At 50.8% G+C, this 280718-nt stretch overlaps 5 protein-coding genes and 1 long non-coding RNA gene across 13 annotated transcripts; 5 read left to right on the top strand and 1 right to left on the bottom strand.

Moving 5' to 3' along the window:
- Window positions 1–7506: 7506 nt before the first annotated feature.
- On the top strand, window positions 7507–133187 carry GRIK4 (glutamate ionotropic receptor kainate type subunit 4). 2 transcript variants are annotated; one of them, XM_053997017.1, is made up of 19 exons: window positions 7507–7625; window positions 62388–62552; window positions 69287–69384; window positions 72096–72261; window positions 77637–77815; window positions 81110–81163; window positions 92196–92357; window positions 96891–97043; window positions 98376–98480; window positions 105632–105739; window positions 106646–106849; window positions 115464–115577; window positions 123074–123183; window positions 125082–125255; window positions 125542–125707; window positions 127680–127905; window positions 129371–129499; window positions 132004–132122; window positions 132740–133187. In XM_053997017.1, the coding sequence occupies exons 1-19, from the start codon at window positions 7544–7546 to the stop codon at window positions 133103–133105; spliced, it is 2880 nt and encodes a 959-aa protein (XP_053852992.1). In that variant the 5' UTR covers window positions 7507–7543; the 3' UTR covers window positions 133106–133187. The 2 variants fall into 2 exon arrangements, with proteins under 2 accessions (XP_053852992.1, XP_053852993.1); XM_053997018.1 differs by lacking the exon at window positions 125082–125255.
- Window positions 133188–143193: 10006 nt separating this feature from the next.
- Window positions 143194–144912, bottom strand: LOC128818139 (uncharacterized). Its single transcript, XR_008440392.1, has 2 exons — window positions 143734–144912; window positions 143194–143444 (listed from the first exon to the last, which is right to left on the bottom strand). It is a non-coding gene; the product is annotated as an uncharacterized LOC128818139 (long non-coding RNA).
- Window positions 144913–144915: 3 nt separating this feature from the next.
- On the top strand, window positions 144916–165566 carry TBCEL (tubulin folding cofactor E like). Of its 5 annotated transcripts, XM_053997219.1 has the most exons (10): window positions 145400–146650; window positions 147318–147368; window positions 148708–148815; window positions 149066–149215; window positions 151406–151545; window positions 153481–153662; window positions 154647–154903; window positions 156467–156593; window positions 157108–157224; window positions 161284–165566. In XM_053997219.1, exons 4-10 carry the CDS (start codon window positions 149083–149085, stop codon window positions 161600–161602), a joined length of 1275 nt encoding a protein of 424 aa, XP_053853194.1. In that variant the 5' UTR covers window positions 145400–146650; window positions 147318–147368; window positions 148708–148815; window positions 149066–149082; the 3' UTR covers window positions 161603–165566. The 5 variants fall into 5 exon arrangements, with proteins under 5 accessions (XP_053853198.1, XP_053853195.1, XP_053853197.1 ...); XM_053997223.1 differs by lacking the exons at window positions 145400–146650; window positions 147318–147368 and adding an exon at window positions 144916–144950; XM_053997221.1 differs by lacking the exon at window positions 148708–148815 and having other exon boundaries at window positions 145399–146650.
- Window positions 165567–166427: 861 nt separating this feature from the next.
- Window positions 166428–194126, top strand: TECTA (tectorin alpha). Of its 2 annotated transcripts, XM_053997217.1 has the most exons (24): window positions 166428–167770; window positions 169056–169120; window positions 170769–170902; window positions 172292–172579; window positions 176021–176158; window positions 176729–176894; window positions 178805–179217; window positions 179490–180060; window positions 180576–181168; window positions 181563–182136; window positions 182827–183437; window positions 183736–184297; window positions 185085–185284; window positions 186380–186763; window positions 186992–187278; window positions 187376–187656; window positions 187780–187890; window positions 188227–188429; window positions 188731–188894; window positions 189008–189256; window positions 189724–189886; window positions 190173–190260; window positions 190372–190488; window positions 190877–194126. In XM_053997217.1, the coding sequence occupies exons 2-24, from the start codon at window positions 169057–169059 to the stop codon at window positions 190975–190977; spliced, it is 6462 nt and encodes a 2153-aa protein (XP_053853192.1). In that variant the 5' UTR covers window positions 166428–167770; window position 169056; the 3' UTR covers window positions 190978–194126. The 2 variants fall into 2 exon arrangements, with proteins under 2 accessions (XP_053853192.1, XP_053853193.1); XM_053997218.1 differs by lacking the exon at window positions 166428–167770 and having other exon boundaries at window positions 168947–169120.
- A 1810-nt stretch (window positions 194127–195936) lies between these two features.
- Window positions 195937–199577, top strand: SC5D (sterol-C5-desaturase). Of its 2 annotated transcripts, none has more exons than XM_053997175.1 (5): window positions 195937–195972; window positions 196560–196777; window positions 197461–197593; window positions 197999–198099; window positions 198343–199577. In XM_053997175.1, exons 2-5 carry the CDS (start codon window positions 196568–196570, stop codon window positions 198805–198807), a joined length of 909 nt encoding a protein of 302 aa, XP_053853150.1. In that variant the 5' UTR covers window positions 195937–195972; window positions 196560–196567; the 3' UTR covers window positions 198808–199577. The 2 variants fall into 2 exon arrangements, with proteins under 2 accessions (XP_053853150.1, XP_053853149.1); XM_053997174.1 differs by lacking the exon at window positions 195937–195972 and adding an exon at window positions 195994–196144.
- A 12865-nt stretch (window positions 199578–212442) lies between these two features.
- On the top strand, window positions 212443–252504 carry SORL1 (sortilin related receptor 1). Its single transcript, XM_053997069.1, has 47 exons — window positions 212443–212547; window positions 212851–212976; window positions 213241–213402; window positions 214164–214231; window positions 214484–214664; window positions 216518–216619; window positions 217332–217501; window positions 217657–217849; window positions 218073–218190; window positions 218673–218746; window positions 220348–220436; window positions 220552–220730; window positions 221681–221867; window positions 222846–222974; window positions 223217–223302; window positions 224884–225056; window positions 225243–225374; window positions 225504–225595; window positions 226224–226470; window positions 226900–227038; window positions 228248–228421; window positions 228579–228692; window positions 230143–230265; window positions 230647–230766; window positions 232986–233111; window positions 233329–233436; window positions 233875–234006; window positions 234218–234349; window positions 234975–235109; window positions 235397–235552; window positions 235945–236094; window positions 236459–236587; window positions 238046–238172; window positions 238700–238869; window positions 239263–239375; window positions 239645–239749; window positions 240792–240864; window positions 241999–242081; window positions 242332–242428; window positions 242999–243183; window positions 244153–244272; window positions 244359–244523; window positions 245292–245466; window positions 245891–245997; window positions 246897–247089; window positions 247183–247395; window positions 248368–252504. Exons 1-47 carry the CDS (start codon window positions 212458–212460, stop codon window positions 248433–248435), a joined length of 6330 nt encoding a protein of 2109 aa, XP_053853044.1. The 5' UTR covers window positions 212443–212457; the 3' UTR covers window positions 248436–252504.
- Window positions 252505–280718: the final 28214 nt, after the last annotated feature.

The raw sequence follows: 280718 nt of genomic DNA on the forward strand, positions 1-280718 counted from the left end.
TCTAATTTTTATTACTGTTTTTATAACTATTTTATTACTATTAAACTTTTAACATTTTAAGACGAGTGACTGGTGTTTTTCACACTCACCCCCCCCGTGCTGTTGGTGCCACAGGTTTTTGTACCAGTGCAGGCTCAGGTGGCTCTCCCAGGGAAGGTTACCCCAAACAACCCCACAATTTTGTGAACAACGGAATTCGCTCCTTAGAATTTCTAAATACTTGTAATCACCACAAGCTAAAACATAAATGGAAAGCCAGTGTTATCTGGTCATTTTTCACCATTTCAGATATTGGGGTGTTTTACTCCCAGTGCATCCATCACGAGTGTTTTCTCAGCAGGCACAGGGTTTTGTCTGTGGGAGGCTTTAGAGGAGGGCAGGAAGGGCACAGCCCCTGGATCTCTGCACTGCCTCAATTCCCAAGCAGAGCCCCAGCTCAAACCCGCTCCCAGCATCAAGTGAGCTGCCAAGTTCCAATCTTCTCTTGGAATTTTTGGTGTCACTATGCAAAGAATTTCTTGGTTATCTTGTCCATGAGCTTTAATGCTGTAATGGGACTTTTGTGAGCGTGGCTGAGGGGGCAGGTGGGGTTTCACACCCATAATTCCACTCCTAATTCACTCCTCTGTGCCAGCAGAGCTCTCAAGTATTGACCCAGCCTGCGAGGGCTGATGGGTCGCGTGATAAAGCTGTGGAGGAGAGGAAAATTGAATAAAGATGTCCTGTGACTGAAGTCTCCTTGTGTTCACAGGTTGATAATGCTGGGGGAAATCTCACTCTGAGATAGCCCAGCCTGTGTGAGGAATTAGGATGGGGACACGCTGCTTTTATCTTTCAGCTGTGATAGGAAATTTGATCAGGCTTTGCTAATTCTGGGGAGGATTGAGAAGGGTGAGATGAGAGGACTCAAGGCTGGGGAGAGAGAAAGTTAAAGAAAATAATCCACGGCAACGAGAAATGTCAGCAATACATTCGTCCTTCTGCTTCACTGCCTCCAGAATTCTTTTCTCCTTGAAGTTTTCTTGCTTCTTTTTCTGGAAGTCACGAAGGGTGGAGGGGGGGGAAAAAAAAAAAGGAGAAGAGAGAGATGAAAGAACACAGCTAGGGGAATGAAAATTAAAAAAAAAAAATCAATTTATGTATCAGCTGAGCAGGTGTTTATCACTAATATCAGCTTCCCTGGGCTGTCACCTGCCCTGGTGTCACCTGGCTGCTCTCTGCAGAGGTGAGATGTGATGGGGAGCCCAAGGTTCCTTTCATCCCCCTGACACCTGGGCAAGGGAGATACCACAGCTCTGCCTCTCAGCCTGGGTAAATCCATCCCTGGCACTGGTGTGAGGACAAAGAGAGGGGTGGCTGCGAGCAAAGCAGGCTCTTTAATGCTGATGAAATCTAAAAAAACGAGACGTGGTTTTTATAGGAACATAGAAATTGCCAGACTGGAACCGAGCTCTGCTTCATGTTGTTAAGCATCCTTTTTAAGCACTGCCTGCTTCCAGAGGCTGTGTGAGGAGCCTTGCCCCGAGGGCTGATTCTTCCAGCCCTCAAAAATAGGGAATTCACCAGCTCCTTGCAGCGAGAGGGGTTTACACCCCATCCAAACATTAACTTGTGTTTTTTTTCCCTTCAAATGTAGCATTGTAATTCCAGCCATTCATTCTCTTTATAGATGTCGATCCTTCCCTCAGCCTCACAGAGGTTCTTTTGACTGCGACAATACCTCGTGGTAATGATTTACCCTCGCTAATTATGCATTTTTTTTTGCCGAGCGAAACATATTGGTGGTGGCTTTAAATGGAGCGATTTTTCAGTTTAATTGAACTTACATCTTTGTGGCCCCAGGGCAAGCTGTCAGTGGAGCTCTCCCCTCCCCTGAGACACTTTTTGGAGCTCAGCAGCAGCCACCTGTTGAGATGTTTTTCAGATTTTTCAGGTTCTCCCCTTCTTGCCTGTTTCATTTAAACCCCAGCCTGTCTGCAAAAGAAGCTTGACACAAGGCAAGAGCTCTCTTTGCCTGCTGAAAGAATGAAAAAGCCCCGTTAAGTTGTTTGTTGATATTCCCTGACAGTTTTTTTTCCCCAATTCCTTGCTGCTCTGCAGCTGTTAAATTTGTTGTCTCAGCTGTGAGGATTACTCCAGCTTTGCTCGAGCTGCGTTTTCTCACCATTCATCAAGCTTCTGCTGAGGCAGGGAGAGATCCATCAACACCAAAGCCCCCTCCAAACTCCTGCTTGGGTGAAAAAAAAAAAAAAAAAACCCAAAAAAATCTGCCTGGAGAAGGTGGAATTTGCTGCCAGGTTTTTCCAGGGTGTTTGTGGTTTCTCAGCTTGCAGGAGAAGGCGTGCAGGGGGGTTTGCAGCGTGGGGTTGCATGGGGATAAAAGCAACACGTTGGGGTTTTTGGGAAGCCTGGGCCTGGCACTGCTCGCCGGGGCAGCTGGAGATGCTGAGCCTGGTGTGGCTCCTGCTGGGGACAGATGTGGCAGGAACAGGTTCTGCAGGGTGGTGGCCTTTTTGGAGGTGGGAGCAGAAATCACTGCCCAGAGAAGTTGATGCCCCATCCCTGGAAGTGCCCAAAGCCAGGTTGGACGGGGCTTGGAGAAACCTGGGATGGTGGGAGATGTCCCAGCCCATGGCAGGTGGTCTTTAAGATCCCTTCCAACCCAAACCACCCCATAATTGTGTGAAATAACAGCAGATTCCTCAAGTGTCCTTGTCAGGCTGTGCAGAGGCAATGAGCAGAGAGGTGGCTGCTTTTCAGGGATGTCTTCGTTATCTCTGTGGCAGCTTCAGCAGAGGGGTGGTTTTGGGGTTTTCTTGTAGTGATTTAACATTTTATTCTGCCTTTTGGCTTTTTGCTCTACTGTCTAAGAATTTTTCTGCAGAAATCTCCAAATAGCAGGAGGCTGTGGTGATAGCAGTGAAGAAGAGCACCAGCTCACACAGTCATTAAAAATGTATCAGTAGTTTCAGAAGCAACTTGCTCCCTCTCGGAGGCAAATCGTCCATAATTCTGCTTGGTATTTAGAGACTTTTATCTCCAGAGAGAACACAAAACTCCCCAGCATAGCCCTGATTTATTTTATTCTCTTGACTTTCCAGAGCTGAAAGATGAAAAAAAAAAAAAAAAAAAAAAAAAAAAAAGCCACGGAGCTTAGCAGGAAAAGAATTCCACATTTGTGCTGCACGCAGGGGTCAGCTCGTGATCCAGCAGCAGCTTCTCAGCAAGGCACCTCCCACCCTGAAGGACCCAGGGAACTCTTTCCCAGCCATCCCACTCTTTTTTTGGGGGAGCAGATTGGGAATGCTCCACAGACAGCTGTCCATCAACCCAGCCTGCTGCCAGAGCAGGAGAGAGGAGCCACTCAAGCAGGAGCTGTGCAGTCACAGCTCCTGACATGTTCTCGCTGGAAACTTCAGCAGGGGAAGTTGGTTTGATTTATTTTCAGCCAGCTGAGGATGAGTCTGGGATAAGTCATCTTCACACGCACGAGAATTAGTGCAGCAAGCTGCCTAAAGAGCTTTGTCTCTTTGGGATTTTCTTGGCCGGGTGAGGTTTTAATGAAGGAAAGTTGTCCTCCTCTCCTCTCTGAGTGGAATTTGGGGCTGCACTGGAGTGGATACCCCCAGCTGTAGCCACAATTCACTGGTGCACCTGGGTGGAACTCCTGTTTCACAGCATCTCCTGGGGAAATGAGGGACAGACAGATGCACCTTGCAGCTGGAAGGCAGCCTGGGAGGATGACAAGCTCAGCAAGGCAAAATTAATGTACAGTGAGGGCGTTTGAACTGTGCTCACCACCCTTTCGTGCCTGAATTTCAGGAGGGGCAGCAGGTGGGGACTGGGAGATGCAGAGGGCTGTGAGGACTGAAACAGCTCTTTGTTCATTTCAGAGTAACTTTGATGCTGGGCTAGGAGGAAAATCCTTTCTCTCCTTCCCTCCTGATCCTAAATCTGGGATCCCAGCTTTTGTGCAGGTGTGCTGGTGGGGAAGACATCCTTGTGTTCCTCTCCCCAGGTATTTTGCCATCACCTCCAGCATCCAGATGGTCCGTGGGCATGGCTTGTAGGATCCTGTGTTTTCTGCTGTTTGGCAACCCCCAAGATGCATTTCTGTGACATTCACATTCTCTGGAGAGACAGACAGACATAATTCTGTCTCTCAGGATTGCACAGAGAGGAGAAGAGAAAACAATCTTTATCTCTGCTCCTTGGTTTTGCCCATGTGGAATGTGGTGTGGAGATTGTTCACCTGCAGGGATTGCTGGGCTGGATTCTGGTGAAGGTTGTTTGGGGTCAGTGACCATTGGGATCCAGCTGTGGCTTGGGCTCTCAGCAGAGTCACGAATTTGAGTTAGGTAAGTAAGAAGTAAGTATGTAGAATAGGATAGTATCTCTTTAAATAGTATATTAATGGGATATAGTAGAGTTTTAATAAAGCTGTCCTTCAGCCTTCTGATCTGGAGCCAGACATCAGCATTTCTTCCCGTCGGGGGTCTCCTGATTTCCGATACATTTCTGTTGCTGGCAGCTGTTCCCTGGGCCCGTGCTCCAAACCCCAAGCCCTCCTGAGGGGCGAGGTGGAGCAGCATCCCCCTGTGCTCCATGTCCCAGGGAATTACAGCCCCGCCGCTCCCGGGGCAGGGCTCAGCGGGCGCCCTGGATTTACTGCTCAGCCTGGCTGTGCACTCCGAGCTGCTGATGCACAGGCAGCTGCTGCTTGCCTGGAATCTCCTCCTCAGCCTCTCCAGCAGGCTGCAAGCAGGAGGAGCAGCCTTGAGGTCTGTCCCTCGGAGCAGGGAGTCACAGGAGCTTTTTCCCTTTCCCACAAGAGTGGTTGCTCCTTGTGCATTTTGTCTTTGCAGAGTCTGAAATGAGAACCCCTCATTTTAACCTGGAGGTTCACGGGATTATTGAGGTTGGAAAAACCCTCCCAGACCATGGAGTCCAAGCTGTGACCCATCCCCACCTTGTCACCAGCCCAGAGCTCTGAGTGCCACCTCCAGTGGTTCCTTGGACATCTCCAGGGCTGGGCACACCAAACCTCCCTGGGCAGCCCCTTCCAATACTTAACAACCCTTTCCATGGGGAAATTCCTGCTGATTCCACCCTGAGCCTCCCCTGGCCCAGCCTGAGGCCGTTCCCTCTCCTCCTGTCCCTGTCCCTGGGATCAGAACCCAAATCCCCCCCGGCTGTCCCCTCCTGTCAGGAGCTGTGCAGAGCCACAAGGTCCCCCCTGAGGCTCCTTTTCTCCAGGCTGAGCCCCTTCCCAGCTCCCTCAGCCTCTCCTGGGGCTCCAGACCCTTCCCCAGCTCCTTTTCTTTCCCTGGACACTCTCCAGCCCCTCCATGTCCTTCCTTGAAGTGATTCCATAGAGCTCTGGCAGGGAATGATGAGGATATAAACTCCAGCAACCTCCTTGAATTTCAGGCAGGCGTTTAATTCCTGTTTGGCTGGAATTTGAGGGGTTTTTTACCCCCTTTTCCCTGCCCTGCTCCTGGTCTGACATTCCCTGCCAGGTGTTTTAGTTGAACAGCTGTGGCTGTTCATCACCAGGGGCTGGCAAGGTGTCTTGGTTTTCTCAAAATCTCAAATTCGTTTTTCTCAAAATCTCAAACTGGCAAACCAAAACCACCACACAAGGAAAGCACACTGGGGGTAGCAGTACAAGAAGTAGGACCTAAAATGACCTAAAAAAGGAGGAAAACAGGACTGTGAGTGTTGGGGAGCAGCTTCAGAGCCAGGACGGAGCACGAGGGAGCTCTTTAGGTGGCAAAGAGCTCAAGCTGCCCTCGCTGTCCTGCTGTCTCCGTGGGGAAGGGATGTCTGTGCGTGTTCCATGAGCTCCAGCTCCACATTCCAGGCTGTGAGTGCCTCTGACGTGATCCTGCTGTTTTATCAATATCTCGGAAAGTTTGGAAATAGCTGCCTCGAAGTGCTCCAATGACACGTTGCTCCGCAATCTGTCTCTGCCGCTGCCGGCGCGTCTAAGTAACCAATTTCCCGTGTGTTTAACCTTTTAGGGCTTCTCTTCCCCAGGAATTACTCTGGAACTCCCACTGAAAAAAGGGTGGGGAAAAAAATGGAGAAAATTGCTATTTGCCCTTCATAGAGGTGGTTCACGGTTTTCCAGGTGGTTTTGGGAGGAGTTTCTAGCTTTTAAAAATGCGTTGAGAGCGCTGAAATGGGGATGTTCCTCGCATGTCTGACTGACAGCTGGGCATGAGATTCCTCAATTTTCTGGAATTGGGATGCAGGAGGGAGAGCTGGAGGTGGGGAGGCAGGATCCAGGAAAGGATCAAACCCCCAGGGAGCAGAGATGTCCCAGGGCTCCCTGGATTTTTATTTCTGTGGCCCTGTCTCTGCATTTCCCCTCCGTGAGAGGGGATGGTCCCTGTGGAGAGATAAGCTGGAGGAAGTCTTAAATGCAATCTAAAAATAGATTAATTGGAAAATTGCAAGCAAAAGGCTGCGTCTTGATCAGACAAAACTCCTGATAACTTCAAAGGCACATTAAAGACTTTGCCTGTGTCAGGACTTGGTTTTTGGCCCAAGAAGGAGACAAATGCAAGAGGGTGAGAATGTTTGCCAGCAAAAGAGAAGGGAGAGATAAGGTAACAGATGAAACACTCAAAGTCAGCATTTAAGGACATTGCTGCCTGTGGAGATAATTTTATCAACTCCAGAGACAACAGGTTTTTTTTGGTTTTTTTTTTTTTTTTTTCTATTTTCTATGAAAATCTGCCCTTTATGAAGCTGTTTAAAATGGCATTTGTTACAAATTTGATTAGCTGTGCTGCAGGAGCCTGCTGTGGGACAGCCAGTATCTGTGCTGATGGTGAGTTTGTGGATTTTCCACCTCCTGCCCTTCATTTTGGTGGTGTTCTGACTTTGGAACTTGGACCTCTGTGTGGTTGAGTGGTGAGACAAAAAAAGAGGACCAAAAAAAGGTGCTCTTGGTCTTGTGCTGAACCCTCTCGTTCCTGGAAGGGAGGGAAGGAGGGGACTGGAATTGTGGCAAGGAATTGGTTTCTACTTTGGTGAGGCCCAAGTGACTTCTGCTACCTAAACCCTTCCCTCAAATCACGTTTTGCTATGAAAATGTTTCGTCCCATCCTAAAATCAGAAGTCAGTATTATATAATGAGCTGCAGGCTGCTCTGAGTGGAAAGAGAAAGGGGGGGTGGGTGAGAATAGAAGTCAGAGATGTGACTCAATATTGATTTCCACTTGTTTTTGTTGAAACGCTAAAAATGCCAAGATGAAATATTTGGACTTTTCCTCGTGTTTCTTTCCTTTTTTTAATTTAATTTTTTTTTTTTTTCAAGGAGCTCTCTGCCCAGTTGGATTCCAAATCTTGAATAATTCATAGTCTGTAAATAGCTTCCTCCTCCTCGGGTAAATAGAGCTTTTGTCTCCAGTGCTGGGCGAGCTGAGTGATGCTGCTGGGGGAGAGCAGAGGGGCTCACGGCCGGGTTTTGTGTCTCCCTGCAGAGTTATGTCATGCCCAGACCACCACAGGGCTCCATGAGGATTTATGGAAGATGCTCCGTGTCTTGGCGCCTCTGGTGCTCCTTCTGCTGTGGCTGATGAGGATCTGGGCCAGCCCCCATTCCCTGAGGATTGGTGAGTGCTCACCTGGCTTGGGTCTGGGTTTATTCTTCCTATTTGCTTATTAGGAACTCCTGCTACAGTTTTGCAGTAGTCAAATCTTAAAAGACCTATTTAGAAATTAATAAAGCCCAGGAAGGATATTTGGCTGTAGTAAGGTTGGTAACACATAAATATTTTTGTACTTATATCTACACCTATGCTCACACAAGAGCAAAACCAGATGTACAATTTGTGAAATATTAATTAATATTAAAAAAAAAATCTGCAAAGGCTTTGGTAGATTTTACCAGTCAGATGCTGGAAGTTATGGCAGTATCACCAAGTTCACAGAAACAGCAGTGGCTTGTACCTCTAACACTTGGTGTATTAGCAGAACTCGACCATTGGAAGAAGACTGTGGTATTTTTTAACACATATTCGCTGTCTTCCCACCAGCCCTCACAATTGTCCTTCCTCTGATGAGAAGATCAGAGAGAAAAAGACACGGAGAACCCCTGAGATTTTACAGCTTAAAAAATTAATGGAGAAACGACTCAATATGATTAAAATGTTTTCCCAGTGACGCTCTGGAGGGATTTTTGGAGGGGGGAATCCTCCCTGCCTGGTGGGGTGAACCTGTGCAGGTGGGGCTGACATTGAGTGAAAGGTTCTCCTGCACTTTGGGAATGTTCTGCCTCTAGTTTGTACATGAAATGCAGTTTATGGTGAGCTGACACGCTTGCTCAAGTTCCTCCATGCATTTTGGGAATGTTGTCTCCTTCCTTTTGTAAATGAAATTGAGTCTATGGTGAGTGGAGACGCTGAACTCCTCCCTGAATTTTGGGAATGTTCTTCAGTTTGTACATGAAATGCAGTTTATGGTGAGCTGACACGCTTGCTCAAGTTCCTCCATCCATTTTGGGAAAGTTCTGTCTTTAGTTTGTACATGAAATGCAGTTTATGGTAACTTGCTGAGCTCCTCCATGCATTTTGGGAATGTTCTCTCCTTCTTCTTGTCAATGAAATGCAGTTTATGGTGAGCTGACACACTTACTGAAGCTTCTCCCTGTATTTTGGGAATGTTCTCTCCTTCTTCTTGTCAATGAAATTAGTTTATGGTGAGTTGACACACTGCTGAGCTCCTCCCTACATTTTGGGAATGTTCTCTACTTCTTTTTGTAAATGAAATGCAGTTTATGGTGAGCTGACACACTTACTGAAGCTTCTCCCTGCATTTTGGGAATGTTCTCACTTTCCTTTTGTAAATTAAAATAGTTTATGGTGAGTTGACAGAGTTGCTGAAATTCCTCCATGCGTTTTGGCATGTTGTCTCTTCCTCTTGTAAATGAAATTAGTTTATGGTGAGCTGACACAGTTGCTGAGCTCCTCCCTGCACTTTGGGAATGCTCTGTCTCCCGTTTGTAAATGAAATGCAGTTTATGGTGAGCTGACACGCTTGCTGAAGCTCCTCCCTGCATTTTGGGAATGTTGTCTCTTCCTCTTGTAAATGAAACGCAGTTTATGGTGAATTTCCATATTTGTGTTGGTTCTCATGGTGTTGACGTTGCCCTTCCTGTGTGAATTCAAAGTGCCCCCTCAAAGAGCCACTGAGGAGCTAAAATCACCCCCTGCCCTGTCCTACCCCCTCCTAAACTCCACATAAAATGAAATATTTCTCTCAAAATAATACATTTACCCTCCATCGATGAGCAAGGGGTGCCAGAGCCCAACCTGCCCCAGTTCAAGGGTGCCACAGGAGCTGTGAAAACCCCAAAACACCCAATTTGCAGGGAAGCCCCATTCCAGCCTCCTTTGGGCTGTGCAAAGAAGCTCAGGGGGAGGCACCATCATTTCCCTTGGCTGCCCGTGCAGGTTAGGGAACAGAAATGCATCCAGAAACCTCGTAATGGAGCTCACCTCCCAGAACTGACACTTTGCTGTGCTGTTTAGAAAGGAAATTGCTTCCCCTGGCTGCTCCCCCTGCAGCCACCAGCTGCTTTTATTAACTATTTGTTGCAGATAAGCAGCCAATCCATTCCTGTCCCCATTTGCAACTTTCACAGGTGACACACTTGAAGTAAAAATTACCTCTCCCCTCTGCTGGTGGAGCATGAGGCAGCTCAGGAAATATGGGGAGGGAGGGTGTGAGCTGGCAGGAGCCTGGGAAGGGTGGCTGGGTGTTTTATGTCCCTGGAATCCCTGATTCATGTGGAGCACTCCCTGCATGCTCCCAGCCCTGCTGCCTGCATTTCACCGTGATGGGCACATCCTCCACTCGAGCCAGCGGGCAGGGATGGGGATGGAATGTGAGTTAGCAGGATGCTGAAAGGTGAAAATCCTTCCTTTTGCTTTGTGTCCCATCTTTTTGGGGAGCGCTGTGGGGTTTTTGGGAGCGTGGAAGAAAAAGGGGAGCTCCTCCGACAGCGCAAAGCTGCAAACCTGGGGTCAGTTTGTTTCCCACCTCCCCAGAGTGAAAAGTGAAGGTCCTGAGGGACTAAATGAAAATCCTTCCTTTTGCTTTGTGTCCCATCTTTTTGGGGAGCGCTGTGGGGTTTTTGGGAGCGTGGAATAAAAGAGGAGCTCCTCTGACAGCGCAGAGCTGCCAACCTGGGGTCAGTTTGTTTCCCACCTCCCCAGAGTGAAAGGTGAAGGTGTTTGAGACCTGGGACTGTGATTTTCAGCTTTTAAGGACTGGAAACTCAAATCTGTGCTGCAGCTTCCAGGTTGCAATGGCAGCTGCCTTCCAGCTTGCTTTGGTCTGGGGGGGTTTGATGAGTGTTGTTCCTTCACACCACAGTTTCATTTTTATGGCGCCTCCAACAAAAAAGTTAATAAAAATAAAGTGCAGAATAAAAAGAGGGGGAAAAATATTACCAGCAGCCCTGAAATCATTCCCAAATGCATGCTTTTGGCAAGGCAGGGAGATATGGTATCTAGCAACATAAATCAATGCTCTGCATAAGGAAGGAAAAACAGGCCAGCAAGAACATTTAAATATTCAAAGAAAATGCGAGAAAATGTTAAAACAATCCTGAAAACCATCTGATAAGGGGCTGCTGAAATGCAAGGGGATGTGATCAGTAATGGCAGGTGAGCTGGGCACTGTCAGGGTGGGTTCTTCACCAGGAAAAAGAGATTATTCCCTGCAGCTCTTGGCTTCCAGGCAGGAGGGAACACGGTGGTGCTGAGTCAGGGACACTTGGCTTGGGAACCGAGCCCTGAGCTTCCCTGCTGCTGCTTTTTTGGGGTTTGGGGTGGATCTTGGCCCTGGCAGTGGTGGAGTGGAGAGGCAGCAGATTGCTTCATCTGGGAGTGAATTTCTGCTGGCCTGGACAGGACCCACAGCGAGTGTTGCATTGCAGTGAGCTGGAGAGGCGTCATCTGTGCAAGGAGCTGAGCAGAATGTGGGCTACAGGGTCACCTTCCCCGTGCCTTTGGCTGCAGAGGAGCAGTCTGGAGGCTCCTGAACGCTCTATTTCTCTCCTTGATACACAGAGGGGGAAAACCATCAGGGCAGACTTGTTTTTTCAGCCTTACATTGTTTGTTCCCTTCTGATGCAGCCCTGGAGAAACTCTCCTTGTTTCTGTTTTTTTCTTGGTTTTTTTTTTTTTTTTTTTTTTTTTTTTTTTTTTTTTTTTTTTTCTGGAGACCTTGGTGAGGAAATCCAGGTTGTAAAAAAAAGCTCTGTCCAAAATGGTGATGGTTTACTGAGAATGTCTTTTGTCGGTCAGTTCACTGCTCTGTCTGGGTGGATTTATTATCTCTGTGGACCTCAAAAGCTGGGTCTGATCAGGGAGGGAAGGAGCAGGCAGGGATGGGAGTGTTCTCAACAGCTTTAGGAACTCTGGGAGGGAAGGAATTGCCTCCAGGCAGCCTGGAGCCCTTGGAAGAACCAGTGAAAGGCCTCCCAAAATATCCTGAGAGCTCTTGCACAGGTTGTGTTGCATCCAGACACCCCAAAAAACAAAAATCATCAGCTCCCCCCTGCCCTCCAGGGTAGCATCTCTCCTGGCCCTGCTTTCCTGCAGCACACAACGTGTGTGGGAGCAGTTCTGGGTTTGTTTTTCGCCTGTTCACTCATGCTGAAGGAGGTGTCAGGAAATTTGCCTGAGTTATTTACTGGGTTATTTACTCGGCCTCGCTGAGCAGAGTGTGGGGGCCCTAAATTGGCATTCTCTGGCTTGATTCATTGGGTGTGCTAAAGAAGCTCATTTAAAATTCATACCCTGGCCAAAACTGTAGTTTATCCATGGAATTGCCCTGACCAGGAGCAGGATCAGGATCTGACAGAGGATCTGCTGGCAAACTCCTCGCAAGGCCTCCTGTAGCCTTTCAGGATTTCCTCTGCCCGTGGAAATCCCTTCCCTGCCTCTGTCTCCCAGCTCTGCAAACTTTACACAACAGCTCCGGCATTTAAGGGCGTTTTTTGGGGTGAAACTTGATGTTTTCCTGCCCCATACCCAGGGATGGTGCATCCACCTCCGGCTCAGCTGTCATTGCTGTCCCAGAGCTTTGTGGTTCCATCCCCCAGAGAAGCAATTTGTGGCCCAAGTCCTCATGAACCCCGGCCTGATGCTGGGGTGTCACTGGAAGTGTCACTCTGGGTAGTTTGTCCTTGTTTCTAGGCATGATTCCAGAATTCTGGAGAGCCTGAAGGGCTGTGAATCTCCTGTGCCTGCTCTGATGGTGGAACTAAAATCACAGGATCATGGAATGGTTTAGGTTGGTTTAAAGGTGCAGTTCCACCCCCCTGCCATGGGCAGGGACACCTCCCACTGTCCCAGGCTGCTCCAAACCCTGTCCAGCTTGGCCTTGGACATTTCCAGGGATCCAGGGGCAGCCACAGCTTCTCTGGGCACCCTGTGCCAGGGCCTCACCGCCCTCCCAGGGAAGGATTTCTTCCCAATATCCCATTTAAACCTACTCTTGTTGAGTTTTAAGCCATTCCCCCTCATCCTGTCACTCCAAGCCCTTGTAAAAAGCCCCTCTCCGTATTTCCTGTAACTCCTTCAGGCACTGGAAGGCACAATGAGGTCACCCCAAAGCCTCTCTTCTCCAGGCTGAACAATCCCAATTCTCTCAGCTTTTCACATCAAGAAAATGTTCTGGGGGACCCCCCAGAGCTGTGTGAGACCCGTGGCACTCAGCTGTGTGTTCTGAAGGAGGTGGGAAGAGGCAGAGTGGAGCTTTTTCTGCATCCCAGTGTTTGTGAGGTGCCCCTTTATTCCCAGCCCATCCCTCTGTCACGGCCGTGGGTAGCAGAGCGTCGTTTGTACGGCCCCGGATCCCCGTGCAATTGCCCTCCTGAGGTGTTTATGATACACTAAACCACTTCTGCAGTGAGGAAAGGCCCCAGGGCTGCCCTGCTGGTGCAGTTTGTCCACAGGTGTGTCTGAGCTGGAGGGCTGAAGGCAGGGAAGAACAAGCATTAAAGACTCGTGAGGTAAAAATGAACAATACCGGCAGTGGAACTGGGGATAGCTCAGTGCAGCTCCCCCAGGACACACAGAATTCTCCTGCAGGCACTGCGGGGAAGATCCCACAAGGCAGAATCAGCATTTTAAAGGGTGCTCTGATGATGAAGGTGCAGGCAGTCCCTGGGTGCTGGGGAAGGAGGACGCTGATGTCAGCAGGTACCAAATTCTTCCTCCCAGGTGTCAGGAGGAGGTGGCGGAGGGGGGAGAAACCCAGCTGTAGGCTGGCAGTGTGGCTTTGTGGCAGATTTTGTGCCATCCCCAGCTCCCCACCTCCTGTTTGCAGCTGGCTCACACAGCTTGAAACTCCTCTTCTCCCTCCTGCTGGAAACATTTAACACGCACGAAGCACAAACTCCATTCCTGGTGTGGCTCTGCCGTAGCCAAGCCCTTTGTGGATGCTCCTGATGGATCTGGGATAAAGTGGCCGTGGATTTGCTGTTCCCCAGCAGAGAAATGGCCTTACCCTGGCTTTGAAGCCAGCCAGGCTGCTGTGATCAGCTCAGAGCACAGGAACAATCTGCAGGGCTCACATGGTGGTGCTGTTGCTGGAAAACCTCTCCACTTGTCATGAGGATTAGTGTTTAATCCCAGCCTGGCTTGGGGAGTGGGGTGGGAGGAGGGTGTAGTTATTGGGATACAATATTAATATTTCCTCCAATATTAAAAAGAGCCAGTTAAGTTCATTAAAGCGAAGTAGGTTTGTAGTTATTTATCATTTACTGCTGGGGACTGGTGAGAGGTAGAGAAAAATACAATATTCATCTGCTCTCTGGTCTTTTAATTTTGTTCTGATTATTCTTCTTGGAGAGCGATGTCTTATTTATGGGTTTTGAGTTATGTGCATAAACAGTTTTTTTTTTTTTAATCACCTGTACAGATGCCAAGCCCTTCAGCAAAGCCTCATTTAGACTTACAGTGAATCACAAATGGTTTGGGTTGGAAGGATCCTAAAGATTACCCAGTTCCAACCCCCTGACATGGACAGGGACTTCTTCCACTGGGTCTGGTTGCTCCAAGCCCTGTCCAACCTGGCCTTGGACACTTCCAGCATCCAGGGGCAGCCACAGCTTCTCTGGGCACGTTTTATCCTTGGATTCTTTGCAGCTGGCCCCAGGAATTCTGTTCCTGTGCTCCAGCACTGGGAGGAGTGGCTGCCACTGCCCCATCTCCTTCACTCTCCCTGTCCTGAGCCATCTCCTTGCAGCCACTCATCCACGGAGACTGCTCAAGGATAAAATGGGATGGTTTTTTTTCAGGAAAAGGCAAACTGTTCAAAAAGGGGCTGGTGACTGGTGCAGTCATTTATCTACCCTGCTTTTCTCTGGAATGATCTGGTGAAAGGTGTTTTCTTGAAAGCTTTTGCTGCAGGACAGCAGGGCAGGGTGCTGAGGCTCAGCTGAGATTGGTGGTGGGCGCTGGGCGGTCTCCAGGAGGTTTGCATGCTATTCCTACTTAACCTGTGGATGCAGCTTTTCCCGGGGCTGTGCTCAGCACCCTGGCAGCCTGCAGAGGCAGGAGGAGGCTCATTAGCACCACGGAAGTGTGAGAAAAACTGCGGGAGGAGCGCGGGCGCTTCCGAGCGGGAACCGCGATCAGCCGCGAGCGGGTTCCTGAGCGGTGCGGAAACCCCGAGGGATGCACGAGCCCCGAGGGATGCACAAACCCCGAGGGATGCACAAACCCCGAGGGATGCACGAACCCCCAGGGATGCACAAACCCCGCAGGAAGCACAAACCCCGAGGGATGCACAAACCCTGCAGCCCTGCTTGGCTTTGTCTCAGGGTCTGCGGTGCTGGGATGACCCCGAGAGTGTAAAAGTCCTCGTTTCCCAGCCCATGCAGCCAAAGAAGGAGTCTGAAATGCGTCGGATCGAGTTCTCAAGGTTGTTTATTTTCCCTTATCTAGAACATTCTTTCTCTGACCTGCCCAGCTCTGTCCAGCAGCTCGGCCATGGCATTCTGTCTGTCCTCAGGGCAGTGTTCACATTTTATACCAAAAACTCCGTGTGCCGTGGTTACAATAACGTGCCAATGTCTGTCATTGATGTTGGACAGTGTGTCTGTGCCTTAAACCATCAGAAAAGTGTCACCAGCACAGCAAGACATGGAGGAGAAGAAGGTCAGGACATGCCCAAATCCCTGCATCTTGACCCCCTGAACCCCATTCTAAAAATCCCTAAATTCCACTTTTTCACCCTGTGTTAACTCAACTACCACACCACTCAAACCCTTGTGGCTTGTAATTCCTCACACAGAGCTGGCAGTTTTTTCCCACAGGCTAAAATGGAAGCCACAGGTGTTTTTGACTTCGTGCCAAGGTCTCCAAGCCCCCTCCAGGGTCTGGAGCCAGCCAGGGCAGCCAGAGGGATGTGCTGGACTCTCAGTTTTGCTTTTCAGCACTGAGAGGGGCCTGTCTGGCAGATTTGGTACCCAACAGGACTGGGTACCAAAGGAGGGAGGGATCGGTGGCTTCCTCCACCGTGGAGGTTTGTACGCCCAATTTTACGGGGTCAAGGTTGGATGTGTTTGGCTTAAAAATCAACTGAGCCTCATCCTGTAGGGAAACTCGGTGGAAAATAGAGGGGCTTGGTGCAGAGTAGGGAAATTCCATGGAAAAAAGAGGGATTTGATGCAGAACAGCGAAATTCCATGGGAAAAAAAGAGAGACTTGGTACAGAGTGGGGAAATTCCATGGAAAAAAGAGAGATTTGGTGCAGAGTAGGGAAACTCCATGGAAAAAAGAGGGATTTGGTGCAGAACAGGGAAATTCCATGGAAAAAAGAGGGATTTGGTGCAGAGTAGGGAAACTCCATGTGAAAAAAAGAGAGATTTGGTACAGAGTAGGGAAACTCCATGGAAAAAAAAGGAGCTTGGTGCAGAATAGGGAAACTCCATGGAAAAAAAGAGGGATTTGGTGCAGAGTAGGGGAATTCCATGGGAAAAATAGGGATTTGGTGCAGAGTAGGGGAACTCCATGGGAAAAATAGGGATTTGGTGCAGGGCAGAGTGAGCTCCCCTGCCAGGAGAAGCTGTCCAGGCACCAGGCAGACCATGCCCAGCAAAGCAGTGCCCCTTGCCTGGCTTGGGAGGGCTCTGCCTCTCTCCAGGCTGCAGCTTTGCCACATAAAACATAATGAGCTCCTCGTCTCCAGTGGAGGAATCCAGCACTATAATAATATGAATAATAAATAATAAGCAGATTTATATTTTAAATCAGTGCCACAGGGCACGGAGCGAGGAGGGACGGGGAGGGAGTCAGCCAGACAGATCATCTCTTTCCGTCTTTTGCACCTCTGTGGCAGAGTTATTTTTCCTGATCTGTTCCTATTCATTAATGTCCGAGAGGCAGGTTATATTATCCACCCCAGGAGGCCTTTAAGCTTTGTTTTTATTCATTATATATCCACATACATATTATATAGATATAGATCTCTCTGTGCAGAGCAGCTGGATGGGGAAACCGGCTGGTAGTTATGGAAAAGAGCCACGTTACTTAAGCAGCAAATCAACGTTCTATTTCTTCACTCTCTTGTTTATTGAAAGCCATTTAGCCACCAGCACGGGGGAAGCTGTGGTGCCCCTGGGCACAGCAGCAGCTGCTGCCCTGGCCTCTGGCTTTGTGGCTTTGGAAGGTGACTGGGTTGGAAGCAGGTGCTAATTCAGTAGGAAAAGGGAAATTTAAGGAGAGGAGCCAGGGGTTGGTCAGTGGAAAGGTGACATTTATCTCTTCCAGGCACAGTCCTGAGCCGTGGCAGGGTGACAGAGGACAGGCATGCATAGGTGCATGTGCAGAATTCTGTATCAAAGGTCTGGTTTTTTACATTTGTTCCTGAATAATAAACACTCTCCTGGAGCCAAGGATCAGGATCTGAGAGTCGTGTAACTTGTTTTATATCTAAATACTGTTCCTGCCCCTGGGCAGCACTTTGTGTATTTAGCTGCTGAGCCACTTTCAATACAGATTTTTTTGTTTCACACAGAGGAAGCTACTGATAGCAAGATCTACTCTGCAATTTCTTTCATTATTTTTTCATATATATATATGAATAAAAAAGTCAATTACATGAATGAAAGATCCTTGGTTGCCTGCCTAAACAGCTGCCAAAATAAATTCCAACTCGTAGCCAAATTCAGCAAAGCTGGAGTTTCTGCAGAGAGCTCCAGTGTGGCGTGAGATGGGATTGTGCAGGAGGCTGCATTACAGATTCCTGCTGCCCAGCCCCTCGCCCCTGGCTATCCGTGTGGGCAGCCAGCAAGGATGGATTTCACTCCTCTGCAGGGCTGGATTAAATCTCCTCCTCAGAGCCGTGCTGGGGTGAGAGCCACCACCCTGCCAGGCAGCTGCCTTGGCACCCAGAGCACCTGGAACTTGGTGCCAGCCTCGGCGATGCTTGGAGCTCCAAATCCCTTCCTCCTCACAGACCAATTAACCTGCCTGTAAGGAATCAGCTGAAGTGAGCAGGAGAATTTTGGGCATGTGAGCAGGAGCAGGGTGGAGTTAGAAAACCTGGATAAGCACAGAGGGGAGGCAAATCCTCCACAGAGGCAGGAGCAGTTCTGGGAGTGACTCCTGAGGATGGGGCACCTCTGGATGCCTGGCTGAAGAGCATGTTCCTTGTTTTTAGGGAAATGCAGGTCTGTAGTGACCACAGTGTGATCTGAAGGTCCTTTCTGGGCAGTGAGGGGGAGGAGAGCCTTGCAGATTTTAGGTAGATGGCCAATTTCCTCAAGCTGAGTTGAGATAAAGCCGAATTTGTCACCTGGGAGCTGTTGGAACCTTTCTGGGAAGGACAGGGAGAGGATGGCAGATGGGAGAAGGAAGACAAAAAGCCACTCCAGGTCCAGCCTGTCGGAGCAGAGCTGAGATCCCCACCCTGGGAGTGCAAGGAAGGGCTCTTTGTGCTCGGGGTTTATTCCTCCTGCTCTGTTTCTCTTGGCACATTCCCTCGTCCTTGCTCTGTGGATGGGTGGGTTGCAAGCTCAGGAGCTCTCCAGGCTGCCTCGTGCCCAGAGCTGAGCTCAGTGAGGTGTTTAAGCTGAGCTTTAGGCACTGCAGGGCTGCTGGGCAACCTTCCCAGAAGAGGAGCTTTGACCTAGCAGGGCACTTATCTCGAGTGCCCCTCTGCAGCTAATTGCTGCTGGCTCGGTGTCAGATAAACACGGCCCCTGAGAGGCTGAAATCCCAAATTGTCCTGGCTCGGATTCAGCAGCTCCCACTCTCCATATCCAGGTGTTAGGGACGCACAGCTCTTGGAAAAGTCCCAATCCCAGAAGTGGAGAACAAGCTGCTGACAAAGCAGGGGGAGTGGTGGGTCCTGCCCTTCCCTTGCCCCAGCTTTGTGCTCCTCTTCCTCCTCTTCTCCCTCGCAGAGACCTCACTGTGATGAGATCCAAGCTGAAAAAAAAAAAAAAAAAACAAAACACTGGGGGAAAAGAGGAGAATGGAAAAGAAAACCACTGGGGGAAAAGGGAAGGATGGAAAAGAAAACCACTGGGGGAAAAGGGAAGGATGGAAAAGAAAACCACAGGGGGGAAAGGGAAGGATGGAAAAGAAAATCACTGGGGGAAAAGGGAAGGATGGAAAGGCCTGAAAGAATGAAATTTGTGCTTTTCTGTGGGATGTCAGCTGTGAAAAGCAGGGGAGCACATGGGAGAGAAGGGCAACACCCAGGGCACAATTCATGGCAGAAAGGGCTGGGAACAGGCAGGGAAAATGGGAAAATGAGAAAATAGGAAAATGGGAAAATGTGAAAATGGGAAATGGGGGCCTTTTGTTATTGGGACAACCATCCAAGAGCATCGTGTCACATTAGGGTGGCATCATAGCCCAGAGCCCTTCTTGGGGGTGTTATTTGGAGAGGAGAGGAGTGTGGGCAGTCTGGGAAGCAGCAGGAGAAGATCCAGGCTGGAGGAGAGCTCGGAGAACGCAGATGTGACAGCAGAGAGGTGGAGCTGGGAGGGATCTGAGAGCAGCAGGAGCAGCTCAGCCTGGCCTTGTCCTGGCTCCAGCCCTGCCAAAGGAGGGCTGTGGATGTCAGGAGGCTGCAGGGAGGGATGGCTCCTTTTCCTTTCCATCACTAATGAATTCCTCTCGCACCTCCAGCCACTGGAGGGGCTTGGAGAGACTGAATGGAACTTTATGTGAAAGTGATGGCTGAATGTCAATGCTGCTGTTGAAGCCAATTTGAGAGCTGGAAAGTGCTAAAAGAATTAAGGTTGTTAAATGGAAATAAGTCTACTTGGTTGAGATAAAATAGGGTTTAAATGAGTGAAATTATCAGTGGATTAGCCTTGTTAGAGCACTGCCTTATTTAATAAACTGGGTTTTAATCTGCTGTGAGCATTCCTGAAGGGAAAGCTCAGCCTGTGGAGATGCAGGGATGTGGTGGAGGGGAAGGACCAGCTGTGCCAACATCCTCTAGAAAGGAGCCACAGGAGCAAGAATTTGCCCAGGAGTGCTTTGTACTCTCACAAGAACCTCGTTCACTGCTTTACAAGTGTTGATCTTTCTTTGAGTTTCTCTTGCTGAATTGGGGTGGGATCACCTGGATACCTCTGGGTCCCTCGTGTCCCTGGGGAGCATTTTCAGTGCTGCATCCTTTTGGGGTAAATGGGTGCACTCAGGGCTCCCCTGGAGCCCTGGCAGGGGGTGATGCAGAGGGAGCAGCCTCTTGCTGCATTTAGATGGGAATGAAAATGCTGGAAACCTTGAGTGCTGCAATTTGACCCAAAGAGAGAGTGTAATAATTATTAATGAGCGCTGATTACCTGCTGCTGCAGGAGCAGAGCTGTCACAGAGGAGCAGCCAGGTGCTCTGGGCCAGCTTTACCTGGCCACCTGGCTGAATGCAGATGTCACCTGTCACCTCTCATGTGCTCCTGACCCATCTCTCTGTAGTGGCAGCTCCAGATGCTTCCAAAATTGCCTGTGGAGGGAAGGACCTGACTTCTCTCAGCACTTCTGGGACTCTGCTCTTGACTGCTGTCACCTCTGAGCCTGGAGGTGACAGTCCCTGGCCTAGGGGGGAGCATCTGGAACAGGGGACAAAAGCACAAGGAGGGATGAGACTTGATTTTCTTCTTGGTTGTGCAGCCCTGAGGTTTCAGAACATTTTGTGTTCTTTACTTGGAGGATGCGTGAATTTTCTTTATTTACAGTCAGTTTTGAGAGAGAACTTTATCACCCCTTCTGTAAAAAACTCTTTCCTGATATCCAGCCTAAATTTCCCTAAATTTTAGCCCTGAACCCTCTCAGTGCCTGCTGCTCCCCCTGCGAGTGCACCACCAGCACCTCTGATCTGCTGGAGAAAATTTGAAAATTCCGGTTGTTTCTAAAGGCAGAGTGTTGCTATTGGACACGAAATGAGTACACAGGAGCTTGGTGAGTTCAAAGGAGAAAAAGAGACAGTTTTATTTGAACATCTGGTATTTATAGAATTCCATAGGTGACCGTGGATTGGAGGATGGAATTGCCACCTCTGAAGCCACACTGGTCAAACCAACAGTCCATCAATTCTCTCTTCCCACAAAGAAGAATGCAAAACAATCATTATTTACATGGACAGTGCGTGAGAACTCCAGTAGAAATAAGTAAACGTTATCAGAAGGCATAGAAAACTTTTAAAAGAACTTTAAAAATTTCAGTGGATAGAACATCCACTGGAATATCACACAGAGTTTTTTGGCATTCTCGGTTCACTGAGGGCCCTGCTACAGTGGCAAGAACTTTCTCTTTCCGGCCATGCTCAGAAATCCCCTGATCTTAATGATCACAGAAGATAAAGCAAAAAACAGTGGAGTTGACAAGGAAATACCATGCAGCGCTTGTGCAAAGTCATAAACAGCCCGTGTAATACCCACCCCAGGTGCCCCATGAGCCCCAGCGGAGTTTTTTAGGGCCAGGTGAGGCTGCAGTGGCTTTGCCCAAGCCTCCAAGTCCCCGCACGACCAGTCTTTGCAGGCCCTGTGGTTGCCCAACTTGGCACAACTGAGGAGCATCACCATGGCAGGAGATGGTTCTGAGCTGCCCAACTCAGATTTTGGAGCAGAAATCTCATTTTCCTCGGCTGTGGCTGAAACCCTGCTCTTCCCTCCTGCTTTTAAATCCCATGGAGCATCTCATTAGGAGCAAATGATGCCTCAGGCAAGTGGAGCTGTAGAAAAGTAATCTTTATTAAGCACCCTCAGTGGTCAGAGCTGCTTGATGAGCTCCGGAGTTTTATTTGCAGGCAGCTTGGGTTGTTGTTGGGCAGGAAAAGGCTTTGAGCTCTCTCCAGTCCCTGTTTTCTGTTTCTGCCCTCAGCCCCTCCAGCCCTGCTGGCAAAGCTGTCGACACTGAGAACAAAATGAGTGGAAGAGGCTGGGTGGGATAAGTCAGGAACATGAGAAGGGATTCGAGGTGCCTGCAGCTCATCCTGAGCTGGACACAGACACAGATTTCCCTGGGAAAAAAAAAAAAGGTGTAAAGCACCCACAGAGGAGAACCCACTGCTGGTGATGGATTGAAGAGCTCTGGAAAATGAAGCAAGCCACGGGGTGTGGGTGAAGGTGTTCACACCTCGGGTAACCATGAGGTTGTTGCTGCACAGGGTGGGATGTTTCCAGACTGAGCTGAAAATCTGGGATCTCTGCTGCCTTTGCTCCTCCTTCTTCTCACAGAGCTCCCAGAGCAGCTGTGGCTGCCCCTGGATCCCCAGAGTGTCCCAGGCCAGGCTGGAGCACCCTGGCGTGGTGGAAGGTGTCCCTGCCCATGGCAGGGAGATGATTTTAAGTTCCTTTCCAGCCCAGCCCATTCTGGGATTTTATGATTTCCTGGTTGCTGCCCTTTTGAATGACAAACTGTGGCTGTTTGTTGTCCCGGGGCTGTCAGATTTCATTGTGAGGAAATGAGAAGCATTTTCAGGCATTAGCTGGCAGCACGGAGAGTTTTAGAGTAGCAGTTCATGCCACTGAACATGCTTTTGGAGGATGTGTCCTCATGCTTGGAGAATCAATTAACCTCGAAAACATTTGGTGGCTTGGCTTGAAGAACACTGGCTCTGAGAATTTCCTCTCCTGCTGCTAAAATCAGCCACATTCAGCGTGAAGCATGGATGGTTTCTAGCACTGAAAGGTGAAGTGAGAACAAAAAAAAAAAAAAAAAAAAAAGGAGAATAAAATAACAGCATAATGCCAGAAGAAATGCAAAAGAAAAAAAAAAAAAGGAAAAGAAAAGAGCATGTCTGTGACTAAAACCCTTCTGAAAACCAGTCATTTGCTGAATATATTTTGTTTTAAATGTCCTGGCTCTGTTCTCTGCTCTTCCCCACCCTCCCCATCTGGAAAGCATCCAGCATTATCCGTGCTTGAAAAGGCAGCACTGGCTGTGTGTTCTGCCCGAGCCAGCACCTGCAGGGAGCTGCAACAGGTCCCTGTCTGCCTGCTTGGTGTTTTTGGAGCTTTTTTTTGGGGGGGAAAGCAGAGTGATCTGTGCACAGCAGTGGGGAAGGGCATCCTCACCTGCTCTGCTCGCAGGGTCAGGACAAAAGCTGCTCTGCTTCTGGAATATCATCCTTCCCTACTGCTTTTATGGATTTATCTGCCAGAGCTGAATTAAAGCAGCTTTGGGGAAAAAGTGTTGCAACCTCCTTGACCTAAAGTTCTCACCCCAGCAGCTTCATCCTTCCCTGTTCCACCGTGGGCTCTGGGAGCATGGATTTTGCTTTCAGTTGCAAAAAGCGAAAAATACATTGGGATTTAGTGCAGGCATTGCTGCTTACATCTCTCACCTCTGTCTCCCTTCTGATTCTGGCAGCAGAGCTCAGCCCTGGGTTTTGAGGAGCTCTGCATTAAGCATTTCCAGGAGAAGCACCAAAGTCTGGCTTCTCCTTCTCAGAAAACCATCCCCTGGGCACTAAATCAGAACGGCTTCTCTTAGAAAGCTGAGAATCAGGAAATGTAAAATTTTAGCTTTGGGTTTAGGTGTTTTTCCAGGCGGGTTATCAACACCTGAGCAGGTGGATTTCTTGTTGCACTGAGAGCACCAGAGGCTGAGAGCTGTGGTTGTTCTACAGGGTTCTGGCTGGGTTTTTTTCTGCTTTTTGTAATCCTGGGCACGCCACACTCATGCTTTGGATTTCAGTCTCAGCTTGCTAATCTGCTTTCTGACCTATAGAAGAAAATAGCTGGTAATTATTTGTTTACTTTGTGCAATTCAACTGTGCAAGAGCTTCCTTAGAAGAGCCAGGCTGGGTGATTAGGAGGGGAGGTTTATTTTATTTTGGTTTAGTTTATTTTCCCTGGCACGTTGTCTTTTCATTTGGAAGGGCTGAATTTTTTGCAGGGAGGGGGGGTTGCCTTTTTTAGGAGGATTGAACTCCATGGCTGGGTCAAAAAATGGAAAATTAAGCAGAGAGGGGTTGTGGGGGGGTGAAAAGTCAATTTTTATGTGCTGTGTTGTCAGGGTTTGGGAGACGGGGCTGGCCCGAGGCTGTGAGCACGGCAGTGTCACCCTGATGGATTTGGATGGACTCTAAGGCACAGCCTGGGCTGATTTTCCCCCACGTTATTCCTCAAATTCACTCTGACTCCACGCTGCACTGCAGTTCTGTGAAAGCAGAAGGGTGCTGAGCATCCTGCAGACAACAAAACCTCTCTTCTGGGCTGGGATTATTCAACTAATCTCGTGATTATGGTGATAATCCCCTTTGCAGTGACACCCCTCTCCAAGGAGCTTTTCCCTCGGGCCCTTCCAAGTCCCAAATCCCATTTTCTCCTAATGCTGAAGTGCTCTATATTAAATTAAGGCACTCTCAGGGATCAGAGGTGTAAAAGTCCTGTGATATTTAAAGCTCTGGAGTCTTTTGCCTGACTGACCCTCCTGGGGCTCGTGGTGGGGATGGAGGAGAGGGGCTCTGCTGTTGGAGAAGAGATGGATTTTCATATTTTACCCCTTGCTTTTGGAGCAGAACAAGCTGTGGACAGTGCCACAGCCTGGCCAGTGATACCCTGAGGGCCAGATGATTCCAGGTGGGATTTTCCTGCGGGGAAAGCAGCTCCTTTCCCTCTCCTGCTGCCAGGTGCTCGGCGGCAAATAAATATTTTGCTCACAACTCATTGGAGGTGGCATCTAACCAGATGTGCTCTCACTTGGTGAGGCAGGAGATTTATTTGGTTGTCCATTTATAGCTTATTATTTCCTGCTGTCTCCCCCCTCCCCAGCCTAATAGCAGTTTGCTATCCACCAGGGTATACATTTTCTTCTGATTAAGTGCCGCTTAGCCGTTGGCTGCTTGCTCATTTTACTTTTATAGACACATTTACAGAGGCACAAGCGCCCAGGAGCAAGGGTAAGGAGAATGGAGACTCGCAACAGCTTGATTAGATTGGATTTTAATAAAGTTTCCAGCTAAGCTGCAGCACAACTGTTCCTCACTGTGCTGATGATCTCCAGAGGTCCTTTTCAACCCTGATTATTCTGTGGTGCTGGACAAGGGGTTGCACAGCTCCTCACCTGTCAGGTGGGAGAGAATTCCCATGGAATCGTTGGCCAGCAGGGATCTCTGAGCTCTGCACACCTCCGAGCTCATCTCTCAGGGGTGAGGAGAGATTTTTTTTTTTTCCCATCTTTCCACAGCTGCTAATTAGTCGCAGATGATGAGATAATTTATAAAAATTAGGAGCGATTTTCCCTCATTGTGCTAATATAGCTTGGCAATAAAACTACTCTTTTGAGGGGGTGACTTTTCCCTAATGCAGGGATCAAGGCTAAAAATACATCCCCGCGTATGTCAGCAGAGAGGGGGAGCGTGCTCCATCACCCCACGCAAGGAGCTCTTCCAGAAGTTCATCAGAACCACGAGAACGAGCTCAAATTGAAATGCAAGTCCCAGCCTGGCTGTTTGGGAAGGAGAAGTTTGATGGTGTCACCTTGGTGGCAGGGATGAGGGAACAACCAGGACGCAGCTGCTGTGGCAGGAGGCCCCGGCGTGGAGCAGGCAGCGCGTGTGACGTGGGGGCTTTGGCAGGGAATCAGCGCAGGGCAGGTCGCTGCTCCCTCTCCTCCCCTGCCCCAGCGGTGGCAGGAGCTCAGTGCCAGCTCCCCACGTCACCAGGCAGGAGCAGCAGCCCAGGGACAGCGACAAGAGCAGCGTTTTGTCTCCTGTGCAGCACCCGGGGGAGCAGGATGCAGGAGCCAAGGGAGCAGGGGGGGGCTCAGCTCCCAGCTTTGCCTCTCCTGTGGCACTGGGACGTGCTCCCTGCAGAGGTGGGGTTGAAACCTTTCTCGTGGGTCCCCCTGATGGGGAGACCCCGAAAGAGTTCTGTGCCAGGAATGACAGACGGACGGGACTCTTGGTTTTTCGATCTTTATTTTCTCTTATTAGAAGTTCTGCACCTCCATACTAAAAACCCCAAACTCCAAGTTTTTCACCCTGTGATAAGCTGTACTACTTTCTGTTTCACACACGTAGATTCCAGTTCATCCCAAAGTCTTGGACGCTTTCCCCATGGACACAGGTTAAAAGCCGAGTTCTCCTGGGGGTCAGGACATCTCAGGACAGGCAGAGAAACATTCCCTGGGTTCCAACAGGCTGGGGCTGAGGCATGGTGCTGGGATTTGTTCCCAGGGCCATTTTTGTGTTGGCAAGGTGCTGTTTGCCCCTTCAGCTGCTCCAGGATCAAGCCAGGTGCGCGTGTTCTGCTCGGTCTGGTGGGAACTGAGAAACTCGGGGGCTGCTGTGGCAGTCGTTTGGAAAAAGCCATTCATTAGGCTGAGGAATGAATTTTCCATGGACTCAGAAGGCCTCCAGCACTCCCTCAGGCTCCTAATGATTTTGTCACAGTGTTAATCCCTCAGGTGAGCGGCGGCATTTTGATATCAGCAAACAAATTACGTTTTCTGCGCCGATAACCCAGCCCAGAGTCAGGCATGAGAGCAGGAAACAATCCCTCAGTGTCTAATGGGCCCTGCAGATCCCAGGCAGGGCTGGATGCAGCCACGCTGTGCAGCTCCCTGTACCCCGTGGCATTCCAGGGAATGTGTGTCTGCACAGGACACCTGTACAGGCACACCCAGGGAACCTGGTTTGGTTTTTTAGGGGTGCTCAGGATGTCCCTTCCTGCCTGGAATTACGTATTTTGAGAGGCAATGCCTGTGCTGGTGAGTTTCCAGGAAGGCAAATTCCAGCAAAATGGAAGTGGGGAGGATCAAATCAACTAAATCAACTCTTTTTTTTTTTTTTTTTTTTTTGCAATGGGTGATTGAGATGTTGAGCTCAGAGGATGTGATGGGTACAGAAAGTTTTCATGGATTTAAGGGGAAACTGGTCGAGCACAGGGGAGAGAAAAGCACTTAGGAGTTATTAAATATATAAACAACATCAGTTTCAGGAGTTTCCTAACCTGAGAGTAGCCCAGGGCTGGGAGGCTATTAGCAGGAATTATTGGATGGACTTCTGCTTTGGCAGGAACATTTGTTCTTACAATCCAGATATGAGGCAGAGGCACAGAGAAAATGAAAGGAATTGCCTGTAGCAAGCTCTCAAATTAGCACCTCTGTCTCCCCAGCCCCAGCCTGGTGCAGTGTCCATCAGGGAAGTGTGGAAATCTGCCTGGGCTGTTAGCAGCAAACAGAGGAAAATTGTGGCAGCAGTGACACGGTGACAGAGAGCAAAACCAGCAGCATCAGGGTTGGGAGCAGCACCTGGGAGCTGGAAAATTCAGCTTGGAGTCATCCCCTGGTTTAGTGGGAGCAGAATTCATGTAAACCTGTTTGGGTTTTGGCACATGAAAACACCCCTCTCCCATTCCCACAGTTCATTTCTGCTTTTGAATGCCATCCTTAAATATCTCCTTCATCTTTAAATGCTTATGTCCTGTGCTTTATGGTGGGATTATCTTGCTCTCCCCATCTCTCCTACCTCAGCTTTAGTTTCTAGGCAGAGCAGGCTGTGTTCATTCAGCCTCTCTGGAGATGTTAATACACAATTCCCTCCAGCATTTTATTGCTCTCCCTTCTAATTTAAGCTTCTTCACACTTTTGGGTGCCTTGCTTTATCTCTGTCAGACACAGAGCCATGAGCACAACCTCGCTGGGACTCCATCAGGAGGACCCCTGTGCTGGCTGAATTTCATCTGTGATGTGCCTTTGAACCTCCCCTTCCAGAGTCCTCTCTAGTTCAGTCTCTCAGGCATTTTTTCTTCAGTTTTCTTCATTTTTTCTTCTTTTTTTTGCAAACTCAGAGCCTTCTGATGGTGCTGCCAAAAGCTGTGTTGCCTCAGGCTCTGCTCTTGTCCAGCATGAGTGAGGAAATTGGAGTGGGGTGTGCACAAGAGGCAGAGCTGGGACAGGGGCATGAAAATTCCCATGAAAATCAGAGAATTTGAGCTGGAATTTGGACCAGCTGGGCTTGCATCCTTTAAATCCTTTCTTCTGGCTGCAAGAATCTTATCAGTCATTTATCAGCTTGGATATGTCGTAGCTATTTATCTAGGTAGCATAATAAATAATCCTGATTTACATAATCCATCCAAACATTAGCAAAGTTGTGATAAAATCTGATCCTGTTGTGCAGGGAGCCCCTCTACTTTTACTGTGTTGTCCTTGTGCCTTCATTCCTTATTCTCAAATTCCTTATGTTGCATGCAGAATAATTTGGTGTATTTTCCAGGATCCTTGTAAGCACAAATATTTGGTCATTATTGAGAATCCAATTACAACGCTAATTAAGTTTTTTTGCAACTGGAAACAAATGTTAACTTGCAAAGACAAAAATGTGTCTTCACTGTGTTTGAATTCCTCTGACTATCAATGGAATTGGGATGGGGTGGGATGGGATGGAATTGAGTAAAATGGAATTCCAGCTGATCCAGAGGCTGCAGGGGGGTTAGGAAACCTTCTGTGGATCTGGGAGTGTGTGACTGGTGCTGTGATGGCAGTGTGCAATGGGAGAGGATGAGGAGGGAAGCACTCTCCTCTCATTAGCAAGTGCTGCTTGCTCTTTAAAAGGGAAAATCCAAACCTCCTCAGCCCCCTGGCCCTGCAGGTCAATAAAATGAACACTCACTAATGGCTGAATCGGAGACTCGACAACTTCATTACACTTGTAAAATCAATGGCCATTACCCAGCTGAGCTCTGATCTGAGCTGCAGGATGTCAGCACGGCCTGGGAGCTGACAGAGGTTTGTGAAGATGTCTGGAGCCCATTAAGACACTTTTCCTGACGGGCCAGACCTCCTGTGATCTTCCAGCCGTGCTCCCTGCAGGGCAGTCCCACGGGCACAGCCAGGTGAGCTGCTGGCAGAGGTGCCCTGCAGCAGGCAGGCCACGGGCAGAGCAGCAAGGCCAGCTCATGATGTGAAAGCCCACGCTGCTGAAGGGCTGCTGAGGAGAGTTTGTAGCTTCTGGACTGCTGCTGGGAGGCCTGGATGTAAATGACAACGCAGCTAATAAGGTCTAATTGGCTATTAAAGGGGGAAGCAGCCCTGGAGATGCTGAGGGCCAATTAACCCTGGGAGCCTGACACTGCTGCTGTGCAGTGATGTGTGAGAGCCCTTCATAAACACAGAAGGACGGGGCCACTGGAGGTCCTTACCCAAATCCTCTGGAAATTGCCGGGGTGTTTCAGTGCTCACTCACAAGTGCTCACCTGTCCTTGTAGTCACAGTGGATTCAATGGCTGAGCAGGGCAGGCACCCCCCTGCAGACACCCCGTGGGCATCAGAGCAGCCCTGGCGAGGTGGAACTTCTCAGGAGGCTGATTTTTTAAGCTCTGCTCAGCTCTGAGGGACAAAAAGCCCACTCAGGTGAGGTGGATCCGTAGGGAAGGCACATTCCTGCATCAGGCTGTGATGGAGCCAGTGCCAGTGAAAGCAGGGACCAACCCCAGGGCTGGGGACCAGGGGGAGGGAGGGAACTGCCCTTGGAATGCTGAGATGGATCCTGAGCAAGCCAGTCCAGAGCCTGTGGGAGCCACCAGGGGCTGTGGGAGGCTCAGTCAATCATTCTGCCTCAAACACTGTCTGAGATCAGGGCCGTGGGGAGCCCGGGGTTTTGACACAGGCTTGTTGCTAATTTGAATAAACAAATTGTGTCTAATGGCTTTGTCTTCTAATTGATGCCAGTGCCCTCTTGATAAGGGAAAACAGAGATACTCAGTGTTGCAAAGGGAGCTACCTGTTTTCACATCTGTTCTTCTGCTAGGAGTGGGCAGGCAGAAAATGGGATTGGGTGGATTTGATGAGGAATTGGGACTTGGGAGTCTCAGCATAATATGGGCCATGTCTCAGACTTTGGTTGCATCTTAGTGACGTGAGGGTGGCTTTGTGAGCTGCTGTTGTGATGATGATCTTTCTCTTGCTCCTCTTCTTGCAGTTGACTTTAATCTAATTTTTGCATTTTTGAAATGTTATTATTTCTAATTTCTGCATTTTTTGCTGCTCTGAACTCTGACCTCTCTGAAATCCCAGGATTTCAATCCAGGCAGGAGATGAGCTCACAGATGGGGCTCAGCTTCTGGACCTGGAGCAGCTGCAGGCTGATGTTGTTTGTTTCCTGCTTGGCTTTTTGCAGGGCAGAGAGAAGGGGACTGTGCCTGCAGGGTCTGTCCCACAGTGACACCCGTGGCTTGCACATCTCAATGAAGAAATGAGGCTGATACTCTGAGAACAGCCCAGTTCTCACTGCAGTTTTCCAGGGAAAGCAGGATGGGGTTCCTGTCCTCATTTCTGTTGATCCCCAAGGATGTCTCTCTTGTCTTGCATCGAGGAAGCAGCTGGAAAGAAGATCCAGTGCTGACCTCAGCATGCAGACAGACTGATTTGCACCTTCAAATCTGCCTAAAACACCTTTGAGTCCGCCTGGGCCATGAGACTCCGAGTCTGTGGATTTGCTGATTTAGAGGTGAGCTGGGCTGAGCTGGAGCTGGCGCTGACCAGAGCCAGGAGGGGCTGGGAGCCCTCAAGGGGCCCTGCTGAGCCCCTGCCACGACCCTTTGGGCTGTGGGGAGCAGCAGAGGGGCCTCAGGGGCTGCTTTTTCTCCTGACTCAGCTCCAAAAGAGACAAAAGCTCCTTCCAGCCGCACAACCGGGAGCGCTTGGCTGAAATAATTTCTGTTACCTTTTATCTGCCTCAAAGGAACACTTAAAAAAAAAATCATCCTGCCCATAGCGGGTAACCTGATGAGCCTAATTTGGTGGTATGAAAACACAACCACTTGGAGGTTTCCAATCCATGTTCTGGCTAATTAGATCCACTTCCCCTGCCAGCTCCTGCCCGCTGTGCAGTGCTGCGTGTGCCCAAGCACCCCAGCACGAGCAGGAGTGTGGTGCACGTTGGTTAATGTGCATTTTGGCTGATGGGTTTGGGAGCTAGGATTGGTTTTGTTTGCTGTCAAGCCAGGAAAAGAGGCGGCACCAGCTCCAGCTGTAAAGCAGCCCCCGGTTCCCCAGGCTTGGGGGAGCCTGCTGCTCCCTTTGGTGACGCTGTCGAGCAGGATGGGAACAGAGAACTCCAGATCAGAAGGCCAAGAAAATGAACTCTCTTTATTTCAAATGTACTGCTCTATATATAGAGAACATCGAGAAGACTAATTTCATTGGTCTTAGAGTAAAAACATCCCCACCATTGGTGTGCAGTGAATGACGCACAGTAGCAGAACATATCTATAAACAATGTGAATAACAAGATAGATTACAGAATTATTTACATTCTTTCCCAACTGTTTCCCAGGCTCTCGCCTGGTTAGAAAACCTTTCTCTTTCTCTCTGACTGAGCTGAGAATATCCACACTTTGGGTTGTTTGTTTGGTGAGCTGGGCGTGCAGGCAGCTCTGGAGAGGTCTGGGGAGGAAGGGTGAGGTTCTCCAAGGAGGCTGTGGTGTGAGGGTGGCAGCAGCTCTCTGGCACAGAGAGCAGGCACAGACTTCCCCAGGCATTTTCCGAGGGAAGGCTGTGAGGAGATCAGAGAAAAGAATGAGAAACAATTCTCTCCACTTGCTGCACCTGCTGTGGTGCACGTGTGGAATGTGTCATGGGGAGTTGTTTACCAAAGGGTGATTTCTTAATTGGACACTGGATGGTGTTGGGATGGATTGACCAATTAGGTCAAAGCTGGATCGGATAAACTGTAAAAGTTACTCAATTTCTTAAATAATATAATATAATATAATATAATATAATATAATATAATATAATAATGTGATTACAATAATTAATAATGATGTGATGATAATAAACAATAATGTTGATAATATCATATCATATTCACTTGATTATTTCTTATCATCGCATCATTATTATTATCATCACATTATTATAGTACTATATATTATATATTTTATATCACTATATATGATATGATATGATATGATATGATATGATATATGATATGATATGATATGATATGATATGATATGATATGATATGATATGATATACTACAATACAATATAATATATTATAATATACACATAACATAACATAACATAACATAACATAACATAACATAACATAACATAATACAATATAACAATTAATCAGCCTTCTGCAATCATGGAGTCAATGCTAATTATTCCCTGGCTGGGGGCCTGAGGTGACAGTGTGAGGCTGTGAGTGGCAGCACTCGCACAGGAGCACTCAGCAGCCCTGGGTCACTGCCACTTCCCATCAGGAGGCACGGGGATGGTGGCATCCCATCCTCTGGGCCTGCGAGGGTGTCCAAGGCAGTGCAGCCATTGCCTCTAACCCTTCAAGTACAGAGATGGAACGGACTGAACAATTTGTGTGTGTCTGCTGCAGCCTGGGCTGAGCCAGAGCTGGCCAAGGACCAGCCACAGCCCACAGGTCTGGGCATCTGAGTAGCACTTCCATGCCCAGGCTGGCACTTTGGTGCCTTTTCCATAAAAATTGGCTTTATTTGTAGAGAAAGGTGGGCCAGTTTCTCTTAGGGGTTGACAGAACTGGACTTTTCCTTCCAGCATGGAAAATACTCCCTGTGCTTCAGTGCTGGAGGAGCTCAGAGCGCTGGGGAAGCTCTCCTGCCCTCCAAGGGATTGTTTTGTGCCCACTTAGGGATGCCAGCAGCGCGTGTCCTGTCTGCTCACCCCTCCCAACACAAACAGCACCGGTGGGGAAACAGCACAGAAATTCAGCAGGGTCTGGCTGAGGTCTCAACCCAGGCAGAAAATAAATTGGCTGCTGCTGCTGCTGTTCTCTTTCTAAAGTGGCTGTGCCTGGAATGGGGCCAGCTTTTTCCCTTCAATGGGAGACACCCGTTGCTTCTCCAGGGAAATCTGTGAGGGGACCTGGGGAACAGGACTGGCTTGTGGGTTTAGTGAGTGCCGCAGAGGTTAATTGCATCTGGCTGAAGCGCTGCCCAAACCGCGAGTTTTGGGATAAAAAACGGCTGCAAAACCAAATCCCCGGCGTTGCAATCTGCCCTGTGCTCACCTCCCCCTGCGTGTGCCGGGGTGAGGTGTCTGGGCAGCAGATAACAACAGCCTCATCCACATTCATCCCCGGCTCTCTGCGGGTGATGGGGCCGCGAATATTATCACTCGTGCCTCTAATGGCCGAGCACACGCTGCAAATTCCGCCCTAAACGGAATCTGATGTGCTCAGAAGCTGCACAAGTCTCTTAAAGAAAATGAGATCTTAGCAGGAAGCCTAACACCAAACAGAAGGCTCTTTATTGACCATGGGATGCTGCTGTCGGAAGGGGACTGCAGGTGGCTGCTCCTGTGTAGTAAAACATGTCAGCCTGGTCTGGATGTTGTGTTTTTTATTTTTTATTTTTTTTTTCCAGACAGTTAAGAAACCAATAAAGTTAAATTGGTAGGACTGTCTAATGTGATTACAGCAAGATGGGGATAAATGTGGTTCCATTAGAGCTTGTTTTGAGACAGGAGGCTGTCATTTGGTGATGGAAAACTGAGATGACAGCGAGTGTTGGTATTCCAGGGGCCTTTTTCTAAGGAAAAGTGACCTGCTCTGTCTTTTTGACATCAAGCATATGTATGCATAAGGAGAGCACTGGTTTGTGTTCTGGTACAGCTCCACTTTCAGGTCTATCAAGACATTTTATGAGGGAAGGGAAAAAAACCTTGGATGAAAGTGCTTGAGTGTGGAAAGGTGGCTGCTTGGGCCAGGGCAGAGCCTGCAAATTCCAGCGGGGGGAGGATGGGCTGTGTAGGGCTGGGAGGGGCTCAAGGTGAGCCCAGCAGTGAAGGTGGCTGCTGGCTACAGGCTCGTGCCTTCAGGGCATCCCAAATCACATCCTGGTCATGGCAAATTTGAGTTCTGCTGGGAGCTCTTGAGTTGGCGGTGTGCAGGACAAACTTGATCTGATCCTCTCTTTGAGGCTTCAGGTTTTGGGTTCTGTCTTGGGGTACCCCCAGTGCTCCACCACCCTGGAACTGGGATTCTGAGTTTCCTCTCCTTGCTATCAGCACTTGATAAGAGATCCACAACTTGTTCCTGGTCTCTTCCAAGGAGAAGGTTTGGAGCTGACATTCAGCTTCCATCTGAGCTCTTTGCCTCCTGGCTCTAATCTCAGTGTTGGTTGTTAAATGTTTCACAGGGACTTCCCACAGCCCCTGGGATGTGAATTAAAAGATTTCCAGCCTAAAAAAAAAAAATAAACCCAGAACCCCCTCTGCACTCTTGGTATTCTGTGAGGAACTACAGCATGGATTGGTGTTTGTGCTGGAATCTCCTGGATGGAGCCATGCATGGCTTGGTTTTTCCTGGTGGTCAGAAAGAGAAGGAAATGCAGTGTCTGATGTCCTCCTTGGTCAGGAGGTGAAATGTGGGAGAGGAAATGCAGTGTCTGATGTCCTCCTTGGTCAGGAGGTGAAATCTGGGACAGGAAATGCAGTGTCTGATGTTGCCTGTCCAGAGATGAAATCTGGGAGAGGAAATGCAGTGTCTGATGTCCTCTGTCCAGAGATGAGATCTGGAGGGAAATGCAGTGTCTGATGTTGCCTGTCCAGAGATGAAATCTGGAATCTCGTGGGTAGAAAAGCACCAGGAAGGATGGGAGAGGGAAGGCATGGCCCAGATCTTACTAAAGCAAAGATGATGTGCCATCAAATGAGTAACACTAATGGAAAATGTAGGAACTGACTAATGTTGTAGCCAGAGTAATTGTCTGGAGGACTGGCATTTCTGGTACGTAAAAGATTTAGAGTGAGCTTTCAGTAAATAAAGGAGAAATTGGCCCTGAAGTGCAGGGCTAAGGTTTGGCAGCTGAGATTGAAAAAGGAGTGTGTGGGGGGGTTGTTGCAGGTACTTTAAGGAAAGAAAATAATTTTTCAAACAGCATTTCACTTAATTGAGTATCAACAAGAAAGGCTGGACTGAAAAATCTTTATTCCATAGAGCAAAAATCACCTCTGCCCATGGAGCTGAAGGGAAACTTCCACATCCCTGCGGATGCAGTCCCTTGGGATTATAACACCAATCCCACTTTTTTTTTGTGCTGCAAAAACAGAAGCTTATTTGCTGCTTGGTGTGAGGCTGCTTTTGCAAGGTTTCCTTGGAGTTCTTTGTCTGTGCGTGGTGGCAGCCACAGCAGCTTTTCCAAGCAATGGATGCTGCTTCCCTGGGATCATTTCATTTCCTTCATGGATGCTGGGCAGCCAGGGCAAGGCAGAAAAACCCTTTTGTGCTGGGCTGGCTTTGTTCTAGTCTGTAGTCTGGGATTTGAGGCTGTCTGGGACAGCATGTTTGTGTGAACTAATGATCCCATTCCCTGGCTGCCTTTATCCACCTCACCATCTTCCTGTGCCCTTCTCCAGCAATGCCTTTTCCACAGGGTTAGATCAAAGTGCAGAGCTCTGGGAATCTGAGCCAGTTAGTGATTCCCAGGGTGCTAAGGACTGGGGAAGAGGGGGTGCCATCAAACACCAGCTCCTGACCCGCTTCTTTAAGGGGTTTGCCCATTAAGGTGTGGATGGGGGCAGGAGAAGGGGATCGTTAATGGGAGCAGAGCAAAGCCCAGCCAGGTCCTAATGAGCTGCCATGCAGAGCTTTTATAAAGGTTCTTGTGGCTTCCAGAGTCACTTTTTTCTCCCTCATTTCTCCCTGGATTCCTCTGCTCAGGATCAAGAGGGCAGTGTGGTGGTGAGGACAAAGGTCTGGGCGTGGATCCTGAGGTTCAGGTCACAGCTGTGCCTGAAATTCCAGACTGGGAATGGTTCTTTGTCCTCCCAGTGGTGCTCCAAGCCATGGTGGGGCTGAAACCAAGGGCTCAGAGCTGGCAGGACACAGGGGAGGGCAGGCAGCATTCCCAGAGCCTGTTCCCTTTCCCCAGGTCGGGAATGTGCCACGGGAACCCTCAGGAGGAGGAACCCTGGAGGCTGCTGGAGCTCTGATTAATGCTGCAGCAGGGCTCATTCTGCTGGAGAGCAGCCTTTCCTCCAGAGACATTAAATATTAATAGCAGCAATAGAGACACAGATAAACACGAGCGAGTTACAAACTTCATTTTGAGGGCGCTGCTGTTCGCTCTGGCAAACTCCTGTCACAGCCAGCTTGGGAACACGGGCCAGAGGCTGGGGCTGCATCTCAATATCTGCATTTCCACCCAGAACTCCAAGCTCCTGACTGTTTGCCCAGCAGAAAAAAGCCTCCCTATCCATGATCAAACTCCTTCTGGAAGGTGACAGTGACCTGCCACCAGTGCCTGTCACACGGGCAGAGCTTCCCCAGCCGCTGCCATCTGTGCCTTGTGTTTCCTTATTCCACCCCAGTGCATCTGCCCTGTTCAGGGGATTTGTTCTACAAGTTCCTGGAGAGCTGAGAACTCACCTTCAAAAACCAGTCAGGTGTTTTAGCCAGGTGGTTACGAACTATCCAGGGTGGGGACAGGGATGCTGTGCTAGGATGAGACTTTCCCCGCTGTGTTTGGAGCTGTGGGTGTTCAGATCTCTCTGCGGCATAAATCACTTTAATTTTTTATTTGAAAATCTTCACGACGCGGGGTGATAATTTACACATCACGCCTGTTTAAAACCTGCCACTTCCTGCTGCAGATTCCTGAGGTTTTTGGGATGAGAGCAGTCAGGTATTTCAGGCAGGTTGTTATGAATTATCCAGGGTGGGGACAGGGATGCTCTGGGAGGATGATCATTTCCTCTCTGCGTGGCTGGAGCTGTGGGTGCTCAGATCTCTCTGTGAAGCCTCTCTGCAGCATAAATCACTTTATTTATTTATTTGAAAACCCTCATGGCACGTGCTTGTAGCTGACAAATCACACCTGCTTAAAACCTGCCACTTCTGGTGCAAATTCCTGAGGTTTTTGGGATAACAGGAGCTGTGTGGGAAGGCATCCCATAACTCCAGGAGCTGGGCAAGGAGGGGAAATCAGTCCAGGAAAAACACTGAATAATCCCAGTGCAAACTGGGAATCACTAACGAGCCTTGTGTTTACTGCTTAAACAGCTTTCAGATGAGAAATGATTGTAAATTCATATTTTAGTAATGCAAAATATTATTGACTGAATGCAAAGTGAGAGCGTTTAAAACATATTAAATCATCTTTTGTACTGTAAATTATATTGGATTCTCCTTCCCAAGGGGTGGGGATGGAGGAGGCAGCTGCTGGCTGAAGGGTCACGCTGGAAACAGCTAAATTTTGGTGTTTTATATGATTTTTAAGTGCTCTTTTGGCTGTATTGCACCTTGCTATTTCGGGAGGAGCACTAGGACATGAAAAATACAGGGAAAAAACAGATTTTGGACCACGCTGCCAGTCTGGAAAACTCCTCTTTGAACAAGCAGTTCTAGAAACTGATTCTGGTTTGAGAATATGAGGTTGGATGGAGAATTCCAGCCCCTCCTGCAAAATAAGATGACAAACTATTTATGCAAACCCACCTGGGCAATGAAAATCCCACCAGGTGCCTTGGGAAGCTCCAGTGGAGCAGAAGCGTGGAGCTGTGACCAGCAAAACTAGGAATAATTAATGTAAAAGGAAACAAAACCCAACCAATGGCTGCAGAGGGAAAAAAGGCAATAAACACAAGCACTGCTTGGGGTTTAAAATCTCCTCTTAATGTATGCAGCAGCGAGGAAAAGCAGGCTGGGAATTTGAAGGTTAAATATTAAGGAAAATAAAATTAAAAAAAGAAAATCAGGCAAATAAATCTTGATTTCAAATTTGCTCTCATTGTCAGTGAATTATATTGAGTTTCTTTTTTAATGCCATCGGGACAAACACACCTTAATCACTGGACGATGAGAGCAAATTTGAAATCAAGATTTATTTGCCTGGTTTTCTTTTTGGTTGGAGGAGCTTTTTGGTTCAAGATCTAATTAGTCCTTCCCCACAGAGCCCTGTCCTCTGCTGCTGGCCCCTGGCAGCTTCCTGCCCGTTTCCACGCACACTCCTGCAGCTCCTGGAGCTCCAGCTTAGCGCTGATGAGAAAAGACAAGTGTTTTCCAGAATTGGATGGCACAGTGAGGAAATGGCCCTCATCACTTATATTTATGTTCTTAATTCACTCCTCTCTGGTCATTGGCCATTGTACAAGGCCCTCATCATCTCCTCTGGTTACAACACTTGAGCAGAGTTTGTCTTAACGTGATTTATGGCAGCAGAACTTTCAAGGTAATTATTGAGATTGCTGCAGCAGTTCCTTGGAGGGATTCTGAAGGGTATTTTTGGGTGGTGGTGAGGGAACGAAGGGTCCAACAGGCTGCAGGTTTTACCTCATTTGGTTTTGTTTTTTTTTTTTTTTTTTTTTTTCTCATTCCCTGTGATGCTGGCAGAAAAACCTGGAGGTCACCTGTGCACAGAGAGACACACATCCACCTCCTCCTGCACAGCACAAACCTCACTGTCTGCTCTGGAACCAGACAGCTTTAAAGGGGAGGAAAATTATGGAGCTGAGAGTTTGGCTAATGCTCCTTTCAATGCACCAAGACTCGCTGCCATAATTTCTTCCAGGATGGCTTTGGGTGGCGTGGCTGGGAGATGGATGGAGCTGCTGTGAGCACCCTGATGGGAGCTGAGCAGCGTGGAGCCACAGGGAGAGGGCTGTGAATCTCCTGGGAGTGCACTCCAGCCAGGAACAGATGTAGTGCTGCCTTAAGGAGGGGTTTTTACAACCCCAGCTCCGCCTGCCCGGGCTCTGCTGGCAGATTGCTGCTGTTTGTGGCACCTGCATGGCCCCGTTTGCTGGGAGGTGCTGCTCAGGGGCAGGCAGGGAGACAAACAGAGGCTCTAAATGTCAAACTGGGGGGCACCAAAATAATCCAGCCTATTGTAAACGCAGGGGAACCCGGTGGGAAGAAATGATCATGTCTAACTCCAGTTCAGAAGGGTGAATGATTTATTTATTATAACTATGCTATAATCCATTAATATACTGTTTAAAGGAGATACTAAAACTACAAACCTACTTTTCTAACTGCCAAATCTAACTCACAACTCGTGGCCCTCTCTGAGAGTCCAGCCACAGGTGGGTTGGATTGGATTGGATTGGATTGGGTTGGATTGGGTTGGGTTGGATTGGATTGGATTGGGTTGGGTTGGATTGGCCACCAGGCTCAAACAATCCTCACCAGACTCCAACCAAGCAATCACCCCAGGTAAACAATCCTCCAAACACATTCCACATGGGAAAAACAAGGAGCAGAAATATAAATTGTTTTCTCTTTCTTCCCTCTGTGTTCTTTTATAAAAAATCCTGAAAGAAAGAAGAATGTTCCTACAACACCAGCCCTGCTGGAGTCAGCTGGGGCAGAGCTCGTGGCTTGAGCTGCTCGTTCTGACTCGGAGCTGTGTGCACAGAACCCTCTGTCCTCAGAGCCAGTGACATTTCCAGGCTCCCCTGGGAGCTCTGGTGTCACCTTTCTGTGTACTCAGTGTTAGCTGGATAAAGGGATTTGTGCTTTAGTTTATTTTTCCAGGAGTTTAATCTTCCCCAGCTTTTTCTCTTCGGAGCTCAGCTATGGATACCCTCCCCATATTTGATCAGATCTTAGAAGAAATTTCTGGAAAGCATTGGAACAGGCTGTTCAGGGAAGTGCTGGAGTCAGCAACCCTGGAAGTGTTCAAAAAATGTGTGGATGTGGCCCTTGGGGACATGGTTTAGTCCAGGGACACTTTTCACTATCCCAGGTCACTCCAAGCCTCATCCAGCCTGGTCTCAGACACTTCCAGGGAATTTTTTTCCTCCTACAAGGTTGATGGTGATGCCACTGAGCAATAAATTTGAGCACAGAAATGGCATGGGACTTTGGCTTTTTAAAGTTGGTCTTTTGGGTTTTTTTGATGGCCCAAGAGTAAAACTTTGTAAACTGAGGAAATCAATGAAAAATCAAAATCAAGAGACCAGAAACTCTCTGGGGGCATTTGGTGATCTAGCCACATAAAACTGAGGGAAAAGGAGAATGCTGAGGAAAGAAAACTGGTTTTCCTGCCTTTCCCTGTCAGGGATAAAAGTCAGGAAGGGTTTTTTTAAATCCACAGTGTGGCTGTTGCACTCTCCCAGTAAAACCAGGAGCATTAAGGACAGCCATGCCAGGAGCCTGAATTATTGTAATGCCATTTGTCTTGGTTATTGCAGCTCAGAACCTGGTGCAGAGCTTTGCTGAAGGGATCATAAAGTTGGTGTGAAAAGAGCTGGAAACTAAACAGAAAAGGCTTTTACAAAAAAGCCATTAAATGAGAAATGAGGTCTGGCTGAGAAGCGGGGCATGAAGGAGGAATGTGGCTGTCGGGTCTGGAGATTTTGCTTTTCCCACTGCTCCTTTTTCGTGCTGCTGGAATAACCTGTGCCCCACAGGTGTGTCCCAAGGGAAATTCCCCTCCTTCCCAGAGTCCTGTGCTTCCTGCAGGGTGCACAGGCTGCAGGGGAGGCCAGGAGAGTGTGGGAGCAGCAGCTCCTGTGCCATCCTTAAGGCTTATCAGTGGCTTTAATCCATATTTTCCATGGGATCCTGTGAGTTCTTGTACTCTCAGTGCTGACTGATGGCTTTAATCCATATTTTCTATGGGATCATGTGAGTTTTTGTACTCTCAGTGCTGACTGATGGCTTTAATCCATATTTTCTATGGGATCATGTGAGTTCTTGTACCCTTAGAGCTGACCAAGGGGTTTAATCCATATTTTCTACGGGATCCTGTGAGTTCTTGTACTCTCAGTGCTGACTGATGGCTTTAATCCATATTTTCTATGGGATCCTGTGAGTTCTTGTACTCTCAGTGCTGACTGATGGCTTTAATCCATATTTTCTATGGGATCCTGTGAGTTCTTGTACTCTCAGTGCTGACTGATGGCTTTAATCCATATTTTCTATGGGATCCTATAAGTACTTCTGCCCTCAGTGCTGAGTGATGGCTTTAATCCATATTTTCTATGGGATCCTGGGAGACACCACCCCGTGAGCACCCCCCTTGCTGCCCTTCCTCCTCCCCCTCCTCATCTCAGCACCTGAGGGCTCCTGGCAGCCCCTGGGTGCTGCTGGGGCTGTTCCCAAGGGCAGCAGGTCAGGAGGGAGGGAGAAGGGGCAGGGATGAGCAGTGGCATCTCCAAAGTGCCATCGCTCAGGGGGTGATGCCAGGCTGCTGCCCTGGAGGGGCAGGAATTCCGTGAGGAGAGCTGGAATCTCCCCACATCCTCCCCTCTGTGACCCACAGCAGGGCAGGGAGCTGGGAGGGCTCACGGGGGGGGGTTTGTGGATCTCTGGAGCAGGTGGGCACAGAGGGAATGAAAAACGTGGGATGCAGGCAGGGAGCTCTGGCATGTGCTGCTCTCCTGTTCCCTGCCCTGGCAGTGCCCCTGCCTGGGGCACAGGGAGGTGTTGGGGCATGGCTTGGACTCGATGATCTTTAAGGTCTCTTCCAGCCTGGTCATTCTGGTGAAGTCTGTGAATTCTGTGAGGTGACACTCTGGGGACACGGTGCTGGCATCTCGCTGTGCTGGCAGCGCCCCGGGGTCACTCTGGTTTGTGCTGGGGGTTTGCCCAGCACAGGACGAGGTGAGCTGGCACCTGCAGCTGTGGGAACGTCCAGCCTGTCCTGCTGCTCTGTGGTGAGCTGCCCAAAATTGCTGTCAGTCAGGGCGACAGGCAGCCTGTCCACACCTTCCCGAGCTGTTCTCAGGGCTCTTCCAGCACCTCACCCCCAAAACCTTTCTTTTAATTAATATTTTGTCGTTTTAACCCAGCTCTGAGGTGCTGGTTGAACTCCCACTGAACAACCATGGGCAGACCCATTGCAGTGGAGTTCTTTTAAATGGGAAGAATTTCCTTTTTGGTGTGTTCCTTATGGAAGTGGCATTCAGGAGTCCCAGGATCAGCACTGTGCAGTGCCTGGTTGTGATTCAGAGAGATCTGGCCTGGGTCAAGTGCAGAGCAGTGTCCATAATTACACCTATAAGGGGAGGTATTTTCCTTTCATCACCGTTAGCCTAATTACATTTGTCAATGGGAGTCCTGCTCCAGAAATCAATACAGAAGGAAGTTCTGCTTGGTTGTGTATGAGAGGAGGTGCATTTCCACAGCCTCCCCTTGGCCCTGCAGCAAATAATGGTAATAACAAATCTATATTTGTGCTTCTCGTGTTTGCTGTTATCGGGATCTCTTTGGTGAGATAACACAGGCAGAAGAAAAGCTGCATTCTTTCTCTCTTCCCTTCTGCCGGTGTGTTTTCATATTTTTAAATTAACCTTATCAAACCCACCTGTTGCAAGCAGGGCTCTGCTGACTCCCAGCTCCTGGGGGAGGCTGAGATTTCTGCACCACTCACAAAATCCCAGAATGGTTTGGGCTGGAAAAGACTTTAAAGCTCGCCCCATTCCCCCCTCTCTCCACCACGGGCAGGGACACCTTCCACCAGCCCAGTCACCTTGAGGCATTTTCATGATAAATTGGGAAGATTTTTTCCCTTTTATAACCAAACTCCATCACTTTGCCCTGTTTTTTGTCCCTCGCCAACTTTCACCTGTCCCTGATGGACAGCTGAAGCTTTGTAGGACGTGTGATTATTTTTTTTTTTTTTTTTTTTTTTGGTCTCTTTAAGTGAGCAATATATATTCAAGACTAAAAGACACTCAGGAAATGAGATTGCTGGCATTGCTGCTGCTCAGAGGGGAAACCATTTCCGTCCCTGCTAATGGAGGAGGGGTCCTGCCCTGAGCTGTGGGGTCACAGAAACAGCAGCAGACACCAAAATGAGCCAGGAGAAGGCAAAACCAAACAAAGCCAGGGGAAGCCTCTGGGGGAGCTGGCAGGTTGGTTGTGTTTGGGTTTTTCTTCTTCCCCTGGGGTTTCTGTAACATCTGGGCACACACCCAGCCCTGGCTGTAGGATTTGGGTCAGGAAAAGCACCAAGGAAGCTCCCACCAGCTCCCCAGAGGCTGTGTGTGGCTGCTGGATTAACTGCAGAGAGGGCTAAGCCTCCTCCAGAGCCTTCCAGAGGATTCTCTAGGCCTGGGTTAAGCTGTCAGGCTCTAAATACAGTGATATCCCTGCCTCTCCCATGATTTGGGAACTTCAGCTGCTGGAGAGGGGTCGGGGAATGGAGGAGAGGGGTGAAATCCCACATCCTTCAGCCCCTCCAGGTAGAGCAGAGGGGTTTTTTTGGCTTTCCCTGCAGACAGATCTCTGGAGAGCCGGCAGATCCATGCCAGAGCTGTGCAAATCCCTGGCTGTGCCTGCCGGGGAGGGAGGAATTAGGAACGTCAGGTTAAATAAGCTTTTTTTGGGAAAGGGAAATCCTAAGAGTGAACGAGCCCGGAAACTTTAAAGGCTGGGATTCAAGTTGGTGTTGATTGATTGAATGTGAAATGCAAAGAGTGGGGATGGGAGGGAGCTATGGAGGGGTTTCAGTGATTTAATGTGAAATGCAAAGAGTGGGGATGGGAGGGAGCTGTGGAGGGGTTTCAGTGATTTAATGTGAAATGCAAAGAGTGGGGATGGGAGGGAGCTGTGGAGGGGTTTCAGGGGTGTCTCTGGAGCAGCTGGAAGGTGACAGGGACATAAGAGAGCTCTGTGGGGTCTCTCTGAGAGGGGAGAGCTGCAGCTCTCAGCTCCTGGAGAAACACCTGAGGCAGCTGCTGCTGCACGAGAAAGGAGAAGCAAGGAAGGACCTCGAATGAATGCCAGAATTCCAGAACCATCGAGGTTGGAAAAGCCCTCCCAAACCTTTGAGTCCAACCCGTGACCCGTCCCCACCTTGTCACATCCAGCCATCCCTTGGGGACTCCAAACCACCTCCCTGGGCAGCCCTTTCCAATGGAAGAAATTCCTCCTGATGTGCACCCTGAGCCTCCCGAGGTGCAGTTCCCTCTGCTCCTGCCACTGGCTGCAGCTGGTTTGGGGTTGATGTGTCATACCCTGCCTTTGCTCATCTGCCAAAAATTCTCCTCCCTGGGTTCCTGACCCACCCACAGCACCAGGAAAATCCCTGATCCCAAGGGATTGTGCTCTCAGGCATCTCCATCCCATCCCACCAGTGCTGGAAAATTCACTTTATCACTGCAAAACCCATCAGAGCACAGCACTGGCAAATGCAGGAGAGCTTTATGCATTTCCTTGAAAACCACATTTATGTGCCAGTTTTCAATAAAATAAAGGCATGGGGCTGGAGGTGAGAAAAAGCACATATATATAATTTCTCACTTACTGCTCCCACAGCTTTTTGTTTCCCCTCTGATGTGTGAAACCTGATCCGAGCCACGGCTTCCTCAGCTCCCTGCCTGTTGACCTCGTCAGAAGCGCTGAATGCAGGAGGAAGAAAAGAACAATAAATTGTTTTATGTACCTGCAGTCAGCAGAGCCCTGCACTCCCCCTGGCAGGCAGACTTTTCCCTCTGTCACCTCGCTGCGCTGCCTCTGATAGCAAAAGGGTTTTAAAATCATGGGATTTGGGGAGTTAGAAGGAAAGTTAGGCTTAGTAGGCCCTGGGAAAATACCCTGGGAAAGCACAGGCCTTGTGCTTGCTAGAGCTGCACCTGTGTGACCAGTATATGATAAATGATATAATTGTTAGATGTGATGATTGTTTAGTAATTAAATGTAATTACTGTTTAATCATAAGAATAATCATGAGAAACTGTGTTTAGGGCTTGAGAGAGACCATGAGAAATTCATGCTTGAATAAGGTGAATCACAGAAATCACAGAATAATGAGGTTGGAAGAGACCTCTAAGATCATCAAGTCCAGCCCGTGCCCTGACACCTCAGCTAGACTGTAGCACCAAGTGCCACGTCCAGTCTTTTTTTAAACACATCCAGAGATGGTGATTCAACACCTCCCTGGGAAGACAATTCCAGTGCTTTATTATTCTTTCGATGATTTTTTTTTTTCCTAATATCCACCTGTTGGAGTCCAGCACATCCCTCTGGCTGCCCTGGCTGGCTCCAGACCCTGGCAGGGGCTCGGGGACCTTGGCACGAAGTCAAAAACACCTGTGGCTTTGATTTTAGCCCGTGGGAAAAAACTGCCAACTCTGTGTGAGGAATTACAAACCACAAGGGTTTGAGCAGTGTGGTAGTTGAACTGACACAGGGTGAAAAAGTAGAATTTTGGGGTTTTTAGAATGGGGTTCAGGGGGTCAAGATGGAGGGGTTTGGGCGTGTCCTGACCTTCTTCTCCTTCTCCTTGCCCTCCATGTCTTGCTGTGATGGTGACACTTTTCTGTTGGTTTAAGGTAGAGATTCACAGTCTAACATAGGTGATGGGTACTGGCAATAAATTGTAAACATAGACACGTAGATTTGAGTATATAAGGTGGGAGCTGCCCGAGGCTCAAGGGCAGGCTGCCATGGCCTCCTTGCTAGGCAGAGCTCGGCAGGTCAGAGACAGAATGTTACAGATAAGAAGAAATCAACAACCTTGAAAACGCAATCGGACGCATTCCAGGCTCCTTCTTTGGCTGTGCAGGCTAGGGAAGGAGGACTCTCACAATCTTGGGGTCATTCCAAGGAAAAGCAGACCCCAACATCCAACCTGTACCTTCCCTGACATAGCCTGAGGCTGTGTCCTCTTGTTCTGTCAGCGCTGCCCAATGGAAGAGACCGACCCCACCTGTCTGCACCTCCCTTCAGGGAGCTGTGGAGAGCAACGAGGTCACCTCTGAGCCTCCTCTTCTCCAGGCTGAACAACCCCAGCTCCTCCAAACGTTCCTTACAGGGTTTGTGTTCCCAGCCCCTCACCAGCCTCATTGACCTCCTCTGGATGTGCTCAAGCATCTCAACGTCCTTCCCAAACTGAGGGGCCCAGAGCTGGACGCAGCACTCAATAGAACAATATAAGTTTAATAATTAAAATGTAAGTTATTTAACAATAGAATATAAAATACGTTCAGCTCAAAAGCCATGTCGGAGTCAGATTTGGGTCTGTACCCCTGATTCCCAGAGTTCCCAATAAAATCACCTGCACATGATGAAATCCTGTGATTATGTGTGTTCCTGATCGCTAACACCCCCAGGTTACCCCAGTTTTCTCATAAAACTTCTTCAGCCTTCTAATAATGTTTACGTGTTTCTACTGGAGTTCTCACGCACTGTCCATGTAAATAATGATTGGTTTGCATTCTTCTTTGTGGGAGGAGAGAATTGATGGACTGTTGGTTTGACCAGTGTGGTTGGAGAGGTGGCAATTCCATCCTCCAATCCACGGTCACCTTTGGAATTCTATAAATACCAGATGTTCAAATAAAACTGTCTCTTTTTCTCCTTTGAACTCACCAAGCTCCTGTGTACTCATTTCATGTCCAATAGCAGCACTCTGCCTTTAGAAACAACCGGAATTTTCAAATTTTCTCCAGCAGATCAGAGGTGCTGGTGGTGCACTCGCAGGGGGAGCAGCAGGCACTGAGAGGGTTCAGGGCTAAAATTTAGGGAAATTTAGGCTGGATATCAGGAAAGAGTTCTTTACAGAAAGGGTGATAAAGCTCTAGAATGTTCTGCCCGGGGAGGTGCAGTCACCATCCCTGGGTGTGTTTAACAAAGCCTGGATGTGGCACTGGGTGCCAGGGTTTAGTTGAGCTGCTGGGGCTGGGCTGGACTCGATCTTTAAGGTCTCTTCCAACCTGTGATTTGTGAATCCTGTGAATTTTGGCTCTGTTCCTTGCCCCTGAGTAGCCCAGAGCATCCCCTGCAGCCAGGGAGGGTCTCAGGGCCCAGGGAGTTGGCAGGTGCAGATAAAACAGAGTACCTTTAAAGTATTATCTATGGTTTTTCTTTTTTTTTTTTTTCTTTTTTTTTAATTATTTTTCCACAATTTTAGGGTTGCAGTTTCTCCACATTCAGTTTTATTTCGTATGTGAAACTATGCATGTTAAAATGACATTTGTTTTTGTAAGGAAAAAGAATTTGTGTGACCGTAGGAACAGAGCACAGCACAGCCACTGTGTTCTTTTGCCTGTCCTTGATCTACTTTCAATAAGGTTTCAAATCTGAGTAATCACACAAGAACCTGACATCCCCACACAGCCCAGGGCTCCACCTCCCCAGAGCGTGAGGAATTTTGAAGGAATTTGAGACAGGGCTTCTGAATTGTTTTTGGTGACACAGTTTATTTTTCTTATTTTCTACATGGACAGGAAGGGTGAGTTGGGCTCACATCCTCACTGCATGGTTCTGAAGGTCACAAGACCCCAGTTACAAGACCTTTTAAGGATTTATTGACCAATAAAACACTGCCAACAAGGATATTTATGTTTTTGACTCAATTCTGAAATATTTCATCTCATGCACTCATGTTACAGTGTAAGCTTTCTTAGCCAATCATGTTATGACACACAAACCCACAGTGCTGCATCCTGAACTCCTTGTTTACCTTTGTAACTACGTTATTTTTTTCTGTATCTTAACTTAAAATTCGATCTTAAGCTCTAAAACTCTAAACTTTACTTAACGTGTCTCTGCTTTAAACTATAAATCTGCATTCTTGCTTTTAGTACCTACGTTTGGAAGCTTTCTCCAAAGTCTCAAATCAAGTCCTGTATTTAATTCTAAGCTTACCGATTCGAGTGAAACAAATTAGAATGAAATAAGTTAAAATGAAATATAAATTAGAATGAAATAAATTAGAATGAAATAAATGAGAATTCTAAGCTTTAATTCTTTAGCTTACAGGCCCAAAGTCCTGAGAGTTCCCTGCATTTCAAATTCCAACACCAGCTCATCTTCCCTCAAAAATTGCTGTTTCCTCAGCCCAAACTCATCTCCCAGCCCTCTCCTGCCTCTCCCAGACTCAACATTTAATAAATGCCAGTGGAGTGGGTGGGGGAGCTGTGTTTACCCCGCGCCTGCCAGGCAGACAATGAACCTCCCCTCGCCCAGATGGCCCAGGCTCCTCTCCAAGCTGGCAGACAGGGCTGGTGCCATCCAAACGGGCCCAAACACAGCCAGAGAGTGGCAATTCCAGCGCCTCCAGTGACCATCTGGACACACAAACGGAGATTCTGTTTGGATGATAAAGCCTCTCCTACGTCTCCAATATTAGCCCTGCATGGGGATGCTAATTGATTTAATTGAAGCTCTCCGGGCACTGCCAAGCTTCTCGATTTGGGGACGTGGTGGGGTTTAATAAATGCTGCAGGGGAGGGAGTTGTGGGGTGATTTGGAGGTTTTGGGAGAGGAAGGGCTGGGGGAGCTCCTGGAATATGGGAATCACAAGTTCCTGCCCCAGAGAGGAAATGGAGATGCTCCCCTAAGCAAAGGGACAGAATTTTGCTGCTCTTGGTGGTGCTGAACTCTTTAATTTATTGAATTTTAAACAAAGGTTGTCTTTTCATGTTTTATTTATACGTATACATGCAAACACGTATCAGATTGTGGTTATATGAGGAATAAAATCGTGGCCAAGTGATTAATATCCTTTATTTTTGGACTTTAGTAGCATCTCACAACTTGGCTCACGATGTTGGACAGAAAAAACCCTGCATTCAGAGACTTCCAATGTAATGAAAATGCTCTCTGTGCCTTGAAAATCTGTTTGCTGCACTCAAGAAATTTAAATTTTTGGAGAAACACCACTTTTGACCTAGAAGATATCGTCAGGGCTTCTCTGCCAGAAAATTATCCCAGCCTGTCTTTTTTTTTTTTTTTTTTTTTTTTTTCCTTTAGATGACCTTTATTTTCCCAGCAAACAAACAACAACAATAACAACAAAAAGAAAACCCACAACCTTGCAGCAAAGCTATGCACTTAAAGAAGTGGCAAAAAGTGGCCTCTTGCAGCAGGGACAGGATCAGAACCAGCTGGTTTTGAAGTTATTCCCACATAATCTCAGGCTTTTATTCATGAATATTCCTGATCATTAAGGAGCTTCACGGTATTAAGGATATGTAGAGGTGGTTGGTATTTCCTAGGAAAAGCACTTTGCCTCTTCCACTTGAGCTTTTGCCACCCTTCAGGGGGATATTTTGGATTTTTTCCCCTCTGCTTTCTCTGGTTTCAAGCAGGAGGGATGTTGGCCTCGTTTCCTGTTGATTTTGCTCGGTGCAGACTCCTCGTTAACTGGTTAATCAGGAAAACACAGCCAAGCACTTTTGGTGAAAGGCACGTTGGGTTTGGAGGGGAGGAAAACAGCTCAGAGGAGGCACCTGCAAACCACCAAAATGTTGGCCCAAAATCCTTTTATCCAGTAAAATAGTTGGGAAAGGGGAGATAATTTGGGTTTTAGGAGCAGGGATGGGCATTTCCAAAAGGTGGGAAAGTCCAAGTGAGTGCTCTGGGCTGCCAGGGGAGGATCACGAGGGGAGAAATGACAATTTTCTGGGGACTTTACCCCATCTTCTCAAGGGTGGAGGCTCCTGTTCAGTGGCTTTTGCAGGAGACTTCAGGAATGGTGTCCCCTGGTGTCATTGCACTTGTTAATTGGACTTGACAGATGATAATGAAGGAGAGGCTGTGGCTGAGCAAGGGCACAGGGAATGGCAGCACTCCTGGGGGAGCAGGGCACAGCAGAGGAGTCCAGATGTCCAGGTCACTCCAAGTATTAATTTCCGCTGTTTCTGCTCCCAGAGGTGGCGGGGGAAAATCAGTGACTCTGAAGTGAAGGTTATTTATCTCCAGTCCCCAATCCTGCCGTGGCCTTGCTGTTAAACCTCATGAAAATTAGGTTTTTTTTGGGGGGGGAAGGACCCTTCTCTTTTGAGGATGTGTGGGGGACAGATCCCCTGAGCAGATGTGGAGGGGGGGTGACATCGCGTGCCCAAAATGCAGCCCTCTTTCCTGGAACTGCGGTCCTGTGCCCACGTGCCTTATGGCTAATGCATAATTAGCCTTAATTAGCTTAATTAGCCTGGAAAATGGGAGGGGGTTTGCCTCTGTTGGAAGGTCAGCGTGTCCCCAGTGGCTGGGGGACGTTGTGGCCTTGGCAGTGTGAGCAGGACTCACAGGAACGCTGGGGGCTGTTCCATCCAGGAGAGGGATGAATCCTTGAAAAAGGCAGGATTTTACCCCCTCAGGGGCGGGATTGGTGCCTAAATTCCACTGCAGGATTGGGCTGTGTTTTCTGCCTCTTGTCCCCACGAAAAGGAGGTGACAGCACTTCTCTGGCTGCTGAGAGATGGAGCTGGTTCGGAGTCCTGAGCAAACAGCCGCGAGTTGCAGTTGTGACGTGCCTGTCACGAGCAAGAACAGCCTTATTTATCACCAAATCACACCAAAGTGGCACCTTTTGCAGAGCAGTTGCATTTGTAGGATGCTCAGGGGCTGCTGAGTGCCACAGGCAATATTTTCCCCGTGCTGAGAACCTGCCCAAGTCGAGGGGACTCTCACTGCAAAGTTAGTTTGGAATTGTCCCTTCAGCAAAGTGATCCTCGAGGGTTTCCTTGTCTCCCCTGACCGTGGGCTCTCCTGATTTTCCTTGTAATTAGCAGCAAGCTGCCTGATCAAAATGTTTTTCCTGACTGGCAGGAGCACGGCTCTGATGAGTCAGGGGAGGAAGAGCTGCTGTTTAACTGGAAAAGGGGACTGGGGGGCAAGGAAGGGGAAGAATTGCTGCCAGAGAGCTGTGCAATGAATGAATGACATTTGTTTAAAGACACATGAGGAGATTAATGATGGGAGTTAAAGTATGAAAGCAACAGGGCCTAAGTGAGGCATTAATGGAATCCATTTTCTCCACCATCTCCTGCAGGAACTCTTTGGAAGTAGAGAAAGGGGAAAATCACTTTACAGTAATAGCTGTTATTTATATAAGAGAACAGCTTTGGATATATCAAAATGCGAGGTTTCAAGGTAATAACTGGCCCCTCACAATCGTTGTTATCCATTTCAAAGACACTTTCTGTGATGGTGAAGAGATGGAGGAAATAGCCCCAGTCCTGCAACTGACCCAAAATGAAGTTTATTTTATCATTGTCGCCATTAGTCAGTTCCCAACCTGATAGGATTCTGTTAAGAAAAAGGTGAAAAGGCTGGAGATGAAGGGGGGCTGGTAATCAGCCTTGCAGAATTTTTTGGGACCATTTGATGGGCTCATTAGAGACCTGGGGCCTCATCTTGGCTCCCTCCAGAGCCTCCCTCCGCCGTGGCTCTGCTCCTTGGGCACAAAATCCGTCTTGCACAAAGGAGGAGCTCGGCTCTTCTGCAGGAACCAGGAGAAACTCATGAATGATTCATGAGGAGGGATTGGGGGTAGCAGGGAAGGATGATAATAATATTCTCCATGTGTCAAAATATAACAATAATTTGACCAGCTCTAATTTTTAATAACCACTGGGTTTGGGAGCAGATGTGATGGATGAGCTGGAGCAAGCCATGGTCTCCCAGGCTGGCTTTTCACTTCAGAGCACCAAGGCCACGCTCTGAAATATTAGAGCTCTATAAAACCTCTCAGGCTCTGGGAGGAAGGAGCAGAAAGCTGAAAAGGAAGGGACAAAGGGTCTGCTCTGCTTTCATAATTCCAATTAGAATAAGTGTTAGAGATGATCCTTAATTGATCCCAGCTCAGAGCAGCACTGGAGTGGGAATTTTGTCATCTTTAAACCTCCAATCTCATGGAGTGAAGCCTTTCAGAAGGCTTTTCCCCTTTAACTCTGCAGGGTGCTGTTGTGAGCACGGAATGAGCCGGCAGGGGTGGCCAGGAGTGGGTGACAGGCTTGGGGATTTGATGATGGGGTCACATTTTGCTGTCCCAGACATGGCCCAGGACATTTCTCACGTGGGAAGAGGCAGGAGAGGAGGATGATAAAGCAGCCCTGTTCCTCCAGGCAGGCTCTTTCTGGCTGGGATAATGAAAAAGAATTGGATTTGTGAGGGCAGCTGACACGGCTGGCTGTCTCCAAGATGTTTTCATTGCTGTGTTAAGAAGTCTTTTACAGACTTGGAGAAGTACTGGGAGCGTGGCGCTGCCTGAGGCTGCCAGCCCTGACTCCTCAGTGACAGCAGCGAGGGTGAACCCCCAGCAGAACCCCAGAAACCCCCAGCAGAAATTCCAGGACCACCCACTGCAATACCAGCCAGTGGGAAGGAGCCTTGGCAAGGCCCCCTGTCCCCCTGCCCTCCCCTGAGTGTGTGCTTAGGCTTGCAAGTGTCAAACATCACTGCTGGCTTCAGCTCTTCAGGTATCCTCATTAAGGTGGTTGGAAGGAGGAGGATTTAATGATCTGAACCATGACTTCAATTAATCAGTAGAAATGTTGCTTATTTATAACATAAACCCCGGCCTATGGGTAACTCTGTTGTTTAATTAAGCTTATCACTGGGAACCTGATCCAGTTTCTTGCTGCACGAATGTCACTAATTCAGTATCCCCTCTCAGAAGCTCCAGGACAGACTGCAGGGGATGTAATTCACTCCACTCCCTCTGCTTTACAAGCCTGGCTGGGTCTGGAACATCTCAATCCTCACCCCAGGCTGGTGCTGATTCCTCCCCAGTCCCACCAGCTCTTCCATCATTCCTGACATCCCAGGAGCCTGGAACAGCTTTTCCTTCAGTTTGTTCAGCCTTGTTCACAAAGAGTTTTTGTGTCTGCTTTAATTTACTCACTGCAGCTGAGCCTTTTCTGCAGTCTTGCTTTTCCTCTCTTCCCTTCTTGCTCTTCACTTGCCCTCTCCAGTTTCTGTGTGGTGTCTTTAAAACTTTTCCAGATGCAGGAGAATCTGTAATGAGCTCCTAAGCTGAAAACAAAAGCTGTTTGCCCAAAGTTCTTTTTTTACCCACACTGGAGAGCCTTGCACTAGAAACCTCAGAGATTCTCTGGGAAAACTTTGAGTAAATTTTAAGGATTTCGTGGTTGTTTTTTTCTGTTGTGCCAGGGATTCTCCAGGCAATGTTTGACACCCCCCTCTGCTTAGGGGTGGTCTCCAGAGGATGCTGAGACAAATTGCTCCGAGCGAGGATGTTGCTGTGCATCACTTCACTCACTCAGGGCTCTGCAGATCCTTCTCTCAAAAAAACAAAGTGGAGCTGCCTTTTTTCCTTTTTTTTTTTTTTTTTTTTTTTTGGTCCAAACGACCAGAAAAAGTACCCTGGGATTAGATGAATTAGCAGTGTGCTGCTAAGATGGATAGAAAGGCAGGGAAAACCATGTCAGAGTCCAGGGAAAAACAAATTGCTGTTTCTCTTTCCCATCCAGAAGTCAGGGAAGAAGCCATCAGGGGAGAAGGATTGCAGTGGGCAGAGCATACTAAGGAGGGCAGGCAGGAAGGCATTAAAGCAACCCATTACATCAGCTGAGGGCTGAGTGGCAAAAAAGAAATAAAGAGAGGCTGTGCAGATTGATCACTATTGGATCTGAAGGGCTTCCACATCTGGTGTGGCAGCTCCTTCGCATCTCATTCCGGCGTGACTCAGCAGCAAAAGGTGTTTGTTCTGCCAGGGAAGCACAGGGATGAAACCAATCCCGAGGCACCTCAGGGGAAGGCTCAAGTGTCGTTTTTATACCTGGATCAAACTCTTTTATGTGCTTCAAGAGGGGAAGGCCCAAGTGTCGTTTTTATACCTGGATCAAACTCTTTTATGTGCTTTACGACATCTGGATCCTCTTCAAGAGAGGTGAGGTTTCCAATGTGACCTTTTCCCAACTTTATTCCTCTTTTCAGCTTTTGTGTTGGAGCAGCCAGGTTTAGGGGGAGGTGTTCTTGCCCATGGAAGGTGTCCCTTCCCATGGAAGGTGTTCTTGCCCATGGAATTTCTCCCTGCCCGTGGAATTTCTCCCTGCCCGTGGAATTTCTCCCTGCCCATGGAATTTCTCCCTGCCCATGGAACTTCTACCTGCCCGTAGAATTTCTCCTTGCCCATGGAATTTCTCCCTGCCCATGGAGGTGTTTCTGCCCATGGAATTTCTCTCTGCCCATGGCAAGGAATTGGAATTTGATGATCTCTGAAGCTCTTTCCAACCCAAACATAGTTTGACTCGTCCATTCATGCTCAGCCATGTGGCATCGACCCACTGATCTTTACACACATTCCTGCTTCCAGGGATTCCCATCTCCCAGAAAGATCTGTTTGTAGTGCTGACTTTGTGATGCCCTCAAATGCCTGAGGACTGAGGCAGAATTGTCAGGTTTTGGTGGCAGAAAGGCTGAGTCTCTAAACAAGGCTTCCTGAAGCCTCCTGGCACAGTAAATCTGTTTATTTGCTGCATGGTCCTGGAAAACCTTGAGGAGTCACTTTATCTTTTCACTCTTCATCCATCATGAGAGAATGAAAATCATTCCACCTGTCATTTGTCTGGCTCATATCTTTATAGGAATTGCCATATCTACATCCTGCATGGCCAGTCCTTGTCCCTGGGTCCATCTTTTAGAGATTTGTCACAGCAGCAGTGGCCAGTGATCTGGAACAGGAATACAAGTGGTGCAAAATATCTCTAAATTCTCCATATTAATGCAAGCAAACCCCCAGATCCTTCTACAACGTTTTCCCCCTCATCACCTTGATATTGGGGGTACATCCAAGGCTGTTTTCTGTCTCTGTGTGTGGATTAATTGCTGGGTAGGAGAAGCCAGGACCTGGAATTTCCCCTCTGCATCCTTTGGGCTGAGCTGTGCATCCCCTGCCAGCCTGGAAGGGATCAGCCAAAGCTGTGACCTCCCTGAAACAGGGAGGTGCTGGAAGAAGAGCAAATGCAATCTTTAAACTCTGAGGTATCCAGAAGGGTTCAGAGGAAAATGTTCACTAAAGCTCCACTTAATGGAAATTCAGGGGCTGTAGAGGCATCCCCAGTTCCTTAAATCCTGTAACCTGCTGTCTCATCCTCTCCAGGATCAGAGGAAATGGCCTCAAATTGTGCCAGGGGAGGTCTGGATTAGAAATTAGGAAAAATTTCTCCGTGGAAAGGCTGTCAAGCACTGGCCCAGGCTGTCCTGGGTGGGGGTGGAGTCACCATCCCTAAAAGTGTTCCAAAAATGTGTGGGTGTGGCACTTGGGCACAGGGTTTAGTGACCACGGTGGTGGCTTGATGATTTTTGAAGTCTTTTCCAACCTGTGACCAGAAGGAGGTTCAGGAAATGTTGCAGGTTTCCCCTGCAAGGCAAAGTGCCAGGTTTGGGAATGCTTCTCTCCTTAAATCCCTGTCAGTCAGAAAATCCCAAAGTGTTGCAGATCTTTGTGAGTGCTGGAATGGCCACTGAAACCCAGCCACCTCTGGGGACAGAGCTCTGAGATTTTGTGGGCTTGTGGGTACAAAACACATTTATTGAGGGTATTTTGTGGGGTCTGGGTCCTTTCCAAATCCCACAGCTCCATTATTCATTTCCATCTCTCAAATCCATCATTAGAGCCACAAATCCTACTGGACTTTCCCATTTGTTTATTGGCTTTTTTTTTTGGGTTGTTTTTGTGTTTTTAACTCAGAACTTTACCCATTGTTTCTTCCTTCCTCATTCTTTTTGCTTGCCTGGCGGTGGCACTTGGGATTTGTGTGGTTATTTTTCTTATATTTATTCTCTCCACTGACTTAATTAAGTTGTTGCTCATTTCTTGGTCTTGCCAAGTTTATTGGCCCCACCAGGACTTCCCAGTGCTCTCTTCCTACAAAACCACAGCTGCTGCCAGTCACCTGAGACCACGGAAATGGGCAGAAAAACCTCCTCTGGAAACTCAGCTTGACATTATGGAAGCAAAAGACAGGCAGAAAAATGATCTTCCCAACTCGGGTCAGTGTTTTTAGGCTGGATTCCTAAGAAAATAAGATTCTGGCACTTAGGGGATGTGGGTGGCCGTGCAGGAGCTTGGATTTTTGGCAAGTTCTGTCCAGTTTGACAGATGGGGCTTTGCAGAGGTGCTGAAAATCTGGATTAGAGGGAAGTGCTGTGCGGAGCTCCTGCTGGGAGCAAAGTTTCAGGGAAAACTAAAAAATGCTGTCCCACCACACCGCATTGACCTGTGCAGAAACAAGCTCCTGGTGCCTGGAATTCCCTGATTTTGGGGGTTTGGGGACGTGCAGGAGAGCCCCTGCTGTTCCAGCCTGTCCCATTCCCTGACCTTACACCTCGGGAAGGTTCAATCCCTCATTCCTCCTTCTCCCCACCTCTTCTCTCCTTGTTTTTGGGAATTCTCTTGGCAGGTTTTTCAGGGCATGGAGTGGGACTTAACTGGTCACAATCCCAATGTTTAAATCCCCAGCTCAGGACTTTCTCTCACAAAGCTGCAGTGCCTCAAGTCTGGCTGTGAGAACTCACAGGAATTTCCCTTTAAAATCAATTTCCTGCCCTGCTTTGGTTCCAGAGGGTGGGTTCAGACCCCATGAGCCTCCCTGGAGATTCCCTGGATGGGAATTTCCCACTTTACACCCTTTTCTTGTCTTTTTGTGCCTTTTTGCTTGTCTCTTCATGCTCAGGGTGTTTGCTGCTGCCTCGGAGTGGGGTTTATATTCCCAACATCAGGTGAGATGAGGAGCCTGGAGGGTTTTTACCTGCCTGCCCCAGAGGGATGATGTTTGCTGGGATCCAGGGATTGGCATTTGCATCCCAGCATGATGGACAGATCACCACCTTCCTGCTCCAGTTCTCTGGAAACTCCAGGTCTCAGGGAGTGTAATTCTGATTTTATGAACACAAAGCAGTTATTAAAGAAGATAAAAGAGAGATTGTGTTTCAAGCAGCAGGAACTAAAGCCCTCAGCTGTTTTTATCACATCTCCCCTGAATTTGCTCTCTCAGGATAGCAGGAGTGAGAGGGAAGCTCCATTTAAATGCAGATTTCCAGTGCTGGCCAAGAGCAATAAATAGCCCTCCGCAACCCTGACCAGACAAACATTATCAAGCCTCTTTGTGAAGGAGATTTTATGTTTTCAGATCTTCTTTTTTCCCCTGATGAGGTGCTCTTTCCTCGCAGAGTAATAGCATGTTGACGCCTTTTTATTTTATTTTTAAGCAGCACTTCAGAGATTATAATGGAAATACAATCCCACCTGTTTCTCCACTGGAGCTCCACTTGACAGCTCTGTAATGAGGAACTGTGCAAATTTCTTCTCCTTTACTGTACTGACAGCCTGGAGGGTTGATACCTTATTCAGCAGAGCAGAAAAGCACAAAAAAAAGGGCAATTTTGGCAACATTTTTTAATCACCTGACCCTGCAGCCTCGTGGGTTTGGAGGTGGTTTGGAGTTCAGGAGGATGGGGAGATGTGGAGATCCCTGGGGCATCTCCTGATGTTCCTCAGCAGGGCACGGCTGTTTGAAGAATGAAATGCTTTTCTGGAATTCTTTTGGGTTTCCTGGTTTGCAGAGGAAGGACTGGTCGGCTCCAGTGGCAGGTACTGGATGTTCTGGGCGACTGAACTGGGCTGGACTGGGATTCCAGCTCGGAATTTGATAAAGGGGGCACAGAGGGTTTGAGGACTAGGGAATGGCGTGGCCAGCAGGAGCAGGGAAGTGAGGAGCCACCTGGAATTCTGTGTCCAGTTCTGGGCTCCTCATGGAATGAGGGGCTGGAGAGGCTGAGGGAGCTGGGAAGGGGCTCAGCCTGGAGAAAAGGAGCCTCAGGGGGGACCTTGTGGCTCTGCACAGCTCCTGACAGGAGGGGACAGCCAGGGGGGATTTGGGATCTGATCCCAGGGACAGGAGGAGAGGGAACGGCCTCAGGCTGGGCCAGGGCAGGCTCAGGGTGGAATCAGAATTTCCCCATGGAAAGGGTTGTTAAGTATTGGAAGGGGCTGCCCAGGGAGGTTTGGAGTGCCCAGCCCTGGAGGTGTCCAGGGAAGGGCTGGACGTGGCACTCAGAGCTCCGGAGGGGATTGGGCACAGCTTGGATTTAATAATCCCAGACGTCTTTTCCAACCTCAGTGATTCAGTGGCTGTGTTTACAGCATAAATCAGAAGAGGTTGTAGGTGTGATCTTAACCTGTCATTTGGGACATTTAGGAAATATTACAGGTACCTTTATGTGTTTTTCACTTGGAGGGACAGGTTATGAACAGTGAAATATCCTGTTTACCAAGCCAGTGCTGTGTTAAATCTACATTTTCAAGAGATGCCTTGAGATGGAAATCGCGTTTCCGAGTATGACTTTCCATTTCAAAGGTGTAAAAAAGCATCTGAGAAAATGTAAATAAAAAAAAAAAAAGGCCCTGAATGGGGAAAGGTCAGCTGCACACAGTTTGTTGTGGCTGTGTGTAATCCTCGCAGTGGCATCTGTTCCCTGTTATTGTTATAAAAATGTGACTTCATTGGATTTGGGATGAATGATGGGCTGGGGAGCGATGCTGGAGCTGGCTTGCAGTGGGCTCAGCCTGTCAGAGTGCATATGTTGGCAGTCTGGCTGGGGCAGGCAGCACTCCGGGAGCCACACGGCCCTGGGGGACGCAGGATGGAGCCTTTCTGCCCCCTCAGCCCTGCCTGGAGCCAGCTGGGGCTGGGGAGGATTGAGTTCCAGCTCTGGCTGAGCTGGCTGGGCACTGACTCAGGTGGTGGCTGTGTCTCACCCAGCTCGGGGAGCACAGCAGTGACAGCCCTGCCTGCCTCACTGCTTCGGCACAGAGAGGCACAACTGAGCTGTGTGGGGTGAGAAATGGATGGCCTTCCTCCCCCTGGAAGGAGGAGGCAGAAGGGGTTGAGCATCTGCTCTCACAGCTGGCTGTGCTCAGGGCTGGAAGGGCTGTGGCCACATGGCCCCATCCGTGTGGGCTTGGGGAATCCACAGGGAGCTCCTTGTGCAGCTCCTGCCTCACCAGAGAGCACCAATTCCTCTTTTCCCAGCTCCTGGCTCAGCAGAGAGCTCCAATTCCTCTTTTCTCAGCTCCTGCTTCACCAGAGAGCTCCAATTCCTCTTTTCCCAGCTCCTGGCTCAGCAGAGAGCACCAATTCCTCCTCACCCCCATCCCCAAGGGCTGACAAATCCCTGCAGGACAGTCACTAAAATCTGCTTTTCTCAGAAGGTGCCATCCCATCCCCTTGCATTTCTCTGGCTCCTAATGATACCTTTATTTTTCCTGCTTCTTGCTGTTAAATCATTGACTTTGAGCGTTGCCTTTGAAATGTGTGTCTGACAGAGATTTGCACTGGAAGTCACTTGTTGCTTGAACCTTGATTGATTATTACCCAGCTATTCCAAAGGGATAAACTCTGCTTTGGTACTTCTGGAGCATGGATTTTGTGTTAATTGTATGGGAAATCGGAGTAAATGGAATAAAAAACTAATTATTCCGATACAAGGGATGTTTTTCCTGTCAGAATTGGAGCATCCCATGGGAAGAGATGTTCTTCCTGAGAAAAGCTCAGCCCTGGCTGGCTTCACTCAGTGCCTGGGAAATCCTGAGCAGCCTGAGCCAGGCACTGCAGATCCAGGTGCTCCTGGCTCCCTCTGCAATATTTTCCTCATCATTCATGGAGAAGCAGTCTAGACCGGTGACATTTATCACGATGGGGAAGATAGAAGTGATTTTTGAGGGCAACAAAGTTCAAAGACTTTGCTGTAAGTCTTCAGGATTAAAGATTTACTTGATGCATCTTCCCCTGTTTAATAGACAGGAGGAGATGAAAGGGAATTTCTGTAAAGATTTTCGTTCATACTTAATGATGCCACTATTAGATGAGCTTTGGCACAGTGTCCCGAGCCATGAAGCTTTAAAAACCAACCTTTTTTAAACATTAAATGACCTTTTTTCATCCTCCAGCTTTAATAAATAAAGATTAGTTCAGCCTCATTACCTCCCTAGTCCTGGGGGCTGGTTTAATATTTAGTTAAAGTAACCAGTCTCCCAAAATGAGCACATTTTGCTGGTCTCCTAAATCCCACAGGGAGACTGGAAACTCTTCTGGAATTTGATCTGGGTTCTGGAACTGCTGCTGCCACTTCCAGCCTGGACCCAGCTCTCCATCTGAATTCCTTTCTTTCCAAAACCTGCACTTTCCCTTCCTCTTGTATTTGCTTCCAAAATTCAAATTCAATCGCAGCTGAGTAGGTAAAAGAGTTTGCTGTTGTTATTTTGGGTTTATTTCCTTCCTTTTCCTTTTCCTTTTCCTTTTCCTTTTCATTTTCCTTTTCCTTTTCCTTTTCCTTTTCCTTTTCCTTTTCCTTTTCCTTTTCCTTTTCCTTTCCCTTTCCCTTTCCCTTTCCCTTTCCCTCTACCACCTTCAGGGAGGTTTTCAAGATTCTCAAAAATAAGAATGGGAAATTGTATCCTGAACAGAAATTTAAAAAAAAAAGCTCTGTGCAAACTTTTTTTGCTTAGCTGGCTCGAGGAAACTATTCAAAGTGCTTTAGTTTTGACTATTTTTATACTTAAAAATCATTAAACTGTGTATTAGTGGAAGTGGATTTTGTTTGAAAGCTGCCAATTAAGAAAATACTTGAAAACATTCCCCAATTTAGTGATTTTGAAGCTTTAAATTAGAAACTAATGATTAATCTGAGAATGCTGACATCCACTCCCCCACTGCTGATCTTCAATTTCACAGAGTCAGCACCTGAGCAGGAGCTGCATTTGGTGATGTTCATCAGGCTCAGCACATGGATTTACCCTTCCCTGGGAGCAGGGCTGGAGGAAAAGTTTCTGCAAGAACTTTCTCCTCTGCTTCTCTCCTGGAAAAGTGGAATTGGTGGCAAATTGTTCTCCCAGCTTTGTTCTAATTAAGAGAAGTCATCAGCCATATTAATATCCTAAAACCCCTGCTCCAGGCCTTGGAGGAAAGCACAACCCCTTTTGTGGCATAATGAGATTAAGATGAACTCAATTTAACTCCCATAAAACTGGGAAAAGATAGGAAAAGAAGGAATTCTTGAGTATCATCAGGATATGAAGTAATTCAGGCTGGTGTGGACCAGCTTTGGGCTTGCACTGCTGGGGTTAGGGCAGGGCTGGGACGTGGAGATGCTCTGCAGTTGTGCCAGGAGAGAAAAGATCCCACTGGGATGAGCAGGGCGAGGCTGGGAAAAGAGCCCTGAGAGCTGGGGGGTGAAATCAGGCTGTGCTTTGGGTTTTGGGGCTGGCCCAAAGTCTTAGGGGCAGGAAAACCAAAGGAAAGGAGCCTGGGCTCCAGACAGGGGGGTCTGGGCCGTGCTGGGGACTCTGTGGTGCCAGGGAAGGGTGATGGCAGCAGCGAGGACCTTGAGGCACAGCCCAGATCCCTCAGTCCCACCTCCAGCTCAGCATCCCTGTGCTGCTCTGGGCCCAGCCAGCTCTGCCTTCCAAATCTCTGTGCCTTGCTCTTAGGACTCAGCCATATCTCCCTGATGGGCTTTTTTTCACTTCCCAGCTCATTTATGCTTTTCCCTTCCAAAAAAAAAAAATAAACCAAAAAAACAAAACAAAACAAAACAAAACAAAACAAAACAAAAAAAACAACCAACCAAACAAAACCCCAAAAAACAAAAAAAAAAAACCACACAAAACAAACAAACAAACAAATAAAAAAAAAACAACAAAAAACCAACCAACCAAACAAAAACAAAACAAAAAAAACCAAAAAAAAACAAAAAAAAAACAAAAAAACAAAACAAAAAAAAACAAACAAACAAACAAAAAAAACCAAACCCAAACCTGCTGCAGCACCAGGAGTTTCTTTCCTTCCCTTTTCCTTCTTGTCTTCCTACAGGACAGGGACAGGTTCCAAAGCTCCAGCAGGGCACCCTGGCTGCTCCAGGGAGTTCCCTTTTTCCCTGTCACCAACCAGCAGAGCCCCACTAATCCCTGCTCTGCTCCCCTACACCTGATCCAGCGCCTGAGCAGTGCTGAAGGGCACCTCTCCCTGTGGAGGGATGTTTTTTGGGGGGAGGGAAGGTGAGAATTGGTGATTTTTAATGCACACAGCAAACAGCAGCGCTGCTCTGCCCCAGATCAAATGGAAAAGCTGAGTCCTGGGGGGACACCTCCTGTTAGCAAGGATAAACCCACTGGGCTGCCAGCTCCTCATGAAATTCTGCCCTGAATGCTCCACCCCCTGAATTCTCTTCACCTTCCCTCCACTAAACAAAGGTAATACCCCTCCCCACCTCCCTGTGCCTGCCACAGATCAGAGTGGGCAGCCCCAGGAGCTGAGTTCAAGAGCCAAGAGCCTCCTGTTTGAAAAATATTTGTCCCTCCCCACCCACAGCTGCCCACGTGCTTCCTGAAATATTCCAGCTCCTCAGCACCCTATCAGTGCTCCCACAAAGGAACCATCCCGGGGTTTTTGGGGACGTTCTGCCTTTGTTAGGATGTGAGGCAGCGCCTGGATCTGGGTTTTTTAGGGTTGGGCAGCTGGATGTGCCTGTCTGGGAGCAGCCAGCCTGTGTGGCAGTGGGTGCTGGGAGCCTGGCAGTGTGGGTGGCTGTGCTGTGGCATTCCAGCAGGTAAAACAGAGATTTCTCTGCAGAGATTTCACCACCCACCTGTCTGGCAGGACCTGGGGAGTGGGAGAAGCAGCGGGAAAGGCCACGTGTGGGAAGGGGGATGTGCCAGCTCCGGTGGTGACAGGAGCACAAACAGAGCTCCTGCAGGGATCAGGGAGTGTGGGTGGCGCCCAGAGAGGCTGCCTGAAACAGAGGTTAGACAGAGCTAAAGGAATAAAGGGGGGATTTATTAAAAGGCTTTCAAAGGACACACCTTGGGCTGTACAAGAGCTTGGCCATGGCTACACCCAAGATGGACCCCGGGTCACGAGTTTTCACACTTTTATAAGTTTTGGTCCATTTCCATATTGGGTTAATTGTGCAATTCCAGCTCAGGTGATGCAGCCCCATCCTCCCAGTTTGCTCCCCTCCATTCCCTGCTGTTTGCACTTTTTGGACTGAAGCTGCAGCGGTGTCCTTGGTTCTGGGCTGGAGAAGGATTGTTCTGTGTGCCCGAGCTGTGAGGAGAACTTGCTGACACTTTACATGGAGTTCAGAGTTATAAATGCAGTACAGAAGGTGGAAAATATGAAAGCTCAAACTTGAGGCATCACGGGGATGGGGAGGGGAGTGGAGATCCCAAACCTAACCCGTGCCAACACCTTCTTCCCCCACAGCTGCCATCCTGGATGACCCCATGGAGTGCAGCAGAGGGGAGAGGCTCTCCATCACCCTGGCCAAGAACCGCATCAACCGCGCGCCCGAGCGGGCGGGCAAGGCCAGGGTGGAGGTGGACATCTTCGAGCTGCTGCGGGACAGCGAGTACGAGACAGCAGAGACCAGTGAGTACCACCCCGAGATGCCTTGTGCAGGCTGGCCTAGAGCAGAGCTGGGCAGAGCTACAGAATAAAGCAGGGATTTATTCAAAGGATCTCCTCCATGGATCCACCTTGGGCAGCACCAGAGCCCAGCCAGGGCTGCACCCAAGAGCAACCAAAATGGTCCCAAAATGAACCCAAGAGGAACCAAAATGGTCCCAAAATGCACGAGCGCTCCCGGGGGCTCTCACTGGGATCAGCTCTGCTCCATTTGCACCTTGCAGTTCATTGTCCCATTCCAGCTTTAGCCCAGGCACTCCCATCCTGTTTGTTTTTCTCTCTCCAGCCCACGCTGTTTGTGCTCCTGGGCCTGAGGTTTGGATCATTTGTCCTCGGTGCCCAGCTGGAGCAGGAATTGTTTTGTCTCCCTGCTCTGTGCACAGAGCTCAGCATCCCCTCATGTGAACCCCAGACCCAGACACTGAAGCAGCTCAGAATGTGAAAATAGAAAAGCTCAAACCTGAGGCATCACCAGAGAGCCCAACTCTCCTCCCAAGAGGCATCTGGCACTCTGAACTTGTGATTTTGTGGCATCAAAGGGGAGCAGAGAGAAAAAAACCATCTCTGCTCCTTGCACAGAGCAGTTTTCACTCGAGATGAATGAAATGGGCTGGGGTGAGCTCAGGCGTGGACTGAGAGGATCCCCAGTAAGCTTTGCCACCACTCAGTGGCTTGGGACAAACAATTTCCTTTAATCTGCCTGTCAGTAAACAGAAGTAATGCTGGTCCTTTGTCAAGAGCTTAATGGTGAGCAAACAAGAGACTCTCGGGCAAGTTGGGTGCAATTAAATTGTTTTTAAAACCCTGTGGAATCCTGTGTGTCAGCAAACATGACAGCTCTTCCTGGAGCTTGAGATTGGCAGCAGATTTATTTACACCAAGTGAAGTTTCTCAAGTGATGTTTGAAATCAGGAGGATGAAGAAGAGCTAATTTCCAAAGAGCAGCAGATTTCCCATGTCACTTGCAAGTCCCTGAGTGAAGCTGTTCTTTATTAGGGTTGTTCCTCTGGATGTCCAATATGCCAGTTCTGTGCTGGTGAATAAAAAAGAAATTGCTGGTCACTGTCCCACAGTTTGAAAGGAACCCTAAAGGTCTCTGGTAGTTTTTTGGTTTTTTTTCCTGTAAGAGAGAAAATCCTTTGGAATAGGAAATCCTCCTTTTAAAATCGTTTTTTAAGCCGACCTTTAGAGTTCAAGTGAGGGCTATAATTTTTTATTACCAATTGACTCAAGAAAACTGGAAGAATCATTTGAAATAATATGGATTTTAGACTTCTTTCCTAATGATTCTGCATTCCATGCCTGTGTGATCTGCAGCCTATCCCCAAAAAGTGTGGCAGAGTGTTGTGCTTTGGGGCAGGCTGGTTTTTCTTGGAGCTTTGGTGGCTTTTCTGCCCAGCAGTGCTCAGGGATCTCCAGGTGAGCTGGCTGTGGGATCAGCACATCGCTCCTTCATTTCCTGCACCAGCGTTTGCACTATTTATAGAAGTGTGCAGTTAATAAAGAGATCTCAGCAGGAGCCTGGGCTCTATTTATAGAGCCTGTCGCCCATGAGCCAGCCCAGACTGAGCCCAGCTCGGGGACCTGCACCCAGCACTTCTCCACTGCTTTGGATCCCTCAACTTTTAATTATTTTCCTGGTCTTCCCCACCTCTATTGTCCACTCTTCTCCCCTAACTTGGCACAGCGTTCAGGCAAATCCAATTTATCTGGCCAGCCCAATTAAGATCTAATTTATCTGGCCAGACTTTGCAGAAAAGATGGGAATTGCCATGGAATCCCAGACTGGAGTGGGTTGGGAAGGACCTTAAAGCTCATCCAGCTCCACCCCGAGCTGGCCTTGGACACTTCCAGGGATCCAAGGGCAGCCACAGCTTCTTTGGGCATCCCAAAATGGCATTTTTAGCCCAATTTTTGTTCCTTCCTCATAAATATCCTGCTTGCAGCAGCATTGCTGGCCTGTAGCTTTGTTTGGGAAACAAACTTGATTGCAGTGACCCCAGAGCTGCTGTAAGGATCATCAGAAGCATTTCTGCCTCATTTTCAGCCTGTGACACTGCTCAGGAATTCTCCTCTCGGAAGGTTTCTCCAGCAGAGGAATATGAATTGGCTGAGAATGAAATATTATGCAAGAAAGTGTTAATTTCAGCAAATGTTGTGTTTGGGGAGAAATTGGAAACAGGGCAAGTGAGGAAGAGGAATCTTCCATTTCCAGTTTTCATCTTGGGGTGATTTTCTTTGTTTTCTTTACTTGGATTTTTAGAGTAGAAATTGGAGCAAATTGACTTGATTTTGGTGAATCTTGCAGTGTGTTGTTTGCCTTTTTTTCAGAGGGAAAAAATGTCTGCAAGCTTTTCTTAGAAAAGGAATAATCTGGATTCTGTATAGCTCTGCTATTAATGTCACTGATGTTATTCTTGATTTATCCTGGTGGCAGAGGAAAATCAGATCCCCGAACTTAAATTTCAAGGCTTTCATGGCTTTCAAATGCTTCAATACGTTGCTGGTTCTTGTTATGACACACAATATTAATAAAAACTGTTGAGATGTTTTAACTTGTGACTGCAAAGCTGTTTACAGCTGTTTAATACTGTTCTCACATTTCACACGCTTTGATTCACTCTTAAATATCACAGCTCCATGCTTAGCTGACAGATCTGGGAGTGCTGGGATTACACCACATACTCCATACAGAGGAAAAGGAAGAATTTTGGGGAGTAAAGGTTTTTATTTGGGGAGTCAGGGTTATATTATTTTATTTTTATTTTATTTTATTTTATTATTTTATTTTATTTTATTTTATTTTATTTTATTTTTAGTATTTTATTTTATTTCATTTTATTTTTATTTTATTTTTTTTATTATTTTAATTTTTTTTTTTCTGGAGCTGTTTTTCTCCCATTTTCCCTTCTGACTGACTCAGGTGTTTTAATGTAAGAGAGCCCCAAAATCTGAGCTGCTCCAGCAGGTAAAATCCCAGTCAATCCATCACACTCATGCCTGGTTTGCTATTCCAGCTTTAGATATGAATGAACACAAACTTTGGCGCTTCCTGTGTGATTTTATGGAGGTGTGAGCAGAGCTTTTTTTTTTTTTTTTTTTTTTTTTTCTGCTGTTTCAAGGAAAACCTGTTCTCTCTTTGTGTTTGATGTCCCAGCTCCTTTTGTGCAGCTCCAAAATGACTTGTTTAATCATGTCTTTATCTAAACCACCTCGTTCCTTTTGATGTCTGGGCAGGACAGATTTCCCTGCTTGTCCCCCTGTCCCCTCTGGCCTGCTCAGCCTTTTAAGCTCCTCTTTGTTGTGAATCCAGACGTGCCGGGGCAGGTCAGGCAGCAGCTGGAGGATTGGAGATTTTGATTTATCCACGCTGATATTTCAAAGTGCCCTTCCAAAGGGTCCTTTCAGTGCTGTTGGCTCCAACGTGTTGTTTTTACCTGTCCCACTGTTCTGGGGGATTTCAGCCTGCTCTGGTTTTGGGGTTGGAAGGGACCTTAAGGATCATTTTGTTCCACGCCTTGCCACGAGCAGGGACGTTTTCCACTATCCCAGCTTGCTCCAAGCCCTGTCCAACCTGGCCTTGGACACTTCCAGGGCATCCCCAACCTCTCCAGATCTTTCTGGTGGCAGGTTCCTGTCAGGAAGCACAAGGGATGCTCCAGGAGCATCTTAGAACTCCTTTTCTTTATGCACTTGGTGTTTTCTCTCTGAGAATCCTGTGACCAGTCCCTGTCTCTGGAGATCTCAGCTGTGTTTTGCAATCAGGGAGCTCCTGAGGTGTTTCCACACTTTCCCTGCTGGTTTATTTTGAATTATAACCAGGAGCCTTCTGTGCATTCTGTTTGAAACGCTGCTCAGGTATCTGTGTGCTCTGAACGAGATGATTCTGCCCCGGGGTGGATCCTCTCTCTGGAGGGAGCTTTCAGCCCTGCTTTGAAGAGGGGAGAATTAATGGAAATGTTTTCCAGGTGCTCTGGGATCTCAGGAAGTGAAAGACACTCTCACCATGTCTGAGGGGATGTGCATACATTTATCATCAAGAGCTACTCATTTGTTGTGCTTTTTTCATGTTCAAAAATACGTTTGCAGTTCTGCCTTCCTTTAAAAAATATCTTGCTGTGTCACAAGTGTCCAAACCTGGGCTTAATCCCTAAATGCACTCATGGAAATGATTGGGCACTGCCCTGCTGTGCAAAAGGAGGGTCCCTGTGCCCTGAGCACACACCTGATCCAGGTTCAGGCTGAAGAGGTTCTTAAGGTGATGCCACTTCAATGTCCAGCACTCCTGAGACCCTGAATTCTAAACAACATCAAAACTGGGAGAGAAACGGAGCAGCTGGAGCCTGCAGCACGCACAAAGGGCCTGCACAGCCCACAGCTTTTGTGTGCCCAGGTGTTGGGGTATGAGGGGATTTGAGTGGCAGGGGGTCTGTAATTATCCATAGTTATAGTCCCCGGGATTATTGGATGGATTTTGGATACAGGACCAACATTTCCACTTCCTGCAAGTGCTTGTGTGGATGCTCATGGCAGCAGCAAGGTCGAGCCTTTTCTCCCTGTGGAGACCTGACGGCATCAGGTAACGCTCTGGAACAGAAAATGTACTTGGATTACAAGAGAAGCTTTCCAAATGTGGTCAAAACCTTTGCCTCAGGCACCTCCACTTTGTTTCCATTCATTTTCCTTCATTTTTGTGGATGTTTCCCCCTGGTAGTGATAAGCCAGGCCTTTTTCTTCCTCCAGTTGTTGCAACTCTGTTGCTATGGCTACTTAACCCACTTTTTGTTCCTGCTAGCAGGCACGAGAAGAAAATCACTCACCAAACTTTCCCCTGCACGGCACAATGAAATTTTCCCCAGGAATTTTGTCCTGGTGACCTGTGGAGCAGCTCCTTCCTGGTGGATGCTGAATGGCAGAGCTGAGAGGGACTGATGGGTGCTGCTGAGGCAGCAGGCGAGGCTTTCAGGCTGCTGCTCTTTATTTAAAAGGATCTTCTGGAGAGGTTTAAGTGTCTGTAAATTTTTTAAGCACGGAGGAAAAGCAAGCCCTGGATTCCTTTGAAGATGCTGCAGAAAAAGATCCCTCATTCCATAGGAGATTGAGTTGTTGGAGGGTGAGGGAGCTGAGAAGGAAGGAAAACCCAAGAGGAGATGTTTGCATTTCATGAGCACTTTCTGTAAGAAGTTGGAGCAATCAGCAGGGACTGGAGAGGATAAGGAGTTTTTCCTTCAAAAGAGAAGCAAAACCAATTCCCCAAAGTGACAAATTAAATGAGATTTGGGCCTCATATTCCAGTCGTGAGGCTGTGGAGCAGTCTAAGGCCAGAGATCACAGAATGGTTTGGATTGGCAGGAACCTTAAAGATCATCTTGTTCCACCTCCTGCCATGGGCAGGGCCAACTTCCAGGGTGATCCAAGCCTTGGGCACTTCCAGGGACCCAGGGGCAGCCACAGCTTCTCTGGGAAAACTTGAAACTGCAGGTGTTCACTTCCCAAACCCCACACTCAACCCCAAACTTGCTGTTCTAAAACCACCCCAAGCACAGTGAGTTTTTATTCCACTTCCAGCCTTGATTTAAAGACTCGAAGTCACTAAAACCCCTGCTCTGATCTGTAGCTCAGCAGTTTTGATGATGAATTCACTTTACTACCAAAAAGAACTGTGTTCAGATTTGACTTTTTCCAGCTCAAATAACTCTTCACAACCCTCACAAGAGCTGCTCTGAGGTGCAAGAGGCAGGTTGGACAGTGATGAGAGCTGAAATCTCAGCTTTGGGATGCAGTGGTTTGGTTTTCACACACAGAAAATGTTGTGAGCTTGCCCTGGCCAGAACTCATAAAAGTTTTGGTGCCTCTTTTCTCCCTTTTGGTTCCTCCTTCCTCCCCTTCAGTATCCAGTTTCTTCAGAAAGATTCCAGTTGAGCAAATGTGGCTTTGTCTGGGGAAAAAGCTGAGTGTGTGAGGATGCTGAGGAGGAGCTCAGGAGCTCAGGGACTGAGGCATGAGGGGCTCTCAGCTCCTGTTCAGGAGGATTTTCCTGCTCTGCAGGAAAGGTTCTGAGCGATGCAGGGGATGGCAGCAGGGAGGTGACACCAGCTGGGCTGCTCCTGGCAGTGAAATTCAGCTGGATTTGTGCTGTGAATAAAAGGACCAAAAAAGGGTTGCAGTTTAACCTGGGGAGAGATTTAACTTCTTCAGTTTGTCAAGTGTTTTTTATGGTTCTGCTAACCTTGGTGGCAGGGAGCCAGAAGGTTTAACTACTGCCAGGAAGAAAACAACACAAAACAAATGAAATCCTTGTTTTTACCACTGAACTCTGCAAAGATGAGGGGAGAAATTCCTACAAGTCTGTTTGATGCTTTGAAGCCAGGTCACTGCTATGTGTAGCATCTTCCATAAAGTTTAGTTCATGTTTCTCTCCTGGGGACAGAAAGGGGTCAGAGATGAAGATTCTGGGGTTTTGGGGAGAGTTTCGGTGGAGTTTTAAAAGGCTGGGGGAAGATGGAGAGTGCCACAGGCAGGGTGACAATGCTTCAGGGGGAATAAAGGGATTTTGGGGATAGAAATGGCAGGGAGGGTGTTGTGTGAAGGAGATGAGGCCGTGTCCTTACTGAGGTGCAGCAGGCACTGTGAGCACGACTGCCTGCTGGAATTTGGGATGAATCCTGATCTCTGTTCCCTCTCTCTGCTGCCCACAGTGTGCCAGATTCTCCCCAAAGGTGTGGTGGGAGTTCTGGGACCTTCCTCCAGCCCAGCCTCCAGCTCGATTATCAGCAACATCTGCGGGGAGAAAGAGGTAAGTGAAGCTCCTTGAGTGGACAGCGTGGTTGATCACCCCTCCTCCTAATGCACAGACCTTTGAAATGTCTCCTTTTCCCCTCTGCTCCCTCTTTCTGCCTCCCTTTTCCTCTCTGCACCCCCTTTTGCTCCATCTCCCCTCACATTCATCACCAACCCAGCCACGTCCCCGCTGACTGAGGGCTGCAAAGCCCAAAGCTTGCCCTGGTGGATGCAAACCCAAAGCTCCTGCTGTGGCTTTGTGCACATTCTCGGGGAGCTTTATGTTTACTGCTGTTCCATCCAGTTCAACCCCTTTTTTTTAATCTGTGTCCAGACTCTGTGCTGGGTTTAATATTTTATAAGCCTCGAACCGTGCTGCACGGATCTGGCTCTGCACTCCGGAGAAGAAATTGAGTTCTCTTCTCACAGTTCATCCCTTTAAAGGCAGATGACATCTCTCAGCCATTTAGTGGCTTTCTCTGGAGCCCAGCCATCGAGGAGAGGAGGCTGGGACTGAGCACTGTAAATAATTTGCATTCACAAGTGAGTGCTGGTCCTTCTTCCTGGGGTGTGGAAGAGATGGAAGGGATCTTCCAGCCCTGATGCAGCAGGAGGGGTCTCCTGGGGGTGTTTTGTAGCATTTTCTCTTGCTAAATGTCCTGGACATGTGCTCCATCCCAGGAAAGGCAACTCTGCAAGTGTTTTTCCTCTGAAATTCAGATTCATTCTGAGTCTCTGATCTGAGGCTGCTGATTTATTTTTTTCTTCAGAAAGGAGAGGTGAGTGCTGGTGCCCTCCTGAGGTGTTTGGTTCTCTTGGCTGCCCTCCACATGATGTAAACCTGCAGGAACTCTGTGGGATTTACATCCCAGGAGCATCAGCTGGGACACAGAGCCCAGCCAGAGCCCCCTGTGCCTGCAGCCACCCCTCAGGGACAGAGAGCAGTGTCCCCAGGCAACCACCGAGCACCAGCTGGAGTGACTGGGGGATGCTCAGGGGGATGAACCTGTTCTGTGTTACTCCTCTCATGCCCAAAGAATTCCTTTCCCCCTGTCCAGAAAAGAGAATTGCACTGGGGCAGTGTGACATTCACCTTCTCTGGACAGACAGACATAATTCTGTCTCTCAGGATTGCACAGAGAGGAGAGGAGAAAACAATCTTTATCTCTGCTCCTTGGTTTTCCCCATGTGGAATGTGGTGTGGAGATTGTTCACCTGCAGGGATTGCTGGGCTGGATTCTGGTGAAGGTTGTTTGGGGTCAGTGACCAGTGGGATCCAGCTGTGCCTCGGGCTCTCAGCAGAGTCACGAGTTTGTAAATTAGTTAGATAGGTAAGTAAGAAATAAATATATAGAATAAAATAGTATCTCTTTAAATAGTATATTAATGGAATATAGTATAGTTTTAATAAAGCTGTCCTTCAGGCTTCTGATCTGGAGCCAGACATCAGCATTTCTTCCCTGAGTCAGAGGCTCCTTTTCTTCCGACAGGGCAGAGCTCTTGGACAGGAGAGGAGGGTTCCTGGGGTGAAGGCAGGGGTGACCAGGGCTGTGCTGCTGGATTCCTTCTCCCGTGTCTGCACCTCTGTCCGAGTCCCCGGCTGGGGCTGGATCACTCCCAGCGGGGATCAGGATGCTGCCAGGAGCTGCCCTGTCTGCTCTGCTTGCAGGAACCCACCTTTCCCTCCTGGCTGCGGGCTGGAATCAAGGCAGATAGCAGCTTATTGCTCCTTAAGTTCCCCTCTGCTAACCAACAGCTCCTGCTGCCAATAAAGCAGCCTTCACGAGCTGCTAATAGGCTCTCCCAGGAGGAGAGAGGTGGGAGGCAGGGGCTGATGGCTTCGGGAGGACCAATAATGGAGGGAGAGAGGACTTGACACGCTGCTAACAAAGCTGTGGCAGATGTTTCCCTTTCTCCGACTTCTGCTTCTTCCAAAATAATTCACGCGGCAGAAGGAAAACAAGATTGCCTCTCTTTGTCTGGCTGAGCCCGCAGTGTCTGGGCTCGGTCTGTGTGTCTGTTCCATCCGTGGTCTGCAGGATGTGCAGCAGAGCTACCTCAGAGCGAGCCCTGCGGCTTCCCAGCTCCCGAAATTCCCCGTGGAGCAGCATCCAGCTCCAGCTGCTGCTCCTGCATCAATGACAAGCCCAGCACTGCTGGTTCCAGCCCCGTCTAGCCTCCTGTTGGTCAGAAATGCCCAAAGCTTCTGGCTGCTGCAGCTGTTCCTCCTCTGCCCAGCCTCGCCAGCGCGGGGTCATCTTGTTCTTGCCTTCATCTCTGCTAATTAATGACCTGGTGGCACCTCCATCCAGCAGGCAGGGCCAGATTCACAGCCCTGGATGATCCCTGTGTCCTGCACAGCGTCCTTCCCAAACGAAGGCTGGGCCCAGCTACAATTAGTGGCCCAGCTAATTAGGTTGAACTCACACGGAAGGTTTCCTGCGCTGTAATCACAGTCCCCGATGCCTTTCTCAGAGTGGCTCAGCAAGACTTTTCCTGCTCCGCTCCTTCCCGTGGCTTTTCGTTGCTGTGATAATTATTTTCCTCTGCTGCTGCACGAGTCCCACCCTCCCCTCTTGACTCCAGTGCTGCTTCTGCAGTTTTATTGGGATATTCCACTTTCTGCCTGCTGTGTGTTTCACACCACAGGTCCTTTATCGCAGATTTACTTGTTTTTATTTCTACTTCCTCTTTAATTATATTTTCTTTCCTCCTCCCCACGCTCAGGTTCCTCACTTCAAAGTGGCTCCGGAGGAGTTCCTGAAGCTGCAGCTCCAGAGGTTCACCACCCTCAACCTCCACCCCAGCAACACCGACATCAGCGTGGCCGTGGCAGGAATCCTGAATTTCTTTAACTGCACCACTGCCTGCCTCATCTGTGCCAAAGCTGAATGTAAGTCCTGGCCAGGCCCCTCTGCTTCATCTCCTTTTTGTTTGGTGCTTGCTGGAGAATGTCCCAGGTCCTCATGTCTCTGGTCAGAGCAGCCTTTTCCACTCCAGCTTCTCCACCCTGGTGCCCCATGGAGCAGTTTTTCAGAGGAGGAAAGGGGATGGGTAGAGATTATCCTGCCTTCTGTCTGACCATCTGAAGAGCATTTTGCTTCCACAGATGGGGCTTTGAATAAGAAAAAAAAAAAAAAAAAAAAAAAAGGTGTAGGCCTGTTTCTGGAGATTATTTTTAAGCAAGTAAAGCACTTTGAAATATGGCTTGCCCAAAGGCATGTGCAGTTTGTGGCCTAAAAGCAGGATTTGAGTAATAGCACAGTGCACGCCCTCCTGGGCTCTGCAGCTGTGCGTTTTCTGGTGATTGTGCATCTGGACAATGGACCTTCCACCTCGCCAGGGCCATCTCCACCTCACCAAGTACCATATCCACCTCAGCAGGGCCATCTCCTCCTCAGCAGAACCATATCCACCTCAGCAGAGCCATATCCACCTCAGCAGGGCCATCTCCTCCTCAGCAGGGCCATCTCCACCTCTCCAGGGCCATCTCCAACTGAGCAGGGCCATCTCCACCTGAGCAGGGCCATCTCCACCTCGCCAGGGCCATCTCCACCCTCAGCAGGGCCATCTTCACCTCGCCAGGGCCATCTCCACCCTCAGCAGGGCCATCTCCTCTTCAGCAGAACCATCTCCACCTCTCCAGGGCCATCTCCTCCTCAGCAGGGCTGTATCCACCTCGCCAGGGCCATCTCCACCTCTCCAGGGCCATCTCCACCTTGCCAGGGCCATCTCCACCTCGCCAGGGCCATCTCCACCTCGCCAGGGCCATCTCCGTCCCTGCAGAGCTCCTGCTGTGGCAGGAGCAGGCTCTGCATCCCTCTCTGCATGCCTGGAGCTGAGTGTGTCCTGTGCTCTCTGAGGTCACCGAGCAGTAGATTTGGGGTGGCCACATCAGCTCTGGAGTTTGCCAGAGACAGCGTGGGAGAGGGGCTTTGGGAAGGCCCATGGGAGCAGGGCCGGCTTTGGGAGTGCTGCTCTGTCACTACTGGACACGAAATGAGTGCACAGGAGCTTGGTAAGTTCAAAGGAGAAAAAGACCCAGTTCTATTCAAACATCTGGTATTTCTAGAAATCCAAAGGTGACCGTGGTTTGGAGGATGGAATTGCCACCCCTCCACTGGTCCAAAGATCAATCCATCATTTCTCTCCACCCACAGAGAAATATGTAAACTATTCTATTTATGCATGAAATTGTGTGGGAGCTCTGACTCCCAAATATGTAAACATTATCAGAAGGCTAAAGAAGTTTTATGAGAACTTTAACACTTTCAAAAGAACTATAAAAGAAAACTTAACACTTTTAAAAATCAGGGCAACACAGCTCTCTGGTGGGACCAGCTGAATCACAGAAATCACAGAATAATGAGGTTGGAAGAGACCTCTAAGATCATCAAGTCCAACCCGTGCCCTGACACCTCAGCTAGACTGTAGCACCAAGTGCCACGTCCAGTCTTTTTTTTAACACATCCAGAGATGGTGATTCAACACCTCCCTGGGAAGACAATTCCAGTGCTTTATTATTCTTTCGGTGAAATTTTTTTCCCTAATATCCAAGGAAGGAAAGGCAGCACCATTCCCAGTCAGCCCTGGGCAAAGTCCCCAGCAGCAGCTGCTCAGGAGGGTTCCAGCACAGGGGCTCAAGGAGCAGGAGTGTCTTTGCCTCTCCTTTGTGCTTGCTGTGCCCTGAGGGCAGCAGGCTGAGGTAGGTCAGTAAATCACCTTCAGTGAGCAGTGCTCACATCCACCCCAGGAAAGGCCCTGGCTCAAAATGATGCAATTAAAATCATGCAAATGGTCTCCCACATCACTCCCAGAGCTGGAATTTTTCATTGTCTAACCTTAACCTTAAGCAAGAAGGGAAGCAAAGATAATTAGGTTTTCTCAGCTGCCGTGCAGGAGGCTCAGGGCTCTGCAGCCCTGCCCTGCTCCTGGGCAGGGTGTCTCCCACCGGGATTAATATGATTAATATGATTTTTATTCAGCTGGATCAAACCCTCTTACCTGAAGCAATCCAATTTACCCAGCTCTGGTGCAGCTGCTGGATAACTCAATATTTAAGATGTGCTGAGTCCTTCCCAGACCCAGGGAAGCAGTGGGACAGGAGCCTTCAGCTCTGATCTGAGGCAGGCTTGAAGCCCAGCATTCCCTGACTGTAACAGAGCATAGACATTAATTGAGCTTCATGTAGGAGCACAAACCCTGATTTTCCCTTAGGACACGCACTGCTCCTAAGCACAGTCCTTAAACAACTAACTGGAGGCATGTCAGGCTTTTGGAAGGTTCCCTTGAGGCAGCTGAGGGGAGCATAAGAGCTTCCTGCTCATCAGTGAGGAAATGCTGTTCTGAGGGATGTTATTATTTAGATCCCAGGAGGGGCAAGCTGGAGCTGCTTTGGTTTAAGTGCGAGGCTGTGTGATGGGACCCCTGGGCCCTACCCTGCCACACTCATCCTGTCACATCCTCCCTCTGGGGACTGGCTGTGATTTCCCCTGGCAGGAGCAGAAAATGACCCTTAAAGCCAAAGAACTTGGGCCAGCCTAAGTGTAATGCCCTGGGGAATGTAAAATGCAATGCCAAGAACAGAATGAGATCTGTGTGACTCGGCTTGGTGGATAGAATAAGATTATCTGACTCAGTTTCTCTGGGATGTTCAAGAATTAGCTGGTTTGGGAACTGCTCTGGAAGGTTTTGTGTGATTCCACAGAAATCTTAACTCAAAAAGGCAAATGGAGGAGTGAATGGGCTTTTTAGGAGCTTCTCTGATTGTTAGAGGGGAGGGAATAACACCCAACACTTGGGAAGGGTGACCAGGGCACAGAGCTCCAAGGCCTTGTGCACATCCTTGGTCCTTTTTTATTTTTTATTTTTTTTTTTTTTTTAATTCAAACACCCAGGGAGATGTTTGAAGCAACGTTGTTGGGATTAAAAGTGAGGCTGGATGATGGGAATGTTCTCTTCCCAACCATCCATGTCCAGGACTGCAACCATCAGCTCCTCCATCAGCAGGAGCACTAAACAGGGATGTGGCACTCCAGGAGAGCTCCAGCTCCTGCCTTTCCTCCCTCCCAGGAGCAGCTCCTCCATCAGCAGGAGCACTAAACAGGGATGTGGCACTCCAGGAGAGCTCCAGCTCCTGCCTTTCCTCCCTCCCAGGAGCAGCCCTGCTGCTGAGAGCTCAGGAGTGGGGCAGCTCCAGATGTTTGCATAAGGAAAAATCAAATAATGAAGGTCAGGACTTGCCACAGGCCAGCCTGAACCTCTCTCAGAGCTCCCCATGGGGGTGTTCAAGCAGCAGGTGCCTGGTGCAGCCTCTCTGTCCTCACTTTGGCACTTCAAAGGTGCCAGGAGGAGTCTGCAAGCCTTTGCTGGGGTTCACATCCCTCTGAAGTGCCAGTCTGGCAGCAGCAGCAGCAGCAAGAGTCTCACATCCTCTCAGCATCAAACAAAGGGGAATCTCTGCACAATAGAGACTTCCCTGCACTCAGCAAGAGCAGCTGCAAGCAGGAGGCTGGATGAGGCTACAGGTAGGATCTAACGTGCTGGAAATGATAATTTCCTCGAGCTGAAGGTGGAGATCAAATGATTCTTTTTTTTTTTTTTTTTTTTTTTTCTCCTTCTGGTTCCATTCTTCCTCTCTGTGCCTGATGAGCTTTAGAAAAATTTTCCTGGGTTTGAGAGCAGCAGAGTTAGCTAGGATGAGCTGCAAGTAAACTTGGTGGTGTCAGGGCTGTAATTTGAGTCTGGTCCCCTGCAGATGTGGAACGAGGTGAAAATAAACCTTTTCACATCCTCAAGGGTCAAATGGAGGGCTTAGGTAAAATTTACTGTTCACCTGGGTTAGAAGACAAAAGAAGTGTTCAGGTGAGATCTCTGTGTGCTGTGAGCAGAGTGAATTCTCTGCCTGGTGAGGAAAAAGAAGCTGATGTGACCCAGAAAAGTCCTGGCACAGCTGTTTTTGTAACCCCTTGCTGTGTTCCTGCCTGTGCCCAGAGAAAAGGGGAGAGGCAAGGGCATTGCCAGGAGCTCAGAGCAAACTCAGAGTGCTTTAAACCTCTCCCTGTGAACGGGAGGCTCCTCATCTTGGATGTGTCCCTTTGCCTGCACTGCTTTCTTACCTGGTGAAGTGCTGGGAGTCCTTGAGAGCAGAGCTCCAGCACTGATCCCATCCTGCTGTGACCCTTCCCTGCCTCCCGACCTGCTGGGGAATGAGTGGATTGGTGCAGTCAAAAATAAGTCAGGTTAAGAGTAAAACTCTTGAGGGTTAAATTGCCTCTCTGCCAGCTGGGCTGTGATCCTGCTGATAGTTCTGTTTCTCCCTCCCAGGTCTCCCCCCTCTTTTGGGGTTGTCTTGTGGGGATGGGATGTGTGGCTACGCTGTCTGTGTCTTGCTGACGAATCCATCTGCTGCTTCCTCTGGTCAATCAAACCTGGCAGGAGGTTATTTCTTGATGAAACTCAGCAGCTGGTGACAAGAGAGGCTCTATCAAAGCTGCTTTCTTGACTAACAAAATCTGCAGCAGGAGTTTTGACATCTTATTAGGCTTCAAGGCAGCTGTGTTGGAAGGAGCCCTTGACGTGCCCATGCTTATTTTTGTCACAATTTTTTAAAGTTGTATTTTTGCAGTGACCTCCAACTCTCGGCAGAGCTGCTCATCCTCTTGGGAGAGAGCAGCTACCCATCAGAGTGCTCCAAGATCTCTAAAAAAACTGCACCTTCCTGGGCACCTAATCTGGGAGCTGGAAATGCAAAGGCTGAGGGGGAGGAATAATCCTCCAGTAACCAGAACAATTCCACATGCAGGGAGATAAGGGAGACCTTGTCTGGACCTTGTACTGAAGGTCTTATCTCTTCCCAAGCTGAGTCTGGGGACACTTTATTTTCCTGGAGAAGAGCTGGAGTAGCTCCATCACTTCTCCTTCCCTGCTGGACCAAGCAATGAGTCCTAAATCCTTTTCACTTTTGTTTTCTGGGGAACAGCTGGAATAGCTCCATCATTCCTCATTCCCTGCTGGACCCAGAATTGAGCCCCAAATCCTTTCCTTTCCTCTCCCTTTCTCTGGGGAACAGCTGGAATAACTGGAAAAATAATAACTCCATCATTTTTCATTCCCTGCTGGACCAAGCACTGAGCCCCAAATCCTTTCCTTTGCAGTGCACACACCCAGAACTTCAGGAATGCATCCTGCCATGGATCACCATGTTCCATGGGAGAGCCAAGCCTCAAATTCAGATGGATCTGTTCTTTTTCTCTCTCTCCTCCAAAGGCCTTTTAAACCTGGAGAAGCTGCTGCGGCAGTTCCTCATCTCCAAGGACACGCTGTCGGTGCGGATGCTGGATGACAGCCGGGATCCCACCCCGCTCCTGAAGGAGATCCGAGATGACAAGACAGCCACCATCATCGTCCATGCCAACGCCTCCATGTCCCACACCATCCTGCAGAAGGTGAGGGTCCCTCCCCTGGCCCTTGGGACGCTGCTGCTCCCCCCAGCCAGCTGTTGTGGGATGTTGTGGTGCCTTGAGAAGGCTGAGCTAGAGCAGAGCTGGGCAGAGCTACAGAATAAAGCAGGGATTTATTCAAAGGATCTCCTCCATGGATCCACCTTGGGCAGCACCAGAGCCCAGCCAGGGCTGCACCCAAGATGAACCAAAATGGTCCCAAAATGAACCCAAGAGGAACCAAAATGGTCCCAAAATGCACGAGCGCTCCCGGGGGCTCTCACTGGGATCAGCTCTGCTCCATTTGCACCTTGCAGTTCATTGTCCCATTCCAGCTTTAGCCCCTGCACTCCCATCCTGCTTGTTTTTCTCTCTCCAGCCCACGCTGTTTGTGCTCCTGGGCCTGAGGTTTGGATCATTTGTCCTTGGTGCCCAGCTGGAGCAGGAATTGTTTTGTCTCCCTGCTCTGTGCACAGAGCTCACCATCCCATAATATGAACCCCAGACCCACACACTGAAGTAGCTCAGAATATGAAAAACAGAAAAGCTCAAACCTGAGGCTTCAATTGAAATGTGAAAATTCCACAGCAGTGCTGGGAATGGGCTCTGCCCAGTGGGGAATTGCCATTGATGGAATTTCCAGGGCTGGATCTGTGCAAGTGGTGGTTGAATTGCTCCGAGGGGATGTGTTTGCTCTCCACAAGTGGTGTTGCCATCCAAGAGCTGTGAAGGACTGCTCAGCTCTCTGAAATGACTCCTGTGCCTCCTTTTTCCTCTCCCGTTACGTGTCTAACTTTTTCCTTCTTTTTCTTTTTATTTTCTTATTAACCGAGATTTTATTTGAATCCTGTTTATTTTTAAATGGTCTCTGGCTGCAGTTTCTAGCACATGTTTTGATAGCCTGCTTCAAAACTGAGCAGTGGCTCCAGATGGAGCAGAGTTTCCCACATCCTGGAGGGAACAAGAAGCACATTCCTGAAGGGAGGCAGGATCCAAGCACTGGGATCCCCCTGGCTGCTGCAGCATTCCACGCTGTCCTGGCTGTTTTGTGTGTCATCCAAAGGCCTTGCCTGTGTCAGATTTACCCCCGATGGCATCCAGCAGGGATGTTTTTATCATTCCTCTCTCTCCCAAAAGATTTTTATTCCACTACATGCAGTTTTTATTTCTAAAGAGAAAGTTTGGGGGATTTTTGGGGATTGTCTACTCAGGGGTTTTTTTTGTGTGTGTGTTTTTCCCCCTTTTCCCCTATTGCTGCCTGGCTGCTGGGGGCTGTCCCCCTCTTCTGTTGCTACAGTGACTTTTCCAGGCACCCACATCTCCCTGCCCAGCTCCAGCCTCCTTCTGCCACCCCTGAGAAGTGTCAGAAATTGCCAGCATTTCCCAATAAAACCCAATTCTTCCAGCCAGAGGACTGTAGGAATGGAGGGTAATAAATAAAGAGCTCCTGATTTGACAACTTCTTGCACCGTGTGGGGCTGGAAAGTGTTTTATTGGGAGCCAGGGACGGTGGTGCTGAGCATCAGGTGAACCCACATCCTATCCCAGAGCAGGAAATCGCTCTGTGGGTTTGCTGGGTCTGTCCCAGGAGAGCAGCCCTGCACAGTGAGAGGAATTCACAGTTTCTCATGCCTCACCCTCCACAGATGGGCTGGAGACACGTGGATGATTCCCAGATTCCCAGCTCCCAGCTGCCAGGGCGGGGTGAATGGATGGGAGGGGCACTGCTTTGCTGCTCACCCTGATTTCTGTCCTTGAAACCAAACACCCTGACCTCAAAGTGGGTCACGGGGAGAGCTGGCATTGTCACTGTCCTCAGGAAGGGATGAGCAAGGGAAATGGGAAGTTTTGCTGTGCAGGGGGTGGAAAATGAGGCGGCCTCCTCTGGGTTCAGGGGACTCCTTGGAGCAAACTTTGCTGTGTCTGTTGTGCCACCTGGGCAGGGGACAGGGTGACAATGTGCAGCCAAGGGGCTGGGCACAGCCAGGCCTGAGCCACCAGCAGTGGTGGTGGCCTCAGGCTTGCACAGGAACAGCTAAAAGGCAGGCAGGAAAAGGGAGAGGTGCAATCCAAGCTGCTCTTTCTCTCTTTCCTTCCCTCACTTGCTGTTCTCGCAGCTTCTGGGAAGGACAAAAAGGAACTCAGACCAGGGGGTGCTGCCTTTGGTCCTTCCCTCCTCGCCTCCCATTCCTCTGTGTGGTCTGCACTGCTGGGAAAACCTCTTTGCCAGGCTCTGGAAGCTTGATTTGAGAGCAGCTGTGCTTGGCAGTGGAACAGAGGCTTCCAGGAGCATCTGCAGATTAATGCCCCACTTTCCTGAGCATCTGTTCCCACAACCAGCTCCTTGTGTAGTGAGAATTTTGGGAAAGGCCTTCAGTTATCTGCTCTGTGATCTCTGGAACAAATCATCCCCGTGGAAAATTCTGTGTCCTTCTCTCTGCATCCCTGGACAGTTTTGCCCTGTTTTCTTCCATTTCTGTGGCCAGCCCAGCCCTGTCTCAATTCTGGAGAGCAGGCTGAGTTACTGGGTCTCATCCATGCTCATTAATTTGTAGGATTTGAGCCCAAATCTGACTGATAAAACTGGAAAACCACCAGTGGCTTGATTGTCCTTTTCCTGTAATTTCCAAGAGCTTTTCCTGCCTTTCTCTCTCCATCGTGGTGTTTGTGGTGGAATGGACAAGCCTGGAGCTCTCAGCTGCTCTTTTCCCTCGTTATGCCCCAAAACAGGAGCAAAGCAGCATCCACACACAAAATAAGTAGAAATCCTTATTTTCCTCTAAAACCATAATGGGATTCCTCATGCCAAGGGGTTCTGGAGCTCTCAGGACTGGGGCTGCAGGACCCACCTCACCTTTCCAGTGTCTCTGTGGACCACTGGGGTCTGTCAGGGGTCCAAAAGCTTTTCTGCTGGGAGTTCAAAAGCTTCTGCTTTCCACAGGCATCTTCCTTAGAGTTTGTCCTTGGATGGATGCAGGAATCCCTGAATTCCATCTCGGAATGCCATGGAGAGGGCAGGGATGATCCCAGGGGTCTGGAGCTGGGTCATTTCCCTCTGTGCAGGTGCTTTGTCAGGGCTGGAGTGGTCAGGAGACCTCAGCCAGGCTCAGTCCTGCTGAAAAATTGCTTCCCCAGACTTTAATTTCCCAGCTCCAACCGTGCTGCTGTGTCTCACCCTCCCTTCCTGCAGGGAGAGATAAAGCCTGAAAAAGCAAAATGTGGCCCTGGCTCTGCCTTGCTGGAGTGGAGATTGGAGATTGTCAGGCTCTGGTTTAATCTCTTTTTTCCTCTCCTTCACAGGCAGCTGAACTGGGGATGGCATCTGCCTATTACACCTATATCTTCACTAATCTGGTAAGGAGTTTTTCCCAGCTTTTCCTGCCTGAGTGTGGAGTCATTTTAATGGGAGCTGATCCCCCTGACCCTGATCCTTGGGCAGAGCCACGTGTGTTGGGGAGGGAGGGAGGGAGGCAGGGGTCTCACCTGCTGCCTAGAGTCAAAAGGCAAAATCTTTCCAAACAATATCAAAAATAATATTTCCACAAGCAGTTCTGCAACGAAAGCTTTCTGTGCACACATGGTATTGGATTTCTACAGTTTTTATCAGGTTAATTAATTAGTTCATCTAACAGGTACATCCAACAAGAGACCAGTTGCCCCAGCAACCAACCCTTGGGTCTGCCCCTTGGAATTGCTCTGTGTCTCGTTACATCTCTTAAATTCTGGTGCAAAAGAAGATGTCCTCGTTAGAAATTCTTGTTGTTAAAATCAGACTAACCAGAATTGCAAGAAGGTGTTAGGAAGGGTTGGCTTATTGTTCTAAAATGTGAGAAAGGGCAGGAAAACCACTAGAAACTCTACAGCTACGTATTTAAAAGCTACGAGGCTACAAATATATGAAAATATATAAAAAGCGAAAAGATCTTCAGGCATCGTTCCTGCAAAGCTGGGAAGGTCTTGGGGAGGTGGAAAACGATTGGTGCAGCATCCAGAAGCAGGAATTGTGGACATTGTGACGGGAGCTGGTGCAATGAGATGTGCAGGGCTTTGGGAAGCTCCATGAGATGGTGGATCCTGATTGCCCTGGGTTTCCTGATTTTCCTGATTTTCCTGGTTTGTGGGGGTTATGCTGGTGTTGTCTCCCCCTCAAGGCCATTCCCTGTGTTGGAAAAGTCAGGGATGAGCACCTGGAAGGCATCACAGCCCTGTGCCCTGAGACAAAGGGAGGATGATCCCATAAATGCCGAGAGCAGGGGAGGGTTTGGCTTTATGGCCACAAATATCATTAATGGGATCATGGTGTGGTTAAACCCCTCAGTGCTGTGCTGAACAAGGAGTGATGGGCTGAGGCAGCAGGGGGGGAAATCCAAAATAAACATCAGAGGAACTTCTCCTCCACGGGGGTGGCACCAGGAGAGCGGGAACCCGGCTGTCAGTGCTGCTGTGGGGCTGATGGAAACCTGGGGGGTGAAGTGGAGCTGCCTCCCGGCCCAAGTGATTCTCCTATTCTCTAATTTCTATTAATATTTCTGGCAGGGAAGCTGAGAGCTGAATCACACTTTGTGTTTGGGTGGGAGACAGACGGGAAGGGCCGGAGCCAAACGTGTGGGCAGGGAGCTGGAGAGGAGAGGAGCAGGGGAAGGAGGGAATTGGAGGGGTTGGGAGCAGCTGGGCACAGAGTGGAGAAGGGATAAGGGCAGGTGTGGCAGCAGCTCTCTGGCCACAGAGAGAAACAACTTCCCCAGGCATTTTCCCAGGGAAGGCTGTGAGAAGCTCAGAGAAAAGAATGAGAAACAATTCTTCTCTCCACTTGCTGCACCTGCTGTGGTGCACGTGTGGAATGTGTCATGGGGAGTTGTTTACCAAAGGGTGATTTCTTAATTGGACACTGGATGGTGTTGGGATGGATTGACCAATTAGGCCAAAGCTGGACTGGGCTGGCTGGAAGGGCTACTGAGTTTCTTAATAAGTATAGAATAATATAATATAAGATGATATTATAAAGCAATTGCTCAGCCTTCTGCAATCATGGAGTCAGTGCTAATTATTTCCTGGCTGGGAATAATTCCCTGGCTGGGGCCTGTGGTGGCAGGGAGGGAGGTGTCACAGGGAGAAATGCAAGGAACAGAAAAGGCCACGAGGCTCCTGCTCAGTGTCCAATCCACAGGTCAGTCCAGCAAGACAAACTTCACTGATGCTGTTCATCCCCGTGGGATGAACAAGGGACGTTCCTGCAGGGGTCGGGCAGGGAGGGAGCCTGGGGGTTGTGCTTTGTGCCCCAAGTCACGGTGTCACCGTGCTGGCAGAGCTGCTGAGGGACGGTGCCATCCCTACAGATGTGCCCACAGTGCCAATCCCAGCCATTCCCACTCCCAGCGGGTATTTCCAGTGCTCCCAACAGCTGTTCCTGTCCCACTTGCCCTCCCCAACCCATTCCCAGTCCCACAGAGCAGGGCTGGGCACACACTGAGGGATTTCCACCTGCGCATCACCAGCAGAATCTGCAAAAAAATGTCTTCTTTTTAGAGTTGTTTCTGTTGTCTGAGCAGCATCTCACGGATGCTACTCTAAAAATGAAGCTCCCACCTCCGCCCCCACCCAGTCCTGAGCTCGGGTGTGATTAAGCATTTGCTGGGGGTGAAATTTGCCTTTCAAACCCATTCATCTCGTGGAATGCAGCTATGGCAGGTGAGAAAGAAATGAGTTTTGCTGCCGTTCACTCTCTCAGGGTATTAATCTGTTTATCCAGGTTATTTTACCACTTTATTCACAAGCCCAGGCCTTAGCAGAGCTAACGGGATTTTTGGCAGGGATCATTATGGGAAGGTGACATCAGACAAAACCTGGGCAGATGGAAGAGATGTTTAAGGAAATTAGTAATATTTAAATGGGGATTGGAGATGGGAGTGAGCAATTTAGGCTCATAAATCTGGAGGGATTATCAAGCTCCTAATGAACCCTCTGAGGTTCTGCAATCACTGCCTAATAGAAAAGATAAAATCATAGTGAACTACTGTCAAGGGGAGCAAGCAAAAAGATGGCTTAAATGGAGAGAGAACCCATCAGGAAAGGGAATAGAGAGTCTGTAGAGCACTGAGCCGCTTGGAGATGGAAAAATATCTCAGGCAAAAAAAGAAAAAAAGAGGAGAAAATAGGATAAAATGCTGAATTAAACACCTGCCCTGCAGCTCTAGAGGGGAGTTCTGTTTCTGTCTTTTAGCATTAATTTTATTTAATAAGCACATCCCAGCTGACAGCTCGTGGTGTGGCGCAGCTCTGCTCTCTGTGAGTGTGAGAGGAGGGAATTCTCTGTGTGCTGGGACACAGGAGGGGAATTTTGGGGGGTGATGGCCCCTCTGTGCCAGCCTGGAGGCTGCAGGGAGTGGCACCAGAGCTCTCCCAGTAGATCAGTGGAGCAGATGAGGAGGAACCCTCAGCCTCCAACACATTTCCATGGGAGCCGAGGCGAGCAGCCCGGTGTAAAAATATCCACAGGCTCCTTTCCTGCGTGCAAATTCATTATCAGCCTCCTTCAGCCAGCTCCAGGGACCTGTTTTTGTCAGCAGCAGCAGCAGCCTGGCAAATTTTCCAGGAGTCCTAATGGAACTCTCAGGTCTGGTGCATTTTTCTTCCCCACATCCTAGTTTTGGGCACTCCTGGCAGCCCTCCTGCCCTCCATCCCCTGGCAAAAAAATCCCCATCCAACCCCATTTTGTCCCTGGTATCTCCACGTGGTGATGATTCCCTTGCTCTGGGACTTTTGGGAGGGATGAAATTCCCTGCAGAGATGCTGGGATGATCTCAGAGCTGTTCATCATCCCTTCCCTTCTCCCTGGCAGGGCTGGCTGGGTCTCCACAGAGCTCACGGCCATGTGAGGGGACAGTGATGTGCAGAATAATAATAATAATAATAATAATAATAATAATAATAATAATAATAATAATAATAATAATAATAATGCACAAATAGACCATTGAAAGCAGACTGCTGTGCATTGAAGAAAATGTTCCTTCCAGCACTGGAAATCCCTGAAATCAGCAGCACAGAGTAGGAGGGGTGTTGGATGCCTCCAAAACCCCACGCTACAATTAATTCTTTTAGCTTGTTAATTCTCTGTAGCTATTGGGTTTTGTCTTTTTTTTTTTTCCCTCTCTGTTTGGTTTGTTGGGTTTTTGATTTTTTTTTTTTTTTTTTTTTTTTTTTTTTTTTTTTTGGTTTTTTTTTGTTTTTTTTTAATAACATCCGGACCTCAGGCTGGGTTTAAATTTCAAAATATTTGACAATTAGATGGGAATAATTGAAACAATTAAAACTATTGCTCCAAGGGGGAAGGTGTAAAGGAGGTTTCCCAGTGCCTCAAGTGCCTCAAGTCAGGCAGGGCAATTCACTGGGTGCAGTTTTGTTCCCTGACAAAATTGTGTGCAGGTGTTGCTGCTGATAAAACAGCTGCCGTGTTCAACTCCCACAGACCAGATAAATCAGTTCAGGTTGGGTTTTTTTTTTGGTTTTTTTTTTTTGCTTCGTTTCCTGCTTTCTCTCCTTTGTTTGGTGATTTATAAAAAGGTTCATACAGGATGAGGTTTTTGAGCTGAATTGTCAACCTGGAACAGGAACTGGAGGGGAAATTGGTGTCCAAATCCCCCAGGGAGTGTCACACGTTTGTGCTGTAGCTTGTCAGCAGGGTGACATCCCTCGGGAGGAAGGGATGATGTCAAACCAAGCAGAGGGACAGAGAACTACAGATTAGGCTTTGACCAGGGCAAATTACCTTTTTGTGGTGAAATAATCTTCTTTTTTGCCGTGAGCTCCAGCACGGGCCGTGGTGCTTGGCCTTTGAGCTGCCAGGGGCACCTCGCTGTGCCTTGCCCAGGTGAGGCAGGCAGAGTCTCTCTTACCCTGTGAGAGATTTCCCCTCCCAGCCCAGCCAGCCCTCCTGATTCCCAGCAGCTGATGCGGAGTGTTCTGGAGAGCCCCGATCCTTGCCGGGATTTATGGATCATATTTTCAGTGGCATGTGGTAGCAGGGCAAACAAATCAGGTTTTTGCAGGGCTGCCAAAGCAATTTCTCCTCGTTCTACTTAGCATGAGGGAAGGAGGGCTTAGACAGAGCAGTGGCCGTGCCTCCCTGCCTTTTGCTGCCTCAGTCCTGTTACTTTCTGACCAGACCCCTGTGCTTGATTCCCAATTTTTGGGTAAATCATTCTCTCTGATGCGCCCCAGCCCCTCTGAGGTGAGGGCAAATCTCTCTCTTTCCCTACTTCTCACTCTTTTTTTTTTTTCAAGAGCTGTCTTTTTTCAGATCCCAGCATTTAGCGCTTGACCTCTTGTGGATTTGTCTCTCTCCCAATCTCAGGCTCCCTGCAGAGAAGTCGAAGTTTGGGCAGTGTATTTTCCTAAAAGTGTTTGAAGACCAGCCTCCAAAATTTAACAGCTGGCCTTGCATGAGGAGGTTCAAGACCTGTAAGGCACATCAATGCTTTTTTTGGAAGAGAAATCCAATTACAGATATAAATATATTCCCCGAAATTGCCCCTGAGGTCACAGTTTCTCTTTCCCTACTTGAATGGCCAGCTAGCATTGCCTTGAGTAGATCTACCCCATCCACTTACCTACTCAAATTGTTGCTGTGATGACTTATTTCCACTTTTTTTCCCTCCTAGAGAAATTGATTTTTACATGTGGCCCATTAGAAACTTATTGACTCCGTCGATCGTTTATAAATAAATGGAGCCTTTCAGGAAAACCATAGAAAGCACTTAACAAAATATTGTCCACTCGAGTAAACAAATAAATGTGTTCTGAGCAGAGCTTTGGAATGATTTACAGGCTTGGCAGCTCGGCTCTGAGGGCAGCAGGATCCAGAGAGGAGGAGGCAGGAATTTCCTCCACCTCTGACTGAGGAGGTTTGGTGATTTTTGGGGAAAAATTGGTCACTGGGGCCAGGGGGTGAGGAAATGACCATTGCAGGGTCAAGCTCCTTTTGGGTGAAGTGTTTTAGTTCTGCCTTCCATGACCTGGAGTTCTGTTTGCCCAAAAAAACCTGCTCTGGGATACTTTATTAACCCTGGAATGGTGAATAATGACACACAGAGGTGATGTCACCAGAGCTGTGCTGAGCTGGCACTGCAGGTTTGGCTCTTGCACAAAAGCTGCCAAGAAATCTGAGGGTGGACATTGCACTCTGGGTTCGGAGAGCTTTTCTGAGCACCAAACACTCTGAACAAGGAGGTTTTGCCAGAGCGAGGGTTTAATAGAGAAATGGAAGCCTTGGCCCAGTGTTCTCCTTTCCCATCCCACATGGAAAAAGAGCAGGAACAGCACAGAGTGTCCTGGGCCTGGTGTAAATCAGGTGTAAATCAGGTGTAAATCAGCTTTTGGTGCTGCCAGCGGGGCTGGAGGGGAGCGAGGTCAGTGCAGCCTCTGCTGAGTTTACAGCAGTGAGTTTCTCCTGCTGAGCACAGTGTTGGAGGGAATTTTGGAGGCTGTTAATCAGCAGATCCAAAAATCCAATGAAGTCCTTGCAGTGATTAGGAGGGGAGGATAAAACTGTGTGTGTGCAAGAGAGAGAGGAGGGATGGAGAGGGCATCTTGCTGTTGGTGCAGCCTGAATTGAGCAAACCCTGTTCCTTCCAGAGCCTTGGGGTGAGGTCAGGCTGTGGGAAGGTCTGGGTGTCCCTGGCAGTGGAAGAGCCCCTCTTTAGGCTTGTCCCCAGCCTGCAGGCACTGCTTGCTGCCTCCCCGCTGCCCAGGCACTCTGGGTTATTAAAAATGAGATAAGGATTGAGGTCCTGCACGCACACACGGGCTGCAGAGCAGGATCACCAGCAAAATCGATGCTGGAAGGAGCTCAGGAGCTGCTGCAGTGCTCAGCAGCACAGTGGCTGCTGCAGGGGGAAAAATTACCAGGAGCCACTCTCAGGAGGGACATCCCAGCATGGCAGGGAAGGGAAGGCAGCTCCACACTTGAAAATACATTTTTTTTTTTTTTGCCAGGCAGGCTGCTGTGACATGGACAATTTCCTGCTGGGCTGGAATCTGAAATCTCCATGCTGAAATCTCCAGCCACTCTTCTTGGGAAGCAGTGGAGCCAGTGGTGAGGGAAGGACTGGCCATAATTCCTGGGATTTCCTTTAGCCTAGCAGTTGATTGCTTAGCTGCAGGTTTGGGATGAGCCTCATTAGTGAGATGCTGACAGATGAATGCTGGCTTTGATGTTTTGTGTAGTAAGGCAGGTTTTTAATCCACATCTCTTTTGGGCTGCTCAGCCTGGAGAAGAGAGTCTTTGGAGAGACTTAGAGCACCTTCCAGTGCTTGAGTGTGACCTACAAGAGGGCTGGAGAGGGATTTTTACAAGGCATGGGGTGATAGGGAAGGGGGAAATGGTTCAAAGGTGAAGGAAGGTAGATTTGGATGGGATATTGGGAAGAAATTCTTCCCTGTGAGGATGGTGAAGCCCTGGCACAGGGTGCCCAGAGAAGCTGAGACTGCTCCTGGATCCCTGGCAGTGCCCAAGCCAGGCTGGACAGGGCTGGGAGCAGCCTGGGAAGGTATCAGGGTGGAATGAGATGCTGCTTAATGTCCCTTCCAACCCAGACCCTTCCATGCCCCTGTATTTCTAAGAAGGTGCTGCCAGGTATAAATCTCTTGCTGTTTTTCACTCTGCACCTCAGTTTCCTCCTCTGTATTCCGGGCATAACAACTCCAGGGCAGGATTTGCCCCGGGGCAAGGCAGCTGGGATTTCCCACACTGTGTGAGGAGCTGCTGCCACTGCTGGGCTGTCCCAGAGTGACTCGGGCAGGGCAGGAGGGACAATTCCCTCCCAAACTCACAGGTGCTGCAGGAGCCCCGGAGCCAGCTGAGGTGGGAGAAGACTTGTGGGTGCAGAACCCCGGTTGGGATCAGCTGATCCTCCATCCAGACCTGCAAAGCCAGACTTGCAGTGAGCACCACTTGTTCCTGGTGGCTTCATGCCCCTAAAGAACGAGGGGTGTATCCCGCAGATCTGATAACTCACACCCAGCCACGCTGGAAAATCCCATCCCGCGGCTTTAGGATCGCAGAGCTCGCCTCTGTGGCTTTTATTAGCCAGGTCCTCCCAGTGCCCTCAATGCTGGGGTCATTCCACGGGGTTTTTGTGCTGCTGGGAAGTGAAGAGTGCAGGTGGAGTGCTGCAGAGAGCCAGGGAGTGACTTCATCCTCTAATAACTCCTCCAGCGCCGTCTCCCAGGGAACCCCGTGGAATTCAATTAGCTAATTGCGTGCCTAGCACTCGGGAAAATATAGAATGCCACGGAATTGCTAAGTGTTGTTATTTAACAGCACACATTTCGTGGTTGCAGCCCTGTAGTAGCAGTCAGAAAATCTACACTGTAATTGCCTGCTGGTGCCTGCTGCCGAATTTGCTGTGAGCAGAGCAAGGCCTGGGGATTTTTCTTTTGGTAAAAAAGTTCATTAATTTTGGCTGCACATCCTCCGGGTCTAATTTTTTACCGAGCTCTCTTGAAACAGAATATTGACATGTGGTGGGTGTTTTAAAAAACAGAGTGGAAAGAGGGGGAGGAATTCAGGCAGGCAGGATTTGTGTCCCTGAAATTCACCTTTGCGTGATTCCTGGTGGTCTTCTCTGTGCCTCATGTTGGACTGAGATTGAGAGTCAAGTTTTGGGCAATTATTGCAATTCCTCCAATGTAGGGAGAGGGATAAAAAAAACAGTGGAATGGGAGGAAATGAGGGAGCTGCTGTTTGCACCCATCATTTTGATGGCATTTTCTGAAAGCATGTGGTTATAAAGCTGTGTTTGCACAGGTGGGGGAGGCTTGGAGTCTCCTCTAGAACAGGATGTCAGAGTTGTTTTCCTAATGGCTCTTTGCTCTTACTGCAGTGGGAATCTTCTATCCTGCAGAAGCTCCAGCCAGCACTGAGGATGAGGGAGAGTAACTCCAGGAGGAGAAAAAGGCAGCTGGGAAAGTGATTTGTGTAGGAATCAACTTTACAGTGTCTCAGAGAGAAATCCTTGGCTCTCCACCTGAAAATATCCCTGAGGCCAGGGGTTTTCCACCCCTTGTCCTGCCTGTGTTTGCCTCTTGCAGCATGGGAGGAGGGCAGGACGGGTGGGAAATCAGCTGAGAGGTGCAGGTCTGGAATAGCAAACGAGGTTTTGTTTGCAAAACGTGGGTTTGGAAATGTCAGGCATGGTGAATGAGTGTAAAAAGAGGAAAAAAAAAAAAACAACAAATAGGGACAGAAGCTGAGCTGGCAGCTCCGGGAGTATCGGGATGCTCTCACCCCTTTGCCCTCTGCAGCAAAGCCTGACCTGACCAAATCTCTCTTATCCCACTGCAAATGAAGTGTGTCCCCCTCGGGTGGTTTATCTCCATCTCATCGCATAGGCAGCTCACGGCTCATTTCCTCCTGACCCGGCTCTGCTGCCTGCTCCGCGCTCCTCTGATGGAAAGGCATTTAATGGCCAAAGACTGGAGCTGGAGCAGAGGGAAGGGACAGGGAGCAGGGTGGAAGGGGTCGGGTCCGGGCCATGCCACCCCTGTGTGTCACAGAGGTGATGCTTTATGGACGTGTCAGCCACAGAAATGGGGTTTTCTGCAGCTGGAGGCTTGCCTGGAAAAAGATGGATATGGAGAGGGTTGGCTGTGGGAAAAGACCAAAGCTTGCACAAAGCAGCCAGTGGGGATGGGAGCAGGGCAAAGCTGCTGGTAACGTTTGAACCAGAGCAAATTATTGGCTCTGGGGGAGCCTGTCGGGGTCAGGCTGTGGTCGTTTGCAGGCAGAGAGTCCTGGCAGCTGCCTCAGGGCAGGGAATTTACCCAGCGAAAGTGGGAAAAGATCCCTTCAGGGGGCTGGTTCTGACCGTGGCACTCAGCCACTCAGGGCAGGCAGGACCTCTGAGTTCAGCCCTGCGGCTGTGCCTGGCTGGGGTGAATCTCACCCCTGCCTCAGTTTCCCCACGTGAACTGAGACCACTTCATCCCCTCGCCTAGTAATTGCTTATTTAAAGATCAGAGCATAACAAAACCTTCAAAAGCTTGGAAGTGTTTCCAGGGGACAGTAAATAAATAAACACACTAATTTCAGCTGCCCCGAGGCTGGGGCGGGCTGGCACAAGATGAAACCTTGGATTTTGTGACAAAACATCTCATTTTCCTCCTGGATATCCCGAAGCCAAGAGGGCAGCGGGGCAGCTGCTCGCCTGGTGCCCTGCACGATTTGCCTCGGGGCTCTGGCTGCGGGGGGAGAGGATTTTCCAGGGGTTTGCCATCCCTCCTGCTGCTCCTCATTAGCCATCTGCCCTGCTTGCTGGGGCTGACAGGATGCCGTGGGTGAACGGATCACCTGTCAGCAAGGCAGGGGGATAATATCATTCAAATGAATCAATAGTTCACAGGCAATTTCACATTACCCAAACGTTAACGTGTCCAAAATGTGCTTCGTCCTGGCTTTGATGGCATCCCCGTGGGTCTTGGCCGGGCTGGAATAGTCTTGTAAGTCCCATGTTTGGGAGATTTACAGGAATTGCTCCTGCGTGCCCAGCAAAGATAAAAAATGGCTCGACTTGCAGGAATCTCGTCCCCCAGGGGGCCCGGGGACAGCTGGATCCGTGATGGGCATCCAGCAGTTGCTGAAAGTGTCACTCCCACCTTCTCACTCCACTTCAGCAATTAGCAGAAGAGAAATTAATGAGGAAAGTGCCATTATTCCCCGCTAATAGGACAAGGAGGGCTGGACTTTGCCCCAGGCTCTGTTCTGTAGCTGCTTCCGTGGATGTGAGGAGCAAAACCGAGCCCTAAGTTTTTGCTTTAATTTTTTTTTTTTAATGTAGTTGTTTTTATACTTCTTAGCACTTGCAGAAATGCAAGAGGAGGCTCCCAACTCCAAAATTCACAGTCAAGGCACTCTCCAACCCTCCCCAGGGGATTAGGGTGGCATCTCCTCCTGGGACCTGGCAGCAGAAAGGAGCAGTGCAGGGCTGGGGATTTTTAGGGTTAGGTAGAATTTGGTTCCTCCTCCCGTGGGAAAGAACTGATTTAATTTAACAGTTGAAACTTGGTGTCACCAAATTGGGTGTGGTGATGGAACAGCTTTGCTCAGCAGGTGAGTGATGCCCTCTTTGGAGGGTTTTGGTTTTTTTTTTTTTTTTTTGAATTTGGCGAATAAAGTACTGGACTTGGGTGATATCTTCATTAAAAGCCTGAGGTGAGCAGCACCCTGAGTCAAATCCTGGTTAAATCCCAGGCTCTCCCTTCCAACAGCTGCATGGGTTTCACATCCAGGATCTCACAGCTCCGTTCCCTTCACGGGCACTGAGTGGGTTTGAAGCTTTCAGTGCCTTTTCCCCCTCTAATCCCATTTTCTGTTTCGGGCTGCTGTAGGAGTTTTCCCTCCAGCGCCTGGACAGCCTGCTGGACGACCGAGTCAACATCCTGGGATTCTCCATTTTCAACCAGTCTCATGCCTTCTTCCAAGAGTTTGTCCAGAGCCTCAACCAGTCCTGGCAGGAGAATTGTGACCACGCTCCTTTTACTGGGCCAGCAGTAAGTAAAGTCCATTCCCCTCCCCCAGAACCTCCCTGAGCTGGGAACTGTGACAGACCATGGAAAAACCTTGTGGGAAGAGCTTCAGGATGGTCCTGAGCAACTCAGGGCTAGAAACTCTGGTCTCAAATAATTTTTTGAAAGTTATTTAAATTATTAAATAATTTAATTATTTAATCCTACCTAATCTTGTGCTAAAGAGCTCAGGGATATCCCCAGGCTGCTGTTGTACCTCGGCTTGGATTTTATGGGGAGACGCTGGTCCAGGAATGGGAAGGAAGAACCAGGGCAGAGCATTTTTATTAAGTAGGTAGGAGAGGACTTGAGCTGTCAATCCGTGATTTACAAAGGAGTCTCCTGATGTGGAAAATAGCAAAGTGACCCTGAAAGTCAGAGCTGCCCAAAGGACCTTGGGGTGCAGAGCTTAGCAGAGCTTCTCTGTGCTGGACTGGGAGCAGAGCTTTAAATTCAAGCCTAATCTCGATTTGGATTGTATTTCTCTGTGGGTGCAGAAGATGATGCAGCTCTGATTCATCTTTTCCCTGGTGAAGTTTATCCCTGTGTGTTTAGACTCCAGGAAAACGGCTCGTGGAGGGGGGACTGTGGCTGCAGAAGGCACAGGAAGGGCTGGGTCAGGCACAGCTCAGGCTGAGCTGTGCTCCGTGCTCCAGCAGCTCCCTGAGGAGTGTGAGGAGTGCTCACATCAGCACTGGAGTATTCCCCAGGGATTCTGCACAACTGGGAGAGTTTGCAAAGCAGATTTTGCAGAGCAGCAGCTGCGGGAGGAGAGGGAGGGGGAAATATCATCAGCTGAACCTCTGCGTGGATTTTACTGAACTCAGAGCCCCCTTGACGAGCTGAGCTGCTGAAAACCTCCTTATTGTCACCACAAAGGGATCCTTAAGAGGCAAAATAAGGAGATTTTTGCCCTTTGTGTCCACATCCTTTGGCTTGACTTGAGCTCCTGTGCCTGGGACCATCCTGCTCTCCCTCCCAGCCAGAGGCAGCTGCAATCAGCTTGCCCTGCTCAGTCTCCATGGGATTTGTACCAGGAAGATCCCTTTTTGGATTGCAGGGCCTGTTGAGAGGCATTAAAAACAAACTTCCTCCTCCTAGGGCAAACAGGAGACAGCAGGAACCAGCAGCAGGTGCGACGGGGAAATGAAAATTCTCATTTTAGGTTCTTACCCCACATCCAGCAAAACCTGTAGGTGGGGGGATGCCTGGAAGGACTGGAATTCTTCAAGATGCCATTGCCCAGGTGATGAGAAAAGGATTTGAGGGTAGGGAAGTTACAGAGCAGAGGTGAAATATTCCCAAGCAGAGCTTCTTTTTGTCTGTGAGGTGAATCCAGGACCTTTCTGCTGCTGGAAATCTGGCAGGGAGCATCTCACTGTGCAGCCCTGGGAAGGAGTCATCCTGTGGGATAACTCATCCTAAAGAGAGAACAGGAAGCTCAACAGCTGGAAGTGACAGGAGGGAGGTTTCCTGTGAGCTGCAAAAAATCCCAGGGCATTCTTGCTGGAGCTGAGGAAGCATCTGACAAAAAGGAGGGAGCTGCCTGCTCTAATGCCATTCTCATTAATCACACTGCAAAGAAAGGAAATCAGAGAAAATCATTCAAATTACAGATGGCTAGATTTGGTAATTAGAATTTAGGCTAAAACAGATGTTTGTAATTAAGTGTTTATGTCATTGAATAAAATCCAGATTGCAAAGTCTATTTCCCAGGGTTTTAATGGCTTTAATTCCCCGTGTTGGGTTTGGGGGCAAAGATGCAGCTGATAATGTTTTAGGGAGAGAAGAAAAACCCCACATGGCAAAACCCAAACCTGGGTTCATGTTTCAGTGTGAAGAATTGACAAGAATTGTCAAGAATTTGGGGATTGAGGGAAGTCCCCAAAGCCCCATGGATTTTCCATGGAGCTCCGATATTGCACAAAACCAACAGGGCTCTGCACAAATCAGGTGGTGCAGGCGAGGGAAAGAATCAATTTGTTAGCAGACAAATTGGCTTTTTTTGTGACACAGGGACAAAGCTGTGGTTTAAAATGAGAATATAAAAGTAGTGAGAGGTTTTTGTAGGTGACACGGGGAAAGCTGAGGAACGCACAGGAGGGCAGTGACAGATCCTTCTGGCTGGATCTGCCTGCAGGACATTCCAAAAGTCTCTTTTCACTCCTCTGCTGAAGGTTATTACCTCAAAACTTTGTAGTTTACCTCTGTTTCATGCAAAATCAGACTGCAGGGAAGAGATTCCTATTCCATGCCGTGAAGACTTGATCCTGTGTATCTCCACACCCTCCCCAGTACTTAAATTGCTTGAAATCATAAAGGGTGCTGGCAGAAATTCTAATGAATTTTACAGAGTTCAGGAGTAAAATATTCCAATCAATAATGTCAAATGCTTCACTGAGATCTACAAGTCTCTTGCTCACCATTTAATAAGGGATTAACTGCTCAGGGAAAATGGAAATGGAAACCCAGCAGGAGAAAATGAAAAATGCTGGGCCAATGTTCTGATTTGGTGGGAAATGGGGGAAACTTTGGGGGTGAGGGGGTTGTGTTTGGTCTCAGTTTCATTTGTCCAGCTGATGTTAATATGGCTCCTGAGTCAGGAAAGGAATTGCAAATTGGGTGTGAGATCCTGTAACCTGAACAGAATTCAATTCATAATTAAAATTAAGTGCGTGGAAAGAGCTTCATGGACCAGGGGCTGAGGACAGGACAGGCTGGAGAAGCCCTGTTAGGGAAAGAATTTATATTAAAGGGTGAAAAGAAGGAGAGAAGAATTTATCAGCTTCTTTAAGAATCTCTGAAAAGGCTTTCCAGGAGGGGAATGTTTAGGTCAGCCTTAGCAGGTTGGAGGAGTGAAAGGTCACTGGTGTTGTCAGAGCTGGTGTTTGGGGTTTTGATGGCATAGGGCTGGAATCCTGCCTTTTAATTTAGGATGACTTGTAGGTTTTGAGGGTTTTGTGCTGCTTTTAAAGTGTCTAATCCCACACCAGTGGGCTCAGTGAGGTCTCACCACTGGTCTAAGTAAGACCAAGCAGGGTTAAGTCAAAATGAACAACAGAGTGGAAGCTCAAGGTTTGTTGGGATCACTGAGCTGGGCAAGGTTGTCCCTGCAGGGCCACTGGCAGCAGGGAATAAACATGGTCAGGCTCTGGGAGGAGGAGAGGATGCAGAAGCCAGTGCAGGGCTGGAAGTCACAGCCAGGGTAAGGCGGGGAAAGCAGCCCCAGGCTGGAGACTGAACCCTCTGCCAGGAGCTGGGATGGGAAGAGGATGCTCTTGGAAGTATCCATGGGGAAAATGCAGCCTTGATAGTAATGATCTGCAACGGCTTAATTCCAGCAGTCAGGAGGTGACAGTAATTAAAAGTGAAATCTCAGTTGTAACAGTGAGCACAAGGGAGAAAATAGCTGATTGTTAACGAGCCCAAAGCCATGGAAACTGCTGTGCATGAGTGGGAAACGGGGCTTGGTGGGCAAAGAAACCTGGGCAAAGGCAACCAAAGCCAAGGTGAGCAGGAGAGGGGATGAGCTCTGAGCCTCTGGGCATTCCCTCAGCAGTGCTGTTCCAGCAGGGAACTGGAGGTTGTAGCGAGGGATGGACGATCTCTGTGGGGTCTGAAAGGCAGGATTTGGCTGCTGGACAAGCAGATCTGGCAATCGTTTCTTGTGGGTCTGCCTGTCAAAGAAGTGGTTGGAGAAGGCAGCCCATGATGGCTGAAGCGGCACAGCAGGCATCGGATCTCAGGGGCAATTCCCCCTGGAAATTCCTGCTTCTCTCAGGAGCATTCCCCCTGGCCAGCAGACTGATCAGAGCCACCAAAACTCTGAAAAACCTCCCTTGATTAGGAAAGGAAAACTGCAGAAACTGAGATAGAAAGGAAAGCTGCAGAAACTGAGATAGAAAGGAAAACTGCAGAAACTGAGATAGAAAGGACTGGGAAGCAACAAGGACAAGCAGAGACAGAGAGACGGCAGTGATGGATGAAACAAGCCCGCACAAAGAGCATCCCAGCTGACCCTGGGCTGTGCACAGAACACTCTCCAGCTCCAAGGTGCAGCAGGATGGGGGATTTTTGTGCTCCAAGCTGACTTTTCCCTACCTTTCTGTGGCATTCACATTCTCTGGACAGACAGACACAATTCTGTCTCTCAGGAGAAGCACAGAGAGAAGAAGAGAAAACAATCTTTATCTATGCTCCTTGGTTTTGCCCATGTGGAATGTGGTGTGGAGATTGTTCACCTGCAGGGATTGCTGGGCTGGATTCTGGTGAAGGTTGTTTGGGGTCAGTGACCATTGGGATCCAGCTGTGCCTCGGGCTCTCAGCAGAGTCACGAGTTTGTAAATTAGATAGGTAAGTAAGAAATAAATATATAGAATAAAATAGTATCTCTTTAAATAGTATATTAATTTAATATAGTATAATTTTAATAAAGCAAGCGTTCAGCATTCCAAAGCCTTCTGATTTCTTCCCTGGCTCGGGCTCTGCCTCACTTTTGACTACACCTTTCCCCCGCAGCTGTCCTCGGCGCTGCTGTTCGACGCCGTGTACGCCGTGGTGACGGCGGTGCAGGAGCTGAACCGCAGCCAGGAGATCGGCGTCAAGCCCCTGTCCTGCGGCTCAGCACAGATCTGGCAGCACGGCACCAGCCTCATGAACTACCTGAGAATGGTGAGAGAGGGCTGAGGGCTGCTCCTGGCTGCCAGCAGCAGGGCTGGCTTTGCCCGGGCTCTTTGAAGGTAGTGAAAAGAGAGATCTGAGGGTTTGGGTTGTCACCGGCCTTGGAACAACATGAAACCCTCCCTTTTTCAGGCTTTGCTGCAGAAAAGCTGGAATTCAATTGTTTTTTTTTTTTTTTGTTTCTTTTTTTTTTTTTTTTTTTTTTTTTTTTTTTTAAATATGAATGTTTCTAAGTGATTTGAGCTCTGACTTGAGCTGATACGGGATCAGGCAGTACAATTGCTCAGAGCTCAAGGGCAAGATGTAAGTTCCCCTATGGGTTTGGACTCCTTTGAACTCAAAATTGTCATTTTTGGAACCAAACAAGCCTAAATCTGGCATGAGAACACTCTGAAATCCCATCCTTGTGAAATTGGTGGAGTTTGTGGCTCCTCAGAGCTGAGGTGACCATGCAGCAGGAACAGGTTTCTGACTCTGAGCATAAATGAGACAAGGAAATTTTATAAAGGTTTTTTATTTATGAGAGGGTTTTTTTCCCCCCAAAGGAAAGCTCAGCTGTACCTGAGCATTGTACCACTTTGCCCCATTGTTTTAAATCCCACCTTTAGCCAGGGACAGCAAAATCCTCCAGCTCCCCACAGCTCTGCTGCTCGAAGACCCAGTGGTTTTAGCCTTGGGATGGAGGGAGGCAGTGAGGGGATGTGGAGTTGGTTTTTCCAAAGCAAGGAAATCTGGGGAGTCCTCCACCTCGTGCTGCTGATTCCCTGCTCCTCTCCACGTCTTTTCTCCCCTGGCCAGACTCCAAAAATAATTAGGACTGAGCTAAGAGGGTTGCATTGCTGCTCCTGCTGGAAGTGTGGGGTGTGTGGGGCCATCCCTCCTGTCTCTGGACAGAGAACTCTCAGAACTTTGGGCCTGGAAGCCAAAGCTTAGAATTAAACACAGGATTTGATTTGAGACCTTGGAAAAGGCTTCCAAACTTAGGTGCTAGAAGTGAGAATGTGGATTTATAGTTTAGAGCAGAGACACGTTAAGCTAAGTTTAGAGTTTGAGAGTACATTTTTTTAAAGCTTGATGAGGCTTTACATTCTTTGCTGGAATCCACTTTGGTCCTGAACCTGTGGAGACACAAGCGTGTGCTTTGCCCCAGGTTATTAGTGGGAATGGACCTTCAATTTGGACCTTCAAAATTTGTTCCCTTTCTGGGTTTCTGATCAGGACTAAAGGATTTTCTTTCATTTTTGCCTGTGTACTGTTAGACAAATGCCTGCAGTGGGGTGGGGCAGCCTCGCTGGGCGCTGTAACTGAGTCTCTCTTGGACAGGTAGAATTGGAAGGTCTCACCGGCCACATCGAATTCAACAGCAAAGGCCAACGCTCCAACTACGCCCTGAAAATCCTGCAGCACGCTCGTGGTGGCTTCCGGCAGGTGAGAGCAGCCAGGGGAGGGCTGGGAGCGTGTCCTCACCTCAGGGGGATGCTCTGGGGACCAAAAGGGGCTGTGAACCCCCCTTGTTTGCACCGTGAGGTGTTCAGGGTGCCACCTCAGCTCTGGCTGAGCAAACTCAGCGTGTTTGACTTCATCAGGAACGCGCCTCGGGATGGTTTGGATTTGTTTTAATCCATCAGGCCCTGGAGGGGGTGATGGCAGAGTGACCCTGTTGAGCCAGGGACGGGCGAAATGACTCGCACGGTTTCAGAAGGCAAAATGAGCGTTTATTCAAAAGCACTTCTCTCTTTTATAGAGAACATCGTGAACTTTAGTTCCTTAGAGTAAAAACATCTCACCTGATTGTTACACTGGACTTAGGCCAGTGTGGCAGAACAGATCTATAAACAATGTGAACGGAAAGCAAGATAATAGATTGTTTACATTCCTCTCAGACTTTTTCCCAGGCTTAGCCTGGCAGGAATCTTTCTCTTTTTCTCTCTGACTGAGCTGAGAATATCCACAGCAAAGCCAATTTCTGGCCTGTCACAGGTGCTGATTCGGGGCAGGGAGTCTGTGCCAGGTGCAAGCTCACACTCACACTCCTTTAGTTCTTAAGCTTGTGGCTGCATTTGCTTAAAATTATTCAGATGGGGGGAAAATGTGGGGAATTTTCTATGAAATGGGAAAAAAAAATGGGTACTGTGAATCTTTTCAAACTGCTTCTGGGAGAGAAAGCAAATGGGGCGACCCCATGTGAGGAGCTCCCCATCATCTCCCCCCTGTGAGGGGAAGTTCAAGTTCATTTCACTCCGGGTTTATGGCTCCTCTCTAAGAGGTTTGCTCAGCTCACACTCATTTACTTTTTGTCTCGGTGCTCGTAGGTTTCTCACAGCTTTCCTCTGCCCACAGAACACCGAGCAGATTTCACTAAAATCATTAATTTGAGTGGTATTTCCTCATCTCACACTTTCTGCCCAAGCCATATTTTCTTGTTTGAGCTGAAGTTGAGGATATCAGACTGATGAGATTACATGACACAAATCCAAGGAATTTGCTGGTAAATCCAAAACTTATTCAGGAGAAAAAAAAAATACAAGTCCCAGAAAAAAAAAGAAAAAAAGGGGGTTTCATCTGTCTTGTTTCCCTGCTGACAGCTTCACTGATGCCCTTTTCTCAGAGATTGCCACTTCTAGATGCTGGCAGAGAACAAAAGCTATTGTACCCTACCCTCACCAACAGAGCGTTTTGGCACCAGGAACCCTCTCCTGGCCTGGCAGCAGTGAATTTCAGCCTTGGCAAGGATGTTACCTGCCAGTTCTTACCTGTCAAGCGACAGCTTGGCTTTGATGCTGCCTTTCTCTGAGCGAGCAGGGGGGGATTGGGATGGCATTTTCCCCACAGAGATCTCTCACAGCATCAATGCCCTTTTAATCCTCTCCCAAACCCATCACCCTCTGAACAGAAGTGACAGATCCAAGCCCATCTGCATTAATAAGAGAACAAATTCAGCTGGATTCAGGAAGGAAAATGCTGCAAAGCTCCCTGTGACAGCTTTGGTTTTGATGTGTTTCAGTGTGGCAGGGACTGCACGTTACACTCACAGGTCCTCTTGGAGCAGAGCTTCTCCCAGAGCTCCATGGGGAGCTGTGACTGCAGCCTGATCTGCCCTGAGACTAAAGTCTCATCTCTTCCCCACAAACCTGCCGTGACAGGAGAAAACCTTTGCTGACCTGTCGTAACAGCTCGGTAAAAAAAAAAGGAGCTTTGTGTCTGTGACATGCCCAGGGAAGCTGCGCTGGGATCAAGCTTTCCAAATTCCCCATCAGGCTGCAGGGGGGATGAAGCACTTCCAGCCACAGGGAGAAAGTGCTGGAAGGACAGGGCAGTCCCTCGGGGGTGGCTGCGAGCCCTGCCCTGTCACAAACCCACCAGTTTTTTATAAAACTGCTCCTGTCTCAGCTTTTCTGCCTTCTCTCCCTTTCTCAGGGAGCTTTTGTGATCCACAGCAGTGCCCAGAGGGGTGTCAGGGCCCCTCCCAGCCTCAGGGAGTTTGCTGAGATGTGTTTAACTGGGAAGAGCATCCCCAGAGAGCTGTGAGACCCATCAGGCTCCTGCCCAAACTGCCTCCCCTCCATGTTCCTGCAGAGAAAAGCCAAAGGCAGCTCTGCTGTGCCATAAATGGTTATTTTCTTGTTGCCAGCCTGGCTTCTTTTAATGAAAAGGACTAAATAAATCATTAGAAATATTTTAATTAAAGGAACGGAGTAAAGAACAGGCATTCACATCCTGGAGACAATCTTGCTCCCAAGGGTTGTACTAACTGATTTGTTTGAAACACTTCTATTCCCTGCTTAGTTTTAACCAAGCTCATTCCTCTCTTCCTCTCTTTCCCTCTCCTCCTCTCTCTCCCTCCATCCAGTGAAGCCACAGGGACTTCCAGCTCGTCAGCTTTGATGGAGAGCTCACTGAATTTTGAGGCTGATCCAGCCAGGAAGCAAATTAGAGACACTTAGATTCTCTAACTTGCTGCTGCTTTTGGGCAAGGAGAGGCAGGGCTTTTTGACATCCAATTTTTAATACATTTATGTAACGCACCAAACGCGTCTTTTCCTGATTTAGCTTAACCAGAGGAATTTTTTCCACAGCCATATGAGAGCTGCTCTCTCTGCTCACAGGATGCTCGATAAAGCACAGGCTCATTAATGTGCTGGTGATCTATAGATCTGACAAGGGCTGTGTTTGGTAAATGTCATCTTTTTAATCTTTTTTCCCCCCTTTCTTTGCCCCTCTAAAAACACTGCAGAGTTCCGGCAGAGTGATTTGCTGTAAATCACGAGCTGAGGTTTGGGAACTTTTTTTTAATTTTTAAAATTTTTTCATATTTTTATTTTTTTCCCCACCTTTTTTGCCCCTCTAAAAAGCACTGCAGAGCTCCAGCAGAGTGATTTGCTGCCAATCGTGAGCTGAGGCTTGGGAACTTTTTATTTATTTATTTATTTAATTTATTTTACCCCCTTTCTTTGCCCCTCTAAAAAACACTGCAGAGTTCCAGCAGAGTGATTTGCTACAAATCACGAGCTGAGGTTTGGGAACTTTTTATTTTTTAATTTTTATATTTTTTTAATCTTTTTAATTTTTCCCCTCTTTCTTTGCCCCTCTAAAGAAACACTGCAGAGTTCCAGCAGAGTGATTTGCTGTAAATCATGAGCTGAAATTTGGGAACTTCATGGGGGAGGTGATTTAGGGAGGGGAAGGGGGAAGCTGCAGACCCTGACCCCAGCTCTCCCCATCCTCACTGAAGCCCATCAGTCTCCGCTGAACCACAGGCCCTGCTGGTGTCCTGAGACAGAGCAGTGCAAGGGCTGGGGCTGTTAATTGGGATGTTGATGAGATACAGATGAGCTCCCCACCAATAGCTCTGGGACCCTTCTCAGTCCCTGCCACATCAAACCTTTTTAATTTAGCAGCAGCTAATCAGCCTCGGTGGGACTGGTTCCTCTTCAGCTGCTGCCCCCAGGAACAGCCCAGGGACAGATTCTGCCAAGAGCTCGATGGCTTCTGCCCCCAGGACCTGCCAAACTCAGGGTGTGCCACTACAGCCCTGCCTGGGCCGTGCCAAGTGTCAATCACGTGGCCCAGAGGGGACATTTGGGGAGGAGGGGACATCTGGGGGATGCTGGCGGCCTCAGCGGTGAGGTGTGTGTGCATCCCGTGGTTCTTTGGTTTAACAGTTGATGCTTTCAGTGCTAATTTCAGAGCAGGAACTTTTGCCTCCTTGCTGTGCTGGCATCAGCGGTGTCCCTCAGGAATCCAACCCCTTGGCAGTGTCCTCAGAGGGATTTCCTTCATTTGTTTGATTCCCTTTTTCCCTTCCCAGTCACTCGCAGATTCCCTCTCCTTGGGGCACCTTGATTGCGTTGTGCACTCCTCCCTTTTCCTGGGGACACAGAGGGGAGGAGACGATGGCTGCAAGCTGTGGGACAGCACCTGTAATCACAGCCCACAAGGTGCCTGTTGCTGTCTGCCTCTTCCAATACCTGGATTCAGGACTGGCTTTGCCTTAATTTGAAGCTGGGAATGGGGATGGTAAATATCTGTGGTGCCTCTGAAGCTCGTGGAGAAGTCTTGCCCTGTCATCTCCATGCCTACAGAAAAATAAGCAGAAGATTGCATTAAAATCGCTGCTTTGAGGGGTATTTCATCACCTCACACCACGAGGAGCCTCAACGCTTCTATACACAGGGTGGAAGGAGCGAGCCAGAAATGCTCCACGTGGGGATTTTCTACAGACATGAGAAATCTTTCTGTGCCACCAACCCAAATAACACCTTTTTCCGAGCAGCTAAATCGAGGCACCTCAGCTGCCTGTGGGGATGGAGCAGTGGCACGAGCAATGGCACTTCCCTGCTCCTCCCAGGCTCGGGGCTTTCTGGGCTGCTTCACACTCCCAGTTTCACAGTTTGTGCTTGCCTCGAGGTACCTGTGGGTGTTTGAGGCAGGGCTGGAGCTCCTCGGGGCACAGGGAGATGCTGGGAGGTGCAGAGGTGATGCCGTGGATGTCCCACATCCCTGAGGACATGGAGGGAACTTTCTCCACCCAGGCCCTGCCTGTCACCTGTCACCAGGTCACATAATCCCTCTCAAAAGGTGTTGAGCTCCAGCTTGCACCCAGCTGGTTGTGCTGCCCTCGTTGCTCTTCTAGGACAGGTGTCACTCCAGCTCCTCTGATCATTAGGAACCTCTCCCCTGGTTTGTCAGCCTGTTTATTTCTGGCTGGTTTGTATGCATTTATTTTTGTGCCAACGCCATCGTTTCAGCTTCAAAAAGCTGTTCTACCTCTTTGCTACAGACCTCCTCCACCTGAAGTATTTATAAAGACAAATCACATCCTCTACTTAAAAACCCTGAGTCCTAAAACCCCTGAAGTCCTTGTCCAGAGCCTTGACAAACAGGATGGTCTCACCCCTGTCCGTGTGGAGCATTTGATTGTTTTCTAAAAAACTTAGCAGATGGATATGTTTTCTGTTTTCCAGAGGCTCTTTATATGTAGATAGAGATGATTAAAATCACCTTGACATCCATCTTGCAGCAGAGGGATGTGAGGGGCCCAGACTCCCCCTGCCACTGCAGAAGCAGCAGCATGAGGAGCTTTGTCAGCCCGTGAGGGGCACAGGGGTGAGCTGGGGCCAGCCAGGATGGGGGGAAGTGCCCCAGCACGTGGGATTCATGGCCTTGGTGCCTTTAAAAGCAAGGTCAAACCCACAGCACTGTCAGGAGAACAGGCAATTAGTCTCTGCACGTGCCAGCAGGGGAGGGACAAATTGGAGAACAGCGAGGGCTGTTAAAATTAAAGTTAATCTGTCACTAATCTCTGGTTGAGAAATCCGGGAGGGAAGAAAAATTAGGCAATGTTTGTGAGCGATGACTCGCTCTGAGAGGCGATTGCTGCAGAGGGGCTGCTGCTCAGCAATCAGAGCAGAGCTGGGGAATTCAGGGGGGGATTCATCCTCCTGGGATTCAGACCCTGTGCAGCCCAGTGCAAGCTGTGCTCCAAGGGCTCCCTGCTCATGAAATGGGTGGGAAATCTCCCAGTTTGGGGCTGTTGTTCCCAGAGCGAGCCCTGCACTAGGAATGGTGCCAGAGCTCCAGGAGGGTTTGGACAAATCTCTCAGGCACGGGGTGGGATTGCTGGGCTGTCTGTGCAGGGCCAGGAGCTGGGCTTTGATGATTCTGAGTGCAAAGCTGTCCTGCTTGCCCTTCCCACTGCTCCTTGTGCCTTGGGATGAGGAGGCTGGATCTGGGACTCCTCACGGATTCCCACTGTGGCTCTGAGTCACTTGGGCTGGATTTGCACCTGGGACAGGAAAGGACTTGGCCCTTCCCTCAACACCCAGAGGCATTCGGTCTGTCAGGGTGTCTGTGCTGGGCTCAGATCCAAGCCACCCCCAAGTCCTCGAGCCTTTGGTCACACCAGAGGCCAAGCAATGCCCAGAGCAGGCACAGAGTCGCTCCCAGGGCTCCACACCACCTTCCCTCCCCTGCACATAGCAAGATTAACCCGTGACAGAAAGGAAAATCAATTAGCTCCTCCCAGCCTGACAGCGAGAGGATAACCTGCCTCAGTCCCAGTGCCACAGGACGGACATGGGTGGGCATGGATTTGCTCTGGAGGAGCTCTGAAGACCCCCCTGCACCTTTGGTGTCACCCACTGCCTCTCAGGGCCACAGCACCCCACTAGAGAGGTGTCAGAGGACACCAGCAGAGGGCTGGAACCTGATGGGACAGAGGAGGAAAAGGGGGTTCAGAGGGAGCTGGCCTCCCTCAGCCCCCCTGTATCCACGAGGAAAAGCAGAGGAGGAAAAGCAGACACACTTTTAAGGACAATAAGAGAGCAGGAGTTTAATTTGCACGTTCTGAACGAGCTGCTGGAGATGCTGATCTCCCTGCCCAGAGCTCTGAGTGAAGGTGATTAGGCTCTTGAAGTTAAAATTAGGTTTTGTGGAATATTTCTCCCCGCTGGCTGAAGGCAGTTGTGTCACAGCTGAATCAGGATGTCCTCCTGAGCCTGGGGGGACTGGTTCCTGCCCTCCACGCTGGGAATTTGGCTTTGCTGCAGCCACACCGATGCTTGGGTGGGTAAATCGGTGTGATGAGCCTGAATCAAAGGATTTGGAAGTGCCTAATTGTGGTAGTTAAGAGCTGGAAGAGGAGTCGTGGAGCAGCACCACTGAGAAGGTGGCTTTGTCCCATCATCTGCCACCAAGGTGGGGGGCAGAGGCTCCCAGCACCACGCTGGGAGGGACAAGCCCACAGATTGGAGATTTCTGGCTAAGATGGACCCGTTTGGTGGCATCTGGGGACAACACACCAGGCTGTGTGCCTCCCAGGGAGCTGCCCAGCTCACAGCTTTGTCCCCGTGCAGGGCTCTGCAGGGAGGACACGTGGGAAGGCAGCACAGGGCCAGGGCTGGCCCTGCAGAGCAGGTGGGGGTGTGCACAGAGGGTTAATCTCTCTGCTGACCCTTTCTGGGGTTGTGAAGGTAATGGAGCATCCCTAAACAGGCCAGCTCGAGGGCTGTCACTCACCAGAGCCATATGGGCAGTGACTCGCCCTATAAATCCCCTTATTGTGCTGTTTATCTCTCCAGATTGGCCACTGGCACGTCTCTGAAGGGCTCAGCATGGACAACAGGATCTTCTCCTCCAACATATCCGACAGCCTGTTCAACACCACGCTCATTGTCACTACCATCCTGGTAAGGGAGGGGGGCACCTGCAGTTCCCATCGGGCAGCCCAGCCCTCAGGGGTGGGGTCAGCTGGAATCCTGCTCCCTGCTCCTGCCCCTCAGCGCTGATTTCACACAGCAGGTCTCGAATTACAGCGTGGGGGGCAATTCCTGGCAGTGTAATTAAGCTCAGGTCGATGTTGCATATGGAAATGGCATTTGATGGGTTCAGAGGGGGCTGGGATGGGGACACGCTGCCAGTGTGCATCCAGCTTGGAATTGGGTTCTTGTTTGGTGTACAGCTGCTGAGTTGGAAGGGACATTTGCCCATTCTACCCATAAAGTTATAAAAATTGGCCAAGATGGGCAGGATTTTTATGAAAACTTGGCACCACAAGGTTTCCTTCTAGGTGCTGCCTGTCCAGTGCTTTTTTTGCTCCTTCTTTAAAGACACCCCAACTCCTGCCTGTCCCCTCACATCCCACAAAGTTTGTTGAAAAGGGGACAGACTGGAGAAACGTCTCTGTGCCAGGAGAGATTGAAGTCTGGATGTCCTGCCATGACTCAGAGAAGTCACTGGGCCGCTCTTGCACTCCCCAGTTGGAAACAGCCCCCAAATCATCATCCCTTAGCTCTGCTTCATGTCCTAAACCAGGATAAATCTGCACCTCCACACAGCAGGGGCCAGGGAGCGCCGGTGTGGAGACAGCTGAGAGCTTGGCACCACCTGAGCTCCCAAGCTTTCCTCATCAGTTACATGGGGTTTGAGAGGGATCCATTGTGCTGGGATGTGCTTTTCGGGCTCGGAACTTGATGTTTTCTGAGGTTCCTCCCAAACCAAGCCACCCTGTGAACCCCTGGCACTGCCCTCCCTGCTCCGTGCTGGCGGGACGCCTCGGCTAAGATGGGAATGACAGCTGCCCAGTTTCACTGCAGGAAAACCCTTACTTAATGCTGAAGTGGAACCACCAGGAGCTGGAAGGCAACGACCGCTATGAGGGTTTCTGCGTGGACATGCTGAAGGAGCTGGCAGAGATCCTGCGCTTCAACTACAAGATCCACCTGGTCGGGGACGGCGTCTACGGAGTCCCCGAGGCCAACGGCACCTGGACAGGGATGGTCGGGGAGCTGATAGCTCGGGTAAGTGGATTAGCTGCTCTTTTAAACTCTGCTCTGCTGGGCTTTGGAGTTATAAAGCCCCGATAATTCGTGATTGTCTTGGTTTGGAAAGACAGGTGTCTGCTAAGGAAGGCAGGAGCCTCCCCTGAAATGGGGGAAAAAAAAAATGTAGAGCCCCTCCCGCTGAATTGTTATAAATTTTGAAATTAAGGAGGGCTCTCAGGCAAAAATATGGGAGCAGGAATAACAGTTCTTTATTAGGGAAGAAAATAAAAAGATAAAATAAACAGCACAGTGAACCAAAACAACACTGCCAGAGTCAGAACACAACCTGACACCCTGTTAGGGTGTTGGTCACAGTCCAATTGGAATTGTGGCTGCAGCCCTCCTGGAGTGTCGGGTGTGGTTCTGTTGGAGCAGGGATCCTGTAGAAAAGGGTGCAGTTCATCTTCCTGCAGTGGAGGAGGCAGCTGTTCCTCTGGGAAATCCAGCGCAGGAAAAGCCGTGCTGGTGTTCCAGAAACTCCAGGTTGTATCCAGGTAGGAATGCTTGGCTCCTCCCTCTGGGCGGAGCATCTCCCAATGGGATGCTGTCACTTGTATCAGTCACCAGTGACATTCAATAGGCCATTAACAGCAGATATCTCCCCAGAGGGAGGATTGGTTGTGGAAGAGATAAAGAAAACTGCCCAATTAACAGAAGACAACTGCCACACCTCTAACAGATGGCAATTTAATATATCTTGCCTTGCAATCTAGGACAGTGATGATGAGGATGGATGGGTTTTAGTCCGTTCGGGAGGCTTGGAGCAGAGGATTGGCGCTTAGTGTGTTCTCCTGATGGCAAATGTGTTTCTTGGGGTGGTGTGGGAAGACGTCAGAGCAAGAGCAGGGCCATGGGATGCTCTCAGGAGTGCTCACTTGGTTGGGAAGGAAGTTTGGACTCTGGGATCCCATGTGAGAACTCATTGCACAATAGATTATTTTCCTGGCAGAAAGATTAACAAAAACTTGCAACGGGAAAACGCAGAGCTTGGTAGAAGCTGAAAAAATTTTCCAAACAACACTGGGATGGAAGCAAGTGCAAATCCCATTTCTGCCTAGAAAAGTTTTGGCAGATTCAGTTCAGCTGCTTAACTCAGTGTTGCTTTTGGAGAAGCACATTTCCTGTTTCCTTGAAGTGCATGGCCGGAGATCTTTTCACTGCTCTGCTCTGTGGAGCTGCTGCCCAGCAGCAAAGCCGAAAACTGAATTATTTTGCTGGGTTTGACAATAATTCTGTGTACACCTGGGCTCAGCCAGCCTGGAGCCTTCTCCCTGCTCTTTGTTTTCCTCTGTGGTATTTCCCAGGCTTCCTGAAGCTCAAACACAGCCCACAGAATGCTCTGAGATCCTTAGGAAAATAGGCTTAGCCACAGCTAACGGTGGGATTGATGCTATTTAAGCCAACACTTCCTTACTGGTTCCTGCCTTGTCATTCCTGACGTGCCCCTGAGAGCCCAGTGCCACTTTCCCAGCTGGTGACAAATCCATGGTGACGTGGGTTGGTGATAATCCCCCCACTGTGGGAGAGGAGACCCTGAGTCATTTGCTTTCTGCAGAGCAGAGGAGCAAGGGTCCAAATCCATCCCCTGTGGCTCCAGGCAGCGATCTGAGGCTCCTGCCAGATCTTTCCTCCCTGGAAAATGAGCATCACTTCACTCTGTGGTTTATTGGGCACAGTGGAATTTGGTTGGAAGTTGGGCTCGAGGATTTTGGAGGTCTTGTCCATGATTCTGTGGTCTTTAGCAGGTCCATGATCTCTAGAAATGCCCACTGGCACCTTCTGCTTCTTCCCCACGTGGTGAAGGGCAATGCTCATCCCATTTCAGGAGTATCAACTGGGTGTTTGAGGTCAGCTGGGACAACTGTTTGTCTGAAAGAGGGAGGGATTTTGGGTTTTCTGAGGGTCACAGACAGGGCACTGAACAGACTGGAGACTCCCCTGAGCTCTCCCTGTCTCTGGGGTCACCCTTCCCCGAGCAGCTGCTGCTCTCAACGCCAGCTGAGATCCCACCTCCATCTGCTCTTCTAAAAGAGCTTCTGTGAGGCTGTTTGCAAATGCTCCAGGCTATTGGCATCGTTTTTACCCATCTTTGTGTCTCTGTGTGTGCACACACACACAACTACACTCCTGCAACATTCCTTTGGGGAGGCAAGAGGGAAGGAGCTGAGAGCTCAAAAGAAGGGAGCAGCCATCAAACTTTTGGCCTACTAACCTTGGCAGTGCCTCTTCATTAAATGGGACCTTCTGGAAGGTTGTTTTTCTCCAGTGATGAGTATTTTAACTTCATCTTCACACAGAAACCGTTTGTTTCTTCTGCAGCTTGAGCTTTATTTAGGAGGGTTTTTTGATTCTACAGGGCAGAGCTGTCAGAGCCTGTGAGGCTGGATCACAAATTGGGGAAGAGAAACAGCTTTGTCTCTTGTTCTCCCTCTATCCCTGAGAGTTTTTATAATGGTTTCAGCAAGTTTTTGATCAATCCCAGGCACTGGGCTCAGGTCAGCCAGGGCAGAGCTGGGTGTGCTTGGTGTTGTGTTTATTCAGGGCTGCCTGGGATGTTGTTTTTTGAGGGCATTGCACTGCCCAAGGGGCTTCTGTCCACCCTTGACAGTCAGTTCCCAATGGAATTTATCCTTGATTCCAGCCCCTTGTTCAGCCCTGTCCCATGGGATCCAGCAGATCCTGTGTTGGGTGCACATATTCCTCTTTCAGTGGATTTATATATTATATAATTATATATATATATATATTTATAATTTTACTCTGCCCCTTTAAGACAAAAAGGGGATCAGATGGGGCACAAACCTCTCATAAAAGTCCCCAGTTCTTCCCAAAAATGAAAGCTCTGCCTCTGTCCAGCACAGTATCATTATAGGAAAATAATTTTGCCTTGATCCTGATCAGCCACCAGAAAATAAGGTTTGACTCACACTCACTTAACATGCAGGACCAAAAGGTCACAGAATTACCAACCTCCCCGGTAATCCCTCTGTGGCACGGAATCTCCTCAGAGCAACTCTAGGCTATTTGGGAGAAAAGATTTCATTTTATTGCTCCTAAATTAACCAGCTATTGATTTATTCTTAAGCGCTGGGAATTCCATTACAGCTAATTGTGCACCCTGATATGATTGAGCAGGATGCTGTACAAACATAAATCTGTTGTTGACTCAAATTCACCATCACACATCTTATTGGCCTGCTCACAAAACAGGTTGGGAGGTAAGGAAGAGGGCAGCTGGGATGGCTTGGGAATCCTGTACAGTTTGTGATCAGCTCATGGAGGTTTGGCTCGGGAGAAGTCACTTGGAAGGACTCGGAATCACGGAATGGTGATTTAGTGTCAACCCCCTTTTATGACTTCCACTATCCCAGGTTGCTCCAAGCCTCATCCAGCCTGGCCTTGGACATTCCCAGGGATGGGGCAGCCACGGCTTCTCTGGGAATTCCATCCCAGCCCCTCACCACCCTTCCAATTCCTTCCCAATATCTCTTTCAGTTCAAAGCTTCTCCCCATTGCCCTGTCACTCCAGCTCCTGATGAGGAGTTCCTCAAGCCCATCCTGCAGTGAGACATGTCACAAAGGCAGAAAAGCCTGGCCTGATTTGTCCCTCTGAGCATGCAGGGCAGGGAGATGGAGCACTCTGCTAATTCCTGCAGTGAGCAGGGCACTAAAGCCACTCTCCCTGTCAGCCTTCCTGGCTCTGGCACAGACAAACAAACAAGGGAGAGCAGCAAATCTTCTCATCTCCTCCTTTCTGGCATCAGAGACTTAAAGGGCATTTGGGCTGGAAGAATTACATCCTGCTCCTTGCTGCTGCAGTGCAGCTCTGGCTCAGAGTCCCTGATGGTGCCTGCTCTTCCCCTTCTCCCTCTCTCCAGCACATCCTCGAGCTGAAATGAATTCTCTGGCATGAGTCAAACCAAGGGATGCATTTTCACAGCACCTTGACAGCCTCAGCCTTGTCCCACCATGCCTGGCTGGAATCTGGCCAGGATCGGTGGTGATCAAAGCCCTTTTTTAAGTGAAGGACATGAAGCCCATCTTGTCCAGCCTCAGGAGCAGCAATACCAAGAGCAGGAAATCCCTTAAAGCTTTGGGGTGCTGGTTTTCCTTGCTGGTGGCCAGGCACTGCTTTCCCTTCAGCTGCTCCAAAGCTGGGGAACAGCAGGAAGGGGAAAGGAGGGAAAGACTCTCCAGAGCTGGCAGAGTCCTGCTCTCCACTCGCAGTGGGTGTTGGTGTGTGCAGAGAAAAGCTGTGTGTGGCTGAAGGGGGGCAGGGGGAGGCTGTTTGCAGGCCGTGGTGGTGGCAGCTGTGACAAGGGTGGCTCCAGGAGAGGGGCAGTGGGGGGCTGTGCAAGCACGGCGAGGGCACAGAGGGGTCTGCAAAGCACTGCTGGAAAATCAAACCCGGGATGGGGAGGGTGGTGTGAGCTGGGCTGGTCTCACTGCTGTCCCTGCGTGCTTTGGGTCCCTGGTGCCTCACCTCAGCTGGCTTTGCCACGGGCAGGGTGAACACCTGGCACAGGCTCTGTCCCCCCACCTGGCCACAGAGAGAGGCCAGGTGAGGAAACATGGGCGAGGGCAGACTCCAGGCTGACACCTGCACTGAGTGCTCACCCCACGCTGGCTGGGGCTTGCAGGGAGAGCTGCAGCCTCCAGGGTTTCCAGGCTGTCACTTCTGATATGGCAGAACTCACAGTTGTCCTTAAAAAAACCCCAGACACCTGTTTGGAGTGCCCCTCGTGCCTTTGAATGCAAGAACTGGGCATCATCCGGGCATCAGGGAGTGGCATGGAGGAGCAGAGAGCCTCTGGAGATCCTCCTGCAGAGAGCAGGGCCACCTCCAGCTGGATGGGCCTCCACTGGGGCACCCCCCCAGGGCTGCTGGCTCTGCAGTGGTGGGTCCTGAAGCTTGAACAGCTATTTCACCTTTCTGGGAGGCTTTTTGAGCACAGGGACAGTGCAGAAGAAGGGTTTGCTGGCCCTGGTCGTGCTGTCAGGGCTCGGTGGGCAGCGCTGGTGACAACTCCGCTGTCACAAGCACCCAGGGGATGTGGCATCCAAGGAGCTGCTCAAGCCAGGGACTGCTGCTCCTGGAAAAGATCCCGGCCCTGTGCTCCCAGAGCTGTCCTGGCTTGTTCTCCAGGTGTTTGACACAGAAATCCCCAGCCCCGAGCCTCGCTCCCTGCGCTGTGTCCCCGCAGCCTGGCAGGGCCTGGGGGTCTCTGTGAGGCTGCAGCTGGGCTCTTCTCCCGGCTGCTTTCTGCCATCCCATGCCGTGGGAGGCTTCTCTGGGATCCTCTCCGGGCTGGGGCTGACGTCAGGGCCCATTCATCACCATTAGCTCCGAGCTGAGCCCTGTCAGAGCCCGCGGCGAGGGGGCGGATGCCGCCTCTGGATGGCAGTCCCTGCAATTTGCTCCTGAAGGATGCTTAATTGTTGTTCCTCCTCGGGAGCCCGGCTCAGCCCCCGTGTTTAATGTCCTTTCCAGAGCCCTGATGCAGGCAGAGCCCACGGGAATGCCAGGTAGGGTGGTGGTGGTGGCAGCTTTTGTCTGGCACGCCAGCCCACCTGGGTTTCCTCTCACCTAGCGAGGGTCTGGCCTTGCTTGGGCGGTGTTTTATCAAGAGAAGTGGCTGTCTCCACTCCCAAAAAGCTCTGGGTCTTTTTCTAAGCCTATTTCATGCCAATATTTATAGCTGTAACTGTGCTGGCAGGATGAAAACCAACCCCTCTTCCCCCCACCATCCTTTACCTCCTGTTTTTCCCTCTCCCCAGAGCCCAGATGTGGAGAGAGTGCAGGAGCACAAAGCAAAGTCCATTTCTCCTCCCCCAGGGCTTTCCTTAGCCCATAAAATCCCAACACCTACCTCTGCTCAGGAGGGGAGGCTGGAGAGAACTCAGGTTTGCAGAGCTCCTATGTAGCTCCATCGAGCTCAGTGAATCCCAAGAAGTTTTGTCAGGAAGCAGAGTTGAAAGCATGAAATGGATGAAATTCAGGCAGAGAATTCTTTGCATGCCATTCCCAGATCAAAGTTTCCTGCTATCAGAGATCAGCTCTTAACTTGCATGACTGAACCTGCAGAGAGAAGAGAGTGATGAGGAGCTGGAGCTCTGCTGCAGAAAGTTCTGCACCTCTGATGTGGCAGAAGTCCTGAAAAGTTAGCAGGGAATGAGCAGAAGGAAATAACTCTGGTGGAATGGCAGAACCCTCTGGAGATGAGAGCAGGGAGCTGGGCACAAAGTCTGAGTGCCTGGGGAAGGCTGTGCTGTGCCTCTGCTCTGTGACAAAGGGAGGGGGATGGATTTGCACTGTATTTTGTGTAGGGAAGAGCAGTTCAGGGTGCTGCTGATGATTCAGCAACACCAAGATGTTGTTTCTCCTCAGAGAACCCCAAAGCTGGGCAAACCTGGGGATGCTGCTGCTCCTTCAACATCACCTTTAGATTTGCCCCTGGACAGGAATGAAAATTTCCTGAAAGCTTTGGCATGAAACCCTTTTGCCATGGCCCTTTTACCCTCTGCTTTAGTCTGTGACTGTGCTGGTGGAACTGTGTTTAATTTGGAGAATTGGGAGGAGAATTCCATTGTCAGACTAAGCTGTATCTTCAGCAGGGGCTTTGCTGGGAGAGCTCTGCCCAGGACAATGGCACCTACAAACCTTTTAAGTAGAGACAAGAGGGGTTTAGGAAGTGGGACAATAATTGTAAATGCAGGTGAACTCGGTGGGAAGAAATGCTGATGTCTGATTCTAGTTCAGAAGGCTGAATGATTTATTTATTATAACCATGCTATAATACATTAATATACTATTTAAAGGAGATACTAAAACTACAAACCTGCTTGTTCTAACTACCAAATCTAACTCACAACTCGTGACCCTCTCTGAGAGTCCAGCCACAGGGGGGTTGGATTGGGTTGGATTGGGTTGGGTTGGATTGGCCACCAGGCTCAAACAATCCTCACCAGAATCCAACCAAGCAATCACCCCAGGTAAACAATTCTCCACACACATCCACATGGGAAAAACAAGGAGCAGAAATAGAAATTGTTTTCTCTTTCTTCCCTCTGTGCTCCTCAGTGAAAAAATCCTGAGAGACAGAAGAACGTACCTGCCACAGACAATGGCACCTACAAACCTTTTAAGTAGAGACAAGAGGGGTTTAGGAAGCTTTAGGCTTTCCTCATAGATAAAATTCTCCACATGCCACGTTCCAGAGATGAACTGATCCCGTTTCAGTAATCTGCTGCTGTTTACACAGGGCTCAACAGCTCGCACACCACGTTGGGTTTATTGGTGCCTTTTAAAAAGGCTGTGGGTAAATGTCTGGCTATGCAGAAATTCTCCTCAGCTCCTAATTCATTGCAGCCTGAAGCTCTCAGGAATCTGTAAGAGCTGCTTGGGAACAGTTGTAAAAACCTCCACTGAGCATGTCCAAGCAGCCCTGGGAGGTGTCACCTTCTCTGTGACCCCTTCCTGGGCTCGTGGGTCACCTCCCCTTTCTTTTCCCTCTCCTGGTTCCAGCAGTGCTGCTCTCCCCTCTTGCAGCCTTTCCCAGGACCTCCATCAGGCCTGGTGGTGCCTTGGCATCTGCACGGACCTTGTCAAATGTAGGGACAAAAAGTGCAAACAGCTTTTCTTTCTCCCCCATCATCTCTTTTTCCACATGCATAATCATCTTCCTGCAAAGCAGAGAAACAAATGGATAAGGGAGTAGAGGTTTCATTTTTACAGAAAGCAATTACAGACATTAAAAGAGCTAAAGTAATAAAAATAATATTTAAAATTCAAATCCCTTATCTATATTACAAGGGTATTAACATGAGAAGAAGTTATTTTTATTTTTTTCTCCCCCCTAATCTCATTTGCTTCGCAGGTCAATCTGCAAACTTTAATGCCAGTCCTCTGAATTTTATTATTTTATTATTTTATTTGGAGACTGAGCTGCAGTTCTGGAGGTCTGGGTTTGGCAGGTTTGTGAAGTCCATGGCTCAGGGGTGAGGATGCTGCTTTGTCACCAACCTGTGGTGCTTGCTTGTACCACAAGGGACAGCTGTGTTCAACAGGGGAAGGGGGGAGGTTGTATTTTCTGTAGATTAATACAATATTTATTAGTTTATGGCTCCAGGTTTTAATGCATTAAATGAATAAAAATGACAATTGGGCTGTGAGCACTTGGGGGAAGGAGCTGCTCCAGCCTGAAAGGGAAGGGAAAATGGGGAAAAGGAAGGGGAAAAATTGAGAAAGGGAGGGGAAAAATGGGGAAAGGGAAGTGAAAAATGGGGAAAGGGAAGGGAAAAATGGGGAAAGAGAAGGGAAAATGGAGAAAGGGAAGGAGAAATGTGGAAAGGGAAGGGAAAATGGGGAGAATACTCCAGAGCACAGGGTGGGCTGAGCTTTGGGGTGAGTTTGAGCAAGGTTTGTGTGAAAGCCAGCCAGGCAGAGGGATGCGGGGAGCAGGGGGTGCAGAGCTCCTGCTGTTCCTACAGCGACGTCCCAGAAAGTTGGGAGCAGGAGCAGGGCTCCTGTGTGGCCCCAGGTTTGCTGCTTTCCCAGGATTCTGACCTTTTCCTTCTCCCTCCTCCCTAGAAAGCTGATCTGGCCGTGGCGGGGCTGACGATCACGGCGGAGCGGGAGAAGGTGATTGATTTCTCCAAGCCCTTCATGACTCTGGGAATTAGCATTCTCTACCGAGTTCACATGGTAAGAGCCTGATTTCAGAGCCATTTATGTCCCTCCATTATTTGCATGCAAACCTGCCTGGTTAGAGGAGAATAATGAACGACTCATAAAAATATTTTGGTTTCTTATTTAAACGCAAATGTGCTCGACCTTTATTTCCTGCTTTTTCTCTCTCTCTCTGCTGTGTGTCTGATTGGTGAATTCCATTCCTATTCAACCCCCAGCCCTTTGGCTTCTCTCCCCACTCCTCCCAGGGCACCTGATGGGCTTTTTGGCATGGTGGGGGCTGCAGGATGGTTTTAGAATGGCTTTAAGTGTCTTTAAGGCCACTGGGTGAGGTGTGCTGAGGGCAGGCTTGGCTGGAAGGGTGCAACAGCGTGGCTGGGTGGCCCCAGAATTGCAGAAACTTGGCTTGAAGTCACCGTCCAGTTGGATCTAATGGTAAAACTGGCTGGGAGGCTGAGCTGGGATATCTGTGGGTGCTCCTTGCTGGTGTTGGGGCCATTCTCGATCTCAGCTTTGCTCTCTTGCTGCCTTCTCCCACCTGAGAATCACATCAGGAAGGAATCCTGGATTGTTTTCTTTGCTGTCACCTCCTGGAAATGCTCCAGAGGCAGATCAGCCTCTGCTTTCCTAACCCCAGGGGAAATGTCCCTCCTGGGAGGGCAGGCAGGGCTCAGCTAGGCTGAGCTCACAGCCCTGGGCTCTGCCTCTCTGCTCTCAACCTCCTCATTTGTTCACCCTAAAGAGCTGCAGCCCCTGCACCCAAGGAAAGCTCTTTTATCTCAGGGGGTGCTCTCAGCACAGTTGTAGCAGCACAGGATCCTGGAATGGTTTGTGTTGAAAGGACCTCAAAGCTCATCCCATGCCACCCCCTGCCATGGGCAGGGACACCTTCCCAACCCCAGGGTGCTCCAAGCCTGGTCCAGCCTGGCCTTGGACACTTCCAGGAGTGGCACAGAATTTTTTTTTCTGTTTCAAAACAGCTGGGAATATTCCCAAGGGATTTGGGTGTGCAAGCATGTACACAGTGTTGTGTGTTTGCTTACCCAAACTTGTGTTAAACTCCCATAAATCCTCTTTTATTTGCACCCCCCATTGTTTTGCCTTCTCCCTGAGGCTCAGGAGAGGCCAGATCTCCCCCAGTCCCTCCCAAATTCCTGGTGTCCCAGGAGGCAAGCTCCAAATCTGCATTTGTGATGTGAGTGACAGTGCCTTGGTTTTCTGTCAGCCCAGCAATAGCAACCAAAAGGAAAAAAACCATTCAAGCTGCCTGTCCCAGCCCCCTCTCCACCCGGGAGGCTGTTAAGGATGCAGCGTTGGGGATGAACAGAAACAAATTCACGCATCTATCTCTGTGCTGAGTGGCTCCTGCCAAGAGCAAACAAGTAATTAAAATCTAGTTAAAATTCTGCTTCCTCTGGTACGTGCAGAATTTAGGATCGATTATTTAAGTGATCACAAAAGAAAAAAAAAAAAGGCAACAAAAAAAAAAAAAGGGGGGGTTGACTCTTCCAGCTCCTGGAAGTCAAATGGAATTGTCCCTTCCCCACCAGGGTTGGGTTTTCACATCAGCCTTGTGGAGCCAGGACCTTTTTCTGCCAGTGTCTCCTAGGATTAAAATCAGACTTGCTGATTTAATACTGTGTTATGTTAGGAAGGAATTCTTCCCTGTGGGGGTGGGGAGGCCCTGGAATAAATTTCCCAGAGAAACTGTGGCTGCCCCATCCCTGGACGCACCCAAGGCCAGGTTGGATGGAGCTCTGAGCAGCCTGGGATAGTGAAAGTTGTCCCTGCCCATAAAAAAGGCTGGAACAAGATGATCTTTAAGATCCCTTCCAACCCAAACCACTCTGTGCATGTCCTGCCCCAGATTTGCAGCAGAACCTGCAGCAATTCCCTGAGCAGCAATTCCCTGAGCAGCAATTCCCTGAGCAGCAATTCCTCCCTCCAGAGGAAAGGCAGGAACGCTGGTGCAGCCTTGGCCCAGGCTCTGTTCATCAGAGCCGTTCGCTGCTGCCTCGGGGAGCTCTGCAGGATTTCTGACACTTCTGCTGAGGGTGGAGGTTGCTCAGGGCACGGCCCAGCCCTGCTCCTTGAGGCATTCCCCAGATGGAGCAGGATTCATCATTCCAGACTCCAGCGGGGTTTGGGAATTCTCCCCCTGCTGCCAGCAGCACTTCAGCTGCTCCTCGAAGGATCTGGTTTGGGTCTGAGCTGCCCAGGGACCCAGGCAGGGTTGCAAAGACATCTCCCAGGTGGGGTCAGGGAAGCTCGGAGCCCTTCCTTCCCTCTCCAAGCCTTGGCTCCTCTTCCTCCAGCCCTTTCCTGCTCAGCTTGAGGAGGGTGCCTGAGAGCTCTGTGGCAATTTAACTTCTCAAACTGGTAAATATTTGTTAAACCAGACACTTCTGGTTTTCCTTTAAGGATGTGGCTTGCAGAGCAGCCCCACAGCCTTCCTCTCCCCACCCCAAAAACCACCTCTGCAATGTCAAAAATTGCAGCTGACGTCTGTTAATCACAGCTCGGATGAGATGGAGCCTAATAAATAACCACAAATGAGCCTCTTCCTCGCTGAGGAGTTCTCTCCACACACCCTGGGCTCCTTCAAATGTGATGACATTTTATTTTCATTTCCATGGAGCTCCAGTGGCAAGTGATTTCTCACCCCTTTCTCCTCCCCACGCCGCCAACCCAGCCACCACAGAGCCTGTGCCTCTTGTCACACATAACCAAATATGGCAGCTTTAACCAGGGCTGTCATTTTTCTCAATTTCGCTGCTTGTGATACAATCAAGGCTGGATTTCTGACACGGGAGCTCTAACAGGCTTCCTCCCTCACAGGCTGCTGAGAGAAGAGGCTTGGTTGGTTTCACTGGGTGCCCATTCTGCCCAGCCAGGGGGATGTGGGGATGGCAGGAGGTGGATGGGGAGCCCTGAGCAGTCCCTGGCTTTGGCAGAGGGCTGGAATAGGTGCCCAGGGTCGTTTCTGCATGGGGGGATAAATCAGGATTATTTGTGTTTTAAAAAAAAGACTGGACATGGCAATTGGTGCTACAGTCTAGCTGAGGTGTTAGGTCATAGGACTTGATGATCTTAGAGGTCTCTTCCAACCTCATTATTCTGTGATTCTGTGTCTTACACATCTCTGCTCACATCCTGCCTCTGTGGCAGGGAATGAGGGACTAGAGATGATTCTGGCTCCTCAGCCCTGAAAGGCCTTGCCTTCAAAATGAGGAAATGGAGCTTGGGAGAGCGCACAGCAGTAGCTGAGTTTAGGCCAAGTGAGCTGAGCCTTAAAGTGTTCCGACTTGATTGCTGCAGAGGACACAGAATGGGAAGGATGGATGGAAAAACTCCTCCATTCCAGCCAGAGGAGGCTTGAGAGGGGCTGAGAGGAGCTGAGCCTCCCTCCTGGCAGCTCTGCCAGCAAGAATCCCTCCCCACCAGAGCAGGGTGGGGGCCACTGCTGTTCCCAGGAATGCATTTGCTGGTTATGAACCATGTGGTGACTCCAAATGAGGCTCGAGATTCAGAGCAGCCTGTGCAGGGCTTTTATTGACCCCAGAGGAAAAGGAGGGATCCGGATCAGCCCCTGGACCAGGTGTGGTTATCCTGGGACGTGCCCTGGTTCCGTGCCCTGCGGTTGGACCGAGCTCACATCAACATTTCTGCCTCTCCAGGCTGAGTTTTCTTGCTTTCCCTGTGACTTCCAGAGGCAGGAGAGAGTTCTCTGCCCTCCTTTTTTAGGGGAAACGCTTGTGAGAAATGGCATGGATGGGGCCGACCGGGCTCCCTCCAGACTCTGCATGTGCAGGGCAGGGAGTGCTGAAAACAACAAATCCAGGGCTGTCCTCTCCTTCCCAAATGTCCCCCTTGTCCAAGCTCTTCAGTCACCAGTATCTTCCCAGAAAACTGCTGCTCACTGGCTGAAAAAATTAAGATTTCCAAGAACAACTTTGGAGGAGGGTGTATTAATCTCTCCCACATCCATCTGAGGATTTGCAGGAGGCCTTAATCAATTATTGGACATTTTGAACATATCTATTCCAGGAAAAATAGCTCTTCCAATTAACAAAGCTCTATTGGGACTGCCTAAAAATATCTGACAGACTCCAGATATTGTCATTCCCATCTTCAAAACAGACAGATAAGAGAGAGTTTGTGCCCTCCGTGGGAACAGAATATCTTTATTCTTACCCACAACTGTGAATGAAAAGAATATGTCCCAGCAGCCTGGAAATGACTGGAGCTGAAAAGAACCAGAACTACTACAACTGTAAAGTCACAGGAGAGATTCACTGCCAAGCTGGAGATTTAAAGCTTCCAACGCAATTTCCTTAATGAGAGTAATTTATTGACAAACTGCCCCAGAAATATAAAGAAGACATCGAGGCCTTAATTGCAGAAAGGAACTTTGTCACGGGAGCATCTCGCAGGGGGAGGCTCAGCCAAGGCTCTGCCAGGGCCTGTGAGCTCCCTGCCAGCTCTGGGATGCCAGGGAGGATCATTCCCTGCCCTGCCCGGAATGATTTGCTCCAGGAGCTCCAGCTTGCTCAGCAGCCTGTGCCCTTCACACCTTGCTGGATCCCCACGGCCTCGTTTCATCCTGGAGGAGGAATAAGGAGTTAATGAGCCGGTTTAGCTGCTGAGGAAGAGGGGAAGCAGGGTTTGAGGGGCAGCCAGGAGAGGCACGAAGGGGAGAGCTCTGGCAGTGCCACCCTCCTCTGGATGGGATCAGGGGGAAGGGCAGAGGGAACATCTCGTGGCACCTGCAGGGCTGGGAGGTGCCCTGGCCTCCCTGGATTAGGGAGAGGAGCTCCAGCACGGTGAGCAGAGGCTTCTCCTGGAAATGGGGATCTCTCAGGATGCTGGGGTGCAGCTTCCTGCAGTTTCCGTGGCTCTGAAAACCAGAACACGGCAGCAACTGACCAAAAAATTGGGAAAGGACACAAAGAATGTGGTGTCTTCCACTGTTTGTACCTCACCTGTTGATAGGAGATAACCTGGAACAGAAGAGAGAAACTCTGGAATTAAACCCAGGAGAGGCTGAACTTTTCCTTGGGAGTTGACTGAAAATTAATCTGAGAACCTGAACTTTTCCTTGGGAACTGACTCAAAGTTAATCTGAGAATGGATGCTGAGCCACTGCTCCTCAACTCATCCATTTGCTAGGAGCCTTACCAAGCCAGATTCTCTAAAAATGCCCATCCCAGAATGGTTTGGCTTGGAAGGGACCTCAAAGACCCTTTAGTTCCAACGCCCCCACCACAGGCAGGGACAGTGCAGATCCCAAAATCTCGTCCTGAAGGATACAGGGACAGGTTGTTGTGGTGTGCTGGGTTTCTCCTGCGTGCAGGGTTTGCTGGGGAAGGTTCCTGACACGTTACAGGTTCCCAGATGGTGACTGGAGCTGAGGATTTCACAGGCTCCCGGATATTTTTAGCAGAGGAAGATTTCTGTGCAACAACTGTTGCCTTTTCTAGCAACAGCTCAAGTCTCCAGGAGAACTGCTGAGACCTTGTGAAATTCAGGTTTTGCATAACATTCAGTAGTAAAACAGCAAGGTTTGGATGGAAGTGGAATTTAAAATGCTGGTCTAAGTCTGGGGAAGGGGAAAAAAACCCAAAAAAAAGCCTTTGCAAAGCTCTGACTCGTGGGAAGCTTCCCAGTTACAGGTGCTTGGGGAAGGTGTGGAGCTGTTTTAGGGATGCCAGGACTGAGTTTGTGGTTTGGGACAGAAAATACAAGGTTCTGTGAGCTGTGGGATCTTGTCCCTTGGGTGTGCTTGAGCTGCTCTTTCCTTTCAGAGGAGCTGCATCCACAGAGCTGGTGGTGACAGGAGAAATCCACTGAAAATGGGAGGTGTTTGGCTTTTGAGAAACTTCTCCAAAAGATTAATCTCCTGCTTTTGCACAAATTTGGTGACATTTGACAATTTTCTGGTGGTGGTGGCATCCTTGTGAAAGTTTAAAATGCTCTGGGAGAAGATCAGCCTGCTTTTTCTAGCAGTGAAGCCTTATTTTTTTTTTTTTTTTTCAAGGAAAGGTGGTTTGCCTTTCTGTGCTTTGGAGGAAAAAAACAGGAAATTCTGACGCATCCTGGAGATAAAAATATTCTGTTCCCTGAGATAAAAGTAATAATTTTATTGGGGTTTTTGTAAAAGAAAAAACTTTGCAAGGCCAGAGAGAAAAGTTTTGAAAACATTTTTTTTCCCCTTTTGCTTCACAAATATATTTCCCACCCTGTGAGCTCAGGTGGAGCCCCTTCTGCCCAGTCAAGTGTGAGGTGGACAAGGATGGAGGGACCACCTCAGGGCTGAGGGTGCAGCAAACCCTGCCAGGGAGGGACGAAATGCTGTGATTGCCTCATTTTTTTCTCTCAATTCACCTCTTTCTTTGCCTGGAGAAACAAAAATGGGGAGAAAAACAGATTTAGGGGATGAATCCAGTGGGGAGATGCTGCAGGACTCGGTCATTTGTGGGGTTGCTGTCACTTGTTTTCCCTGCAAGGTTGGTTTATCCCTCTTCCCCTGTTCACTTCCCTGTGTTTATCCCCCTTTCTCCCATTTATTCCCCTTCTCCCTTTTCCCCTTTATTCCCCTTCTCCTTTTTTTCCCCTCTTTCTCCCATTTATTTCCCTTCTCCCCTTTATCATTTTTGCCCCACTTATCCCTTTTCTCCCATTCTCCTTTCTCCCATTTATTCCTTTTCTCCCACTTATCCCCCTTCTCCCATTTACTCTCTTCTCCCATTTATCCCCCTTCCCCGTTTTATTCCCTTTTCTCCCGTTTATCCCTCTCTCTCCTATTTATGTCCTTTTTACTGTTTATCCCCTTTCTCCCATTTATCCACTTTGCCCCATTTTTCCCATTTATCCCTCTCTCTCCCATTTATTCCCTTTTTACTGTTTATCCCCTTTCTCACATTTATTCTCTTTCTCCCATTTACCCCCCTTCTCCCATTAATTCCCCTTTCTCCCACTTACCCCCCTGTCTCCCATTTATCCCCCTTCTCCTGTCTATCCTCATTCCCCTTTTTATTCCCATTTCTCCCGTTTACCCCATTCCCCTTTTCATTCCCATTTCTCCCATTTACCCCCATTCCCCTTTTCATTCCCATTTCTCCCGTTTACCCCCATTCCCCTTTTTATTCCCATTTCTCCCGTTTACCCCCATTCCCCTTTTCATTCCCATTTCTCCCGTTTACCCCCATTCCCCTTTTTATTCCCATTTCTCCCGTTTACCCCCATTCCCCTTTTTATTCCCATTTCTCCCGTTTACCCCATTCCCCTTTTTATTCCCATTTCTCCCGTTTACCCCATTCCCCTTTTTATTCCCATTTCTCCCGTTTACCCCATTCCCCTTTTCATTCCCATTTCTCCTCTTTACCCCCATCTCCCCATTTCCCTGCTGCAGTGCCACCAGGGCAGGTGATTTCCCTCGTGCCCTTCCAGAGCTATTTCCACCTCTCCAAACCCAACCAGCTCCAGCTCCTCCTTTGCTTTTCCCTCCCCAGGGCCGCAGACCCGGCTATTTCTCCTTCCTGGACCCCTTTTCTCCGGGCGTCTGGCTCTTCATGCTGCTCGCCTACCTGGCTGTCAGCTGTGTCCTCTTCCTGGTGGCTCGGTAATGTCGCGGTGCCTTTCCCTTCCTCGCGGTGCCACCTAGTGTCACTCGCAGAGCCGGGGACAGGGGGCTCCCAGGGGGACACGGGGACATCCTCTGCCCCCCAGCTCACCGGGATGGGCTGGCAAGAAGCGTCCCAGCCCTCTGCCAGCTGGGGACTGAGGTTTGTCGCCGCATCCCCGCGCTGGGATGGCCATCGTGCCCTGGTTCAGGATGTGTTTGGCCACAGTGGTGCCCAGAGGCAGTGGGAGAAGGTTTTGGAGAAGGTTTTGGTGCTGTTAAAACGCTCCTTGCAGCTGTTTTTCTGCCCCTTTGTCCCAAGCAGGGAGGGTGGAGGCTGTTAGCAACCTGCAAATCCATTCCGAGGTGTCAACACGAATTCCACCAGTGATGTCTGACTCCCCAGTTTGTGGAGGAGGGGAAAGTTCATGACTACCTTTGAGCAGCTGATGTGCAGAGCAGCTCACTTGGCAGCTCTCGGCTCCATTCCCCTGTGACTAATTTCAATCAGTCTCAAAATGCCTCGTTGAGTGCTGGCCTGCAGCACGGCCCCCGTGGTTGCCCGGGCTCTGGGCTCCAGTGCTGCTCTCCCCGCCCTCCCACAGCCCTGTGGAGGGGCTGTTCCAGGCAGAGTGGAGCTGTGTCCTGGCACAGAGACTGCTCAGGGTCCGTGGCTCTTTGGGGACCGCTCAGTGCCCAGTTCTTGTTACACAAATTGGGACTGTGCTGTCACTCGCTCCCTCAGCGTGGCTGAAGTTGTCACCCTGACAGGGCTTTAATGGGTTCTTCGAATGCTGCTGCAGCCTCAGAAATGCAGGTCTGGAGAAACCATTGAATTATGCACAGCTGGTGCCTCTTTAGCCCTTTCCTCATGTTTTAAATATGATTCTCCAAAAAGGTGCCCTTACCCAGCTCCCCTCAGGAGAGGGAGCTTTGGCTGCTGCTCCCTGCCTTGCTCAGCAAGAAGGAGCTTTTGACCCTGTGAGTTGCAGACCCTCCCAGAGCACTGGGGTTTGCTGCCAGTGCTTGATCCACCATGGAAGGCCTGCAGGAAATAACCTCCTCCTCCTCCCTGGCACCACAGTGAGAGAGGAGATGCAGGGATGAAAAGAACCCCCTCATTCTGGCTAACTACGCTGTGAGCTGGCACAGCCCTGCAGCTGTTTTGGCAATAGCCCCAAAATGACCCTCCTGGGCCCCAGCTTTCTTAGCTAGAGCAGAATGATGAAGTGCAGCACATGAATTAGCAGACTTTCTTAGCAATCAGGGAACTGGGGACTGGAAACAGCAGAAGAGAGAGAGAGAGGGGTGCAGTCACAACAGTGACAGGCTCAGATATTTCCCATTCCCACCTCTGTCCTGTCCCTGAAGGGTGGGATGCTTTGAAACACCAGCACTGAGCTTCCAACTCCACCTCAGACCTTCTCAGAACAACCCTTTGCCCCAACAAGAGCTTTTCTTGATGGTTTAATGCAGTCAGGGCTCACACACTTCGCTTTTGAACTTCCCATCAGTGCTCGTGCTCTGGCAGGGAGCACAGCCAAAGATGTTTGATTTCTACTTCCCATCAAGTCCGTGCACATCTGGAGTTGCTGCTGCAGTGTGAATCTGCAAGCAGGGCTGCAGGATGCACGCAGAGCTGCCCAGAGCAGAGCCTCTCAAAGTTTTTGCAAATCTTTACAAGAAAGCCTCTGGCTCCTGAGTCTTAGAGCAAATGTTTCACGCAGCTCTGAGCCCTGGGCATCAACTGACAGCAAAGCATTTCCTCCTCAGAAAACTCTGCCTCCAGGATAGCTGGAGCTTCACAGCTTTTCTCTCTTTTTTCGTTTTTTTTTTTTTTTTTCAAGTGTCCCATTTCCCAGCGCATTCCCTGAGCTCCCCTTTTCTTGTCCTTTCAGGCTGACACCTTACGAGTGGTACAGCCCCCACCCCTGCTCCCAAGGTCGATGCAACCTCCTGGTGAACCAGTACTCCCTGGGGAACTCGCTGTGGTTCCCGGTGGGGGGGTTCATGCAGCAGGGCTCCACCATCGCCCCCCAGGCTCTGTCCACGCGCTGCGTCAGCGGGGTCTGGTAAGGAGGGCAGCCCTGCCTTCCAGGAAGGTTTCTCTGGGCAGAGGGGGATGTGGAGGGGGAATTTCTTCAAGGAAAGGGTTGTGGGACATTGGGAGGGGCTGCCCAGGTGGAGGTGTTCAGGGATGACTGGATGTGGCACTCACTTGTCTGGGTGACCAGGTGGGGACTGATGGTTTTGGAGGGAGTTTGCAATCTCAGTGATTCTGGGATTCTGAGAGGCAAAGGGTGGGGACGGAGAGCAGATTTCCTGGGGGAAACCACACCTTCTCTTCCCTCCCCCTAGGTGGGCATTCACCTTGATCATCATCTCCTCCTACACGGCCAACCTGGCAGCGTTCCTGACCGTGCAGAGGATGGACGTGCCCATCGAGTCCGTGGATGACCTCGCTGACCAGACGACCATCGAGTACGGCACCATCCACGGCGGCTCCAGCATGACCTTCTTCCAAGTAAACCCCATTCTTTGGCTGCCTGGGGGGCAGGGGGTGCACAGGGCACCCCTCAGTCAGGTTGGGGTGTCCCCCTCAGCCTGCCGTGCCCGTGTGTCACTCCAACTGCTGGCACGAAGGGGAACCTCCGGAGAGATCCTTGCACAGGATCAGTGCTGGGAGAGGCCTGGTGGAGGACACAGAAAGGGAATTTGACAAGGAAGTCAAATTTTCATGGGTCTCCACATGGTTTTAGCTTTTATTTGAGGCTCTTTCAGGTGTGATAAGCAAAGAAACATTTGCACAGCCCAGGCAGGCTCACAGAAGTCGAAGTGCTGGAGCCTGTGTGAGGTCAGTGGCACTGAAATAAGTCGAGTGTATGCAAAGTTATGTGGGCCATTTAGCCCAATTTAATCTTTATCTTCCCTGCTCTGCTCAGAAGGGAAATAAATGAGTGAATATTTTCTGCAGCGCTCTGAACGCACAAAGAACTGCTTGAGGATTATTTATTTATTTATTACTTGTTGAAATTCCAAAAGGAGAGAAAGCTTGTTCTCACTCTTTCCCCCCACTCTGAGTCTGAACTGAATTTGGAAGGCTGGGAAATCTCTGGAGTCAGCCTGAGCTTTTCAGCTCAACTTTGTGCTCTTTGGGGGTATGGAAAAGAGCTACTTTTAAGCCAAACTTTACATCTAAAATGAGCTGAGCAGAGCCTAAGTGAGGGAGGTGGTTGTATATGAAGGGCTCACTTGAGGAAAGCTTTCAAGTTTAAACCCCTGGCTGTCTCTGCGCTGCCTGGCAGTGAGGAAATCAGAAAGGAAATTAGGAAAAGAGGGTTTTGTCCTATTTGTGGTGCTTTAAGCTGTGTTGGGATCCATTTGCCTCTGGTGTAAAGACGGGGAGGTTAAAGTAGTGATGGATAACTGCCTCCATCTCCCCTCCCTTCCTGGGTGCATGAGGAATGCTTGTCCCCTCCTGAGGCACCTTGTCCTGGCAGCGCTTCCCCTGACACTGACACACAGTTTAAGGTTTAAAAATGCAGTGAAAGAGAACCAAAGCCCCCCTGCTCATCTGTCTCCTGCCCATGTGGCTGCACCCAGAGGACAGAGCTGCACAGATGAGGACAGGAACTGGGTCAGCAGCAGATTCCCTGAGGCTCTCCAGCACTGCTCACCAGCCAGAGAAAACAAGCCCTTGACAGTATGAAAATCCTCATGTAGAGCAGGGTGTGTTTACGTTCAGGCTTTGTGCGAGCAGGTTTCACTCTCTGCTCAGCACAGGCAAGAGAGATTCCTCATTCTCAGCTTTCCTTTCATCGGACCAAGGTGGTTCAGCCACCAGCCAACTCTGAGGATTTGGGGCTGGCTGAGCCTTGGTTTATTGTAATCAGTGACAAAAAAAAAACAGTTCTTTTCAGCAAGCACTTTAACTTGCCTCACAGAGGGGTGAACCAAATCTGGGTTATTTTTTGAATTAAATTTGTGAACAGCAACCTCCAGAGAGCTTTTGTGCTGCCCCCAGCCCTCAGTGCCCTCCTCAGGGTGCTGGAGTCTGGTTCTGACACTGAAGAACTGTTGGGACAGTGTTTGAGGGATGGTCAGTATGGTGTGAGCGCTACAGGGAGCACCCAGAGGTTTCAATCAACCAAGAAGGAGCTGTTTCTTCAGGCTTTTTTAATGTGTTTTTGATATGTGGTCAGTGAAATTATGATTTTTTTTTTTTAATTGAATTTACACAAAGAGTTCTTCCAGACCCCGTTGGAATTGGGGCATTTCATGCCCAGCTTTTCCAACAGACTTCCAACACATTTCGGCTTCTTTGAGACAAACAGAGATGAGGCACCAAAATCCTTTCTGAATCTGAAATCAGATTTGATTCCTCTCTCCATTGTGGCCTTTCTGCAGCAGCGCCTGATTCGGGAGCTCAGTTTTAGGGGTCTAATTTACCCCCAGATCTCCTCCCTGAGCTGTGGCTGCCTCTTTCCTCCCCGCAGAACTCCCGCTACCAGACGTACCAGCGGATGTGGAATTACATGTACTCCAAGCAGCCCAGCGTCTTCGTGAAGAGCACGGAGGAAGGGATCGCGCGCGTGCTGAACTCCAACTACGCCTTCCTGCTGGAGTCCACCATGAACGAGTATTATCGGCAGCGCAATTGCAACCTCACGCAGGTCGGGGGCCTTCTGGACACCAAGGGCTACGGGATTGGCATGCCCGTCGGTAGGCAGTGAAGAACAATTCTAGTCCTTCTCGGCTGTCGGCAGAGGACCGGAGCGTTCCAAAGGCTGCGCCGGCTCTAAAAGCCAACGTTGCATCTCACAGGGTCCTTTTTATTCCTTACCTGCTGCCCGTGCTCAGAACCAGATGTGAGACCTCGCTCTGGTCCAGAGCCAGATGTGCAAGACCCTGCTCTGGTCCAGAGCCAGATGTGCAAGTCCCTGCTCTGGTCCAGAGCCGTGTGAGACGCGACCGCGGCTCTTTCAATAATTCGTGTGAAAGATGTCTCAAAATTGCTGCTTGTTTTTTGCATACCTGCTCTTTGCTGTTCCCTTCCCCAACCAGTGTTTGTGCATCGTTTTGTGCTCCTTGTTTGAATCCCAGAAGTGATGTCAAAGTAATGCTGTGGCAATTCTGGTAGTTTTTAGCAGGAATGTCTTAACAGCTGGTGGTTCTTGAAACTGCAGGCCAGAGACTTGGGTGATTCAGGGGCTCTCATCAGGTTTAACAAATGCAGGGGTTTTGTCTTTCAAATGTATGAGCTCACAAGAGAACATCGCCACTAAATAAGGGTTTAGTTGTTATTCCAAACGATCCGCTGGTCTTTCGGACATCCTGTAAGCCTTGTCCTGACCTGTAAGCCCTGGCATTTAGCAACACAAAGTTGAGGTGGATTACATAAGGCCCCCGTCACACAAGCAGCCACTCTAGTTTAGGGAACACGGGTAAGCTTGTAAAGTCACAGCAACCTGATCAAAGTGAGTACAAATCCCTACCTTCAGGGCTAAATTTGTTCTGACATTGTCTTGTTAAACAGTGAAACCGTAGCAGATAAGAGGAGCAGAAAGCTGCTGGCTGGGACAATAGTGCAGAGTTACTGGGAGAAGTGCAGTCTTTCCCATGGCCCTTCCTAGGGTGGCAGACAAGGATTTCTTGTACCAGACAAGGATCTCTGGTGGCAGACAAGGATCTCTGGTAGCAGACACTGGGACTGCAGCAGAGCTCCGCGCCCAGCACAGGACTGAGCTCCTCCGACATGGACATTTTGGCTTCCATGATCCTTGGGCTCCTTCCAACTCAGGATTTCTATTCCATGAGCAGTTTGAGGGAAGGAGCGTTAGAACAAGGTCGAATTGGAGGTGGAATGACAAGAGAGGGACCTCTGTGGTCTGCAGGAGCAGGATACTGAACTGCTCATTCAAAAGCCAAAGCTCCCTTTGCCATGGACCTGCTCCAGTGGCCTGAGTGGCTCCTGGTGGCCAGGTAGAGTCACCTTCTGCAAGTGACATTAACCAGGTGGCATTCCCAGTGGGGTGGCTGCAGCTTTCCATGGCTTGCATGGACTGACAGCCCCTCCAAGCCACCCAGAGAGGAGCTGTGCTAGCTGGGCACACTGGGGTGGGGCGAGTGGCGAGGATGATGATGGGGAGGAAGGTGGGGCCCTACCACGTCCCTCTCGGCGTTGCAGGCTCCGTGTTCCGCGACGAGTTCGACCTGGCCATCCTCCAGCTGCAGGAGAACAACCGCCTGGAAATCCTGAAGCGCAAGTGGTGGGAAGGAGGGAAGTGCCCCAAAGAGGAGGACCACAGAGCCAAAGGTAAGCCCTGCACTCCCAAGGGACCAGGCACAGAAACATCCTGGCCAGAGGTGCAAGGATGAACACCCAGCTGCAGGTCTGCCTGGGAATCACTTTTTCCCCTTCTCCTGACCTGAGATTCCTTCCTTCACAACTCAAGGAGAAAGCCAAACAGCTCCGCTGTGCCTCACGCTGTGTGTTTTTGCCTGGGGCAGAGATAGCGGGAACAACCAAATGACAAATATTGGAGGCATATGGAGGGTAAATTAGCTTCTAATGAATGTCTGGGAAAATGGATGGCTGAAGGGATCAGATCAAAATCCTGGGTTCCTTGAAGGGAGATGGATCTCCACCACAGGCCCGCTGGTTAATGGCTCCAAGTGAAAGCGTCTTTTAAACAGCCAGGGAAAGGGACACAAGGACTTTATTAGTACATTTGTAAATTGAGAAGCAAATTCTTTTGGGTAATGCTATGCAAATTGCCATAAAAGCCACCACATTAGGCTGATGTCCCAGCATGAGAGCAGTTGCCAGCTTAACACAGTTGCTGCATTTTTTAGTTTTGGCAGCCGCCCTTTCCTCAGCAAGTATTTTCTGCGAGGCCAGCAGGCCCCCCAGTTAAAAGCACAGCCTTGTGACCTTTGTGGGAGCAGAGAAAAGAGCCAAGCCAGGGCTGGGGAAGCTCTTTTGGGGTTTTGACCTTGCAGCAGGTGTAGGTGTGTGTGTCTGTGCAGACCCCACGGGGCTGGGAGGTGATGCTCACTTTTGGGCGGTGCTGTTCTACAGACAACCCCAATTATTTATCTCCAGGCTGAAGGTGTAAGACATCAGGTTATTGCTATTAAATGAGTTACTTTTGAAGGTGGAAGAGTTTTTTTTTCTCCCTGGACTGTGCCAAAGGCAACTCTAAGGTGGAATCTAGGCTGGGGGCTGTTCTGAGATGGCTTTGGAAGGGGGAAGCTGGGCTGTTTCTGGCACTACCCAGCACAATCTGTGACCCTGGGCAAGTCTTTCTGCTGGTTTGCTCCCTTTGCCATGGCTCACTTGCTCAGTCTGGGAGATGAGGAAGGCTGTAGCTGTGTGGAGAAAGGAAATATCCCTCAGTGAGCTTGGGTGTCTGAGGTGGCACCCAGACAGAATGATAGGAGGATGTAGAGAGAGGTGCAAACCCAAAATTCACACGTGGGAGCTGCAGAGGGGAGTGGATGGCCTTTACCTTTGGGTCTGAACTGTGATTCCAGGCTGTTTTATCTGCCTTGCCATTGCTGTGGAAGCACCTCTGCAAAAGTCTCTGATTTACAGACTCCCTGCATTGCTCTGGGGGTGGTGCCAAAAGAATGACGGAGGAGGAGGCAGAAATGTGACCTGCTAAGTTTTAGAACAAAACAGGTCAGCGATTTACAAGGGTTTTGGTGAGGTTTTATGTCTAAAAGCCACACCGAGATCAAGTCAATAAATAATCTATTCTTACACTTGATTTAATGCTACAGGAGGGAGAGGAAGATTTTTATAGATGTTCTTGTTGAGTAATGGCCTCACACAGCCAACCCAGGGCAGAGCACATGTTTTTTAGTAATCAATCCAATCAGGGACCCAAACCAAACACAGGAGAGAGGAACCATATCCCAGGACAGCAAATGTTGAGGTCAGCTCATCTCACAGACAGATGGAGGCACACTTTTGGGGACCAGAGCTGTGGTGGCAAGTGAAGTGGTGGCCTCAGCACATGGAAAGCTCAGGTTTTTAAGGGAAGGATTTTCCTTCAGCTGGTGGAACTTTCTGGAATGCAGGCTGGTTAGGCATGGTGGTCATCCCATAGGAAGCGAATTGTGCAGGGGAGGTGGGATGAGCTGTCCATGGAAGGGGCTGTTCCCTCCTCATGGGCCAGGTGGGCTGGGCAGAGACACCCAACCCACAGCCAGGTACCCCAGGGTGGCAGGGACCCCATTTTGTCACCCTGTAGTGACACAGCATCCTGCTCTTGTTCGGAGCCTCTCCTTTCCCACTGCAGTCCGAGCAGCCGGAATCATTTTCCTGCAGCACTTCGTGATGCAATCAAAGGAGCTTTTCCTGGTGCCAGCTTCCTTTAAAGCCCTTCCCTGTCTCCTTCATCTCTGCTCCTTTATCAACCTTGCTCCTCTTCCTTTTCAAGTTCAAAGCCACTGGAGCTCGGTGAATAATTTGCAGGGATTAATGTGCCCCTTTGATCCCGCGTTTTTCCCCTCCTGTTTTCAGTTTGTCCACAAATTGCTTTGTGCTTCCTCTCCAACGTTCTGGCTGTTTATCTGCAAAATCATCATTTCTGAGCAGGCAGCTTCGATCCTGCAGTTATTGCAAGTCACTCACTTGGGCCATCTGAGTCATGCAGGGAGCTATTAATAGGACACTGCTGGCTCGGTGGTTTTGGTCCCTGGCTGGGCATCTACAATGCCAACAAAACAGCAAAGCCTGGGGGTTCTGTGCAGTGACACTTGAGATTTATGATGTGTCTGCCTCTCCAGAGTGTCTCTCCTGCTTTATTTTAGGCTTGGGGATGGAGAACATTGGTGGAATCTTCGTGGTGCTCATCTGTGGCTTAATCGTAGCAATTTTTATGGCGATGCTGGAATTTTTGTGGAGCCTTCGACACTCTGAGCAGTCGGAGGTAGGACCTGGGAGTGTCCTGAGGGGACAGGGTGTGTTTATTGCCGTCTGTGGGGTGTCCTAGAGCAAGTCATGCACCCAGGCTGAGGAGCAATCCCAGCCAGGACACCTCAAACCCAGGAACAGGCTTGGTCCTTTGGGCAGGGTCTAAAATCCATGAGCTTCTCGTGCGCTCCTACTCAGAGTGAGGCTGTAGAGATGCTCCGAGGGCTTTCAAAGGGATCAAAGACGTGTACAACATCCAGGTACCTTTCTGGGGGACAGGATTCCTACCTGCAGCAGGTTTGGATCTTGTGCTGATCTGGGGATGAAGAACACAGGGGGGTCTCTGATGAGAGGCAGAGTTGGGTTAAGTCAAGTGTAGATGTCTGAGCATTGATGTTGAAAACCAGCAGCACTGAGTCCATAAAAATGTGGGGTCAGAATCACACCATGGAATCTTAAAACAGCCTGGGTTGGAAGGGACCTTAAAGCTCATCCAGTTCCACCCCCTGCCATGGCCAGGGACACCTCCCACTATCCCAGGTCACTCCAAGCCCTCATCACTGCAGGGCCCAGAGCCCCTGAGGGACTCCGAGCTTGCTCAGGTGAGCAGGACGGCTCCATTGTCCCCTGCAGGTGTCGGTGTGCCAAGAGATGGTGACGGAGCTGCGCAACATCATCCTGTGCAAGGACAGTTTCCACCCCCGTCGGAGGAGAGGGGGGGTGGTACGGACTCGCCCCGCTCTGCCCGAGGAGCGCCGAGCCCGCAGCACAACCACGCTCAGCAACGGCAAGCTGTGCAGCGGGGGCGAGCCAGACCCCCTGGCACAAAGACTGGCACAAGAGGCCGCCCTGGTCGCCCGGGGCTGCACCCACATCCGCGTGTGCCCCGAGTGCCGGCGCTTCCAGGGGCTCCGGGCGCGGCCGGCCGCGGGGTCGCCGGCGCGGAGCGAGGAGAGCCTGGAGTGGGACAAGGCCACCAACAGCAGCGGGCCCGAGTAACGCCAGGCCCGGGGGCGTCGGGGTGGGACGAGAGGGTCCTGTTCCATTTTACAGAACACGGACTTGTACAATGTCAACTCGTTTTTAAATCAATTAGCAGTTACCCGGCTTCTCCAGAGCAAGGTGGACCTTGGGGTGGACACTAAGGCCTGGCCGGAGGGCTGGCTGAGGATTTTGGTGTCCACTGAATCCTGGCGTGGCAGGAGGGAGGTCCTCAGGCTGGTGGGCGTCCGGAGGTTGTCTCTGGGAAGGAGGGACGTGGCGGGTGGCTGGTGTAGCAGGCGTTGCCCACCCAGGGTCAAGGAGGGGTTCCTGGACCTTCTCCAAGGTCAGGAGAAAGGACAGCGGCGCTGCCTCTCCATCACTCACTGGGGGATGTTCTCCAAGGGGTGGGACTTTTATTTGCCGTGGCTGTGGGAAGGGAGGAGTCATTATTTTGGGGCTTTTTTTTGTTTAATTTGGGTATGTCAGGACCCAGTCCCCAAGGCACCAGGTGCTGAGCTCTTCTTCCTTTTCCAGAGGGTGGCAGGTGGGTTGAAGGGGGAAGGGGAGGATGGGATGGGACACGCTCCCTGTGAGAAGCAGCATTTGCTGGAAGTCCATCTGAGGAGTTGTTGAAATTACATATATAGAGAAATATATCTATACATAGATATATATATATATATATATATATATTAAAATGCCAAAAAACAGCCAACGAACACAGTGAACTCAAAGAGGCCTTGAAACGCCTGGAATTTCAGGGGTTCTGTGTCTTTTGTTTCGTTCTGGGGTCATCTTTTGCTTTTTTTTTCCTTTTCCTTTCTCTTCTTGGGATGGGGTGGGGGGCAGCCTTCTGAGGGAGGTGAATGGGGAGCACTGGGGGAGGCTGCCCATCCCCAGCAGCCGAGGGAGGAGGTGTTGGGACCCCCAGAGTGTCCCTGGCTGTGCTCTGCACGCTCCTGAAGTGACTCTGAGCTCTGCCCCAGGCTCAGGAGCTCCCCAAATCCGTGACCCCATGGAGCACCCTCAACTTCCAGGGTGAATTCCAGCCACACAGCATTTGAGAAAATCATTAGCCCAGGATCTCGTGTAAGGAAAATAGTGACTTCCCTAGAAACAGCAGCAGCTCGCCCTCTGCTTGGTACAGATGTGGGGTTTACACTGGCAAATTTAATTTTCTGATTGAAAAAACAAATTCTATGCAATTTCTGGTCGTAAAAGGAAAGAGATGACAATGGAGAGGGGCAGGGGAGATAAAGCCTTGAGTGAAGGTACATCATGTTCTTGAATTGTTTTCTTTTCTTTTTGTCTTGAATGTACTGAAATAAAAGATGTCCTTGTATAATCATGCTTTTTTTTTTTTTTTTTCCCTTCTCTTTCCTTCCCTGTTTAGAGACAGGAAAGTTGTGAGACAGTTTGAGGCCTGACTGCTCAGGGAGAAACCCAGCAACCTGACAGGCAAGAGGTGATGTCCACACCCCTGGTGTTGCTGTTACCTGTAGCTGAATGGAAAACAGGAGTTAAAAAGAAAAGGTCAATTAAAAAAAAAAAAAAAACCAAAGTCCTGGTGATGAGGGAGGAGAGAACTCAGAAGTGACAGCAGGGTGAGCAGGGATGCAGCTCCATCTTTCCTATAGCTGGTGGTTGGAGCTGCCCAAGGGTGAATCCAGGGTGATTCCAGAAGATGTTTCTGAGGAGGATGCACAGGGAATGTGGTGTGATCCGTGGTGAGGGATACAGAAGGGTTCTCATGATGCCAGCAGATGTTTCTGAGGAGGATGGACATGGAATGTGGTGTGATCCATGATGATGGGCACAACAGGGTTGTTCTGATGATTCCAGGAGATGTTTCTGAGGAGGATGCACAGGGAATGGGGTGTGATCCGTGGTGATGGGGCCATTCTGTTGTTCCCAGCAGGGTGTGAAGGGAAGCTCTGCCTCCCAGTGACTGTAAAACAGGCAGCAAGAAGAGGATTCAGAGCTTGTTTTTTAGGATGTCGCATGAGATGCTCACAGAGGTCCTTCCTGGCTTTCACATCTGTAAATCCACAGGATGTTCCCTCTCCCTGACATAATCTGAGCACTGAGATCAGGCAAGGCTCCCCCCATGCCATGGGGTTGCAGAGGCAAATCCTCAGCTGAGGTAAGTCAGTAAAACTCCATCCAACTCTGCAAGGAGCCAGGCTGGGCTTTCAGAGTCCTGACAGCAGCACTAGAGACATCTGAGAGCGCCCGTGTTGTGCTTAAAGGCCAACATGTTTCTACGAGCTGCAGAATATATTCATCAAAAGGAAGCTGCTTTTTAAAATTTATTTACAGATTAGCAGAAGAAAAGGCTCCATGAATCATTTATCAGAGCTGATGTTTTTTTCACTGCTTCCCTGCATTGAATAAAGAGAAATCTTGACAGAGCTAGACATTATTCTGCATCTCCAAAGATCTTGCAGTCATCTGCTCAGACAGAGGATGTCAAGGAAAAAATATGATGAGAAACCACCTGGTTTTTATCTCTCCTCTTAGCTTGCTCCACCCACATGGTATTTTATATCTGGGTCTGTATTTTAAGGAGATTTGTTTCATGTCCCTCTTGCCCTCCTCTCTTTTTCTTTTCTTTTTTTAATATTCAGAGGTTTTGCACTCAGAGCAGGAATGGACCTCAGACGAGGAGGATAAAAGCTGCTGTCATTGAGATGCCTTTTCTAATGTGCTTCTGTCCTGTATTTTCTGCTCCCTGCTAAATCCTTCCAGGTGCCACCCTGGAGGGAGCAGGCAGCATTATGCATGTGCTGGGTTTGTGCTCACACACATTTGTGTGCCCAGATGGGTTTACATCTCACATATTCCCTCTCTCCCTGGATTTTTTTTTTTTTTTCCCTTTCCTCTCATCTTTGAAACCATTGTGGGGGCTCTTTTGCTCAGCCAGCCCCAATGCTAATGCAGTTCAAGATCTGGAGTATTTTGCCTTGCAAAAGGCACTTTCCCAGTATTGCTGTCTCCTGATAAACCCCGGGTAATTCTAGTAAGATATCTCTGCAAATTCCACCGGGAGCCAAAGATTAGATCAATTAAAATGGAATACTTTGCTTTATCCCCTCTAACCAGTGTGGTTGAGCCTCCTGCTGCCCTCTGTTTCAGGCTCACATCTCTCCCTGCCCTGACAGCCAATTCTCCAGCCCTGGCTCAGTCGACAGCAGCCTGGCAGCTTCCTAACTAAAAGGCCTGGAATCTCTCCTCGTGGGCTAAAACCCGTGTTTGTGTTGTTTTTTCCAGGCAGTTCCATTTTCACCTCATGATAAAAAGCTGTTTTCTCCCCGGAGGTTGCATGGGTGAAGGTATTAATGAGGCCTGGACTAACCTGGGGGCATTTCCTGAGCTGAGCCGTGTACATGAAATAGAAAAGGGTTGTTCTGTGAGCACCTTGGGAAGAGAGATGCTCAGCTATAAATTATAGAACAGGCACTAAGCCCGCAGTGGTCCTGAGGCAGGAATCTTTTTAACCATTCCACAGCCACAGAAATCTTCCCTGCTTCTGCCCTTCTCCAAGTGCCTCACCAGGTAAGTGGCACAAAAGGTGGAGGAAGATCCACATGGAACAGCTTTTTTTTTTTTTTTTTTTTTTTGGCAGAGATTTGGAGTTATAGAAGGGGTGTGAATCCCTGTGAACTGGCAGGGAACTGGGAGCTGCAGCTGTGGGACAGACACAGGAATGTGGGTAACTGGTTTGGATGGTTCTTGGGTGACGGCTCTGAGTGGTAAAAAAGAAGGTAAAAAGAAGTGGGTGAGAACTGTTCAGTGGAGGCTGGCTGGTCCCTAAGGAGGTTTCTGAGTTTCTGTAAGAGCAAATAAGCAAAGACAGACTGGTTTGGGGTGAAGCTGTCACAACTTGGCTGTGAAAAGCCTGGCATGAGTGATCAAAGCCCCTTCAACATTTAGTTTTATTTAGCTCTGCAGGATGAGTGTTTCTCTCTTCTGCTTCACTTGTTCGTCCAGTGAAGACGATGGAATTTCTTGCAGTGACTTTGGCTAGAGGGGGAAAGCAGCAGCGGCCATCAGGAGGAGAGTGAGGCACCACTCCAGGGCAAACAGCCCCAGTGTGGGCAGAATCAGGCAGAGAGAACTGCAAACTGCCCCCAGAAATGGTAAAAAGTAAGTCTGGGCTCACATGTGGCACCTGGAAGTCTGCTGAGCATCTAAGAGTGAGGGAACATCACATTTGCCTGGAGTGAGGGGCTGAACACGGCTGAGGGAAGAGCTCAGCAAGCCCAAACTCCTGCAGAACAGAGCATAAAGCACCCACAGTTCCAGAAACCCCATTAGTGTCTGATGGCCACTAACTGATTGAAAAGACAGAGCTGAACTCTTCTGGGCACAAAGTGGCTCTCATGAATTCAGTATAAATTGGCTCCCCTGGAACACGACACCACACTGGGAAAATCAGGACAATGGGCAGGTTTATACATCCTTCAGGGCAGGTTTTTTTTCCCCTCCAAGGGGGGAATCTGCTGTGTTCCAGGTGACTTATGAGTCTGGTTGGTGGCAGGGCTGCAGCATTTCATGCCAGGGATGATTCCAGGTGCAGGGTGAGGATCTGCAGCTGTCCTGGCTGGGGTGGGGGGACGTGTGGCACTGCATCTCCAGCACAAAGGTTCACACAGCAGCAGCTCCCCGCGAGCCCTGCCGGGGCCAGAGCAGCATGAAAATGAGGGGAGCTTAATTAACAAAGGCTTTCTCCTCTGCTGTGTTGAGGTCTGCAGTTATCAGCATAGCTGGCAGTTCTCAAAGACTGAAATGACAGTAGTTGGCTGTAAAAGAGATAACTGTCAGATTAGCTGGGACATATCTCTGCCGAGGTTTTTTATATCATACCTATCTTGAAGCATCTCCATGTATCAAAGGGACTAGTTGGCCATTTGCCTCTCCAAAGTACCCTTTCCACCGTGATAAATAAGGCTCTGTTACAGGGGAAAGGCCTAACATTTCTTGTGCCTTGACTCAAGCTGGTTTGGAGCAGCGTTTTTCGGGCTTTGATCAATATGTGGCGGCGAATCCTTGCTGTTGTTTTCAGTGTTTGATGTATTGAGTTTAGGGTGCAAGGGACAGAAAATGTCTGTTGAGGTGTAAAGGCAGGGAGAGGAGACATTCCTGGCAGGTTCTTCGTGGGGTAAGTGGGATTTTCACTGACATTGCTGAGGAAAAGGCAGTTTACATAAATGTTTTTTCAAACCTCTTCCATCTTTCCCTGTATCACTGAATCCCAGCTGCTTTTGGTTGGGAGAGACCTTGTTCCACCCCCTTTCCATGGGCAGGGACACTCTGCCTTCCAAGCACCTGTCCCTTTGCTCTTCATCCCCAAATACTTCTCCTCATGTTGCTCAGTCTCAGAAAAAAAGGTTTCAGCCTGGCTTTTGCCTGAACTCCCAGGGAATGATCCTGAATGGAGTCCTCTGGCTTTCCAGCTCTTGCTGAGCTGAGATTCAAAGCAATTTCCTTTCAAAGCCATAAATGAACACAAATGAGGGGGAAAGAACCAGGGGAGGAAAAGAAGAAAGGAAGAAAGGCCTTTTTATTCCCAGACGAGCACTGAGATGTCTGAGCTGCAAGCCTCAAACGGATTGTTCTTCCAGAGTCTACAGCAAATGCTCCTGAGTGTTCCTGAGCCCAGCTGGGGAGGATGCTCTGGTTGGTGCTGGCTGAGCTAAACTGGAGCAAGGGGGTGAACACACAGCCCCTGGTTTTATTGAACAACTGTTCAGCCTCTGCGTCCTGAAGGTCATGACACGGTGGGGAGCCAGACATGAGCAGAAAGACACCAAATGTCTGTGCTCTGAGGTCCTGGGAGCCAGACTGTTCTCCTCTGTGAGGAAAGTTTGTCTGCTGGCCATTTCTAATGGCCCTGGCACACTCTGACTGGGTCAAATGGGTGATATCTCTGCTTGGAGCTAGGCCTTGAGTGGAAAACTGGAGTTTTGTCAGGGAATGGCTTTGAGGAGGAAGTCTGCTGTTTTAGACGATGCAATTTTTCACTCTGACCAACCTATTTCATTCTAATTCCTCCACGTAAGCACTGTATTTCAAGGGGACATCACTATTTTGGAGTGAAACCCGCTGCTCTTAGGTTTGTTTTGGACAAGATATGTCCACAAGGATCTGTCAGAAAACAGCAGCAAGGATGGCAACGCTGGGTTGTAAAAATGCCACCGAGCCATAGCAGGGACAAGAGAAGCTGCTGTCACAGCACCCCGTGCCCTGTGCTATTTCTGGGTTATTTTCTGCTGTGTCCCAGCAGCGAGGACAGAAGCAGAACTATCTCTGCACCAGCTCGCTGACCCATGACAGACTGGGCTGAGTCTGCATCCCTTTCCTGCTTGGTCTTTCTTGCCAGTGAGATAAGGATGAAGCCTTGGCAGGCAGAGGAAGGATGGGGCAGGGCTGGAGGCCACAAACTTTCACTCTTGATGGAGCAGCAGTGCTTGCTGGGGGTTTGGAAATGTCACTTTTGCCACCACCTGTAAAATGGGGGTGACCTGAGTATTTCCCAATCTCAGCCTGTTTGCTAAATACCCTGTCAGAGAATAGAAGTGGAGGGAAATCTTTGGATTAATGTGTAGGACTGGCAAGGTTTAATCTGTTCCTGTTTGCAGAGGGCTCTAAGAGCGGGTGGAGATTTGCCAAGTGTTTGCCAACATTAATGGTTAATTATTATGAATTCTGGCAGCCCACAGACGCAGCCAGCATCGTTCTCCAAGTGGGATCCAGACCCGTAATGGAGTTGTTACACACAGAAGATGGGAAGAGACAGCTTCTAGCTCTGTTCTGTCCTGTTCTCCCAGCCAAAGCCCCATTCCAAAATCAGACAGCAGTGGCACCTCTCTGTCTCATCAGAGCTACGAATCCAGGACATTTGGCAGAGGGAGGCTCAGCCGTTTCCATATCTGGGCTCATTTGTGTCTGCTGGAGCCCTTTTTGTCTGAGTGAACAGGATGGAAATTGTGGTCCGAGATGAGCTGTGTCTGGAACGGGTGGGTGCCACGGCAGGGCCAGATCCAGAGCTGGCTGGAGAAGGGCTCTGAGCATGATCCGTGCCCAGGCTGGGTCAGCGAGCGCCTGGCTGTGCCGTGGCACTTCCAGATGTGAGGATGCCACGCTGAGGGATCACAGGAGAGGACAGAGCTGGCAGATCAGATCACACCTGAGTTTGAGGGTCTCCCAAGCATAGCAGGGCAGCTGCATCCTGCACTGAGTGCCCAGGAGGGTCCCCACGGTGCTGGAGAGGGTGGCAGCAGCCAGCTGAGCGAGTGTGGCCCCGAGTGGAGGAGATTTGATTTGCCAGACTCCATTTGCAGCAGTGCCATTGCAGCAGTACCTGAGAAAGCTGCCTTTATCTAATTGTAGCCATCCAGAAAATGAAATCAACTGCATAAAAAGCTCAAGGTCCATTTGGTCCTCTGAGCACGCCTAGCAATTGCCAAATTATGAAAATGCAATAGATCTTGAGGCTCCGCTGGCGCTGATTTATTTCTGATTTCTCCGTTTGAACGCGCAGCCTCAATTTCCGAAGCCGAAAGCTGCACTGTCCCCATCTTTGGGCCACTGACAATATTTGAGAGTTATGGCCACGGAGAAATGTTTGCTCTAAAAGGTAACTTCAAGGTGCATTAGTCTCGGATAATTGACAGAGGCTGAAGAAGTGATTTGGGGAGCGTTTGTGCGGAACCAAAGATCCCAGTGAACAGTTACCTTAAATTAATGGTGTAGCGAGGAGCAGCTTGGACTTGATCAGCTGCCACTGGTGCTAAATGAAGTCAGGCTCTAAAGTTATTAGCAAAATATCTACAAAACAGCTCTGCTGTGGATTTATGGGCATGCTTGAGTCTTTAGGGGCCAAATCTGCAGTGTGCTCAGCATTCCCTGGTTGGGGTGGGAGCAGGGAATGCTCAGCATCCGTCAGGATTGGGCTCTCCTGGAGCTCAGGTCAGGCTAGCAGGGCTCACACCTCTAACTCCCTTCTTAATCCCCAGATGGAATGAAAGGCCTTCTCTCCACACTTAGTAAATCTCCAATTTTACTTCTCATTATTAAATCATGGAATTGGCCATAAATGTTTAAATTAAGTGAAAGGAAGAGAGATTTGTGAGAAAATTGAAGCCTCTATGAGGAATTGAAGAATAATCTCCAAGGATGAAGAAAGTTGCATTTGCTAGACCCAAGAGTGAAAGGATCAAAAAGCTACAGAAAAGAAATAGAAAATTGCATGGTTTAAATCCTCTCCCCCGCCCTCCCCTAAAAGCTCTGCTGTTTTTAATATAGGGAGAAGTATTCTGATAAGCAGCACAGTCTAAAAGGTGCTCCTTCCTCTGCTGCTGCCATTATCTCTGTGTGTGACCCGGGGAAATTCTGTGACCTCGGTGTCCCCGAGCGTGACAGTGACACTCCTGCTCCGTGTGCAGCGAGACCTTTTGAACATTATTAGTGTGAGCTGGGAATTAATTGGGTTTAGATGCCTCACTCTAACTAGAATAAAGCCTGCTTTTTTTTTTTTTTTTTTTTTTTTTTTTCATTAGCACAGTGAGTAATTAGCTGTTTGATTTTTCACAGACTGGGTTTGATTCTCCATCTCAGGTAAATTTTCAGGAATACATGGGAGGGTTTTTTTTTTTGCCCATGGCAGTGAAATTAGGGGAGTTTGTGGCTTTTATTCAGGATGTGATTCCCTTCTGGCCTCTGTTTGTGAGACTCAGACCCTGGTAAGTGCCCCCAGTGACAGTTGTGGGTGACATTAATTTGTGGTGCATTAGAGGGAAGGCTTGGGACAGGATTATTTTCAGATATTAAGGATGTTTTGCTCGCTGAGTTTAATCAGGTCCAGCTCTAAAAATATGAAAATAACTGGGATTTGGTGGCTCTGTCACCTCAGACACGTCAGTGGGGTGAGCGTGGGTGTGAGGTATCGCTGCTGGTATCCCCTGCACAGCCAGGCAGGAGGAAGGATGTGCTGATCCCAGTTCTCCCAGTTCCCATGGCCTGTTTAACCCTGAGGAAGCGGCTGTGGGAAAGAGGGGAGCCTGCCAGGGAGGGGCCAGGGCTGGTAAAAGCTTGGGCAAGAGGATACTTGTGTGCCAGGGAGGAGGAGATGGAGACCCATCAAACCCGAACAATGAGACAGCCAACGTGATAAGCACTCAGGATCTGGGTTAGCTTGGGCTGAATTCAAACTGGTCCCCGGAGGGGGAAGATTATATTGTGTTAACAATTCCCTGACCTGTCCAGGCTCCGTGGAAATGAGCTCTGGAGTCAGCCAGGGCTACAGCGGCCACTTTCTCACACTTGCAGCACTGACCCAGTGGAGGTTAACACAGACATCTGCTCTATCCAGTCCATCTGTAATTATAGAAAGCAGCCCCTGAAATGTGTTTCGAATCAAACTGTGGTGCCAGTTACCAGCTAAGGTATGCTCCATCTGCCTTCTAGCAACTAAATAGCACAGGTGAGCTGTGCAAAAAGAAACCACGAGGATTGTTGGGGAAAGAGTGTGGCCTCTGAATGCAATGGAATTCTTTATCTCGCTGAAACAGATCCGAGAAGCAGAGGGGGAAGGAAAAGCAAGTGCAGACAAAGCTCTCCCCGGAATGTATTGAAAGGACCAAATGAGCCGTTCAGAGCACGGGAGGGAAGGCTTTTTAGGGAGTGTTAGCAAGGAAATGTTCGGCTGTGCTGGCCTGCCCAGGAACAGAATAAACCCAGTGTTGTGTCAACAGGGTAAAAAGGAAGAACACCCAAGTGGATTTCTGTCTGTTAAAGGGCAAACAGGCCCACGAAATGTATTTCAGCTTGGGCTTGCTGCTGTGCTGGGAGGAGAGTGGGGCTGGCAGGGGGCACAGAGCAGAGCTGTGGGGGAATGGTCTGTGTGATGTGCACTGTGACACCTGGGAAGCCACGAGCCCTTCACAGGGCTCAGTTTGCCACAGGATGTGCAGCAGTGATGTGACTCTGCCACAACCCTGGCATCAGGCAAGGTTTCCTCCACCATGGCCTTGAAGAAAATGCCCCGTGCTTTGTTCAGAAAGCTGCTGTGAACCCAGCCCGAGGAGAAGCAGGGCACGGCAGACGGTGCAGCTGTGTTTTACTTGTGGTAAAAGAGGTTTGGGCACCTCTGATTAGCTCATTCGATTCTATGACTAAGCCTATTGCAGCTTTTAAGTTTGGAGCTGGGGTTAATGTGATGTGCTGGTGGCTCCAGCTCTGGCAGTGGTCTCACTTTGCTCCTTGGGAGGGAGATTTTCTGCTGAGGAGCGCTCAGGTTCAGCTCGGGGGACCTCAGGACCGCCTCCTCTGTGTGGGTGCAAACCTCCGGTGTCTGTCCAAAGAGAGGCAGGGAATTCCTGGCAGGGCAGGGGTTAAGCCAGCCCCTGGGCTGGGGCTGAGCCCCTCCTGTTGCCCTGTGCACCCACAATGGTGCCATTGTGCCCTCGGAGGAGTGTGCACAGCCCGGGCTGTGCGGGTAACAGGATAGAGCTGTCCCGGTGATGTTGCAGCCCGGGGAGATGCTCTGCAGCCAGCCAGCCGTGACTAATGCAGCTCTCCTCCCGCTCCCCTGCCTTTGCCAGGCAGGACAGGCTGTGTTTCAGGCAGCTTCTGGTTCCTACCGTGCGAGGATGGAGGTGGGGGACCAGGCTGGGTGGATTTGTCCTCACTCTCAGCATGATTTGTCATCCAGGTCAGGCTTGGAGCAACCTGGGCTGGAGGAAGGCATCCCTGCCCATCCAGAGGGGTGGAATGGGATGAGCTTTAAGGTTCCTACCGACCCAAATCAAGCTGGGGTTGTCTAATTCTGTCCTTGACCAGGCACTGCAGAAAAGGAGGTGCCAGCACTGAGTAAAGAGGAGAGAAGTGGGTGAACTGGTGAGGGGCAGGTGGGCACTGCCAGCAAAGGGCTGTAGCTGCTGCAGGAGCCAAGGCAGGCAGTGCTGCTGACATTTTACATCCTGAACGTGCAATGGCTGTGGCTTGGCAGGTTTTAGGTAATTTTGTCCTTGAGCCTCCCAGACTGCAGAATCTGTGTCACCATCTCCTCTGAACTAGATCCAGCTCCAGCAGGACCCTGGCGGGCAAGGGAATGCCACCCCGAGGCAACTCCTGTGCCCAGAGCTGGACCCTGGCACTGCAGGGATCTTGGCATGCTCTCGGCGTGGCACCACAGGATCACAGAGAGGGCCAGGGCAAAGACACCTCCGTGGGTCACCTGGCCCCACTGCTCCAGCAGGCCCGTCCCAAGGCACAGGGCTGTGCCCAGGTGGTTTGGGAATGGTGCTTCGGCGACTCCACACGCTCTCTGGGCAGCCTGCTCAGGGCTTGGACGCTGAATGATGAAGCTCTTCCTCCCGTCCAGGTGGAACTTTCTGGGCTCAGTCCCTGCCCATCCCCCTTGTGCCACTGCTGGGACCCCGGAGCAGAGCGCGGGCCCTGCTCGGAGCCCTCCCTGCGGGCGCTGCCAGGCAGGGCTGAGGTCCCTTCTGAGCCCCAATTCCCTGGCGGGGAGATGCTCCAGTCCCCTCACCTCGGCCACCCATCCCGCTGCGGGATGTCGCTGTCCCTCCCGTGCTGAGGAGCCCGGAGCCGGCCGCAGCGCTCCCGAGGCGGCTCCCGGGCCGAGCGGAGGCTCGGGCCGCGCCCCGTGCCGCGGTGCCACCGCTCCGAGCGCCGCACGCCGAGGAACCCCCGCCTTGGCGACAGGGGTGACGTCATCGGCGTCGCCGTCTCCAGGGCAACGGGGGGCGCGCCCCCGCCACGTGACCGCGCGGCGGCGTCACGTGATGTTTGGAGCTGCTTCCGGGTCGATGCGGGACGCGGCCGGCGGGCCTGGGTGAGCGGGGCGGGGGACAGGGGACAGCGGGGACAGGGGACAGCGGGGACAGCGGGGACAGCGGGGACAGCGGGGACAGCGGACAGCGGGGCCGCCGGCACCGCCCGGCACCGCCCGGACAGCCCCGGCACCGCCCGGCCCCGGCCCCGCCAGCGGGCAGCGCGGAGGCCGCTGCCAGCCGGGGCCAGCCCGAGGCCGTGCGAGGGGACGGCGACAGCGACAGCGACAGGGACAGGGCGTGCGAGGGGCGGGGAGCGGCCTCGGGGGCTCGGGAGCTGGCAGGGGGCAGCCCCGGGCCCCGCAGCAGGGCCGCACGGACAGGGGTTCCCAGCAGGGAATCATCGCGGCTGCGGTGGGACAGCGCCGGGCCGGGCCAGGGGACAGGCCGGGTGTCCCCAGGGTGCGTCCCCTGCTCTCTGGGCTCCTCAGCGCAGTGCTGGGCTGAGGCAGCCAGCAGCGTGCTGGGTTTGGTGGGCCCGTGACAAAGTTTCACCTGCTTGGGTGGCTTGTCCTGGTGGCCCAGCGGGTCAGGCTCCCTGCCCTGCTGCAGAAATCCTGCTGGGATCTCCCTGCCCATGGCAAGGAGGGGTGCAACTAGACCATCTTCAAGGTCCCCTTCCAACCCAGACCATTCTGTGATTCACTGCTCTGCCTCTCGAGACCATCTCAAAAATAATTTCCCTGAATCATGTCTCGGGAGAACGATGTTGCAGCTCCTTGCAGACGGATGTTTGTGCTGCTCATCCCTTCCTTAGGCTTTGTTTTCCGTGTGTACAAACACGTCGGGATGTGTTTGGTGTGTGACTGTTCAGGATGTGCCCCGAAGGCGTTGGAGTGGCACTGGAATTTCATTAGCATGCCATTAGTGATGTCGTTCTCCTGAAGGGTCTCTTCTCCTGGAAGGCTCACAGCACAGGGGATGGAAATATTTTCCGTGCTCTCTTTTCACCCATCAGCTGGAAATATTTTCCATGCTGTTTTCAGTGTCCTCTTTTCACCCATCAGCTGGAAATATTTTCTGTGCTGGTGTCAGTGTCCTCTTTTCACCCATCAGCTGCAGCAGCTCTATTTCAGCTTGGGCTTGCTGCTGAAAGCAACCCAAGAGGAGAGGAGGGGGGAGAGTGGGGCTGGCAGGGGGCACACAGCAGAGCTGTGGGGGAATGGTCTGTGTGATGTGCACTGTGACACCTGGGGAGCCCTGAGCCCTTCACAGGGCTCAGTTTGCCACAGGATGTGCAGCAGTGATGTGACTCTGCCACAACCCTGGCATCAGGCAAGGTTTTCTCCACCATGGCCTTGAAGAAAATGCCCCGTGCTTTGTTCAGAAAGCTGCTGTGAACCCAGCCCGAGGAGAAGCAGGGCACGGCAGACGCTGGCCTGCCCTGGAATCAGTCTCAAGTCAGGGTCATGCCCCTCTTTCCAGACACTTCCCAGTGCTGCTTCCAGCTTGGGAATCCCAGCGCAGGAAGATGTGGAGCTGCTGGGGAGATCAGAGAGATGGAACAGCCCTGCTGGGAGGAAAGGCTGGCAGAGTTGGGATTGTTCACCTGGAGAGGAGAAGCTTTGGGGTGACCTCATTGTGACCTTGCAGTACTTGCAGGGAGACAGATGGAGAGGGACTGGTTCCAAGGGCCTGGAGTGACAGGGCAAGGGGGAATGGCTTCAAAGTGTCAGAGAGTGGCTTCAGACTGGATATTGAGGTGAAATTCCTCCCTGGGAGGGTGGGCACAGCGGGCCCAGAGAAGCTGTGGCTGCCCCTGGGTCCCTGGGAGTGTCCAAGGCCAGGCCGGATGGGGCTTAGCACCTTGGGATAGTGGAAGGTGTTGGAATGAGGGGTTTGAATTAAATTATTTTTGAGCTCCTTTCCAACCCAGAGCATTCTGGGGTTCTCTGTTCCTTCCTCACTGGGGCCTCAGCCCTGCAGCAGAGCACTGAAACCCAACAACAAAGGCTATTTGTTGCCACCTCTCAAAGCCCAAGTGCCTCGTTTGCACTCTGTGCTGTCATTTAGAAAACCCGGAGTTATTTTGAGCCCTGAATTGTTCCTCGAGCTGTCAGCAGGGCCACACTCAGAAACGTGCACCTTGCAGGTCACCCTGTCCTGCCCTTGTGCTGGCAGCATTCCCTTGAAACCTGTCATTCCCTGTGCACATCCTGCTGCTCCTTGCTGCCAGGCAATTGTAGGGATTCAGAGAAGCCCAGGTGATTACAGGGCACGTGGAATCCCATGGGAGGGGAGGTGGGAAAGGTGACTGCCCACTCCATGGCTCTTCTGTCATCTCACTGTGTTCAAAAGTAGAGCTTGAGGAAGAAAATGTTGGGGATTCAAAGCTGTTGGATGTAAATGTCAGTAGTTTTTCTTCTCAGTTCTGGACTGCTCTCACACTGGAGCTGAAAACACCATTTTTTGCCTCTAAGGTGAGTTTCTCCTGTGGAATTTCCAGCTGATGTTTGTTCAGCAGATAAAGAGGGATGGAGCAGATGGAAAAGCCACGTGAAGGGCAGAGGGCTTTATGCACATGGGAGTTCCAGAATTTCCAGACCAGGAGGTCTGAATGTGTGTTTGGAAAGCCCTGTCTGTCTGTGGATGGTGCTGAGCTCCCAGACCACTCTGGAACGAGGCCTTTCAGCCTAAAGCCTTGGCTCTCAGTGCACACTGTTCACGTGGTTTAGCCTAAAACTGAATGCCTTGTTCCTATCAAACTCCAGTTTGAGGATTTATTTTTTGATTCTAGATAGAGTAGTGACATGAGTCAAGTTTGAGCTATGAATCAACCAAGCTGTTGAGAGATGAAAATGGTGTTTTTTGGGTTTTTTTAAAGACTAATCCTGTAAGTCCCTATTTGTGACGTTTAATCTTTATATATAATATAAAAATGCTAATGTGCTTCAGTCAGTTGCTGCTTATTGTACTCAAATCCTTTTGGTTGGTGGGTTTTAGGTAGTCTGGTCATGAAGAAGTGAAGTGGAACTTGTTAAGCAGGCAATTCTCAGCAAGGGGAGCCTAAGTGAAATCACCTCTGTTTAGAATTTTATATCTAGCTTTATATCCTTGTCTGTAACAAGTCTAAGGGAAAGAAACAGGCAGAAACTTTAATTCAAGATTAGCAACATGGTTTGCAATGGATGTGTGGCCCTAGTCTGAGGTTTAAAAATGTAATTTTGCAGTAATTAGTGGAAAAGCTGCTCTACGACTAATTGTGCAGTGTGGGAAACCTGCACTGGTTCCTGCACGTTCAGGATTGTGATGCTGTGCCCGTGATGGGCAGCAGGACCAGGAGAGCTCTGGAAATAACAATCTCTTCATTCATGAACCAAGCTCTGCTCCTGTGCTACAAACCCATCAAATGCCAAGTTCAGAGCATGCAGAAGAAAACAAGGCAGAGAGAGAGGCTGAGTCCCACCTGGGCAGGACATGGAGGGGTCCTGGTGCCAAAAACACTCCCAGCTGACTGTCAGTATCTCTCCAGGCAGCTCAGCTGCCTGTGATGAGGCAAGGCCTCCTTCCTGTGCTGTTCTGTGCCATGCCCAGATACGAAGGGCACAGTTATTATCTCCCAGATACATTAGGCAGCTGCAGAATGGAATTGGCAGAAATTGCCTTTCGGCCTGGCCAAACGGAGTTTGGTGACACAGCAGAAAGGGGAAGTTGGCAGACAGCTGTTGGAGCAATCTCCTGCTCACAAACAGCTGTTTGCTCCTTCCCCTCCTGGCTGCCCTGGAAATGTGTTTGAGAATAGCTGTGGGTTTCTCACAGGCCTCGTGGGAGGGGCAGAAGTGACAAGTCCAGAAGTGACAAGTCCAGAAGTGACAAATCCAAAAGTCACCTTTTGCAGCCCAGAATTGTCCTGGAAGAGCACGTGGGGTAAGGAGGTCTTGAACTTGGCCTGTGATGCTGTGTCTGTACAGCACCAAACCCTCTGGCTTTGGGCTCTTTGCAAGTAATGTTTTACTTTAATCTTGAGTTTGGAATAGGACCTGTCAGATGGTCTGGAGCTCAGAAATAAAACCTGTGACCCATCTGCTTGCTTTCCCTGTGTTCTCAAGCACCACTATTAGAAGTGAATTTAACTTGCTGACTGCTCATATGCCCTATTTTTCTCTTCTTTAACCAGAAGTCCAAGAAGGGAGCATGGACCAGCCCAGTGGAAGGAGTTTCATGCAAGTTCTGTGTGAGAAATACAGCCCTGAGAACTTCCCCTACCGCCGTGGGCCTGGCATGGGGGTGCACGTCCCAGCAACTCCACAGGGCTCACCTATGAAAGGTAAATTCTGATCTTTCTGAGCATCTGGGGGGGTGCTGGGAGGAGTCAGCTGAAAGAGGAATCACCTTGAATTGCCCTGAAAAAGATCCATCACAATGTGGTGTTTTACTGGAGAGTTGAGAGGCTGGAATCCGACAAAGGTAGAAAGTGAATGAACTGGTTGCTGTAAAAAAACAAATTTCTCTACAGCATGACAGAATCAGCATTAGAGAATAGAATAGAATAGAATAGAATAGAATAGAATAGAATAGAATCGAATCGAATCATTTGGGTTGGAAGGGACCTTCAAGATCACCAGGTTCCAGCCCTGTGAGTGGAAGATGGACCTAAGGCCCTGTGCACTCTGTGTTTTGAGGGTTCAGCAGTCCTTGGAGTGTTCCTTCAGGCCACTGATCCTATTTTATTATTGGCTGCAGCAGCAGGTGTTTTGGCAGAGGTGGCTTAGAAATACATAAAATATCTGAATTTGAGGCTGGTTCCCATGCCACCAGCTTGCTTTGATGCCTGCAGGGACAGGAGCTCAGTGTACACAGGAGGGGACATCTTTCAGGCAGAGGAATGAGTTGTTGAATCTCTGCTTTTGTGACAAGTGCCTCAGTTGAACTTGCAGTGTACTTTGTCTTCTCCCAAATGCTTTGTGACCTAGTGGAGAATTCCCCTCTCCTGTGCTCCTGACCTTGCTGCCTCGAGGGAATTTAGCCAGATGTGTGTCTGAAGCTCTGTGCTGCTCATGGATGTCCTTGAGCCTCCCAGACTGCAGAATCTGTGTCACCATCTCCTCTGAATTAGACCCATGTGACACCTTTTAGTCTTCCCTCACGCTCTGATGTTGGCATTTCATTCTTGGTTTGTACGGGTGAGTCTGAGATTCACGTTGATCCCATCAGAGCTGCCCTTTATTTGTGTCACACATCCTGCCCATCATGATCTGTAGGAGTAATCCAAACTTCCATCAGGTCAATTCGTGTCATAACCAGCCCCAAAGGGGAAAATAGCCATGGAAATCAGCTGGATGAAGTTTCCAATAACTGGGTTTGACAGAGGAGAAAAAAGGGCCTGAGTTCAGCTGAGGGTACAAAATGAACAAGAACAGAAAAATGGCCTGATGGAATGTTCAGTCAGTGCCCTCTCTGCAGGTAAATTTACCTCTCCTGCTCACCTGAGCTGAAAAGAGACCACATCTTCAAACTGATTGAGACATGACTTACAAATACTGCATTAGTAATTCCCAAAGTGCCACACTATCCTTTAAAGAAACCAAACACTTCTGAGCCAGAAATCTTGGAAACCCAGATGACTCCAGGTAATTGTTTGCTGCCAGAATCCCTTTCTGGTTGTGCAGCTGTCAAGTGTTCAGGAGAAAAGGGGCCACCTATTTAGGAAAGAGCTTGTGTTTAGATTTTAATGGATTTTCCTGCTCCAGAGAAAGCCATGTTGTACATGAAGGAGTGTAAGACTGATGGCTTGCCTTGCCTTGCCTCAATGTGGATTTCTTGTTGAGGAAATTGTTTCCTGTTACAAACCCCCAGCTTTTTTCGTGGTTTAGCCTTAGCACAGCAGGCTGTGATTGAGGTCCAAGTCCTTGGTTGTAGCTTTGAGTACATTTACCTGTCTGAGGAGGGGCTGGAGCAAAACCACAACAGAAATGGGAAGGCAGAGCAGTGACCTGAGCTTTTGAATGAATACTGAATGCTCTACACTGAACCTTGGGAAGGGAAAGCTCAGAAAGGAAATGTTTAAATACCTCCTAAGAAATGTTTAAATACTTCCTAAGAAATGTTTAAATACCTCCTGGCTGTTACTAGGCCCAAGTGGGCTCAGGGCAGGAGGATAAGGGAGTCTGACTGTGCAGCTGGCACTCCCCTAGTCCTGTGTCCTATCTGCAGCAGCAGCTGCCTGGGGAAGAGCAGAAGTTGTGGCAAGCACTGATAGGAGACAGGCCATAAATGACAAAGGACACAGAAATACATGGAAGAACTGAAGAGCACTGATAGGAGTGGTGCTTCATGTTTACAGCCAAGGCTTCAGGACGGTGTCAGTTACAAAATCCGTGTTTAACCTGAAATCGGTGTAAATTCTGACGTTGCTGGTGCATTTCTCTTGCTGGCTGTAACATCCGTGTTTGGGGCTGGGTTCTGTAACTCCAAGGCAGTGCTGAGCAGAGGCAGCTTCTGTTTTTCCCTGTGCCAGACCGCCTGAACCTGCCCAGTGTGCTGGTGCTCAACAGCTGTGGCATCACCTGTGCCGGGGACGAGAACGAGATCGCCGCCTTCTGCGCCCACGTCTTTGAGCTCGACCTCTCCGACAACAAACTGGAAGACTGGCACGAGGTAAAATGGTGATGGGCACCTCACTGGGTACCTTTCACAGCTATTACTGACTGCAAATGCGTTGCATCGATGAGAGTTCCATTTTTGTGGCTTCTTTCTCATCTCTGAAGGTGATGTTTATTTACTTTGACAGCAACTGAGCAATATATGTGATGAAATTAATCCAGTGTGGCACTTCACTCCTGTACCTTGTGACTTACAGTCTTGGCCCGTGGGTGGAAAAATCTGTATTTTTTTTTTTTTTCATCATGCAAAGCGCTGGAACTGGCATTTGTAACACCAAGAAGTTAATGAGCAATTTCGTTTTTAACAGAGTGGCAGTTGATTCCCAGCTTTGCCACTGTGATGGTGGGCAAGGTATTTATTCCCTCTCCACATTTGTTGCCTTATCTGCAGAACAGATTTAATAATATTTACCACAAAGAGTATTTCTGAAGCCTCATTAATTAATGCTGAATGCTGTTGTAAAATCCTTTGAAGTGCTTGGGTGAAATAATGCTCAGTAAATGCAATGTAACAGGAGTGAAACAATCTCAATCCATTCAAGTGTCATTAAGTTCCTCACTGGATTATGCTGTCCTTTTATGTTGGTGTTTATTGTTGGAAATTTGTGGAAAAAACCAGGCTATCATGGGCTTTTGTGCCATCAGATTGTCATGTCTTGAAGCAGGGAGGGAATGCAGTGTTTGCAGTGCCCCAGCTCAGTGGGGCTGAGCTCATATCTGGTCATACACTGGTCACTCACAAGCTGCACATCTCACACCCTGCTCTGTGTTCAGTCTCTGCAGGCTGCCCTGGAACTGAAAGGCTTCTGTGTGTGCTGGCCCCTTCCTCTGAAACAGGATTAAGTTTTCACAGCCCATCCACACCAGATAAATATCTCCCCACCCCTAAAACCCGCCCGTGCTGGGGATTCCAGATCCCTAGGTAGCCTGTTCCCATGCTTAGCTAATAACCTCATAGGCCAAACTGTGTAATTTAAGTCTTCTGTGCTGCAATTTCAGCCAATTTCTGCCTGCCCTGTTCTCAGCAGGCAGGAGGAGCATCATCACTGCTCCTTATACAACAGCTTTTTATACCCACTAAGAAGAACTTTAATGCCTCCTTTCCTTATTATAGTATAATACTGAAAAAAATACCCTTCTTCCAATCATCCATCGTAAGCCATTTTTTTCCTAATCCTGTGGTTTTGGTGGACTGATGTCATCCAATTTGCCTACTTAATTCCTGAGGTGCAGCTCCTAAACCCTGACATCACCTGAGAGGAGGCGTGGAGCAAGGCAGACTCGTTACACACTTGAGTTCATGGGACAATCTCCCTTTGCCAGCAGCTGGGCCATTTCTTGACCTCTGTGTGCCGTGGTCTGCCCATCCCTGCCCATCCCAAAGCTTTGTGCAGTGGAGCTCTCCAGCCAGCTCTTCTCTCATTCAATTTTGTTTTCTGCATTGATGTCCGCTGGTGTTGGAAGCTGCTTCCCACTCAGTTCCCCAGTCAAGGGGGAATTGGGGATTGGCTGAGCTCTGTGGGAGCAGTGGGAAGCTGGACAAGTGCTCAGTGGTGGCCATGGAGGCAGGAGAAGTGGCCATGGCCCCCTGTGAGGGAGGGCTCCCTGGAACGTGCAGCTGCTCAGCCTTGGGGTTGAGGTGGATTTATGACCTCTCCCAAGGGACTGCCTTTCTCTTATCAAGCTGCTCCTAGAGTGTAATTAAATGAACTCCTGAGGAGAATGAGCAATTAACCACTCCATCTAGATCAGGAATGGCTGGAGTATGAATTACAGGCAGATATCCCTATGTTTTTCCCCATATCATTGCTTTGTGATGATTCCACAGGGCCCCTTTTAGGAGGTGGGATATTATTGCCAGAGGTCCGATTACTGCCTGATACACATTTCTTTCTCTCTATTTTTTTTTTTTTCTTCCCTCCCCACTTAGGTCAGTAAAATTGTGTCCAACGTCCCCCACTTGGAGTTTCTAAACCTGAGTTCCAACCCTCTCAGTTTGTCCGTTTTAGAGAGAAGTTGCGCTGGGTCTTTCGCTGGCGTCCGCAAACTTGTGCTCAACAACAGCAAAGCTTCCTGGGAAACAGTGCACACCATCCTGCAGGAATTACCAGAGTAAGCCTGGCAGTCTGGGGCTTTACTGCACTCAGGTCAAGGCTGGGTTATGGAGTCATGTGCTGAGGGGTGAGGGGGATGTGAGGATGCAAACATCAGTAGAGAAAAAGGGATGTTTTCCTTTGGGAGTTTGGGAACTCCAGGTGAGTGCTTTACATTGTCCTAAAAACCAAACTTGGGTGGTGCTGCAAAGCCCAGGTCTTCTCCTCCTCCAAACCTAAATTCCAGAGATGGATAATGACCCCAAAAAATGTAGGAGGGTCACACTTCCCTCTGAGTCACTGTGCAGTGAATGGTGCAGGACATACCTGTTAAATGGGAGGTACCTCTGAGGGTCTGGCCACTTGTCAAGGAATATTTCATCCTGCTTTTCTGTGCTAAGGTGTTGATTTCTGTGGTTTGGTCACGGGCCACCTTGGCATTCTGCTCCCATGGGTGTCCTCAGTGGCTTCCTTTGGATGACAGATCCCTCTTTGTGTGGCTTTGTAAGCAGAGATGATGACAACAGAATGTCCTGCATGGCCCAACCTACACTCCTCTGGGATTGTGAGAGTTGTCTGAAAACTTAGTGGGACCAGTTCTTTCTTTAATGGGATCTGTTCTTTCTTTACTGGGATCTGTTCTTTAATGGGAATCTTTGGCAGTGATGTGGGGGAAAAAAATCATCATCAGTGTTGTATCAAAGCCCCATTTTAAATTAAGCTGAGAGCACAGGTCCCAGTGACTGTTGGGTTGGTGGCTTGTTGGGCACAGAAGCAGAAGACAACCCCAACCAATCTGTTACACAATGCTGGGAGAGACTCGGGGAACACTTAAAAGGTTTTTTTTAATCTTTGAAAATATGGATGGGAGCAGAGATGTAATTGGAACACTCTGTGTGGAGTGCTCAAAGTCATTCTCTGCACCGAGGCTCTCCGAGCTGTTACAGAAAGTTTTGTTAAAATCACATAAAATTGATGACATGATCCTTTCTGCCCTGTGCAGCTTGGAGGAACTCTTCCTGTGCCTTAACGACTACGAAACAGTGTCTTGTTCTCCAGTATGCTGTCAGTCTCTCAAGCTACTCCACATAACTGACAATAATCTTCAAGACTGGACTGAGATTCGAAAGTTGGGAATTATGTTTCCATCACTGGACACACTTATCCTGGCTAACAACAACCTCACCACCATTGAAGAGTCAGAAGATTCCCTGGCAAGGCTCTTCCCCAACCTAAGATCCATCAACTTGCACAAGTCAGGTGAGAGCCTGGAAGCTGGGATGGGTTTTGTTGCTCAGTCAGAGTCTCTCCTCTGTATAGATGACAAGCAGTGAACTTACCCATCTGTAGGATTTTCCTGCTGCTTTGGGTAGTCAGTCATATCAAAAGATGAGTCAGAGCAGTGTGGACCAGTTAATCAAAATGAGCTGGAAAGGTTTTTTATGTTGGTAGTTACCCTCTGTTTCCCATCCCTGCCTCAGGTACTCCTGGCTGGGGAAGGATAAATAAACGTCTGGCAGTGGAGGGGATGAAAGAATCCCATTTTCCCTTTATTCCCTGTTTTATCTCGGGTAAAATGAGGCCATGTGCAGGTATGCAGCATGGATCAAGCATCCCCAGCAGAATCTGTGCTCAGTCATTACAGCGATGCTGGCAGCTGCTTTTACACTCCAGCCCCAGAGAATTTTCAGCCAATGCTCCAGAAAGAGAATGAGCAGTTGGAATATTGGGAAGAGCATCCTGTGCTGGGAGAGAAGGAGCTGCAGGGCAGCTCGTGGGGGCTGTGATGTGTTTGTGTATGACACATACACCAGAAACTCATCTGCAGGAGTGCTTCATGCACCAGCAGCTTTTGTTCTTTACAGCTTTATATGCTGTGCAAGTGCTGCTGAAGTGTCAGGCAGGTAGAAGGGACTTTATTAACATGCCCTGCAATGTAAGCATCAAGGAATCCCTGTAATAAAAGCTTAACTAGAGGAGGAAAAGCCTGTTAAGCTGCATTTGAAAGCACTGTGTCACCGAGGAACAAGTGCTCCTCTGGTAAGTAGTTTTGCAGTTTTGATGCCAGGTGCTTAAGAACTCTGGGCTCTGTGTTGCATTTTGATGTTTTGGGAGCTGAAAGTCAAATAGGAATCCCAAGGAGCTTGTTAAAACTTTTTGGGGGTTTTAGAGAAAGCTGCTGCACCTGAAGTTCTGGCAGGCGAGGACTCCAAGATGAGTTGTGTTGATCTCATCACACAATCACGGCTCTGCTGTGCTCAATCCTCAGCTTTGTTTTATTTTGCCCTCCCTGTTTGCTTTGTTATCCCAAATGTCAGGTCTTGAGGGGGCTGAAAACGAGTTTAAACCTTTTTCATTAAATGGCTGGATAGCTTCTGGGACTGTTTCACCATTGGGTTGTGAGCAGAAATGGGACCCAAGGTGGTTGTGTGTGTGAGGTAAAGCCATTTGATGGCCGTTTAGTGATGCCTGGAATGAAAGAAGTGCTGGTGGCTTTAACACTCTGAAGGCAGCATCCCTTTATAGACACAACATCACTGATGCTGGTCAGTCCCCAGCAGTGAGGCCAAAGGCTGAGTGGTCCATAAAAAAGCCATGGAGAGCATCCTTATACACTTGGAAACAGCACAAGAGAATTTCAGCTCCTCTGTCTTGTAAGCAAATGTTGATTTTTTTAGCAGCACATTGTGAGCAAAAAGCCAACTTCTCAAAGGAGCAGCAGTGACACTCTCCTGTCACATATGTTCTTTGGCTGTGTCTGATTATCTTGGATCCATGATGTGTTTTCTGTGTTTGTTAACACACATCTTTCCTCCTGAGCAGGTCTGCATTGCTGGGAAGACATTGACAAGTTAAATTCTTTCCCGAAGCTCGAGGAAGTGAAATTGCTGGGAATTCCTCTGCTGCAGTCTTACACCACCGAGGAACGCAGGAAGCTGCTAATAGCCAGGTCTGTTGGTTTGTTCTGCTCAGCAGAAACATGACAGGCCAAGGAAGGGGTGGGAGCAGGTAATCAGAGGAAGAGGCTGGCAAGAGATGAAGTTCTGTGTGAATGCAGAAAGATTGGAGCTTGATTTGTTGGGTGGGAGCAGCTCATCAGAGGAAGAGGTTGGTAGGAGATGAAGTTCTGTGTGAGTGCAGAAAGATTGGAGCTGCTTTTGTGGAAAAGTCAGAGAAGTGAAAATGTTAAATCTGACTGTTCTGCTTCTCAGGGGCTTTTGTGAGGCTCCTACAAATCTGTGCACGTGTGGTGTATATCTGTGGTGAAATGAAAATGCCTGATTTTGGGTGTTCTTGACAAATCACCTGGAACTTTCCTGCTCTCTCAAAGGGACTGAGGCCTGAGCTTCCTGGCAGGAATTCTCATAGTGTTCAAGCTGAGGCGCTTTGATGTGACTGCCTTGTTGGTGAGCCTGTCTGGGCTCCCCTCCTGGCTGACTGTGGCTCTTGGTGTGTGCCTGCAGGTTGCCATCCATCACCAAGCTCAACGGCAGCATCGTGGCCGACGGCGAGCGGGAGGACTCGGAGCGCTTCTTCATCCGCTATTACATGGAGTTCCCCGAGGAGGAGGTCCCCTTCAGGTAGGAATTCTCTGTCCTGCAGTGGAGAGCAGGGACAGAAGGGTGCTGACTGGCCAGGTGATGGGAAATATGTGCCAGCTGTTCCATGAAAAGGCACCCCTCACCTTCCTCCAGCCTTGGCTCCTTCAGTCTCTTTGGGCTGAAATTGTTGTGTTCTTGTTGTCTGATGACTTGTGGGGTCACTCCTGAGTCAGATTTGGTCTTAAAAGTGCCTGTGTCAAGTGCCATTGACCAACAGGACTGTTCAGTTCATGACCTTCATTGTTTCCTGGCCTCTCCCACAGCTCCCTTCATAATCCACCTGCGTTTGGGAGTGCCCAAAGCCAGGACACATCGTGCTCTCCACTGCCAGGCCGGGGCACATAATCCTCTGGACCATCTGGTGTGTGGAATGTGGCTGGCAATGGGAAGCTGTCCCCTCACTTTCAGGCCTGCAAATCACAAGTCTGATGGGTTTTCTTTGCCAAAAAAGTACATCAAACGATCCGTTCATCTTGGTAAACTAATGAACTTGGACAGATGCTGTTCAGTCTGTATCTTTTTTGTGCCAGCATCCACTTACTGCTTTTAATGGGCTGAGGAGGGATCATGGAGCATTAGCCTTTACCTGCCCTCTGCCCTAAACCCTCGCGTGCTTTTGGACAGCAAAGCTTTATTATCCTTTTTTTACAGAAAAGGGGTAGGACAGGAGTGTGTGTGTCACTCTGAGGGCACAGACAGAGGTGGGGACACACTGAAGGTCACAGGTATGGCCTGGCATGGATGACAGAGGTGCAAATGGCATCTGCTCAGTGTTTTCCTCTGCTTAACTCTCAGCTAAAATGCCTCTTGTTTTTCTAAAGCACTGGATATGTGAGTTGCCAATCCAGTAAGGGGGTGGGAAGGCTGGAATGGGGAATGAGGGCATGGCATTTTGTGGGAATATTAATAGGGTCGGTGATTACAATATTTGTTAAAATCATGCTGGGGTCAGTTCAGAGGCAGAGGGCACTCATGCAGTCAGGGAGACAAGACAGCTGGTCCTTTTTCTGAGGACAAGTCCTGACTTGTAATTTTAGAGGGCCTTGAAGCGTAAAAAATGAAGGAAATATTGGAAGGGATAACAGCAGAGACAGAGAATGCAGGAGAGGGGAAGGGGAAGGGGAGACTGGGACTGTGAGCTCACGGTGCTGCTCCCAAAAGGGATTAATTTCCATAACATTTCACATTTCTTGTGTTTGGTGGTGACAGAATGTCAGCGATCCATACATTGCTGGGAAGGACACAGTGGGGTACAGCTTTAGGCACTCAGGATGCTTAGGACATGGGTTTTGGGAGCAGGCTGTGTGTTACACATCACCACACACCACTGGGATTGGTTTGCAGGTGGGATCTCATGCAAAAGTTTCCTGACATCTCACCCATCCTAGAAAACCAGGCTAATTTAGACCAACATGCCAGCTTCCTGCTAGAAAATTACCTCCCCCTCAGATTTCTTAGCCTTTAAACACTGGAACTGCCTTTTTCATGGTCAATGGCCTCTTTGTCCGAATCCCTTCATCTGTGCAGCATTTCCAAGAGACTTCTGCAGCTACCAGAGAGGGTTGTTCTGTCCTGGAGGGGTTGGGTGCCACTGCAGACTCTTTTCTAGTGAGGCTGCAGATGGCTGAGAGTGTCCCCAGTGCTGGGTTTCAGTTCCTGGACCCACAATCAGCAGCCCTTGTCCGAAGGGAGAGCTGGCGTTCCTTGCAGAGGGATTTTTGTGTCTGTTTGTTGCTAAAGCTTCCCCTTCCTCACTCCTAAATCTGGTGTGGTGGCTCCAAAAGTGGTTTGCAATTAGAAACTAATCAGGACACACACGTTGTGCCTGGGGTCTGACATCTGCATTGCAGTGCTGCCTCGAGCAGAGGGAGAACAACTTGAGCAGGGAAAACTTCCCAGTGGGAGCAGCCCCCCTCCAGACTGGCAAGGTGCAGCCTGTGATAAGCTCTGTCACCAGAGCCCCCCTGCTTGCTGCATTGCTGTCTGCAGCTGGAAGGGATCAGGCAGGCAGGGAAATGGAAGGAACAATTTATCTCTGTGGATGTCGTGGTTACAGGGAGCGCCGGGTGCACAATCCAATATTGGCTGTCTTGTGGAGTGACGTCCTCGTGTCTGGGGGGTTTTAATGAGCCCTCTGCTTGTCTGCTCCACTGTTTATCTGCAGAGTATCACAGACACTTTCAGCCAGGCTCAGGTCTTCAGCAGCCTCGGTGTCTGCCAGGCTGGAAGGGGTGATTAGAAAAGTCTCCAGGGTGCCTATTATTGGGGTCCAAAACATCCCTGTACCAGTCTGCCTTGGTCCTGATTGATTTGAGGGCAGCCAGTCACTCACACTCCCCACTTCCTTTGCAGCTCACATACAAAGGAGGAAGGTGCAAAGCTCATTCTGCCCTTCCTCAACACAAGAAAACTTCAGACAGCATTGCTTGACCCACCGCATATTTACAGCACATATTTGGATAATCACGGCTCTCTCATGGTGGTTCTCTCTCTCAGCTTGTCTGAAATTTGTCCCCCTCTTCATCCTCTCCCCACCATCAGCCTGGTTCACTTAGTGCATGAATCATGACAGTAATTGTGGCTGGCCCAGAAGTTGTTGCTGGTGTGCAGCAGCAGAGATGCTGAGAGTTAAAGGGATGTCCCAAAGGGGGCTGAGAGGTTGGAGCGGCAGGAGGTGGGTTCCTCTCTCCCTCTTTCCCATCGGATGTTGCTGCTGGCAAATCCTTCCAGAGAAAGGGAAGCCCTCCCCAGTGCTGACACGTTGGCTGGCATTTGCTCTGCCTGCAGGTGGGTTCAACGTGGGGAGTGTTGTTTTCTCTCAGCACTAATGGCTTTCCCAGATAAATGGGGCTGCTCCCACCACCCCGGCAAAGAGCAGGGCACCGTCCCGCCTGTGGACGCTCTGGTGGTGGCCGTGGGACTGGGGAAATCCTAGTGCCTTGTGGCCCTTACCTCAGTGCCCAGCACACAGAGGGGCTGCTGTTCTCCAGGAACATTCCTGCCTCCGGCAGGACTCCCTGGGGTCACGCAGCCTGCCAGATCCCATCGCTGCTCCGGGGGCTGTGACACCGCGCCCATCGCATTCAGCCCCGCCTGGCATCGGGAGCACAAAGCCCTTTCTGTGCCGGGGCTCTGAAACGTTACCTGTCCTCAGCAGCTCTCAGCCTTTGTCATCCCAGCCCCATTGTGTTTTGTGCTGCCTTTCCTGCTCTTTCCCAGCCAGGCAGGGAGATCCAGCCTGGCCCGACGGGAGCGATACCAGGGGGGCGGGGGTGACACAGACTTTCCATTGCAGGGACCTTGGGAAGAGCACTCAGAGAACTTGGCTGCAAGGACAAGGTGACAAGTGGAGTGTGTGCCTCTGCTAGTAAAATCCCCATCTTGTTTTAGAGCAGGTGTGAGGGATCAGCTGGCAAGAAGTGCCCTGTTTGTTATCAGCTCTCAAACTGTGCAGCAGCTCACCTTGTTTTGGTGATCTTGATGATCCTGTACTCAGTGGAGTGTAACATTTGGGACCTAGCTGGCCTTTTGGAAAAGAGCAGGAATGTCTGATGATCAGTTAAGTCATGAGGCCACAGATAATGGGAATCTAAACTGAAGGCTGTGTCCTTTCTGTGGGCACTGCCTTGGTTCTGGCACTCTTCAGTGAAGTGTTTTCACTGCAGCAGGAGGCGTAGAGTTGTGAGCACAGCGTCCTCTCTTTCTTCCAAATCCCACTGCAGCCACGGCTGGGATTTCTGAAACTGTAGGAGCCCCAACTGTGTTGTCAGGAAGCTGTTTTGAGACCAGTCAGCTTGAACATCTCAGGCTGGTGGTAACTTCACCTTGCTCAGCAAGACACTTCTCCCTAGTGGGACACTGAGCTCACGTCAGTGCCACGGTGCAGCCTGAGGACTGTGGGACAAAGTGACTGGAGTGCTTGGGCTTTCTGGGGCTTTCAGCTGGAATCAGGGTCAATGTTGTCTCACGTGGGGAACACTCAGACCTGGGAGATGTGCACTGGCTGTACCATAACTCTGGACTTGTTGAATTTTCCAGGTATCACGAGCTGGTCACCAAGTACGGGAAGCTGGAGCCCTTGGCTGTGGTGGATCTGCGGCCTCAGAGCAGCGCCAAGGTGGAGGTTCACTTCCAGGACAAGGTGGAGGAGATGTCCATCCGCCTCGACCAGACTGTGGCAGAGCTGAAGAAGCACTTAAAAACTGTGGTGCAGCTGTCCACAAGCAACATGCTGCTCTTCTACTTGGACCAGGAAGCTCCTTTTGGTCCCGAGGAGATGAAATACAGCTCGCGGGCGCTGCATTCCTACGGCATCCGGGATGGGGATAAAATTTACGTGGAGCCCAGAATGAAATAGCCTTTTTGCCCACACCCACACGCCCCCACACACCCACACACATGCATTGAGGAGTTTTTTGCAAGGTTTTTATTTCGGTTGGTTGGTTGAGGTTTGGTTGTGTTTCTGTAGCAGGTAATTTCTTAGCCCGGAGGAAGTGCCCTGATCTGAGAACCATGCCCACCATCCACTGCAGGTGACCTTGAGGTGACAATTGACTTCAGGACGTGTGTTTCAGTGTGGGCAATACCTTGATGTTTCCTTTGATGCTCCGGTATACTCGTGATTTGGCATGAATGGTCAGTTGTTCAAGCTAAACAATGCCAGGGTCCATAAGGGAGGAGACAGCTCGGTGCAGAATTTGACCTGTTGTTTTCTTTTCCTAAATTTTTTGGTGTTTTGCTCCACCAGATCTCCCTTTGCCCTAGCTATCCAACTGTGGCTCGAGCTTGCTGTAGTATTTTCTTGCAGCTTGGTGCTGTCTCAACCTTTTGTTGTGCTCGAGTTCACAGGAAAGATCTCCATCAGTATTCTGCTTGATTCAGAGCTCAGGTACTTTAGTGCATCCACTTCACTCCACTGGTTTGCTTTCTGTGAGTGCACAACATGGGGGAAAGAAAAAGAACTACCCAGAAAGAAACTTTCTTTTCAAACTGCACGCTCTACATCCACCTGATTTTGGGGGGAAAAAAAGAGGTTTTGGCTGCTGTACCCATCTCTCATGGTGCCTGCAGCCTGTGGGGATAAAGCGTGTGTTGGAAAGTGAATTTTGGGAGGTGGTGGATGAGCGCTGCATTGGAAGGGCTTTTGGAACAACAGGTCAACAAGGGGTTGAAGAGCAGCTTGTCCTGTTGTCCATCCTGATGCTGAAGAGATCCTCCGTGCACTTCACCTTGTACCAGTGGGCGCTGCAAGTGGAATGGCTAAAATTCCTCTCCTGGGAGAGAGGAAGAGTCAAGTTGAAGTTTGTGTTCGTTGCTGTTGCACCAGTTCAAACCTAGCACTTTCCCCGGGGCCCCTGGCCGGGGGTCCCTGCGTAGGGTCCGAACTCGGAGGATGTGTTGGCTCGGATCAGCCTCTGGAAGGGGAGGAACAAAGCAGCTGGACTCTCGTTGGGTGTTCAGAGGTTTCACTCTCTCTCTCTCTCTCTTGGCTTCCCCCACGCGCCCCTCGTAGGCATCGCGTGCTGCTGCTTCACGTAGGCCCTGTTTTCTACTGCAGAGCAGATTCCCCTGCCTGGTCAGTGAAATCCTCCTTCCTGTTTCTCTCTCTTGTTTCGCTTTCCTGTGTCTTCCCCGCTCCAAGTTCAAGACTTTCCCAATTTCCTGGTTACAAGCAGCTGCTCAGCAGTTTTTGGAGCTGTGCAGCGAGGGCTCTAGTTACACATGAACTCCTGACCTTCATTTTGAAATGCTCCCTTTATCCCCACGTGCACTTTCTTTCCCAGGATGCTTTTTCCCACATCACCGAGCTCCTTTGGTATTCTTGGAGTTGTGTATTTCTCTTCACATTTTACCTGGATTGTGGGGTGGGATCATTGGGGAGGGGGACAAAGTATTATTATCTCATAGTCTTCAGGTTTAGGATTTGGGGATTGTTCAGAGGGGATTAGTTCCTTATCCAAAGCAAGGGTTAAAACGGGAGGATTTAAAACAAGTTACTAATTTATGCCTCATCCCCCTGCCAAAAATAGCAATTTCTTGGCCCCGTTGAGATGAGCAATAGGGAAGGGAGTGAGATTTTCCATAGGTAGCATAGGTTTTCCGTAGATCTGTGGTATCTGTAAACTAAACAGCAGGGAGATAGTGGCAGTATAACATAAAATGATGCTTTTATAAGCTAGAGCTTTACTGAAGATGTATTTTCATTTGGGCAGTGAAAATAATTTGCTGTCTGATAGCAGAACCTTTAAGCCAACACTTCTGTATGATATATACATACCTACCAATAGGAAAAGTTGTGGTTAATAAGATATTTTGTTATAAAGCAAAGTTTTATGAAGATATGGTTGTTTAATATTAGAAGCCTATTTCAGCCCTTGACCTCCAGTGTAAGTAGGTTTTCCCTGAGTGGCTGCAGAGTCCGAGGCAAGCGACCTATGGGGATGCAAAAGTTTCTCTGACCCAATTCTCCAGAGCAGTAATTGCCTCTGTGGGTGTATTTATGGCATTGCACCTGCTATTCCTGAGATGCTGTAACTCTTGACCAACTTCCTCAGCACAATTAAGTGTCTGGGTTTCAGAGAAGGGAATAAACAAAGGCCATTAAAGAGTGGAATGGGATGATAAAGAACAGCCAAGTACGTGCTTTTAAGTTTGTTTGCCCACTAAAAATTGGGCTGTCCATGGAGGGATCGGTGCTGTCACCAGCTCAGAACTGGCAGTAAATCCTGCTTTCATTTGTGACAGACCTGGTGGGAACTGGAAGATGGAAAAAGAGAACACAGAAGGTTAACAGGTGCTGGGGATTTGGTGCTGACACCCAAACCTGCTCCCCTAGTCCGTTCAGGGTATGAAATCACCACCCTGCCACTCCTCCAGGGGAAGGTTTTTCTTGAGGCATTCACCTTGTGTGCAGATAGTGGAGCAGTCGTGGGGTAGAAACCAAAAGTCTTGGTTGGCTTCCCAAGGAGAAGGACTCACACCCAAAAGCCAGAGAGAGTTTGTGTGTGCAGATGATCAGCTGTGGGAAGTGGGACCAAACAGCACACAGGGATGTGGCAAAATACCCCAAATCATGATACCTTGTGGGGAAGGGTCTTGTGTGTGTGCCACCCAACAGGGGACCATGTCTTGGGGAGAGAGGAGAAGGTTCTGAGTGGGAGAGGAGGTTTGGGTGCTGATCGAGGGTGCAGATGTGGCAGGAGGTTTGATTTAAACCTCTGCCATGTCAGATGGGGCCGTGTCCAGGCATTGCCAGCACGTGCCCTCTTCAGCTAAAGGTCCCTGGGTCTGTCACATCCGCTGAGAAAACAAAATAGATGTGCAAACTTCCCTGGCTTGTGTGTCCTTCTGTCTGAGGGCACTTTTGTTGTGTTGTTCCTGCTAGTTCATGCATCAAAGTCTGCCACGGGCAGCCTGGGCAGAGCACCTGCTCCACGAGGACTTGGGTGACAGCTGTATACCAAAGTGCCACACGGCTCCGTGTGCCCAGTTCGATGCTGTGCTTTGTGTTTTTGGAGATGTTCCTGTTCAATATCCGTGTTTTTGGCCAGATGTTCCAGGCAGATTGCTGTTATGAATATGCACAGGGTGCTGGCTGTCCTCTGCTCCCGGGCTGGGATTTGTAACCTCGATTTTGGGAGCTGCAGGCATGCTGGTGGCAGGTGTGACCCGTGGTGGCTTGGAGGACGTGCTGCTGGGGACAGGCTCTCCCTGTGCCCTCTCCTCCTCGGGTCTGGAATCCGACGGAGGCGCCGCGGCGGCTCTGCCTCCTCGCTTGTCAGTGAGATTCTGTAGGTTCTGTTTGTGTGCAAGATTTGAGAATGCAAACGAGGTGCTTAAAGCAGCCCAGAGGCTAAAATATGTATTCCTGGCAGCTGTGCCTCCCTCGTTTGGATGTGGCACTTTTTAGGCAGCACAGAGACGCCTTCCCCAGAGCAACGTTAGAGGGGCTCCAGCCCTCTCGGGCCTTTGCCTCTGTGATTGCTTTTCTGCAGTTCCTGGAAACTTCAGCTATAACTTAAACATGAAGATCTATTCTTGCTCCCTGTTAATGTTGCATCCATATGTAATTTTGAAGAAGAACTGTAAGTCCATCTGGTTTTTTATTCTGGTTTCTCTCCCAGGGGATACACCTCCCGCTCCCACAATTTGCCTTTGGTTTGCTCGCAGACTTTAGTGGTGGAATTCAGGCCAAAATAGGTCATTGGTTTGGATCAGTTCAATAAACTTATGTAAGTTTTTACACTAAAACCCCCAGTGTCCTGAGCTTTGCACTTCTGTGTCCCCTGAAGCAAAAAATGTTCCCTGTTGTCACCCCAAAAGTGTGAGTGAAAACTGCTGGAATTTTTTTTTTTTTTTTGTCCTGCTGATGGTTTTGTTGTCTGTCCATGAGCTTGGGCACAGCCACCTCACCTGTGCAAGGAGAGGAGAAGTCACTTCCAGGAGAGCTGGAAGATCTGTTCCTCCTCTGGACTGTGTTTCCCCATGACTGGGACTCATCCCCGCTTCCAGGTGAGGAATAAAGCTCGAGCACACTCTCTCTCCTCAGAGGGACTGGCCTTGGGGTTAAAAGAAATTTCACCCACATGGTCTGCACCAAATGACCCTGGGAGAGGCAGGAGGAGAGAGATGCTCCTCTGGATGGGAAAGAGCTCCTGTGCAAATCCATTGCCAGGGCATCTTGCATGGGCTGTGCCAGGTCCTTGAGATGGGAACGAGACAAGGCACTGCCTGTGGCTGCTGTGCCAAGGTCAAGCAGCCACGGAAGCCCTTGTGGCACCTTTGAATGCTTGTTTTTCCTTGAGGTAAGGCATGGGAGGAAGTTTTCTGCTAGAATTATTAAGAGGTGTTTGGTTGTTCAGCGCTGCATGATGGGAACATCCCTGCCAAAACAAGAGAGGCTGGAAGACAAAATCTTCCCCAAAGAGTCAGTGAGACCTAATCAAACTTCATCAGCGTTCACTTGCCCAGGACAAACAGGACCAGAATATTAAACTGACAAAGGAGCAGAGGGAAACCTATTTTCACCAGTTTTCTCATTGTTACAAAACAGAATGAGGAGAATCAATTGATTTTCCTGGAGCTGGTTGTGTTTAAAATGTATGGGAGGGAAGGGAAGAGCTGGGATACAGGCTGGAAGTAATCTGCCCCTGGAATATCAGTCAGTCCCTGCCCTCCTAAAATAGCTGTTGGCTTAGAAAAAAAGTAAAAATAAATTTAAAAATGAAAGATTCCTGCTATCAAGGCCACGCTTGGAGGATGGAGGGAGAGCAAATTCTGGAATTTGCTGTGGAGGCAGTGAGCTGCCTGGTGCCCTGATGTGCTAGGAGAGACTGCTGAGGTAAGAGACAGCTTTTTGGGGAAAACTTGCTGAACACACTGCCAGGAGCACCCAGGGGAAAAAAGTCAGGGCTTCTTGTTGGGCTGCTGGCATTCCTGTCTCCTCTCTGTTCCTGACAAAGGGCGGGGAGGACAAGAGGAATTAAGACCTCCTAGCAGGGAAAATAGGGAATAAAAGGCTCCCACCCCAAATGGCAGAGGGGAAAATCAGCCAAGCTCAGGCTGTTTTCCCACTGCTGGGGTTGGAGCAGTGCCTGTCTCACCTGAGCCTTGCTGCAGGATGAAAAATCAGCTCTAATGTAGCTCTGCAGATGGATCCTTCACCCCTTGGCTGCTGTTCCAGCTCTCCCTCCCATCCAACATGGATACGAATCAACTCAAAGCAGCTGAAATCTTTTCTGGGGTACAGATTGGACTCAAATGTAGGGCTGTGGCCAGCCCAGGTGCCAGAGGCAGGGAAAATCCCTGTGCAAATTGCAGCTGTATGAGTGAAAATGATAATAACGCTCACAGCAGTCCCCCAGTGAAGCTCCCCACCAGCACCAGAGAGGGTGGAAACGGGAACAGCAAGGAAACCTTCTGTGGGCTGGACTGGATGAGTTTTTCCTTTTCCACCTGTAAAAAAGCAGGACTTGGATGGCAAAGCAACTCCATGGAAACTTCAGGGCAGTGCCTTTGAACGGCGCTTTAAGCCTAGCACTGTTTAATGCTAATCCTGTAACTTTATATAGATGGGCGCTTTTTTTTTTCCCCTTTACACAAAGGAGGAAGGGGCTCGGTTCTTCTGAGGGTTGGGTTTTCTGTTCCCTGAGCAGCAGAGCTGCGAGCCCAGCTCTGTCTCTCTGGCATTTCCATCTGAATCCACCTGAAGGGGGTGAGCTTTTGGGGAAGAAAGAGGCTTCTCTCCCTCTCCAGGCCAGAATTTGATCTCCAGATTAGCCTGCTGGTTATCAACAGAGGAACAACAGTTGTGATTGCAACTCAACACTGCTCCAGCCCTGGAAGAGCATTGAGGAAAACGGAGTTTTCAATTGGGAGAGCAAAGGACTGAGCCATCGTTTCAGCCATCAGCAATAATTGGCATGGCAGGACGGGCATGCATTCTCCCTTGACATAGGATTTCACCCTGCTCTACCAAGACTGGTCTAAAATTTCAGACCTGATTGCTCCTCTAGTCTACAAACAGGTTGGTAATTTTTTTTTCCATACCTAAAAAATTGTATTTTTGGATGGGATGTGTTCAGTAGCGTGTTCTTTGCTGTCTGTCCTGCTTTGCTCTTATCCCCGCACTGCCACAGTCCCCACTGGTCACTCTCTGCTGGCCTCTGCTAATGAGACTCTGATTTACAATCTACACCAAATTCTGCCACTCTCCTTCCACCTTTCCAACACAGGGAGTGTGCTAAAACTTTTCCTTGGTGGAATGAACTTTTCCCCATGGAGAATGTGCTCGTGTTGATGTGAGCAAAGAACTTTCCTTCCACTGTGTTCCAAACTCTCCGAGTAATGGGAGTGATGTGGGATAAATGATGGGATGTTCCCCCCGTAATCCTGTGCTCTGTGGCATTAGAAGCAGTTGCATCTGTAGATCCACATTTTCCATAAAAACATAAAACATTTTCCATAAAAACAGATCCATGGGGAGAACACAAAGAGATGCTGGGCTTTCAGGGAGATTTTTAAGGCTGGCAGGGTGGGGAGGCTGCTGTTGACACCCAGGCTGTGCACACAGCTGGTGTGGGAAGCTCCCACATCCCTTCCCAGCACTCTGGGAGAATCCCAGACCTTCCTGGGAGCTCTCCCTGAGCCCTGCCCGTGCGGAACGAGCGCAATCGACGGGCGAAGAAATCAAAGCAGGTGTTTTAGCAATATTTTCTGTTGGATTAATAACGAGTAACAAATTGCATTAGGCACAGAAGGAATTAGAGCTGGCACAGGATTTCGCTTTCATTTTGGATCTGCGCTCTCTCTGTCTCTCATTGATTCCTGTACAAGGAGCTGCCCAGCTGTGTAAATGTTTGTGCTCCTTCCACGCTCATCCAGCCCCCTGAGTGATGGTTGTGGTGGTAGCCAGGGCACAGGATTAGCTGAAATTGAAGCTCCTGGACCATGAGAGCTCATCACAGCTCGGCTGCCTGGAGCAGAGCTGCTCCTCCTGGGATCAGCCAGGAGTGGCCATCCCTGCTCTAAGTGGACCAGGAATTGCTCAGAAGAATAAGGAGCACACGGAGAGCTGTGGCTGTTCACAGCTCCCAAACATGAAATGAGCTCTTCCAGGTGTTTCTGGGCTTCCTTTGGCACTGATTTGCTGTCATCACCAGACGTTTCAGGGCAGCCTGGCAGGTGAGGGACCTCACCTGAAGCTCTGAAACATCCACGTGCCAGCAGCAGTCAGGCAGCTTCGGGAACCCCCTCAAGGATGAGTTTTCCTACCAATGTGATGCATGGCTGGGTTTGTCTCCTTCCTGTAGGATGAACAAGAGATCATTTCTGGGAGCCTGGGTGGCCCTTTTGGTGATAACAGCACAGCAGCGAGGTGAGTATCTCCCAGCAGGAAAATATTGCCCAGCTGGACTGTGCCCAGAGACCCCAGAGGGCTTGGGAAACACCCCAGAGGGTTTGGGAAACACCCCAGAGGGTTTGGGAAACACCCCCAGCTCCTTGGCTGGAGCAAGGACAAGAACCAGAGTGACCTCAGTGTTTCCCAAAGGAGGGACTGAGAATCCTGAGGGTTGCTTGTGTTTATAATTTGTATGGCTCTGTGTGCACCTGGAGCATTCCAGAGGAAGCAGGAGTTTGGAAAATTTCTGTGTTAGTGCTGCTGAGCAGGTATGGTAGTGTGGCACTAGCAGAGCTAAAGAAGAATTGAGGAATGTCTGCTGAGCCTCCTGTTTAAAAACGGAATAAAATCCATGTCCTGTCGCTGTGCCTTGGCTGTGATAACTCATCAGGTGTGTAACAGCTGTGAAATTATTTATTTTATTGCCTGGCAGGAGGAATTTTTCTGTGGCCCTTTGGATATGTCTGTGAAAACAGAGCTACAACTTGTGCACCATCAATGCCACCTCCCCTATGTCCAACAGGGCGCTCAGGGCACACCAATGTCTTAGGCAATCAGGATGCCAGTGGGTTAGGCCAGATTTCCCCTTATCTCCCTTTTCCCAGGGAAATTTGGAGCCTGGGAAGGGTCAGTCAGTGACTCCTTCATGCCCAGCATGCAGCATCCTCAGAGTTGGGCATCAAGGAGAGCCCCTTGAGTGTCCATGGGAATAAAAAGCAGCCTGGAGACCCCCCAAGAGCTCAGGGTCCTGGAAATGAAAGCGTGTCCTGAATCCAGGTGAACAGAGATGGGATTGTTCCAAGCCCGGGGGGCTCTGTCATCCCAGATTGAATGTCGTGAGGCTTTCCTGCATCAAAGAGGGGAGAAGGGGGAGGCAAACCCAGAAAAATCCCCATTTGCTCTGTGAGGAGCTGACTGGAGGAGCAGGACATGAAATGGCAGCAGAAGCCTGGCTGGGACAAGAAGGGAAGTGTGCCCTGGGGCCTGAAGTGGCTGCTCGTGCCTCAAGCTGATGGATTTTAGGCTGGTAAAAAAAAAGCAGCAGGCCGAAATGTGTCAAAACCATCTTCTGAAGTACTTTTGGGAGAGACAATTATGTTCACTGGCAGTGCCTTTTAGCAGGAAACTGAATTTTGCTGGGAAATGTCGGAGCAGCCGTGACCCCTCAGGCTGTCAGCCGGGCCAGGAGCCCTGGCAGGGGAGGAGCAGGCAGGAGGAAGGTGGGCACTGCCAGGAACGTGGCTCTGGGGGTGGAATTGGTGCTGCTTGCTCCCCTGAGCACCTCAGCGTGTGGAGCAGCCAGTCCTGCCCATCCTGCAGCAGGGCATGGACCTGCTGTCCTCCTGTGAGGCCAAGACTTAGGGGGTTTGACTTGGCCACAGTCCCAGGGGAGGAAAAACTGCAGCTGTGGGGCAGCTTGTGGTCACTGCTGTGCCCTGACTAACCTGCATGATGCTTTTGCTCCCGAGCCTGTCCTAAAGCCAGTCCCACAGCCAGCAGCTCTGCCCTGGCTTCAGGCACCCTTTGGCTGCTGATGTTGGGGTTTGGTGCTGTTTTTTGTGGCCTCTCTGAAATCTGGACTGTCCTGACCCTGCCCTCAGGACTCTTCTCCCTCTCCTTCCAGCTCACACCATGGCAAGCCTGTATCCATACTGGCAGAACGACACCAAAACCCCCAAAGTCGATGATGGCAGCTCCCCTGAAATCAAGATCTCTGTGCCATTCATCTTTTTTGGAGCCCCGTACAGAAGCATTTATGTAAGTGGAGAAAGCAGACCTTCCCTTCATCCTTTTCCTTGCCATTATTGGCTGCATTTTAAACACGCTCTGCCTGTCATCAGGAATTGGAAGATTTATTAGCAGCTACCTGACAAGTTCTTAGATTTCATGAACTGATAGGTTTTATGATTAAGAAAGTCAAAGGTATATTTAATGGGATAATGTTCATAGGAAAGGAATCTAAAAGGCAATAAATTTTCTTTGTGGGTGATTAAATGGCACAGCAAAGCGAAGGGCTTGACACAAGGGACATTATTCCTGCTCCATGACAAGAAACAAGAACATGCAGGACCTGCAGGGGGGAAAAGGGGAAGCAGATTTGTGGGGGGCCCAGACAAGGACAGGCTGCTGCTGCTCCCAGGTGAAGGCACAGCAAAAGCCTGGCTAAGGGGACACCAGGGCTGGGCTGAGAGGGGTCACCTGAGCTCACCTAAACCTTAGACAGGGCCTAAGTCAGCGTGACTGTGCCACATCCCAGCTTTTGTGGTCTCTGTGGGATCAGAAGAGAGGCAAAGACTCATCCATTGTCCAGGTGGTGTTTGTGCACAGCAGCTCTGGGAAAGCAGAATCCCATTCCAAACCCTGGTGTGGGTGGGGGATTCCAGCATCCAGGGCAGCAGTGACGTTTGTGGTCTGTTCTGTGTAAAAATGTTGTTTCGGGGAGCATCTTCAGCAGACTCTGGGGAGGCTGAGGTGGCACCTCCCTGCTCTTGGGGAGCCCCAGGATCTGTCACAGGGGACAAAGCCAAAGGCAGTTTTTTCCTGTGTCACCATCTTCCACATCCCTCCGTGCTGCAGAGCTGCTCTCCAAAAGCTCAGCAATCCCAGGAGCCGTGCCTCAGTAGGTTTGGGTGCCATCCTGCTCTGATGGGTGCCTTCCCTGTAGAACCCTATTTTGAAGAATTTTCAGGGTTTTGGGGCTTCCTGCACCAGGTCTTGGCCACCATGGGTAGGATGAAACTGAATCATGCTCGGGATGCTCACCCTCTGTCTGTACATAAACCCAAACCCTCTCTCCTCACACTTCCTGCCAAATTTTCAGGATTTTGGGACTTCCTGCACCAGGTCTTGGCCACCATGGGTATGATGAAGCTGAGTCATGCTCGGGCTGCTCACCCTCTGTCCGTGCATAAACCCAAACTCTCTCTCCTCATATTTCCTGCCAAATTTTCAGGATTTTGGGGCTTCCTGCACCAGGTCTTGGCCACCATGGGTAGGATGAAGCTGAATCATGCTCGGGCTGCTCACCCTCTGTCCGTGCATAAACCCAAACCCCCTCTCCCCACATTTCCTGCCAAACCAGCCTCTCTGTGCTGACTTACTCTGCTAAACCACCTTTGCTCAGACACCGTGGGGGTCTCCACACAGGTCAACAACAACGGCGTGATCTCCTTCAACGCCCTGGTCAGCCAGTTCACGCCCGAGGCCTTCCCGCTGACCGACGGCCGCGCCTTCGTGGCGCCCTTCTGGGCCGACGTGCACAACGGCATCCGCGGGGAGATCTACTACCGGGAGAGCACGGAGCCAGAGCTGCTCCGCAGGGCCTCCAGGGACATCCGCAGGCACTTCAGGGACATGGCCTCCTTCTCTGCCCTCTGGGTCTTCATCGTCACCTGGGAGGAGGTGACGTTCTACGGGGGAAGCAGCACGACGCCCGTAAGTGGCTTCTCGTGGGTGTGTTTTATGTCTTGCTGTAATGCTCAGGGCTTGCTTTTAGGAAAATGATTATTTCCTTCGTATGCAGCCAACAACAAAGGGGAATTCGCAAGCGGCGTTATTAGACAATCCTGCAGTTCACAGATGACAGCTGGAAACAGATAAATGTTTCACTGGCTGAACAGGAAAAAGAGATGAATTGTAATACTAAGTTCAAATGAATTTTCTTTGAAAGGGAGTGTTTCTCTAAACACCCTTTTAAGAGTTTAAACCTATGGAAGATCTTAGGAATGGCTATTAAATTTAAAATTAAGATAAAAACTGGGTTTATTTCTGATCACATCACTTGGCCTGCCACAGTAACATTCTTCCTGCCTGTCCAACTGATTCTAACAAGAAGATGTAGGCTCCTCCCTCCTCAGATGAATCCCAGTATTAAATGTGACACTTTCAGCAAATGTTTCACCCTTTAAGTGCTGTCCATGTAGTCCTCGAAGGGAAGTGTGGATGTGTTATGTAGGCATGGCTAGAAATGGTCAATAGCTGTTCTTGCAATGAACAATTGTGCCTGACAGGAAATTCTGATGCCTTTGACACTGGTGCCCATACAGAGCATTCTTTGTCTGCTGTCTCTGTACTAATTTCTTGCTATTTGCCACAATTGGACACAAACTGTAAAATGTCTGGGATCTGTAAAAACTCTTAAATGGACAACACTCTGTAAAGAGGGGAGTATTTTATTTTATGTCTTGTCCCCTCCAAAGAAGGGAATTTTGGGGGTTGATGGAAGTGTTCTTCATCATCTGTGTGTAAAATTGAGTGAGACACTTTGTGTTCCTGCTCCCCAGTTCTCTTCTGGGCAGAGGAGCACCACGGTCCTTTCATTCTCTCCCCTGGGAGCCTGTAGGAACCTCGCTCCCTGCTTTCAGATCTCCAGGGAAAACATCTCCTCCTCAGTGTTTGCAGCATCTAAGCAAGGCTCTGACACCAATTAGGACTTTTTGGCTTGATCATAATGCATTTCTTGCATACAAATTCAGATGTTTCTGATGGCAGCTCCCTGCCTGCATGGGAGATTGATCACGCTGCTCAGAGTCACACTAATGACTTGGCCACGTCACATGGCCCTAAATGTGTGAGCTGCATCTCACGGGAGGGGGATGGCGGTGGGATGTTTGTCAGGGCACGGACAGCTTTTAAATATCTGGTGAATTTGTGAGCTGTGACTGCAGCTGATGTCGGGAGGTCCGTGCTGGACTGCTGGTAGGGGCTGTGCTGGAGCTTGGGGTGAAGACAGAATCAGAGTGGTTTGGGTTGGAAAAGATCACCTCATTCCACCCCCTGCCATGGGCAGGGACTCCTTCCTCTAGACCAGGCTGCCCCAAGCCGTTCTTGAATAGCAAGTGAGGGATCCCAGCTATCGTCTGGGTTGTTCAGGATTAGCCTGTGTGCTGTGAGTGCCAAAACCCAGCTTCTCCTGTCTCGAGAAGCTGGCTCTGATAAACAGTTCAGCTCTTTTCCATTTGTTAAAGAAGCTTGAGATTTGATGCATATTTTTTGCCAGTCCTGGCAGCACTTGCAGAAAAACCCCCACATATATATATATATATATATATTTATATATATATATTTTCAGACAGCAAGCAATATAGAGATCTGTGTATTGCCTGAAGAATTACATTTGCAACACAATGCAATTTATTTTGCTTTAGAGCAGCCTTCCTGCTCAGCAGCAGCCAGGGCTCGGGGTTGGCACGAGGAATAGCACCATGCAACTTAAGCAGGAGTTTCATCGCAGTGCAGAAAAGCTGCAGAAAATTTGGGAATGTGGCCTCAGGGACGCTGCAGTTGCTGCCTGGAGATGTCACCTGAGCAAATAGGTTCATTTTCTGAGAGATGGACAGAGAGAATGCTCCATGGCCAGGAGCTCCAAAGAGGGGAATTTTGGGGGTTGATGGAGGTGCTCTTCATGAGGAGAGCGAGGTGTAAGATTCACCTCCTGCCACCCTCCCAGAGGCTCCTGAGCATGGAAAAGCTGTTGTGGCACTCTCCAAGTGGCACTGCCCTTATGTGTGACATGTCTGTGACCTCCCAGCACGGCCAAGGGCTTGGCAAAGGTGAGCAAGAGGAAACCAGGAGCAGGAGAAAGAATACCAGGGAAAGGATGAGGAGTGGACGTGGCTCTGCTTTACTCCCTGCCCTGCCTGCCCTGGTGTGAACTGTGCCATTTGCAGCTGCTGAGAGGCAGCTCTGCTCACGCCTCTCCCTCTCTCTCCTGGCAGCTCCCAGAGCTGCTTCGCCTCCGTGTTCCAGAGTTCTCCTGGCAGGAGCCTCGTTTCCTTGGAAGTGACATCCCCTGTGGCGTGCAGGCAGCCCTGGGCTCCCCTCTGAGGCATCCTCAGAGCCAGTGGGTTTGCTCCAAGGGGATGGAACGTGGTGCCAAGTGACCCCCAGCCCTCCCCTTCCTCCAGCAGCCACCCACTGCTTGCAGTGCTCAGGGCTCCTGGCAGGAAAAGCCCTGATGCTTCCCAGTGGGAAATGGCTGGATCCGTGGGCTTTCCCAATCAGCTGGGAATTGTTTCTGTGGCTGTGGCTTCCTCCCCAGTGTGCACTGCCCAGGCAGCCAGGCTCGAAGGGTTGCTCTGCATTAGTTAAAAGAGAGGCAGCCCACACTGGGTGCCCTGCTAAAATCCTGCTTGCTCAGAGGCAGGAGGAGCTGCTCTCATGGCATGGTCCCAGGGCAGGGATGGGAAGGACAGGAAAATGCAGGGAGCTGAGGGAAGTGACTGACTGAGCTGCCAGTGCCGAGCTCTGCTGCTGGATCTGCAGGGATGGAGGGGATATCTCAAGGGAAGGAGCTGCTTCTGTCTTTCTGCACATCCCTAAAAGGGAAGATGGGCTCTTCCCACCTGGATCCTGGCTGGAATGTGCCTGGAGTTTGTGGGGCTGGAAATGCAGAGTCATTTCAAGTGAAAGGAAGAACAAGAGCAGAGGATTTAGCAGGTAGGGAGGGGATTTGGCAGCCAGCAAAGTGCAGGATATACATGGCTGGCTTGGATGTAATCCACCCTCAGCAGCGTTGTAGGATATGAATGTGGAAGGGAACCGGGAAAGATAATGCAGGAAGAAAGCTAAGACAGGGTAATGGGAGATAACAGATCACAACCACCAAATCCTGCCCGCTGCTCCTTCCCCATCAGCTTATTCTCATGCTGCCATCTATTGGTGTTCCCTTGGATCAGAAATGGTCTTCACATGCTCTCAGCTGGAGGAAGGAGCAGAATGGGAGCTGCTGGAGCTGTGGCAGCAAGAACAAATGTATTTTGGGTCTCATTCCACTTCTACTCGTCACTGTGAGGCTCACCCGGGCCAGACATCGATGTGGGAGAAGGGCAGGAGAAAAGCAGTACCACCTGTGAATGTGCCCGTGGTTTTCCACAGGTGAACACGTTCCAGGCTGTCCTGATCACAGATGGGATATCATCCTTTGCCTTGTTTAACTACCACGAAATCAGCTGGACCACGGGCACAGCCAGCGGAGGGGACCCCCTCACTGGGCTCGGCGGGGTGATGGCTCAGGTGAGGCTCTTGTTCCCGAATCCCCATCCCTGATGAGCTCTTGGATGCCTGCCTATGGCTTTTCCAAAGCATCCATGCTTGCTCAGGCCACTGAGTCCCTTAGCATACCCAACTGCTGGGCACGGTGGGATGAGCACTCCAAAATTTGGTGCTGGCAGCAGTGCCACAGCCGGTCCCTCTGCCTGAGGAGGGGGACATTGCTGCATAAGGAATGCAGGAATCCTGTACCCCCACATTGCTTCCTCACTTTATCTCTCCCTACATTGCTCCCCCACTTTATTTTGTCCACTCAGTTCACACACCCTTAGATTTATATGTACATATATATGTATCTATACAAACATAAAGCTGTGAATACACATCCCTTCTGCTTGTAGTGCCTGTTTAGCTTTTCATTCACATCCAGACTACCTGAAAACAGAAATTTAGACTACCTGAAAATAGAAATCTCCAGAAAGAGCTGTTAAAACTAAAGAAGATGTACTCAGGGGGAACAGAGAAGTGAGGAAATGCAGCATGGCTTTCCCATTGCCAAGATGGGTGATGGAATTTGCTCTCTCTCTGGTTTAGGCTGGCTTCAATGGTGGAAATCTCACCAACTTTTTCAGCATCCCAGGCTCCAGAACCCCAGACATTGTCAATATTGAGGAAACAACCAACGTAAATGTCCCGGGGCGTTGGGCTTTCAAAATAGATGGCAGAGAAATAGACCCGGCCAACGGCTGCAGCCTGAGAGGTAAGGGAGAAATGGCATTGCTTGTCCCCAAATTTTGGGGTGCAGTGTATCAAAAGGTGATGCTGTTGGGGTGCTACATGAACTCTGCTTTTGCCAGGGTGTCCCCATGAGCTGCAGCTGCAGGGCCAGAAGCACAAGAGAGGGTTCAGTCCTTGCACATCTCCGAGTTCCTGCGATAATTGGTGGCAACAGGAAAGACCTGGGGACAGCAATTTCCTCCTGCCCATAAATTAGGGAAGCTGATCTTGTGGTGCCATTTCCCTTGTTAGTGCAGGAGGAACAGCAGGTTTCGCAGGCAGGACAAATGTCTTGTGTCTGCAGCAGTTACAGAGTCTGTGCCTGTCACTGACAGCACGGGGCCATAAAGGGATTCATCGATGCACACACGGGCTGCACAGGGGCTCTGCTGCTGAAAGATTATTGCATTTCCATTTGACAAATAAAACTGTCAGGAGCACCCACTGTGCTCCAGGAGTCTTTCCAGCAAGAGGGGATTGTCATTTGCTGACAGACACGGGAGACATGTGGCTTCTTTATGTCCTAGTTTAGGACCTCTCAAGGTCCATGAGAGATTCCAAGGCTCTTGCAGCTCCAGCAGAGTTTTGGGTCCAACTGCTCCAGCATTTTCCAGCTGCTGACTCCAGGAAGAAAAGCTGAACTTTGCAGAGAAGCTGGAAAGCAGTCTCAGCTCTTCAGGTGACAAGAGGAGTGCGAGTAGATCCCGCTACTGGATTTAAATTTCACAGTGAATGGCTGATTGCCCTCCACGACAGGAGATGCAGCATGAGGTGTTGGATCCAAATGACATCCCTTTCCCAAACTCCCCACACCAGGATGGCTGGAGCGTGGGCCTTTGCCAAGAGGAGACATTTGTTGCGGGGAAGCAGAAAATAGGTTGTGTTGTTTGTTTTTTTTTTTTTGTTTTTGTTTTTTTTTGTTTGTTTTTTTTGTTGTTGTTGTTGGTTTTTTTGTTTTGTTTTGTGTTTTTTTTTGTTTGTTTGTGGGTTTTTTTTGTTTGTTTTTTTTTTTTTGTTTTTTGTTTTTTTTTTTTTTAGAAGGCAGGGAAGAGAACAAAAAGTTTAGGAGAGGTAAACTCAGGCAGCGCATGGCAGAAGCCACGCGCCGGAGGAGTGTGAAAAATGTCCACATGGAGGGGAGAGAAACTCTCACGGGGACTTGCCGCCCTTGTTCTCCAGCCTTCTTCCTGCCTCTCCTGTCTCTCACCAGCCAAACCCGCTCCCTCTCTGGTGCTGTCTGGGGCTGTGAGATCACTCAGCACCCTGCTGGGGCTCGTGTGTGGGGTGGAAGTTGCTTATCAACAGCTCTTTGGCGTAGTAACTACTATGAGCTCTTCCTGAATGGGAGTAAATTGCTCCTGGGGCTGCTGATGACAGAGTGACTTTTTGACCAGCAGAGTTATGTGAACAGGGGAACTGTGGAAGTGCCAGCAAAGCTGGAGGATGGTGCAAGTGCAGCAAAAGGGCTGGAAGCTGCCTCCAAATGGGGCTTTTCCTTTGGGAAAACAGCACAAATGCCTCCCGTGCCCTGCAATACTGAAGAAGAACCAGAGTGGTGGGTGTCCAAAATGCGTGGAATAACCTTCAAGTTTTCCAGCCTGCGTGTTGCAGCACTGACCCTGGATTTGTGACAGCACTCGCAGCGTTCCAGGGACTCGTGGCGTGGGCAGGACTCAAAAAGGATGCACCACACATTAGAAATGAAACTTGGGGTTTGCTGAGCGGCTCTTGCTGGGAGTTTGCACAAAGAAAGCAGCTGAGAAGCCCAGCAGCAGGACACGGTGGTGGTGGTCTCCATCACAGGACCAGCAGACCCCCCTGAGGGTGCCCTCAGAGTGTGTTTCTGTTTCAAGAAGTGATGTAGCGTGGGTTTTTCCCTTTCTGTCTTTCTAGGACAGTTTCTCCGTCAAGGGGAGATCTTTTGGGACAACGCCAACTGCACCACCAAGTGTCGCTGCCTGGACTTCAACAATGAGATCCTCTGCCAGGACATGGCTTGTGGCCCCTTCGAGGCGTGTGAGACGAAGACCAAATTCTTCCAGTGCGTGCCGGTGGAGAGCAGCACCTGCGTGGTGTTCGGAGATCCACATTACCACACCTTCGACGGCTTCCTCTTTCACTTCCAGGGTTCCTGCTCCTACCTCCTCGCCAGGCAGTGCTGGCCAGGCTCCCAGCTGCCCTACTTCAACGTGGAGGCCAAGAATGAGAACCGAGGCGGCTCCTCCGTCTCCTGGCTGAGGGATATTTATGTGGAGGTCTACTCACACAAGATTGTTCTCCCCAAGGGCGGCTTTGGGAAGGCAAAGGTAAGAGTTCTGCTGGAAGGGGAGAACTTGCCAGGTCAGCTCCTCTGAGGTGGCAGCAGTGTGGGATGGAGAGTGTGGGATGGCACTTCTGGGCCTCGTGTGTCCTGGGGAATGGGCACAGGTGACACAAAGTGCCTGCAGCTTACCAATAGCTGTCCTTCTGCGCATGTCCCTCCCCCAGGACCCCACAACAGGGCTGTCCTGTCTGCGTCCCAGCACGAGGGCTCTGCTGTTCCACGCGCTGGCTCAGCCGCCGGGTGTTGTCCCCGCAGGTGGATGACCTGGTGGTGTCCCTGCCCATCTCCTTGGAACTGGGTGCAATCAAGGTCTACCAAAGCGGGCTGTCCACTGCCCTGGAGACTGACTTTGGCCTGCTGGTGACCTACGATGGACAGCACTATGCCTCCGTGTCCGTGCCGGGCTCGTACATCAACGCCACGTGCGGGCTGTGCGGCAATTACAACAAAGACCCCGAGGACGACGTCCTGCGCTCAGACGGGCGGGTGGCCACATCCGTGCCGGACCTGGGCGAGAGCTGGCAGGTGCCACATCCCGAGCGCAGGTGCTCCACGGGCTGCCTGGAGAACTGCAGCCTCTGCGACGCCGCCACCGAGGCTCTGTATTTCACCCCCGAGTACTGCGGCTTCATCAACAAGAGCGGGGGGCCCCTCTGGGAGTGTGGCTCTGTCGTGGATCCCACCGCCTTCATCCACAGCTGTGTCTACGACCTCTGCAGCGCCAAGGACAATGGCACCGGGCTGTGCCAGGCCATCCAGGCGTATGCCACCGTGTGCCAGGCACTGGGCATCGCGGTGGGAGAGTGGAGGAGCCAGACGGGATGCGGTGAGTGTTTGGGAGGAGGGGGGCAATGCCAGGGGTTTGCCTGTGTGCCCAGGAGTACGTGACAGGAGGGGGAGGAAATCCAAGGGAGGGGATTGGCTGGAGTGGAGGGAGTTGGGAGGGAACTGATGGGTCCCTCCTCTCCATGGCATCACACCCTTGCTCTGGCAAAAGCGTGGCACAAGTCAGGCATGAGGTGGGAGCTCCGGATTGCTCTGAGGGTCATCAGCTGCCATGAGGAGAGTTGGAGGTTGGACTGAAATGGGGACTGGTTGGTCAGTCCACCATCCTTGTGGCCTTAAATAGCTGTGGACGACTCAGTGGTTCTTGGGGCTATTTTGGAGAAGCCCAGGACTGGCCAGGGAGGCCTGTGAGGGAAATGGAGGGGCCAATCCTACCACTGAGGGGTTCATGGGTCACACTGTGTTGTCTCTGCTGTGGTCAGTGAGAGGGTGGCAGCTGACCCTGAACCGTGCTGTAACGTGGCCCTTCTGTTTGTCACCCCTCTGCGCCCACAGCGGCGGCCGTGCAGTGCCCGGAGCTCAGCCAGTACTCGGTGTGTGCCAGCAGCTGCCCTGCCACCTGCTCAGACCTCACGGCCCCGCTGGCCTGCGCCTCCCCCTGCACCGAGGGCTGCGAGTGCCCCGAGGGCCACGTCCTCAGCGCCGACCGCTGCGTCCCCGTGCAGGGCTGCGGCTGTGACGTGAACGGCCGCTATTACACCGTCGGGGAGTCCTTCTGGGCGTCACCAGACTGCACTGTGCAGTGCCACTGCGAGGCTGGCGGGGAGGCCAGGTGCTTCAACACCACCTGCCCCGAGGGAGAGATCTGCACCATCGAGAACGGCTACCGGGGGTGCTACCCAAAGCGGGAGACCGTGTGTTTGGTGGGGCAGGACCAGGTGCTGCAGACCTTTGATGGCATCACCTTCCCCTACCCGCTGGAACAGTCCTACACGCTGCTCAAGACCTGCCCAGAGAGGTCAGACTTCATTGAGGTGGACATCAACCAGAAGAAGGTCGGCTCCGCTCCCAACGGGCCGCGCGTCGTGCGAGTCCAGGCGGCCGGCCAAGAGGTGAAGATTGGAGGCACCAGGCTGTCAGACATTAAGGTAAAGGTGCTGCCCAGGGACAGGTGGGAGGTGGTGGCTTGTGGTGTGATGTAGTGGAGATTATGGGTCTGTGGCTGTGGACACCACAGAGACACTTGAACCATCATGTGGAGGCCCTTTGGGTGCCTGTGAAGTTGTTGCCACAGCACTGCTCCTTCTGTTTGCTGAGGAAGCTTTCCTGTCTCCTCCTTCTCCTGCAACTTGCTTTTCCCTGGAAGAAAAATTGCTTTTTGTGGGGCAAACCCAAAAGGTACAGCTGTATGCCCTGCCCTCACTCGGAGGAGGCTGTGGACCTTGGAAGGAGGGCCTGGGTCAGGAAGTGTTTAATGTGCACAGTGTGGTTGGGCTAAGCCACGTCACCCTCCCTGAAGCCTCTCCACCTTGTTCCTTGTAGGTGAATGGTTATGATGTGGAGCTGCCCTATTTCCACCCCTCTGGGCGCCTGGAAATCTACCGGACTGGCAACAGCACCGTGATGGAGTCCGAGGGGCTCCTGGCCATCAGCTACTACGACTCCGGCCTCCTGGAGATCCGCCTCTCCACCTCCTACTTCAACTGCACCGGGGGCCTCTGCGGCCTCTTCAACGACAACGCCACCGACGAGTTCTGCCTGCCCAAGGGCAAGTTCACGGACAACCTGGAGCTCTTCCTGGAGAGCTGGACCACCTTTGACGAGATCTGCAACGGCGAGTGCGGGGACCTGCTCATGGCTTGCAACAACGACTCGGAGCTGCTCAAGTCCTACAGGAGCCGCTCGAGCTGCGGCATCATCAACGACCCCACCAACAGCTCCTTCCTGGAGTGCCACAGCGTGGTCAACGTCTCAGCCTACTACAGGACGTGCCTCTTCCGCCTGTGCCAGAGCGGGGGCAACGTGTCGGAGCTGTGTGACTCGGTGGCACGCTACACCAGCGCCTGCAAGAACGCCGACGTGGACATCGGCCAGTGGAGGAGCCACAGCTTCTGCCGTGAGTCCACCAAAGCTCTTCATCACCCAGGATGGGGAGAAGGGAGTTTGGAGCCAACCAAACCCGGGCAGAGTCTTTTTGGTGGGGATTTGTGGGCGTGCAGAGGCGGAACAGCTTTTCGTGTGGGATGCTGGAATCACAGGCAGTGCTTTCTGGTGCCAGCACAGAGAGATTTCCCAGGGAAGCTCTTTCAGGGTGGCATTTCAGGAGGCAGCAGAAGTTTTATGGGGCACTGTAGGAGCATTCCAGAGCCACAGATGGTGTCTGGCGGTGCCGTACGCCACCACCAGAGGATAATTTGAATAACGCTGGTTTTTAGCTGTCGCTGTAAACTTGCTGTGGATGGGAGAACATTCATAATTCAGAAGCAAATGTGAAAAATCCCAATTGTGGAAGTAGATGGTGGGGAGGCTGTGCCTGTCTCTGCCTCAGAGGTTTCAGGGAGGTGTTTGTTTGGGAAATAACAGGAGGAGGTGATGTTTGGCACATGGCAGGACAGGGCTGAGATGTGAGGGAGGTGATGGCTGAGGGGAGAAGGGGTTGCAAAGGGGATGGGATGAGCCAGTGGCCACAAGATGCTGGGACTGTTTCCCCTTTTCCCCTGAATCCATCACCACCTGCTTTTTGCCTGTTCCTCACCCCGTGCTGTCGAAGCTGGGGGCTCAGGCTCTGTGTTTGCCAACCCTGCAGCTCTCTCCTGCCCGGAGAACAGCCACTTTGAGGAGTGCATGAGCTGCGTGGAGACCTGCGAGAGCCTGGCCTCGGGCCCCGTGTGCCGGGACACCTGCTCGGAGGGCTGCCAGTGCGACGAGGGCTTCGCCCTGCGCGGCACCCGCTGCATCCCCCGCCGCGAGTGCGGCTGCAACTTCGAGGGCCGGCAGCTGGCCACCAACCAGACCTTCTGGATGGACATCTCCTGCCACTTCCTGTGCTACTGCAACGGCTCGGACAACAGCGTGTACTGCGAGAATGTGTCCTGCAAGGACGACGAGTATTGCCTGGAGGAGAACGGCCTCTACTACTGCCACGTCCGCACCGATGCCTCCTGCATCATCTCGGGCTATGGGCACTACCTGACTTTTGATGGCTACTCCTTCGACTTCCAGAGCAGCTGTGAGCTGGTGCTGTGCACCACCATCTCCCGGCCCAGGGTGGAGCGCTCGGACACGTTCCCGGCGTTCACTGTCACGGCCAAAAATGAGGACCGGGACACCTCTCTGGCGCTGTGGGTGAAGCAGGTGGAAGTGGAGGTCTTTAATTACAAGATTGTCATCCACCGAGCCTACAAATACACTGTGCTGGTGAGTGCAGGGCCATGAGTGCTGTGATTATTTCTGCAGGTGTGAGTCCCAGACTGTGCAGCAAAACCCTGGACAGGAGGCCTTATGCCTTGCAAGGTTTTCTGCAGGTCACGTCATGCTTGGGCTCATCCTAGGGTGCTGCCAGGCACATCTTTAGGAGAGGATTTCTGTTTTGGCTGCGGAGGCGAGGTCAGCAGGGACCTTTCTCTGAGAATGCCAAGCCACTCTCATTTGTGTCCTTCTGTGGCGGCTCCCACCACCATTCTCCCTCACAGTGTGCCTTGTTTCCTCCCTGCAGATCAATGACGAGCGTCTCTACTTGCCCCTGAAGCTGGGCCAGGGCAAAGTGAACATCTTCGCCTTTGGTTTCCACATCGTGGTGGAGACCGACTTCGGGCTGAAGGTGGTGTACGACTGGAAGACCTTCCTGTCTGTCACCATCCCACGGGGCTTCCAGAACCTCACCTACGGCCTCTGCGGCCGCTACAACGGCAACCCTGAGGACGACCTGGTGGCCGCAGGGGGCACGCCGGCCACCAGCATCAGTGACTTTGTGCAGAGCTGGGCCAAGCGGGACGCGTTCTGCCGCGTGGGCTGCGGCGACCGCTGCCCGGCCTGCGGCAAGGTCGAAGGATTCTGGAAGCCCCAGCAGCTCTGCAGCCTCATCCCCAGCCAAAGTGGCGTCTTTGCCAAGTGCCACAGCAAGATCAATCCCGGTTTCTTCTACAAGAACTGCCTCTTTGACACCTGTGTGGATGGGGGGGCCATGCAGACAGCCTGCAGCTGGCTGCAAAACTATGCCAGCACGTGCCAGACTCAGGGCATTGCCATCACTGGCTGGAGGAACTTCACCTCGTGCTGTAAGTGCCACCCTGCCTCCAGGTCCTTCTTTTCCTGGGGTGCCAGGGAGGGGGAGGCCAATGGCCTGGCAGCCAATCCCTCCCACGCTTGCTGGGTGAAGTGGGTGAAGTCTGGGACACCAAATTCTCCTGGAGTTGTCACAAGCTGCATGTGGTACAGCAGGAGCAGGAATGGAAAAGGGGAATTCTCAAGGTCAGAAGGTACAGGGATGGAAAAGGGTAAGCCTCAGGTTCAGAAGGGACATGGATGGAAAGGAGAAGCCTCAAGCTCAGAAGGTATAGGGATGGAAAATGGAAAGTCCCAAGCTGAAAAGGTATAGGGATGGAAAATGGAAAGCCTCAAGCTCAGAAGGGACAGGGATGGAAAATGGAAAGCCTCAAGCTCAGAAGGCATCAGCCATCCCCCACTGTTAACCAGGGATTGTGTCAGTCAGCCTCAATGCCAGCAGTGTGTGTTTGCTCTAATGAAGCTGCAGCCCCTTGTCAATAAGATGACGATGTGCTGTTCAATCAGCCTCCTGAGGACGGGCACCGCATGCGTCCCTGGCAGCCAATCTGTCTGGCAAATCAGATGGGAAGTAATTGTCCTTGCTAACGAGACTGAAAATTAAATTTGTGCCGTTTTTCCCTTCTAACAAGCAAGCTTATGGCTCAGGGGCCCCGCTCCCACAGGGTGGTGAGGCCACAGACCGGCACCATGCATGACAGGTCTGAATCAGTCCCTGGTGGGGAGCCAGGTTGGTGGTGTCCATGGAGCTAATCTGTGTCTGTTTTGTCCCCTGCTCAGCTGTCAGCTGTCCCCCCAACAGCCACTACGAGAGCTGCGTGTCCCTGTGCCAGCCCCGATGTGCTGCCATCCGGCTGAAGAGCGACTGCAGCCACTACTGCGTGGAGGGCTGCCAGTGTGACCCTGGCTATGTCCTCAACGGCAAGAGCTGCATCCTGCCCCACAACTGTGGCTGCTACTCTGACGGCAAATACTACGAGGTACGCAGCTCTTGGGGTCTGCTCCCTCCCTCTGGATGATGTTTCTGGGCAGAGTTTGAGTGGGGATGACAGTCAGGCTGGGCTGGTAGCAGGGCTAGAGAGTTGAGGGATGTCCTTCCATGGTGTGCTGCATTGGAAGCCTTTCTTCCAAAAATCTGACGCCGTTGAGCAGGACAGGAACAGAGAACTCCACATCAGAAGGCAAAGAAAATGAACTCTCTTTATTTCAAATGTACTGCTCTATATATAGAGAACATTGAGAAGACTAATTTCATTGGTCTTAGAGTAAAAACATCCCCCACCATTGGTGTGCAGTGAATGATGCACAGTAGCAGAACCTATCTATAAACAATGTGAATAACAAGGTAGATTAGAGAATTATTTACATTCTTTTCCAACTGCTTCCCAGGCTCTCGCCTGGTTAGAAAACCTTTCTCTTTCTCTCTGACTGAGCTGAGAATACCCACAAAAATCCATCATGCAGTTGTTGGGTGAAGGTGACCTGGGTGTCAAGCACAGGAGGGAGCTGGTGGAGGTGCAATGGAGAGAAGGTGGTGACTGGGAAAACTCTTCGATGGGTGCCAAAGTCCAGTATTGTATGATCACATTGTGCTAGGTATTCACACATCGTAGATTTAGTGTTTCACATGAAATTTGCTTTTTTGTAGCTACTGATGTCACTGAGGAGTTTGAAGCAGCAGAGTCCTGTGCTGATAGCATTGGTCATATCACAGTGGCTTGTATTTTATGTCAGTGAGACTGTTCTGTGTCAGATGCCTTTGCTGCATGAGGAGCCAGTTTTGGGGTACTGTCATATGGGCTTCCTTGCAGATGGGTTGGGCTGGCAGAATGCAAAAAAGAGCCAAGGAGGTGTTAAGCATTGTGGCTTTGTGTGTGCACAAGAGGTGAGGGAGGTTGTGGTGGCAGTGCAAATTTGAGTGTGGCTAGCAGAGATGTTGCAAGGTAGGTGCAAGCTGCCAGCGTGGTCTTCGCACCCTTTCCTCTGCCCTTGTTTCCTGCTCGTGCTTGTTGCGTGACCTTGTCCCAGACATCCTCTGGGCTGACGGGGCAGCCGGTGATGGGTCCATCTTTCAGCCCAAGCAGCTCTTCTGGAGTGGGGACTGCACCCGGCGGTGCCGCTGCTTCCGGCGCAACCTGATCCAGTGCGACCCCCGGCACTGCAAGTCGGACGAGGAGTGCGCGCTGCGCAACGGCGTCCGCGGCTGCTTCAGCACCCGCAGCTCCTTCTGCCTGGCGGCCGGCGGCGGCGTCTTCCGCACCTTCGACGGCGCCTTCCTCCGCTTCCCCGCCAACTGCGCCTTCGTCCTCTCCACCATCTGCCAGAAGCTGCCCGACTTCTCCTTCCAGCTCATCATCAACTTCGACAAGTGGTCCTCGCCCAACCTCACCATCATCTCCCCCGTGTACTTCTACATCAACGAGGAGCAGATCCTCATCAGTGACAGGAACACTGTCAAGGTGAGGTCTCGTCAGGGGTGTCCAGCCCCTCCAGAGTGGGGCTGGGAGGGGATGGTGGGTGGCAGTCCAGGCTGCACAATGGTCTCCACAAGGGCCCCAGACTACTGTCAATGTTTTCACAGCTGGAATAGTGGGAAGCAGCCGAATCTTTTATGAGAGGCTCACGCCCACATCTGTAGGCAGAGGATATAGGAGGGACATCAGCTTTGTGTCCTTCTCTTGTGCTAGGTGAACGGAAGCCTCGTGAGCATCCCCTTCGTCACGGGGCTGTCCACCAAGATCTTCAGCCAGGAGGGCTTCCTGGTCATTGACTCCAGCCCCGACATCCAGATCCGCTACAACGGCTTCAATGTCATCAAAATCACCATCGGGGAGCGGCTGCAGAACAAGGTGTGCGGCCTCTGTGGCAACTTCAACGGCGACCGCACCGACGACTACGCCACGCTGCGGGGCAAGCCGGCCGTCAGCAGCGTGGTGCTGGCACAGAGCTGGAAAACCAACGGCATGCAGAAGAGGTGAGTGGACAGCCAGCCCTTTCCCACCAGGTGGGAGCGGGAATGGGAGCAGGGCTGGCCATGAAAGGAGCCCCCACGACGTGTCCGGTGCCCACAGCTGCAACGAGCTGCAGTACTCGCAGTACGCCGCCTCCTGCGACAACGTGCAGATCCAGGAGCTGCAGAGTGACAGCTACTGCCTGAAGCTGACCGACATGAAAGGCTTCTTCCAGCCCTGCTACGGTCTCCTGGACCCGCTGCCTTTTTACGAGTCCTGCTTTTTGGATGGCTGCTACAACCACAAGAAGGTCCAGCTGTGCGGCTCGCTGGCTGCCTACGGAGAGGCCTGCAGGACCTTCGGCATCCTGGGCACCGAGTGGATCGAGAAGGAGAATTGCTGTAAGAGAACTGGGGCTGTTCAGGTCAAGGGGAGCCATGTCCCACTGGGGAGAGGGGCTAGAGGTGGCTGCCCCACAGACTGAGGGTAAAGGTTGTGTTTGTGCTGTGTCTTGTGCTGTTTAGCAGGAGTGGTGGAAGATCCCTGCGTGGGCGCCGACTGCCCCAACCGCACCTGCGAGCTGGACAACGGCGGGGAGCTGTGCGGCTGCATCGAGCCCCCGCCCTATGGGAACAGTGAGTCCTCTGCTCCTGGCTGTGGGGTCAGTGCCGAGCTCCACCTTGGGCCGTTATGCCGCAGGGGCTTTGGGAAGGGACGTGCCGAGGGCTGTGACCTCTGCCAAGATGGGTTTCCCTGACCATGCACAGTTCAGGTGGGGAGCAGGGAGCAGGGAACAGCTTTTCTGGGGTGCACGTTATGGGCATCTCTGGTTTGGGAGCACTTTGGAGCAGCAGGAGTGTAGGATGGGCAGAGCACACCACAGGAGATGATCCCAGCCCATTTCTGGTGGTGGAAAGAAGTGCCAAGAGGTCATTTGTGGTGATCTGAAGTTGTGTCATCTTCTTCTCCAGCCACCCACGACATCATTGATGCGGAGGTGACCTGCAAGGCCGCCCAAATGGAGGTGTCCATTTCAAAGTGCAAGCTGTTCCAGCTGGGCTTTGAGCGTGAGGGCGTGCGGGTCAACGACCGCCACTGCCCTGGCATCGAAGGGGAAGACTTCATCTCCTTCCAGATCAACAACACCAAAGGCAACTGTGGCAACTTGGTGCAGGTGAGCTGGGACATGGGGCACACAGGGCTGGGAGTGTGGGACAGTCCACTGCAACTCCAGGGTTGGGGCAGGTCAGTGCAAGTGATGCTTGGGAGGTGCTTTAATGGGCTGGGGGTCAAAGAGAACACAAGAAGGTTTTGTAGAGTAAGAATGCAACTCCAAGCCCCAGCATTCCATGCCCTTTCTGGCCAGAGGTGGAGGGGCAGCAGGTCCCTTGTCACCCAGCTCATTTAGAGGTGCTCATTAGGAGCAGGGAAGTGGGGACAGCTGGAATTAAGCAGTGCCCTGTGTCCCTCTGCAGTCCAACAGCACTCACATAGTGTACAAGAACACGGTGTGGATCGAGAGTGCCAACAACACGGGCAACATCATCACCCGGGACAGGACCATCAATGTGGAGTTTTCCTGTGCCTATGAGCTGGACATCAAGATCTCCCTGGATTCAGTCGTGCGGCCGATGCTCAGGTAGGAGCAGGGCCCGTTACACAGACGGGTGAGGCAGTGCTGGTTCTGAAGCAAGGCAACAATTTGGCAACAACCTTTCCATCAACTGAGCCAGTGTTTTTTATCATCGTTAGTGTGATTAACCTGACGGTGCCGACACAGGAAGGGAGCTTCACCACCAAGATGGCCCTGTACAAGAACTCGTCCTACAAGCACCCGTACCGGCAGGGCGAGGTGGTGCTCACCACCCGGGACGTGCTCTATGTGGGGGTCTTTGTGGTGGGGGCCGACTCCAACCACTTGATCCTGATGCTGAACAAGTGCTACGCCACCCCCTCACGGGACAGCAACGACAAACTGCGCTACTTCATCATCGAGGGAGGGTGAGCTACCACGAGCCCCGCTGGTTTTCATGATGTCTGTTGGTGCTGGAAGGGTGGTGGCATCAGCTGGGACAAGGACATTTAGGCCAGTGGGATGGTTGATCAAAATCTGGAAAGGGTGAGGAGCAGTGTTGTTAGAGCAGGAGTTAATTTGCTTGGTGTGGACACAGCCAGAAGCCCTGTGTGTGACAGAGTACCAGGTGCAGAGAGAACCATTTTCCTTCTGTCAATGATGCTGTGGACAGTACCTAACTGCATGAGACAGGGAGATATGGATCATGCACAGGCATTTTGGGAAGTTGGAAATGCCAGAGAGAGGTGGCAGAGGGAGGGCATGACACCCTTGTCCAGACAAGCCATGGCAGGGTCTAAGCACCCCACTGTGGGACCTGGGGTGAGGGGCTTTATGGAGACAGGGAGGGTCCCAGTCACAGGAGGGTGGTGCTGAGCATCAGTGCTTTGCACAGGTGCCAAAACATGAAGGACAACACCATTGGCATAGAGGAGAACGGGGTGTCCCTGACGTGTCGCTTCCACGTCACCGTCTTCAAGTTCATCGGGGACTACGACGAGGTTCACCTGCACTGCGCCGTCTCCCTCTGCGACTCCGAGAAATACTCCTGCAAAATCGTGAGTGGGGCGAGTGCAGAGGGAGGGGATGCTTGATTTGAAGGGCTCTTCCAGAGTGCACTGAGCCCTGATGATGTGGTGTCAGACAGGTGACCAGAGATGTAGGGGTGAGATGGGAGGGTTGTGTGTCCCTCTAGGCATAAGGAGGAGATGTTCTGTCTCGGCAGGTCACCTTGGGACCTGTGCTCTCTGAGCCTGCTTGCAGGGAGCTGGGACAGGTGGAGGGGCACAGAGGAGGCCTGGGCAGAGGCTGAGGGTGACAGAGGAGGTGTTTATCCCCAAACAGAACTGCCCTCAGCACACGAGGATGGCCAGCGCCTTCACCGAGGAGTCCAAGGAGCAGATCCTCTCAGTGGGGCCTATCCGGAGGAAGCGTGAGTGTGGGACCCTAGGGAAGGTGGGAGGATTTGTCTGCCATCCCGGGCAGCCAAGGACCAGGCTGTGGGAGCACGGCTCAGGTGCCCCCCTTTGCTGTTTGTGTCCAGGCTCAGACTGGTGCGAGGACAACGGAGGCTGTGAGCAGATCTGCACGAGCCAGGCGGATGGGCCTTTGTGCAGCTGTGTGACAGGGACACTGCAAGGGGACGGCAAGAGCTGCAGGGGCAAGTATCGGGGTCGGGGTGGGCACAGCAGGGGGCTGACACCCCCAAACCGAAGGGCTGTGGGGTGAGCAGCACGGGGAAGGTGGCTGGGACGTGTGGTGTGTCGCAGACAGAAAGGGTGTGGAGGGCAGGGAGCCAGATGTGCCCTGTCCCTGTCACCTGAGCGCTGTGAGGGCACTGCTGGCAGGATCTGAAGAGCTGGCAGGCAGCTGCACAGGAGGTGATGGTACCTGCGTGGTACAGGGCAGGGTAGAGTAAATGCAGTGGGCGTGGGAGCCCAGCAATGAGGTCGGGCGTTTGGGTGGGCACCAGCCTGGCACGGTTTGAGGGGCATCTGGGAGGGAGGCACGCAGAGCCCCAGCTCACGTGGGTCTTGTTGTGTTGGCAGCCTCCAGCTCTTCAGGGGAGCACCGTGCCCGAGTGACCCTCCTGCTGGCGGCCCAGCTGTGGCTGTGGCTGCGCTCAGCTCCACGGCACCTGACCTCGTAGGCGCGGCCCCGCCGCCCAGCCAAAAACTGTTCTCGCGTCAGCCTGAGTCTTTGTAGGGTAGGAGACAGCCCCCCCGCCGTGGCCACGCTGCTGCCCACCCGGCCATGCTGCGAGGAGGCAGAGGGACGTGACCTGGAGAGAGATGGGACGCGGACCCGGCGGTGACATGCAGCCGGCACAGCGGCAGCAACGGCGAGACTGAGCAGGATGTCTGCCAGCAGCGATGTGGGACTGGGGTTTGGGGTTTTTTTACAGCTTTCCATCATTGATGTGGACTCAAGGAGGGGTTTTGCAGCTTTTCCCCAGGCTCTCCCTTGTGGGGTGCACTGTAGGTGGCCCACACCACTGTTGGTGGGGTGGGACAGGGTGGAGCAGGTGCTGTCCCCTCACATGGACAGCTGCAGGTCTCCACTGTCCTTGGGAGCTGCCACCAGGGTCTTACGAGCTCACAGACTCAACCAGAGGTAGGTGTTGGGGCACAGGTCATGGCCAGAGCAGTGCATTGCCATCTCTGGATGTTGTGACGCCTTGGGACCGTGTCACCCTCTGACTCTGGAGCAGAGGTGGTGCTGAGGTTTGGTTCAGAGAGCCAAACTCATCCATGGGGGTCTGGAAATCTTGACATTGTGCTGTGGTGGTGACAAGCTGGTGCCAATAATTGGAAAGAGGCGCTTTCTGGTGGGCAGGAACAAGAGTCAGAGGAAGGAGGGGTGAAATTCCCTGCTGCGTTTGTGTGGCATGCAAGGGTTGAGGGTCAGAGCAGGGTTGGGGTCTGTGGGCACAGGGCAGCATTGGGGTGCCTGGTGAAAGAGTGGGGAGCAGCCTTGGGGTGCTGGTGGGTGTGGGGGGCTGTGTTGGTGTCTTGTCTTGTGTTTGTACTCTGTGAAACGGCTGCGTGGGAATAAAAAGTGTTGTAATCCTTCGTAAGCACCGAGTCCTGTGTGATGGGGGCAAGGATGGCGAGCAGCAGCAGGGCCTGGAAGGACACCAAGGCTGCAAAGAGTCCCTGGGAGGGATGGACAGGGAATTTTGGGGTGCCAGGCAGGGGCACACCAGAGCTGAGGGCACGGGTTGTGGCTGGAGTGTGGGTCTGGCAGGTTTGCCGTGGGGTGGGCTGGGATGCAGGGCAGAAGGAGCAGAGGAGATTTGGGTTCTGGGGCAGGACAGCTGGTTCCCTTGCCTCAAGACAAGATGTCAGGTAACAGGATGTCATGGACTCTGCTCTTCTTGTTCTCTGCCTCTCAGCTCCCTCTCTGTGTCTCCGTGCCCTCTGTGTGTGTGTTAGCTCTGAATTCTCTCCTTCACCCCTCTTTGCTCCCTGTGACTGCCTCTCTGCTGCCTCGATCCCCCATCTCTGTTCCTCTTCGCTCTCCTGTCTGTCTCTGCCCTCTCTGTCCTCTCTCTGTGCCCTGTCTGTGCTTCTTTGCCATCCCTCTCCTGGCCCTGCTGTCTGCTCTCTCAGTGTCACTCTCAGCTGGCTCCAGTGTCTGTCTCTGTTTGCTCTTTGCGCTTCTTTGCCCTCTCTCTCCCCATATTTGCTCTCTGCCTCTGTGCCCTCTGCACCCCCCTCTTTGCTCTCCAGGTCTCCCATCTCCTTCCCCAGCCTCTCCTTGCCTCAGGCCATGTCTCACCCTCAGTTCAGTTAATTCATGAACTGCTGAAGGATGGCAGCAGTGTGGCTGTGCTGCACCCGAGGGAGCTGCCCAAGGGCTCTGGGGGTGCTGTGGCTGTGGGGGGACCCCCCGAGGATGGAGGGGATCCCCGGGGCACTGAAGGGGCTGGCTGGCCCTCGGTGGGTGAGCAGGTGGGTAAATGTCAATTTCTTTTGGGGTTCTGAAGGTCTGGGTGACCCCAAGAGATCGTAAAGAGTCTTTGCTTCCCTAGCCTAAAGCAGCTAAAGAAGAGGTTTGGAATGTGTGAAGTCGAGTTTTCAAGGTTATTTATTTCTTCTTATCTATAAACATTCTTTCTCTGACCTGCTGAGCTCTGGCTAGCAAGGAGGCCGTGGCCATCTGCCCTGAGCCTTGGGTGGCTCTTATATTATATACTCAAAACTACGTGTGCCATTTTTACAGTTCCCGTACCAATACTTAAGATTTATGTTGGACAGTGTGTCTCTACCGTAAACTAATAGAAAAGTGTCACTATCACAGTAAGGCATGGAGGACAAGAATAAGGAAAAGAAGGCTAGGACATGCTTAAATTCTTCTATCTTGTACCTTTTTGAACCCTATTCTAAAAATCTCAAAATTCTATTTTTCTACCTTTTGTTAGTTTAAATATCACACTACTAAAACTTTCGTGGCTTGTAATTCCTCATACAAAATTGACAGTTTTTTCCACAGGCTAAAATCGAAGCCGCAGGTGTTTTTGACTTCGTGCCAAGGTCTCCGAGCCCCCTGCCAGGGTCTGGAGCCAGCCAGGGCAGCCAGAGGGATGTGCTGGGCTCGGACAGGTAAACAACTCCGTGGTAACACAGCAGAGCGCTGGGCAGCACTGCAAGGGCACTGGGGGGATGTTCATGATTTTCTTTGGCTCTTTAAAGGGTTTGACAGATTGTCCAAAGAGCGATGGAGAGGGGAGAGCCTGATTGTGGGGATCACGCTGACCACAGCACTGACCACAGTGCTAACCACAGCGCTGACCACAGTGCTAACCACAGTGCTAACCACAGTGCTAACCACAGAACTGACCAGAGCACTGACCACAGAACTGACCAGAGCACTGACCACAGAACTGACCACAGCGCTGACCATGGCACTGACCAGAGCACTGACCACAGAACTGGCCACAGAACTGACCACAGCGCTGACCATGGCACTGACCAGAGCACTGACCACAGTGCTAACCACAGAACTGACCAGAGCACTGACCACAGAACTGGCCACAGAACTGACCACAGTGATGACCACAGTGCTAACCACAAAACTGACCACAGCATTGACCACAGCATTGACCACAGTGCTGACCACAAAACTGACCACAGCACTGACCACAGCACTGACCACAATGCTGACCACAGCTTCATAGGGCTTAATTATCATGGAATCACCACAGTTTGGGCTGGAAAAGCTCCTCTCATTCCACCCCCTGCCATGGCAGGGACACCTTCCTCTGTCCCAAGCCTGTCCAGCCTGGCCTTGGACACTGCCAGGGCCTGCCCACCCTCACAGGGAACAACTCCTTCCCAAAATCCCATCTAACTCTGCCAGCTTTACCCTGAAGCAGAGCTGGATTTTGCTACTTGAAATCCAGACTAGTCTGTAAAAACTGGTCCTGGGATGTCAAACTCTCTTTGCTCTTAAGCTCTTCAGGTTGTAATTTAATGTTTCAAAATCAACCTGATCATACAGAGAATTAAAAATAGCAGCTGTCAGACGGTCTAGAGTAAATCTAACCATGGGGGCTCAAGTGGGATGATGGAAACGTGACTTCAAGGTTTTCAAATGCTACAACTATGTTTAAAAAGGAAAAAAAAAAAAGATAAAAACTCCTTAAACCCACTATTCCAACTGCATATGTTTTCTTTTGCAGGCTTCTGCCTGATTTAGCCCAAATTTATTAAAGAGTGATTACTTACCTGAGTATTAATGATGATTAAAACCAAACCCTGGGTGCTGTGTGCTCTTAATGCTGTCAGTCCAATAAATTTGGTTTAAAGTTTCAAACGCTGTTGGTGTCTTTTACATCCATCCAAGATCTGCAGCTTCAGAGGGTGAAGGTGTGAAAATGACTTTAGGTCAAGATATCACTTTTTTATTCAGCTGCCTTGCCAAAAAAGCCCTGCTGGAAATTGTTTTCCCCCTTCTCTCTGTCCTACACTTGTCTGTCTGTATTTATGACACCAGCAGCTTGTAAATAACAAATGGGACTCGAGCTTCCTCATAAGTCAGCGTTTCTGTCAGAGAATTCCAGTTTTAATGCCTGTCACTTCAATAAAATGTAATTTTCTGGGCTGTTTTTTATATTCTGAAGCTTCCTTTAAGTTCTACTGGGAGAACAATCAAGAGAATTGACTGTATCTTAATAAAAATAAGCTTGGGGTGTACAATTTCTGCTCATGTTGGGAAAAGTGCTGTGATTTTTGGTGGCTGAGGCAATGTCAGAAACACAGTTTGGTGAATCCCTCCATCCCTCCCTCCCAGAGTTGTTAAAATAGAACTCCACAAGAAAACACAGTAACAGAATGAAAAGCAATAATTAAATTGAATAATAGAATAAAAACCATATAACAATATATATAAAACAATAATTAAATTAATAGAATAAAAAAACAATAATTAAATTAAATAATAGAAAAAAAACCAAAAAATATAAAACAAAATATAAAAATACAAAACAATAATTAAACTAATAGAATAGAATAAAAACAAAAATTAAATAATAGAATAAAAATATATAACAATATATAAAAACAAATTATAAAAATATATAAAACAATTATTTAAATTAATAGAATAAAACCCAGTAAAATAATAGAATAAAAATATATAACAAAATATAAAAATATAAAACAATTATTTAAATTAATAGAATAAAAACCAATTACTCAATTAAATAATAGAATAAAAATATATAAAAATAGATATAAAAAAATATAAAAATATAAACCAATAATTTAAATTAAATTAATAGAATGGAAAACAATAATTAAAAGGAAAAGGGCTGCAAGGGTTGCCATCGCGACCGAGGGGACAGCAGGGAAGGAGCCCGGAGCGGGCAGAATTCCCCAAAATTCTGGGGGCGAGGGGCGACCGCGGAGCTCCGCACGCCCCGCCCAGACCACGCCCATCGCGACCACGCCCAATTTTAGATCACGCCTCCGACCACGCCCCGCACGCACCAGCCAATGGCCACTCCCCATCTCATGACTCCGCCTCTTTCTACCCGCTGACGTCACCGCCCGAGGTGGCGCGAGCTCTTCCGCCGGTGACGTCACGTGGCGCTACCGCGCGGCCCCGCCCCCGCCCCGCGCCGCTCCGGGACCCCGGGCAGGTAACGGGGCCGGGGGTTCGGGGTTCCGCGGTTCGGGAACCGGGGCGCGGGGTCACCGAGGGGGGGACACCGCCGGCAGGGCCCCGCGGGCCGCTGCGCCCCCCGCCAGCGCCGCCCTCCCCGTTTCTTGCGTCCCCGCCGCCGGCCGTGCCACCTGCGGCTCCCGGACACGGTGAGCCCCGCTTGGCACCCACCCTGCCCGGGGAGTTGCCCCGCAGGGCACGGAACGGAGCCCGGCGCCCCATGTGCCGCCCCAAAAGGGGTTTTGCGCCCCCGAGCCACATCCCGCTGTCACCCGTCCCGCTGCCGCCCGCAGCCCGCTGTCCCCTGCCGCAAGTGCCCCCTCCCACAGGGACAGGGCACAGAATTCGGCGAGTCCCCCACTTGTGCGTCTTCCATGCTTCACACCCACAACCTGCGTGTCCCACATTTGCTTCCCAGTCCCAGCTAAGGCGATCCAGCCAGACGGACGGCATGCCAACCCTGCCAACCCCTGCCCACAACCTGGCGGGCTCCCGGTTTCCGGTGCCCCTACGGCGCTAGGCAGGGACATCTTCGAGCAGTCACACCGACTCTTTCTCCTGCAGGAGCCACCATGGATCTGGTCCTGGAAGCCGCGGACCGGCACCTCCTGACGCCCTACGTGTACCCGGCGGGGTGGCCCGAGGGCGAGCCCTGCCGCCAGCTCCTCAGCCTTTTTGTCATCACCAACCTGGGCGCCCTCGCCCTCTACCTGCTCTTCGGCACCTTCAGCTACTACTTCATCTTCGACCACGAGCTCAAGAAACATCCCCAGTTCCTGGAGGTGGGTGCGCCTTGCCGACTCCTCAGCCAGGCCCTGCGTGGCACTGCCCCCCTCGCCATCCCCTTGTCCATTCCAAATGTCCCCTGCCAGTGTTGTGGCACGGGCTGTCCCCGCTGTCACACCCACCCCTCTCCGCCTGCTGTTGCCCTCCATCATCCCTGACCGAAGCAAGTGCCACCACCCACAAACCCCAACACCAGAGCCCTGCCCCAAGCACAGCTGTCCCCCTGTGAGCAGCACCCTGTGTCCCACACCATGGCACAGATGCCATGACAAAGGGGTGGCCAAGATGCCAGCCCTCCCAGCCTTATGAGGGACACTGGGGCTCTCAGATGTCCCCTGTGCCCCTGACCCCTCTTGACACACCCCACAGAACCAGGTAGAGATCTCCCCTGTGCCCCTGACCCCTCTTGACACACCCCAGGTGAGCCAGGAGATTTCCCCTGTGCCCCTGACCCCTGTTGCCACACCCACAGACCAGGTGGAGGTGTCCCCTGTGCCCCCTGACCCCCCTTGCCACACCCCACAGAACCAGGTGGAGATGTCCCCGTGCCCCTGACCCCTGTTGCCACACCCACAGACCAGGTGGGGATGTCCCCTGTGCCCCTGACCCCTATTGCCACACCCACAGACCAGGTGGGGATGTCCCCTGTGCCCCTGACCCCTGTTGCCACACCCCACAGAACCAGGTGAGCCGGGAGATTGCCTACGCCCTGCGCTCCCTGCCCTGGATCAGCGTCCCCACCGTTGCCCTGTTCTTCGCCGAGGTGCGGGGCTACAGCAAACTCTACGACAACATCGAGGACTCCCCGTATGGTGAGTGACCTCCCTGCCACAGCAGTGTCCTCTCCCCACCTGGGTCACCTCCTTCAGCCCCCATTTCTCCTGATGACAACCCTGAGAAATCCTCCTGGGTACCTCCTGTCAGCCAAAAGCCCAAGTTGTCATTAGAGAAGGTGCCCAGACACCCTCACTCGGGGTCGTGCTTGACACACTCCACCCTCCACAAATGAGATCCTTCCCTTCCCTGGGCACAGCTCCAGTGAAACAGCACCTGACTCACCTGCCCTGAGTCACAGGGGACAGCCTGACGCTGTCACCTCACTGGGGCAGACCCTGACAAGACTCAGATGTGTCTCCCACCACGAGGACTCTTGTGGAGACCCTCACAGCCTCCTGATGGCCACATGTGCCACCTCTAACAACCCTGTCCCCACCCAGGCTGGTCTGGTGTCTTCCTCAGCATGCTGTCCTTCCTCTTCTTCACTGACATGGGCATCTACTGGATACACCGTGGTCTCCACCACAAGCTGTTCTATAAGGTATGGGACAGGACAGGGGGCTCTGGACAAGAGTCCTTGTCCTGCTCTGGTGACATTTCCAAGCTGCATGCTCGGGTGGGAATGGCTGAACACCATGTGATGGGAGCTGAGAGCCCTTTAGGGCACGTGTCCCCCTCTCAGTTTGGGTGGTGGTGGGCCAAACAGCATCCCTTGTGGCCATGAATCTGGCTGGGGGGGCCTCTAAAAGGGCCCACCCCGACTGACAGCCCCGTGTCCCCGCAGCGCTTCCACAAGCCCCACCACCTGTGGAAGATCGCCACGCCCTTCGCCAGCCACGCCTTCCACCCCGTGGATGGCTTCATGCAGAGCCTGCCCTACCACATCTACCCCTTCCTGTTCCCCCTGCACAAAGTCACCTACCTGGGCCTCTACATCTTCGTCAACGTCTGGACCATCTCCATCCACGACGGCGACTACCGCGTGCCGCGGCTGCTGCGGCACGTCATCAACGGCTCTGCCCACCACACCGACCACCACCTGTACTTCGACTACAACTACGGGCAGTATTTCACCCTCTGGGACAAGATTGGTGGTTCTTACAAGAGCCCCACGTCCTTCGAGGGCAAAGGTCCCCACGATTACTTGCGCAAGCTCCGAGAGAAAGACCCGGCAGCGTCCAACGGCAGCGGGGCCTCCAAGAAAGACCCGGGAGTGTCCAACGGCATCGTGGCCTCCAAGACTGAGTAGGCTTCCTCCGAGTGTGTCCCTTCTCTGGCTGGATCTTGTCCCATTCCTCACCAGCCACCCAAGACTATTTCCCACGGACAAAGAGCCCCTGTCCCTGATGACGTGACCAGCGTGGGGTGATTTTTGGTGAGCGTCCGACCTGCCCCGGTCCCAAAACGGCGGTGCCCGGCCTTGCTCCACACCACAGATCTGCCCTGTTTTTCCTACTGCTTCCTCTCCCAGCTCCCTTTGGATCTCTGCTAAGGTCCCTGAGCTGCTTTAGTGCTGTGCTGATGCTCTACAGGAAGAATAACATGGCACAAATAGAGCAGTAACGTGGCACAAATTAACGTGACTCGTGGCGGGGTCTTTGTTCCGCTGCTGCACCCCTTTGTTGACGATTCATTGTTCCCATCATGGTGTCCATCGGGACAAGCTGTATTTTGGGAAAAAACCCCTACCTTTTGGAGGTGGTGTGGCTTCTTCTGATGGCTCCCTTGGTGGGACTTCTTGCACTCAACCTCCCTCCTCTTGCCCGGGGATGTCCCATGGAAACATCATGCCTGTAGGACAGAGGCAGGCTTTGAGTACTGTGGGTCTCTCAAGCTCCGTGAGAACATTGAGAGGGAAGGGAGGAGGACCAGGCACCCAGATGTGAGGGGCAGGGGCTTCTCCTCACTCAAGGGTTTGTGGCCAGCTTCTCCCCTTAAGGGCCTGTGTGTTTCCTGCTGAAATCTGGTCACCCCACCTTTGGAGCGACCCATGTTCAATAAATCTCAATTGCCAACTTGCCTGCTGTTTGGTCCCTTCTCCCAAAAGTCTCCTGGGGCAGCCCTACAGCACCCATGAGGGGCTTGGCACAGACCCGTGCTGTGCTGGCAGCAAATTTGGGCCAAAGCAGCAGAAGATGGGCAAAATACAGTCAGGGTGGCCAGAGCCACCTCCAGTGCCCCAAACCCCCTTAGGTGTGACCAGGTCCCTGCACAGTGACACCTGTGCTTTCCCACTCCCTGCTCCCCCAGTCTCACCAGTCCCTGCTGCCCTTACTGGGGGTGGAGGCCCTTCTGGGGGTCCCTTGCTGTGGTGACAGCCCCTCTGCTCCTCATCCAGCCTCAGCTGTCCCCAGGCAGGGCATGGCCCGAGGCCACACCACCACACCCCTGGCACCTGGTGAGCACAAGGGACACCTGTCCCACATCCTGCCAGCACGGTCACGCTCTGCCTTCACCTTTTCACCCATCCCAACTTGCTCTCCCCACGTGGACAGCACCCCTGACCTCTGTTTGCTCATTAACCTGGGGCCTGGAGCACTGCCTGGGGTCAAGGCACAGCCCACATCAAACACAGTGACATCACAGACCTTGGCCACCCTGATTCCCAATCCGCTCTTGGGAAAAGGCCCCAGACTTCTCATCACCCCATCCTTCCACCTTAGCTGAGCCTAATGCCTGGGCACCCCATCCTGGTAGTGCCCAGACAGTGGCCCTCAGCAGCTGGGTCCTTGCAGGGCAGTAAATTTCATCCTAGGATGAATTGCATCACTCCTGGTGCCCAGTGCACCCTCCCACGGCCCTTCTGCCAAACACCTGGCATTCCCCTCGGGATGGGTCTGCAGCACCCCAGCTCCAGGGCACAGGGAGATCGTGTCCTGCTGGTCACACACCCCCGGTGCCGAGGCTGCCGGCACAGGACGCGTCCCCCGCGTGGCCTTGGGGCACTGTGGCACGGAGAGCAGCAGCTCTGGCTCTGGTCCCCTGATGCTGCTGTTGCCACAAGATGGGGATGTTGCTCGTGACAGCTATGGCTGGAGCTGCACCTGCGTGGATGCCCTTCCTCCTCCTCCTCCTCATTCCCCAGCGTGGGGCAGGAGCGGCTCTCTTAGAGGACACACACGGGGTGTCCCTGCTCCAGTTCCATGACCCCATTCCTCATGCTTTTCCTGGCATCGGAGCCTTTTCTGCTGATTTGTCTGCGATAGCTTCCCTGTCCCACCCCACACAGAGCATTTCCTTCCTTCCCTTCACCCCCCCCGCTGCTGTGCCACACACCAGGGCAGTGCACGTTTGTGCCACACACTGAACATCCCCCTCAGAGAGACCCCAGCACACAAAGTGACCCGTGGAGTGTGAATGCAACAATTGGGTGCCTCTGACACAGCCCTGAGCCCTGCAGGAAACCCTACCACCATCATCATCCTCTGAGGAAGGCTCTGAGGCCAGTGCCATGGGTAGCATCCTGTCTTTGGCTCCTGGCATCCCTGTTTTGCTCCCTGATTCAACTCCAGCAACAAGCAATGGTTCCTTTAAGCAGCTTTACTCTCTCAGTGAGGCTTTGTGGGGAATGGCTGTTGCAGCCCCTCAGTCCCCCAAACCCTCTGGGACCTCTAAAGCTGAGACAGGGAAAGGTCTCAAGGAAGAGGGGAAGGAAAACCAGGGGGCCAGGGGCTCCTCACCTTGCTCTTGGAGTTCACAGCTTTTGCTGCTGATGAAATCCAGATGGACCTTAAAATAAACTCTGCACTGTTCCCCTCTCCCCTTTACGTCTCTTTTCAAGAAACAAAAAATACCTTGGCAAGGGAAACGTGTGTTTCCCTGCACAAAGAAAGAGCCATTCATCTGTGAGCATTTACCAGGGCTGGGCTCACCCAAGAGCTCCTGGCTAAAGCTCTCTCCATGTGCCCACCACAGGGAGCTCACAGGGGGACAGGGACCCTTCTTGCACCCTGCAAGAAGTGTGAAACAAGGGCTGGAAGAGAGAAAACAACCCCCCCAAACACCATTTTCCTCCATTTAGCACCTCAGCAAAGGCAGTTCCTCATTTCCTCCTATTTCTTACTCTATTCCTCATCTCCAGGTCCTTTTTGAGTCCTTCTCCTCTGAGAAGAGCATCTCCTCCCAGAGAGAACTGGCTGCAGGGATTCCTACACAACAAAACTCCCTCCCTGCCTCTGCCCAGAGCCACGGTGACCTCCTGTCCTCCAGGGGGACATCACTCTCAGTCAAGACCTCTAAAAGCCTTATTAGGAGGGCTTCTAATTGTATTGACCCGATAATTGAAATACACTAACTGGGTTTCTAGGTGAAAGCACCTCGGGGAAAGCTCTGGACAACATTCCTGCTATTAAGGCAAGTGGAATAAGGGGGAGCAAGACTGCCTCGGGGTTGTCCATGGGATTTACAGGCTCCCATTCCTTCACTGCTTGGCCACATCCTTTTTGTTGTTGTTGTTGTTGTTGGAAATGCTGGAATGGTGCATGTGAGGCAGAGGGGTTGAAAGCCATCAGTGTGTTCTCAGTACCTCAGAGACACAAGAGGCCTGAGCCATTTCTTTGCAGCAAGATCATGCCTAAAAACCACCTCTGCAGGAGGTGACACTTGGGTGGTTATGCAGGGACAGCACAGGACTGATGCCAGTGGCCACAACTCTGATTTATTGGGGCAGCTCCAAGTGCTGGACTCCCAGGCGTGGGATTCCCCTGGTGCTGCTCCCCTGGTCACTGTGCATCCCTTTCAGAAAGCAGCTTAGAGAGACAAGCTGGGGCTGAGCAACAGGCGCAGCTCACTTTTCCTGTCATCTCCCAGTGTCATTTGAATCTCCTGCCTCAAATCCTTGCTCCCTCTTCCCACCCTGCTCTGTAACACCCGGGACACAGACGAGCCCCAGGCAGGGATGGGGTAAATTTCTTTCTGAAAGGGATGCACAGTGACCAGGGGAGCAGCACCAGGGGAATCCCACGCCTGGGAGTCCAGCACTTGGAGCTGCCCCAATAAATCAGAGTTGTGGCCACTGGCATCAGTCCTGTGCTGTCCCTGCATAACCAACCAAGCATCACCTCCTGCACTTTGGAGAGTTATGGGCCTGTTGCCTATGCCAAGTGTTCTGTGGGAAGCACACGGGCACTGGCACAGCTCAAACACACCTGCCATGGGTGGGAGAGGTGGCAGAAGGCCCTGGAGAGACCCTGAGGGTCTCTGGCTTCCTACCCCCACCATGTCTTGCTCACCTTCTCAACTCTGCTCAGATAAAAAGATGGCAGAAATTGAGACACTTTCCACTGTCTCAGGCTGCTCTAAGGCCCAACCCAGCCTTGGATAATTCCAGGGATGGGGCAGCCACAGCTTCTCTGGGCACTCTGTGCCAGGGTTTCACCACCCTCACAGGGAGGAATTTCTTCCTAACATGCAATCTAACCCTACTCTTTGCCAGTTTGAAGCCTTTCCTCTTTGCCCTGTCACTCCACACCCTCCTAAAAAGCTTCTTTACTTCAACACAGTTTCCTTCCATTCAGCTCCCTTCAACTTGATTTCCGGCTGCTTCATTTCTTTTTACTCCGTTTCACAGAGATTAACTTGAATTTATTATTTCACTCCGTCTCACGGGCACCTCCAGAGAGGGAGAGGGATAAAAAGAAGAGGAGAAAGAGCAGAGGAAAGGACAGGGAGAGGAGACGCAGGGAGGGGGCCGAGCTTTAGTCCATTTCACGGAAATTAACCAGAACTTATTTCACTCCATCTCGTCGGGGAGCCGAGCATCCTCCGGCGAGGGCGAAAAAGACGGAGAGGGAGGAAAAGAGGAAAAGAGGAAAGAAAACAGCGAGAAGCAGGCGAGAAGAGGGGAGGGGGCCCGAGCATCCGTGCCCGCGGGGAGCGGCGGGGGGGCTCGCAGCGGCAGCGCTGCCCATGCACATTCTCTCCGGGCGGCGGCGCGGCTGCCGCTCCTCCCGGCCCCGCTCCGCTCCGCTCCGCTCCGCCCGGCCCCGGCGGCACGAACATGGCGACACGGAGCTCTGGCGGGGCCGGCCGTGCCTCCCCGCTCCCCCGCCGGCTGCTGCCGCTCCTGCCGCTGCTGCTGCTGCCGCCGCCGCCGGTGGCCGCGGGCGCCCGCTCGCCGCTGCTGCTGCTTCGCGCCCCGCCGGCCCCCGCCGCCCCCGCCGAGCCCCCGCGGGGCCGCCGCGCCGCGCCGCGCCCGCCCGAGCCCATCCAGGTGTACGGACAGGTGAGCCCGCACCGCGGATGGCGAGGGGGGCAGCGGCGCGGCTCGCCCCCCGGAGAACGCCGCGCTCCATCCATCACCGCCCTCTCCCCATCCTTCCCCGGGGTCGCGGCGCGTCCCGCCCGGGGAAGGGTCGGTGCGTGGGTTCGCGGCTCTGTTGAGAGCAGCGCGTATTAAGGCGCTGCTGGCGCCTGCCCTCGGCTCTCCCCGCACCCCCGGCTCCCCCGGAGCCGGCTGGCCGCGGTCACGTTCGCGGTGGTACTGGCGGGCTCGTCCCCGGCGAGATGCGCTCCCAGAGGGAGCAGCCAAGGGCACGCGGCGGGGATTGGGGCCGGGCATCCCCGCGCCGGGAGCCGGGAAGGGACAGCGATTCCCTGCGGGCAGCGGCGCCTCCAGGGATGCTCGCCCTGAGCATCGCCGCGCTCGGGAGCCGGGCAGGGGGAGGTGACGCCGGGGGAAGACATGGCTATTTGTGAGGCACCGTGTCCTTCCCCGCGAGAAGGGCTCTGTGCGTGTCCAAGCCATCCTCCACTGATCCTTGGAAAAGAAGGGGAGCAGAGTTGCTCATGGCAGGAAAACACAGAAACTGCTATTTCTGAAAGTATCCCTGCTCGGGCTCGGTTCACTGGCAAGTTTTGTTGCCAGGACCATGAAGGCCTCCCCCCTTCTTTTCCATCTCTTTTGGGTGGTGATGACAAATTACACTTGGGCTTTTGGCTGGGGAAAGCTTCAGCTTTTTAAAGGTTCTACTTTATTTTTGATGTACCCACATGCTGTCTACACTTTGCTGCCCTACTTGATCCTCCTTGCTGACACTGCCTGTGTCCCCATCACGTGCCCAAAATGCTGATGGGGGGGGGGGCAGCCCACGGAGGGACACGGCACACTTGAGGAGAGGCTTTGAGCCTTCGGTGACATCTGCCTTTGCCTCCTTGGGTCGTGTTTCCCCCCCGGGTGCTCTATAATTTCCCCTTTTTACTACTTGTAGGATCAGAAGGAGCCAGTCACGAGGCAGGGCCAGCCCTGGAGCTGCTGGAGGGGCACACGCAGCGCTGGTGCTGCTCCTAAAGCCCTTCTGTTCCCTTGTTTAGGGAAAAGCTGTTCCTCCTCCCCTTGAAAATCTGCTTCGCCTCCTCTACCTCCTCAGCGTTTGGCTGTTTTTAGCATAACACAGCTACCCCATTTTAGAAGAAAACATGACACTTGTCTCTCATCCACGGCAAGACATTGGTGGCACTTTCCCTTCTGTCTCCCTGTGCCTTCCATCCTGCCAGGTAGAGAGCTGCTTTGGCAGGGATGTCCCTGTCACCTGCACACGGAGCTGCAGATCCAGGAGGGTGCAGTAACCCTGTCACTATCCAGAGCAGGACTAATTGGAAGCAGTGGGAGTTCAACAGTTTGCCACTGTTTGGGCTTTTCTCATTGCCTCAAGCTTCCAGAGGGGATTTGCCTGGGGAATGGAGTTGCTCTCCCAGGCAGCAGAGCACACAGCACCCATTCCTTCCTCTTCTGTGGGGCGGGACACACAGATTTTACAGCCCAGGTGTGTCACCAGGAAGAGTTGCTCGGCACTAGACAACATTTGTGAGTTCTCCCAGGTGCTGCAGTGCTTCAAATCAGGGGTCTGGCTTAATAAAAGGGACAAGAGGGAGCCTGTGTGTCCTAGGCTGCATTACAGATCTGACCACACAAGTCACTAATTCCTGGGAAGCCGGAAAAGCTGTGCAGCACCGTGCTCAGGGGTCTCGTGCGTGGTCACAAGCACCCAGCAATCCCCGTGACCCCCCTCCCCCAGCTCTCTGGCACTCCAATGCCAGCAGAAAATCGTGCAGTCAAAGCACTCCTCTGTCAGGGCCATCAGCATAAGGGGCAGTGCTTGGAGCGAGCATCCTTGTGCCGTGTCACTGCAGTCCCTTATCTGGGACACATCGCGCTCCCGTGCCTTTGGCAGGTCACTTGGCCATATGCTACGCACTGGCTCGTGCCCCAAAACTCCCTGCCCTTCCCTGCCTCTCCGCTGTGCTCCTAAAACAGCCTGGTGGGACAGCTGAGAGCCCAGGCTCAGCTCAGGGGCTGGGGAAAGCAGGGTTTGCTGCTGGTGTGGGTGATGTCATCGGGGGAGCAGAGGGAGGGATGCATCGCTCTGTCTGGAACCGAGCAGGGAAGAACATCCAAAGCCTTTGTAGCTGCTCAGGAACCAAACACAGCTTACTCAGCACCGTCAGGAGCAGGCTCGGAGCCCTCTTGCCTTGGACACCAAAGCACAAGCACAGGATGTTACTTGGATTTTTTTTATCTGGACCCTCACTGCTGATCACATCCTTGCTGGGCACGCTGCAGCAAAACTTCCCAGGAAGATCACCAAATAACAGGACCAGCAGCCTAACCCCCTTTGTGGCTTTTCCTTGTTTTTTCTGCAGCAGCAATCAGGAGACCAAATGCCCGACTCGAGTCTGTCAGCTTCGAGACAGAGCAGGTTTTGTTCCCTTGCACAGCCCTCACCTCTGTGGGATTGTTGCTGAGGGTTACAATGGACAGACTGTTTGAAGGCCCTGACAAGAGATAGGACTTTTCTAGGATGCCACTGACAGCAGAGAAGCATCCCCAGGGCAAGAAAACTTCACCCTTGGGGCCAGCAGGGCTCCCTGAACCCCTTCCACAAGCGTGGCACCTCACCCTGCCCTCCTGCTCGTGGCACGAGCCCCTGGCCACCAGCACAGTGGCTGGTCTGCCACCCAGACTCCTGTCCTCTCACAACCTTTGTGCTCCTGCTTACACATCCCTGCTCAGACCTGGAAACGGGGCCTGGCTCCAGGATTTGCCACGGAACCTCCCCACCACACCAGATAAATCCTGGTGCGAACCAGCCCCGAGCCACACGGACTGCCACGGCCAAGGGAGAGAGCAGCAGCCACTCTGGCTGCCTGTGTGTGTGCTGGGCTCAAGGGTGACCCTGGGGATGGGTGTGGGGAGAGTGTTTGTCATGGCTGTGGCACACAGAGAGGAAAAATGCTGGGGCAGGAGCCCAGATTGGTTCTGCTGGTCCCGAGGGGAGTTATGAGAGCGTTCACACTGCTAAAGCGTATCTAACCTTGACCTGCAGACATCCCTTTCCCTTCTTTGGAAAAGGTTTATCTAAAGCCACCCCCCAAAGCACACAGCTCACAAGAAATCTTTGCCTTAAACCATGCTAGGACAAAAGGCATCTTCTCTGAGTGCTGGCGGCTCCTGTGGCAGCCACTTCCCCTCTCTGCTGTCACTGCAAGGCTTGAGCCTCTCCCTGTGCTCATAACCTGCATGTGGCTGTCACCTCTGTGCCTCCCTGTCTCCCGAACCGGTGTTAGTGCCTGCCCTAACATCATTTTTCTCTTCCCCTTCTGGGAGGAGCTATTTCATTGCTCCCAACCTTCCCGTTTCCTGATGATAACCCATCCAGCCTTTGAGGAAAACCACCGAGTTTTCATCATCTCCAGGCCGTTTACTACGACCTGACCTCTTATCAGCCCACCACTCGAACCTCGACCCTGCCCACCCCTCTGTGCTGCTGGAGACCTCAGATGATCTCCTCTCAAAGGTGCAGAGCTGGCAGAGAGCCTTGCTGCTCAGGGGAGACAGAGATTGCTCTGCAGGGTGGGCACGGTGCAGCCCTGGGAGCGCAGACATCAGTCACGCCGCATCGCAATTGAACCGTACTTAATTTTGACCTACTTTGCCAGCCTGGCAGAGCCTTCCCAGATCAGACTTTAACCTTCTGGAGGTGCCCTGGGTGGTGACATGTCCCAGCTGCGTCCTTTTCCTCCTTCTTTGTGTTAGCAGGTCTTCCTCCCCGATCCTGGGTCTTTTACAGCCACCCTGAGGTTTCCCTGCTCCTGGCATTTGCTTTTTGCCAGAGCTTGATCCCTGGAAGCCACCCAGCTCCTGCTCCTGGCACCATGGTGTCTGGGAGAGGTATTTGTGGTTTTATTCATTGTTTTTCCCCTCCAGCAGATTCCTCACAGATCCTGTGAGTGCTGTGGTGTCCCAGGGGCATCGCTCAAGCTTTCCAGAAGTGCAGTGACAAGCTCGTGGCGCACTTTGGACCTCTTCTGCAGCCTCCTTCCTTCGTTATGGGGGAGTGAATTTCATCAGCACTTCCCAAATCTGCTGGGGAACCCTCCATTCCCATCACATCCTCTATCAATTTAGGAGAACCCAGGTTGTTTCTGGGGTTGTTTCTGGATTCCTGCCCTGACCCCAATCTTCCCACTCCCCTCCCTTTTTCCATTCTCCTGGAAACAACAGCTCAGGGAGAGCTCTCTTGGTGGTGGCAGAGAGAAAACAGCCCTGCAAGCAGATGATTTCAGTATTAACTAAATTAACACGGGGCCTGGCACTCTCCAAAATGAGTCACCCGTGTTTCATATCAATGATTTCAGACCCTGGCATTTTCAGTCCAAGCCACAAGCAGCGCCACGGCAGGCACAGGCTGTATTTTAAAATCTCATGGCAGGGCTGGAAGCAGATGCTCGGGAGCGGAGCAGAAGGTGCAGCAATGAAGCTTTTGCGGGGAACGCGGCGTGCCGGGAGCAGGAGCCACCCGTGGCACTCTGGGGCCGGGCTCTTGCGTAAGCCCTGCCGGGGGGAGGATGGGCAGTGGGGACCAAAGGCCTGGCACTTGTCCTCTGCAGCTTCCAGAGAGCTGGAACGAGTTGGGGCACGGTCAGAGCACCTTTTCCTGTTCTGCCCTGTGCTACCCGGGCAGCAGCTTTGCTTCTGACCCTTTCTTCAACCCCATCCTCGTTCCACCAGCTACTGGGATCCAAATATTTCACCCATTCCCCTTATCCACACATGTTCTGGCAGCCCTGAAACTGATCTGAGCTGATGGCAACACTTGGATGGTTTCAGCAGCCGCTCACAGCCACAGAGGACCCTTGCTCTTTGCCAGCTTCGCTTATCAAACCGCAGGAATAACTTATTAACTATTCAGAAATTCCCTGGGAACTGCATTTGTTTGTAGGTCACTTTGAGGATGGGAACACACCCCACTGATCCCTAGGAATCTTTGTTCTGCCTTCAGTTTTACAGCACTGAGCCTCAGCCCCGAGCTGTCACACTACATCACCTCCCGAGGAATCGCGAGCGCCCGGCTTGAGCTGCAGTGCCAGCCCTGGAGCTGGAGCATTAATCCTCAACAAAGCAAGCCCAGGGACACACACAGCGAGCTCCCAAGGCTGCTGGACACCAAGAGTAGCCCCTAATGCTGTCCTGTCACTTGTCACTGCTGCCACAAGTCAGCCAGCACACAATATTTCTGCCGGCAGCTCACCACAGCCAGCGGTGGGGTTTCTGCACAGGGAAGTCACGCTTCCCACACAGAGCAGGGGCTCCAAGGCTGGGATTTAGAGGGAAGGGCTTGAGAGCAGCTCCAGAGAGCTGTCCCTGCCAGTCACTTGTCCCCTGGCCAGCCTGCACCATGCTGGAGCTTTCACATTTGTCACATGCCAGGGGTGAGCCACCTCCACAACCAAAATCCTTCTCCAAACTCCAAATCTGGGCATAGGCAACTAAGAGGGATGTGACAGGAAGGGAAACTGGAAGTTTAGGTGCCAAAGAACATGGATCAGGGCTCTTCTCCCAGCCCTGGACACTCGAGGAGTCAGCACTGCACTCATCCAGGTGTCCTCAATTCCTGACATCCATCACTTCTCCAGGCTCAGCAGGGCAACACTTCCATCTCAGCTCCCAGACATTCCCTCTGCCAGCCCAGCCTGGAGCTCTCAGGCTCCAGCTGCATCCCAGAAGCTCATATGTGCTCTCAGATGGCCCCTCCAGGGGCTGTCCTCTTCCCATCCCCTTCCTGCAGGGCATTCATTTGTTGGGAGATGCTGTTGACAAAAGAATACATCCATGGCAAAGCTAGAAACACTGACTCCATCAACTGCAGCTACAAGCAGCCTCTGCTATGTCTTGGCTCCACTTTTCCCCTCCTGGACTTCATTTGGCACCTTACATATTAGGAGGACAAATTAGAATTTCATGCATATTTCATATATACTTAATCACTTGGCAAAGACCAAAACACTTCCCCATTAAGTGGAATTTATGCTAAATGCTGTTTCCATTAGGCACCAGTCACTGCCTGTTCAGGGGTTACACCAGTTCCCCAGGCAGCTGTCCCCTGCTAGGGGAGGTGGGGACACTGTGACAGTGCCACAGCAGCAGGGCAGGGTCCCCAACAGCAGCTTTATTCCAAAGCTATTCCACAAAGCCCATCCTGGTTAATGGGACATCAGCTGCTGTCTGTGGGGTCCTGTTTGGTGCTCCCCTGAGCCACTTGGGTCCCCACAGAGCTCTGAAGGGCTGCAAGGCAGCAGAAACAAAAGTGTGAGGCTCATAAACCTGAGCCACTGCTGTACAACCCCTTCCTGGGAGTCTTACAGCATCCACGTGCTGCCTTCTCCTGCTTTACACCCTCTAGTAAGAGCTTCTCCAGCTGCTCCAAACCTTCCTGCTCTCCTCCCTCCGACCAGGGAGCCAAACCTCTCCTGGCTCCTGCCTTTATACAGGGACTCTGCCATACTCAAACTGCCTGGGCTCACCCTGCTCCTCAAGGACTAACAAAGCTCAGCCGGCTGCCCTGAACCCAGCTGCCCCTGGTTTTTGGGTTTGACTACACTTCCCAAGTCTCCAAAAAAGGGATCTTGCTGTCTGCTTTATCTTACAAGAAAAAAAGATATAGAGGTTTACTGCTGAGGTTAAATCAAGGTGCTCCTCTGGTTTTCCTGCTTTTGAAACTTCAAGTGTTGGATTTCTTGTGGGGAAAAAAATAAAAAAGAGAAGTGCCATTAAAATTGACACTGAGGTAGTAACAAACCCATCTTGACTGAGAGGATCTAAAGCACCAAGTTCTGTGTTCCAACAGCGCCCAGCTCCAGCCTGGTGACCAGAAAATCTGCACCCAAAATAACCAACAGAGATGTCAGAGATTTAAACGGGGTTATTCTGCTTCCAGAGCAGGGGAGGGGGACTGGCAGTGCAGAGCTCAGTTCCACACCCCAGGCTGTCTGTCGGCAGCAATTCCTCCTCCTCCGGCCTGTTTCCCTGCATCCTCAAACAGCGTCTCTTCCTTTTAATTTTTATTTTGTTTTCTTTTCTGGCGGGTACGCAGGGCTCCGTCTGCCTGGCTTTGTAGCTGCTGCTGCTGCTGCCTGACCTAAATCTGTGCCGCGTTCGTAGCCGGGAGCTCCGGCGTGGTTTGCCCGGTGGGGGGGGTCCCTGCCCGGGCAGCCGGGGAATGCTCGGGCCCGGGGGATGCTCCGACCTCGGGGGATGCTCCATCCTTGGGGGATGCTCCGACCTCGGGGGATGCTCGGGCCCCGGGGGATGCTCCGGCCTGGGGGATGCTCCGGCCTGGGGGATGCTCGGACCCCGGGGGATGCTCGGGCCCCGGGAATGCTCCGACCTCGGGGGATGCTCCATCCTTGGGGGATGCTCCGTCCTTGGGGGATGCTCCGGCTCGGGGGATGCTCCCTGCCGGTGTTGGGGTCGGTTCTCTTTCCCCTCCTGTGAGCCTATTGCATAAGAGGGATTTGAGGGCTTCTACTTGGCTCTCCCCCCCGCCCGTCTTCCAGAATAAAGATCTTGTTTTTCCAAGTGTTTGGCTTGCTGGAGGTTAAGGCAGCCTCTTCTTCCAGGCGGTGCTGCTCGCTGATCCCGGGGTCAGCGAGAGCTGCAGGGCATCAAGCCTAAGAAGGGCTTATCCCTGTATTTTTACAGCTTCCCAAGGCCCCAGCTCCGGGGTTAGAGCCCTGGGCTGAGCTGTGGCGTGCGAGGGCTCAGGCACGCACTCCTCTGCTGCAGGGAGCGGGGCACCCATCCATGGCCGGGCTGAGCTGCTCTCCCGGCTCGCCCAGCACGCCTGGCTGTCCCTGCTGGCTGGTGACAGCCACTGAGGGTTTGTCCTGCGCCGTCAGCTCCCACTGTGCTGGTGCTGCGAGAGCTTCCCCATAGAAACCAGCCGCGTGCTGGCAGATACGGCGCGCACGGGAATAACGGGATCGTGCACGGCTCCGTGTGCGCTGGAAACCCGCACGGAATCACAGAATATCCTGAGCTGCAAGGGTCCCAGCCCCTGGCCCTGCACAGACACTCCAACAATCCCACCCTGTGCAACCCTGGCAGTGCTGTCCAAATGCTCCTGGAGCTCTTGGGGCTGTGCCCATTCCCTGGGGAGCCTGGGCAGTGCCCAGCACCCTCTGGGGGAAGAACCTGTCCCTGGTATCCAGCTAAACCTCCCCTGAGGCAGCTCGAGGCAGTCCCTTGAGTCCTGTCACTGGTCACCAGAGAGAAGGGATGCCTGGCCCTCTGCTTCCCCGTGGTCTCATCAGCCTGGATTTGAAAACACTTCTCAGTCCTTGGTTTGAGTTTTCATTCTCATCATCTCCTGAATCCTGTTTGAGGAAGAATAAAAGGAAAACTTACCCCTGTAGGCATTTTCTGCCAACGTCTCCAGGAGAGATGCTGCTTTGAATGAGTTTTCCCAGTGTCTGGTATTTCCAAGGAATGAGTTTTCCCAGTCTGGTATTTCCAAGGAAGGGTGGCATGAGGGGATGTTAGCTGTCCCTGTGGGTGAGGCTGTGACTCAGGGTGTCCTTTTCCTTGGCACTGCAGGTCAGCCTCAACGATTCCCACAATCAGATGGTCGTTCACTGGGCAGGAGAGAAGAGCAACGTGATTGTGGCCTTGGCCAGGGACAGCCTGTCCTTGCTGGGTCCCAAAAACAGTGATGTAAGTAACACACCCTGGCCCTCTCCGGGTGCACCTTCTGCTTCTGGGCCAGGCAAGGTGATGGTGGCTGCTGAGCTACAGCCTGCCTTGCTCTTGTGTCCTGAGACACGCAAAAAAGGCCCACAAGTTTGGGTTCAGAGGCACAAAAATATTAAATATCCTCTGTGCTTCCCACCGGGTTCAAGGCATGGTTGGGAAAATCTCAAATCTTTCCCCGCCTTGTAGCTCACTGAATTTTCACCAAATCTGTCAGAAGGGAGCTCAGAACTTTGTTCTTCTCATTGTGGGGCTTCTCCTTTGCAGGTTTATGTGTCCTATGACTATGGGAAGAGTTTTAAGAAGATTTCGGAGAGGTTCAGCTTCGATGGGGGGAACAGCAGCGAGGTGGCCATCGCCCAGTTCTACCACAGCCCGGCTGACAACAAGAGGGTGAGGGGGACGTGGCAGCTGGGCCTTTGTCCCTCCTGTCACAGGGAGCCTGGACGCCCCTTGGGCTGTCCCTGGGGCAGAGGTGGCATGTGCCAGGCCCTTCTTGTGCCTTGGTGACGGTCAGAGTGTGGTGGGAGAGGGGCAAATTCTTCTCCTCCAAAGTTTGCCCTCCCAAAGGCTCCCCTGGGATGTGCACCTTCACTGCTGCCAGCCTGAGCTCCGCTCTGACCTTCTCTTCTCCCCTGTCTGTCCCTCCACTCCCAGTATATCTTTGTGGATGCCTTTGCCCCATACCTCTGGATCACCACCGACTTCTGCAACACCATCCAAGGCTTCTCCATTCCCTTCAGAGCAGCAGACCTCCTCCTGCACAGCAGGAACCCCAACCTCCTCTTGGGCTTCGACAGGTCTCACCCTAAAAAGCAGGTGAGCCCTTTGCTCAGGTGGGGAACCAGCATCCTACCCCTGCCCTGCTGTGATGTTCCTGTGGCCTCTTTTGTGTCCCACAGCTGGGAGCCGCTGTGCCTCGTGCCAGGGCCATGTGGCTTCATGCTTTGGCCATTCAGGGTGTCTGATCTCCCATGCAGAGCTGTCCAAATCGGCCAGGTCACCCCTTCCCTACAGTCTGTCCTGTTCTTACCTCTGGAGAGTGAGGATACAATACCTGCAGGCTGCCTGTCCTATTTCCCTTCCTTTTTCCTCCCTCCATGCTGCTCACAACCACATCCATCACCCCAGCTACTGTGGTCATAGCTCACCACAGAGCACTGACAGCTGAGGCAGGATGACCTCTGCAGTGTTTCATGTGGGCCTGTGGTTTGGCTTTGGGTCCTGAACGACAAATTGCTGCTTGAATACAAACACTTTTTTTTTTTTTTCCCTCTAGAGCTGTTGGGTAAATATTGAAAATAATTACAGCACCTTCAGATAGACACTGAGTAAAACCTAGAGGTGAAACAGTGGGAAATCCTTCTGGTAGAAGGCTAAAGGATGTTGTTGTGGTTTTTTGTTTTTTTTTTTTTTTGCTTTTTGGGTTGTCTATTATTAACAGAGAAGCTGCTGTTGCTCCAGGAGCTGCCACATGAAAAGTCAAGGGAGTAGCCATGGATGGACACATTGGGTCTCTTGAAGGACTGGGTCTGTTTGTGTCCCAGTCCTACTGGCATCTCTCACCTTTGTTGTTGCAGCTCTGGAAATCAGATGACTTTGGCCAGACCTGGATAATGATTCAGGAACACGTGAAGTCCTTTTCTTGGTATGTATTGCACCCAGCTCCTGTCTTCTCTCACTCCTCACCTCTTGCACTGTTTGCTGCCCTGTGGGAACCAAGAATCTGGGTCCCAGCCCCCTGCTCCCCTCACCCTGCACTGTGGGCACGTGGCACGGCAGGGTGGCAAGCGACAGCCACCCACACTGGCACCCAAGGGTGCTTCCCGTTCCCCCTACCCCATCTCCTTGCTCCTGCTGCCTTCTTCTCCAACCCCACCACGTCCCCTGTCCTCCCCAGGGGGGTTGAGCCCTACGACAAGCCCACCACGGTGTACATCGAGCGGCACGAGCCCTCGGGGGCCTCCACGGTCATCCGCAGCACAGACTTCTTCCAGAGCCGGGAGAACAAGGACATAATCCTGGAAGATGTTGAGGACTTCCAGCTCAGGGACAAATACATGTTTGCAACCAAGTCCGTGGTGAGTGAGGCGCGAGGAATTCACTGCCGGGGGTTGATGTGGCGCAGGACCACAGCGGGCAAGAGCGTCTGCCAGGGATGGTGCCGCTCTCTGCTGCACCTCACAGCCTTCAGACCGCAGTGGCTTGTCACAGGGGTGTCACCCGGCCTGCCAGCAGCTGCCACCCCCTGCGGGCTCACAGCAGTGGCTGCCCGTGCCGCTCTCCCAGTGGTGTTTCCATAGCCCTGCCTCGGGCAGGCTGGGCAGAAGTAGGTCAGCCTGCAGAGGGCTGGGACCCGGGGAAAAGCACAGGATGGCAGGGTGGGGGTGGCAGGGGAAGGGGGATGTGGCTCGGCAGCTCGGTGGTTAAAGGAGATTGTCAGAGGAGATTACCATCAAACGTGGACTGGGTCCAAGCAGCCTAATGTGCTCCGGCCTGGAAAGAAAGCTGCATTTTCAGTCTGCTTGCCTAGGAAAAGAGGATGTGGGTGAGCAAAAGTGATCTTTTGGTCCCTCTGCAGCCAGAGGCTCTCTGTGATTTTTACAGTTCTTGGCCAAATTCGAACAAACCTGAAAGAAAGCAAGAAAGTGTCTGTGCTTCCTCTGAGGGCCAGGCCTTTCTAGATCAGAAACAGCATCAGAGGGATAAAGTCCTGATCCTTCTAGAATGTAAGGGGCAGCTTTCTTTTCAGAAGATGCATTTCTGCCCTGCAGCTGCCATCGAGTGCTTTAAGGAGGAGCCCTTTATTTAGGGGTGACTGCTGGCAGAACCAGGGAGGGTTTCCTCGGCAGTGAGTGATGGGTGTGCCACCTCCGGCCCCCTGAGCGGGCACAGCGGTGTCTGACAGAGGCAGGGAACATTTGCAGAGCAATTTCAGTTTCTCAGAAGTCTCTCTTGCAGGTAGTACAGCCTGTAACTCCCAGGGCCCGGCCCCTTGGCGCTGTGCCTGCTCTGTGGTTTGCAGGAGATTTTATCGAGGGCTCGGTGCTGGTGTAGGGTGAAACACTGGGGGTGGTTTGTGTTTCTGCAGAGAAGCCACTGAGCTCAGGGACAGCATCCTGAAAGCTTGAGGAGGGTTTGGGCACCATTTGGGGGTGCTTTGGAGCTTTTACTGCTTCTGGAGCACTCAGGGGCCGCCGGGCAGCACGCGCTGCTTCCTCCTGCAGCTGTAATGACTAAACATCAATAAAATCACCCGAATTCCACACCACAGCAAGCACTGCTGGGAAACACTGAGACAGAGGGAGGCTGGCTGCAAACCCCTCATTCGGGAATCACATCCCCAGGTGTGGAATGAGGCCTCCACGCCTGCCTGCAGCAGGGACAGTGCTGGGGGAAGGACAGGCTGGGTGGCAGCGGCACCCAGGGCTCTGACTTCTGCTCCTTTCCGTGGGAGGCACGGTTGCTTAGTGATACAGAGGCTGGGGATAAAAAAAAAAAAACCAAAAAAAAAAAAACCAGGCCGCTTATTTTTGGAGCCTAGATCTGGGTTTAGGTCCTCGCCATTGGCATCCTGTATGAAATAGGTTGCCCCCAGCTTTTTTACTTTCTCGGCTTCGCACCGGTGCCTTTCGTTTTGCACAAATTGGTAAAAATAGGAAGGAAAGGTCAGTGTGAGGAGAAAGGAGGAATTAAACCCAGCCTCCTTACCCCCACCCAGCTGACCAGGAAGGAGAGTTTGTCTCCTTGCTCAGCCTTAGCTGTGGAAATTTAAACCCTGAGCGGGGATCACTGCTCCCAGCATCGGGCAGCTGCCACGCTTTGCCCTCATGCAGGGAGGGAGAAGTCCCAGGCACTGGGTGATCCCAGTGGAGATGAGGGTGATTTTTTTGGGGTGAGAGCCCCTCCTAACGTGTCCTTGTGCTCTGCACAGCGTTTGCTGGGCAGCTCACAGCCCCCCTCGGTCCAGCTCTGGGTCTCCTTCAACCGCAAGCCCATGCGGGTGGCACAGTTCGTTACCAAGCATCCAATTAAGGTAAGTGGTGCTTCCTGAGCAGCTTCCCAGCTCCCTGCCTTGCCAAGGACACCCTGTGGTGCCAGCAGCAGCTCCAGATGCTGCAGGAGAGGGAGGGGACCTTGTATGACCCTGCTAGGGGGTGGCAGAGCAAAGGCTCATGTTGGGATGATCTCGTGGTTTACACGATGGCACCTGGACAGTCACTGGGGATAGGGGCTGGCAGCAAAGCCCAGACACCAGAGAGGGGCTGGTCCTACTGCTCTGACTCTGCTTTTGGGGATTTCACCTCTTCCCATGCTGTGGGGTGCGCTGTCATGACCTGGAGCATCCAATTCTTGCAGGCTGAAGAAGCCCAGGGCACCGCCAGGGCTTGCAAAGAGTCCCTGATGCATGAACCAGGCATGCTGTGGTGTTCCCAGGCTGGTGGGGATGAAGGAGGGCACAAGAAGCAAGTTTTGGTGCTTGGCAGAGCACTGGGGTGTGCTCCCAGCCTCAGGAGGGGCCAGAGATCCAGCACACATGGGGCCTGGCAACCAGTGCTGCTTCCAGGGGGCTTTGCAGGGTGGAGGATGGGAATCACTGTGGGGGGAACACAACAGAAAAAAGCAAAGTGGAGATTTTCCACCTGCTGAGTGGAAAAAATACAAAAAAGTGGAAGCAAGCTAAGAGGAAATCCAAATCCTCCCCGTGTGCACACACACACATGAAGCCTGTTCTTTGTGGCCCAAAGGAATATTACATCGCTGATGCCTCGGAGGACCAGGTGTTTGTGTGTGTCAGCCACGACAACAACCGCACCAACCTCTACATCTCGGAGGCTGAGGGCCTGAAGTTCTCCCTGTCTCTAGAAAATGTGCTCTACTACAGCCCAGGGGGAGCTGGCAGCGACACCTTGGTCAGGTAGGACAGGACTCACCCCATGACAAATGAGAACATCGACCAAAATCCGCGATTTTTGGCTGTGCCGGGTCAAGGCGTCACCTTTGCCTGGCAATCCCCCACACCCCCAGACTGACGGGGGAAGGGGTTCAATTTCCATTCCGCCCACCCTGCAGGTACTTCGCCAACGAGCCCTTCGCGGATTTCCACCGCGTGGAGGGCGTGCGGGGCGTCTACATCGCCACGCTGATCAACGGCTCCTTCAGCGAGGAGAACATGCGCTCCGTCATCACCTTCGACAAGGGCGGCACCTGGGAGCTGCTCCAGCCCCCCACGCAGACCCGTTACGGGGAGCACATCGACTGCCAGGTACCACGGCGGGGTGGGACAGGGAGAAGACCCCCAAGAGTGGCATTTGGGGATGCGGTTTATTGGTGATGGGCTTGGTGATCTTGGAGGTGTTTTCACTCCATGAAAAGAGGTTAGAGCAGCAATGCCACCATGAGGGAGTCCCTCCTGGCCTGTCCAAGCAGAGAGGGCTGGACTAGCCAGGATGAGGGATGGATGTTAACCCACTGTTCTGCTTTCCCAGTTGTCCCAGGGCTGCTCTCTCCACCTGGCCCAGCGCCTCAGCCAGCTGCTGAACTTCCAGCTGCGCAGGATGCCCATTCTCTCCAAGGAGTCAGCGCCAGGACTGATCATTGCCACCGGTACCGCTTTTCCCTTGCCTTGGGGGGTGTTGTTGCCAGGCAGTATTTAGTTTGTACAAGCAGGTTATAAAATGCAATTAAATGGTGCATTTTGCTGTCCTTTCTCTGCTGCAGTCCCCACACAGTAATTACAGAATGAACATTTCACTGCAGCACAGAGATGTGAGAAACCTGCTCTGTTCTGATCCTCTCTCCTGATCGTCGTGAAGGGCTTCTTGAAGATTCAGAAATTCCTGTTTGTCTCGCTCTGTTACTGAAGAACGCACACATTTTGTTTAATCATGTTTGTAGCCATGGGTTTTCCCCCCATCTGCTTTTAAAACTTGTAATAGTCCTTGAAATATTTGCTTTTGAAGGGATTAATTTATAGTGTGAAAAATCGTCTCCTCAATCACAGATAAAAATAGTTTGGAGGTGTCTGGCTTCCTTTTAAGCAATCACTTTGCATTCCTCAAGAAGGATGATTTCTCCCATTCTCCCAGGCTCTGTTGGCAAGAACATGGCAAGGAAAACCAATGTTTATGTCTCGAGCAGTGCTGGAGCAAGGTGGAGAGAGGTAAGGCTGCTCTTACACCTGCCAGATCAGCCAGCGTGGTGGGGGAACAGGAAGAATTTTGGCAGCAGTATAGATGAGTTACGTTAAAGGTGATTTCATATGAATGCAAGAGTTGGAAGGTGCTCAATGCCTTAAAACGAGGGAAAAAGGATTTTAGATGAAGGACCAGGTGTGGGTTGGTTGGAGATGAACCTCTGGTGTAGATGGTGGATTCAGACACAGGAGAGCTCCCTCCTCTGTTTTTCCTTTACACCTGGCAGGACTTTTCCTCAGCACAGGGCATTTGGTGTCTTTTAGATGGGACTGACAGCCAGGACTTTGTGTGTGAGAGTGTTTGGAGAGGCTCTGGCTTCTTCCAGAGAAGTGGGATGCTGCCCTGGGTTTATGGGGAGTTTGCTGCTGTTTACTGAGTGGATGTTCTGGTCTGTGGCAGTGTTTGTGGTGTGCCTGTGCACTCTGCAGCCAGTGTGATGTGGTATTCCAACATCTGCAAGCTATTTATTCCTGGGAACTGAACAGCCTCCTTCTCCCCCCGTGACTGCTGTGTGGTCGGGGTGAGGTCTGGGCAGCTGCAGTGGGGCTGGGGACACGCCACAGGTCTGGCTGATGCCAAAGGTGGTTCAGAGGCTGCTCCTGGCTCCAAAACCCATCTGGAGAGCAGCCGTGGGGACCTGCAGCCAGGCAGGAGCTGACAGATGGGGCAGGGTATCCAAAACCAGAGACTTTCAGGTGCCAAGCCCCACAGGTTTGCCTTGGAGTGCAGTTAAAACACTTTGAGCAAGCGTTGATCCAAAGCTACTGATCCTGTATCATGAGCAGAGGTGCAGAATGACCCAGCAGTGGAGCTGAGAAGCAGCACCACAACTCCTCCTGCCCAGCTTTGGCCAGCAGCAGGCAGGGAGGCTCGCTGCTCTGCAGAGCACTGGGGTGATTTCACAGCCCAGAGAAGAAAGGAACAATGCATTCAGTGCCCTGTGTAAGAATGTCCCCAAGTGTGACAGCACGTCCTGTGAGCAGGGTCTGGCATGGACATGCTCCCTGTTTTCATCCCGAGGTGCTCTGGGCTCCCTGGGTGGGAAAGCAAAGCTGATTGTGTGCAGGAGGTGTAGGTGAGCATGAGATCCAAGCTTCTTGCCATGGATGAATTGTCTCCAGGGCTTGTTCCTGCATGCCATGGCCCCACTTCTCTCTGAACATTCACAAGACCTTCCACAGCCTGAGGGCCAACTTCTCTGCAGTCCTGGGATGGCCACAAGGCACTGCTGGGTGTCAGGAAAGCCTCACAGAGGTGACAAATGAGAGGAGGAGTGATGGACTCTGGATTTGTGTCATGGCGCTTCTTCCACTGATTCTTTCCCTGCACAGAGCACAGGAGGAGCAGAGTCCAGGGCTCAGGGCAGCTTTTACACACATCTCTTAGGGGAAATGGGCTGGCTATTCCCATCTGCAGATGGTGTCCCATAAACTCTGGAACCTCTGGTGTCTCCAGATACTTGATTTGGCCGAGGCTGAAGCATTAGCTTGGCTCAGGCAGAGTTTCTGACAGAGCCATTTCCATTCAGCACAGCTCTGATCACCCCTTAGCACTGTCTCTCTTCCAGGCACTGTCTGGACCCCACTACTACACCTGGGGTGACCACGGTGGAATTCTGGTGGCCATTGCCCAAGGCACCGAGACAGACCAGCTCAAGTGAGTGTCAGGGCACAGGGACTGCCTCTGCTGCTCGGGCTGGGCATGGCAGAGAGTGCCCTGCAGCAGGCAGGACATGCCCCTGGCATCTCTCCCAATCTCCTTCTTTGTGCAGGTACAGCACAAACGAAGGGGAAACCTGGAAAGTGTTCACATTCTCGGAGAAGCCGGTGTTTGTGTACGGCCTCCTGACCGAGCCTGGAGAGAAGAGCACCATATTCACCATCTTTGGCTCCTACAAGGAGAATGGCCACAGCTGGCTGATCCTGCAGATCAACACCACTGACGTGCTGGGTAAGGGGATGGGTGGCAGAGCCATCTGTGGGGTGGCTCTGCAGGTAGGAGAGAGGGCATCTCCTCATGCCCTGTCCCAGGTGTCTCATGCCCATGTGGACACAGCTGCTGAAGGCTCTCGTGTGCCCTGTGCTCTCCCTGTATTCCTTCCCTCCTCACTGAGGAATTTGTTGAAAAGGAAAGGGGAAAAAAAAATTCCTTCTGAAGGCTTGTGCCTATGAATGTTTTATAACCCATTTCAGCTTTGATTGCGAGGCAGCATTTTAATCAAAGCACAGTTAAACCCAGCAGAGGAATTTGCTTGACTAAAATTTATCACCGATTCCCTTGACGTTTTGTTGGGAGTGGATCTGTTTGGTAACCAGAACGACTTCATTCAGATTCCCTGTCACTGCCACGGAGCTGCCTGTTCCCTCCTGTCACCGCGTGCCGCTGCACGCTCCCAGCTGGAGTGCTCCTTGCCTGCCTTTCCCTGTGGGACAGGGCTGGGGCCTTGCACTTTGGGGGAAGTTTTGTGCCAGGGGAGGGTGGAGAGGGGAGGGAATCACAGAATGAACTAGGTTGGAAAAGACCTTTGGCTGGAAAAGACCCTCCACATCCTCATCACCTAAACCATGGCACAAGTGCCACCTCCTGTCTTGTTTTAAACACCTCCAGGGATGGTGACTCCATCCCCTCCCTGGGCAGGTGATTCCAGTGCCCAATCCCTCTTTCAGTGAAGAATTTTTCCCTGATGTCCAACCTAAACTTCCCCTGGCACAGCTTAAGGCTGTGTCCCCTCGTTCTGTCAGTGGCTGCCTGGGACAAGAGCCGTTCCTGTGGTGTGGGGCTGGATGCCAGCACGCCTGCCACTCCTGGCTACCCAGGGACATCAGCATCTCTCTGTCTTTAATCCTGGGGTGCTGCAAATGCTGCACCTTTCAGCACCCCAACCTTGTTTCTCCTCTCAGGGGTCCCTTGCACAGAGAATGACTACAAGCTGTGGTCACCCTCGGACGAGCGAGGCAATGAATGTTTGCTGGGGCATAAAACCGTTTTCAAGAGGAGGACTCCTCATGCGACCTGCTTCAACGGGGAAGATTTTGACAGACCTGTCATGGTCTCCAACTGCTCTTGTACGAGGGAGGACTTTGAATGGTAAAATACCAATTAATTTCTTCTAGTCTGGATTGTAAATCCAAGATAAGTATCTGTGACCAATCGCTCCGAGTGAACAAACATCCAATTTACGTAGCTCGGAATGTCGCTGCTTCATTTTATAGCAGAGAGGAAACTAAACAGACTGAAAACATCCTTTCATTAATAACAGGGCATGAGACTTAATGAATGTCTTTAGAGCCTTTTGGGAGCCTCTGAAAGGTTCCATGGAAGAGGGAAGTATTGTTAATCCATCACCTTCCAAACGATAATGGGTAATTTCCCATCACAGACAGAGATCCACTAAAAATCCTTGTGATTCTGTAGCCACAGGGGTGCAGCTGGCCCTGCTATTGCCCTTTGACTGCAATTCCCACAATCCTGACACTGCTTTCAGGATCAGGAAACACGCTCTGGCAACCTGATGCAAAGGTTTGGGGTTAGGAAGGGAACTGCTTTCCAGGGACTGGGCTTTCAGTGGAGCTCACACCAGGCTGCTCCTGTCTGATGCTGTCAGATGGCTCACCACGAGCAGACTGAGAGCAGGGCTGGTGGGAGCCTGCCTCAGAATTCAGCCCTGGGCTCCCTACAAAATCCCACTGACAAAACCTCTCTCTCCCACAGTGTTTTCCAAAGAACAGCCGCACTGTAACTCCCATTTTACCAGCAGGACAGCCGAGAGACAGAGCAGTGACCCGAGCCAGCTAAGCAGCAGGACTGGGGCTTGCAGCCAGCTTTGCAGAGCACACTGGCTCAGCTCTGCCTCGCTGCCTCACCTTCCCCAGCCTGCCCAGCCACTGGCAAAGCTGATTTGCAAAGTGTTCTTGAAACATCCTGTCTGGCTCGGAGATGTTCTGATAATGAATGACTGGTCACTTTGGGTTCTTAAAAATTCTATGCAAAAATAGACTCATGGTATAGCATGGCTGCATTTTTTGCTTTTCCCTGTCCCTCCCTATGTCTTTCTTCTCCTTGCAGTGATTTTGGCTTCAAGCTGAGCGATGACTTATCCTTAGAAGTTTGTGTCCCTGACCCTGAGTTTGCTGGGAAACCCTACGACCCACCAGTCCCTTGCCCTGTTGGCTCAACCTACAGGAAGACTCGAGGGTATGTGCTGTGCTTGGGAGGGCAACCTGATATTCCAAGTGCTGGAATTTTCTTACTGGTGATTAAAAAAAAAACCCCAAACAACCACAAAACCCACAAGAGTGGCAGCAAACAAACAGCATGTTAGGACATACGTGGCAATTAAACACCACAGCTTATTCTGGCTGCACAGGGTGGTTTGTTCACAGGTTGTTTGTTTTTTTTTTTTCATGGAATAAACTGCCTGGCTCTGTGTGTTGCAGCTACAGAAAGATCTCTGGGGACACTTGCACGGGTGGAGACATCGAGTCGCGGCTGGAGGGGGAGCTGGTGCCGTGCCCGCTGGCGGGTGAGTGTGTGCGGGATCTGCTCTGGGCACAAGGGCTCCATTCATAAAACCTTTGGCTGGTGCCTGAGGGACCAGGCACAGAGTCCCAGAGGGCTCTCAGACAAAACCTGTGACACAGGAGCCTGGGTGGGTTACAAATCGCCCTCTCCTGTCCTGTGGTCAGAGCTTCTGAGGGTCCTGCTCAGGAGCAGTGTCTGCCCACAGTGCAGAGCCCTCTGAAGCCCTCAGGGGCAGGCTGGAGGCAGGAACCCCTTCATCCTGGTCACGTCCTTGCTGTAGCTGGCTTGAACCCAACCAGAAAGACAGGAATTAGATCAAAGACACCCCCATCCTCGGGAAAGTCCCCTTGGGAAGGTCCCACTCTGAGACAGCGACCACGTGCAGCTGAACGATGGCCCTTTGGGGTCAGACCAGGGCAGGCCTTCATCCCTCACACCTGTGCCTGCCAGAATTCACCCCCCCAACCTTATTTTCTCCTCTGGAACGTACAAGGCACTGTAGCAGTCCCGTGCCCCTGTGCTGCCAGAGTTATTTGCATTCTGCTCATTAGAGCTTTAATTTAATCTGCCGTCACGAGCTGCGTGATCAGCATTGCTGCTTGCTGCAGCTCCAGAGCCTCAGGCAGGGCAGGGGCTCATGGAAGGGCTGGGGAGCTGAGCAGAGCAGCCAGACCCACCAGCAGCAGGTTCCCCTGCACGGCCCTAAATTTTTTCAGCGCGCCAAAGATATTCCAGGTGCGGAACGGCACGGGGAGGCATCCCCTGTGCTGGGACTCCTGCCAGCTCTGCACTCAGCATTACTCCTGACACGTTATTCACTCCTCTGAGCCCTCCTGAGCTATTTGGAGAGCTGTGTTGGGCATGCTGAGAAGGGCCCTGCTGATTGCAAAGTAAACCTGCTGTCCCCACCGGGCCGGCCTTTGAAGTGCCGTGTTCCCAGAGATCGTCTCGGGATCCGTGCTGGCTCGCTCCATGGTAACACTTTCATGTGCAGGATCTGTTTCATATCTCCCTATAATCTCATTAGGGATGCACAGCCAGAGTTACTTACTGACATTAGCTCTACTCATTAATAGCATTATTGGACTTGACCGGTGGTGGGATAATGCCCGGGAGACTTTGTCCTGGACCAGGATCCCATTACCTGGATTCGGCTCCATTCGGAAACAAAACCCACTCTGGGATATTTCCTGGGGGCCAGTGTCCCTGAGGACTTGCAGAGTTGCATCACTCCCACTCTTTTTAAGGTTGGGTTTTTTTGAGGAAGAGGAGATCAGTATTTTGTTCCCCATTGGCAGCACTACAGTGGGAAGAAAGGGGTCGGGGCAGGTTCTGTGCCTCCTCCACCTCCACCTCCTCCTCCTCCTCCTCCTCCTCCTCCTAGACCAGACAATGCCCACAGTGTGTGCCCGGTCCCATGTGAGGCTATTACCACATTCCCATTAACCTAATCCCACTGAGACAAAGGCTCTTTGCCTCCCCGAGGTGCTAAAACCACGGGTGAAAAAAACACCTGCTATTTTCTTTATTTTGCCCCTGGAGTAGCCAAAAACGGCCACTAAATAAGGCACTGTTGTTGCAGAGGAGAACGAGTTCATTCTCTACGCCACCCGCTACTCCATCCACCGCTACGACCTCGCCTCGGGCGTCAGCGAGGAGCTGCCCCTGGCCGGGCTCAGGGGGGCTGTGGCCCTGGATTTTGACTACGAGCACAACTGCCTGTACTGGGCTGATGTCACTCTGGACATCATCCAGGTGAGCCGGGAGCTGGGAGGCATCACCTCCTTGCCACCCGGGTGTTGCATCCACACCCTGAAATGCAAATGTTTGTCCTGGTACTCCTCCCCTCCGAGCTGTCTGTCACCTGGCCTTCAGGCTTCAGGCAGTTCCTCCACCTGCCTGAATCAGAAAAAATTCTGATTATTTTTATTTTTTTCCCAGCGTCTCTGTCTCAACGGCAGCTCTGGGCAGGAAATAATCATAAGCACTGGGTTGGAGACAGTGGAAGCTTTGGCTTTTGAGCCTCTCAGCCAACTGCTCTACTGGGTCAACGCTGGGATTCCCAAAATCGAGGTACAGCTCTGCCTACCCGTGGCAGTGCATGTTTTATTAAGGGGCAGTAATAGCCTGTCACAGATTTTGTGTCGCTTCAAGCAGTGCCAGTAGCAAACACACCTGCCCTGGCTTTGGTTTTGGGTCTAGGTTGCCAATCCAGATGGAGACCTGAGACTCACCGTCCTCAACTCCTCGATACTGGAGCGACCCAGAGCCCTGGCTCTGGTTCCCCGAGATGGGTAAGAAAGGAAACGTCACAAGTATTTCCCTGCTATTCCCAAGGGATACTGCTGCTCCTTCACCACATCCTCCTTAGGGAGGACAGCTTGGTGAGGTGAAACTGGGGACAGGCACTGCACAGTCCTGCCCTGTGGAGCCCACTGTCACCACTGCATCCCCAACTGAGGCACCAGCTCCCTCAGAGCACAGATCACCAACAATTATTCATTCCTACCCATACATATCAATTAGTAAATAACTTTTCCTGCCTGTAAAACTGGTCTGGTCAGTGGGGAAAGCTGCAGTGATGCGTGAGAAACTGAGCTGTGCTCAAATTCAGGAGCCACATTCGAGTTACATCTTTCTGGGGTTTGGCCTCGGCTGCGAATGTAAGCTCTGACAAACCAAAGCAGTTCATGGCGAGGTAACCTGCAGCTGCACTCCCACCACAGAGCTTGCAGCTCAAAAGCCTCTGTGCTGCTCATAAATCTGCTGGTGGTGTTCGTTAGAATTGCAGAGCTCCCTGTTCAAAGGCATGTGGAGCAAGAGACGCGGAATGTGAAGCATTCCAACCTCTGCCTCTCCTAACCTGGATCCTTTTGATGAGCTGCCGTGTGGATTTGGAGTAACCTCTCTGCCTGCTGCCAGGTTGATGTTCTGGACAGACTGGGGGGACTCCAGGGCTGGCATCTACAGAAGTGACATGGACGGGTCGCTGGCCGGGTGCATCGTCTCGGAGGGCGTGCGGTGGCCAAACGGCATTTCCGTGGATGACCACTGGATCTACTGGACTGAAGCCTACATGGACAGGATCGAGAGGGTGGATTTCAATGGGATGCAGAGATCTGTGATCCTGGACAGCCTCCCTCACCCCTATGCCATTGCTGTATTTAAGGTTTGTTTTCCACGTTGTCATTTTTAGCATGCAGGCTCTGAGGCTGGTGCTGGAGGAGCACGGAGCACGCTGAATTTGAAGGGTAGGGATGTGATTTGGAGCAGGCATGACACTTTGTCTCTCTGTCTGCTTCCCTGAAACATTCCCACAAATCCCTGCAACGAGCAGGCAAGTGCAGTCAAATCCAGGACCAACATTCCCAAGCAGCTGCACTGCAATGTTTGCCACTCAGCAGATCACTCTGTCACTCTCCTTCCTGCTCAAATCCCACCTCAGGCCTTCCTCTTCCTCTCCCCCTTGGGCTGGGGACACTTTTCACTCTCCATGTCCCCCCACATCCATTTTTTAGGGTGCTTAGTGCAGGTAGCACAGATGAGCACGGCCCTGGTGGTGCCTCTCCTCACACTAAGAGCCAAGCCTGTGTTTCAGAATGAAATCTACTGGAACGACTGGTCACAGCTGAGTATTTTCAGAGCATCCAAAACCAGCGGCTCCAGGATGGAGATCTTGGTCGGACGACTGAATGGGATCATGGATATGAAGATCTTTTACAGAGGAAAGACAACAGGTAATCATGCAGATATCCTCCCTGGGATCTGGAAATTGTTCATCCCCCATTTCCACAGGTTCCCAGCTCACTGGGCCATCCTGGCTTGCATTTCCTGACTACCAATTCCTGCAGGGCTTGAGGCTTTCAGGAATGAGTTTCGTGAGGGATATATATATATATATATATAGCAGAGATGCTCCCCAGGGAGAGAGCTCGTAGGGTAGTCAGCTGTGGTGGCACCTCATAGTTTATGTCACAGATCTTGGCTTTTCCATCTAAGTGTTGTATAGACCAAAAAACCACAGGATTTCAGGGCTGTACCAACTTTGTCCTCCATTAATCATCTGTCTGCGTTGTGACAAGGCAGTGCTGACCCCCGTGGGCTGTTTATACCCATTTTCAGATGGGTATCAGACCACTGAGGGGCTCTACCAGTCTCTGCAGGAGACTGGAGGGACAAGAGGCACTCTGGGGGTGTGACTAACATCCTTTGGTAGCCCTCCAAAGACACTCGGATGAGGTGTGTCCCTTAAAGGCCAATCTTTCCCCCTTAAGGGCCCTCAAACTCCCTGCAGATGGCTCTGGCCATTCCTAGGGGTGACCTCAGCACTCAGCCCTGCAGGGCTGGCTATCGAGGGGGTCTGAACCCAATGCAGGTGACACTGGGACTCCTGTGCCTCTGTCCTGGGCTGGCAGTGACACTGGGACTCCTGTGCCTCTGTCCTGGGCTGGCAGTGACACTGGGACTCCTGTGCCTCTGTCCTGGGCTGGCAGGTGACAGTGGGACTCCTGTGCCTCTGTCCTGGGCTGGCAGTGACACTGGGACTCCTGTGCCTCTGTCCTGGGCTGGCAGTGACACTGGGACTCCTGTGCCTCTGTCCTGGGCTGGCAGTGACACTGGGACTCCTGTGCCTCTGTCCTGTGGTGGCAGTGACACTGGGACTCCTGTGCCTCTGTCCTGGGCTGGCAGTGACACTGGGACTCCTGTGCCTCTGTCCTGGGCTGGCAGTGACACTGGGACTCCTGTGCCTCTGTCCTGGGCTGGCAGTGACACTGGGACTCCTGTGCCTCTGTCCTGTGGTGGCAGGTGGCAGTGGGACTCCTGTGCCTCTGTCCTGGGCTGGCAGTGACACTGGGACTCCTGTGCCTCTGTCCTGGGCTGGCAGTGACACTGGGACTCCTGTGCCTCTGTCCTGACACTGTTCCCTTCCTCCTGCCCTGCTCCAGGGCAGAACGCCTGCATCAGCAAGCCCTGCAGCCTGCTCTGCCTGCCCAGGTCCAACAACGGCCGCAGCTGCAAGTGCCCCGAGGGGGTGGCCAGCACGGTGCTGCCCAGCGGGGAGCTCAGGTGTGACTGTCCCCACGGCTACGCCATGAAGAACAACACCTGCATAAAGGAAGGTAAGGTCCTGCCTGGCTCTTGCTGCTGCTCAGTGCTCAGGTGGCTTCTGCCGTCACGAGAGGTCGGCGTGACCTGTGCTCTGTCGGGGAGGAGAGCGGCCCATTTCTGGAAGCACAGCCTCATGCCAGCTCGTTTGTGTTGTCCCTCCTGCCCCAGAGAACACGTGCCTGCCCAACCAGTACAGGTGCTCCAATGGGAACTGCATCAACAGCATCTGGCAGTGTGACAACGACAACGACTGCGGGGACATGAGCGACGAGAAGAACTGCCGTGAGTGTCCTGCCCTGGTGGCGCTGGCCTGGCCAGCTTCAGGTGTCTGCTGTGGTGGCACCTCAGCTGAGCTGATGCTCTATAGTAAAATGCAGTGAACCCTGCCTCAGGGAAGAAATGCTGATGTCTGGTTCCAGATCAGAAGGCTGAAGGACAGCTTTATTAAAACTATACTATATTACATTAATATACTATTTAAAGAGATATTATCCTATTCTACATATTTACTTCTTACTTACCTATCTAATGCAAACTCGTGACTCTCTGCTGAGAGCCCGAGGCACAGCTGGATCCCAATGGTCACTGACCCCAAACAACCTTCACCAGAATCCAGCCCAGCAATCCCTGCAGGTGAACAATCTCCACACCACATTCCACATGGGCAAAACCAAGGAGCAGAGATAAAGATTGTTTTCTCTTCTCCTCTCTGTGCTTATCCTGAGAGACAGAATTATGTCTGTCTGTCCAGAAAATGTGAATGTCACAATGCTCCAGACTCCTTTTGCAGTCAGGAAGAGCAAGAGGCTCTCTGGGGGTGTAACTCAGCTCTTTGGTAAAGGCCCAATGCAAATTGGATGGGTTTTGTCCCAGTCCCCTTGACCAGATGAAGTGTCAATGTGTGAAGTTTGGTGAGGCTGATGCCAACTGTCTCACACTAATTGTCTTCTGAAGCTAATTGAGGGCACAGCCAATGAGGAAAAGAGAGCAGACAGTGCTGACACGGGCCTCTTGTTGAGATAATAAATCAAGTTCACACATTAAGGATGAAGGTCACCTTTTTGAGCAAAGTTAGGAACTGCCAGTGTGTGCAGGAGGGGCAGATGTTCCACAGCTTTGCACAGCCTGAAGGGTTTGGATTAGTGCCTTATGGAAAAAGGACTGGTTTGAAGTTAGGAATCACTGAAGGACCAGGGGAGAGGCTGTTTATGCACATTTTGTACCAGTGAGGAACTTATTTCCCTGACAAAGTTGAGGTACCAGTCAGCAGAGTCCAAGTTTGAGTTCAGTGGCTCCAGGTGTGGGAAAACCTCTCCATTCCTTGGAGAGAGGTCACCAGCTTGGCGCAGAGATGCTGCCTTGGACAGCAACACTCATGGCCAGCTTCTCCACTGCTTTGGCTGCCCTGTCTCATCCCAGCAGCTGAGGTTTCAGTCCCCTTTGTGGGGAGCAGACAGCTCTGCAGCCTTGGCTTCTTGCTCCCTGCCTTGGGAGTGGACATCAGGAGTTTCAGTCCTGATCCCCAGACAGAAAACTGACCCCTGTGCACTCTGCTCTACATGGAGTGCCTAAAAATGGCATTAAAATACAAGAGCAGGTATTCAGGTTGGACTGGCAGGATTCTGTCCCTGTCCCTCCACTTCCCTGCATTCAGTGCACACCCTCAGGCAGCAGAAACCATTTTCTAACCATCACCTTCTCCTCCTCCTCCTCCTCTCCCTCTCTCCATCAGCAACCACCGTGTGCGACACCGAGACCCAGTTCCGCTGCCAGGGCTCGGGGACCTGCATCCCCCTGTCCTACAAATGTGACCTGGAGGACGACTGTGGGGACAACAGCGACGAAAGTCACTGTGGTGAGTGCCCACCCTCACACCTCCTCCCCTGGGCACGGCTGGGCAGCTGCTCTCCAGCACTCTCTGTGCTGCTCAGAGCTGCTCCTCCTCTGCTCAGGGGTGATGTAGGGGAAGATCCCCCCGTTTACCCAGGCTGTCTCCTCCTCCTCTACTGGGGACTGGGAAATGGGGGACAGGACCAGCATTTATGGGATATTTGGGAATTAGGGGCAGGATCATCATGTACTGGGAAGTGAGGGATGGGAGAAGAGAGCAAGGCCGTGTGCTGGTCCTTGCCCTCGCCGTGTTCCAGCTAGGACACTTCTGTGCCACTGTTATCCAGCTCTCCTGCTCTGCTCCTTGGGTATTCCCGTGACCTGAAGCCCAGTATTTTGTTTGCAGAAGCTCACCAGTGCAGGAATGACGAGTTCAGCTGCAGCTCAGGGATGTGCATCCGTCTGTCCTGGATGTGTGACGGGGATAACGACTGCAGGGACTGGTCTGACGAAGCAAACTGCACTGGTGAGTGCTCAGCTGCTGGTCAAGAACCTCCTGCTGCTCCTACTTTTTACTTCCAGCCTGGGAGACATTAGCCAGTGTCTTGTGCCTCACTTTCCTTGCTTGTTAGAGCACCTTAGGGTGATGTGGTGCTCCAAATCCAAGGATTTCTTTCCCCCAGGTTCACTGGGAATTTGCTGGCAGCTCTGACATGCTCACACAGTGACCCTGCTTTGCTTTTTACCTGCAAGACTGCACCCCCAGGCAAAGCTCTGTGGAATGGGAAGTGGTTTTGTGGCTGCTGAGCAGCCAAAGGGCTCTCCTGCAAAAAGAGCTCCCGTGCTGCAGGGAGGCAGCAATCAGGCTGGTGGGCACTGGCTGCATTTCACAGCTTTCACTCTGTTTCCTAGCCATTTATTAGGTGCAGAAAACAGCCATGCTCTTTGCAGCTTCTCCACAGTTAGTTGATCTGAAGAAGAGGCTGGTTTAGTTTGGGAAGTTTAGTTTGGCAGTTTTAGTCCTCCTCTGGCAGCCTCATTGCTCCATGGGCTCGAAAACCTAAAAAGGGTGTCCTAAGCAGGGAGTCCACATAGAAGACCCACTCTTGGTTTTACTTACAACTTGTATTAAAGCAGCCTGGCTGGCAGAAATAACCTTGTTCCTACTTTATGCCTCCTGTGCAGCAAGTCCTGTGAGCCTCGCTGTGTGTTTGGAGTGGAAAGTCACAACACTCCACCCTCCTCACCACCACAGTGATGCTCCTCAGCAGCCTCCTGAGGTTAACACCCACACAGAGCCTTTTTCTCATCAGAAAAAACAGCAGATAGCAGTGCATTGGCCTTTTCCACTAGAAACAATCAAGAAAAACTATCAACCCAACCAAAAAGCTCAGTGTTTGCATGAGAAGAAACTTCTCAGGGTAGGCAGAGCACCAGTCCGTCAGGGAAAGACACAAGGCTGTATTTATCAAGCCACGCACGGGATGTTTCTAGATAAAAGCAGTGCTTTCCATGGCATGGGGCAGAGATCTGTGGGGAGCCTGCAGGGACCAGGAGAGCCCTGGGAATGCTGGCAGCAGCCTGGCTCTGCTGCAGCCTGGAGCCTCTGGGACAGAGAGTGGCAGCAGGTGCTGTCCTGGGGCTCTGGCACGAGGATTTAAGAGATCCCTTTCAGGTTTTTGAGCTCCTCTTTGCTCACCCCCGTGGCATTTGCTGTGCCTGGAGCACGCAGGGCTGATCCTGGTCATTAGTATTCCGTGAGTGTGGCTTTCTAAGGAGGTTTAATTTATATTGGTATCACTTATCTCTCGTATGAGTTTCTCCAGAGGGAATTACTACAGGAGAGGAACCTACTTCAAAAAGCGTGTCAGGTTTGTAAAGCCCCAAGTTGGAATTATCTAAAAGGATCACAATTATTTGAGGAACATTCCGTCTGACTTCACCGGGCTGCAATTATTGCTCTTATCTGAAATAATTACATTTCATGCTGAATATCTAATAGAATATTACTGCCGCCAGATTGTACAATTTTGAAATATCTGCAAGTGCATGTCACTCTCTAACCTAAAACTCGGGATCATGCCATTTAATTAAGCTGGACACTGCTTCTCTCAATAACTCCGAGTGCTCTCCTACTTGAGGAGCAGGATTTGTCTCTAAAGTGACAACACAAACCAGGCTGCAACCCAGATACCCCACAGGCAGATATTTTCCTGACAGGAGCCTAAGGAAAACCCCCAGGGAGAATCGTATTTCTTGTTTGCTTTGGCAACACAGAAGAGCCTTGTTTGCCTTAATTAAAAGCTCTCTCTTATTCTGTCCTGCCCTGCACGGGGGACTCTGCAGCTCTGCCAAGCCTTGCTTGATCTCAGTGACATCTCTCACCATCTCTGGCACGATGCCACCACCGCTGTCACCTTTGCCCAGGCACCCCAAGGACTGAGATCAAAGGGAGAGAGGCTGCTGACTTTGGGGAGAGCTCTGGGGGATCTCTACCCTGCAAAAGCCACCCCCGAGGCACAGCAGGCTTGTGAGCAAGAATGGCACAGAGAGGGAAAAGACCACGGGACTCAAGGAATTCTCCTGCCTGGGCTCCATGGGGTGGGTGGTTGTGCTGGGACCTGCCCTGCTGCGAGATCCTGGGGCAGGGGAAGGAGCAGGGTGTGGTGCTGCGGCCTGATACTCTCAGCTCAGCAGGGACACGGTGACACCCCACCCTCAGGTGTCCCTCTGCTTTGGTTTCAGCAGTTTATCACACCTGTGAGGCCTCCAGCTTCCAGTGCCACAATGGCCACTGCATCCCGCAGCGCTGGGCGTGTGACGGCGACGCCGACTGCCAGGACGGCTCTGACGAGGACCCTGCCAACTGTGGTAACGTGTCCTGTGTGTGCGTGGGGCTCTGCCACGGCTGGGAGGGATTTCCGCACACCCACTGAGCTAAACCAGCAGCAAACTCACGGGGAGAGCCCCTACCCCCCCAAAAGCAATCACAGTGCGGAGGCAACTGTGGCTTTTTTTAGCTGATGAAAACTTTAGCTTTAACAAAACCCTGAAAAACGCGCAACATCCACCCAATTCTGCATTTCAGAGAAAAAGTGCAACGGCTTCCAGTGCCCCAATGGCACCTGCATCCCCACCAGCAAACACTGCGACGGCGTCAACGACTGCTCCGACGCCTCGGACGAGCAGCACTGTGGTGGGTACCGGGCTCAGGGGGAGCTCTGGGGCCCAGCTCTGAGGGCTGACAGCATTTCTGCTCTGCCCAAGCCAGAAATGGGAGTAAAGCCACTTTACTCCGCTGGGAGTAAAGCCCTGTGAGATAATGGGAAAGCCTTAGTGCAGTCACGAGCCCCCTGTGAAACCAGCGGGCCAGCAAAAGGCACAGGCTGGGAGGACGCTGCCAGGGAGGTGACCAAACCCCTGCTGGTGCCTGTGCCCACCCTGAGGGGTGATTTGGTGAGGGCAGCCTGTGCAGGGACACGGCTCAAACCGTTTGTCTGGGGAACTCTCTGTAAGCCCCTAAAATCCGCCCGCTGCGCTCGGGCCTGCGCGGACCCCGGCGGGTGACGCCGCTGTTTGCAAGGACAGCAGAGGTGCCACCCCTGTCCTCCTGTCCTGCCCCCCATCCCTGCAGAGCCCCTGTGCACCCGCTACATGGATTTCGTGTGCAAGAACCGCCAGCAGTGCTTGTTCCACTCCATGGTGTGCGACGGCATCATCCAGTGCCGCGACGGCTCGGACGAAGATGCCAGCTATGCTGGGTGCTGTAAGTGTCACACTGGGCACCTCTGCCAAGGGAGGGGTGGGCACAGCACGCAGCCAGAGCCCTGGGGACAGCCAGGCTACCAGGAAGCTGCCAGCTCTCCTAAGAGGTGGCTCTAGGCCTGCTTAGAAATCCCTGGTTGCCCCTGAGTGTGCTCCTTCCTGCTCAAGATTTCCTGAAGCCCTTGATCTTTACACCAAACCTCTCCCTGCAGCCCAGGACCCCGAGTTCCACCGGACCTGTGACCAGTTCAGCTTCCAGTGCCAGAATGGTGTGTGCATCAGCCTGGTGTGGAAGTGTGACGGGATGGACGACTGCGGAGACTACTCTGACGAAGCAAACTGTGGTGAGCAGCACCCCCAGGGCCTCCTGCCGCTGCAGCTCCAGCTCCCTTTGGATTTCAGGAGCGTGGAGTAGTGTCTTACTCATGTTCTCACTCGTGTGTGTATGTGTGAGTGTAGCACAGCACAGCCTGTCCTGCCTGGAGATCGGTGTCATTTCCCTCCTACTGCAGGCAGGTGAAGTGAAGCACGCAGAAAACCTGGCGAATCTTGTGCTTGACTAACTCCTCTGTGACCATATTTACTGCACAGACTCCCAGCCCCGAGCAGACAGGCAGTTTGCAGCCAAACCCAATATTTACCACTGTTCCCTGGGTGGCTGTAGGAGCTGTACCCAGCCAGGCGAGGCAGCTGCAGCCTCATTTCGGAGTTGCAGGGTCTGCTCCTCCATTTCTGTCATGCTCTGGTGGATTCTGCTCTGGTTCTGACATCAGGGGTGGTGTCTGGCCACAAAGAACACAGACAAAGCAGTGCTGGCAACAGAGTGAGGGCTGGGAGGAATGGGAATGCTGGGGATGAAGAGGAAGAAATGTGCTTGTGCTGCTCAGGGTGATGCTCTCTGAGGTGCTCCCACCTCTGAGCTGTGCTGAGGTGACCCTGTGGCTCACGGGACTCTCCTGTCCTTGCCAGAAAACCCAACAGAAGCCCCGAACTGCTCCCGGTACTACCAGTTCCAGTGCGGGAACGGGCACTGCATCCCCAACCGCTGGAAGTGCGACGAGGAGAACGACTGCGGGGACTGGTCTGACGAGAAGGACTGCGAGGGTAAGGACACACTGCTGAGCCTGTGACATGGACGTGACAGGGACTGGGATGTGCTGAAAGATCACTCTGCCTTCCCACAGCCCCCGTGGCTCCAAAAATGCCCCACGAGTGGGCCGAGTGGGCACTTCCATGCATCTTTTTACTCTGTATTTTTGGGTATCCTGATTACAGACACAATGCAGATGAAAACACCGGGCTTGTGATGCCTCACCTGCTTCCCCTTGGCTCAGCAGGGAGCTTACACAGGAGCGGGGAGCTCAGGCCAGCTCTCCCTGGTGTGTTTTCAGGATCTCCAGTTCATCCCATTACCACGCTGGTCCCCCCGACGTGCCTGCCCAACCATTTCCGCTGCAACAGCGGCGCCTGCATCATGAACAGCTGGGTCTGTGACGGCTACAAGGACTGCTCTGACGGCTCTGACGAAGAGGCCTGTCCCACCCTGAGTAAGCTCTCCTTTCCCTCACCCCTTCCCTTTTCCCACATCGCATCTGCAAGGAATTCTGGCCTCTCAGAGCCTGGCCGGGTTACGGGGTTAATTTATGCCGTGGTGTAAAATGTCCTCTGGCGCTGGGGTCACCCTCCTGCCACCAGCTGGGACGGTGCTCCAGAGCAGGACAGAGGCTTTTCCAGCCCTCTGCAGTCAGGAGAGAGGATGGCTAAGGCGTCATCCCCTCCGCCTGCTGGATGGGAGGAGATTGCCATCTAGTGGAGTCGGGACCTGGGCACAGCAGGGACCTGGGCACAGCAGGGACCTGGGCACAGCAGCTGCTCCCTCCCGGTGGCGGTGCCACCCGGCCGTGCCTCGGTGCTTTCCTGCCTGTCTCTCTCTATGCAGGACCCAACGTGACAGCCACGTCCCCGGCGCTCCCGGGGCGCTGCAGCCGCTTCGAGTTCGAGTGCCAGCAGCTGCACAAGTGCATTCCCAACTGGAAGCGGTGTGATGGAGTGAGGGACTGCCAGGACGGCACCGACGAGAGGAACTGCCGTGAGTGTGGGCAGGGACAGGGGCACACCTGTAGCCTTCCCCTGGGAAGCTCCTTGTGAGGGCAGGGAAGCCTCTCAGGAGGCTTTGATTGCTGGGGAAATCTCTGCAGGAAAAAAATTCTTTGCAGAAAACAGAAATCCTTTACAGAAGAAATTTTAAAGAGGATAAAAAGCCCAAGCGGTGCTATTCCCATTAGAAATCCCGTTGTTGTTTTTCATGGGATGAGCTCCAGCTGCAGCCAGAAGGAGACACCCCAGTGTGTGACACATCAGCCTGAGCTCCATCCCTGACATGCAGCCACCTGCAAACATTCCAGTGCTGCCGAGGGAACAGTTCGAGTCCTGAACTGTTCTGCCTCTTTCAGCTACTCCGAGCAGCCTGTCGTGCCCCAGTGGTTTCAGGTGTGAGGATGGGGAGGCCTGCATCCTGCTGACAGAGCGCTGTGATGGGTACCTGGACTGCTCAGACAGCAGTGACGAGAGGAACTGCACAGGTGAGCAGCAGCTCTCTCCCACCCCTCACTCCCTGTCAGCACACAGCTCTCCTGGATATGTGACCTTTCCCTCCCACCATCCTTGATTTATCTGCCTCTGCTCAGTTGTCCAGGCTACCTCCTCACCCATTTATCACCAGCTGGGACAAACTTCCCCGCAGCTTCTGCACTGACAATTTGTCTTCCAGCAGTGTCAGACACGGGGTAAAAAAAAAAAAACATTTTAGGATGCATAGGAGCAAAGTTGGCTATTTCACACAGCCCACAGGTGAAGAAAGCGTCTTCTGCTCTGCCCTCCTTTGCACGGTGACCCTGGGGGACGTGGCACGTGTCCTGCTGCCATCCCTGGCTGTCCCACGCTGGCCCTTGGTGGCCCTGTGGCGGCAGAGTGACAGAGCCCGCCCTGGGCTGGTAACAGGGATTGATCACTGCCTCCAGCCAGCCATGAGCTTCAGCTGCTCCCCCACAGAACTGCTGGGGGGGGCTAGGCATCAATCAGGTTTAGTTCTTTAATTAAATATTGATTGGGAGAGGCTAGCAGGTTCAGGGGAGGGGGAAGGAGCTGCTGAGTTGCACAATTCAGCTGCTACACCAAGGGAAAACCATCTCTTTTCCCTTGGGAAAAATTGTCTTGCCATGCTGTCCATGGCCCCACGTGCCTGCTGGATGTAATTCCAGCTGTCTAGGGAAAGCAAAACAGCAGCAATTTGCCTCTGCTCTGCTTGGTTTCTGTTCAGCACCAAAGCTGAGCGCCTCAGCAGAGCCAAACCACAACAGTGGGATTTGGACTCCAACATGTAGAGGGAGAGAAAGAGAGAGAGAGAGCAGGGAATGGCCTGGTGGGAGCAGGGCATGGATTTGGGGCATTTCAGATCAGCACCTCCCATCCCCAGCTCTGCCAGGGCTGGGTTCCACGGTGCTTTCATCCCCTAAATGCCTCTGTGAAGGTCAGGCAGTGATTCAGCCACAGAGCTTGTGTCAAGGCAAGCCCCAAACTTGAATTACCAGCCTTTGCTTGGGTCCTGCTGCTGGACCCAAGATGTGATAAGGGAAAACACACAAAGAAAGGCCCTGGGTGGTGACAGGGACAGCACAGACTGATCACACCAGGAGAAGGGTGACACTGAGCAGTTTGCACTCACACACTTCCAAAATTCCCAGTATTTCATCAACAGCCACACTTTATCTCTCCTTAGGGAAAAGGGGATGCTTGCCTGGTGCAGCATAAAGACATTTTGGGTAGAACTAAGAGCAAATCCCTGCTCTGAGCTGCCCTCTGTGAGCCCAGTCTTCTCCAGTGATAAATCACACATCTCATTCAAATGGTGCAGGCACCCCTTCAGTCAGTGCTGCTCCTACCTCCCCTGTCGTCGGTGTTACAAACAAAACTCCCCTTTCTCTCCTGGGCACAGGGTTTGTTTCCCTGCACTAAATTCACTTTTCCCCTTCTCTGCTCAGATGACACAATTGTCTACAAGGTCCAGAACCTGCAGTGGACAGCTGATTTCTCTGGTGATGTCACCCTGACATGGGCTCGGCCAAAAAGGATGTCCTCCACCTCCTGTGTCTACAACATCTACTACAGGTACATCATCCCTCCCCGGCTGTTGTGGCAGGTAAAGAGGACAAGCGTGAGCACAGGTGTGCCTGTATTTACTGCAGAGAACCACACAGATTCAGGCCTGAAACATTCAGAGCTCCTTAATCAAGTTCTGCTTGGAAAATCTAATATTTGGTAGCAAAAGAGACACAAAATCAGTGCACCCAGAGGGCATTTGGGACAAATTGCATTGGTTTCCTCCTTTACTGTGTATTCAGACAGTAAAGTTGTTATATTCATTTTTTTTTTTTTCACTTGGGCCTTGTCTTTGTTAGGACCATTAAGAGCAAGAACAAAGATAATAAATTTGAGCACAAGAGTTACAGAAAAGCCAAGTCACCAAGCCATGGTTAGTTCAGGCTTTCCAGTGGCATCTTTTCAAGATTGGTGGTGTGGCTTTACCAAAATGAGCAGCGACCTTTTAAAATGGTTCCATTTTTTTGGGACAAACCTCTCATGTTCTGTGCTTAAAAAGCCCATCCTGACTGGAGGTGTGTGGCTCTGTCCCTCAGGATGGTGGGTGAGAGCATCTGGAAGATCCTGGAGACCCACAGCAACAAAACCAACAGCGTTTTGAAAGTCCTCAAGCCCGACTGCACCTACCAGGTGAAGGTGCAGGTGCAGTGTCTGAGCCGGGTCTACAACACCAACGACTTCATCACGCTGCGGGCGCCCGAAGGACGTAAGCACAGCTGCTGCTCCCACCAAAGCCTGGCAGATTTGGCCTAAAAAGTAGAGATATCCCTGCTATGAACAAAAAGGGTCTTTCCATGGGCTTGGGAATTCACAGAATGACCAGGTTGGAAGAGAGCTTCAAGGTCATCGAGTCCAACCCAGCCCCAACAGCTCAACTAAACCCTGGCACCCAGTGCCACATCCAGGCTTTGTTAAACACACCCAGGGATGGTGACCCCACCACCTCCCTGGGCAGCCATTCCAGAACTAGAATTGTGCTGGACTGGGAGAAAGGGCCATCCACCCGTTTGTCCCCATTTTTCAGGGAGATGTTGCTTTTCCCCGCAAGCTCTGGGCACACCTCTGTGACTGGCACTAATATTTCTCTTTCTATCACTAGTTCCAGATGCTCCCCTCAACCTCCAGCTGTCCCTGAAGAAAGAAGCTGAGGGTGTGGTGATGGGCTGGTGGAGTCCCCCCGTCAACGCCCACGGCCTCATCCGGGAATTCATCGTGAGTCCTGCTGCCCTTGGGGGCTGAGCCCAGCTCGGTGGCACGAGACACAGCCAGCTGCAGGGGGGTGGGCCTGGAATGGGGAGGAAATCAGCTGGGAACATCAGGCAAATTGGGAGAAGAAATGCTACAGGCAGCACCACAGCCCTCGAGTTCTTAATTTCTCCCTTTCTGAGATGTCGTGCTTCTTTCTGCTGACATTTTGTCTCAGAGGGACCTGCTGACCCGTGGTATTTTTGAGCCCTCACGCCTTGTTTTGGTGCTCCTAGGTGGAATACAGCAGCAGTGGATCCAAGGAGTGGTCATCCCTCAGAACCACCAAGAACTACACGGAGATCAAGAACTTGCAGGTCAACACTCTCTACACAGTCAGAGTGAGTATTTCCAAAGCTCCATCTCACAGTGATTATTTCCAAAGCTCTCAGAGTATTTCCAAAGCTCTTTCAGAGTGAGTATTTACAAAACTCTCAGAGTATTTCCAAAGCTCTCTCTCAGAGTGAGTATTTCCGAAGCTTCCTCTAAGAGAGCTCTCATTACTGAGTGGCCAAAGTCCTGCACAGCCAAAAACTTGCTAAAAAAAATACCTTGCTAAAAAACCATCCTGTTAAAGCCCTGCCCTTTAATGCCAACCCACACCACCACTGCTAATGTCTATAGTTCCAAGGCCCTTGATTTGCTCCTTTGTCCCAGAAGGCCAGGCTGGATTACAAAATCCTCCCTGCTAATTGCCCGTTCCAATGTCACTGCAATTGCACTGGATGTGGGCCAGAGATAAATTTGGTCCTTGGTGTATCAGTGGGAAAAGAAGCAGATCTGCCTGTGGGGAATGTCTGCACAGGGGAGAGGCTGGGTAATTATAGACAGAAGTAATAAGACTAGGAAATGAAAGTCTGCACAGTGAGCCCTGGGAAACGTGTGCTTTGCCATTGTCCATCCTCCTGAGTTCTTGGGGAAGTTCACTGTGAGGGGGGATGAATCCCCTCCTCCAAATCCGTGTTATTCTCACAGCTGGTTGGAGGCTTTCCTCCCATGGTATTCCTTCCCAATATAATCCATGCCCAGATAAATCTTTGGAAGTATTTCAGGGCTTGCATGTTCTTCCCTGGCGTGGTTCTCACCTACTTTAGGACCCGTGGAGTCCCCAGCTCCTTATCTCGATGGACTCCTCAAAGATCTCATCAGAGAGCAGTTATCTACAAAGAGGATGCCCCTCCCTCCTCTTAGATTCCTTTAATTGACTTTAAGCAGTCGGCTTTATCTCTGCATTAAGCATTTTATTGCCAAGTAATTAAGCTATTGTTTGCTTCCAAGTCCTTTTCCCAGGAGCCCCGCCAGGTCTGTAACCTTGCTCTAACCTCCCTCTCTGTTTGCACTGTAAAATGTTGCTCATGTTCCCTCACCCTCTCGTTTCCAAAGGTTGCTGCAGTAACCAGCCGAGGGGTGGGAAACTGGAGTGAATCCAAGTCCATAACCACGGTCAAAGGCAAAGGTAAATGTTGTTGTTTGGGCCAGCTCAGAGAAGGTGACAAAAAGGCAGAGGATCAACCTGAAACAGCAGCAGCAGCATCCAGAGCCACCTCCCTGGCCTTTATTCTCCCTGCTGAGCCTTTCACACTGTTCAACAGCTTTGCTGTTAAAAGTGACCTGTAAAAAGTGACTTTTTCGCTCAGCCTGAGCTGCCTCAGAGTTCCATGGCATGTCTGGAGGGGTCACTGCCTCCTCTCTGAGCTCTGTGGCACAGGGATGGATGTGCTGCCCTGTCCCCTCTCTCCCAGGCTGCAGACAGATTCCCTCAGACTTTTGTAGGGCAAATCCTGCCTGCAGATAGACAAGAAAATACCAACTCCATCACTCTCACTCTAAAAGGATGCTGGCTCATCCTTCTCCCTCTTAGGTCACAATTATTGTGGCTCCTCCTGCAGACCATAAAAAACAACCACAGCTCCCAAGAACTATCACTTCATCACAGTCTAACAGCAGATAAATTCAAACAGCACAGTAAATCATTTCCTTCCCAACCTGTTTTTTTTTTTGTTGTTTGTTTGTTTTGTTTTTTGTTTTTTAAGAAAAGCCTTTTGAAGTCGTTTGTATTCATGCCAAGTTTTTCATCCAAACTTATGTCCCTGCATCAAAATTGTCTGCTAATTCGCCAGATGAAAGAAGGGAAAGAAAACACCAGGCTACTCGAAGTGCAGGATTCAGATAATGTGAATTACCTGATGGTTAGAAAAACAGAGGTAGAAAGAACAGAAACAGCTTTTACTTCAGGTTTTGCATGAGTGCTTGGCACCGATAGCTCCTGCGCTCCCCCAGCAGCTCCTCGGAAGGGCAGGAGCTGTCACCTGGGATAGGAGCTCGCCCTACTGAGTTCCGAGAGAAATCCCTTTGCCCAGACCCCTCCAGTTCCAGCCTGCACTGAGCAAGGCACAGATAAAGCAGCTTTTAGCTGGTGGAGCTAAAAAATGATGTCAGTGTCTTCTCTGAGGGGAACATGTCTTAGGCAAGGTTGGGGCGTCCTGTTCTGGGTGTCAACACAAGAAGCTGTATTTTATCTGTCCTCTCTCAAGAAATATTTTTATTTCTTTCTGCTGTACTAACAGCTCTTCCCTCTCTTTCCTCCCAGTCATTCCTCCCCCTGTCATCCACATTGAGAGCTACAGTGAGGACTCCATAAGTTTCAGCCTAAAAATGACCACGAACATCAAGGTAAGAGTTTTTCCTCTTTCCATCTGAGCTGGGTAAATGGTGAATAGTGGCTGGGAGAAGCTGTCACCCACTGAAGCATTGCAATTACCAGTTATTTCATGCCAAATCATTTCTTACTGCTCCCAAACTGCCCCGGGGCTCTTAATTGGGATGGAAAATACAATGCAAGGACTGTCAGGGGTCTGACAGTAACCCTGGTTCCCTGTGTGCATCAGCTGAGCTGATGGCTCTGTGTCCTTGGGCATGACAGGTCAGTGGCTACGTGGTCAACATCTACTGGACATTTGATACCCACAGGCAGGAAAAAAGGACTCTGGTCATAGAAGGAGAAAAGTCCATCCAAAAAGGTAAATTCTGCTCAAAATAGAAAGCTTTGCTTTGGTCAACACCAAGCAGAAGGATTTATGAGAGGTTATAGGATTTTTTTTTTCAACTAGTAGTTCTGTTTCAACAATTCTGTTTAAATCTGGACAGGACAAAGCAGCAAATTCTCTGTTTTGAGGACCTGGAGATTTCAAGTAAATTTGGGATTTACCCCCAGAGCTGCACTAGTCCTTTCTTATCACAGGGGGTTTTGTTTGTTGTTCCATTTTTAATCTGCCAAAGGGAGTAGAAACAGAACAGGGATTTCTTGGGCTTGCATAGAGCACAGGTCCCTATTAATTAACCACATTTCTGGTTTGGGAAAGTCTCAGTGTGGGTATGTGAAATCATCCGGGCACAGAAAAGCAAGGCTGGGTTGGATTCCAGAGCCTCAGGTGCTTCTGTATAAAGGAAATTACTGCAAAGTCATGGAAGTACAGCCCAGGAGAGGCAGGCTCCTGTCTGTTTGTGATGCTGACCCTTCCCTTGTGCTCCCACCCCGCTCTTGCCGTGCTTTGCCTCACCTAATAGTGCCCCTTTCTCTTCTTGCTCAGTGGCCAATTTGACAGCACACACCCCCTATGAAATTTCTGCTTGGGCTAAGACGGAGCTGGGTGACAGCCCTCTGTCTTTTGTGCATGTGGTGACCAGTGGCACAAGACCTGTGTCCCCAAGCCTCAAGGCCAAGGCCATCAACCAGACGGCCGTGGAATGCAGCTGGACTGGCCCCAGGAATGTGGTAAGGCACCAACCCTTCCCTCACCAGCCGCCCTGGGCTCCGGCTCAGAGCCTCAGAGCAGCACACGAAAGCCCCTGAAGTCAGGATAATTTGTTTGGATTGAATTCCAAGGCCCTGAAAATGTTGGGGATAATGAGGGAAAGAACCTCCTGCCTTTTAAACAGAAGCAAAGCAAGGCTTCTTTTCTGTTTGTTGCAGTGAGAAGTGGCTTAAACACAGCTCCAGCAGCCTTTGAATCAACTGCTGTTACCTGAGCCGAGCTCAGGAGTTTTGGGTTGGGGGTTCAAAGGCAAGTGGGCAGATTGAATTTGGGCAAGATAGAGGGAAAAGCAGGAAAAAGGGTCCAGAGGGAAAAGGTCTTTGTTTCATGCCCCTAAAAAGTGACAGCCTTTGGGATATGGATTTGTAGAAAATTCTCAAAGTCTGACAGAAGTTTATTTCCTAATTACAAAACATTATAAGCGTTTCTTAACCTTTCAACCTTTACCACACCATACTGTAAATACCTTAAAACCAATCATCTAAAATTACCCCTTGTAAATCCTACTACAGTACATCTTCCATAGTTCTATTTCTCCAATGTATCTGGTTTTATTTATAAAACCATCCTTTAAAACTTGTTTCTAGCTCCATTTCTCTGTCAACAATATCTGTCCTATTCCATGACATTTCTAAGTCAGCATTTCTCCAAAGTATTTAGCCTTATTTGTAAAACCATCCTTTAAAACTCGTTTCTAGCTCCATTTCCCTCTCAACAATATCTGTTTCTAGCTCCATTTCTCTCTCAACAATATCCATCCTATCCCATGACATTTCTTAGTCAACATTTCTTATCTCAAAGTTTACATACAGATATTCACCACGTCAACCTTCTGTCAGGCTTCGAGAATTTTCTACGAATCCATTTCCCACAACAGCCAGTGGATGCTCTGGGCCGTGCCAATCCCTTGCTGTGCTCTCCCTCCTCAGGTTTATGGAATCTTCTACGCCACGTCCTTCCTGGAGCTGTACAGGAGCCCCCACAACAGCACCACCAGCGCCCACAACGCCACGGTGCTGGTGCAGCGCGATGAGCAGTACCTGTTCCTGGTGGGCTCCCCTCCTCCTCCTCCGCCCTCTGCCCGCCCCCCTGGCTCCACCAGGACACTGCCCTGACCTCTGTGCCTCCCTCCCAGGTGCGGGTGGTGTCTCCCTACCAAGGGCCCCCCTCTGACTACGTGGTGGTGAAGATGATCCCGGATAACCGGCTGCCGCCGCGGCACCTGCACGCCGTGCGCACCGGGAAGACGTTCGCCGTCGTCAAGTGGGAATCGCCCTACGACTCGCCCGACCAGGATATGGTAATGCCTCACAGAGCCTTCTGCTGGCCCTGTGCACACAAAATCCTGCCTCAAACACAGATCCCCGCGTTTCTTCTGCTGGAGGAAGCCTGAGGTCAGGTCTATGCTCCGCATAAAATCATCGTCAAAGTGCTGACACCTCCAACATCTTCATTTCCTCCCTACTGGCCATTAGCTCAGGAGTGTAACATTTAAAAAAGCCAGGTCTGGGATATCTGTTGCTGACCAAGTCTTAAAGCAGCCCTGGGCATGTGCCAAAACACCTTTCTGGGCTTTGGCTCTGCCCAGGAGGGTAAGGCTGGGCTGGGGCTCTGCCTCCTGCCTCAACAAAGCCCAGTTCTGTTCTCTGCCACGCCGGAATACGCTCGGGTCTCGCTCCACTGAAGGCCAGTCATTTTCTCAGCAAGCTTTCCCCTCCCATTCTGCTCCAGAGACTTTAACAGCAAAGGTTTGGAGGTATAAACCTTCCCAGCAGAGCTGGAAACTGACAGGGCAGGGGCTTGCGTTGCATCCTTGCGATTCACCGAGAAGTACAACCTGAGGTTTTCCTCCTGCTCTCATCTGTTTCACTAACTGCATTTTCTGTATCAGTAAATGCCGATTTTGGGCAGAGATGTAGAGAGAGTTGGAATTTTGCTCCCCCAGGTTTTCTATAAAGCTCAGCCTTGGTTTAAAGCAAATTTTACCCGCCCTAATGTCCTACCACTGTTTAGCTGAAATTCTGCAGGAAAATGAGACTTTTTTTCCATCCATTTCCTCCCCCTCCAGCTCTACGCCGTGGCAGTTAAAGATTTGGTGAGGAAAACAGATAAAATCTACAAAGTGAAAAGCCGGAACAGCACGGTGGAGTACACCATAAAGAAGCTGGAGCCAGGAGGGAAATACCACGTGATTGTCCAGCTGGGAAACATGAGCAAGGAATCCAGCATGAAGATCAACACAGGTGAGGGACACAGCACCCATCCAAGGCTGCAGAAATCTTCCTGCAGCTCTTGGTCCTCTCCCACAGGCAAAGCTGAATTTTGTGAGGCCTTCCAGGGGAGGTGATTACACCCCCAAACAACAGCAGTGGAGAGGAAGCTTCTCAAATGATATCCAGTGTTTTTCTCCTGATAAATGGAGATGGGAAAGACACCAGTTTGGCTGTGTACACATCATCAAGTACCATTACAGCCCTACCACTGAAAAATTCCTCCCAGCTTCCGCACCACAGCATCCTCTCCTCCAGCACATCTCTTTTCCAAGCAGAGTATTGTCCTGATCCCTAAAAAAAAACCCAATAACTTTCAGAATTTACTCCATTTGTGTGAGAGGAAAGTGCCACCAGTGCTACAACCTCACCTGCTGCCACTTTTTCCCATTTGCAGTCCCCCTGTCTGCACCGGACGCCTTAAAAATCATCACTGAAAACGACCATATTCTGCTTTTCTGGAAGAGTTTGGCACTGAAGGAAAGCAATTTCAATGAAAGCCGGGTAAGTTCTGCTGTGCCTCCTGTCCTACAGAAAATCCTGGAGCAGAGTCAGTGCAAGGCTCTCTCACAGGCTCTGAAATCCATCCTGTCCTTGGTGAGCCCTCTAGAAGAGCTCACTAAAATTCATGTCATGGCTGAGGCTCTGAAGCTGATAGATCCAATCAGTCACCTTTTAGGAACATAATTACCCTGCTAGAAAAGGACAATTGTCCCATGTGTGAAAGGACTGGGAACAGAGCTCTGCCCTGCCACGCCAGGAAGTCTGAAAGGTGTCATTATTCAGACTCGGATAGAAAATCTGTGCAATGTTGTCTGTTAGAGCATGGGCAGGTCCAAAACTGCACCAAAAAAGCCCTCACCCTCCTGGACTCTGTGCTTGGGTGGGCTGGGGTGGGTGCTAAGGACAGAGTGGACCAGACAAACCAAACCAGAGTCATTTAGGTTGGAAAAAACCTCCAAGATTGGCTCCAAGCTGTGCCCGATCCCCACCTTGTCACCAGCCCAGAGCACGGAGTGCCACCTCCAGTTGTTTCTTGAACACCCCCAGGGATGGGGACTCCAAACCACCCTGGGCAGCCCCTTCCAGTGTTTAAGAACCCTTTTAGTGAAGAAATCCTTCCTGATGTCCAACCTGAGCCTCCCCTGGCACAGCTTGAGGCCGTGTCCTCTCATCCTGTCACTTGGCAGAAGAGAAATCAATCTGTCCTCCCTGAGCTGGCCAAGGTCAGTGCACACCAGGAGGGGCTCCTGGAGGAGGCTCCACCTTGCTCCCTCCCAGCTGACAGCCCAGCAGGGTTCATCAAAGCCAGATCCATGAGGAAAACCAAATTTCCAAGCCCTTTGGGAAGAAGCAAACCCGCCCTTTGCAGCTGAGTGACTTGGGGTTGGTGTTTCCCTCAGGGCTACGAGATTCACATGTTTGACAGCCTGATGAACATCACAGCCTACCTGGGCAACACCACAGAGAACTTCTTCAAGGTGTCCAACCTGAAGATAGGCCACAACTACTCGTTCAGCGTGCAGGCCCGGTGCCTGTACGGGGGGCAGATGTGTGGGGAGCCGGCCACGCTTCTCTACGACGAGCTGGGAACGGGTGAGTCCCTATTTCCTTAAAAAAATACTCAGGGGAAGCCTCAGCAATTCCTTAGGGATGGTACAAAGAGCACTTGTGTCCCTCCCTCACCAGGTAAAGACTCCTCAGCCACCAAATCGGGCCGGGCCACGGACGTGGCTGCCATCGTGGTGCCCGTGCTGTTCCTGCTGCTGGTGACCCTGGGCATCGGCTTTGTGGTGCTCTACATGAGGCACAGGAGGCTCCAGAACAGCTTCACTGCCTTCGCCAACAGCCACTACAGCTCCCGCCTGGGCTCGGCCATCTTCTCCTCGGGGGATGATCTGGGTACGTGGGGACAGCGCTGGGGACGTGACTTCGGGGCAAGAATTAAGTTCTTTGTCATGATTTGTGCCACAGTCTCTGTGGATTTGAGCTCAGAGTGCAAATCAGAGTTACGGAGTCCTTCAACTTGGCTTCCAGATGATCTTCCAGATCATCAAGTCCAACTGCTGAAAGTTTTCCCAACCAAACATTTTTATCAAATTAAACCTCTCCTTCTGATGCAGATCACTTAAAAACACATTGAGGATGTGAAATCAGGGCAAGAATTAATTCTTTTATCACGGTTTGGGCCACTCTGGCATCACAATCTCTATGGATTTGATCCAAGAGTACAAATCATAGAGTTACAGAGCCCTTAAACTTGGGAAAGATCTTCCAGATCATCAAGTCCAACTGCTGAAAGTTTTCCCAACCAAATGTTTTTATAAAATTAAACCTCTCCTTCTGATGCAGATCACTTAAAAACACATTGAGGATGTGAAATCAGGGCAAGAATTAATTCTTTTATCACGGTTTGGGCCACTCTGGCATCACAATCTGCATGGATTTGATCTCAGAGTACAAATCACAGAATTATGGAATAGTTAAGGTTGCACAGACCTTTAAGACCATCGAGTCCAATCGCCAAAACTTCCCAACAAAACTTTTTTATCACATTAAACCCCTCCTTCCAATGCAAATCACTTAAAAACACACTGAGTATGTGAAATCAGGGCAAGAATTAATTCTTCTATCACAGTTTGGGCCACTCTGGCATCACAATCTGCATGGATTTGATCTCAGAGTACAAATCACAGAATTATGGGGTTGTTAAACTTGAAAAAGACCTTCAAGACCATCAAGTCCAACCGCCACAAGTTTTCCCTACCAATATTTTTATCAAATTGAGCCCCTCCTTCCAATGCAAATCACTTAAAAACAGATTTTAAAGTGCTGAGGGCCCCCTATCAGCTCTCTTTTGGGTTTGTTTTCCAGGAGATGAGGACGATGAAGCCCCAATGATAACTGGATTTTCAGATGACGTCCCCATGGTCATCGCCTGAGGCGCATTTCTGACTGTACAAAACCAAATGGTGTAAATATTTTATTTGATAAAAATAGTTGATTGTTTATTTTAAAAATGCACTTTGAGTTGCAATACGTTATTTTTATATGGGCCAAAAAAAAGAAAAAAATAATAATAATTTTAAGAATACACTTTGTAGTAATCAACTGTGAATTGCAGACTAGGTTGGTTGAGTAACAAATTGCTTTGATTTAACATTAATTTAGTCTTACAAGGCTATGCTTGCTGGGCATGCTTTTAAGTCTGTGAGATATTTTCCGTTGACTAAATTGGCTACTCATTTTATTTTTCTAAGACAAGAATAAATTTATTTAAAAAAATAAAAATTCAGGAGATTATATATGTAGAGAGAGATAATATAGTCCCTGAAGGTTTTGCTTTTACTTTAGGACAAAAGAAAAAAAAAAAATCCTTTGGACTTTGTTTTATATGAAAGTATTTTTGTTGTGTTAATTTATTGGGAAATCTGCTGAGGAACAGATTTCCAGAGTCGTCAGACATTGTACACATTCTTGTGTAGAACATGTGCCACTTTATCTTGCAAGGCAGTCGTATCTTGGCATCCCCATCATTGTCCTTGCCACGATAATAAAACCTCTCATTTTCACAGTTTTTCTCCCTTTTAAAGACCCAATCTTTGAGCAATCTTAAAGTACAGCAGCACATTTTTTTTTTTTTTTAGGGGTGACTTTTAGCTTCCTGCTGCTGTGGGAAGTCAAAAATATCCCCACACCAAGATGTGCTGCCCAAACCCCTCCTGCTGCTGCCCCTGCCCATCACACGGGGCTTAATTAATCTGGAGCTTACAACCACCACATCACTGGAACAAAACATTGCCACTTGCACCTTAAAACTCATTTCCCAGGTATTTTTAGGATACCCCTCCTCCGTGGAGCTTCCCTCAGGTGCCAGCACGGTGGTGGGATGGAAGGGGGAATCTCCAGTGTGTGCAAATCCGGATTTTCCACACTCACACGGAGCAATAATTACTGAAATTTTAAACTAATTTGGCCCACGGCAGGGATTTGATGCTCCCTCATTGGATTTTCCTAAAAGCAGCTGTAGTTTTACCTACAGCTTTAGAAATAATATAAATACACACACACACATACATGTTATTTTCTCATCTCACATTCCCAGCAGACACAATACTGGCTGCAGAGCCAAATGCAAAGAGTCTGCTTGCCACCGTTTGGAGCTTTGATTTTTGTGACAGCAAAATGTGAATTTCACCAAAAAATGTGAACCTCACCACTACCTGCCAACCCAGGAGCACGACAGGGGAGGATGTTCAGGGCTCTCCCCTGGCTGTGCTCGATATATGCAAAACTTCTCACCAGGAAATGCAGCACACTGTCTTGTCACACTGTTTTTGTGAAAAACAAAGGTATTTTTGCTGTGTAAATTAAGTTATAATTGCAGTCTTCCTACAGATGAAACGAGAGAGGCCAACTATGTTTTGATACGTGACTGATCCATTTAATTTCACAATAGAAAAATGTATAAAAAAAAAAAAAGCTGAAGTCTGGATGGTTTGATACTCTAGAGAAATACTGACTCTATTTTCAATTACTGGTGTTAGCATTCCCGGTGACAGATTTTTTCCTCCCCTCCGAAGCTGGGACCAAACTAGAATCTGATTTTTATAAGGAGCAGCAAGCTCGCAGAGTTGCAATATTTTTACCTTGTCAGTGGATCAGGTGCTGTTCAGGAGTTGAACTTTTGAGTGAAATCACCCCAGTACACACAGCTCAATTTGCCTGGAGTTACAGCTGCACAGAGAGACCAGACTCTGACCCAGAGGCTAAACCAGCCTCCAAAACATAAATCAAAAGATTTTATGCAGGAGAGGAAGCCTAAAAACAGAGATAAAGAGTATTTAACCCCTTCTTTATAAAGTAAATTTTTTTAGCAGAGGTAACTGAAAATTACAATGTAGCATCCCAAAATCTGGCGGGGGTTAGGAGTGGTTAAATTCTGGTATTTTACTCCTCCAGGGTAAATCCTGGTGCAGTAAAATGAGCAGAATTTAGAGTCTAGCCCATCTCTGTCTAGCCAGATGCCAAGGGGGACCCTTGTAACCACTTTATATCCTGCAGAAATCCCTTGGCTGGAGATTTCCAAGCATCACCTGGGGGACAGGTCACTCCTGGCCACTCTGAAAGGCTCCTGGCTCGGGGACACTCGTGCAGAGCAAAGCATTTTGTACCCAAACCCCAACACTCTTGGTTAAATCTAACCCCCAAACACAGCGTGGGCAGAGCAGAGTCACCCCTGCTTGCCCAGGGGTTTGGGGACACTGCAAAGCCCTTGTGGGGACAGCACTGCCACTCAGAGCTGTCCCCAACCCTCCCAGCCCTTCCCCTTCACTGCAAAAATCACCACTGTGCTCTCAGCAAAGCAACTTTCACAGGGCTAGTGTATTTTATATAGAGAGATAGAGAAGTCTGGGCTCCAGGTGGGGAGTAACCCATGCAGTTCTGGGGTAAATTGTATATTTTTATGAACTTTTGAAGCACGGAATCTTGTTCATGGAGACACACAGGGGGTGGGAGGGTTCTGCTGTAAATATGGTACGTGGATGTGGATGTATATTTTGTTCTGGTTCTGTTGAAGTAGCCTTATGTGATGTGATATGACTTGCTACCCTAAATTTCAGGAGGTGATTTGAGTTTGCTTTATAGGAAGCCAGTAAAATGGTTGGATCTGTCTGGAAAAACAAAAAAAAGGGTATGGAAAATACCCTGGTTAGGAGGAACTTCCCCCAGTTAATTTGTGTTTGCACCCGTTTCAGATGCCCATGAGTACTCTCAAGTCCATTTGAACAAAAGATTAAGGTTGAACACGAAAATCTGTTGAGGTTTTGGACCACGAGGCTTCTTTTGCTTTGGCTCAGGCTCTTTTTTGTGTTGGGAGTTTGGTTTTTACAAGAAAGGACAAGGAGGTACCATTTCCCAGGCTGGAGACCTATTAAAGGTCAATAAAAAGCTCTTTTCAGTCTGAATAAAGTCCATCTGTGGCTTGCCAGCCCTGTAAAAGCTCCCTGAACCCAGCGAGAGCAGAGCCCACACAGGAAGCAGCTGGAGCAGGAGCCAGCCCCTCTGGGGTTTGGCCTGTACCCCAGGAAAACTGCAAGGGCATTTCAGAGAGGGGTGAAATTTGGGGAGAAAACCCCTGCCTGCAGGTATTTCATGTGCAGAAGAGCCGGCTCTCCCTGCCCTAACCTGCTGCAGGTGCTCCCACCTTGACACAGCGCTAGGAGATAGCTCAGCCCCGGGAAAAGCCTCTTTTCCTTGGACACAGACCAAGTTACGGAGATGTTTGGGAGCTCAGAGCCAGCCGGGAAGGGGAGGGAGGAGCAGACAGGCAGAGCTGGCTGCCAGCATCCACGGGGAGCTCTGTGTTTGATGGTCACCTTGGTGGTCACCACGTTATTTCTCTCCTCCTGTTTCCAGAGTCACCAAAACCCTCACATTATCCACCAGGGAACTCCTGGTGAGCCAAGGAAACTCTCCCTGAGCAGAATTCCCATTCCTGGCAGGGCAGAGCTCAGTGGGAGCATCTCCATGCTTGGAATCAGAGTACATTTAATGACAAACTTCACCTACTCGCTGATGGAAAAGTAAAATGACATTTTTTCCAGCAAAAAAACCTCCAAACCTTTTCTGAAACAGCTTTCAAGTCTCCTTCAAATGGACTAGAGAAGGGAAATGGTGCAATAACTCAGCTACTCTTGGACCCCAAGAGCATCTTTGTTCCTGGAAGTAGCTGCAACATTATAATTAATCCTTACAAACCTGCATCAGTCCACAAGCAGCCAGCCTCTAATAGAGGTAGTGTCACCTTTGAATCAGGTTCTTTAAGTGAAGTTTAATGTTATACTATTTGAATTGCTACTCTGTGTCCTTTATTTGTTTTGTTTTGTTTTTTTTTTTTTCATTCATTGATTTCTGCTATGTATTATTGCACAATTTTGAAGGAATTTTTGTCTGTCCATTTTTTTTCCCACTTAATGATAATAATAAAAAATGGACTGGGTAAACAAAGCAGTTTCTGGTTTCTGAAATTGTTGAAAGCTTCTGTGTGTCTAGTGCAGAAAAAAGGAGATTTTTTTTTCTGAGCATAATTTTGTTCTACAAAACCTAACAGGATTACAGAATCACTGAGTGGTTTGGGTTGGTAAGGACATTAAAGATCATCTAATTTCTACCCCTGCCATGGGCAGGGACACCTTCCACTATCCCAGGCTGCTCCAAGTTCCATCCAGCCTGGCCTTGGGCACTTCCAGGGGACCAGGAGCAGCCACAGCTTCTCTGGGCACCCTGTGCCAGGGCCTGCCCACCCTCATAGGGAGGAATTTCTCCCTGATACCCAATCTAACCCTGCCCTGTGTCAGCCTGAAGCTGTTCCCATCCTCCTCAAAAGGCAGTGACAGGACAAGGGCGACGAGAATCAGGAAAATTGAGCTTCGTGCAGATCCTGAGAGGTGCCGCCCTCATTCCTAACGCAGTCACGTCTGCCTGTCCCTTCCCTCAAGGTCAGCAACACCCCCAGACACCAAGCACCATTTCCAGCCTGTCCAAGCTTCACCTCCACATTCGCACAGCACCACCTCAAGCGTTATTTTCCGCGCTTACAACCCATTTCCACGACAATCCCGCGCTGCACGGCGTGCGCGCAGGAACACCCCGCACCTGAGCAGCCGGAATCCAGCAGGATTTCTGCTGGCAGGGAAGGTAATGAGCAGGCAGCAGCCTCCTCATTTCGCAGCCCAGATAATTGGAAAGGCAACATGTGATCTTGGTGGACGTAATTGAGGCGTGCGAGCATCTTAAGTGTTGCACTTCATTAACATTTAGCTTAAGGCAACGTTAACAAACAGTCGTTCCTTCCTCCCCGTCGCCCCCTCGGTCGTGAATGAAGCTGATATTTTTTTTTTTTCCTACTGCCGCTGGAATAGATTGTTCCCCCCGGGAGGCACAAGGAGTTTCACCTCATTCCCAGGCACCTACTTTCTGCTGGAGGATCTGATGTGACTCTGGAGCCTCAGCGCTGTCACTGAGCAAACTTTAATGGAATAAAAGTTTGCCTCCTCTCCTAGCAAAACCTGCAGGTTTCTATGGGTAGGGAGGATTTCTACCCTAAGCCTTTACTGCCTTCACCACAGCAAGTTACAACATTTTCCCCCACTATGATGAGAACCCATCAAAGAGGAAGATTGCAGTTCCTGGAGGAGCTTTGGATGGAGCACAAACCCATCCAAGAGCCTGGATCCAGGCTGCCCTCATTCTGCCACTCCTGAAAATTCACCTCTTTACCCCAAATAACATCAGGGGCTGCTTCCTGCAGCCACACGGAGGGGAAGATGTGGATCCTGCCTGCAAGAGCGAGGAAACCAGGTGGAAACACAGCAAAAAATCCCTTCCCACCACAGGTTAAGCTTTCCACAGAATCAATGGGCTCTGATGTTGAGAGAGAGCAGCTGAAGTTCTGGCTCACTGCTCCTCCTTTAGCAAGCACTCCCAGTGCTTGTGCCAGACTCCTGAACTGTTGTGTTTAGCCTTTCTCAGCTGGAAAAATGAAATAACCGAGGATATTTCACAGCAGAACTCAAGCTGGATTTTGGGATGGAGGAGCCAAGAGCTCCCAGATAGCCCAGCTGAAGGAAGGAAGGAAGAGAAGGTCTGTGGGAAGGAAAGATTCATGCTAACCATCAACATCTTGGCTCCTACCACAAACCTCCCAACCTGCCAAGTGTGGGATGCAAGAAAAATGGCATCTTCCAGGATGTGAGGTTTATTTCTTCCCTGTAAATTCCAGGCATCCAGAAGCACACAACCTCAGACTCTCAGAGCTGGGCTGATGTCATGCCCAGAAGATTTTCTCTCCCCGGGCTCTGCAGCCTGGGATCGATTTAGGGAGTAGACCTGACCTCTTATTTTTCAGAGCACCTGCATGGGGATGTGCTGGAAAGAATCCCAGAGTGATGGAGGGTCATAAAAAAGGAACTAGACAGCAGTCTGGGGAAGAAGGAAAGACAGTCAGTGAGCAGGAGGTCATGAAATTCACCCTGAAGCTACAACCTGACACTGGCTGTGCAGGAGGGGAATGTTTTAGAGTGGAGGACCTGAGGCAGAGGTGGACAAGAAGCGACATTCACATCACCAAGCCTCTCATCTCCAGGCTGGCCTGGCCAAAAGAGAAGGCTTATTTTCCCTGTAGCCAGTGGAGGGAAGCAAACACCCTCCAAGGAGGAATTTGGAACCTGAATAGAAGTTTGGGGCTTGAGTGAGCCGTTCTCAGTCGCTTTTGTACACTGGGAGAACGGCTGCCTGTGTGTTTTGTATCTCCCCAAGCCTGAGAGAGATCCCAAAGGGTAACGAGAAGATGGAGAAGAGGTTGGAGGTTCCTCCTGGCCTGGGCTCTGTGTAACAGCAGGCAGGATTCATCCCTGCCCAAGCTGAGAGGGTCACTCCAGGCCTCATCTGCAGCCAAGATGAGGCACAGCAGTTCAGAGAGTGCTTCCCTCCTCCTAAAATAGGTCAGACTCTCATTGCTATAATGGGAACTCAACGGCGACTGCCTCATGCCGTGCCTTGGGACTGTAAGACACCACAGCCTACGTGAAACGAATCCCAAACCCGAGTCCTGGGTGAGAACATCCCCCCTGCAGCCAGGCAGCTCCTGAAGCACACACACCCTGCAGGCTGGAGAGGAGCTGTGGCCAAACATCTCCTCTTTGTTAGCACCCCTACCCCACTCCAGCGGAGAGCAGCACCGCAGCTCCTCTCCCAACCCCTTCCCCACTCCCCCTTGGAGGCTGCTGGCCCCCTTTGGGGTTAGCCTGGCTCTGAAGTGACCCAGCTTTCCTTCCCTCCTGCCAGGGCTTTCTCAGGATCCCTCGGAAAGCCAGGAACAGAAGCCTGGAGGCCAAATCCCAGTTGTGTGTTCAGTCACGGGACCAGCTTGGTTTCCCATCCAGCTCCACTTTGCAGTAGCTGTATGGGACCCACAGCCAGCCTGTCTCTGTACCCTGCAAATTACCACGGCAGACTCGGAGCTGGTGAAGACAATAGCGTGTTTGGCTCGTTCTTCTGCATCAACACCATTTCCAAATGTACTTTTCCCTCCTAAACTTATTTAACCTCGCAACCAAGAGCCACAAGGATGGCGAGCTGTTTGTTCCAAGCCCAGATCTCCCGGGAGAGCAGGCACAAAGAATAGAAGGCAGCCTGGAGAGATGGGAAGAGGGAAAATCCAGAGAGGGATCCGAACGCACCGCCCTTGGAGACCGTGCCAGTGACCTGCTAAGGGTCCAGCCATCATAAATAAATAGGCTGCTTTTATTGTCTGGCCAAGCACGGTAATGCCTGAGCCGCTTCCAGCGGGTGGGGCCACGGCCGGCCCCGCTCCTCCGAGCTGAGACAAAACAGATGTCGCTCACCCCGCGCCCGTGCTGCGGGTGATTCGTGCTGCAGCCCCTCCTCGCCCGCCATGGAGCAGGGGGTTGTTAATGTCCCTCCCAAACCCCCAGAGCCGGAGCCAAAAACTTCCGCTGTGGTGGTGGTGACTCCTAAGCGAGGGGGGACAGTGCCATGGGGTGACGGTGCTGTGGGGTGACAATGCTGTGGGGTGACAGAGCCATGGGGTGACAATGCTGTGGGGTGACAGAGCCGTGGGGTGACAAAGCCATGGGGTGACAGAGCCATGGGGTGACAAAGCCATGGGGTGACAATGCCGTGGGGTGACAATGCCGTGGGGTGACAGAGCCAAGGGCAACGGTGCCAAGGGGTGACAGTGCCATGGGGCGACAAAGTCATGAGGTGACAAAGCCATGGGGTGGCAAAGCCATGGGGCAACAAATTGAAGGGGCAACAAAGCCAAGGGCTGATAAAGCCATGGGGTGACAATGCCAAGGGGTGACAATGCCATGGGGCAACAAATTGAAGGGGCAACAAAGCCAAGGGCTGACAATGCCAAAAGGCACAGCCCAAAACCTGTGGCGATTAAAGCACCGCGTTCCTCTCCCTCTGCACAGCCCCACCAGATGCTCTGCACCAGTCCTAAAACCCCCCAAGCCAGACCCCAGCAGCAGTTATGAAGGGTAGAGCTGAGAAGCAGTTCTGTCTGTACCAGAACCGATAATTCACTTTTTAACCTGTTTTTTTGGCTGGTTCAGTCCAAAGTGAGCAGTTCCCAGCTGGCCCTACTGCCACCCATGTGCAGTAGATGGCAGCAGAAGCTTTAGTCACTGGCCACCAAACTCTAAAGGATCCCTCCTCCTCCTCCCCCTACTTTTTTTTTTTTTTTTTTTACTTTTTACTTTTTGTGGCCTCAAAAATTATTAGTTCCAGATGAGCTCCCGCCATTGTAATAGTCCATTTAACCCGATCCACTCTGGGCAGAGTCAGTGCAAGTTCAAATGCAGCATTTTCACGTGTAAACCACATATCAGAGACATTTTTTCCGCGCAGCTCTGGGCACTCCTCGTGCAGCAGAAAAGGGGAAATGCAGAAGGTTAAACCTCACACACACGGCCCCGGCCGTGGGCAACAATGGCACTTTGTCAAGGCAGCGCTGCCAGAGCGGGGCTGAACTTCTGAATTGAACCAGGAACCTCAGCACTGCTTCTCCCTTTGAAGATTAGCACTAATAAGCCAAACCAGTGGGTATTTTGTTTTATAAGGAAAGAGCATTTCAAGTCACGTACGCTGCTATTGTTGGACACAAAACATGTTCTGTCTCTGCCTGTGGTGACTCCAGCGACTGCTCCATGCTTGTCTTTTGCTGGGATTACCTTTATTTTTTATACTATATTAAATTTACCTCCCACCATCTCTCAGGCCGGTTAAAACTGACAGCGTTACCCAGGGCTAACTACACATACATAGTTAAAAACCCCCATTTTATTACCATATTATTTTATTATCATATTCAAATTTTGCTTCTTTTTTGGATGAAGTATTGAGAAACAATAATCAAAACTACCAGATTTCCCTCCTACTGGAATAACAGGCGCATCTCATATAAACAAGCTCCATGTAAGAGGTGCATTAAATGATTTGTTTCTGGTAAACGAAGACAGCTCTAGCACAACACATGGAAAATTTCATGTTGTTTGCTTTTGTAATTCACTGTACACACAGCCTTTAATCTGAGGATCTCCGAGCACTCTGCACAGTTTAATTAAGTCCCACAACTGCCATGTTGGGGAAGTACATTAAGCGCTGTTATGCTGATTCTTTACAGATGGGCAGGCTCAGGGGCTGAGTTGTGTGCTCCAAATTTCCCTCTCCCCATCCTGGATGGGTCCTTAAAGCTTTTCCATGTGGCCTTCCCAATGACAACCAGAGAAAACAGCTGAACTTAAAACCCTAACCAAACAAGAAAACCTGCTTTCATCCTGGGCTGAGCCTTCCAATGACGTGTTCTACCTGCAAAGCGTCTGACTGCGCTCCCACTCCCTCAGTTCTGGTGGAAAACCGTGTTTCTGCCATGTGGATCAGCACAGGGCCTGGGTAATTCTGTGATTCTGCCTTAAATCCCCCCCTCACCAGCCTGCCTGCAATGGGTTAAACCCCAAACCCATGCACCGACGTGACCCCAAAATCGGGTCAGGAGCCAGACCCCGTCCCAAACTGAGACCTGCCAGGCCCCAGATCGTCTGTTTTGCTGCAGAGCTGGGAAGAAGAACATCCCAGCATCTTGGCTCCCAAACCCCCATTTTTCCACGGTATTCTCTCCGGCGGGATCTGTATGGAAACCGCTCGCAGTGCCGAGGCCATGGGACAAATGAATGGGAATTCACCCTGCCAGTGATATCCATCATGAGACACAAGGCTGCACAGGGGAGGGGCATGCTGAGCCCTAACCAGCTGCACATGTACAGTGTCTGCCTCGTCCAGCCCCTGGCCTCGGGCACTGAACAGTTGCTAAACCCTGGGAGAGGGATCGGGAGCAGCCGGGTCACCCCCTGCTCCCGGCTGGTGCCCTCACACCTCAGCCACTCCAGGCCACCACTTCCTCGCTGGCCTTGGGAATGGGCAAGCAACCAGCTTTGGCCAGGGAATGAATAGGTGCTGAAGTCATTCAGCTTTTCCCAACATTGTTCCAGCTTTGGCTGTGGAGCAGTTCTCCATCTCTCCCTTTTCCGTGTTCCTTCCCCCTCTCCTCTGCAAGCTCCTTTGTTCTCGTGTTTACAGCGGCATCGATTTGCTGTCAGAAAGCAACATGGCCTTGGAGTTTCTGTACACACAGCCCAAAGCCAGACGCCTGGAACCTGCCCTCTCACACCCCGACTCCCTCCACGGGCCGCACTCGGCATTTCAGATGTCACTGCCCCTTCCTGCTCCTCTCAAACCCGCTGGGGAGAGTGGGGGCACAAACCATGGCCCCACACAGAGCCCCAGAGAAACACCTGGGCAGGGCCAGCTCCTTCTGCTCCTCTTTCCCATCAGCTCACACATCTCAAAGGTTTCGGTCGTGTTTTCCTCGTGTGATTTGAGAGAATCCCCTCCCTGCTGCCTGAACAAAAGTCTGGCTTGGTTGTGCAGAGTAAGCAGCCCCAGGACTGCTGTCCTCGCTGTGTTTGCAGAATAGATAGAAAACATGAAAGGACAGGGCATAAACCATCTCCCTCCTGCTCTACCAAGATGAAATCCAGCTTCTGGGTCTCTCCTAAAGAGCTGAGAGATGGCTGCATGCCCTGCTAATGCTTTAAACCATGGGCTCCATCTCACCTCATGAGGGCACCTGGGGGATCATCTCCATGCTGGGTGCTGCACCGATTTCCACGACCTGCTAAGAATTCCCTGCCTCTCTCAGCTTCCAGCAAGTGTTGCTGTGGGTTTTAGAGCAGCAGCCCTCTGCTCAGCTCTATTTATTGCCACCTCACAGCCCTCCAGCCAAACCTCTCATGGCCATTCCCCTGGCATGTGGTAACTCAAGTCCCTTTAGTGGCTTCTCAGAGGGCTGAAGCCCCCTGTTTTCACTTGGTTCCAGTTTCCAGATCCCCTCTCTTTTCCAAGATCCATTGCTTTTACCTGCTTTTGTTCAGCTCTCCCGTGAAAGGAGGGGTTGGAAGGGGTGACAGGTCTGTAAATATATCGGATTGTCTCTGGGAGAAAAAAGGTAGAGCAGAAAGAGTGATGGATACGCTCTTCCCCTCCTTGCACTTGGGACAGATGAAGGAAGATGGCAGATAATTGCTCTTTATTGTGCCCTGGGTTCACCTTAAGATGAAGGAAGTGATAAGATTTCAATTAATGTCATTTAAGATTCCCTGCAAGCTGTCCTGCTCCTTTCTTGGCTTCTTTCCTCCTCTGAAATCGTGGTCCTCAATGCTGCCTTTGTAACCCCACGGGAGCTCCCTAAATGGGCCACATCCTCACCTGGTGAGCACTGTCAGGGCTCCACCGACAGCAGTGGAGCAATGCTAATTTAGACCAGATGCCAATCCCCCTGCAGCCCCGCTCTGGATTTATTGTAGGGCAGGATAGATAACATACTTCATTATACAAAGCAGGGATCGTTTTCCAGCTTGCCCAAGAATGAACCGAGGAGCTTTTCTAATCAGCTTAAACTGATCAAGATATCCAGGCACGGAAAGCCTGATATGATATCCAGGTTTCTGTGTAAGGCACCTAATGCTGAGCTTTCTTACTTTCCTGAGTAACTGCATCAAATTCCTTGGGATTGCTTCCCTGACAAAGGAGAATGCAGGGAGCTGCAGCCCAGGGAGCTGGCACCCTGTTGAATAACACACAAAACCCACCGGGGCAGAGAGAAACCTTCACTAGATATTGGTTCTTCTAAAGGAAAAAAAAAAAAAAAACCAGGAGAAAATATACTGAAAGAAATAAATGGGTGCACGGAGCTGCTGGTGAGATTTTGCATACCAGAAACATTTGAATTTTGATCTCATTTTACCTAAAGCCAGAAGAAAGCACTGAATCACCAAGGTATCCCAGAACAAGCCCCAACATCTTGAAAACGTTCACACTGATCCCTTCAGATTTTCAAAATGTCTCCTAACAAATATCTGCTGGCACGCAGTCACAACATCCTCCTTTCTGACTGTGCCGCTTCGGAATAAAGCAGAATTTCCATGTAAAGAATGACTCCCGGCTTCCACAGACTTCCTAATTCAAATAAATTATATGTATGCATTTATGGCTGCAATGAGCAGTGAACCCCCCCCCGACAAACATCCACCAAAGCGGCGCAAATAGCTGAAATTCTCTGCCCCCCCTGCAGACACACTAATGTTTATTGTACCCAAGAGCATCCATTTTCGCTCCTCTTCTATATATACACGCATGACGTTTCCATATGTTCTGCAGCTCAGCTCCCTGGTAACATCCCAGCCTCCAGGGGAGGGGGAGAAGCCTGGAAGCAGCGGGGGAACTCAGCGAGAGACCCCGGGTCGGGCGGGAGCAGGGTGGGGAGGAAGAGCAGAACTGAGATTTTGTGCTTCCTCCTCCTCCTCCTCCTCCTGGAGCACCTGAACCCAGCCCGGTGCTGCCACGGCAGAGATGCCACAGCAAACATTGATTTTCCTGTCCGTGCCCTGGAGCAGAAAACCTTCCCCTGCTCCTTTTTTTTTTTTTTTTTTTTTTTTACAATAGCCATTCCCAAGGTGTGAAATCTGCGGGAGGGGGTGGGGGGGGCAGGTTGGGGAGGGGTGCTGCGTCTGTGAATATGATTACAGGTTTAAAAACGTGTGAAGTCTTTTCAGATTTAATGAACCAGAATGTGACTTTCATTTTGGCTGTGCATATTTTGAACCCTAATATATGTTTATTTAGTCTAATTAATTGCCTTTTTTTTTTTTTTTAATTTTTCCCCTCTGAAAGATACCTGCTCAGCTCTCCCAAGTATTTTGCAGCACCCACACACAACAAAGGCTGTTCCTCTGCAATACATGGGCTGAGACCTCCTCCTTCCTGAGCTCTGCACGGGAGGAGGAGGCTGATTTGAGAAGGAAACACTGTTTTCCAACAGATTAGAAAGTAAGTTTTCCCCTCCTGGGTCAATACTGAGGCTCTGCATTTACCTGATGTGGTTTGAGCAGGTGCTGTGGCTGGAGATGGAAAAATCAGACGGGGGGTGAGGAGCTGTGCAGAGATGTGGGATTAAGGAGAGGCAGGGACAGTGTGAGCGCTGCACAAGTGACCTCCTTGGAGAAAGGCAGGGATTTACATTTGTCCGCCGTGCTTTCAGTCCTCCAGCTCAAGGCAGGAAAATAATATGGCAAAATAAACCAGGAGGAGGAAGTCCTTGAACGGCAGCAACAGATATCAGCATGCAACAACCCACTGAGCCACAAGTCTTTGAGGAGCAGGGAGCGCAGGCTGGCAGCCTGGAGATGGAAAAGCTGGCACAGCCATCAGGGAAATCCTTCCCAGCAGCTCCAAGACAAAGGGCAATGCCAGCCAGAGCCAGGGCAGGTGATGGGAATGCTCAGCCGAGGCAAAAGGTGATTAAATAGGTGATGTTGTACAGAGCATCCACACAGTGCACATCTAGAGCCTTCCATCGGGTGACCTTCCCCTAACTGCCTTTGTCCTGCCACGCGATGACCTGCTCAAAACCCTTTTTTATTTATTTATTTATCGTTTCCATCGTGCTCTGACCATGAGGCAGCAGACAAAACCTCAAGTCCTGAGCATGAATCCACCCTGCTCGTGTGATTGCCATTGATCACAGATAGAAAATCTGCCTGCACTGATGGACAGCATGATCCATAAACCCCCTCATCCAGGGGAAAGCTGCTGACCTGCAGCGAGTATTTGCGAGGCCACATCCCTCCTCTGCTCCCTGCAGACCAGGGGCTCAAATCTGAAACCCTCATCGGGCAGTTTCTGATCACATTTTCCTGCCCTCGAAACCCTTCACCCCAAACATCAAACAGGATTTACTTTTTTTTTTCTCCCTCTACTAGGAAAAGTTTTTCAGGACAGGAAAACGGTTTCCTGTCCAGACCAGACACCGGCTTCCTGCAAGCTCTCCAGCAGATCATGTAATCCTACGCTCCTATTTGTAAAATGAAGATGATCGATTGCCTTTGTCTCCTCTACTCCACTCAAACGTCCAAGCTGTGGTCCTTAAAACACCCACGTGACCAGGCATAACTCTGCCCTGATCTCACACAGCACTGCAGTCACACTCATAAATAATGGCAGAGTTACGAAAGTAGGATTTACAGTAATGCGTCAGAGCTCAGGATGACAAAATCGCCTGGGTTTACTCTGAATTTACATGAGAATAAACAAGGCCAGACTTTTGCCCTCATTCTGCAGAAGGACCCCAGGTTGCGTGTCTGTGTTCCATCTCCTCACCCCCACAGCCTCTTACATGGAATTACGTTTATTTTAACTTAAGGAACTTGGAAATTGAAGTTTCCCCCAGCCACGCAGCTCCGTGGGCTCTGCCCAGAGGTGGCTGTGGGTGATGGATGAGGATGTGGGGAGGGTTTTGCTCCATGAGTCAGCCAGAGCAAGTTTTGGGCTGTCCCTACACATCCACGTGCACCCCAACAGCAACAGAACACTCAGCACACCTCACCCTCTGCAGAAATCCATATAAACCCACCAAAACCAGCTCTGCTTTGGGAGGACAGAGAACTGAAAGGGTTAATGGCTGCTTTAGGGATGAGCTCTGGTTACACACAGAAAACTAAAAAAAAAAAAAAAAAAAATTGGACATGGGCCATGAATGGAAATGCTCTGAAAAGAGGAATTGGTGAGGTCAGACCTGGTGCTTCTGGGCTGGTAGGAACGAAATGGTGGAGCAAAGAGGAATCATCCAGCGGAGGAAGGAGCTGTGCTGGGCAGGCTGGGACAGATTCCTTCCATCCCACAGCCCTGACACCTCCTCAGCCACCTGAGGCTTCTAACAGGAGCTGCTGCTGGCCCCCGTGGCACCTGCTGCCTTTGCAGAGGGCGACTCCTGCACGTGGAGCTCCAAGGAGCTGCTCCAGACTCATGAGGAGAGCCAGGAGTCACCGCTCTGACCCTGCACCCCACAGGGATTCATGGAAGCCACCATCAACTTTCAGACCCCCAAAATCCCATAATTTGTTAACAATTTGACCTCTGACCCCTAGGGCACGCCCAGCTCTGACGAAGCACCCCAGTGGTGGCCACAGAAGGGGTCCACGAGCCACCGCAGAGCCACGGGAGGCAATCCACGTGTGCCCACGGTGGGCTGGGGCTCCTGGCTGAGCAGGGACAGGCTGGGATGACTCTTCAGGAAAAGCAATGAGTAGGAGGAGATGACAAGAAGAGGCAACAGCCCCAGGAGGTTGGAGAGGGAGCTCCATCCCTCTCGGAGATGGGCTGTGGCTGCTGGCGAGCAGAGGGCTGGATTTGGTGCCCCTGGAGGTGCTTTGCTCCCGTGGGGAAGGGGGATGGCTGGTGGGTTATGTAAGAAAACCATCTCTGCTGCAGCAGCACAGTGACAGCAGAGGGTTCAGGAGGGGAGGTGGCAAATCTGCTGACTTGGCTGCTCCTGTGTCACTGCTGGCAGCCCAAACAGGGACAGCTTCACAGCCAGGCCTGCAACAACGCGGTCCTGCTCAGCTGTACTCTCAAAAATCGATACTTTCTGCTCAAAGACCTCTGCACAGAGCGTGATCCTGCAGGATTTTCTCCAGGGCTGGGAACTGAGCTTTCCCACCAGCTGCTCTCCCATCTCCTCCCTCCTGCATGGAATGGATGGATTGGAAAGGACCTTAAACATGGAATGGTTTGGGTTGGAAAGGACTTTAAACATGGAATGGTTTGGGTCATAAAGGACCTTAAACATGGAATGGTTTGAGTTGCTAAGGACCTTAAACATGGAATGGTTTGGGTCATAAAGGACCTTAAACATGGAATGGTTTGGGTCGGAAAGGACCTTAAACATGGAATGGTTTGGGTCATAAAGGACCTTAAACATGGAATGGTTTGGGTCGGAAAGGACCTTAAACATGGAATGGTTTGGGTCGGAAAGGACCTTAAACATGGAATGGTTTGGGTCATAAAGGACCTTAAACATGGAATGGTTTGGGTCAGAAAGGACCTTAAACATGGAATGGTTTGGGTCGGAAAGGACCTTAAACATGGAATGGTTTGGGTCGGAAAGGACCTTAAACATGGAATGGTTTGGGTCATAAAGGACCTTAAACATGGAATGGTTTGGGTCAGAAAGGACCTTAAGAATGGAATGGTTTGGTTGTGAAGGACCTTAAACATCATTGTCCATCATGGAGTGGCCGCAGCCCAGAGGAGCTTCCTTCCCTTCGTGTGGGGAAAACTTAACGGAACTCATGGCAGCGATCACAGGCTCACAGAGCCACAGAATGGGATGGGGCAGGACCAGGGATACCCCAGCATTCCCGGGGATATGTCAAGATCCCGGGATAGCTCATGCTTCCCAGGGATATCTGTGCATTTCCAGGATACTGCATGATTCCCAGGGATATCTGAGCATTTCCAGGATACTGCATGATTCCCGGGGATATCTCTTGATTCCTGGGGATATCTCACGATTCCCGAGATGAGATATCTCACAATTCCCAGGGACATCTCTGCATTCCCGGAAATATCCCACGATTCCCAGGACATCTCATGATTCCCGGGAGATCTCTCAATTCCCAGGGACATATCTCAATTCCCAGGGACATCTCTCGATTCCCGGGAGATCTCTCAATTCCCAGGGACATCTCTCGATTCCCGGGACATCTCAGCCCATCCCGGGATGGAGCCGGGGCGCGCCCCGCCCCGCCCCTCCCTCCTCCTTGCCCTCCCATTGGCCGGAGGGGCGGGGCCTCAACCAATCAGCGCGCGCCTTCCCCGCCACGCCCTGGCAACAGGGGCGGCCGCCGGCGGGTTCATCTGAGGTGCGGCGGGACCGCGGAACGGGGCCCGGCCCCGACCGGCCCTGCCCCGGCCCCCATCGCCCCTGCCCCGGCTCCCACCGCCCCTGCCCCGGCCCCGACCGGCCCTGCCCCGGCCCCGACCGCCCCTGCCCCGGCCCCGACCGGCCCTGCCCCGGCCCCGACCGGCCCTGCCCCGGCCCCGACCGGCCCTGCCCCGGCCCCCATCGCCCCTGCCCCGGCCCCGACCGGCCCTGCCCCGGCTCTGACCGCCCCTGCCCCGGCCCCCACCGCCCCTGCCCCTGCCCCGGCCCCGACCGCCCCTGCCCCGGCCCCCATCGCCCCTGCCCCGGCCCCGGCCCCGACCGGCCCTGCCCCGGCTCCCACCGCCCCTGCCCCGGCCCCGACCGCTCCTGCCCCGGCCCCGACCGGCCCTGCCCCGGCTCCCATCGCCCCTGCCCCGGCCCCCATCGCCCCTGCCCCGGCCCCGACTGGCCCTGCCCCGGCCCCGACCAACCCTGCCCCGGCCCCGGCCCCGACCGGCCCTGCCCCGGCCCCCACCGGACCTGCCCCGGCCCCGACCGCCCCTGCCCCGGCCCCGACCGGCCCTGCCCCAGCCCCGACCGGCCCTGCCCCGGCCCCCATCGCCCCTGCCCCGGCCCCCATGGCCCCTGCCCCGCGGGCACCGCCGGCCGAGCCCCCCGAGCCCGTCCCGACCTCCCCCCGCCGCCGCTTGCGCCGCCCCGGTGCGATGAAGCCGCCCCCAGCATCACCCGCCAAGCGCTCAAAGCGCCACGAGCTGTCTGGTTTCCGTGTCACATCCCTTGCCTGGGGTGTTTAATGTTGTTGGATATTCGATATATTTCTGTATTCAATATAGTTCCGTGTTTAATACACTTAGATATTCAATATACTTATATCATCAATATAATTATATATTGAATATAGTTATATATTGAATATATTTATATATTGAGCATACTTATATATTGAATATACTTAGATATTGAATATACTTATATCATCAATATACTTAGATATTGAATATAGTTATATATTGAGTATACTTATATATTGAATATAGTTATATATTCAATATATTTATATACTGAGCATACATAAACATTGAATATATTGAATATACTTATATATATAATATTGATTATAGTTATATATTGAGTATACATATACATTGAATATACTTATACATTGAATATACTTAAACACTGAATATACTGACATATTCAATATAATTATATGCTCAATGTACTTATATATTTAATACATTTATAGAATCAATATACATGTAATTGAATATATTTATGCATTCTATATACTTATATAATCAATATATATATATTGAATATATTTATACATTCAATATCCTTACATACTCAATATCTTTACATACTCAGTATATTTATATATTGAATATAGCCCAGAAAAAAATTTTATATATATATATAATATACAGATGCAGCCCGCTGAGGCTGCAGCACGACAGAAGAGCTGAAATCCATCGCCAAAAAGGTTTTAGGAGAGGTTACACGCTGCCTTTCCCATGTAAAGATCAAACCCCTCTGCTCGCTCTCCTCCTCGCTATCATTTTTAATTAATGAAGGCAGCAATGCCTGCGGATACGGAACCGGGGAGAGAACGCCCTCCCCATCCCTCTGCTGTATTTCCTTTAAGGAAAAAAAAAAAAAAACAAAACCTAAAAATGGCAGGGAATGATAATAAAATCGTAATCTGCAAAGATTGTAATCGTGCAACAGCTCCAGGTGACCGAGCACAACGTTGTCGTGGTTTTCGCTCTGCGGGGACGAGGGGGTTACGGCTCGGGGCTGGCCCCTGTGATTTATGTAAAACATTTTAGCGCACCGGAAAATAGACAGCGGAGAAAATCCAATTCCAGATGATTCAAAAGGCACAAAGACAATGGGAGAAAAGAACCAAGTTCAGCTCATTTAAACGCTGTTAATTGTTCATTCCCATAGTCAGACGGTTTCTTCTGCAAATGAGAGAACAAACCCTTTAACGCCGGGTTAGGGTTTTTTCTTTTTTTTTTAATTATTATTTTATTAGCACCGTGCCAGGACTGAAGTGAACCCAAATAATCTTAATCACTGAATAGTCCTCGCTGTTTTATGGCTTTTTAAAGAAAGAGGGAGAAGAAAAAGAAGGAAAAGCCGCAGATAACTGGCACAAAAGAGCCGGAGCGAGGTTGGAAGTCACTGCAATCCGCGCCCAGACCTCTTGGAGGTCTCGAGCACCGCTAGAAACCCGCAAATGAGGGAAAAAAAAAAAAAAAAAAAAAAAAAAAAAAAAAAAAAAAAAAAAGCAAAACCAAAAAACCAACCAAACCCTTCCGAGAGCGAACAAAGTTCCATTTGCTGCTCACCGGTGAGGGCTGCAAGGGAGTGGCTGCACCTCCAGCCACGCACTGGCGTTCTGCTGGGGGTGCCCGCCACTTTATTTGTCTTTATCCCGTCATTTATTCCTTTCCCAGGCTCGGGATGCAGCGGGTGCCGCTCCGGAGCCGTTTTTTTTGGGTTTTTGGGCTCCCGACAGCGCTGGGCGCTGGCAAGGGGAGGTCGCCCCTCGAAGCCGTGACTATAAAAGGCGAGAGGAGGGAGGGAAAAAAAAAAGGGGGCACGAGAGGGAGAAACGGCGCACGGATAAATGCAGCACGTTCAGGGGAGGCACAAACGCAGCTAAAGCCGGCAGGGCACACAGACCTGGCTCTGATCCCTCCCCAGCCCCCGGTGCCTCCCTCCCCCGGGCTAAAAAGCGCCGAGATGCTCGCAGGGATGCGGGTGAGGATTCTCCTCCTACCTCGGCAGCAGTGCCCTATGTCTGTCCCACCTGCGGGCTTCAGATCCCCGCAAAAAGTGATTAAATTCCCTGCCTTTTGTGCCTCGGTTTAGCCTCTGCAGAGCAGGAGTGGCAGTGCTGGTGCAGGCACTGCTGCTCTTCCCCAGCGCCCGCAGCACAAAAATGCAAGCGAGGAAAAGCAGGTTTTCTGTGGAAAACAGAAAAAATCTGCATCCGTGGTTGGGAAATGCAGAGGAAAATCAAGCCAGCTTGGCAATTCCTTGCCCTCACACCTCACAGCTGGGCTCCTAGAGGAGCTCCTGGGCCCTGCTCTTGGACCAGCTGAGGGTGCAAGCAGTAAAGGATGAGGGTCCTGCTGGGACTGTCCCCAGAAAAGACCCCAGGCACGCCAACACTGAATTTTCCCTGCTCTTTTCCTAGTTCATGCTGCCTTTTGGTGTGGCACAAGCTCTTCCCTACCTGGACTAACAACAACCTGGCTGGAGTCACACGCAGCGTGTGCAAGGAAAGGGCGTTTCCCAAGCAGGAAGGGCAGTGCAAGTGAGGAGCATTATCCCAGCCCCATCCCCACTGCACTGCTGCCAGGATAAGCATCCCAGCATGTCCAGGCTATAGCACAGGTCAAGACTCCAGCTCTTCTCTAAGGACCTGGCCACTTCCTTTAATTTTCCATCCTTCAATTCCCACAAAATGGAAATACATTCAATATTTGCAAATCCCGGGCCTCTCCGAGGAATTGCTGTCGTTAAGGGCTCCACACATCACGGGGAAAACATTTGTTTTTGCCATTAGGAGAGCCAGTCCCCCTCAAACTGCAAGGCAACATCTCTGTTGTGTGTGCCTGACAGTGTTTCTGCCCTGCTCCAAAGCACGCCGAGGGAAAAACGGGAGCCTTTCACTCCATTTCAATGGACTTTGGAACAGGCCCCTCATGCAATATGCATTCACTCATATAGTGCTGGCAGAAAAGGCTCCTGAATGAGACAAAATATCTAATCAGCTGCATTTACCCCATGCTTCAGTCCCCCACCTGCACCAGGATTATATTTGAGAGCGTGCAAACTGTACCAGGGTTTCCTCTATAGCATCAATCACCACATTATGCTGCCACATTTTGCATCGGTGAGGGAAAGCAATTTATAATTTGAGGCAGCTTCGAGTTAGGAAGCAACTGATTTCAGCTCGAGAAGTTTGTGGTTCCCCAGAATATTCCAAACCCCACGGCTCGTGTGTGTGTGGGTTTAAACGGTGCAGCATTAAAATGGCTGCTCTACCTCGTCCTGGAGGGAGGGAGATAATCCAGGGAGAGCTGTGGTGGATTTGGAGATCCTCATCGATGGAAATGTCATCTCCAGGATTTTTGTCCCATTTCTTGGGAGTGGAAATGTGCTTTTTAAAAATCTCCAAGTGGTTTCGGTCCTTTTGGGTGAGGTCTTTTTTGTTTTAATTTTAAGGTGAGACACAGATCTGAACAGCAAAGCAGAGCTGGAAGTCTTTGGGAGAGCTGCAAGCTTGGGGTTTTTTCCAGGCAAAAATTACATTCCCTCCATGCTGAAACCAGCACAATTTGAGGAAAATTTTGGTGTGGTGGGTGTCAAACTTAAGCAGGGTTTTGTGCTTCTGTTTCTATTCCATGTTTTCCACGCTGACCTTGACAGAGAGTATGTTTATTAAATTTGTGGACAACAGAGAGCTGGGAGAGCCCTGCCAGCATGGTAAGGTCAGAATTAGCCTTCAAAATTATCTGGATAAATTGAGAAATCGTCTGAAATAACTGGCTGAAATCCAACAGGGATAAAAGTACGGGGTATTGGACAGAGGCAAGAATATTGCAAAGCACAAATAAGAGGCAGGGTGAGGATGAGCTCGGCAGTGGTGAGCTGAACAGGGTGGAGCAGGGCCTGGAGGATTTCTGTTCTTTTCCTGAGTGAAGAGGATGGGGCTTGCAGGAAGGTGGGAAAGGGTTCTCCCATCCTGTGATGGACAAGGGAGGCTGGATGTAATGCACAGTGGTAAATTCAAATTTAAGCAAAGACTTGGTGCCACCGTGCAGGTTGGGGAAATTCATCCTTCCCTCAACCCAATCTTGTCTGTCTTTGCTTGTTGGGTGCTTTTTTTTTTCCTCCCAAATGAGCCAAGAAAAGCCAAGATTGTGACAAACTACAGAGAAATTCCCGTTCCATGTCAAGACAGAGGGCTCCAGTAGCTTTTGCCTCACTGGGAATTCAGTTTAGATCCCTGTGTGCCTCCTGAAATTCCTGTCTGCTGCTCCTGAGCTGATCCAGACTATTGCCAACCTCCTGCTGGAGAGCTGTGCAAAGGTGTGGGGATCTCCTCCCTGCATGAGTCATTTCCCTCATGGAAATTGGGATAATTGCTATTTTACAGGCGCTGCCTTGCTGCTCGAAAAATGCTCAAAGGGCCAGAGTGCTCTCAAAAAAAAAAAAAAAAAAAAAAAAAAAAATTAAAAATTAAAAATATTCAACCACAAAGCTGCATTTGCTGGGGGTTAAAAATCTTCTGGCACTTGCAGGGTTGATGATTGTTTTTCCTACCGTGCCACCAACTCTGCAGATGATCTTGGGCTTCTCTCACACCCATTTCCCTCAGCCCTAGGGGAGACACCACACCACCAGCCCAGTCCCTGGTGAGAAAGGCACCCTGGGAGTGCAGGATCTTATCACTAATTATCCTCATTTAATAGCAGATCACCTCAGCATTTCTGCTTCCTCCTCTGCAGGGTAAAACCCCCACTCACAAACACGCACAAAGCTTTATTTTTCCCTGGCAGGTTCAGACAGCATTTTAGGATTTTTAGGTAATCCTTCAGGGATGCCACTTCCAGGAGGGCAGGGAATGCTTCCCTCTGCCTTTATTTCTACAGAAAACTTGTGCTGCTCCAACACAAGGCCTCTGTGGGCATTGGTACTGCAGAAATAAAGCACAAAAATGGCAAATTCCTGATAAATTCAACCAAGTATCCAAGAGCTGCACTCCCACTTCCCTGCTCCACAAGCACTCTGATGGCTTTGGGGGCCAAATTAATGTGAAATCTGTTTTTTCTCAAGGCATCACCATCACCTCAGAAGTGAAATACCATGAGGAGATCATAAATGTGTCCTTGAGGTGTAAAAGAAAGGCAGTGAAAAATATGAGCACAAATAAAACCACTGGCTCAGGCTGCACACTCTGAATATTGCTGGTTTTTTTTTTGTTTGTTTTGTTTTTTTTGTTTTTTTTTGTTTTTTTGTTTGTTTGTTTGTTTGTTTGTTTGTTTGTTTTTCCAAAATAGTGTCTTCCTTTCAGGCTGAAGGATATATTGCTTTATAGATAACTGCTAACCTGACACTGACTGATAAAAGTGATCATAACCTGGGGGCTATTCTCTTCCACAGAACGTTAAAATAATAATAATAGTAATAATAGTAATAATAGTAATAATAGTAATAATAATAATAATAATAATAATAATAATAATAATAATAATAATAAATAGAAATAGAAATAATTGGCAGTTTTCCCAGGGGAAATCCTGCCACTCTGCCCAGGTAGGATTCCCACCCAGCCTGGGCACCTGGATTTCCGGGCACGCTGAGATCCAGCAGTTCTGGAATCAGTGGCCACCTCCACCCCACCTGTGGCAGCCACAGCTGAGCTGCAGCTCAGGTTCTCCAAGCCAAAAGTGACTCCAAGCCAATTTGGTGGGGACACTCTGGCGTTTCCCAGCTTGGAGAATCCTCCCAGACCAAATCCCAAGCCAGAGGCTGGGCTCAGCAAAGCTGGAGTGTGATTGCTGCTGTCTCAGCTCTGCTCTGCTTGGAGCCAGGAGGGCTTAAATCACTTATCCAACAACTCTGGCTGAGAATCACAAAACAAACTGGGCTGACTTCCCCTCCTTTGCTGGGCTGTTGTGTTAGATCAGTTAAAAATTACAGAGATTTCCCCCCTTTTTAAAAACTGCCTTGCTTGGGGTTGCTTTTATTGTTATTTCTCACCCAGAACTTTGTTCAGAGCGCCTTGTTTGGGGTTGGAAGCCCGGCCTGGCAAAACCCAAACTGCCCCTGCCACTCCACTCCTGTCCCTCTGTGCCTGTGCAGGGTGGGACGAGGGGAAGGATCAGACAGCCCTAATGGCAAATTAATCATCATTATCCTAATAGGCCCCCTCCATAGCGTGCACATTCCAAATGAGGGCTGATCTCCTCCTGAAGTCACTGCTCCTTGTTTTACACACAAGCCCTGGCACGGGGAGAACCAGGAGCACAAAAAGCACAAAATCCTCAAGGTTAACTCCTGCAAACTCCACATGGACAGAAGCATTGCCCACTCTGGGATCTCCCTCCTGGAGGAAGGCAAAAGAGACCCCAAAATGCTGAATTCTGTGCCCAAATTTCCATCTGGGTGGGTGCAAACGGGGCGGGTGAGCACCGAGCTGGGCAGAGGCTGGGACAACTCTTGAAGGAAAAACTCAGGACTTTTTTTTTTTTTTTTTTTTCCTGCTTTTTCTCACAGAATGAAGGAGAAAAAAAAAAAAAAAAAGCCCAAACAACTGCCTGGCCTGGCTGCTGTGCCAGAGCCTGCCCCGAGTTTGTGTGTCCCCACTATTCATTAGTGATTACATGCCCCCCGAACACCTGCGAGAGCAGCTCATAAAGCACGCATTCATGGGCCCTGGCAGCACCAGCCTGGGAACTGCAGGCTACAGGGCCACAGTCATTGTATCTCCAGATAAAAAACATTCTCTCACCGAGCCCTCTGAAAATAGAAGCTGGCTGCCATTTCAGTTCGGCACCACAGGGTATTTAAAAAAAAAAAAAAAAAAAAAAAGAAATAAAATAAAATAAAAAGAAGGGTTACTTCACCTCGGTCGCTTTTAAAGTCAGTTAAGTGCATGGCTGGGGTGCTGTTGGTGCAGCAGCAGCTTCTGCCACACAGCAGGGACAAATCACAGGGTTCCCAAGTGTTTCCTTGCTGGAGCATCTGGTGACGGTGCCATTCCATCCCTTGCACTTCCCATTTATTCCCCCTCCTGCCCACAGCAGCTCTGACAGGGGCTGCAGTGTCAGGGTGGCCAGCAGAGAAAGGCACTGCCTTCAGGGATCATGTTGGGAATATCAAAACACTCAAAGAACATAAAAAAGATCATTAAAAGAAAGGGAAAAAAAGCACCTAGAACACTTAAATAAAAAGGTAGGGATCCTGGCAGTGAAATGTTCGAGCACAGTGGTGCCTCACATCGGGGCAGGGTGTGCTGGGAGGGGCTGCAGGGGCTGGGTGCTGCCAGGGATGGCTCCAAAGGTGTCCCCAGGTGGGGGCTGGGGGCCAAAATGCTGCCAAGACTTCCAGGTGCTCTCAGGTCCACATCCCAGGCACCCTCACTGCAAACACAAATCACGTTGGGAACGCAGGGAATGTCACTGCCAGGGGAGGGGAGCCCTGGAATTCAATATTTAGCTGACATGCCACAAAGAAGTCAAATTTTGGGGAGTTTGTGGGTCCTCTCACAGAATCACAGAAATCACAGAATAATGAGGTTGGAAGAGACCTCTAAGATCATCAAGTCCAACCCGTGCCCTGACACCTCAGCTAGACTGTAGCACCAAGTGCCACGTCCAGTCTTTTTTTAAACACATCCAGAGATGGTGATTCAACACCTCCCTGGGAAGACAATTCCAGTGCTTTATTATTCTTTCGGTGAAATTTTTTTTCCTAATATCCAACCTGTACCTTCCCTGCCGTAGCCTGAGGCTGTGTCCTCTTGTTCTGTCAGCGCTGCCCGGTGGAAGAGACCGACCCCACCTGTCTGCACCTCCCTTCAGGGAGCTGTGGAGAGCAATGAGGTCACCTCTGAGCCTCCTCTTCTCCAGGCTGAACAACCCCAGCTCCTCCAAACGTTCCTTACAGGGTTTGTGTTCCCAGCCCCTCTCCAGCCTTGTTTTGCTTTGCTTCCAAAAGCAGCAGAAGGGAGCTGAAGTGGTTCCAGAAGTGGCACAGCACAGGGGCAGGGAGGGGCTGTGCTGAGATCTGGGCTGAATGCAGCACCCTGAGCACTGGGATGTGCCTCCCTTCCCAGCCCAGGAGAGGTTTGGTGGGTGGCTCTCCTGGGCACCTGGCAGGGATGGTGGCTGGGAGTGCAGCACGGAGGGGCTGAACACACCGTGCTGCACACAGGAGCAGCCCTGGAGTTCAAACTCCATGTGAAATATCCCTGCCCAGCCTCCTGCACTGGGCCTCTGAAGGAAAACGAGGATGAGGAATTGTTCCCTGCAGCCTTTGCCTCCAGCCTCACCGAGCTGCTCCCACAGGAACAGGGAGAAACTCTGCTGAAATGCCTTTCTTTGCTGCTGACACCTCTGGGGTGAAGGAGAGGCTGCCAAAAGAGCTGTGACACTGCTCAAAGCTGCACAAAGAGCACAGGTGACAGCAAGGGACACCTGGATGTGCCAGTGGGATGGAGCCGGGGTCTTGCATCACTGCTTACAGCCAAGGAAGGTGTCCCAGGACAGGTGACCACATCTTTTGGGTGGGAACACGCCTCTGCTGCCTTATCCAGCATCTCCGTCAGGTGTCAGGTCTTTCCAGATCATCCCCTGCCCAGGGTAAACCCTAAAGCTGACAAAGGATTCACAGAATTACTGGGTTGGAAGAGACCTTAAAGATCATCGAGTCCAACCCGTGCCCCCACACCTCCAAAGCAGCACGCCCAGCACAAAGCAGCACTCAGCACATCCTCATTTCTTAACTCAGATCCTCCCCTCCCACCACAGAAATGCCACCTGCCAAAAACCTGCGAGATCCAACCCAGAAGTGCCCCTGTGCTGAGTCCCAGGCTGACAGGAGATGATTCAACATTTATGATTCTCGAGGATATGTCGAAAACAACTGCATTTTTAAAAACCTGCTCAAAGACTCGCTTGACACAGATTTCCCAAGCAGCCAACCTGGGGTTCACCTCATGTAAATTTTATTGCCCTAAAAAATTAAATGTCTAGTCTGAAGCAGCTATTTAAACTCCCTCTCTGAGCAGTGGAGAGGCATCACTGCCTCCAGAGAGTTGCTTCTCCCATCCTAAGTCCCCTAACCATAGGATTATAGCAGGAAGCACCGGTGGAAACACGTCAGGAGCATTGCAGGAAAACCACAATTCAAGAGCAGCACCAGAGGGATTTTCATGGTTGCACAGAGGGCAGAAAAGCTCATTTTTCACCTCAAAAAGGAGAGGAAAAGCAATGTCTTTCTGGAGCAGTGAGTAGTGGAGAGAAAGCATCCCAGTTAATTCCCCTCGGCCTTTCCAGAAGGACCCGCTCCGAGCTGGGAGCTGCTGGAATGTCCCAGGCCTCTTCCCGAGCCACCCCCAGCCCATCCCAGCCCTTCCAGGCTCCTCTGCACATTCCCCAGAGCCCCAGGCTGTGGGGGGACACTCCTGCCAGAGCCACCCTCCCAGGCTGGCAGGAAACACCAGCCTTTGGGGTCACCTCTGGGTCCACACCAGCCTTTGGGATCACCTCTGGGTCCACATCAGCCTTTGGGGTCACCTCTGGGTCCACACCAGCCTTTGGGATCACCTCTAGATCCACACCCAGCCTTTGGGGTCACCTCTGGGTCCACACCAGCCTTTGGGATCACCTCTGGATCTACACCCAGCCTTTGGGATCACCTCTGGGTCCATACCTGCCTTTGGGGTCACCTCTGGGTCCACACCAGCCTTTGGGGTCACCTCTGGGTCCACACCAGCCTTTGGGGTCACCTCTGGGTCCACACCAGCCTTTGGGGTCACCTCTGGGTCCACACCTGCCTTTGGGATCACCTCTGGGTCCACACCAGCCTTTGGGGTCACCTCTGGGTCCTCACCCTGCCTTTGGGATCACCTCTAGATCCACACCCAGCCTTTGGGATCACCTCTAGATCCACACCCAGCCTTTGGGGTCACCTCTGGGTCCACACCCTGGATCCCCAAGGCTTGGCCTTTGGGATTGTCCCTGTGACTTTGAGGGTTTGGGAAAAGGCGCTGCGTGGCTGGGAAGCTGGAGGAGGACGCCAGGCACAGTGACCTGCATTTCAAAAGTCCTTTTGTAGGATGGGGAGGAAGAACCCAGGAGCTCCAGTCACAGAGCTGGAGACTCCAAGATCAGTGCCTTACATCCTACATCCCGAGCTGCCTCAAAATCCCACCCTTTCCACTCCTTTGCTGTTCAAGAAAGGGAGGAAAATGCCATCTTCTTTCAAAGAAGGAAAAAAAGGAAAGGAAAATATGCAGCAAACTCTCCCGTGTGTGTTTTTTGACTTAGTAATATCTGTAGCCAATTTTCCCAAGAGACACAAACAAACACATGCCAAACCGGAATATCAATGAGGGCTTTTTTAGAGCAGGCACATTAAAATGCAAAACAGGAGATAATGAGATAAAGCAGCAACTTGCAGGTTTCTTAATTCCAGATTTTTGAAGCCCGTGAAGTGGCTGGAGGAAGGGAACTGCGTTGGAGCTGGTGGAGGGCTTGGCTGGAGGGCAGCTCGTGGGGCTGAGGAGTGACTGAGGGTAGGAAAGAGGAGCAGAGAGGGGATCAGGGAGCTCATGAGAGGCAGGTGAGAGCATTTTATAGCTGTGAGGCTGAGCCCACCTCCGGGGGATGCTGCTCTGCACCTGCGTGCCCTGGGTTTGGAGGGGCAGGAGCAGCACAGGGAGTTGGGAAGGGGGAGAAGGAGCTCAGAGAGTGAGGCACCCTCACACCCCGCAGCTCCCCCAGGCTGGGCAGGGAACTGCTCCAGTGGTTTAGGGAGAGATGCCCGTGCCTTAATTGAGGCACAAATGAGACCGTATGATGACAACGTCCAGATCTTGTTAACGTGGATTTTATTTAGCAAGAAATGTCAAAAAAGAGATGTGGAAAGAAATAGGAAAGGGGTCTCAGAGAGGGGGAAAGAGAGCAGAAGAGAACCTGCTGGAAGTAATGACCTTGAGGTCCTTCCCAAATGAAACAATTCTGTCATGCTAGAGGATGTGCATTTTACCTTGATATTACTGTAATAATAATATTAATAATAGTAATTTGCTAGTATTACAATTTCCACTACATCTCCAAGTAACGTGTCACCCCCAGACCATTGTTCCTCACTGTTCAACACTGCAGCACACAGAAATCCCTCTGGCACAGGAGGGGACCCCAAGAAGGGGGCAGAGCACCCTCCTGCACACACACTGTGGGCTGGTGGCTGAATTCGGGCTCTGGGACAAGCCCGAGCTCAGCTGACAATGTAGCAGCAGCCTCCGAGGCTTTCCTGGACTCAATACAGCCATGCTGAGCAGCAGAAAGGTGGTTTTGTTCCTCCTTTCAGAGCTCCAGCCCCTCTGAATAACAGCCCCATGTTTTCCCACCCGTCTGCCTCGCCCGCGCTCCCGCAGCCCCGTAGGTGACACTGGAAAATTCGGGGTCACTTTGAGGAGGTGACATTTTGGATGCCGGTGCCAAAAAGATCATGAAAGGAAAATGAGAAGAAGAATGAATGAGAGGAAATGGAGAGAGGGGGAAAGTATAAGAAAGAGCCATTATTTAACCAGACCTGGCCAAGGGTAAAGGTTTTAATTCTTTCCAAGTGCCATATGTGGTTGCCTGTGGGGGAAAGGCAAAGCCATATTTATCTGACTGAACCAATAATTCATATCTGTTTCAGAAGCCGGCTTTGGTGGATTGTAGATCTACAGCTGTTCCTAGTCTAGGTCCAGACTTTCCCGGTGGGAATCACTGTAGCAACACGTCTGACTTATAGGATTCATATGGAGGGGGATAGGAGACCCAGAACTGTAAATTCAAACCGTGTGTACATTACTTCTATGTATTCAATTCAAAAGCATTTAGGGCTTTTCAAAACAGTCCTTTCACTACAGGAAAACTCCCCCACACTCACAATTTAAAGGAAACAGATCTTTCATGTTTACCCTTCCTGTTTCTTGTAGGAGGTCTTGAAATAAAGGTAAGAATGCAAAGCCGTTTTATATTTTCCCAATAAAACGTGGAGCAGTTGCCCTGGTGGACGTGTGTGTGTGCGTGTGTGGAGGGGGATGGTGGATGGTGGATGTGTTACTGGGGAATAAATCACGGTGTCAGGATTAAACAAAGAAGGCTCAAGAAATACTTTGACTTTCCATTGCTTTGCTAAGGACTACTCAAGATTATGTCTCTCCTCAAATTTGTTTTTTGACACACACGCCCCTCACAGCTTAAGAACCATCAGAGAGCAATACAGGAGTTTTTTTAGTTCATTTTCACAGCAGAAACTGGCATTTTCTTTTACCTGCTTGAGGAAGACCCCCCTTTTCTCCCTGGGGACACTCAGAGCTGGTGTCACTGCTGGTCACCTGGAGGTGGCCAGGTCTGCATCTCTCATTGCTTCCTGATGAACTGACCCAGACCCAAACACAGAGACAGGGAAAGGAGATCCTCACCCAAACCCCATCCTGCTGGAAACGTCAGGAAGGACCAGGCACTGAGGAGGAGCAAATTTCCCTCAGGGATGTGCAGCTGAATCCATGGCAGAGCCCTGCAATCCCTAAGATATCCCCTTCTGGACAAAATGGTTCTGCCAAAGGCCCAAAGCACTTTCTAACTTTTTCAAACTTTTCTAACAGGTTTTGTCCCTTCACAGCTACTGCAGGAGTCTGAATTAGGCACAGAAATCCAGGCTGGTTTGGGTTGGAAAAGAACATTAAAGATCATCTCATTCCAACCCCCTTTCCATGGGCAGGGACACGTTCCACCATCCCAGCTGGCTCCAAGGCCTGCCCAACCTGGCCTTGGACCCTTCCAGGGCCTGGGAGTCCACAACTCTCTGGTCAACATGTTCCAGGGCCTCTTCACCCTCACAGGGAAAAATTTATTTCCAATATCCCATCCAGCCCTGCCCTCTTGCAGTGGGAGCCATTCCCTGTGTCCTGTCCCTCCATCCCTTGTCCCAAGTCCCTCTCCAGAAATCCTGGAGCCCCTTCAGGCGCTGGAAGGGGCTCTAAGATCTCTCCAAAACCCTCTCTTCTCCAGGCTGGACACCCCCAGCGTCCTGTCTTCCATTTCCCCCTGTAGATGGGTGCTGGTATAGAGATGGATTTGGTTTTGTTTTCTGCCTCCTGCCTGGGGATCCTGAAGGGAAGGTGCAGAGAGGAGCTGCTCTCAGCCCCGTGAGCCCTGGGCTGCTGTGTTTGCTGGGCATTTGATCTCAGTTTTGTTTGCTTTCTGTCTCTCTGCCTGTGTCATGTATAATGTATGATTGCCATGTAAGCTCTCCTTGCTCACCACGCCAAGGAAAAGAAGGAGTTTGGAGCTCTGAGTTAATCTGTGCTCTGTGCCTTGGAAAAGAATCACTGCTGGACTCTTCACAGGGCCAGGACACGAGAGGAACCTCTCCAAACCAGGGTTCTGTGTTCCTTTTACACCTGCAGCCCATCTTCTCTTCCCTCCTGCCCTTCCCTCGCTGAATCATCACTGAGGGCTCAGTGTAACCCAAAGGAACGGGAGGTGAATAAGGATGGAGACACCTCCACAAATCCCACAGCCCAAACCCTCACCCAGACACCTCGGAGCAACACGGAGAAAATGTTTTTCTCCTTCTAACACATGAACTGGTGGGTTTTTTTTTTTCCTCCACTGCACTCTGGAGCACCAAGCCTGGCCAGAGGAAGGGCAGTTTAGCGCCTGGGAGCAGCCAGGGGACTGCCAAGGTGAGGTTCACATCAGGGGAATTTTAAGCCCATTGCAGTTCTGATCCAGATGTCAAATCTCTGCTTCCTGTAACATCACTTGTGTGCAGTTTTTGGCCTGGAGAAACACGGGGTTTACTCAAAACCATATGAGAGTGCTGCTGTACTCCTGGAAGCAAATGCCTGAGGATGGAACATATTGGGGATGATAGCATTTCACAGGGGCATGGAACCCATAACTGCAGCACGCTCTGCCCAAATCTTCACTTATCTGAGCAGGATGAACTTCAGCAATTCAGGGAGCATCCAGCACTTGGAAGGATCTATAAAATTTTGGCTGCAACAGTCCTTAGCTATGGATTCATATTTTCTGTATCTGATCTTAACATCTCCCCTTGCAAATGTCAATGAGGAGCTGCTGCTTAATGTTAATAACTTCTTATTTGCATCTCAGCAAGGGCCTGCTCAGAGGCTCAGGCTTAGATGAGTGCTGGGACACCCCCCTTGGTGAGGGACAATATTTCAGGACCCTCCCTTGACTCTCAAAAAGCCAAAATCTTGTGGTGCCCTTAACCCAGGGGGTGAATGGTGGTAGAAAAAGCAGGGGGAATACTTTTAACTGAGTGTTTTGGCCATGAAAAAAGTGCTGTTACATTTCCTAAAAGAGGTTTTCATGGAGAATGCAGTCATTTCAAGCCCTGCTCTCAAAGGCCTTATTGGTAAATTGGAGCTGACAGAAAACTGCTTCTCTCTGAATTTCCCTGGCTGAGGTGTCACGTTGTGCTGGGTGATAGATGGGACAGACAGTGACAATTCACAGCCATTCCTGGCTGATTCCAAAGGCTTTCCTGCCTCTCCTTGGGAAGGCAGGAGGGAAAAACC

This window comes from Vidua macroura, chromosome 22 (assembly GCF_024509145.1).
Source record: "Vidua macroura isolate BioBank_ID:100142 chromosome 22, ASM2450914v1, whole genome shotgun sequence".
Classification (NCBI taxonomy): Eukaryota; Metazoa; Chordata; class Aves; order Passeriformes; family Viduidae; genus Vidua; species Vidua macroura.

Bases quoted from the DNA above. Each gene is read 5' to 3' on its own strand.
- TECTA (XM_053997217.1), top strand. From the start codon at position 169,057: ATGAACAAGAGATCATTTCTGGGAGCCTGGGTGGCCCTTTTGGTGATA. The intron at 169,121-170,768 runs GTGAGTATCTCC...CTCTCCTTCCAG, and splicing joins GATAACAGCACAGCAGCGAG to CTCACACCATGGCAAGCCTG. The intron at 176,159-176,728 runs GTGAGGCTCTTG...TCTCTGGTTTAG, and splicing joins TCGGCGGGGTGATGGCTCAG to GCTGGCTTCAATGGTGGAAA.
- GRIK4 (XM_053997017.1), top strand. From the start codon at position 7,544: ATGCTCCGTGTCTTGGCGCCTCTGGTGCTCCTTCTGCTGTGGCTGATG. The intron at 69,385-72,095 runs GTAAGTGAAGCT...CCCCACGCTCAG, and splicing joins ACATCTGCGGGGAGAAAGAG to GTTCCTCACTTCAAAGTGGC. The intron at 92,358-96,890 runs GTAAGTAAAGTC...TTTCCCCCGCAG, and splicing joins CTCCTTTTACTGGGCCAGCA to CTGTCCTCGGCGCTGCTGTT.
- SC5D (XM_053997175.1), top strand. From the start codon at position 196,568: ATGGATCTGGTCCTGGAAGCCGCGGACCGGCACCTCCTGACGCCCTAC. The intron at 196,778-197,460 runs GTGGGTGCGCCT...CACACCCCACAG, and splicing joins AACATCCCCAGTTCCTGGAG to AACCAGGTGAGCCGGGAGAT. The intron at 198,100-198,342 runs GTATGGGACAGG...GTGTCCCCGCAG, and splicing joins ACCACAAGCTGTTCTATAAG to CGCTTCCACAAGCCCCACCA.
- TBCEL (XM_053997223.1), top strand. From the start codon at position 149,083: ATGGACCAGCCCAGTGGAAGGAGTTTCATGCAAGTTCTGTGTGAGAAA. The intron at 149,216-151,405 runs GTAAATTCTGAT...TCCCTGTGCCAG, and splicing joins ACAGGGCTCACCTATGAAAG to ACCGCCTGAACCTGCCCAGT. The intron at 157,225-161,283 runs GTAGGAATTCTC...TGAATTTTCCAG, and splicing joins GAGGAGGAGGTCCCCTTCAG to GTATCACGAGCTGGTCACCA.
- SORL1 (XM_053997069.1), top strand. From the start codon at position 212,458: ATGGTCGTTCACTGGGCAGGAGAGAAGAGCAACGTGATTGTGGCCTTG. The intron at 233,112-233,328 runs GTAACGTGTCCT...TCTGCATTTCAG, and splicing joins CGAGGACCCTGCCAACTGTG to AGAAAAAGTGCAACGGCTTC. The intron at 244,273-244,358 runs GTGGGCTCCCCT...CCTCCCTCCCAG, and splicing joins ATGAGCAGTACCTGTTCCTG to GTGCGGGTGGTGTCTCCCTA.